Consider the following 288,358-nt stretch of genomic DNA (forward strand, 5'->3'; position numbering starts at 1 on the left):
GACCGTTACAATAATAGTGATAAGTGATCACCCGGATTTAGACCTGCCTATATTGTCTTTATATAAAGCGTTCACAGGCAAATTTGCTTTTTGTTTTTGTATGGTATAGCCTACTATCCCCTGGCACATGCCAATAATGTCAGTGACACATGCCACTATCCCCTGGCACATGCCAATAATGTCAGTTGCTGTGCATTATCGCGACACACTGACACTGACATGAGTCATGACACCTGACTGACACCGAGTCGCGGAACATGTCTCTGTGACACCTCCAGTAGTGACAATCCAACCGTCTTGACTTTGCATTGCGAGAAGCTGGCTGCATCCTTGTCATTTATGACTTATAACAAAAAACAAAACGATTAGGTTACTGACGTAACCCAGGTTCTCTGATAACATGAAGTGAGGTATCTCACTATGGGAATGCCTCTGGGCGTGACCGATCGCGGAAGCACCAATTACACCACGTCTGCCAACCATGGCAGACTAATCGCTGCAGGCTGCAGCGATCAGGGAGTATATAAACCGCATATACCTGCCGATTCGTCATTCTCCGCATATCTCTTCTCTGTGTGAAAAGGCAAGGAGGGCAATGTTGTGAGATACCTCACTTCATGTTAAGAGAGAACCTGGGTTACGTCAGTAACCTATTCGTTCTCTTTCTAACATTCGTTCGGTATCTCACTATGGGATATAGACAACTCCCGTATTGCCGATATTCTGATGAAGCAGACTGAAGACGAGAGGGTTAAAGTGTAAAACTACATCACTGACCCAGACGGAGAAACAGAATAGTCTGAGGAATCCGCCCTTACAGAACCACCTTATACCACCTGACTACTCACTCCCAGAACTGAGTGGGCCAGAGAGGGTTCTGTCACATCCAGTCTATAGAAACGAATAAATGTGTGCGGAGAGGACCAGCTGGCTGCCACGCAAATTTCTTGAATCGAAATGCCTCTAAACAGAGCCCAGGATGTAGACATACCTCTAGTAGAATGCGCTCGTAGACCTACTGGGGGCTCTAAATTCATGCTATTGTAACATAACACGATAGCCTCTACTACCCAGTGGGAAAGGCGTTGACGGGAGATAGGTTTTCCCTTGTAAGAGTCAGCCCACGAGACAAACAGCTGGTTGCTCTTACACAATGTGCGGGTTCTCTGTACATACATATACAGTGTACGAACCGGACATAAACAGTGTAGCCTCTCCTCCTCTGGAGATGAAAAAGGAGGTGGATAAAAAGCCAACATGTCCACTGATCTTACTCTATCCGCGTGATCGTATACATTGGGTGATCGTATACAAAAAATACTCTTTGACCACCCGGAGCAAACCTCATACATGAGGGGTTAACTGATAAAGCATGTAGTTCACTCACCCTCTTTGCTGTTGTAAGAGCGAGTAGTAGAGCCGTCTTTAAAGCGAGCAGCTTTAAGTCCATCTTATCAATGGGCTTGAAAGGGGCTTTAGAGAGCACGCGACAAATCCCATGGTGGGACCAGTGGCTTTGATACTGGGTGCAGTCTGTGTGCACCTCTCAGGAATCTACAGACCAGGGGGTGTTGGCCCATAGTGCCTGAATCAATACCCACATGACATGCCGAGATAGCGGACAGATTAACCTTAACCGTGTAAAAAACTCTGCCTTTATCCAGGAGGTCCTGAAGGAAACACAGCACGTCCAAAACAGAACAAAGGAAAGGAACAATGTTCTTATCTGCGCACCATTCCTCGAAAACTCCCCATTTGAGATTATATAAAGAACGTGTCGAGGCAGCCCTCGCGTTCTGAATCGTCTCAATAACTCTCAGAGGTAACCCGGCTAGTTTCTGAGGGGAGGGATTGATTATTTCCCCCCGTGCTTGTGAGAGAAGATCCCTGCGCGCTGGTAACAGCCATGGCCGGTCGTAGAGCAGTTGCGCAATCTCCGCCACCCACAGTCTCCCCGGCCAGTAAGGCGCGATCATAATCATCACATGTCTGCATTCCCGAACCCTCCGTAATGTCGGCTCGATCAAGCTCAACGGAGGGAACGCATATAGCAACACGTCTGGCCACTCGTGGGCTAGCGCACCACACCCAATGGTGCATTGTCGCCGGCCAGGGAGAAGAACGGGACATTGCGCGTCTTTACGTGATGCATAGTGATTTACGGCAGCCTAGCCGAATCTCTCCCATAACATGAGGATCACCTGGGGGTGGAGTCTCCACTCCCCATACAGAGGATTCCCTCTGGATAGTAGATCCGCTCCCCTGTTCATTATTCCTGGGACATGCGTCACACGTAATGAGAGTAGAGACCTGCTGCTCCACATTATTAGTCTCTTCGCTAACATGTGAAGCATGTGAGAACGAACTCCTCCCTGCCGATTTATGTAGGCTATCGCCGTTGCATTGTCTGTCCTGACCAATACGTGATGATTCTTGAGAAAATGCACAAAATGTCTCAGAGCTAGAAACACTGTCAGTAGCTCTAGAAAATTGATGTGCCTCTCTCTCTGTGCCGGAGACCAAACTCCTCTCACTGTTCTGCCCTCGAACACTGCGCCCCAGTCTGTGAGAGATGCATCCGTCGTCACCACTTTTCTCAGTACAATAGGACCTAGAGGGCATCCTGTCCTGAGGAAAGATGGGGCTCTCCAATGACAGAGAGCGCACGCACATTCTGGTGAGACGCGCACTCTGCGGTTGAGGCGGCTCTTGGGGCGAATGCCTTGTGACGCTGTCCAGTTCTGAAAATCTCTCATTCGCAGTAGTCCTAGGGGAACCACGGACACCGTTGAGGCCATCAGTCCTAGTAGCCGAAGACACATCCTGAACGAGACTGATCTCCCTCTTTGAAAAAGGGAGAGGCAGCTGTGAATCGTCTTGATGCAATCCTCTGATAGGAAAGCTCGAAACATCACAGAATTCAACCTGAGACCCAAGTAGACTATTTCCTGGGACGGAGATAGACAACTCTTTGTCTGGTTTATTTTGAAACCTAATCTCTCCAGATGCGTCACTAGTATGTGTGTGTCGCTCTCTGCTTGCCATTGGCACGTAAATCCAGAACGGGACGAAGACACCCCCCCCCCCCCACACAAAATAACGGGAGTAGAAACCCTTCTGGCTCTCTACCGTTGGAATCACACTTATCACTCCTTTTCTCATTAAAGAGGCTATTTCTTCCTCTAAAACCAGAGCTGCTTCCCCTTTGGCCACCGAAATTACCACTCCATTGAACAGAGGTTTACAGCGAATTGAAGCCTGTATCCCCTCTCTATAGTGGTTAGCAGTTAGCACCCAGGAATGAACTGCGCATGCGCGCCAGTTCACTGCCTGAGCAGCGAGCGGGTCTTTGCCGTCTTTGTTCACTAGAGGTGCCGCAGCACACTCTAGCGGCAAAAGGGGGGAATACTGCTCCAGTGAAGGAGTTATAGTGGTATTCATTTGTGATTGTTTTTGTGATTTTTTTGTGATCTTTTTTCTTTCTATCCCACTCTGCGCCCTCGGTCCTTGACCTGTATGCGTTAGAGAAAACTTTATTTTTGATGGGATGCTTGTGAACGTTAGACCTTCTCCCCTCATAACAGACCTCGAAGGTGGAGGGGGAGACAAAACTCTTGGGGGGCACTAGTAGAACACTGGCCACATTCCCGCACACATTGAACTCTGAACTGTCCACACAAACACATTTTACCTCTGCATTCCTTCTCCTTTTCCCCGTGGGAGGGAGAGAGGAATCGTTCTGAAGGGATGGGACAGAGAAACCCTGGGTGCTGTCTCCCAACCCTTCCTGATGCAGAACTGACTTATCAGGTCGACCGCCTCTTCTTATTCCCCTGAGGGGCAGCCGATCGGTGTTTCGCAGCTGCGGCCCCGAACGACTGTTTTGGCCGAACGAAACCGGACTTTGACTGTGGAGATGCGTTGCCCTGCTGTTGCGGTGGCACGGGGCGGGAAGGCTGATGATCTGAGTGCCCTCCTCTCCCTGATGGGTCTGAAATTCGGCTGGCTCGGGTGATAAGGCCGAGCAGCCGGCTTTCTGGGGAGACAGACCTGGAAAGCTTCTCCCTCCTTCTTCCGCAGGTCACACTGCTGCCGCATTGCCATTACCGTCGCGCCGAACATGGCCTTTGGATCTATAGGGGCATCCAAAAACTCCACTTTTTCTTTGTCAGAGAGTCCTGACAAACCCAGCCACAGCGATCTCTCTCCCACAACTGCTAAGCCCATACTCCGACCGCAACTTTGAACTGCTCCGCAGGACGTGCGCAGGTTTAAAGCTGCGATGACGCATATCTCCTCCCAAAGCACTGGGTTGGGAGATCCGGAGTCCAGCTGACGACCCATCTCCTCTAATAGCTCCGCTTGATAGGCTGTAAGGAGGGACGTCGCGTTCAAAGCACGAACGGACAGCGCAGTTGACTTGTAGATCTTTTGAAAAACAGAGGCGTTGAAGCGCTCTGTCTTTCCTGGCAGTGAGGCTCCGGTTGAAAAGAGCGCCGCCCTGCGGCTCAGGTGCAAATGATTCGCTACCGATGTTTCCACAGGGGGAGGATCTGCCATCCCTAGATCGTCCATTCCCTGAACATCTAGCCTTGAGAAACCCTTAACGGGCACTCGATGAGAAAAAGGCTTGTCCCAAAACTTTTTCATCTCAGCCACACAGGCTGGGACGGCTGGAACAAACTGCCTGGCTGGCGGGAGACGTGACGGGAGTCTCTTTCCATCATACAGGTCTCTTTCAGCCCCTTGACCTGCTTGTTGAGAAGGCCAGTCAATAGACAATCTAGCCACGGCCCTGCGACAGACCTCGATTAGATCAGCGTCCACCTGTACAGGGGAGGGTGAACTCTCATCCTGTGCACTCGGTGGCCGGGACTGGTTCGGGGGAAGAATGGCATCTTCCTCGTCGTCATCCTCGTCCTCGAGAATGTTCGACAATACCTCGTCATCGTCATCTTCCTCTCCCGCTAACGGGTCATCAAACAGCAGGGGAAGGACGGGTGACACCTTCTCCATCATCTCTGCCCATGAGCTGGTTGTCTGAGGATAATCCATGGGTTCCTCTCTGGGTTGAGCAGAGAGGCATGGGTCCGATTTTCCCGCGACTGCCACGCGGAGTCTCCTTTCTCGGACCTTAGTCGAGAATGTCGCACAATGCGGGCAGCCCTCGGGGTTGGACAGGGCTTCCTGAGCGTGTTTAGCGCCCAGACAGGAGATGCAGAGGCTGTGTGCATCCCTAGCAGAAATCCACAATCCACATGCACACGAGTGCGGAGGACGACCCTTCCCTCCGGGGCTCTCCGGGTCTATCGCGGTAGCCATGATAGAGCTTGCACTCCCTTCGTACGGTAAGTTACACCACAACGTGACAACTAGTACGGAGCTGTACTGCGATTAGAGAGCTTTCTTTTTCCTTATTTTTTTGGAGCGTGGTGAGCACCTAGAAAAACTTGGAAACTAAATGGAAAACTTAAGAGCAGGAAAACTCGTCTTGACACGTTAGTTATCGCACTCTTAAGTGACGAAGTCACTTAACAACTTAAGAACTGATTGCGTTAGGGACATTACCTCTCGGCTCTGTCTAGAAACTGTTAAGCAATAATTCCCAAGTCTGCTGAGGACAGCTTCCAATATCTTCCACGGGGAAGAGAGCGAGAATGACGAAACGGCAGGTAGCTGCGGTTTATATACAGGGAGGCTGCAGCGATTGGGCTGCCATGGTTGGCAGATGTGGTGTAATTGGTGCTTCCGCGATCGGTCATGCCCAGAGGCATTCCCATAGTGAGATACCGGACGAATGTTAGAAAGAGAACGATGTCTAAAATATGCTATGTGACAAGATGTACACCATACAATATATATTTTTATATGTTGACCCAAAAAAACGAGCGTTTAAGGACATAAAAGTTGATACAGGCTGGAACGAATGGGTAAATTGTGGGATCCTGAGTGACGCTTATTCAACTTCAAATAAAAGCATTTATACTTTTCATTTAAACAAAAAATAAAAATAAAGACGCATTTGTGGTTCTCAGACATTAGTGTTTTTATTTTATTTTATTTTATTTTTAATCTATGCAGTGACTAAGTAAGACATTTTAAATGACCTTCTGGAACCACGGTGTACCTTCTTGTCACACTTTTTTTTTTTTACTCCAGTGATCATTTCTGGTTAAAAATATTTGTGTGTGTGTGTGTGTAGACACAAACTCTAAACTCTTGACAAATGTTGTTATTCTCAACTAAAACTAAAATTTTAATTACTTTGGATAGTTCAAATATAGATAAAATAATAAATATATAGGCCTATATTAGATGGAAAAACTTAAAAATAAAAAATGGTTTTTAATACATTTATTTTGATAAGCTAATCAAGTACAAAAACAATGAAATAAAAATAAAGGCTAAATTGAATGGAAAAACCCACCCGAATAAAATCAATAAAAGCTCATAACAAAATAACTAAACCTAAAATTAAGCTTTATTTTAATTATAAAATAGGCTAATAGGCTTTTGAGTTGATCTTTGAGTTTGGTTAATATTTAATTGCCATATTTACTCATCTTTTTGTAACCACAGATCAGTTTGTGCAACTTTTTAGTGGCTTTTCATCAAAACATGACAATTAAGCTCAAAACTATACATGAAATGCAGTTCTATTATAATTATAATTATAAATGACAACAACAAGTTTTTCAGCAACTTTTATACAGTAATAATATGAAACAGAATTCTCAAATTTAATGGTAAAAATATAAAAGATTTCATTTTAGCCAATACATTTTTTGATGATATATAAATATATATATACACACCCTGATGTTACATTCATAAAAATAAACTTATTTTACTAATTAAAATGGTAGATTAATTTCCTCTCTTTCCGTGTTTTTCCCTCAACACTATTTTCAGAAACCAGTTTTCTTTGAGCTTCATTGGCACCAGAGTTTGACCACAGTTAATTTGTCACAGCGGTTTACAGTTAAAAATGACACAAAATCAGGTTTTATTGAAGAATTGTAAAGATTTATTTCATTTATGCTGAATATACTGTTACAGTGAATGCATACACATAATATGTAGCCTCAATAAATGATTCTGTAAACTGATAGATTTGATTACATGTACAGTAGCATGAAGAGACCCGTCCAAAACCACAAACTGAATGAGACTCAGGACAACTGCAATGCATTTAATTTCTTCAATCATAAACACGTTTCCTAGAACTCTCCCGGACTCATCATCCCTGATGCTGTCAACTGCGTAACCTTGTTAACTTCATCTATATAAGCCTAATTTATTCCGTCATTCATTGCTAAGTCTTGTATGTGTCACCTCTGCATTTCTGAGCGCTTCTTTGATTATCTGTTCCATGGTTTTAAGCCTGTTGCCTGTTCTTCCGGATTTTTCCTGGTATCTATTTGGATTGTTTGCCTGTGTTTTGACCTTTTGCCTGTTTTGGATTACATTTTTGGATTAGTGATGGGAGAAAAGCTTTGAATCAATTGAACCATTTGCTTTGCAAAATGATTCACTGTTTCAAAACACGCTTCGAACCACTGATTCGAAACAAAAGATTCATAAAGGTTTCGAAGCTTCATGAAGGAGTGTTTCGAAAGCTCACATCACTACTTTGGATTACCCTTTAATAAACTACTGCCTTTGGATCCTCAGACTTTGCGTATCCGAGCAGTTTGTAACATTTATCATTGATACACTATTATAGTTTTTGGTAATATTTTCAATTAGATTTCCTTTTTATTATAGGCTATTTTGTTTGCATTTTAAAGTTTTCGTAATTTTGTTGTGTACATTGTCATTTTTAATTATTTGAGTAGCCTACTTCAACTTAAACTAAATGTTTTTTTTTTTCAAGTAACATTTATGGTTTTAGTTAACGATAATAACCCTGATCTAAAATGATTAGGAATTAATGTATTTCAAATAATTGTAATGCAGGTCCCACTTACCCTAGTAGGATTAATTTGTGTTTGAAGCAAAATCATTTTTGTAAAATTTTATTATTAAAGCTACACTTTGTAACTTAGCAAAAAAAAACTTTGTTCTATCAATAGTATATGTGCTCATTCATGTGTAATTACTTCCACCAACTAATAAAGTATTCTCGTAAGCGTAAAATCTGCCATTTATAATACATACGAGCGAGTCGCTCGAATGGTGGCAGCCATGTTGCGCCTCCATCTTGAAAATACATTCGCAAAAGAGGGACATACCTGGAAATTCAAGCTTCGCCTTTCGCGTTTTACACTCAGTGACACCGTGACGAATGCGAGGGGGAGATTACTCGCGACTGCCGGCAGATTTGAAAGATTGCTGAAGATGGAGGATCACGCCTATTTTCAAGGATGTGTAACAGAGTCGCCAAGGAAGCGAAAGAGAGAATTAAAACGTCAACGCGACAGGCAAATCAGCAGGACCAAAGTCAATACTGGAGTAACTTTTCCCAGATGGAAAGAGCTCATGAGGAGCAAAGATTTTAAAACGGATGCCTAAGTTGCCTGCTTTCTTCTCGACAGGTAATTCAGTCTATTTGTGTAAATTCGAAGTTTATAGTTGCTTGTCTAACCATAGCATGGTTGTGCATAATGCCAGAACGACCTCTAGTATAACTTGCGTTACTTTTCCTCGCGTCAATGGTGAAAAAGTATTGTTTACCCTGTAACATAAATCTGTGCTGCGACGGATCACAGGTGATGAATAGTTTTAAAGGCGGAATTAGACGAAGTCGAACTGGAAGCCATGCTAATCTTGGAATAATACGGCCATCGTAGGAGTTAAAGCGCCCTCGGAATTGAAAGGAACAGAAACTAATATTCACTGGGTAGTCATATACAATTTCACCGCTAGATGGGGGAAAATATCACACAGTGTAGCTTTAATTAAATAAGTCTTTCTCCTGCAAATTGCAAAAGATCTGTTGGCACATATCAATTTTTCTTAAACTGTTTTGATTTGTAGTAGTTGTCCCGAGTCTCTCCTACTCATTTTAACCAGATCACCACCTAAACTAGCTGGAAGCGTCTCATGCAGCAGGACTCACTCATGGAGAGCAGAAGCGTCCGTAAAACAAAATGCTCTTGGTTGGATTGTGTCGGATGAAGAAAAGGAAAGGATGGTCTGCGTTGAAGAACTTCGGTTTGATATAACTCAAAAACATCACGACGGCGGTGGCTGCAGCCGCTTCGGTTCCTTCCTCGTTGACTTCAACAAAGGCTTTATGGATCACCTTCGACACCACCAGGTCGTTGTTGGAGGACATGCCTGAAAGATTCACCTTCTGCGAGTCGAAAACATCCTCCATTCCCATGCTGATCAGAAGACTCTTCATGTCATAGGTTTCCTCCATCTTGAATCTGGGCAGAGATACTTCAACCTCTTGTTGACGCATGACTTCTGGTTTGGTCCATTCCATGAGCTTCTCGTAGGTCAGTGCCTTTTCAAGCTGGATAATAAGAGAGACATGTCAGATGAATAGTTGAAATAGTCAAAATGAAAACTGCTCCACAAGTAAACATCTGGCTGGTCATGGCTGGCTAATTAAGCATTTAAATCACCTTCTGAAGGCCAGTGGTGTCGTCTTCCATCTCGTTAGGAAGGATGATCAACATACTGAGATTATTCCCGTCATACGGCAGCTCCAGAACCTGACTGTTGATCTCTGAGATGAAGGCCAGAGGAAAGTGCGCCTTTTGATACATCATCTTCACTGGTTTAGTTTGATTCTGCCAAACATTAATGGAAACACATTATAACCTCTCAGATTTCATCATGACTGCTAAAATTAATTTTAAAAAGAGCATGAAATCTCACCTTGTTCAGCTTAAACTGCCCATCTCTGGTGGATTCCTTTGGGAATTTCTTCTCCCAGTTTCCCTTGAAGTAGATGGCATTCACCAAAACCAGTTTCGTCATCCCATCGATGGCTCCCTGTGGCACCAAGTCCTTGATCTTCTCTAAAATACAAATGGACATTGTTCACTTTGAGCAGTGATTTGAACTGGTTGGTTTGATATTGTTACTATAAAGCTCAACTCAAGAACCCATGAACCCAAACATGGCCCTTGAAAAGACATTTTTGCTGAACCTAAAGTACTGCAAAAAACATGATATAACTTTTATTTGTAAGAGTGTAAAGTAAGTTTAAAATTGAGAATAAGTTTATGCTGGATTTCACCTTGTGTTTTTGTCTCCACCCATTGGTTGATGTTGACACGAGCAGCCTCTGGTTGGTTCATGAAGTCCACCTTCTCCAGTCCGGCTTCATAGTAGTGTTTTGTGTCATCGAGGAATTTCTGTAATACAGCAAACCGATTGAGGTGGAAGTGATATTAGAGTTGAGAACATTTCCAGAACCTCCAGTGAATAAACCGAGTCTTACCTCAACAAACTGGTAGGATTGCTCTCCGTAGAGGCGGTTGGCGAGACTCAACACATACGGGACTCCTGGTTTGTTCAGATCACTCATGAACTTGCTGAAGCTGGAATGAATTTGGTCCTCAGGTTTTTCCTCTGGACATTTCTGTTTGCATCAACAATATCAGATTTAATCAGTTGAATCAGACGAACCCAAAGGATACATGCATCTCTACAGTAAATACAGCTGTTCATGCAACAGAACCTTGACAGAATGTTGGCTAAAGTTCTGAGAACGTTCCCTGTTAACTGGGTTAGTGTTTGATGTAAATATTCATACGAAACCTTGAGTTCAGCAGGAGTCTGAGGATTCTGGGTTTGCTCCATCATTGTTGGTTCATTGTTAAAGCCCAGGACCTACACAGCATTGATATGGTAGAGTTAATAAAGATAACTTCAACATATATTGTGAATGCACTTCTCAAATGCTCATTAGAATAGTTTCAAATGTACTAGAAAAGACAATGAAGAACTGATGATTTTAAACACATTCTTTGTTGATTTTGGCCCTCAGGCCTTTGATAATTAAATGAGTGGAAAGAGTGATTAATTGCTGGCACTTTACAGTTTATGCCATGCCTGGAACTCAATTTACACGTGGTGCGTCCAGAATCGAATACTCCGGGGCTGGCGAAAACACAGTTAGCGAAAAGTCCCCGGATGACCTACTACTACTTCCAAGATTCTGAAGTGCGCATTCGATGGACAGTTTACTATCCCATGAGGCCACGGGAGAGGATTTATGAATGGCCAACAGATGCTGGTTGGTCACATGACAGTATCAACATGGCGGATTTGGTCAGTCTGCATTTCATTCATAATACACATTCATACTTCATATAACACGCTTTTTAATGCCCACGAAGTAAATTCAAATTTAAATGTAGTGCATACTCAGACAGTATGTGATTCAGACGCAGCTACAGATTAGATCTCATTCAGGAAACACAATTTTTCCGTTTGTGAAAGCATGTTACTGTACATAACTCAATTTTTCAGTACTTCAAAACTTTTTATTTTCATTCTTTTTTTGACACAAATACTGTATCTGTACTTTCTACTTACAGTTCCAAACCTGGCTCATTACTTTAATTCTAATCTGTATTTGCTGACATGATCAATACTATTTCTTGTCATTGCGCGCCTTTTTCAACAGAAAACATGACTCCTCCATTGGTGTATAATTTTCTTGACTATCACGCACCACAGACGTAGGCTATAAGCTCCCACGGAGAAAGGCAGAAGACAACAAGAAGAATGATTAACGTTATGGATGAGACAGAGGGAGTTAGCGATGTCGACATGACTGAGAAAAGAGACATTCCTGATAACGCACGGCCATATATGAGGGAGATTATGTAATTGTCTGCATTAAAAATGATTCCTGGCGAATGCATTGCTAATTGTGCGAACCTAAAAAGCACAAAATGCTGGCTTTCAAGAATTCGCCGTTGAATTTAAGAAAGCACTTAAAGGTTGTGTATGACAGTTAATTTAAAGAAATACTTTTTTTTTTTTAAATAGGATTTAAAGAAATACTTTTTTTTAATGGAAATGTGTAATCTGCTGTTAATTTCTCCAGTATTAAGCGGTCATCTGAAACCTGACAGGTTTAGTCAGATAGTTTCCATATGCTGTAGAACCGGTAAATCAGGTGAAGTGTAAATTATGCTTGCATTCTAATTTTCTTTCTGTTTGTACTTAAATAGAATTTATAGTATAACTCCATCAGCTTAGTCTTTTCTCTGCTTGTGTATTACATGGTAGTTGCTCAGCCTGGATACATTCATTAGCTAACAAAATTAGATTTGTAAGTTCTTTTGTATTAAAGCATTAATAGGATGTGAGGTCCAGTTACCAGCGCAACACTAAAACAGGTAGTAGTAGCAATGGCTACTTTTTACTTAAGTAGAGCCCATATTTTTTTACTTTACCTTTGAGTGAAAGGTTTGAGTCATTGAGTCTTTTTAAACATGAGTATCTGTACTTTTGCTTGAATGAAGGATGTGTGTACTTTTGCCATCTCTGGCTATATAGGCTATCTAAATATAATGCTGAAAAAGTACAGGATTGAACTCAACACTTGCAATAAATAATGGGGAAGCATGAACATGGTATGTGTGATGAATGTGATGTTTTAGAAACAGTAGAGCATGTATTTTTTAAATGTAACAAATATGATTACATCAAACAACGACCAGTAAATATTACAGTTTGAGAGATTCTCAGTCAGATAGTGCTGTTTTAACCTTTTTTAAAGAATACAGGATTAGAGCATAGGATATAATGTATGGGAATCGTGATGCTTCTGCCCATCCTGGAAGTTGAGGGGAAAGAGTGGAAGCTGGAGGAGCTGAACATACAGTGCCAGCAGAGGGTGGGCGGGGCATTACATCTTCATATACAAAAGAAAAAAAAAAAAATAATACAGATGCATCACCCATGTAGGCTATCCAGTAGGTGGCGGTAATACTCCTAAGGAGTGAGCGGCAAAATGCCTTTTATTTATAAATTTTGACAATTTTTGGTGTAAAAACCATACTAACATCATAAGTGCACCCCAGTAAACATAAAAAAATAATAAAACAATGCAGTTCATAACCCCTTTAAAATCTGGCACGTATGCACTCGTTGTGTCAACTTGCTTCCTGGTTCCTCTGTCTCAGTCTACTTTTACTGTTGTGTGAGTCTGTGAGATCACCTTAATCATCTGATCTGCTGTGTTTCCTCTTGCACCGAGCAACACCATGGCCAGAGCCGAGGAGATGCTGACAGGAGAGTAGAACACATTTCCTGATGCGTTTCCTCCGCTGATCTTCTCGAACAGGTTGAGGGAGAACTGTGTGTTTGCTGCAGTCAAAGACTCCATTTTCACAAGCTAGAAAGTAAGAGAGAGAGAGAGATGATCAGCATAACAATGTGAAAATAATTAAATCCCAAACACAGCATTGCTCAGTTCAGTTGTCATTATATGCAAAGTAAGAAACAGTCAATTAGTGCTTTATCTCTCAAATGACATCAGTTTTGTCAAAGTCAGAACAGTAGTTTAACTGTTTGCATCATTTTCACCGTTACACATACATAACTGAAGTGTACAAATCTGTTCTATTAGACCTGTTTACTCATTGTATTAAAGTACTTCTAACAGAGAAGTTAAATAAAAAGCATTACCTAGAGTATTCAGCAGGAACGATGAAGTTTCTCTGTGTGTCGGAGGAAGCAGCAACCTTCCTGTCTCTCTCTTGAAACCAACACGGAAGTGACTTAAACTGCAATTCATCGACTGATAACTGCCACTAGAGACAGGCTGCAAAAGAGAGTCAATCCCATATACCCCCTCCCCCCATATTAATATGCCCAACTTTACAGCAGATTAATTTTTTTACAGCCTGGAACAAAAAGTGGTTTTGGTCTATATAGCTAATTTTGCCCTTCATGACAACTGTGAAGGGGGTGATTTTTTTTTTATAACTTTCATCCATTTAAATTATATTAGGCCTTAAAGTTCTGCATAATTAAGGGCGTGGCCACTTGAGTGACAGGTGGATTGCCCCTACTGTCACTACTAGCCATTTGTCTGCTGTCTGTTAGCTGTCACCTCAGCTAATACTCCTGTTATTGTCACTCGCACTGCGCGTCACATGTATAGTATAGCCTTCTCTGTCAGCACAGAGGCCTACACATGTAATAAATGCAGGGAGATAGTCAGGCTGACGGAGAAGATTTCATAACTAGAGACACGCATCCAAACTTTAGATTAGAACATCAAACAGGTTCTCCCCACTCAGTGACCCACTGAGAATCCTGTTGAAAAGTGCCCTAGTTATTGGCGATTTTATTACAAGGAACGTGAAAATAGAGACACCAGCCAGCCACCATAGTCACATGTTTACATCAAAGCAAATTTAAAAGTGCTGACTAATGTTAATCATAAATTCTCTAAGATTATTATTCACGTCGGCACTAATGATGTTCGACTTTGCCAGTCGATGATCACTAAAATTAACATCGAAAAAATGTGTGAACTAGCAAGTACGATGGCAGGAACTGTAATTTGCTCTGGACCCCTTCCTGTTCAAAGGAGTAATGAGATACTTAGTAGACTGTCCTCATTCAATGGCTGGCTGTCTAAGTGGTGTCCGCAAGATAACATAGGGTTCATAGACAATTGTAAAAGTTTTTGGGGCAGACCTGACCTGTTGAAAAGAGATGATATTCATCTCTCCTGGGATGGTGCCGTCTTCTCTCTAGTAATATGGCACATAGTTTTAGAGTTGATCCTTGACGATCTGATTCTGAGGCCAAGTTCACAAGCACAATAACAGGGCAGACAGCTACAGCAGGAGCACGTAAACACCACTGTAATGACGCAGAACACAGATGGTTGCGATATGAATACATTAGTTTTGCATACGCAGTCAATAATCATGAACTGCAGAGCCATACGTAATAGCAGTCTGAGGACAACAGTGCAAGGCCAGCAGTATCAGACCGGTGTTGGGGTGGAGCTTATAGCGTCATTCAGCGTTGGTTTAATGGTTGGGTGGGGTTCGCACTCATTATAGTTGTTGTGAATAGTAGGGTTAGTGGTTGGGGCGGGTTATTCGAGCGTCAGCAGCACCCTAACTTGGGTTAAAGTTAAAGTTAAACCCAAAGTGTTATGAGAAGCAGCAACAGCGGCCACATAAACCTTCAGCGTAGAGGACGAGCTTCCAGTGTCCAGCCGCTCCTGTAAGAAACCCAGATTTACAGTCAGATCAATGTTCTTATCACACTGCGCGACTATCTGGGGTAGCTAACTAACCCTTTAATGCATTATGTGTGAGTTAAGAATATGCAGATTTCATGCTTTCTGGTCATAGTAAATAAATAAAATAAAATGTAATGCATAGTATATATATATAAAAAAGAAAAGCCTTATTGCTGATAACTGTTTTCAGACATAATTTATTACTTTTATTAGCTATTGCATTTGTATTTAGACAAGACTATTTTCTGTCACAGTTTAGACTTAAAATTGTTTGTAATAGTTGTTGAATATTCTGGCTCAACTAACTGATAATCCGTCTCCAACTTATCCTCTGATCTCACTCTGCCTCAGTGTGTGTATGTGTGTCTGTTACACTCTTGATGGTTTAGATTTTAACTCATTCATTGTTGTGTGCTTTTGCCTGCATTAATGGATAATAAATCTATTTCAATACGGCAATGCGCTAGCGCCCCGCGCCCGCGAACTGGACACTACAATGCAAGGGCTGGGTCTGCCTCCTCTGCGGACAGTGCGTGCAAGTTCACCACCTGGTCCCTGAAAGGAGTAGTTGGAACTTTGGGCATGCATCCAGGCCGGGGTCTCAGGATGACGTGAGAGTTGGCCGGCCCGAATTCCAGGAATGCTTCGTTGACCGAAAATGCCTGCAAGTCCCCTAACCTCTTAATGGATGTGAGCGCAGTCAGGAGCGCTGTCTTAAGAGACACGAACTTGACTGCAAGGGCTCAAAGTGTGCTCTCTGTAGGGCCGTTAAGACCAGAGAGAGGTCCCAAGAGGGGATGAGGCGTGGCTGAGGAGGATTCAATCTCCTGGCACTTCTCAGGAACCTGATGATCAAGTCAAGTTTCCCCAGAGACTTACCGTGCACTGCATCATGGATAGTTGCAACACACACTTTCAGGGTGGAGGGAGCGCTCCAACCCGCCTTGCAAGAAAGAAAGCATGACATTGACAGGAAGAACACCAATCAATGAAGATGTGCCACGTCAAAGCGTAGGCGCTTTGTAGAGGGGGCTTTAGCTCAGTGATAGTGTCAGCTACCACTGGAGGTTGGCCACTTAAGTCCTCCGTGTCCCGTCCAGAGACCACACGTGGAGGTTCCAGAGGTCTGGACATGGGACCCCGTTCCTGAGAGGCGACCACATCCAGAAATGCACGGACGGAGAGGCGTCTTAAAAAAGACGCTCGCCGTCCGCTTGCTCTTTTAGGGAAAAGTGCACTTTCACTGTCGAACCATCTAGGGGGACAGTTGCTGCACTTATCTGTGCAGAGGAATACTCTTTCAGATGTGCAACCTCCACTGGAACACGCCATCAATCCAACACTGAAACAGCTTCCCTCTTGTTCTGCAGATACTCGAACGAATGATTGTAGCAGAGTCAAACTTGTCCACTCATCTCCGAAATCTCACTCGCCATTGTGCATTGGCTTGTTTTGTACCACTCGAAGGTAACTGGGTTCTCAGGTGAGATCCCAATGCGTTAGTTCAGTCTGACATAAAGTCGAACGTGACTGACTGAGGGTTTTTCACTGACTGATACCCCACCATCATTAAACTGCCTATGGTTGTTTTTTTGAGCAACTTTTATACAGTAGTATTATGAAACAGGAATCTCAAATGGTAAAAATATAAAAGACAACATTTTAGCCAATAAAAGATTTAATTGAATGTTTATATATATAACAACATACAGTATACATCCTGATGTGACATTCATAAAAATAACTTATTTGACTAATTAAAGTGTTAGTTTACTTCCCTCTTTCCATGTTTCCCCCTCAACACCTTTTCAGAAACCAGTTTACTTTAAGTTTCATTGGCACCAGAGTTTGACCACAGGTTATTTGTAACAACGGTTTCTATTAAATTACAATAAAAACTCAAACAAAGCAGGATTTATTGAAGATTTGTTTAATTTATGTTTAATATACAGTTACAGTTAATGCACACACATTATTTGACTTGTATAACAGAGCCTCATGTTGTGCAAGAAACACAAATGTTTATGTAAACTGATAGATTTGATTGGATATACAGTAGCATGAAGAGACCCCTCCAAAACTGTATCCTGTAAATTGCAATAGTTGTCCCGAGTCTCTTCTACTCATTTTAACCAAATCACCACCTAAACTAGCTGGAAGCGTCTCATGCAGCAGGACTCACTCATGGAGAGCAGAAGCGTCCGTAAAACAAAATGCTCTTGGTTGGATTGTGTCGGATGAAGAAAAGGAAAGGATGGTCTGCATTGAAGACCTGCGGGATGATCAAACACTCTAGCCTCACGACGGCGCCGGTGGCTGCAGCCGCTTCGGTTCCTTCCTCGTTGACTTCAACAAAGGCTTTATGGATCACCTTCGACACCACTAGGTCGTTGTTGGAGGACATGCCTGAAAGATTCACCTTTTTCTCATCAAAAACATCCTCCATTCCCATGCTGATCAGAAGATTCTTCATGTCGTAGGTTTCCTCCATCTTGAATCTGGGCAGAGATACTTCAACCTCTTCTTGACCCATGATTTCTGGTTTGGTCCATTCCATGAGCTTCTCGTAGGTCAGTGCCTTTTCAAGCTGGATAATAAGAGAGAAATGTCAGAGAAATAGTTGAAATAGTCCAAATAAAAACTGCTCCACAAGTAAACATCTGGCTGGTCATGGCTGGCTAATTAAGCATTTAAATCACCTTCTGAAGGCCAGTGGTGTCGTCTTCCATCTCGTTAGGAAGGATGATCAACATACTGAGATTCTTCCCGTCATACGGCAGCTCCAGAACCTGACTGTTGATCTCTGGGATGAAGGCCAGAGGAAAGTGCGCCTTTTGATGCATCATCTTCACTGGTTTAGTGTGATTCTGCCAAGCATCAATGGAAACACATTATAACCTCTCAGATTTCATCATGACTGCTAAAATTAATTTTAAAAAGAGCATGAAATCTCACCTTGTTCAGCTTAAACTGCCCATCTATGGTGGCTTCCTTTGGGAATTTCTTCTCCCAGTTTCCCTTGAAGTAGATGGCATTCACCAAAACCAGTTTCGTCATCTCATCGATGACTCCCTTTGGCATCAAGTCCTTGATCTTCTCTAAAATACAAATGGACATTGTTCACTTTGAGCAGTGATTTGAACGGGTTGGTTTGATATTGTTACTATAAAGCTCAACTCAAGAACCCATGAAGCCAAACATGGCCCTTGAAAAGACATTTTCGCTGAAACTAAAGTGCTGCAAAAAAACATGAAATAACTGTAAGAGTTTAGAGTAAGTTTAAAACTGAGAATAAGTTTATGCTGGATTTCACCTTGTGTTTTTGTCTCCACCCATTGGTTGATGTTGACACGAGCAGCCTCTGATTGGTTCATGAAGTCCACCTTCTCCAGTCCGGCTTCATAATAGCTTTTTGCGTCATCGAGGAATTTCTGTAATTCAGCAAACCGATTGAGGTGGAAGTGATATTAGAGTTGAGAACATTTCCAGAACCCCCAGTGAATAAACCGAGTCTTACCTCAACAAACTGGTAGGATTGCTCTCCGTAGAGGCGGTTGGCGAGACTCAACACATACGGGACTCCTGGTTTGTTCAGATCACTCATGAACTTTTTGAAGCTGGAATGAATTTGGTCCTCAGGTTTTTGTCCGGTTACTGGAGGATTGTTAAAACCCAGGACCTACACAGCATTATTATGGTAGAATTAATAAAGATAACCTCACTATTTTGATATCTTGATAACATCACACTTCAATAGTGTGAATGCACTACTTAAATACCCATTAGAATAAAAAAATAAATAAAAATGCACTAGAAAAGAGTGATTATAATAGTTGGCATTTTACTGTTTATATAATGTTGGAACTCAAATTACACATATTGGGTCTCAGTCTGGAAACACAATTTCTTGTTTGTGAATGTTGTGAAACTTTTAAATGTACTGTTGCTCACTGTTTAATGTTGCATTTCTCTGAATGTAAGTTCTTGGAAATATAGAAACTTGGAATATAATCACTTATATCACAATATAATTATCTTAGAAGATAAGGTTCTATATAGAATCTTAAAGGGTTCCATCAAGTGCTTCATATACAGAACCTTCCCATCATGGGAAGGTTCATTTTTAAAATCTGATAACATTTTTTGAATTAAACAGCTTGCAAACATTTTATTTCTAGGGAAAAAAATAACTTGTTAAACATTAAATTATTATGCAATCATTTAAGGAATTTCTCTGATCCCTCTGTCTCAGTCTACTCTCTCGTCACCCTCTTTTAAAAGTATATTGTGTGAGATCACCTTAATCATCTGATCTGCTGTGTTTCCTCTTGCACCGAGCAACACCATGGCCAGAGCCGAGGAGATGCTGACAGGAGAGAAGAACACATTTCCTGATGCGTTTCCTCCGCTGATCTTCTTGAACAGGTTGAGGGAGAACTGTGTGTTTGCTGCAGTCAAAGGCTCCATTTTCACAAGCTAGAAAGTAAGAGAGAGAGAGAGAGAGATGATCAGCATAACAATGTGAAAAATAATTAAATCCCAATCACAGCATTGCTCAGTTCAGTTGTCATTATATGCAAAGTAAGAAACAGTCAATGCTTTATCTCTCAAATGACATCACTTTTCTTAAAATCAGAACAGTAGTTTAACAGTTTGCATCATTCTTCTGACAAACAGAGAAGTTAAATAAAAAGCATTACCTAGAGTATTCAGCAGGAACGATGAAGTTTCTCTGTGTGTCGGAGGTGAATGAATGATCTGCTGAGTGTCATTCTTATAAACGTTGCCTCGACCTGAAGAGCCCATCCTCTAAACTAATCCAGCCCTTCTGTAAAAAGGACTTGTTTGACAGGTGAAACCCGTCGCTTTGAATGTCGAAATGATTCACAGAAACAAAAGCAAATATTGGCATTCCAGGCTAATTGTTGCCAATAACATGGATGCAACATCTGTAATTTCCTTTCATTTTTAGTTTTGTAATAGTCATATCTTATACAGTAGGCTATATGGTCTTTAATAATATTCCCAAAAGACCAAAGTCACAAAAACATAACTTAAACATCATTCATAGAACGTTTTTTTTCTGAAACGGTTTTGGACATTAGCTTTCATTCCAAAGTAATGTTCTGGTAATGTTTACAAAATTATAAGATAGAACGTTTCTTAAATGTTTGCTCTACCAAGAAAAAAAAAGAAAGAAAAAAACTTTTTAAAAACATTTAAATACTGGACGTTTTGAACGCCCAGAGATCTTAATGGGAATGTTAGCAACACATTGCTGAAATGCATTGGGGGTTCATAAATTTTTTCATTTTCAGAATGTTGAATGATTTTCTATATTTCTATAGATCAATCTATATTGTTAAAAGCGCTATATAAATGAAGGTGACTTGACTTGACTTGACAGTAATATTCTACAATCTTACTTAATAGAATTTGATATAAGCCAAGGAGGGTTAATCTGTGTCCTCATCATGCCATTTCCCATGATGCTTGGGGGAGAGCAAGTTGGACTGCATTTTAAACTGAATCTGATTATAACTTACTGAAGCTGGATTGAATTTGTTCCTCAGGTTTTTCCTCTGGACATTTCTGTTTGCATCAACAATATCAGATTTAATCAGTTGAATCAGACGAACCCAAAGGATACATGCATCTCTACAGTAAATACAGCTGTTCATGCAACAGAACCTTGACAGAATGTTGGCTAAAGTTCTGAGAACGTTCCCTGTTAACTGGGTTAGTGTTTGATGTAAATATTCATACGAAACCTTGAGTTCAGCAGGAGTCTGAGGATTCTGGGTTTGCTCCATCATTGGTGGTTCATTGTTAAAGCCCAGGACCTACACAGCATTGATATGGTAGAGTTAATAAAGATAACTTAAACATATATTGTGAATGCACAACTCAAATGCTCATTAGAATAGTTTCAAATGTACTAGAAAAGACAGTGAAGAACTGATGATGTCAAACACATTCTTTGTTGATTTTGGCCCTCAGGCCTTTGATAATTAAATGAGTGGAAAGATCATCGAATACTCGATGAATCGAATACTCCGGGGCTGGCGAAAAGTCCCCGGATGACCTACTACTACTTCCAAGGTTCTGAAGTGCGCATTCGATGGACACTTTACTATCCCATGAGGCCACGGGAGAGGATTTATGAATGGCAGTGAAGCGACGCAACTGATGCTGGTTGGTCACGTGACAGTATCAACACGGCGGATGTAGTACGTCTGCATTTCATTCATATGATACTACACATTCATACTTCATTTAACACGCTTTTTAATACTGAAGTAAATTCAAATTCAAATGTAGTGCATACTCAGACAGTTTGTGATTCAGACGCAGCTACAGATTAGATCTCGTTCAGGAAACACAAGTTTTCTGTTGTGAAAGCAATTTTACATGTATTATATGTAAATGCTATATACAGAGATGGGAAGTAACAAAGTACTCCGTTACTGTACATAAGTCGATTTTTCAGTACTTCAAAACTTTTTACTTTCACTCTTATTTTTGACACAAATACTGTATCTGTACTTTCTACTTACAGTTCCAAACCTGGCTCATTACTTTAATTCTAATCTGTATTTCAATACTATTTCTTGTCATTGTGCGCCTTTTTCAACAGAAAACATGACTCCTCCATTGGTGTATAATTTTCTTGACTATCACGCACCACAGACGTAGGCTATAAGCTCCCACGGAGCAAGGCAGAAGACAACAAGAAGAATGATTAACGTTATGGATGAGACAGAGGGAGTTAGCGATGTCGACATGACTGAGACATTCCTGATCACGCACGGCCATATATGAGAGAGATTATGTAATTGTCTGCAAAAAGGATTCCTGGCGAATGCATTGCTAATTGTGCGAACCTAAAAAGCACAAAATGCTGGCTTTCAAGAATTCGCTGTTGAATTTAAGAAAGCACTTAAAGGTTGTGTATGACAGATAATGCCCAGTTTTTGAAGCGATTCGCAGGGGTTCAGATTTAGGAGCGGCTAAGGATTTTTCCCTAAAATTTTATTTCTCAGTGTTTGTATCAGGGATGTTGCCACATGTTGCTGGTGCTGATGGCACACACAGTTTAGGCCAGTGAATCGTCACCAATTTGAGCATGTACTGATTTAAAGAAATACTTTTTCTTTTTTTATTATGGAAATGTGTAATCTGCTGTTAATTTCTCCAGTATTAAGCGGTCATCTGAAACCTGACAGGTTTAGTCAGATAGTTTCCATATGCTGTAGAACCGGTAAATCAGGTGAAGTGTAAATTATGCTTGCATTATAATTTTCTTTCTGTTTGTACTTAAATAGAATTTACAGTATAACTCCATCAGCTTTTCTCTGCTTGTGTATTACATGGTTGTTGCTCAGCCTGGAAACATTCATTAGCTAACAAAATTAGATTTGTAAGTTCTTTTGTATTAAAGCATTAATAGGATGTGAGGTCCAGTTACCAGTGTGACACAAACAGGTAGTAGCAATGGCTACTTTTTACTTAAGTAGAGCCCGTATTTTTTTACTTTACCTTGAGTGAAAAAGTGGGTAACACTTTATAATAAGGGTCCGTCATTAATAAGTAACTATGCAGGAAGTAATGAAAGACTAATGAGTAGTTCAACATTAACACTTCAGCTACTACTATTAACTAATAAAGAAACAAGCTTAAATAATCAGTAAGTAGGCTAATATAAAATTTAGGAGATTATTCCTTATTAGGTAATCAATAATTACTTTATGATATTAGCTTCATTAATAACTATTAACTAACTGACAAATTATAAAGAACATTATCGTGTGTCTGAGACGATCATTTTTACTATGAAAATAGTCATAAAATACATCACTATTTACTCAAGTGTTACCTAGTCACTATGCAGGAACTACTAGTGATCTGGACCATTATTTTAAAGTGAAAAACATCTTTTTCTCTTGGTCCAGGTCACTAGTAGTCCTTGAAGAGTGACTAGGTAACACTTGAGTAAGTAGTGATGAATTTTATGACCACGTTGAAGGTAAAAAAAGATAATTGCTAACGTCTCAGACACGATAATGTTGTGATTAGTAATTAATTAGTAATTCTTTATAAGTTGTCATAATTACTTATTAGTTCTTAATGATGCCAATCTCATTAAGTAACTATTGATTACCTAATAAGGAACTATCTTAGTCCTAAATTCGATATTACTAACTGATTAGTTAATATTGTTTCCATATTAGTTAATAGTAGTAGCTGAAGTGTTAATGTAGAACTACTCATAAGTCCTTCATTACTTCCTGCATAGTTACTTATTAATGACGGACCATTATTCTAAAGTGTTACCAAAAAGTGTAGTGTACTTCAACTTTTACCAGAGTCTTTTTTTTTAAAACATGAGTATCTGTACTTTTGCTTGAGTGAAGGATGTGTGTAGGCCTACTTTTGCCATCTCTGTATAATGCTATAAATGCATCTTTATATAATGCTATAACCAACAAACAACATGATTAGTTAAGCTTGAGAGCTGTAATAGTAAACAAGTGCTAAAAGGTTTACGATAGAGTCCCACATGTAATACTCAGCTGTGGGCGTTTACACTGAAGTCTCTCAGCAGACACACCCCTTCAAACACAGCGTTCAAATCAGAGGCTAAAATCAGGGTACAGCACAGGACTGAACTCAACACTCGCAATAAATAATGGGGAAGCATGAAAATGGTTTGTGTGAAGAATGTGATGTTTTAGAAACAGTAGAGCATGTATTTTTTAAATGTAACAAATATGATGATCAACAACCAGTAAATCTCATGGTTTGAGGGATTCTCAGTCATATACACTGAAAAAATTATAGTTGAATTTACTACATTTTTTTATGGTAAGTGGTTCCACACAATTGATTTTAGCTACATTTAAACAAATTAAATTTCAGTTCAACTTAATGCATTTGTTTAAATGTAGCTAAAATCAATTGTGTGGAACCACTTACCATAATTTTTTTTTAGTAAATTCAACGAATAATTTTTTTCAGTGTAGGGCTGTTTTAACCTTTTTAAAGAATACAGGATTAGAGCATAGGGTATAATGTATGGGAATCGTGATGCTTCTGCCCATCCTGGAAGTTGAGGGGAAAGAGTGGAAGCTGGAGGAGCTGAACATACAGCGCCAGCAGAGGGCATAACATCTTCATATACAAAAAAGAATAAAAAAAGAAAAAAATACAGATGCATCACCCATGTAGGCTATCCAGTAGGTGGGGGTAATACTCCTAAGGAGTGAGCGGCAAAATGCCTTTTATTTATAAATTTTGACAATTTTTGGTGTAAAAACCATACTAACATCATAAGTGCACCCCAGGAAACATAAAAAAATAATAAAACAATGCAGTTCATAACCCCTTTAAAATCTGGAACGCATGCACTCGTTGTGTCAACTTGCTTCCTGGTTCCTCTGTCTCAGTCTATTTTTGTATGAGTGTGTGAGAGTGTGTGTGTGAGGCTCAAAGTGTGCTCTCAGTAGGGCCGTTAAGACCAGAGAGAGGTCCCAAGAGGGGATGAGGCGTGGCTGAGGAGGATTCAATCTCCTGGCACTTCTCAGGAACCTGATGATCAAGTTTCCCCATCATGGATAGTTGCAACACACACTTTCAGGGTGGAGGGAGCGCTCCAACCCGCCTTGCAAGAAAGAAAGCATGACATTGACAGGAAGAACACCAATCAATGAAGAGGTGCTATGTCAAAGCATAGGCGATTTGTAGAGGGGGCTTTAGCTCAGTGATAGTGTCAGCTACCACTGGAGGTTGGCCACAGTCCTCCGCGTCCCGTCCAGAGACCACACGTGGAGGTTCCAGAGGTCTGGACATGGGACCCCGTTCCTGAGAGGCGACCACATCCAGAAATGCACGGACGGAGAGGCGTCTTAAAAAAGACGCTCGCCGTCCGCTTGCTCTTTTAGGGAAAAGTGCACTTTCACTGTCAAACCATCTATAGATATAGGGGGACAGTTGCTGCACTTATCTGTGCAGAGGAATACTCTTTCAGATGTGCAACCTCCACTGGAACACGCCATCAATCCAACACTGAAACAGCTTATCTTGTTCTGCAGATACTCGAACGAATGATTGTAGCAGAGTCAAACTTGTCCACTCGTCTCCGAAATCTCACTCGCCATTGTGCATTGGCTTGTTTTGTACCACTCGAAGGTAACTGGGTTCTCAGGTGAGATCCCAATGCGTTAGTTCAGTCTGACATAAAGTCGAACGTGACTGACTGAGGGTTTTTCACTGACTGATACCCTACCATCATTAAACTGCCTATGGTTGGTTTTTTAGAAACTTTTATACAGTAGTATTATGAAACAGGAATCTCAAATGGTTCAAATATAAAATACAACATTTTAGCCAATAAAAGATTTAATTGAATGATTATATATGTAACAACATACAGTATACATCCTGATGTGACATTTATAAAAATAACTTATTTGACTAATTAAAGTGTTAGTTTACTTCCCTCTTTCCATGTTTCCCCCTCAACACCTTTTCAGAAACCAGTTTACTTTAAGTAACCAGTTTATTTTAAGGCACCAGTTTGACTACAGTTTATTTGTGACAGCGGTTTCTATTAAATTACAATAAAAACTCAAACAAAGCAGGTTTTATTGAAGATTTGTTTAATTTCTGTTTAATATACAGTTACAGTTAATGTACACACATTATTTGACTTGTATAACAGAGCCTCATGTTGTGCAAGAAACAACACAAATGTTCATGTAAACTGATAGATTTGATTGGATATACAGTAGCATGAAGAGACCCCTCCAAAACTGTATCCTGTAAATTGCAATAGTTGTTCCGAGTCTCTCATACTCATTTTAACCAAATCACCACCTAAACTAGCTGGAAGCGTCTCATGCAGCAGGACTCACTCATGGAGAGCAGAAGCGTCCATAAAACAAAATGGTCTTGGTTGGATTGTGTCGGATGAAGAAAAGGAAAGGATGGTCTGCGTTGAAGACCTGCGGGATGATCAAACACCGTGTCATTACGACGGCGCCGGTGGCTGCAGCCGCTTCGGTTCCTTCCTCGTTGACTTCAACAAAGGCTTTATGGATCACCTTCGACACCACCAGGTCGTTGTTGGAGGACATGCCTGAAAGATTCACCTTCTGCATGTCGAAAACATCCTCCATTCCCATGCTGATCAGAAGACTCTTCATGTCGTATTTTTCCTCCATCTTGAATCTGGGCAGAGATATTTGAACCTCTTGTTGACGCATGACTTCTGGTTTGGTCCATTCCATGAGCTTCTCATAGGTCAGTGCCTTTTCAAGCTGGATAATAAGAGAGACATGTCAGATGAATAGTTCAGTCAAAATAAAAACTGCTCCACAAGTACAGTAAACATCTGACTGGTTACGGCTGGCTAATTAAAGGGGTCATGAACTGAGAATTCAAATTTTCATTAATCTTTTGACAGTTAAGAGTTTGTTATACTATAAAAATACCCTGTACTGTAAGTTTCAAAACTCGAAACTTCCTTGTTATTCCAAAAACTGCTTTTATTGAAACCAAGGCTAGAAAACGACAGGATCTAAAAAGTGGAGACGTATGACGTCACAGGGCAGCGAAAGACCGCCTTTGCAGAGGAATATCAACGCCCATGTCTACATCACCGCATCTTTGATGCCGCCCCCTGGAGCATTAGTGAATAGTGACATGAGAACTAGAAAAGATTGACACAGGATCAATACCATTACCTTCCAAACGATCCTAATGCTAGGATATGGGGTTTCTTTTTTCAACAATGCGAATGTCTCAGCAGTGCATTATTTGTTTGTATTCGGTGCTTTTCACTGTGGATTATTTGGTCAATTTCGGCGCAGGCTTTGCAAACAGACTTTTACAATATGGATCTGCCAGCAACACCACAAACATGTAAGTAATCATGTTTATTCTAATGCCTGATCTGTGATCAGTGATTTCTGATGTACAATTATTCAAGTTCAGACAGATTATCTCTAAAAATCGTTTAATACTGTTTATGCATCAGTAAATCAAGCCAGTGACTAAACGATCAACTTCACGTCGTTTCTCTTAGCAGGATGAAAATAATCTTATTTAAGCTGTGATTTATTTATATACAGAAAGCGATCAAAGAACGGTCCCTTTCCAATCACCCAAGCTGTCATTACACAGCACAAGTTTATCTGGACACTTGCCATTTAAACTCATTATGAAATCAATGATTTTGCACAACAAAGCTTTTACTGTATTTACATTATGTTTACATTGTTATGTGGTGAAAACATTCGTGAGAGCAATCTTTCATGTGATGGGAATAGATCTAAATATATTATCAATACTTTTCACGATTCATTAATCTTGATAGCTGTAATAGTAAAAACGTAGTAAAAGATTTTGAGAGAGTTCCACATGTAATACTAGCTATTTCATATGCAAACATGTCAGCCAATTACAGCAGTGGGCGTTTACACTGAAGTCTCACAACAGACACGCCCCTTCAAACAGAGCTTTCAAACCAGAGGCTAAAATCAGGCTTGGAAAAATGCCTTTTATTTCTCAATTATTAAAAAAATGTATGTCAAATCATACTAACATTATAAGGGCACCCCAGGAAACATTATAAAATAATAAAATAATCCAGTTCATGACCCTTTTAAGCATTCAAATCACCTTCTGAAGGCCAGTGGTGTCGTCTTCCATCTCGTTAGGAAGGATGATCAACATACTGAGATTCTTCCCGACATACGGCAGCTCCAGAACCTGACTGTTGATCTCTGGGATGAAGGCCAGAGGAAAGTGCGCCTTTTGATGCATCATCTTCACTGGTTTAGTGTGATTCTGCCAAGCATCAATGGAAACACATTATAACCCCTCAGATTTCATCATGACTGCTAAAATTTATTTTAAAAAGAGCATGAAATCTCACCTTGTTCAGCTTAAACTGCCCATCTCTGGTGGCTTCCTTTGGGAATTTCTTCTCCCAGTTTCCTTTGAAGTAGATGGCGTTCACCAAAACCAGTTTCGTCATCCCATCAATGGCTCCCTTTGGCATCAAGTCCTTGATCTTCTCTAAAATACAAATGGACATTGTTCACTTTGAGCAGTGATTTGAACTGGTTGGTTTGATATTGTTACTAGCTCAACTCAAGAACCCATGAAGCCAAACATGGCCCTTGAAAAGACATTTTCACTGAAACTAAAGTGCTGCAAAAAACATGAAATAACTTTTATTTGTAAGAGTTTAGAGTAAGTTTAAAACTGAGAATAAGTTTATGCTGGATTTCACCTTGTGTTTTTTTCTCCACCCATTTGTTGATGTTGACACGAGCAGCCTCTGATTTGTTCTTGAAGTCCACCTTCTCCAGTCCGGCTTCATAGTAGCTTTTTGCGTCATTGAGGAATTTCTGTAATACAGCAAACCGATTGAGGTGGAAGTGATATTAGAGTTGAAAACATTTCCAGAACCTCCAGTGAATAAACCAAGTCTTACCTCAATAAACTGGTAGGATTGCTCTCCGTAGAGGCGGTTGGCGAGACTCAACAAATACGGGACTCCTGGTTTGTTCAGCTCACTCATGAACTTTTTGAAGCTGGAATGAATTTGGTCCTCAGGTTTTTGTCCCGGTACCGGCTGAGCAGGACATTTCTGTTTGCATCAACAATGTCAGATTTAATCAGATGAATCAGACGAACCCAAAGGATACATGCACCACTTCAGAAAAAAATATCTGTTAGAATAATCATAAAGCCATGAGGTTAGTGTTTGATGTAAATGTCCATACCAAAACTTCAGCAGGTAACTGAGGTTTCTGGGTTTGCTGCATCATTGATGGTCCATGCTGAACCTTGACGCCACATGGAATCTGGGGCTTCTGAGCTTGTTGCATCATTGCTTGTGCAGGTGGAGGATTGTTAAAGCCCAGGACCTACAAAGCATTATTATGGTAGAATTAATGAAGATAACCTCACTATTTTGATAACTGAAATCACTTCTCAAATAAAGTTAGAATAAAAAAATGCACTAGAAAAGAGTGGAAAGAGTGATTAATAACTGGCATTTTACTGTTTATAGATTGTTTATACAATGTACACATATTGGGTCTCATTCTGGAAATACAATTTCCCATCTGTGAATAAACTTTTACATGTATTGTTGCTTACAGTTTAATGTTGCATTTCTCTGAATGTTCAGTTCTTGGAAATATAGAATATAATCACTCTTAGAAGAAAAGGTTCTATACAGAATCTTAAAGGGTTCCATCAGGTGCTTCATATATAGAACTTTCCCATCATGAGATCATCTTATGGATCTAGTTTATAAAATTTGATTAAACTCTATGAATTAAACAGCTTGCAATTTTTTTATTACTAGGGGAAAAAAACATAACTCTTTAAACATGAAAGTGTTATGCAATCATTTTTAAGGCATTTCTCTTTATATAGAAACTTTTTGGCATTAAAGGGCTTCTTTAAAATTGAGCCAGAATTCTAGATACTGAACCCCACCGAACCATTTTTTTCTAAGAGTGAAGTACACAAGCTGTATGTTTTATTATTATTATTATTATTTTTAAGATTCATTTCTGAGTGTGCTGTTGCTTTAAAATAGAGCTGGAATCGGTTGAAAAGCTTGCGCTCGTTGTGCAAAGGCTTGCATCACTTCCTGGTCCCTCTGTCTCAGTCTACTTTGACTTTTCCGTCACCCTCTTTTAAAAGTATATTGTGTGAGATCACCTTAATCATCTGAGCCGCTGTGTTTCCTCTTGCACCGAGCGACACCATGGCCAGAGCCGAGGAGATGCTGACAGGAGAGAAGAACACATTTCCTGATGCGTTTCCTCCGCTGATCTTCTTGAACAGGTTGATGGAGAACTGTGTGTTTGCTGCAGCCAAAGACTCCATTTTCACAAGCTAGAAACTAAGAGAGAGAGAGATGATCAGCATAACAATGTGAAAATAATTAAATCCCAATCACAGCATTGCTCAGTTCAGTTGTCATTATATGCAAAGTAAGAAACAGTCAATCAATGCTTTATCTCTCAAATGACATCACTTTTCTTAAAATCAGAACAGTAGTTCAACCGTTTAACAGTTTATATCATTCTTCTGACAAACAGAGAAGTTAAATAAAAAGCATTACCTAGAGTATTCAGCAGGAACGATGAAGTTTCTCCGTGTGTCGGAGGTGAATGAATGATCTGCTGAGTGTCATTCTTATAAACGTTGCCTCGCCCTGAAGAGCCCATCCTCTAAACTAATCCAGCCCTTCTGTAAAACTAAAGGCTTGTTTGAATGGTGAAACTCGTTGCTTTGAATGTCGAAAGGAATGTAGGCGTCTTTACTCAAGGAGAGGAGTGGAAACCGCTGTCAGGACAGATGTTTCATCTGCAGTAGATCCGCGATCCACAGAAACAAAAGCAAATATTGGCGTTCCAGGCTAATTGTTGCCAATAACATGGATGCAACATCTGTAATTTCCTTTCATTTTTATTTCTGTAATAGTCATATTCTATACAGATATCAAGCTGTCAGAGTGTAGGCTACTAACAGAGAACGTTCTTTGACCAGGTTTCTCCTAAAGTTATAAACAAAAACATTCTTTAAGTTGGGTTAATCGAATTGTTCAAAGTATGTCTTTAATAATATTCCCAAAAAGTTCCACTAAAACATTACTTAAACATCATTCATAGAACTTTTTTTTTTTTCTGAAACGATTTTGGACATTTTTTTTTTTTTTTAATGTTTCTACGTGTTTCAGAAAGTTCAGTGAACATTCCAAAGTAGGCTAATGTCGCGGTGATGTTTACAAAATTATAAAATAGAACGTTTCTTAAATGTTTGCCTGACCAAGAAAAAAAACAAAAAACATTTAAATACTGGACGTTTTGAACGCCCAGAGATAATTCAGAAATAACATGTTAATATCTTAATGGGAACGTTAGCAAAACATTCTAAGATAATATTTTTGTTAGCTGGATGGAATAATGCTGAAATGCATTGGGGGTTCTTACTTCTCAGTCAAAAAAAATTAAAATATAATTCATTAAACATTTTTAGAATGTTGAATGATTTTCTATAATTCTATAGATCAATCTATATTGTTAAAAGCGCTATATAAATGAAGGTGACTTGACTTGACAGTAATATTCTACACTCTTACTTAATAGAATTTGATATAAGCCTAAGGAGGGTTAATCTGTGTCCTCATTATGCCATTTCCCATGATGCTTGGGGGAGAGCAAGTTGGACTGCATTTTAACCAGCACCCTTTGAATCTGATTATTATTGTTCCTAAAATTTCTGTATGAGTTGTTTATTATTTAAAAAAACTTTGCTGTGATCATTTCTGCGAATTATCTAATTTTCATACAAGCCCCAGTCACATGTGTTCTATGAAATATTTTCCCATTACATTGAGACATAAAATGTGGCAATATTCATATATGTTCTTATTCATATATCCTACAGGCATATATCTGCCAGTCAGGCCAGTGTTGTTCATTAGAACAGCTGTGAAGGTACTTACTGGTTAAAATAAAGGTAGGCTATGTCAGAACTGAGTCATCTTGGGTGTGACTGTATGAGGTTTGGGAATGTAATTGTGAAAACATGCTTTCACCATCATACAGTAGAGCTGGTGTAATCTGAGTGTCTTTGGTTCTGTGCCAGGTAGATTTTTATTTATGACCCTGCAAACCACAAGATGTTCTTGCAAAAGATTTCAGGTTTTGGCTTAAAGGGATTTCTTTTCACAGTAGTTTTTTAGTTGTTCCCGCTTAAAGGAACTTTATATTTATACTGAAATGTATAGTCACTGTGTGAGCGTGTGTGTGTGTGCGTGTTTGTTTAATATCAGGTTGCTCCAGTTACATTGTCACTGAAATACTGTAAACCACTTTGGATAGTAGCATCTGACAAGTGACAGCTTGCTTTTTACTTTCTTACTAAATACAACTTTGCGCATTCACATGATATTTAACATTGACTAAATCCGTGACACCCCTTTCCACACCTTTTCAGAAAGAGAGTTTGACCACAGTTTATTTGTAACAGCAGTTTTTTATTAAATTACAATTAAAAACTCAAACAAAGCAGGTTTTATTGAATAATTGTAAAGATGTATTTAATTTATGCTGAATATACCGTTGCAGTGAATGCTTACACATAATATGTAGCCTCATAAATGTTTAGGTAAATGATAGATTTGATTACATGTACAGTAGCATGAAGAGACCCGTCCAAACCCAAAACCTGAATGAAACTCAGGACGACTGCAATGCATTTCATTTCTTTGATCATAAACTTGTTAACACTTATCCAGCTTGTGCATGTAAAGAGAGAAAAATGTCTGTTACTTTGAATGTAAACGTATCTTTTTTATTTTATTTCTGAGCTAAATGTTGTGAGGTTTAGACTGATTGCAGCACTTATAGAAATGAAAATGCTCAATTGAAAGTTCAAATCTTTACAGTAAGTTTTCGAGTACTTCAATTTAAACTAAATGAAAATGAGAAATGATGCCTTCGCAAACAAGCTGAAATAAAGAGTTTTCTATTTTCTTTTAATGTCAGTTAATGTTTATTTTATTTCAAATTATTTTTTTATGGTTTTAGTTAATGTTAATAACCCTGTTGGCACATACATTTTTCTTAAACCAAATGATTTCTAGTAGAGTTGTCCTACAGCTGGAAGCGTCTCATGCAGCAGGACTCACTCATGGAGAACAGAAGCGTCCGTAAAACAAAATGCTCTTGGTTGGATTGTGTCGGATGAAGAAAAGGAAAGGATGGTCTGCATTGAAGACCTGCGGTTTGATATAACACATAAACATCATGACGGCACCGGTGGCTGCAGCCGCTTCGGTTCCTTCCTCGTTGACTTCAACAAAGGCTTTATGGATCACCTTCGACACCACCAGGTCTTTGTTGGAGGACATGCCTGAAAGATTCACCTTCTGTGGGTCGAAAACATCCTCCATTCCCATGCTGATCAGAAGACTCTTCATGTCGTAGGTTTCCTCCATCTTAAATCTGGGCAGAGACACTTCAACCTCTTTTTTACGCATGACTTCTGGTTTGGTCCATTCCATGAGCTTCTCGTAGGTCAGTGCCTTTTCAAGCTGGATAATAAGAGAGACATGTCAGATGAATAGTTGAAATGGTCAAAATGAAAACTGCTCCATAAGTAAACATCTGGCTGGTCACGGCTGGCTAATTAAGCATTCAAATCACCTTCTGAAGGCCAGTGGTGTCGTCTTCCATCTCGTTAGGAAGGATGATCAACATACTGAGATTATTCCCGTCATACGGCAGCTCCAGAACCTGACTGTTGATCTCTGGGATGAAGGTTAGAGGAAAGTCCTCCTTTTGATACATCATCTTCACTGGTTTAGTTTGATTCTGCCAAGCATCAATGGAAACACATTATAACCCCTCAGATTTCATCATGACTGCTAAAAATATTTTAAAAAGAGCATGAAATCTCACCTTGTTCAGCTTAAACTGCCCATCTCTGGTGGATTCCTTTGGGAATTTCTTCTCCCAGTTTCCCTTGAAGTAGATGGCATTCACCAAAACCAGTTTCGTCATCCCATCGATGGCTCCCTGTGGCACCAAGTCCTTGATCTTCTCTAAAATACAAATGGACATTGTTCACTTTGAGCAGTGATTTGAACGGGTTGGTTTGATATTGTTACTATAAAGCTCAACTCAAGAACCCATGAAGCCAAACATGGCCCTTGAAAAGACATTTTTGCTGAAACTAAAGTGCTGCAAATAACATGAAATAACTTTTACTTGTAAGAGTGTAGAGTAAGTTTAAAATTGAGAATAAGTTTATGCTGGATTTCACCTTGTGTTTTTGTCTCCACCCATTGGTTGATGTTGACACGAGCAGCCTCTGATTGGTTCTTGAAGTCCACCTTCTCCAGTCCGGCTTCATAGTAGCTTTTTGCGTCATTGAGGAATTTCTGTAATACAGCAAACCGATTGAGGTGGAAGTGATATTAGAGTTGAGAACATTTCCAGAACCTCCAGTGAATAAACCGAGTCTTACCTCAACAAACTGGTAGGATTGCTCTCCGTAGAGGCGGTTGGCGAGACTCAACACATACGGGACTCCTGGTTTGTTCAGATCACTCATAAACTTTTTGAAGCTGGAATGAATTTGGTCCTCAGGTTTTTTTCCGGTTACTGGAGGATTGTTAAAACCCAGGACCTACACAGCATTATTATGGTAGAATAGAATTAATAAAGATAATCTCACTATTTTGATAACTTCAGTTGTGTGAATGCACTACTTAAATACCCATTAGAATAAATAAAAATAAAAATGCACTAGAAAAGAGTGATTATAGTTGCCACTGTTTATACAATGTTGGAACTCAAATTACACTTATTGGGTCTCAGTCTGGAAACACAATTTCTTTTTTGTGAATGAACTTTTACATGTACTGTTACTGTTACTAACTGTTTAATGTTGCATTTTTCTGAATGTAAGTTCTTGGAAATACCTTCCCATCATGGGATCACTTTATGGATCATTTATAAAATCTGATTACATTTTTTTTTTATTAAACAGCTTGCAAACATTTTATTTCCAGAGAAAAAAAAAAAAAAACTTGTTAAACATGAAATTATTATGCAATCATGTAAGGAATTTCTCTTGGTCACTTCCTGGTCCCTCTGTCTCAGTCTACTCTCATCACCCTCTTTTAAAAGTATATTGTGTGAGATCACCTTAATCATCTGATCTGCTGTGTTTCCTCTTGCACCGAGCGACACCATGGCCAGAGCCGAGGAGATGCTGACAGGAGAGAAGAACACATTTCCTGATGCGTTTCCTCCGCTGATCTTCTTGAACAGGTTGAGGGAGAACTGTGTGTTTGCTGCAGTCAAAGGCTCCATTTTCACAAGCTAGAAAGTAAGAGAGAGAGAGAGAGATGATCAGCATAACAAAGTGGAAATAATTAAATCACAATCACAGCATTGCTCAGTTCAGTTGTCATTATATGCAAAGTAAGAAACAGTCAATCAATGCTTATCTCTCAAATGACATCAGTTTTCTTAAAATCAGAACAGTAGTTCAACAGATTGCATAATTAATCACTACACATTCAGAACTACAAATCTGTTGTTCCATTAACAGCTTGTTTCATTGCATCTATCATTGAATGCATCCGCATTTTTACATTTCCGTTGAATGAACAGTTTAATGACTGAGTGACAGCCTGTCTAGAATGCGCAGAGACTTTCATCAGCAGTTGCCTCTCGTAAAGTGAGATTCAAGAAACTAACTGTTATATAACAATGGCCTAACAAGCTCATTGTCAGGTTTATGTTGTGTAACGTGCTTTTTAGTTTCGGTTTCATTACTGAACATGTAGGCTACTCGTATTTGTGCCTGCTGACCACAGCGTAACACTTATTTATTTAGCAATAAATAAATAAATGGAGATAAAAACGCATATCGCGCTGTTAAGTCACTCAAAATTACCTCAAGGGAAATTCCTTCACCATGACAGCCCTACTTGTTTCTTGGTTATTTTGACAGTAGGCTAGGCTACTGACGTAATCACAGTCTTGCTCATCCCGATTTAAAATCCTAAATATCAAACATGTTTGATGTGATCGGGGCAAGCCCGATGTGTTTGAGAGCAGATCGGGAGGTGCAAGATTTGATCTGTGAACGCCTCACATTACCAGATAATCTGCGCCGAACATCGGAACCGATCGAGGTCACCAACAAGATTTTTTCTCCGATTCTCAGGTGGGGAAAATCGGGGATAAATCGGCCTAAAACTCCTGTAGTGTGAGCCAGGCATAAAAACAGAGAAGTTAAAAGCATTACCATTACCTAGAGTTTGAAGTTTCCCCTTGAATGAATGATCTGCTGAGTGTCATTCATTCTTATAAACGTTGCCTCCAAAGCCTCGCCCTGAAGAGCCCGTCCTCTAAAACTAATCCAGCCCGTTCTGTCGCTTTGAATGTCGACGGGAATGTAGTCAAGGATAGGAGTGGAAACTGCTGTCAGGACAGATGTTTCAAATGCAGTAGATCCGCGATCCACAAAACAAAAGCAAATATCGGCATTCCTTAATTGTTGCTTAATAAATTCAACATCTGTATAATTTCCGTTCTAGTTCTGTAAAAGTCAGATATCAAGCTGTCAGAGTGTGCAAACAGGGAACGTTCTTCGACAACGTTTCTCTCAAGGTTATAAACAAAAAAGTTCTTTTAAAGGGTTAGTTCACACAAAAATGAAAATTATCCCATAATTTACTCACCCTCAAGCCATCCTTCTTCCTTCAGCCAAACACTAAATAAGTTATTAAAAATGTTCTGGCTCTTCCAAGCTTTATAATGGGAGAGAATGGTACCTGAGATGTTGAAAACCAAAAAAGCGCATCTATCCATCATAAAAGTAATCCATACGGCTCCAGGGGGTTAATAAAGGCCTTCTGAAGCCATTTTTAATATAACTCTGATTGTGTTCGGCTGAAAGAAGAAAGTCATCTAGGATGGATAGATATGGGATATATCTAGGATATATATACACACACACGCACACACACAAATACAAAGCAGCATAATTTAATTTTTTTAAATTGATTTAATCCTGACAAATGAAGTTTGGCATTGGCTGTTCTCAATTCTCAGTCTAATAAATCATTCAACATGTTCAGTAATGTTCTATAATATTACTTAATTTGATTTAAGCCAACAAGGATTAATCTGTGTCGTCATCATGTCATTTCCCATGATGAACAAGCTGGACTGCATTTTTAACCAGCATGCACCCTTTGAATCTTATTATTATTGTTCCTAAAATTGTTGTTTGATAGTGTAGTTTATTAATAATAATAATAAAAAAAACATGCACCTGGCAGTGATAATTTCTGTGAATGATATAATTCTCAAACGACCCTCAGTGACGTGTGTTTTCTCTGAAATATTTTCAAATGTGGCAATGTTCATATTTATTCTTATTCATATATCCTACAGGCATATTTCTGTCAGTGTGTGTGTGTGTGTGTGTGTGTTTAATATCAGGTTGCTCCAGCAGTCACTGAAATACTGTAAACCACTTTGGATAGAAGCATCTGATCAATGACAGCTTGCTTTTTACTTTCTTAATAAATGTAACTGTGAGCACATTTAACATTGTCTGAAAGCAGTTGTATTTATCTATAAAAATACCCAAAACTAGGAGTAATAACATCCTTAAAATAAATAAATAAATGTCTACACAATTGAGAGTGCATGTGATCAACATTAATTGAGGCATTTCTGTAATGTTGAAAATGCAAGGTAAGGGAAAAATATATTAAATGAAAACTAGGCCTATCTCTATTCCTGTTTTGTACATTCATTCATTATGGAATTTTTTCCACGAAATTTTGTCATAAAATGTGGCAATATTAATTTTGTGCCAAATACATTTTAATTTGAAGCCAAAGAATGCCAGTTATGACTCTGCAAACCACAAGATGTTCTTGAAAAAGATTTCAGGTTTTGGCTCAGAAGGTTTCTTCTCACAGTAGTTTTTAGGTTTGTTCATGCTTATTGGAAAAAAATAATTGTTTAAAGATTGCACATATGAAATAAAGCAACTTTAGATTTATACTGAAATGAATAGTCATTGTGCACTGTAAAAAAAAATATGCCTCTCCAACATAAAAATTTCTAGTGACCCGTTGCACCTAAAATTTTTAGTTGGCCCAATTTAAGTTGCAGAAACCAACTTCTTTGTGTTGTGCTGACTACCCCTGCATGTAGACTGAGCTTGAAATAGAATGTTGTGTCAATTAAATATTTTCTGTTGACTAAACATAGCTTGTTGGGCCAACAAGCAGACTCAAATTGAAATAAAATGTTGTATTAATTAAATATTTCATGTTGGCCAAAAAGTCTATTTTTCATTAATGTTGGTCAAAAAATCTATTTTTCGTTATTTCAAATAAATAACACACTATGCTCTGATAAAGTACATTTTATGTATTTATTTAAATCCATATGAACTTGTCTGTCATGCTAATAAAATAGCATGGCATATCACTCTTAGTCAATAGCTGTACTGGAAAAACAAATATCTGCTTTACAAAATGAAACTCGAAACTTACACTTACAGTGTTAAAATGTATTCCGTTAGTAATGTGCATATTTCACACTTTCAAAAGTGTTATTTTAACTCCAAAATGGAGGGAGTCATATATACATTTCAGGAGTGTTAAATTTGACTCAAATTGAGTTTGTATTTATGAGATGTGCTTTTTGACAAAAGGAATCTTTTCAGAAATAAAAGCAAAGCATTTAACCTATTGATAACAATGAATGCACATCAAAACAATCCAGAAAGTTAAAATGTAACCTTAGTCTGGGATCATAGTAGAATTCTGTTCATTGTAATGTTAAAAATAAAGGCAAAATGCAAACAGTTGTTTTAACAAACTAGTTTTTATTAACAAACAAGTCCCTTTACATCATAGGTTAACTTTTAAAATAAATGAAGGCAAAATATAGACATTTCTGCCATATGTGAAAGCTGCTCATCAAATGGTCTGTTATCTCTGTAATACTTCAAGTCCTGTACATGTCAGTGAATGTAAGTCCTGTGTCAGTGAAGTTGAGTCAATACCTTCGACTTTGCAACAGTACAGCAACAACATTCAACAGATGAAAAACAGTTGCAGGATACGAGTGGATCAGTTGTGTCCAATTGCTAACAGTAAAGTTCAGTGCATAGTTGTTTCACAGAGAAGGAAAGGCTGTGCAGATCCAACTTTCTCGAAAAATCCTGTAGTGCTGGTTCCCTAGAGTAGACAACACAAAACCAGACCATTTACAATTAATATTTGTGTTTTATAAATACAGCAAGTTTATGGTGGAAAAAAGTTCAATCATCTTAGACTTTCGTGACTCAAACAATAAACTATTTTGGTTAGATTAAGACTTGAATTTACTGATTTCCAAGTAAATTAAAGACTTAATTCATCCAAAAATATAAATTCTGTCATTAATTATTCACCCTTATGTTGTTCCAAACCAGTAAGAGTTTTGCTCATCTTTGGAACACTTAATGATGATATTTTAAAATTTCTGTCCCTTCATCGACAGCCTATTCAACTATCACTTCCAAAGCCACAGAAAGGTATAAAGGAAATCATAAGTAATCATGTGACTCAAGTGGTTTAACCTCAATTTTTTTTTTATGAAGCAACAAGAGTGCTTTGTTTGCACAAAAAAACAACAACAAAAAACTTAACTTTATGTACTAATTATTAATCTTCGATGCACGCTCACTTAACAACATCTGCTTTCGCATCAACAACATGCACAACTCGTAATGTTCTCATGAACGCATGTTGGAAATTTATATTTTCTAAATTAAGTGGTAAATGTTTTGTTGCTGCAAACACAGCACTCGCGTAGTTTAATAAAATGTATGTTAAACCACTGGAGTCGCATGGAGTACTTTAATGATGTACCTTTACACCTTTATGGGGCTTGAACGTGGTATTTGCGTAGACTGTCAATGGAGGGACAGGAAGCTCTCAGATTTCATTAAAAATATCCTCATTTGTGTTGTAAAGATGAAAGAAAGTCTTACATGTTTGGAACGAGATGAGGGTAAGTAATGACATAATTTCCATTTGTAGGTGAACTAACCCTTTAGGAATAAATTTAGACACGCACCTTAAGAAATCTCACTAAATAGTCAGCTGACGGAAGAATCTTTGTTCCCTTCTTGTGGCTTTGTGATGTTGGAGGCAGGTGATGGGCAGAGATTTCCCAATCAGTTGAGTCTAAAATTAAAAAAGCAAGACAACATCTACCTGTCAAATCATGAAAACAATTGGTTTGAAAACTAATTTTATTTAAGGAAAAGGAAAAGTAACTTTTGTAAAGTAATTTGACTGGACAAATTCAAAATGACTGTTATGAAACACAAAAAATCTAGTTATACCAAATAGCAACAAAGCTTTTTTTAAATGTTTATGCACATGATTATCTCAAATGTTATCTGTAAAATCTGACCCTCACCAGGTTCTAGTCTGCACAGCCTTTAAAGACCAAGCCTGGTTAGCCTTAACCACTTGGTGCAGCATGGAAATGCTCCTAGCAAACACAAATAGCAAATACATTTAAACATGAAAGCATATCCAAACATCAACCAAAATTGAATCTGATAAATACATTTTCATAAACATTTAATCTTAAAGAATTACTTAACGTTACACATTCTAAGAAAATTTGTTTTTCAGTTAACGTTAGGTTTCAGTTAAGATAAGTTAGGTGTGCTGGCAAACGAAAGTAAAATATGGTTTGAGGATAAATACATTATGATATTTGCACATCACAAATATTGTCATAAAACAAAATAACATTATAAAATACATATTGTAAATGAGTTAAAACACTTACTCTGTGTTTTCACCGTTAAAAGCAAACTCCGTGTCTGCACTGCGTCACGAGTCAAAGAAGATACAGGGCCTAACGTTAGTCTGTGACAAAGGTTTAGGCGCACACATCACATAAATATCGTTATAAAACAATATAATGCCATGAAATACATGTTGTAAATTAGGTTAAAAACACTTACTTTCGGTGTTTTCCCTGTTAACGTTACAAGCAAACCTTCTCGTCGTCAGCTCCGTATTGAGTCAAAGATGTCGCCTTTGAGAAAGGTTTCAGCTCGTTTAAGCACACAGAGCATTTAAATTTCTCTATAAATCAATATGTTATAAAATACATATTGTAAATTAGATAAAACACTTACTTTCGTCGTTTCTCTGTTTAAAAGCAACCTCACCCTGGTCTGCTCCGCATCGCGCGTCAACGAAAATGCCTTTCTGAGAACGATTTAGCCATTTACAGCACATACATATTGTAATAAAACAATATAATGTTATAAAATGCATATATAAATGCGATAAAACACTAAATATCTGTGTTTTCCCTCCTCGTATGCCTTGCATCGTGAGTCAAAGAAAATGGCGTCTGTGAAAAAAGTTTCGTCGCGCTTCTTTGCGCATGCTCAGACGATTACGCTGTTCCCTCTTGCTCGGCCAACATAATATTTTTTGTGCAACGTTAAAAGTTCTGTGAACACAATTATTTATTTTCTCTTGATGAACATTTTGTAGTACAGTCATGGAAATCATGCAATCATTGACCAAACATATTTTTTCTTTTTTGACACAACCATTATGTTGAGCCAACATGTATTTCCTCATTTGTACAACTTTTCGCATCAATCATTTTTTACAGTGTGTGCATGTGTGCGTTACACAGATAGACGCATGTATGAATATCTACATTTGAAAGACTTCAGCAGATGATTTTGCTAAACTAACACAATACAACAAGACGGAGTCAGCTAACACGATATTAAAAGGTTACCATAGTAAAAGTATTTAAAGGAGTCATGACCTAGTATTACCTTGGATACCTACTGCTGTATTATAGTCTTTCAGGCCCTTCTAAAAAAGAAAAGTGAAAAAAAAATAAACACAGAGCTCCTCAGACCCTTATTTCTGAAGGCATTATTGTCTCGCGAGATCTGATGCGATATTTTGGCTGTCGTGGACAGTCATTTTAATAATGCAAATGAGGGGCACGTTGATTGGTGGCAGGAAGGAGGGGGTTGACACCGCAGGTGACGCTTTAGCATATCATTACAAAATGACATCATGGCGCAAATTATGAATGAACCCGACCTGGCCGCGACCGGCTTCCCGGCCAGTGTATAAGTATGAGGCGCCGTTTAGGGCTTAAATCAAACTTCATTCACGCACACATATATGAAACACGCTTGCATACATACTAAGTAGTCACACATACATGTATATGAACTCTCCACGCACATACTCATATGAGACGCGAGCACGCACACACACACACACACACACACACACATTAACTAGACGGCGCCTCATATATAAGCGTTAGGCAATCAATATACAATAGCCGAATTCATGATGATCTCAGTCATTTGTTGTTTGCAAAGTAACGTTAGCAGCCATTCCCCATGTTTACCTCGAAGCTAATACTCCCGCTAGCATACAATAGCCGCATTAGCAGTTGGCTGCTGTTTGTTACACAGAGTAGAGCAATAAAAACACATTCTTACTGTTTCAATTGCAGGCAAGTGTCTGATTGTTGAAAATGGCCCCTTTTTCCCGAGCTTCGATGCCAACTTCGCCTGATATTGCCTCAAATTTGTGAAGGATTCCGGCGTAAAATGTTTAGTTAGCACAGACACATAACGTTAAGCCAGTGGGAAGGGTTGTAGGAACCGCGTCATTAAAAATGAATTTAATCCACTGGTCCCTGACAGCTTGGTCCGTTCTTGGGAGAGAAAACACATTTACATGTTGATTCTGGCAGTCAACAACAGAGCAACTCAGTGTGCACTACGTTTCTGCTTCTTTCTCGACTGAATATGAGGGGAGGAGGGGCGCCAGGGCGCACTTCCTGCGGCAGGTCTGCGGTGTACATATATGGTATATCCTGCCCCGTCATGACGTCAAGTCGGAGCTGAAATCAAAATCTCGTATTTGAGTGCGCGTGCACGCGCGCTGGTTTATGAACCCTGGGGTAAACGAACGCTTCACTTTTAAATATCGGCTTCCCGGCCAGTGTATAATCGTTAGGCAATCATAACATACATTGATTCTCGTGGAAAAGTGAAAATTGCAGGTCATGACTCCTTTAAGCACATTAGCTGTTTTTATAGTTTTTTAAAGATAGGCTATATTGTACTTACAAAGAGCAGCATCTAGCTGATAAAATATTTTAAATCTCAGAAAAATAGAAATAGAAATATCAATACTCACTTGGGACTTGGCCATAATTTTGGATTTTTTGTGACCACAGAGAGTCAGGACCTCAATTTAACGTCTCATCCAAAGGACGGTGCTCTTTGACAGTATAGTGTCCCCATCACTTTATGGGGCGTTAGGACCCACACAGACCACAGGATGAACAGCGCCCCCTGCTGGCCTCACTAACAACTCTTCCAGCAGCAACCTGTTTTTCCCAGGAGTCTCCCATCCAGGTACTGACCAGGCTCAACCCTGCTTAAATTCAGTGGGCAACCAGTCTTGGGCTACAGGGTGATGTGGCTGCTGGATCAGTGCATGGGGTCTATTTTACCTGTGGAACATGCACGACTATGCCTTCTTGGATATAAATCAGTGCCCTTATTAAGATTGGTTGTCTCACAGCTGCCAGGAGGATTTTACGCAACTGGAAATGCCCAAAAAACCCTAGACCTGAAAGATTGGATTGATGGGATGATTGAAATTGCTTCATATCAGAGCATGCTGGGGAGAGTGTAGTGAGGGAGAAATTAAAAACATGGGATCATTTTTGGCAGCATTTAAAAATGGAGTGAATAAGTAGGACTTCTTAACAATTGTTTAATTTCCATGTGCTTTTGTTTTGATTGAATTCCAATGGTGGTGACTAGTGGCTGAATATGTAATTGCAAAGGTGATTACTGAATACTGTGGTGATGAACTAAGTTTTGAATTGTGACAAATCCCCCGAAACGATCAGCCTTCACTTTAAGCTTTCATTTTGGAGATTTTTTGGATAATAGAAGAGCAGGAGAAGTGCAAATCAAGTGTTTCAGAACTTGCAAAAGCTGTCAAAAGAGACTGTTTCATCTCACACTGCAAGACACAATGTGCCGAAGTGAAATGCATTGATCTAACAGCATCTAAAATGTATGGCATTACAAGGGGAAGGAGTACAGTGAGAAGTGTCTGGTCTCCGCTTACCCCTTTTCCACCAGAATGGTTCTGCAGGACTAATGAGTAGAACAGCATTAACACTTCAGCTACTATTAACTAATATGGAAACAAGCTTAACTAATCAGTAAGTAATATCGAATGTAGGACTAACGCCCGTTTCAAACATACTCCGTTTGCAGTGTGTATGCGGTGCGTGTTGCGGTGCGTAGGCTATGCGGTGCAGGAGCAGCACATGCTAGTGCTTTCACATACGGTATGCTGCGTTTGCAGTGCGTAACTGATCCGCGGCTGTACCACAAACACATACTCACTATTTTTATTTCAAATCCAGAAGTTATGCAGAAACTTTTATTAAAAAAAGGTTTTGTCAGCATTGCGATTCTCTTTGTACACATATACACTCTTTAATGGACGTATGTACGTTTAAACACAATTTAAACATAGCTAGGCCTATTATTCCATGCATTACTTCTACTTATATTAAGTTGCTCCAGCAAGTGGTCAAATGTTTAACCATGTACAGGGTACCTTGCTTTACCCTGGTCTTAATCTTATTATTATACATTACTGACACTCTCCTCCAATTTAATTTCAAGTAAAAAGATGACTGTGAAAAAAAAGTAGTATTTATTTAAATACATTTATGGTGAGATTACTACATTTTTTTTTATTAAACGCATTTATGGTGAGATTATTATATTTTCATGTCAATTTGTGTTCATTTTGACCACGAACCATGCGCTGTCACTTTAACCCTTGTGTTATGTTGCGGGTCAATTTGACCCGTTTAGATTTTCTAGTTGTTGGAAATACTGGTTAACCTATGTTTTTTTTCTTGATATTTTGTGACTTTTTCTCATTTATCATCATGAACATGCATGCAAAGTTTCAACATGCTGGTGTTTTTTGACATATACAAACAAAATTACTGTTCCTTTCGTGATGTTTGCGGGTCAATTTGACCCGCATATTTTAACGCTCTAAGGCAACTGTACGGACCCAAAATAATAACATTTCTTGGTTATATTTTGTTATTTTATTTTTTTTACTACTTTATGAAGCTAAAAAATTTAGTTTTCCACACTTATTTCAATGCAGAAAAATATTTTGTCAGCCACAGATGGTAAAAATTACCTATCATTTATTTTTTCAAGCTACCTGAAATAACATTAAACCTTTTATTTTTTTCTTGATATTTTGTGACTTTTTCTCATTTATCATCATGAACATGCATGCAAAGTTTCAACATGCTGGTGTTTTTTGACATATACAAACAAAATAAATGTTCCTTTCGTGATGTTCGCGGGTCAATTTGACCCGCATATTTTAACGCTCTAAGGCAACTGTACGGACCCAAAATAATAACATTTCTTGGTTATATTTTGTTATTTTATTTTTTTGCTACATTATGAAGCTAAAAAAATAGGTTTTCCACACTTATTTCAATACAGAAAAATATTTTGTCAGCCACAGATGGTAAAAATTACCTATCATTTATTTTTTCAAGCTACCTGAAATAATATTAAACATTTTTTTTCTTGATATTTTTTTACTTTTTCTCATTTATCATCATGAACATGCATGCAAAGTTTCAACATACTGGAGTTTTTTTTTTTTTTTTTTTGACAAATACAAACAAAATTACTATTACGTCTGTGATGTCCATCATAGGCAGCTATTCAAAAGCAACTGTACAGACACAAAATAAAAACATTTATTTTATGTATGTCAGGGCATTAACTCCAGTTCTAAAGTGTAAGTGTATCTAAAAGTGCTCTAACCCAAACCAAACACACTTGAAAAAGCTAAATCATGGTGTTCAGAATTAATTGCAAATTACAAATGAAAATCTTTGACAGACACAAATAGTAAAATAAGCTATCATTTATATATTCAAGATATCTGAAATATCTTGAGACTTCGACATAGACAGCAGGAAAAATGAGCTCAGATTAATTGATTAATTGTTCAGTTATGATGTTCTAAGCAAAAAAAAAAAAAAAAAAAAAAAAAAAAGTTGAACAAATGTATATGCAAATATATATAAATATAACGTATATTCAAATTTTAAATAGCTTTAAAAAATGGTTAAAACACATTTTCATTAAATCATATCTTCAGATATATATTTTTTGGAATATTTGACAAATGCTGATATTAAAAGTTTACAGTTTGAACCTGAATCTTTGTTGTTTTTCATAGTGTGATTTTTGAGGAATTGTATTGAATCCAATGCGGGTCAATTTGACCCGGACCATAAGGGGAGTGCACAGAATTCCAACATAACACGAGGGTTAATTCAGCGCGTGCAGCACAGCAGAAATAGACTCGGTGCGGAAACGATCTCTGCACTGCTGTATACGCATGTGCACATGGAACCGATCGCCGGACCGCATCCGCCTGCAAACGGTAGTTTAAGATAGTTCCTAAGTAGGTAATCAATAATTACTTAAATGAGATTGGCATCATTAGGAACTAAAAGGTAATCATGACAAATTATAAAGAATTACTAATTAATTACTAATCACAACATTAACGTGGCTGAGACATTGACGTGTGTTTTTTTACTCTCAACATGGTCATAAAATGCAACATGAATTACTCAAGTGTTACCTAGTCACTACTATGCAGGAACTACTAGTGATCTGGACCATTATTTTAAAGTGAAAAACATCTTTTTCACTTTAAAATAATGGTCCAGGTCAAGTTCTTGAAGATTGTCTTTTTTTTTTTTTTACTCAGAACCTGGTCAAGTACCGACCTGATAACACTTGAGTAATTAGTGATGCATTTTATGACTATATTCAGAGTAAAAATGATGAGTGATTACGTCTCAGACACACAATAATGTTCTTTATAATTTGTCAGTTAGTTAATAGTTATTAATGAGGAAATATCATTAAGTAATTATTGATTACCTAATAAAGAACTATCTCCTAAATTTGATATTACTAACTGATTAGTTAAGCTTGTTTCTATATTAGTTAATAGTAGTAGCTGAAGTATTAATGTTGTACTACTCATTAATCCTGCATTACTTCCTGCAGTTGCTTATTAATGATGGGCCATTATTATTATTATTATTATTATTATTATTATAAAGTGTTACCCAAAATAATCCAATATATATATATTTTTTTTTTACATTATTTGTATTTTGTGCAGAACTGTATCAAGATTCTTAAATTACTCTGTAAGTAAACACATACAGACAATTTCACTCAATTATTTACTAAAGACTTTATTTATCAGAGGAACAGAGTAATCTTGAATTATCACTTCATCATCACTATCTTCAAGGAGAACAGAGGCGTCCATAGAACAGAATGACATTGGAGGGATTATGCCGGATGAAGTAAAGGAACGGGTGGTCTGCAGTGAAGATTTTTGGGGGAGAGGATGGCCTTACAGATGTCACACCGATGCCGACGGCGGTGGCTGCAGCCGCTTCGGTTCCTTCCTCGTTGACTTCAACAAAGGCTTTATGGATCACCGTCGACACCGCTAGGTCGTTGTTGGAGGACATGCCTGAAAGATTCACCTTATGTGAGTCAAACACATCCTCCATTCCCATGCTGATCAGAAGACTATTCATGTAGTAGGTTTCCAGCGTCTTAAATTTGGGCAGAGACACTTGAACTTGCTCTAGGATCATCTTGCTGGGTTTGGTCCACTCCATGAGCTTCTCGTAGGTCAGGGCCTTTTCAAGCTGGATAATAAAGTGAGGCATGTTAATGTGTGTCTATCTGCATAAACTGGGGTCTGTTTGTACAGCATCAATGATGTGACGTTTATTTTATTGTATATGAATGGGCAATGCAAGTCATGGAGTCAGTAACTTGAATACACCTCTTCAATTGTATTAGATTAGTGGTTCTCAACGGGGTTGTTCAGAGAACAACGGGGGGTGTTGGAACAATATTTTTGAAAGGGGGGCATTCACGAGTTTACACCAAAGATCCAGGCAAGACACGATTAAACATGTAATTACTTGCAAAATAATTGCCTACGACATTCTAAAATCTGCCAGTTTAATGCGACATGTAAGCTATGCGACTCGATTATTTTTCCAGTCATAGACCAGCGCTCAAGCACTGACTAGAATCAGCATTCACATGCTCAAAAATGCGTTTCGCATTGACAGCAATCCAGTGCTGACTAGAATCACACAGCGGAGGAATGGAAAGTTGACAAGCCATTACAAAAGTATTGACTTAAGAACCACTTATAATATTTTCAAATATTTTCAATAAATCATGTTCCCATTCACTCCGGCGACAAATTTTCAAATGAAACTAAATTATATTATAAGGTAAAACTTTTATATTTTTAGGCATTAACTAATGCCAGTGCCTAATGCCAAAATGTTTTCTTTGTTCACCAAGTAATTTACTGGTCAGGCATTACTGTTTACTCGCAAGACCGGAAGAAGAAAATGACAATTTGATGAATAATTTAAATATATTCTGTAATCACAGTTTGGTAATGTATTAATTCCACCGTCACATCTGAGTACAAAACGCTGCTTATATAGTTTCAAGATAGTTAAAAATAATTATACAATAATAACATAATTGTTCATATGTGTTTATTCTTGTTAGAAGGTTTTTTTGTTTGTTTTACTGATTGTATTTATTTATTTATTTTCAAAAGTAAGGTTAATGTAAGCAGCTTCTTACAATACTCTCCTAAATCAGTGCCGTCGCCAGACCTCAATCTTAAGGGGGGCATATGAAATCCATGAGAGGGCACAATTATTATTAGCCTACAGTACCTATATTTAAAATAATCGTATACTCAATTCGCACAGCACGTAATCATCATGTTAAACATAACCAACAGCAATGTGACCAGGTAACCTATAGCCTACACCACATTACATAGAAGCAATGTTATGAATATCCATAAAACACTTGACTATACAACATATTAGATGTAACACCAGAAGCATCTCTCAAACATTGCATTTTAAAGCAGTCAACAGAGGGATATGCATTGCCATGAGACACACACACACACGCACGCACATACACATGCACAGAGACTTTGAACCTACAAGTGTTGTGCCGAATTTCGACCCCCTGCTAAATTTTTACCCCCCTCGTTGGAGTCACTACCTGATTGCCTAATCCTAACCCCACCCCTAATCCTAACCCCTCCCCCACAACTAATCCTAAACCTACCAATACTAGGGGGGTAATAATTTGGCGGGGGTCGAAATTCGGCACAACACCTGTGAAAACTCAGCCAGCTTTCCAAAATGCGCGGTAACTGTTGAGTGGCTACACTGTGTTAGAAGCTCTGGCAGATGAAGCAACCACAACACACTCCATAGTTTCAATGTTATGTGTACAAATAAAAGCCTTACATGTTTGTGTTTGATTTGTTCATTAAATAAATTCATTTTCTCTCCTCACAAACACATCAACCAGACTGAGCCAATAATGACTCGTTAAATAAGATCTGGGCTTCAAGCCTTCTGACAGCCAAAACGAAACGCGCACGTGATTGGACAGAAAGTGAGGCTTCATTTGTCGTTGATCACGTGTCTCTAGTAAACCAATACACACCCCGATACGGGGCTTCACTAGAAATTGTGTCGCATGTGCTATACGCACATCGAAGCTTCAGTGTCATACGTAACATCACTATTTTGTGGTTCTCCTTATGGATTACGATTCTGGATTGCCCCAATAAACAGCTGCATTTGGATCCTCAACCTGTGTGTGTGTATCTGAGCAGTTTGTGACAAGAGCACACTTAAAGGGTTAAACAACAATTCCAAATAATGAAACAAAGCACCATACTAGCAGAATCTGTGCTGTCTCACCTTCTGAAGGCCAGTTGTGTCATCTTCCATCTCATTAGGAAGGATGATCAACATACTGAGATTATTCCCGACATACGGCAGCTCCAGAACCTGACTGTTGATCTCTGGGATGAAGGTTAGAGGAAACGTTGACTTCTGGTGCATCATCTTCACTGGTTTAGTTTGAATCTGCCAAAAACACTTTATAACTGCTCTTTTTAAGACTGTTAAAATTATTTAAATAAAAAGCATGAAATCTCACCTTGTTCAGCCTAAACTGTCCATCTCTGGTGGATTCCTTTGGGAATTTCTTCTCCCAGTTTCCCTTGAAGTAGATGGCGTTCACCAAAACCAGTTTCGTCATCCCATCGATGGCTCCCTGTGGCACCACGTTCTTGATCTTCTCTAAGATACAAATGGACAAATTGTTTACTTTGATCAGTGATTTGAACTGATTCTCATAGGCCTAAATGAATTTACTGAATCTATAACACTCTATTGTTATGTAAGTCTAAAAAATAAAACACTATTAAAGCGTCTGTCTCAAAGTTCTTATGGAATAAAGGTCTTATGAACTTAATGGCCAAATAAAAACCGCAAAGTCAAAACTTTAACCTCAAAAGAACTTTATAGCTCAATTCAAGAACCCATTAAGCTGAACATGGTCCTTAAAATAAAATTTTGCTGAACTTAAAAAGCAGCAAAAATACATCAAATAATTTTTTGTGGAATAAGTTTATGCTGGATTTCACCTTGTGTTTTTTTCTCCACCCATTTGTTGATGTTGACACGAGCAGCCTCTGATTTGTTCTTGAAGTCCACCTTCTCCAGTCCGGATTCATAATATCTTTTTGCGTCATCGAGGAATTTCTGTAATACAGCAAACCGATTGAGTTGGAAGTGATATTAGAGTTGAGAACATTTCCAGAACTTCCAGTGAATAAACCGAGTCTTACCTCAACAAACTGGTAGGATTGCTCTCCGTAGAGGCGGTTGGCAAGACTCAACGCATACGGGACTCCTGGTTTGTTCAGCTCACTCATGAACTTTTTGAAGCTGGAATGAATTTGGTCCTCTGAATCATGATGTCCTGGAGTCGCGGCGTCGGGTTTGGGAGGGTTTTTAAAGCCCAAGACCTGCACAGCATTATTGTGGGTAGAATTAATAAAGATAACCTCACTATTCTGATATGTTTAACATATAAACTCTAAAAAAAAATGCTGGGTTGTTTCAACCCATGTTTGGGTGAAATATGGGCAAACCCAACCGTTTAAATTTTTTTTTAAATTCAGACCCAACTTTTTTAATTCAGTTTTTAACCCAACAGTTAGGTTTGTCCATATTTGATACAAACATGGGTTGAAACAACCCAGAATTTATAGAGTTAGTATTAAAAAACAATATATAATAGTTTAAAATACTTAACATGATGATGCATGAAACACACACATATAGCCTATATACACATTTTGAATTCTGAACTACTGGTCATACTACATAAGTGTGAGATCACCTTAATCATCTGAGCCGCTGTGTTTCCTCTTGCACCGAGCGACACCATGGCCAGAGCCGAGGAGATGCTGACAGGAGAGAAGAACACATTTCCTGATGCGTTTCCTTCGCTGATCTTCTTGAACAGGTTGAGGGAGAACTGTGTGTTTGCTGCAGCTAAAGACTCCATTTTCACAAGCTGAGCAAGAAATAGCAGTAGTTTTATCAACAGCAGATTTGAAGGTCTTCTTCATCATGACACACAATCTGTTTTAATTTAATGTTATTACTGTGTGGGTTACCATTGAAATTGCATACATAAAAGTACCTCTTAAAAGCATTACCTAGAGTAGTCGTCAGAAATGATGAAGTTTCCCAGCGTGTCTGAGGAGAGTGAATCTCTGGTTGTGGGTGTCGTTCTAATAAATGATGCCTCACCCTAAAGTGGTCAGCCTTGAAGCCCAATCAAGTAACATTCCCTGTACTTATTAAACTTATGTTTTCCCACCTGGATCAGCATAAGACTTAAATTGCATGATTCATTCTTCATTTGTTTATCATAAGTAAAAAAAAAAATAGCTGAAGAAACTGACCTGAACTCAAGAAATATAAATGATAATTGTATTAGTCATTCTTAATCATAATGTGTGTACAACCCAAAGTGATTATGCCCCACCTTCTGACCCTATGATTGATGGTGACTTCTTGACCTTTTTTGCAACACCCACGGCCCACCCAAGTCGTGCCCTAGCGATGACCTTGACCCCTCCAGGCCGGTGTCGCCTTTGACCTTGGCTATCCTCCAGGGATGAAAATTATGTATGACCAGTGACTAATTGGAATGTCTATGACCTTGTGAGTTAGCCTGGGAAAACCCAGACAAACTTCCGGCAAATTTAGATTTGCTCTGCAAGTAGTCTGGCAAAGAGCCCATTCAAGCCGATTTCTAATCCGTCCAAATCGAGAATCAGAAACGTTGAAGCGGGCTTTACACGATGACAATCGCTCTGATTGGTTTTAGGTCTATCCAATTGCGCTCAGAGGCGCTCAGAGCGACGTCCGTTGGTGAAGCGCACCAACTTTTAAATGCATTATTATATTCAAATTGCAAACACATGAGGACAGTCTCCATGAAAGACCCACTGGCAGATGAATGTGCTACTACATTTCTCTCCGAAACGGTAGGAAATTAAATTAGATTTAATAGAGGATTTTAACTGTGACAAGATGATTGACAGGGCAGTTTAAGTGACAGGATGCATGCGACAGATCCGTCCGATAAAGATGACGAAGTAGTATGTCCCAAAGCTTGGCTACTTTTTTGCTACACATTCAAAAGTAAATTACCTTTTCTTCACAAAAAGAGTACATACTTTTATGGCGTAGTGTAACTTAGGCGAATTGGGACGCAGCATATGGCTTTACACGATGACGATCGCTCTGATTGGTTTTAGGTCTATCCAATTGCGCCCAGAGGCATTTGAGCGACGTCCGTTGGTGACGCCCCTTTGGAAATGAGTTAATAATTAAGCTTTGCCAGACCATAACTCAGTTACTACTGAGAATGGTCTGGTTTTAACCAGGCTACTTGTGAGTATAATTTGTCCTTTGATTCATTTTTGAACTTTGACATGTTATAATGGAAGTCCTGAGGGTTATTTTTTGACCTGATATCAGGATGGGTCTGCACACCACATGTTGCATCCACATTCCATCTCATTATATTTTATGGGGGTCTCCATAAAATATTAAGGAAAAATTAAGATTAAGATTATGGAAAATTTTTAACAGATCATATCACAATATACACACACACACACAGACATTTCAAACCGGTATTACACACTACCCACTGTAGCGTATGGATCAAATCATGATGACTTGCTCATTCTAAGATTCAGAAAGCTTTTAACCTATTGACTCATTGCATGTAAATCACAGCTTAGCGCCAATGAGTCTGAATCAAATTGCTCCCTTTGACACGTTTGTGGATTGGTGGAAATTTAACAGGAACACCTCCAAGTTCCATCGTGAGCTTCAAACAGATTGTAATCAGTTCAACTCCCCTTTCTCGGCAAGCAAGAAGTCCAGGTGGCAGGAAGAGCCCTCTCCGAGATGCCCAATACACACAAACATTCTTTGCATCTAACTCAGAATATAAGTAATTCCAAAATGTATATGATATATTCCTATATACATGTATGCCCCCCCCCCCCCTCCCCTCCCCTCATATTAGCCTAGTTATGACTTTCTAGTTGTGTTAGTTGAACTCTAAGTGATTATTTTAAAGAATAAGAATGTATCTCTATGTTTGTATCTTCTGGACATATCGATCTTGGTACCGAATTAAACCTCTTGGTTTGCCTAAGCTAAATATATATATTAGGTTACCATACAATGTATTATACCATGTTTACCATCTTTTGGAGTAAGAAATGACGAATTCTAACACCGCCAAAAACCATACAAATTAGTCTGTCAAGAGGAGACAAAGAAACTCTCTCCCACTCAAAGTTTCTGGATTCTATTGGCCGGTTCACCCAGGAAGGTGTGGACTACAATTCCTTTAAAGGATAATGACGCCCTCTTCATGCACTCTTCAAGTTCTCTCTTCAAGCTTTTGTCTTCTTCAAGTTTGTTTTGTCTCTCTAAGTTTGTCCTCTCTCAGAGTTTTGTTTTATGTCTTGCCTCGTTTTAGTCTCGTGCTCATTCAATTCTATCTACGAGTGAAATGGACTTAAACTGAGTTTCTGGCAACTTTGCTTACAAGTAAACCATTTTGAAGTTCCCGCAAACGACACGTGCTCCGGAGAACCGAAAGCACGCTTCCAACTAACGGACACACCAAGGACGGACACTCACACACACACATTCTTGCTCAGCAACAAAGATCCATGCAAGTATTATTCCTATCGAGATTTAAATGTGTTTAAGGTTGTCTGCCCCTGCTTTAAGGTGATTTGATTCTTTGCTGGCTCTCAAAGGTTAACTGTTTGTGATATTTTGCCATTCTGTGATCTGCTCTTTCTTTCTTTATTTACTTTCGTTATTCTGTTTATATATTCTTTGTTAAATGTAGTTGTATGTTTTATAGTTTCATTCATTAAAAACCCATTATACGCTTGATTGTCTCTGTCTGCTGCTCACCGAACAAAGCCTCTTAAATGTGTGATCTTAAGCTACAAGCTTTATATTGTTGATTAGCCTACAAGTTAGTAATCTTATAGAACAAGAAAGTTATTCTTCATGACCAGAAGAATAGCCTTTCTTGAGAGTTTATAAGAAGAATAATACTCCTTGAGAGTTGATAAGAAGATATGGTCGGTTCGGTGGACGAACAGATTCGATGTGAAATTCATTTTGTAGGTTACTCTTAAATTTGATCTATAGCCTATCTGTATATTTATAATTGATTATAATTCATTGTGGTTAATTATCTATATATAGAGATACAAATATAGGGGCTGTGTATTCCCTTTTTGGGCGATTTAAAATGTGTAGGTAATAATTGATCATAACCAGTATGATTAATTATTAATTATATATTCCCCTCATTTGAGCTGATTCGCTACACCACAGTTGAAAAAGGTGAAAAAAAGATTCAATTTGTTATGAACTGCTCCGAGACATGAAGGTTGAGGATCCAAATGCAGTTTATTTAAAGGGTTGTTCAGAATCGTAATCAAAATCCAGGCAAAGGTCATACACAGGCAGGCAATCCAACAAACAGACAAATCCAGAGGATGAGGCAGGAACGGGAAAACCAGGACACGGGCAGAGATCAAGAACCAGGAACACTGACAACAAAGGAAACGCTTAGAAATGCAGTGGAATAACGTACAAAACCTCGCAGTGAGTGAATGAGTGAACATGGTATAAATAGGCTGAGGCTAACAGGGTAATGAGACACAGGTGAATGCAATTAGTGCAATCAGTCCGGGCAGTGAGTTATGGGAAATGTAGTTTGTGAGGGAGTGATAATAGTCTGGTGTGGAGTGCTCTCTGGTGGCTCTCAAGGGCACTCCAGCTGGTGACCGTTACATAGCCCCCCCTCAAAGGAGCGGCTTTAGGTGGCCAGGGAGGAGACGACCCTTCAGGCGGCCAGGGAGGAGACGACCCTTCAGGCGGCCAGGACAGAGACGACCCTTCAGGCGGCCAGGGCGGAGACGACCCTTCAGGCGGCCAGGGCGGAGACGACCCTTCAGGCGGCCAGGGAGGAGACGACCCTTCAGGCGGCCAGGACAGAGACGACCCTTCAGGCGGCCAGGGAGGAGACGACCCTTCAGGCGGCCAGGGCGGAGATGACCCTTCAGGCGGCCAGGACAGAGACGACCCTTCAGGCGGCCAGGGCGGAGACGACCCTTCAGGCGGCCAGGGCGGAGACGACCCTTCAGGCGGCCAGGGCGGAGACGACCCTTCAGGCGGCCAGGGAGGAGACGACCCTTCAGGCGGCCAGGGCGGAGACGACCCTTCAGGCGGCCAGGACAGAGACGACCCTTCAGGCGGCCAGGGAGGAGACGACCCTTCAGGCGGCCAGGGCGGAGACGACCCTTCAGGCGGCCAGGGCGGAGACGACCCTTCAGGCGGCCAGGGCGGAGACGACCCTTCAAGCGGCCAGGGCGGAGACGACCCTTCAGGCGGCCAGGGCGGAGACGACCCTTCAGGCGGCCAGGGCGGAGACGACCCTTCAAGCGGCCAGGGAGGAGACGACCCTTCAGGCGGCCAGGGCGGAGACGACCCTTCAGGCTGCCAGGGCGGAGACGACCCTTCAGGCGGCCAGAGAGGAGACGACCCTTCAGGCGGCCAGGGCGGAGACGACCCTTCAGGCGGCCAGGGAGGAGACGACCCTTCAGGCGGCCAGGGCGGAGACGACCCTTCAGGCGGCCAGAGAGGAGACGACCCTTCAGGCAGCCAGGGCGGAGACGACCCTTCAGGCGGCCAGAGAGGAGACGACCCTTCAGGCGGCCAGGGAGGAGACGACCCTTCAGGCGGCCAGGGAGGAGACGACCCTTCAGGCGGCCAGGGAGGAGACGACCCTTCAGGCGGCCAGAGAGGAGACGACCCTTCAGGCGGCCAGGGCGGAGACGACCCTTCAGGCGGCCAGGGAGGAGACGACCCTTCAGGCGGCCAGGGCGGAGACGACCCTTCAGGCGGCCAGAGAGGAGACGACCCTTCAGGCAGCCAGGGCGGAGACGACCCTTCAGGCGGCCAGAGAGGAGACGACCCTTCAGGCGGCCAGGGAGGAGACGACCCTTCAGGCGGCCAGGGAGGAGACGACCCTTCAGGCGGCCAGGGAGGAGACGACCCTTCAGGCGGCCAGGGCGGAGACGACCCTTCAGGCGGCCAGGGAGGAGACGACCCTTCAGGTGGCCAGGGCGGAGACGACCCTTCAGGCGGCCAGGGAGGAGACGACCCTTCAGGCGGCCAGGGCGGACCAGACAGTTCAGGAGACCATGGCGGCGCGGCCATCTTTGCTGAGGGCTCAGGTGACGTGGCGTCGGCCATCTTGTCCGGAGACACTGGCTCGGCGGACGTGACGTGAACAGTGTCTGGCTCAGCGGACGTGACGTTTTTCAACAATGTAAAGTGTTTGAACAGACGTTGTTTAATAAAAATTATACTTTAGGTCACCGTTAAACAAAATCATTACAGTAATCTTCTAAGAAGATAAATAGAAGATACAATTGTAATAAAACTTTAAAGATTTGATTTAAACAATCTTTTCATTTTAAAAGATCACATTTAAACTTTTACGATTATGCTTTGAAATAAATTTAGTACGAACAAAACTTTGGCTCTGGAAAGGCGTTAGCAGACTAACATTACATATGCTCTGACATGATGCACAGAGGCTCATCTGGTCTGTCACCCTTTATCCTGAAGCTAACATTAATGATTGTCAAGTAACTTCTTTCTCTGAAAAATTGTGATTAGAAGTACCTTATAAGCAGCCCATCAATGGGGACGGCCTGAGGCTTCACAGGTTCTAAATGTGTTCATCATGACTCTGGGATCTTTTTTATTTAACTTGTTGCATTTTTGTTAACCCCATTCACATGTTGTATATGTAAGGAGCTACTTCTACAACTCTCTGAAAATGTAAGATGATTTATTTTATTCAACTTTAGATAGTGTGAAATATACGCCATTATTAGAAAACCTCTTTTTATCACTTCCACAGTGCCCAGCAATCCCCTCCATGTGATGGAGTGGAGCTGCATGTGACACAACCTGATGTCAGAGCTCACAAAAATAACCCTTCATGACATCCATTATAACGGATCAAAGTTCAAACATTAATCAATAGGCATCTTATACTCACGAGGTCATACACATTAACCAATTAGCTGCTATTAACTAATATGGAAACAAGCTTAACTAATCACTAAGTAATATCAAATGTAGGCCTAAAATAGTTCCTTATTAGGTAAACAATAATTACTTAATGAGATTGGCATCATTAAAAACTAAAAGGTAATTATGACAAATTATAAAGAATTACTAATTAATTACTAATCACAACAATAACGTGGCTGAGACGTTAACAATTGTCTTTTTTTACTCTCAATGTGGTCAGAAAATGCATCATTAATTACTCAAGTGTATAGTCACTATGCAGGAACTACTAGTGATCTGGACCAAAACATCTTTTTCACTTTAAAATAATGGTCCAGGTCACTAGTAGTTCTTGAAGATTGTCTTCTTTTTTTACTCAGAACCTGGTCAAGTACCGACCTGATAACACTTGAGTAATTAGTGATGCATTTTATGACTATATTCAGAGTAAAAATGATGACTAATTACATCTCAGACACACAATAATGTTCTTTATAATTTGTCAGTTAGTTAATAGTTATGAGGAAATATCATTAAGTAATTATTGATTACCTAATAAGGAACTATCTCCTAAATTTGATATTACTTACTGATTAGTTAATCTTATTTCTATATTAGTTAATAGTAGCTGAAGTATTAATGTTGTACTACTCATTAGTCCTGCATTACTTCATGCATAGTTACTTATTAATGACGGACCATTTTTATTATTATTATTCTAAAGTGATACCCAGAATAATCAAAAATATATATATTTTTTTGCATTATTTGTATTTTGTGCAGAACTGTATCAAGACTCTTAAATGACTTTGTAAGTAAATGCATACAGACAATTTCACTCAATTATAAAAAAAAGTGATTTTATTTATCAGAGGAACAGAGTCATCTAGAATTATCACTTCATCATCACTATCTTCAAGGAGAACAGAGGCGTCCATAAAACAGAATGACATTGGAGGGATTATGCCGGATGAAGTAAAGGAACGGGTGGTCTGCAGTGAAGATTTTAGGGGGAGAGGATGGCCTTACAGATGTCACACCGATGATGACGACGGCGGTGGCTGCAGCCGCTTCGGTTCCTTCCTCATTTACTTCAACAAAGGCTTTATGGATCACCTTCGACACCACCAGGTCGTTTTTGGAGGACATGCCTGAAAGATTCACCTTTTTCTCATCAAAAACATCCTCCATTCCCATGCTGATCAGAAGATCCTTCATTTCGTATTTTTCCTCCGTCTTAAATTTGGGCAGAGACACTTCAACCTCTTGTTTATGCATGACTTCCGGTTTGGTCCATTCCATGAGCTTCTCATAGGTCAGTGCCTTTTCAAGCTGGATAATAAAGTGAGACATGTTAATGTGTGTCTATTTGCATAAACTGGGGTCTGTTTGTACAGCATCAATGATGTGAAGTTTATTTTTTTGTATTTGAATCAGCAATGCAAGTCATGGAGTCAGTAACTTGAATACACCCCTTCAATGGCTTAGAAATATGCAGTATTAACCCTGTAAAACCTGATTTATGAAATAATGTATCAGTTATATATTTTGCAATTGGAACAGTTTATTAACAAAACATTTGTAAAAAATTTGCATCTAAAAATCTACAAAAAAAGTGCAGAATCATATTTGATACACCAGGCTTTTATGGCTATAGTAGGGCTGCACGATTAATCGCAATAAAACCGCACGCAATTTGGCAAAGGCTGCGATTATTTTGTGCGCAGCTTGTCAGTGGAGTGCGGCTGATTGGTAGTAAATACTGCCCCATTTGAACGCCAGAGGGCGCTCTCACGCAAACACAATAAATATGCCCGGACGCAGAAGTACAATAATGTGCATCATTCCAGGAAATCCCTATCGCTGTAGCTGAATAAACAGAAGATTGAAACGCTTTGATTAAACATGACTTGTAAATACACGACTGCCTTATTCTGTGTACGAAGGCACATCATCTCACAGAAGGAGGAGCTCAACTGTCATTATGAAGTGAGTTTGGAGTAAATGCATGTTATTAAATGTTGCATGATGTTATTAAAAAGAGTTTTATAAATGCTTCTCGTTTTGGAAAGATGTTTGACGCGTGTTGTTTTTTCAAATGCACATTATAAGTGACTCAAACTCACAGTGCTTTCAGATGGAGCCGCGTTTACAGAGCCGTAGCCTACATAACGTACTCGGTTACTAACGTAACCTCGGTTCTCTCTAGAAGAGGGAACGAGTACTGCGTTTTATCAAAACGCTACGGGAAAAGTCTCTTTTCACGAAACACTGAAGCAAAAAATTATCCTTTAATTTTCATATATGTAAAACGCGTTGCGGCAGCAGCAGTCAGCTATGGCGAGACGGCTTGCTCGCTCATTGGCTGCTCTGCGGCAACTGCATAAGCCTATCGAGCGAGGCCTGAGATGACGTCAGGCCAATGAGGGCGCTTCGCGCCCTCCTCGCCACTTCCCGCCGAAACGGGCGTGGCTTACCTCTATAAAAGGAGCTCGAGAAGGCTGATTCACTTGATTTTGATCGCCGAAGCGAACCAGAGTGAACCGTACGCACGGCAGAGAACGCAGTACTCGTTCCCTCTTCTAGAGAGAACCGAGGTTACGTTAGTAACCGAGTACGTTCTCTTACGAGAGTTCTCTCGTACTGCGTTTTATCAAAACGCTACGGGAACCCCTTGCAAAACGCCGTGCGTGCTGGGATAAAAACACTGATCACCGGAAGCTATTTCAGGCATACAGTGCATAATCACCAGATTGACTCACACAGAGTCAGGGAATAAGGGTGGGAGCCTTAATTCCCTATACTGTAGCGTCGTAGAATAGACATGTCCACAGACGCAAGTATACCATCACATAGACAGGGTAGGGAACCTGAACTAATGTGGGAAATGTGGGTCTTACACAGTTCTGCCCAAGATAGTCGGTAGCGCATTGCGCATGGGTTTCAGCAGTCTGACTAGACGGCTGAACAGATTACACCGACAAAAGCTTAGCCTGTAAGGCGGGAACCTCTAGGTTATAAAACCTGATAAATGTAGACGGAGAGGCCCAGCCTGCCGCCGTACATATATCCTGTAGGGAAATCCCGCTGGACCAAGCCCACGAAGAAGCAACGCTTCTCGTAGAGTGCGCTCTAACTCCCAACGGGCATGGAATGCCCTTGGCAGTATAAGCCAGCGCTATGGCGTCAACTATCCATCTGGATAGACTTTGTTTCGAAACAGCCATTCCTTTGGAACGTCCGCTGAACGAGACAAAGAGCTGCTCTGTCTGTCTGAAGACAGCAGAGCGGGACATATAAGCTCTTAAAGCCCTAACAGGGCAAAGAAAACTCGAGTCCCCTTCCTCACTCGATGCCGGCAGGGCAGCCAGGGAAATAACCTGAGCCCGAAAAGGCGTGTTGAGGGATTTCGGCACATAGCCGTGCTTAGGTTTGAGTATGACTTTAGAGTCATTAGGACCAAACTCCAAGCACGCCGGGCTCACAGAGAGCGCGTGCAGATCGCCTATGCGCTTCACTGAAGCGAGAGCCATCAAAAACACTGTTTTGAAAGACAAATGTTTGAGGCTAATAGACTGGATAGGCTCGAAAGGGGCACCTTTCATGGCCGCCAGGACCGTAGAAAGGTCCCACATAGGGACTGAAGGAGGTCTGGGTGGATTCAGTCTCCTAGCTCCCCTGAGGAAGCGGATGACTAAATCATTCCTTCCCAGTGACTGACCCAGCGTTGAACCGGAGAACGCTGAAATAGCCGCCACATACACTTTGAGCGTGGAAGGGGATCTGCCCTTATCCAACAGCTCTTGTAGGAAGGAGAGAACCTCCGTTACCTCACATTCGAGGGGTGAAAGGCTCCGAGCTGTACACCAGCCGGAGAAAACCGACCACTTCGAAGCATAAAGCCGCCGAGTCGACGGCGCTCTAGCCTGAGTGATGGTATTCACGACTCCCTCTGCGAGACCAACGGGTATCCGTTGAGCGCCCACACATGAAGGGACCACAGTTCCGGGTGTGGGTGCCAAATCGAGCCCCCGGCCTGCGAGAGGAGATCTCTCCTCAACGGCAGTGGCCATGGAGCGATATCTGCCAACTGCATCAGAACTGGGAACCATGTCTGGTTCTCCCAGAACGGAGCTACAAGCAGCACTGGGCATTTTGTTTTCCTGACCCGTTCCAACACCTGTGGCAGGAGGGAGACGGGGGGAAAAGTGTATAACGGGCAGCGCGGCCACCTTCGGGACAGCGCGCTGTCGGTCTTTGAAAAGAACGCGGGGCAGTGCGCGTTTTCGTGGGACGCGAATAGGTCCACCTCCGCTCTGCCGAATCTCTCCCACAACAGCCGTACTGTTTGTGGGTGTAGAGACCATTCGCCCGGGGGAACATTGTTCCTGGACAGTCTGTCTGGGCCCACATTCTGAAGCCCAGGTACATGCACTGCTCTCAGCGAACGTAAGTTGTGCTGAGCCCATAATAGGAGGCGTTTCGCCAGCCTGTACAGGGATATGGATTTCAGACCGCCCTGGCGATTTATGTAGGACACCACAGCCATGTTGTCCGAACGGACTATGACGTGCTCGTCCTTGATGTGGGGACAAAAACCCTTTTTGTTGTGCACTGCCAGCATTTCTAGGCAGTTTATGTGTTGGAGCTTTTCTCGTTCCGACCACAGGCCGAAGAACGGTCTGCCTTCGAGCAGCGCTCCCCATCCCGAGGTGGATGCGTCTGTCGACACCATCCTCACTCTCGAGGAAGTCCCCAGGCTTACACCTGATCGGTACCAGTCGTCCGCCATCCAAGGCGCCAGGGCTGAAACACAGCTCTGATCGACCTTGAGGCGTAATCGACCGGTCACCCGCGCTTTCAACCAGAACTGCAGCGGGCGCATGCGTAGCAAGCCCAGCCGGAGAACTGACGATGCTGAGGCCATGAGACCCAGCATCCTTTGAAAGTTCCTGAGCGGGGTGAAAGCGCCGCGGCGGAAAGATCTCGCCGCGCACTGAATGAGCAACACGCGCTGTGGTGACAGCCGCGCTGTCATAGACTGTGAGTCCAGAATGACGCCCAGAAACAAAATCGTTTGACTGGGGTTCAATGAACTCTTTGTCCAGTTGACCGTGATACCAAGATTCTCGAGGTGATCGAGTAAAATGGTTCTGTGCTCCACGAGCTGTGATCGTGATTGAGCTAGGATCAGCCAGTCGTCCAAATAGTTCAGCACTCGCATGCCTCTGAGTCTGAGAGGAGCGAGCGCTGCGTCCATGCATTTCGTAAATGTACGAGGTGCCAGGGACAAGCCGAATGGCAGGACTGTATACTGGTATGTCTGACCCTCGAAGGCGAATCTCAAGTATCGCCTGTGACGTGACGCTATCTGTATTTGAAAATACGCGTCCTTCAGATCTATCGACATGAACCAGTCTTCTCGGCAAACATGCGCGAGAATTTTGCTGGTTGTGAGCATTTTGAAACTGCGTTTCACTAATACTCTGTTCAGCCGTCTTAGATCCAGTATGGGTCTGATACCGCCGTCCTTTTTGGGGACTAGAAAGTATCTGCTGTATAGCCCCCCTTCGCTTAGAGCTGGGGGAACGCGCTCTATCGCCCCTTTGCTTATCAGTTTTGATATTTCGGCTCGAAGTAGGTGTGCTACTTCCAACGAAACCGTAGTTTCGACGCGCGCTATGAAGCGGGGAGGGCGTCGACAAAACTGTAGCGAGAAGCCTCTCTTTATAATGCCTAGCACCCAGTCCGAAACCCCTGGAAGCGCTGCCCATGCTTCTGCATGGCTGGCTAGGGGCTGGATACGGAGCGCGCTCTGTTCGCCGTGCGACAGAGGCGCTTCAGGGGATAAAAACATAGGCGTTATGCCTGTGGCATTTGAGGCGGGGCGCGCGCTTAATACAGCGGGCGGAACGCTCGTCCTCGACCTTACTACAGTGCTTAGCTGAGTGAGGGAGGACTGAGAAAGTCTCATAGGACTCATGTGAGCGAGTAGATGTGGGCTGGGAGCGGGCACATTTACTGCTTTGGGCGCGCTGTCTGCCTGAGCAGAGCGCGCGCTCACAGGTCTCGTTTTTACAGAGAGCCTGTGATCTGTTAGACATAGTGTTCGTGGGCACTTTCACTATGTTGGAAGCGCAATCGACCTGAGTCGATTTTATGTGCGCGAGCCCTAAGTATAGGGCTGTGCTTGTGTGTAGTGATGGGCACTGAGGAGTGGGCATCGACACTACATTTATAGCACCATCGGCCGTGGCCGGGCAGAATGCCTGCGCTCGACCCCGCTGCGGTGTTTAACCGAGCAAGGGAGGGCTGGGCGAGTCCCGTAGGACATATAATGGCCGTTAGTAAGTGTGGGCGCGGGAGAGCGGGCACAATTACTGCAATGAGTGCACTGTCCAGTGTGAATGCACACAGGTTTCGTCTTTACAGAAACCACAAGGCATGCAGAACATAGTGTTTGTGGGCACTAGGCAGTGGGCACGTTCACTATGTTGTGTGCGTGATCGACCCGAGTCGAATATATGAGCGCGGGCCCTGTGTGAAGGGCTGTGCTAATGTGTAGGGATGGGCACAAGCAGTGGGCATCTTCTGTACACATATAGCATCATCGGCCGTGGCCGAGACTTCGCTCGTGGGCTGCAAAAACAAACACGTCTGCAGTTGCCTCTCGGGGAACAAACAGAGTGATTTGCATTCGGCGGCATAAATATTTTCTGCCGGCAGACCCGGGATTCGAACTCGGATCCCCCGCGCGAGAGCCTAATAATCTACCACTGGACCACAGTGAAGATACATAGACAAAGTCAGCGCGAGTATTATCCACACTGGCGTTTGCTTGCAGGCATGTACCACGTGCTCGTGGGCTGCGAAAACAAACACGTCTGCAGTTGCCTCTCGGGGAACAAACAGAGTGATTTGCATTCGGCGGCATAATATTTTCTGCCGGCACACCCGGGATTCGAACTCGGATCCCCCGCGTGAGAGTCTAATAATCTACCACTGGACCACAGTGAAGATACATAGACAAAGTCAGCGCGAGTATTATCCACACTGGCGTTTGCTTGCAGGCATGTACCACGTGCTCGTGGGCTGCGAAAACAAACACGTCTGCAGTTGCCTCTCGGGCAATTGGCTCGGAGTGAGGGCGTTTCGCCGTCAGCGAGCGCGAGCGCTGCATGAGAAGGCGTCTTGAAAAAGACGCAGCTCTTTTAGGGGTGAGTGTTGCAGCGAACACACACACACACACACAGAAAACAGAGCAATATAGCAATAAAGGATATAGGCGTCGGAAAGCGCAGCAGGTACGGCTGTAGAAGGCGGCGTTGGCCAGCGGCTTCGAGGGCTCGTCCCGCTGAAGTGCTTGCTTCGAACGACGCTTGCTTCCGTGATCCAGCGATGCGTGCGCTTCGCTGAAGAGATTAAAATCAAGTGAATCAGCCTTCTCGAGCTCCTTTTATAGAGGTAAGCCACGCCCGTTTCGGCGGGAAGTGGCGAGGAGGGCGCGAAGCGCCCTCATTGGCCTGACGTCATCTCAGGCCTCGCTCGATAGGCTTATGCAGTTGCCGCAGAACAGCCAATGAGCGAGCAAGCCGTCTCGCCATAGCTGACTGCTGCTGCCGCAACGCGTTTTACATATATGAAAATTAAAGGATAATTTTTTGCTTCAGTGTTTCGTGAAAAGAGACTTTTCCCGTAGCGTTTTGATAAAACGCAGTACGAGAGAACTCTCGTAAGAGAACTGACAAACTGCGAATAAAAAATAATCGCAGCCTTTGCGATTTTAAAATTGCGATAAGCCATCTCGATTTAAGTGCGATTACATGTAAATTGCAATTAATCGTGCAGCCCTACTACATAGTATGATATAGGGAGAATATGGAGGAAAAAACAGCTCAGTTATATTCACAGGCCGAAACTGAGCAAAAATATGCAATTTGGTGCAGATGCTGATATTTATATGGCCAAAAAGTAAGATGATATTCTGATAGCTTGTAATGCTTGTGTGCAACAAGATTTGCCATTTGGTCATGTTGATCATATAGAGGCCTAAGAAATTTTCATTAGAAATTTGCATAGCAAATATGATACAGCTGTCACGCCTGTCAGCTGGAGTGCCGATGATGGCCACCAGAGGGCACTTCTCCTGTCTCCTTGATCATATCATATCATAAAGCTCCGATGGCCACAGAGCTTGGCCCATTGGGGATTCCAGCGCTTCCAAGTCTAGTGATCGTTAGTCTAGTGCTTCCCAGTCCGGTGATCCCAAGTCCAGAGCCTCTTCACGTCATGGCCACCACGGGAAGGTCTCCAGCCATCATGGCCACTGCTCCTGAAGCTACTAAAGCGGTCCCTAGGTATTTGAGACTGGCTTCCAGTTAGGTGGATTCACCGCTGATGTCGTGCGAGTGGCTGGCATCTCAGTGGTCCCAACATCGTCCTCAAGCCCAGCACACCCAAGTTCAGTTGTCCCCAGCCCAGTCATTTTAGCACTTTCTAGTTCGGTGGTCCCAAGTCTGGGGATCTGAGAGGTCCTTCCACTGTCGGCTGTGCTTCCAGTGAAGGCAACCACCATCTTGTGTGTGTGGGCAGTTCACACTTCATCTACTCCTTCTGAGGTGGCACTGTCCGCTCATGAACTCTTTGTCCACTATGACACTACGGAGGTCACCCCTTAACTTACTGTTTGCTCAGATGTGACCACGGAGGCTGTCCATGAACTATCTGCCTGTCCCTACATGACCACAGATGTCACTTATGAACTCTCAGTCTGTTCTGTTACAACCACAGAGGTCACTAAGAACTCTCAGTCTGTCCTGTCACGACCACGGAGGTCACCTTGGAACTCCCAACCTGTTCTATTATGACCTCAGAGGTCAATCTGGAACAGCCTGCCTGCCCTGTTATGGCAACGGAGGCCATTACTGAACTCCCTGCCTGTCTCGTCTCGACCAGAGAGGCCGTTCTAAGTTCCATAGTCTCGGCCAAGGAGGCCGCGATTGAAGACTCTGCTTGCCTTGCCACAGACATCACTCTTGAATGTCCTACATGCCGTGTTATGGCCACTGAGGCCATTACTGAATTCCCTGCCTGTTTTGGCACGGCCCTAGAGGCCAAGCCTAACCTCTCTTGCTCTTTGCTCTTTGTTCCAGTTCAATGATAGCCACAAGAGGGCACTCTTACTGTCTCCTTGATCATATCATGAACCACATTTCCCATAACCCCTTGCCTGGACTAATCATGTTCTGATTACTTGCACCTGTGTGTCATCTCGTTTACTCTTGCCCATTTAAGCCCTGTGTATCCATTCTTACTTTGCGAAGTCTTGTTTGTGTCACACTGCATTTCTGAGCGCTTTTCTGTTTCGCTGTGTAATAGTTTTAGATCTTCTGGTTTTCTGGATTTTCCTGTTTGCCTGTGTTTTCTTCCCTGTTGTTATCTGGATTGTTTGCCTTGTGGTTTTGATCATTTGCCTCTCTTATGGATTACGATTCTGGATTGCCCCAATAAACAGCTGCATTTGGATCCTCAACCTGTGTGTGTCTCTGAGCAGTTTGTGACAACAGCACACTTTATAGGGTTAAACAGCTATTCCAAATAATGAAACAAAGCACCATACTAGCAGAATCTCACCTTCTGAAGGCCAGTGGTGTCGTCTTCCATCTTATTAGGAAGGATGATCAACATACTGAGATTCTTCCCGACATATGGTAGCTCCAGAATCTGACTGTTGATCTCTGGGATGAAGGCCAGAGGAAACGTTGACTTCTGGTGCATCATCTTCACTGGTTTAGTTTGAATCTGCCAAAAACACTTTATAACTGCTCTTTTTAAGACTGTTAAAATAATTTTTTTTTAAATAAATGAAAAAATAGCATGAAATCTCACCTTGTTCAGCTTAAACTGCCCATCTCTGGTGGATTCCTTTGGGAATTTCTTCTCCCAGTTTCCCTTGAAGTAGATGGCGTTCACCAAAACCAGTTTTGTTTTCTCATTGATGACTTCCTTTGGCACCAAGTCCTTGATCTTCTCTAAAATACAAATGGACAAATTGTTTACTTTGATCAGTGATTTAATTGATTATCATAGGCCTAAATGAATTTACTGAATCTATAACAAATATAAATAAAATTATAAATAAATATAAATGGTATAAATATAAATATAAATAAAAAATAAAAATAAAAAACACTAATAAAGCATCTGTCTCAAAGTTCTTAGTGAATGAAGTTCTTATGAACTTAGTGGCCAAATAATAACCGCATTAAAGTCAAAACTTTAACCGCCAAAGAACTTTATAGCTCAACTCAAGAATCCATTAAGCTGAACAAAGTCCTTAAAATAAAATTTTGCTGAACTTAAAAAGCAGCAAAAATACATCAAAGAATTGTTTGTGGAGTAAGTTTATGCTGGATTTCACCTTGTGTTTTTTTCTCCACCCATTTGTTGATGTTGACACGAGCAGCCTCTGATTTGTTCTTGAAGTCCACCTTCTCCAGTCCGGCTTCATAGTATCTTTTTGTGTCATTGAGGAATTTCTGTAACATAGCAAACCGATTGAGGTGGAAGTGATATTAGAGTTGAGAACATTTCCAGAACTTCCAGTGAATAAACCAAATCTTACCTCAACAAACTGGTAGGATTGCTCTCCGTAGAGGCGGTTGGCAAGACTCAACACATACGGGACTCCTGGTTTGTTCAGCTCACTCATGAACTTGTTGAAGCTGGAATGAATTTGGTCCACTGAATCATGATGTCCTGGAGTCGCGCCGTCGGGTTTGAGAGGGTTTTTAAAGCCCAAGACCTGCACAGTATTATTGTGGGTAGAATTAATGAAGATAACGTCACTATTCTGATATGTTCAACATATAGGGCCCTATCATACACAATGCGGCGCCGGGCGAGATGCAGTTGTTTTTTGACGCGTTAGTAATGTGCGCCTATAGGCGGGTCCACACACAGGGACAGGGACGTGCAGCTGCTCACAAACATGGCAAATTTAAAAAAATAAAAGGATTACAATGTAAAACATTATTATTGTGTACATAAATATATGGTGGAATCCGGCTTGTCCCGTGGATGATCTGCTTGAGCGCTTTATCCTCGCGCAAGAGCAGTTCCGTTTGCGCTCTGGAGACACGTTCAGTCTTTCCACTATCAAATTCCGTCATTTAAATAGTGAATCCGCACTGGCTTTTAAAAGGAATGAGAGATGAGACTCTGATTGGTTTATTGCACGTTACCCCCTAAATACACCCATTACTCATTAAGAGAATAGTGACACCCTTTTAGACCATGCGCCGGGAGCGCCGACCATTTTTCCCCGTTGTTAAACTACAAAAGTGGATTCGGACACACTCTAAGTGTACTTGCGCCGTGTGCTTTAGACCATGTGCTTAGAACGTTAAAATAGGGCCAATAAACTGTATGGGTTGTTTCAACCCATGTTTGGGTAAAATATGAACAAACCCAACCATTGGTTTAATTTTTAATTCAGTTTTTAACCCAAAAGTTAGGTTTGTCCATATATGGCCCAAACATGGGTTGAAACAACACAGAATTTTTAGAGTTAGCATTAAAATACAAGATATAATAGTTTAAAATACTGAACATGATGATGCATGAAACACACACATATAGCCTATATACAGTTTGAATTCTGAACTACTGGTCATACTACATAAGTGTGAGATCACCTTAATCATCTGAGCCGCTGTGTTTCCTCTTGCACCGAGCAACACCATGGCCAGAGCCGAAGAGATGCTGACAGGAGAGAAGAACACATTTCCTGATGCGTTTCCTTCGCTGATCTTCTTGAACAGGTTGAGGGAGAACTGTGTGTTTGCTGCAGCTAAAGACTCCATTTTCACAAGCTAGAAAGAAATATCAGTAGTTTTATCAACAGCAGATTTGAAGGTCTTCTTCATCATGACACACAATCTGTTTTAATCTAATGTTATTACTGTGTGGGTTACCATTGAAATTTCATACATAAAAGTACCTCTAAAAGCATTACCTAGAGTAGTCGTCAGAAATGATGAAGTTTCCCAGCGTGTCTGAGGAGAGTGAATCTCTGGTTGTGGGTGTCGTTCTAATAAATGATGCCTCACCCTAAAGTGGTCAGCCTTTAAGCCCAATCAAGTAACATTCCCTGTACTTATTAAACTTATGTTTACCCACCTGGATCAGCATAATACTTAAATTGCGTGATTCATTCTTCATTTGTTTATCATAAGTAAAACAATAAAATGGTTGAAGAAACTAACCTGACCTCAATAAATATAAATGATAATTGTATTAGTCATCATTCTTAATCGTTATGTGTGTACAACCCAATATTGTATTAGCTGTTGACAGTTGGAAGTATAGGTGTCACTGTGATACTTTTACAAAACAATAAAAACATAATTAAAAAAACTGATCCTCATCACCACACACCCACACAAGTACAAATGCTTGTCTAAACAACTTTTCAGTTATAATTATTAGCACTTCATCTAGTGCTTGTGATCTGTAGCCTTTAGGCGTTTATGTCAGTTGGTTATGTAAAACAAGGTCATGTGTTGTGAATATTGCTACCATGAAATGCCTTTTCATATGTGATATAATTATATAACATAAATATAACCCAAGTATAATAATTAATGTGATTGTGTATTTATTAGGCTATATAATCTATGTATTATATTGGATGGATGGATGGATGGATGGATGGATGGATAGATAGATAGATGGATTACATTCCCTGTATTGAATTTCTCTTCAACATTCTCTTTATATTCATTCTGTGCATCTTTTATCTTAAGTTTTACTGCTTTATTTAATTCTTTTACTTTCTGCTAATCATTCTGCAAGAAAGCAATTTTCTTCATATTTAAATCATGTTTCAAATCGAGTCCCATTCAGTACACTCACAACAGCCTCTTAGCTCTTCTGTTAAGCCTATGGAACACGTTTGAACCTGCTTAATCCTCTTTAATAGCTGCCTTATATTTTGGTAACAGATGAATAACATTGTGATCCGAGCATCCCAGAGGTGGATTTAACCTCGGCACAAATTCACCTTCCATGTTACCAAAACATTTATCCAGAGACTTAACCAGTCTTGTCGGACAGGTTACATAATGCTCAAGATTTGGCAACAACGTACATCGCGTATTGAAAGCAAAAAGACTGGGTCATCGGCAGAATTGCAGCGCTCTGTTGTAACTAGCAGCTACAACAAAGTAAATGACCATAGAAACTAACACGAACTACAGACGTGACAGGAACAACGAAGGGGCGTTGTTTTGGGTGCCTGAAAATGCGAAATTTTGAAAACGGGTTTTAATGCACGAATCTCTGAATCTCTTAAAGGGGCATTTCACCCATTTGAACATTGTTTTTTATTTAAAGTGGGTCATATATGTAGTCGAAATGTAAAAGAAATTTTGAATTTGGTGCCTTTGTGACCGAGAAAAGACAAAAAATAACTTCAGGACGCATTTGTATGAAAGACAACAACTCCCACAATGCACCACATTGCACAGCTCTGCAAGCCACTCCCACTAATCCAGAAAGCGCATATCTGCCTATAAGAGAAATCACTCTTCCGTCTACAAGGCTAGCTACCACCAGAGCTTGAAATTAATTTCACATTCACACAAAATGTCTAGTTAGTTGGCGAACTCATTAGTGCATTACTCCTCGTTTGTATTTCTTTCGAATTATTGCATGGTACCGGGATGTTCAGTCAGAACATATGCGGTGCGAAACTAGGAAACTAGTTCACAACACAAACGTCCGTGTCCTCGTCTGATTCAGAGATTTCGTCCAGGAGAAATTGTCATCGTTGAAATTCTTTGCCGCAGACGGACTCTATCTCTGTGTTCGTAGCGGTTCGTAGTTGCATAGTGAGATCACCGGCGCCACCAGTCCGCCCTAACCCGAGCCAGTCCGGGCTCCTCGTCCGCGGCACGCAGGTCTTCTGCCTCGGCTGCTCTTCGCTATAATCCGGCTTGTAAAGGTAGCCACAAACACCTGATTCAAGCATCAGACTTCCGAAATCCTCTTCCTCTAGTCTATATCATATTGAGCACTCTCCTCCGCTATTGTCATAACTTTACATCTGTCTCCACAGCGCCTGTTAGCTTAGCTTCAAACAAGATGGAGGATATTGCTTTCAGTTTCAGAGAGTAAAGTCCCACCCACTGATCTGTAATAGGTCTGTAGCGTGAGCGGGTCCCGCCCCCTGGGAAAGATGAGGAACGAGTGCTTGTAGTCTCAACAGAAATCCCCCCCTCTTACACTTCCTCCTACAATGACGCAAAATGACGATTTTTGCATCATTGTAGGAGGAAGTGAAAGAGGTAAATAACGGATTTCTCCCGTCTCAGGGGAAAATGAGAGAGTGTTGTACGACCATTCAATAGTATGACTGGGTTTCTAACAATGCAAAGCTTAATGCAAATGGGTGAAGTGTCCCTTTAAGACGAGGACGCTTCACGCACATGCGTATTACGTGTTCAATCTATAGTATTTCATCGCCATCTGATGGCCTTGATGGAGTTTCTTGAAAAGTTACGTTTATTATTATTGGAACAAAATTAATTCCATAATGGCCTAGTAGCAGAATACAGCGTTTTTAGACGTTTTCGCGTTTCGTGTGAATGGGGATCGTTTTGACAATATTGTACAATGATGTCGTCTGTACGCGAAATACTCAAAGGAAAAACTTCTCAGTTTTAAGCATATCGTTGTCGTGTAAACGTACCCTAAACAGAACGTAAATGTGACTATAGGTTAAATATCTGTTGTCTAAAAGAGATCTAATATTACAGGAATGCATCAGTTATTGTGTCTTTGATTGTGATTTAAAGTATTACAGTGAATGATTATATCTGACGTGATTTACAGTATTACAGTGAAACTGGAGCAAACTGATGTTAAGTCCACAACACACACATGTAGGGTTTCCATGTTTTATCTGGACTTTCCATACATAATGATTTTTATTCTGTACAAACTGTATATTCGATCCCCTTACACTAACCCTACTTATCACAGAAAACTGTCTGCCGTTTTACATTTTCAAAAAACATTAGGCCTACTTAGTATGATTTATAAGCTGTTTTCGTCATAGGAACCAAAAAATATCCCGACAAGCATTTTGGATATCTTTTTGTTCCTTATAATTTATAACGTAGGATAGCCTATAGCCTACCTGAACCACACTCACGTGTTTGTTTCACTATATTAGTGAGGACATTGCATAGACCTCCATTGATTTTATATCAGGTTAATTGTATTTTCTATCACCTAACCCAACCCCCCTAAACCTACCCATCACAGAAACATTGAAAAAACAACAACAAAAAAACAACAACCTTTTGGCCGATTTATAAGCCTTTTTAAATTTATGACCAGTAAAATGTTCTCACTAGTCGGTTGTCACTATATTTGACCCTCACAAGTATAGCAACACACAAACACACACACACACACACACACAAAACCGATCGCCATCTATGTCATCAGTGTGATTGATCATGACTCACTCATCCATAGTGCCATGTTCAACGTGGCCATATATGCATCGCTGAATTATTAGAAATAAATAGAAATATATAAAAAGTGTTATGTAGCCCATTGAATAATTCTCAGACTAAATGCTGGCAATAATTGAACCGCATAGGAGAGAATTGTCAGAAGACACATTTCTTTGCACAAAAGTAGACAATGGTCCAAGATAATTACCAAAGCAATGTTTTAAAGCAACACTAAGGAGCTTTTCCTCTTCGGTCGCCCTACAGGTTGGAAGCGGAATTGTCCATTACCGCTGTCGTAAATAATTTCGCCTCCTGCAGCCTACCGTCGCCCACACACTCGCTGTTTATCCAGCACCGGCTTTGGAATGAACTATGTCCACAGACAAGGTAGAGTATGTTGCATGATTTCATGAAAGTATGATGTATTACGACATCAGAAACGAAAAAAAAAAAAAAAAGACTATTGTAACGCTTGACGTAAAGCAAGTCAAATTTGTAGTTTTCTTATGTCTCATTCGAACTACAGAAACGCGACCCGGTTTGGCAAACTTGCATAGTGTTGTTATAGCAGATAAAGGGCCGCAAAGCGAATCCAGAAGTGCCTTTCACCCTGTTACGACTTGATGAACCACTGATACGATTTTGGAAACATTATTTTAAGGTAAAAAATGTTCCTTAGTGTTGCTTTAAGTGTGAAAATATTTGGACTTGAAACAATCAGGCCTTCACTTTAAGCTTTCGTTTTGTGACGAGTGATTTTTGGAGAGTGACTGTTTCATCTCACACTGCATGACACAACGTGCAGAAGTGAAATGCATTGATCTAACAGCATCTAAAATGTATGGCATTACAAGGGGAAGGAGTACAGTGAGAAGTGTCTAGTCTCCGCTTACCCCTTTTCCTCCAGAATGGTTCATGTTCTGGAGCCAGAGCCTGTTCTCGGACAGTCACGAGCCTGTCGCATGTTTCCACAGACTTGATCAGCGCTGCCAGTGCTACGTGTTGTTTACCTGACTATAACAGGTTAAAATCAAACAGCATGTTGTTTTGCTGTTTAAGAGATTCTAGTGTACCGGCAGCTCGCATAAACTGTGTACTCTCATCTGTCCTTTTTTTTTGGAGGTATATTGTTATCGGTGGTAGTAAATTTCTTATATAGGGATGAATAAGTGCTAAAGTAGTGAAAGAGTATTTCTTAATAAATATGTCATGAATTCACACACCATTGTGTGATGTAGGCTAATACAAAATCCTTTTCAACATGACTATAACTCTATATATTCTCCCACTCCCAATGGTCAAAATCCTTAAATTGACAAGTATTTCAACCGAACTTAACACTTTTGAGCGCCTGTGGGGGATTTTGTAGAGACAAGGTCATCATCCAAGAGGTAAACAGAAAACTTGTTGTGAACTTTTACACTCAATGCCGAGAACGGTGAGTAGCCTATGTGTAAAGTTATGGAGGACAGAACTATATATAAGTAGCATACAAAAAAAAAAACTAAATGTTGAACAGATTAATCCAAAATACCGTTTTTTACATTCTTTGTATCTTGACTCTTGTACAGAACTGTATCAAGACTCCGTTAAAGTAAATGCATACTTACAATTTCACTCAATTATTTTCTAATGATTTTATTTATCAGAGGAACACAGTCATCTAGAATTATCACTTGATCATCACTATCTTCAAGGAGAACAGAGGCGTCCATAAAACAGAATAACATTGGAGGGATTATGTCGGATGAAGAAAAGGAACGGGTGGTCTGCAGTGAAGATTTTTGGGGGAGAGGATGGCCTTGCGGATCCAAATGTAGAGACGACGACGGTGGCAGCAGCCGCTTCAGTTCCTTTCTCATTTACTTCAACAAAGGCTTTATGGATCACCTTTGACACCACCAGGTCGTTGTTGGAGGACATGCCTGAAAGGTTCACCTTTTTCTCATCAAAAACATCCTCCATTCCCATGCTGATCAGAAGATCCTTCATGTCGTAGGTTTCCTCCATCTTAAATTTGGGCAGAGACACTTGAACTTGCTCTAGGATCATCTTGCTGGGTTTGGTCCACTCCATGAGCTTCTCGTAGGTCAGTGCCTTTTCAAGCTGGATAATACAGTGAGATATTGTTAATGTGTATCTATCTGCATAAACTGGGTTCTGTTTGTACAGCATCAATGATGTGACGATTATTTTTTTGAGTTTGGATCGGCCAAAGGAGTCATGGAGACAGTAACTTTAATATATGATTTTATTTACAGGCCCAAACTGATCAAAAATATGTAATGCTGAAATTTATATGGCCAAGATCAAATTCTGATAGCTTGTAATCTAAATCATTGAGATCTTAATAACAGTATAGCAGACGACATAAAATACATATCAGTCGTCACTCTATATGTGCTAACAATATGTCTTAGTAAGATGATATTTAAGTGCTTAGTTTTATGATCAAAGCTCTGTTGTAGTTTTAAAACATATAATGCAATGCAATACAATGATGATTGAGATGAACAAATAAATGCTCATCAAAAGCCTGATAAACCAGTGAACCTAAGTTGCTTCAGTCCAGTAAGTGTTCATCAAAATAATTTAGAAGTTATTATTTTGTATACTTTATAATTATTAGTAAAGATTTCACAGTAAAAACACACGTGAAGCACGAGCGACGTCTTTACAAAAAAGACTTGCTAAAAAAGAAAAAGATCAATCTGTGCTGTCTCACCTTCTGAAGGCCAGTGGTGTCGTCTTCCATCTTGTTAGGAAGGATGATCAACATACTGAGATTCTTCCCGTCATACGGCAGCTCCAGAACCTGACTGTTGATCTCTGGGATGAAGGCCAGAGGAAAGTGCGCCGTTTGATGCATCATCTTCACTGGTTTATTTTGAATCTGCCAAACATCAATGGAAACACTTTATAACTGCTCTTTTAGTGACGGGTACATTTTTTTATTTTTTTTAAAGCATGAAATCTCACCTTGTTCAGCTTAAACTGCCCATCTCTGGTGGCTTCTTTTTTGAATTTCTTCTCCCAGTCTCCTTTGAAGTAGATGGCGTTCACCAAGACTAGTCTGGTCATCCCATCAATGACTCCCTTTGGCACCAAGTCCTTGATCTTCTCTAAAATACAAAGTTCTGGAATGAAACTCTAGATGGCGCAGGGTAATAGGTCCTTTAACTCACCTGTTCATAATCTCATCGCTATCTATAGGGCGCAGCTGATTGGTTCCTGCTGTATCAATAGCCAATGAGCTCTCTGCTCAACCTTCAAATCCTTGGGTAGCATTTGCCTTAGCAGTGCAGCGCGCTTTCAGAAACCCCCCACCTTACCCAGCTCCACCTGTATTGATCTGCTACGGGTAATTCATGTACGCTATATTGTACAGCAGCGGCATGTCTTAATTGCTCACAGCAGCGTGTTGTGTGTGTGTATGGGAGTAACAAGTCCCGTACTTGCTCTGCTGCAGCAATAAAAGCAACAGCGTAGCAGACCTATTCCACCAAGACCCACTACCATGCTAATCACTCCGAGAGTTGTCATGACAGAAATGGAAATTGTCCACTTTAAAGGGATACTCCACCGGTTTTTCATATTAAACTATGTTATTCCCTTAACTAAGACGAGTTGATATACATACCTCTCTCGTCTCAGTGCGTGCACTTAATCGCTCTGGAGAGCGGCGACACTTTGATAGCACTTAGCTTAGCCCGGTTCATTCATTAGGATCCAAACATAGATGAAGTTAGAAGTGACCAAACACCTCCACGTTTTCCCTATTTAAATACAGTTACACGAGTAGTTACACGACCAAGTATGGTGACACAAAATAAAACGTGGCGCTTTTCTAAGCGGGTAAAAAGGATAACTATAATGTATGACGGAATAGCACTTAGGAGCACTTCGACTCGGCGCAGTAATATCAGGGGAGAGGATTTTTCAGGAGTGATGATATTACTGCGCCGAGTCGAAGTGCTCCCAAGTGCTATTGTCCGTCTCCCAAGACGTTGGTGTCTGGGTTAGCGGTAGCATTAGCCAGCAGGCAAGTGTTATATAAATAAACTCCTGATGTACTTACAAACTTTCCAATGCCTCGTTTTATGAGTACAGAACCTATTTGTACTACTGTAGAAGTTTGGTACCATTCTGGGCATTATTAGTGGGGTAATTTACCAGATACAACATTGGATCCATTAGCGCCTGCACTAAGCCATTCGGCTGATATCTCTTAATAAGCTCTAACTTTAATAATGTTCGACCGAGGGGAAAAAGGCTTCTGGGGGGGTGTTTGGCTCGAGGGCATGGTGCAAAGGACCCTAGGTTGATTTTACTCCGAACCATCCCTTTAACTAAGTATAAATCAAAAGACAATATTAAAGTGTCTGTCTCAAAGTTCAATGTAAATGTAAACTTGAACACCAAATAAAAACGGGTCCTTAATGGTCCTTAAAAAAAAACATTTTGCTGTACTTAAAAAGCAGCAAAAACACAGAGAATTATTTGTAAAGTAAGTTTATGTTGAATTTCACCTTGTGTTTTTTTCTCCACCCATTTGTTGATGTTGACACGAGCAGCCTCTGATTTGTTCTTGAAGTCCACCTTCTCCAGTCCGGCTTCATAATATCGTTTTGCGTCATTGAGGAATTTCTGTAACATAGCAAACCGATTGACGTGCAAATGATATAAGAGCCGAGAACATTTCCAGAAACTTGTCCTTTAATAACATGAGCAAACCTAGGATTATTTGATTCGAGTCTTACCTCAACAAACTGGTAGGATTGCTCTCCGTAGAGGCGGTTGGCAAGACTCAACGCATACGGGACTCCTGGTTTGTTCAGCTCACTCATGAACTTTTTGAAGCTGGAATGAATTTGGTCCACTGAATCATGATGTCCTGGAGTCGCGGCGTCGGGTTTGAGAGGGTTTTTAAAGCCCAAGACCTGCACAGCATTATTGTGGGTAGAATTAATAAAGATAACCTCACTATTCTGATAAATTCGGCATATAGTAAAATACAGCATATAATAGTTTAAAATACTATGATGCATCAAACACACACGTATAGCCTAAATATACATTTTGAATTCTGAACTACTGACCATTAAACATACTGTATAAGTGTGAGATAACCTTAATCATCTGAGCCGCTGTGTTTCCTCTTGCACCGAGCAACACCATGGCCAGAGCCGAGGAGATGCTGACAGGAGAGAAGAACACATTTCCTGATGCGTTTCCTCCGCTGATCTTCTTGAACAGGTTGAGGGAGAAATGTGTGTTTGCTGCAGTCAAAGACTCCATTTTCACAAGCTAGAAAGAAATAGCAGTAGTTTTGAAAATCTTCTTCACACAATCTAGATCTGTTTTAATCAAATGTTATTACTGTGTGGGTTACCATTGAAATTGCATACATAAAAGTACCTCTTAAAGCATTACCTAGAGTAGTCGTCAGAAATGATGAAGTTTCCGAGCGTGTCTGAGGAGAATGAATTGACAGTTGTGGATGTCGTTCCAGTAAATACTGCCTCACCCTAAAACGCCCAGGGTTTAAGCCAATCAGGAAATCAGCTTGTAACATTCCATGTAATTACTCAACTTATATTTGTGGATGTTTATCCACCTGGAACATCATCAGACTTAAATTGAGTGATTCATTCTGATTTGTTTATCATAAGTTAAATCTGTGTAGGTGTGTAATCTGTGTAAATAAATCTGTGAAGCTGAAGAAACTAACCTGAACACAAGAAAGATAAATGGTAATTGTATTAATTATAATGTACAACACAATATTCTATTAGCTGTTGACAGTTGGAAGTATAGGTGTCACTGTGAGACTTTTACAAAACAATAAAAACACAATTAAAACATCTTTTGAATTACAATTATTAGCACTTCATTTAATGATCATGATCTGTTGTCTTTACTAAGGTGTTCCTGTCAGTTGGTAAAACAAGGTCATGTGTTGTGCTTGTGTATATGTGCATATGTGTATCATAAAACGCCTTTTCATGTGTGATATAATAGATCTATCTATCTATCTATCTATCTATCTATCTATCTATCTGTCTCTCTGTCTCTCTGTCTGTCTGTCTGTCTGTCTGTCTGTCTGTCTATCTATCTATCTATCTATCTATCTATCTATCTATCTATCTATCTATCTATCTATCTATCTATCTATCTATCTATCTATCTATCTATCTATCGGCAGAAATGATTCCAGCCTGTCTGAGGAGAATGATTAGACAGTTGTATATTTTGTTCTAATAAATACTGCCTCACCCTAAAATGCCCAGGCTTTAAGCCAATCAGCAAATCAGCTTGTAACATTCCCTGTAATCACTCAACTGATGTTTATCCAACTGGAACAGCATCAGATTTACAGGTTATCTCAATCGGTTTGCCACATTTTTCGAAACAGTCTTACATTCTCTAAACTGTAAGTTCAATTCACAACTAAAAGGTAATTATGTAACTAACCCATAATGTTTGTAAAAGTATCTATCTAGTGTGTTATCAAAAGGTGTGATGAAGTTATGAAACTGCCATACGGTTTTGTGCTAGAACAGAGTTTGCTGATGGGATTACAATAAATGTTTTCACTGTGCCATATGACTGAATCTATAGGCTGGTTGACCTTTATAGATGAAGGGTGAGTTAGAGTAATGTGGCAGTCTCTACCATGGTAATCTGTTTACAGTATTATATGGCAAACATACTGCAATGTAAAATGCTGTATTTGATGCCATATGTCTCCCTTCTACTCTGATCAATCTGATTTTACTGTACAGTAATTACAATACAGTCATACAGTCTCCTCTCCCTTGTTATCTCTCTCTCTCTCTCTCTCTCTCTCTCTCTCTCTCTCTCTCTCTCTCTCTCTCTCTCTCTCTCTCTCTCTCTCACACACACACACACACACACACACACACACACACACTTTGAACATAGTGGTGGATATTATCTTTAACCACTTACGTAAAAATTCATTACATTTGGTTATCCACATCAGAAATTATGGATCGCAAACAAATTATATATAGAAACTGTATAGAATCAATATCTATAGAAGTCTATAGGTGTACCAACTGATTCCTTGATTAACCATTAAGATCAGTTGGATTAAATAACAGACAACACTCTAAACACTTTTACTATGATTTACTACTTTTTTTTTTGGATTAACATTTTTACATTTAAATATATTGATACAATTTTAATGCAGTGAAATCAATTACATACACTGTATGAACTGAGTAAATGTAAATATAATTTGGCATTTGGTACATTAACAAATAAAATTGAGTAGAAATAATTGGGGGAAAACGGAAAAAAACAATATTTATGAGTAATATTAACTGTTTTTATTCATGAGTAATATTGACTTTTATAGTATGAGTAATATTAACTTTTAATTTCCTCTAAAACTTCGTAAAATATTCCATACAACCACCGGTATACATGCCATTGGCCTTTATTGTCGATTAGTAACGTTACAGCAATACAGCATATTCTATACTGTTTTAATATGTATACAATAATGCCTATTGTGTAAAATGTTAAATTACTGCATAAATGGGGACAGCGCCATCTGTCTGATGCGTGATAGCATTTAGTGTACGGAATAAGGAGGATCGCCCACAGCAGAGATAACGAGACAAGCTATGGGTAAGTTGCACGTTTGCGCAGTCAGAGAATTATCAGTTAAAAGTGTCCAAAACACACAAATAACTGCTTTATTGTGGATTTATCCTGCAACGAACTTGTTAGGCAACTTTTGAAATGTGTTTGGCGTCGAGTGTGTTATTTTATATCGAGTTATTTTGTCTTTGTATTACGAGGCTCAATCGTAATTAATTTGTGAATTGTCCTGTGTTTTATGTAGAACTGATTAATTCTCTATGAAGTGAAACCCCTATTTCAATGTTTTATATCTCCATTGTACAGGTAATGTGTATAAAATATGTTGTTATAATGTGTTTAATAGATTAATTGTTTTATTCATGCAGCATTGTGCATATTCACCACTAGGTGGGGATGTTTCCCTTCACATTTAGTTTAATTGAGTTGTTAAGCATTTCATTGAGTTGATTTGTGATTAAGTCACTGAAAATGTATTATAATTGTCAATCTGCAAAATTGTACTCACTATACGATCACAACGCAAAAAGATTACATTAATTTAAAAAAAAAAGATTAAAAAGAAAGAGTATTGTTTTAAATTGATTTTATCTCGAATTAACTCGAATGTGTAGTTTACGTCGATTTGTTTGAATGAAAATCGTTTTTCTCTTTTAAATCCACCGACGCTTCCCTCTGGGCTCCCGTAGTTCCGAACGGGATCAGCGTTTGTCATAGAGATACACAAACAACATGGCAAATGAACAAGACCGCGGCAGCACAAGCACACCTGCCAAAAACATTTACAAACTGAATCTGCAGTAGAGGGTGACAGGGGAGTGGATTTTCAAACCTCTCCCGTCCCACTCCCACAAAAAAAAAATCCTGTCCCGTCCCAATCCCACGAATCCCACGAAAAAACATCCAATCCCGTCCCAATCCCAGAAGAATGACTCCTATTCCCTCCCACTCCCGTGTTGTGTTTTTTTGATCGGAATCTGTCAGTTACAGTAAAAAAAATACAGTAGGCCTACAGATAACAGCATAGCACAGTTTATGTTACTTTATTGAATTGAAAGCCAGTTTAAACAATGCACATTAAACAAATTAAATTTCCTGTAAATCATCCATGCAAACACACACACAGGCACACACGTATTATTTCAATTCAATTATTGTGATTTGATTTAATATTGACTCATTTGGATAAATATTAGGTAGGCTACACAAGATAGGCGTTATTTTTTCTCAAGAAAAAAACTCACCTAATGCTGTAAACATGCAGAGAGCCCTATCAGCTGGTAGTAGGCTATTATTTAAGGTTAAAAATAACTCAAATTAAATATAATGCGTTTTTTTATTATTATAATAACAACTTTATTTAATGATATAAGTAATAATATAATAAATATGTAATATAGAACACATATTTAGCTAAATACTCTCTATAGCTTTTTTTTTTTTTTCTTGCCAACTACATGCTATAGCCTATATTATGTTCATTAAATGGCTTTCCTGGTAAATGTGACATAATTGTTCTCCAGCTATGTTATTGACCTCTTCACGCTGATGAAAAACACGTATTGATCGATATTATGTATGAGGAATATACATTTCGGTAAGTTGTAGGCCTACTGTATCTTTCAACAGTGTTCATTCGTGTTTATTTACTTTTAGCTAGTAGAGATGATCGTGTCACGTGCGCTAGGGATCTGTCACGTAACATTGACAAGCGCCAAAACGGTATTTATTGTTTGAATTTCGTAATAAAATTGACAGAATCTGAGAGCTGAGATTTTTTTATATCATAAAGTAACCTGCTCTGTCTAGTCTGTCGGTCTCCGTGTCCTCGCGATTTTTCTGTGCGTGAGAAAATGGATGCGTGTCGTGAGAGCGTGTGAAAAGCGTGTGTCTCACGGTGAATGCGTGTGAGTTGGCAGCTCAGTCTTATATTATTGGTGGTTGGCATTGTATACTAACTTGGTGCATATATTACAGCCACCAACTGGTACGGGTGTGTGGAGCACGTCATTCAATACCAGCCACACCAAAGCAAACAGGAGAGCATAAAGAGACAGGGCAGATAGAATTTAGTTCAAAATTTAAATATAGCCTAGAGTTTATTTATAGAAACTGTATATTTGTGTATAAAGTTGGGTATCATGGTTTTATTACGATTCCCGGTCCCGCCCACTCCCGCTGACATTTTTTCCTGTCCCGTCCCAATCCCGTGATTAATAGCCTAGTGATTTTGTTTCCCATCCCGTGGGATTCCCGAAAAAATGTCAGCCTCTAATCTGCAGGGCTGCCAACTCTCACGAATTCACCGTGAGACTCACGCACTTGTCACTTTTTATACACTCTCAGGCCACACATCCATTTTCTCACGCAGAGAAAAACTGCGAAGCAAAGAGAGGACACTGACACAGACAGACAAGACAGAGAAGGTTAGCCTACTATTGATATGAAATCAGTTCTTCTCTCAGATTTTATCAATTTAATTACGAAATTCAAACAATTTACACCGTTTTGGCCCTTGTAAATGTGACGTGACAGATCTCAGTTCAAGCGGCACGTAAGCCGATCACCCTTTAGGCTACTACTAGTTAATGTTAAATAAACACGAATGATCAATAGATAATTTGAAAGATACAGTTCATCTTATCGAAATGTAATCAAATCGAACGACCCGTGTTTTTCAACTGTGGAAAGAGGTCCATAAAACAGCTGGAGAACAATATGTCACGCAACGATCGATTTAAATCGTAAATCAGATTTTTTTGTGAAAAAAAAAATAGGTGTTTTTTTTTTTTTTTTAGGCCATATCGCCCAGCCCTAGTTTTAAATAAACAGAAGCAGAGATAAGGAGACATGCTGTGGAACTGATTAATTCTCTATGAAGTGAAACCCCTATTTCAACGTTTTATATCTCCATTGTGCAGCTCCACTCGGCAGAAAGACCGCCCAGCCAAGACCGTCACGGTCACACCTACGTTTAAACTCATGTAACTAAGTTAGAAGTAACAATTAAACATTCAAGTAATTCAAGTGTAATCAACCAGTCTGTTATCCAATTTCCACGTATCAGCGCTGGTTCTCGTGCCTGAGATTGTCTCGCGCTCTGCGGGTGAACTTCTAACTTCAGACCGCCGTCCTGCGTTTCACTCACAGCCGAAAGATACTGCGAGAAACTGACTCCATAACCTGCCAATAAACAAACAGTGCACAGTTCTGAGAACATTTTATCATCAAAATTAATTATATTCATTATCTTTAGGTATGAAGTCGTGTGTGTTTTATATTTCAATCACGCGAAGAAAAGACAGGCACCACAGAGTTTAGGTGAGTCACATTGCGTCTCTGTATGTCTTTTTGCATGAAATAAAATTAATTAAAGCACAGTAATGATTTTATAGATAAAATACAACACACACAAACCTGAATTTCACAGAGGAAATGCACCAGTTCTGCGCCGCTGAGAAGAGAGAACTGTTCTGGAGACTGGAGAGAGTTCAGACGGCCCGCGCTCACTCAACCGTTGAGTTGTCCTCAGGTCAGAGGGTGGGGGAGGGGTGCATTGTTTTAATTGAGTAAACTTACTCAATTTCTTAAAGGGGTCATATAATGCAATTTTTGTACAAGCTAATATGATTCTTGTAAAAGTTTGTAATATACTTATTACTTAAATTAAAAATTCTCATTAGTATTGTAAGAAAACACTCATTTTACCTGGTCAAAAACAGCTCTGTTTTCAGTGTTTAAGTGCATGTGTCTTTAAATGATAATGAGCTATGCTCACCCCGCCCCTCTGTTCTGTGCGTACACCGTTTGTAATTATAACACAATAACCATAAAGCGTTGTTCATTATGAATGTGGGATTATGAATTATATTGAGAACATCATACATAGAAAACATGCCGTAATGTACCCTGAGTGTAAACAGCCGCATTCATCGTGAAGCGTGCAAGCGATTTGCAAAGATTAATATAAATATTAATATAAAGGTTAATAAAACGTTACACTCACTACAGTTCTTCTGGAGGTGCAGCAGGAACACGAATAGTTGGTACCGATCCTTTTTTCAGGAGCAGCTTCTTAGCAAAACCAGCTTTATAACGTTACTAACCCTTGTTTGTAAAGCAGTCTGGTGTGTGAAATGATTCACGCAAACATGAAAGCATTGCTGTTGATCGTGGGGAATATTCCCTTCGAAAACAAACTCAGCCACTGTGTCTTCAGCGGTTCGGATTTAGGAACATCAACATGACTGCTGTGTTCCTTATTGCACCCAAGAACAGAACACCACAATCGCTTAGACGCCATTCTGCTCATAGACAGTGCTCCAACGTTTCAACAATGACCGCGCCGGTCCGCGCGGACTATGATGACAGTTCGCTCACGAGCGAGGGCGGAACTGTGTTGAAACTCTGCTGTCAATCAACAATCATGGGAGGGGCGTCCGACCGTGTGACGTCACACGGTCGAACGGCTTGATTTGAGATGGGAAAACATATAAGAAGATTAAAAAAAAAACATGAATTTTGATCATTTTATGATGGTTGTGTACAGGCACTGCCAACACACATTTCAGTACAATCAACTTGTAAAAGTGCATGTACCATTATATGACCCCTTTAAGTGTGTGATAAAGATTAATATTGTTGAAAGTAATATTTGTGGTTGTTGAAACAAATCAGTTTAATTATCAATTCTCAAAATATTTAGATATAAATTTCACAAATATGATGTGTATTTTAAATAAATAATTGGTTAGTCAAATACTAAATTCTTTTAGTCAAAAAAATAAATAAAAAAACTGTAAATTTTAGACAAAATTAACTGTTGAATTTTTAGTCAATTATTTTGGTATGTTCAACTCAAACCATCAAGTAAATGATATTCAGAGATTTTATAAGTTAAGTTAATAAAGGTAATTATTACCGTGACATTTACTAAGCTACTGAATTATTTTTTAGAGTGAAATGTGTTAAACTGTACGAGAAGAGATGCAAAAGTCAAAAGTTTGATAGTAAGAGCTTTATGAAAGGTATCTGTGAATTAAACATTTACTTAGATGAAACACTTATTTTGTGTTGTGAAAAGGATACTTTGTGATTTTGTGTATTGTAATAACACAGTTGAAAATATTCTATATTCTATAAATGTTTGAAAAAAGGGCCACTTTTGATGATCTGTTGTGATATTAGTACTACGAGTTTTGAGAATGTACACCTTACTTGTGAAAATAGTACCAATGAATAATAAAAAATAAAAAACTGTAAACGGCAATTTCAGCCAGGGTCTGGTCGTTTGTGATTATTTTTAGATAAGATGTGACTGCAATCTATAGCCATTTTTTTTAGGCTGCACTTACAAAGAGCAACGTGTAGCTGATTAAATGTAGAGGTGACCTTGTATTTTCTGCAAGCTTAACTTCTCAAGGTAATTAAAAATACTTTTCCATTGTCATAATTCACAATTTATATATACAGTGAAACAGCAAAAACTAAATGTTACATATACACACACACGCATATATATTTAAATATATATATATATATATAGTCAACAGAAGAAAGAAATTCGTACAGGTTTGGAACAACATGAGAGTGAGTAAATGATGACAGAATTTTAATTTTTGGATGAACTATTCCTTTAAAAACAAACGGTACATCAAAAAGTTATAACGATTTATTCTCACTAAAAACACCCAATAACTGAACATACGTGTGTCACCATAATCATAAAGACTGTAGTTTTAACCACAACAATTGGGTGGTTAAGGTTACAGATGCTCTTAAACGGGCCTCTGATGATTTGCTCTTTTTTGGCAGCCGACAAGTCACCCATTTCACACACGGCTTACCTAAAGACTGCCGAAAAGCACATATGCTGCACTGATATACAAACTACACAATTTAAATGACAAAAAAAAAAAAAAATAATTACAATATTCTTTTTTTTTTCACTGTAGCACAAAATATATTAACTCCTATAACAATGGATGTTCACATTATTTTGTCCAACTCCTGTATTTTTTTTTTTTTTAAATGTCACATCAGAACACCAAATCTAGTTCAGAGAAAATTCGCATTGTAGAATCTGAAGAGTTGCTGGATTCAGTGCAGCAGGAAGTAGGAGAGCAGAGAACAGGAGAAGAACAGGAAGCTCAGGGTGACACTGTTAGCATCGCTATATGTGGCGCTAGTGACACTGTAATTACTGTTATATGTGGAGTTAGTGACACTGTTATTACCGTTATGCGTGGAGTTAGTGACACTGTAATTACTGTTATATGTGGAGTTAGTGACACTGTTATTACCGTTATGCGTGGAGTTAGTGACACTGCTATTACCGTTAGACGCGGAGTTAGTGACACTGTTATTACCGTTATGTGTGGTGTTCTGGGTGACACTGTTATTACCGTTATACGTGGTGTTCTGGGTGACACTGTTATTACCGTTATACGTGGTGTTCTGGGTGACACTGTTATTACCGTTATGCATGGTGTTCTGGGTGACACTGTTATTACCGTTATACGTGGTGTTCTGGGTGACACTGTTATTACCGTTATACGTGGTGTTCTGGATGACCCTGTTATTACCGTTATACATGGTGTTCTGGGTGAAACTCGTGTTGGCAGCACCGTTACACAGGTTCCCCTCACAACATCTGATGACTGTAACATTACTATTTAATGGTATGGAATCACAATAAGATTTAGAGACACAGCCTTTTGCAACAATTGACTTGTTTCCGATAGCCCCTGATGAAAAGAAAGAAACAAAGGTTAGTCTAAGCTTTAATGGTCTTCTTAATTTTTCCAACCTTCTTCCTTTTCCAGATTCTCACCTGTATCTACAAAAAAGCAGCGGTCTTCAATCCCTGTACAGTTTACTATGTTTGTGCAGTTCTGCCCATCACAAGAGAAACATTTCTTTCCATTAGGGATGTTAAAGGCATCTACAGAAAGGGGTAGGGGTAGGGGTAGGGGTAGGGGTGGGGGTGGGGGGGGGGGCGAGTATTCTTTTGTTATTTTCTAGGTACAAAATATATCTATTGAAACAGCACTCATTTAGCTGCCTACTCAATTCAGTCAAATATACACGGCAAACATTACACACTGCATTTTATTTCCTGATTGTAACTTTAGTGTTGACTTTACAGAAGATCATTTAAAGAAGTAATTTGCTTAGGAAAGCACAATACCTGGAGCATCTTTGACATTACACAGGTCCGTGTTACAGCAGGAAGAAGTCGTCTTTATGTTGCCCACGTTCATGGACCCATTTTGACAGTCAAAAGTACAACCTTTAATCTTTAGATCAATATCACCTAAAAACATGAATAAAACAGGAAAGATTGGTTCTACTGCACATTATTTTGATGGAAAATTATATATATATAGATAGCAACTGATAAATCCTATTCTGCTGAATTAGCAAGGCCACTTTGCTTTGGACGCAGCCGTCGAAATGAGACGCAGCCTCTGTGTGGGTGGAGCAAGAGTCTAAAGCAGTCAAGTAATTTTGTGCGTATATGCAACATGTAGCCATACATCAGTCCCCAGAGAGTAAATGTTGAATTAAAGTGTTATTTTATTTTATTTTTTGTACAAGTTGATACAGAGTAGATCTACTAGTGTTTAATGCTCTGTTGGGATTTAAAAGGGTTTTAGTTGTCTGAGTTCTGTGGTTTACCTCTGTGCTGAAAAGTAGAGCCTGTGGTTAGGTTGAGTATGAGCCGAGAAACATTGACGCTATGCTGCATGTTGCTTTATTTAAAGGCAGTAACTGTGTTGATGCTGTGATCATCTCTTTGCTTATTATGTTTTTGTAATTTATGTAGTTTTGCAAACACATGCATGTGAGCTGTTATTAGCTATGATGAACTGCACAAGATTGTTTATTTTAATTATTATTTGTGTATTTTTATAAATAAGACATCATTTTTTTGTGGAGGCAAATTAAATAAGTCTGTATAAATATATTTTTTTAACTTAATGATTTAAGGCAATCAGTTTCCCCAAATGAAACGAGTGGTATTATTACGTTAACATGATTACATTAAAGATCACACTAGGTAAGATTACAAATGACTATAAAATAACAGTAAAGGGAACTTACTGTTAACCAATTAACAGTTTTTTCTATATCATTTTACAGGCTTTTTACAGTTATTGTAAATATATTATATAAATATATTATAAATTTAGCATTTTTCTCATTTCAAACTATTCTTTAACACAAATACTGCTGATAGCATAACAATCTGACAGCAAAACAATTCAAAACAGTAATCTACATACAGTATAGAATATTCTGTGATTGATTTTTTTTTATTATCTTACTGTGTGACAAGGTAAATTTTCACTGTGTCAGCACCAGTAAATAATACCAGCCTCTCCATCAGTCAAATATAACAGTACATTTGAATCTATCAAACTGGACTTACCATGTTTTGACACCTCTGTATAACTCGAACACTGATAAGTCCCATTGGTGCATGTTTCTACCGTTTGATTTGCACAAGTACCGTTCTGACTCCTGCACTTATAACAGCTGAGAGAGTGTCCTATAGTAATAAAACAGAGACAGTGAAAGACATCAATGATCTGCATTTGTACTTAAAAACATTACAAACACTATTTATCTTTTTACCTGCAGTGAAAAGAATGACCAGAAGAAAAACTGAGATTTGCAGATCCATCTTTGATGAGTAGGTGAATAAAATAATTTGTTTCAGTGCTCATTTTATAGCTTATCAGAAGGGGAGGGACTTAATGAGAAAAATAAAAGTCAGAGAAAGTATCAGCTTACATAATTTACTTGCCAGTTAATGATAAATAAAGGTTGAATAAGGAAATTATACATTTCCAACCTTCTTAAAGTGACAGTTCACCCAAAAAAGAAAATTCTGTCATCTTTTATTCACCCACATGTTATTCAAAATCTGCATGACTTTCTTTCTTCTGTAGAACACAAAAGTAGATATTTTGAATAATGTCTTTGTGGGTTTTGTTTTTTCTGCATGTGTTTTTGTCCATAAAATGAAAGCCGATGAGGTTCAATGTTGTTTGGGCGTAAATCTTCTTGTGTTCTGCAGAAGAAAGAAAGGTAAGTTATTGAACTAATACTCATTTTCATGGTATCCCACAGACAAAAAAAGAGAATGCGACAGCAACTAAAAATGACCATTAAAACTATAATTAAATCAGTTAAATTAAATAAATATAATTCAGTGTCTATTTCAATGTGCCGCACATGTTTGTTGTATAATGCTCTTTTCACATAATTAAATGTTCTCTAATCCAACCTGTTACATTTTTTAATTAGGCTAATGAAATTAACATTTGACATCTACTCCATCAACAGAGGCTGGACCTGCACCACCACTGATAGATGAAGAGGAGATACACAATACTGGAAGAATATTAAAATCCAACAGGAAAATAATTACTGTTGCTTTTGTATTTGTAGTAAATAAAAATGACCAAATAAATTGTGAATAATTTGTGTATTTAACAGCTGCGGTGGTTACGGCATATATCTCTACCCTTCCATCTGGCATCCTCCCATTCCATACAGTAATCTATTTCATTTTCGGAAGGTGCGATGATGGGATTATGTGTGTGTCATCAATGCATCCTACCACACTGGAAATCATAAAGGAAATTCTAATTATTAGGTTATTTTCAGAGGTCAAAGCAAGATGTTATCAAGTGCACAGTTGTTATCAACAGTACAGTTTCTGCCTGCTTAAAAGTTATCGATGATATAAAAGCGGCAATTGATAAAAAGTTATTCTGTATGGCTGTGTTCATTGACCTTACAAAGGCATTTGACACAGTGGATCACTTCATGCTAATCAAAACCTTGTTGAATATTGGTGTTGGTCATAGAGCTGTAAATTGGTTTCACAGCTATCTCTGAACGGATGCAAATTGTAAGACATGGGAATGTAACATCTGACCCTGTCGTTCTAAAAAAGGGTGTCCCACAAGGATCAGTTTTAGGTCCTTTGCTTTTTATTATCTATATAAATAATGTTTGTAGTGAATTTAAATACTCACAGTATCATTTGTATGCCGATGACACAATTATGTATTCTTGTGCCTCTACACCTGAGACTGCCTGTGTGAATTTGCAGTCAGATTTCACCTCATTACAATCCGCCTTGTTTGATTTGAAGCTACTTTTAAATGCAAAAAAGACGAAGGCAATGATTTTTGCCCCCGTAGGTACTAAAGTCCCAGTTCTTGCTATTAAGACACTCCAAGATGAAGCTATTGAACTTGTTGATACTTACAAGTATTTGGGTATCTGGCTTGATAAAGGTTTTACCTTTAAAAAACACATTGAAGCTCTCGCTATGAAACTTAAATTCACTCTGGCATTCTTATATAGATTCAAATCTTGCTTTTTCAGGTCTATAAGAAAAAGACTGGTTGCAGGACTATTCCTGTCTCAGATAGATTATGGGGATATCATCTATCAATTTGCTTGTCCATCTACTCTGTCAATACTAGACCCTCTTTATCATGCGGCTCTCAGGTTCATTACAAATGCTGGCTATCAGACACATCATTGCATCTTATACAATATGGTAAATTGGCCGTCACTTAAATCGCGCAGGATGCGACATTGGTACATTTTTATTTATAAAGCGATTTTAGGTATCTTGCCGTCTTATATTTGTTTAAAATTTGTTCGTACCCAAAGTACATATCGATTAAGATCTAGTGATGTACTACTTTTTAATGTACCAAGAATGAGGACAGAAGCAGGAAAGAGGGGTCTGTCATTCTATGGTCCTTCGTCCTGGAATGAACTCCAAGACTTAAGATTGGTGCGCTAATTTCATTAGCTGCTTTTAAAAAAAGAATATCGGATATGCGGACGGACGTGTAATTGCTTTAATTAATGGTGGGTGGATATTGACTTCTAGCCACTATTTTCGTTTGTTTATATATTTTAAATTCACTGCATCTTCACATGCAAATATTTTGTAAATTTTGTGTAAATCTGCATTGTATTTTATATTGTAATGTATTGTCTTGTAACCTATTGAACGTGCTATACAGGACTCCCTTGTAAAAGAGACTGTGTCTCAGTGGGACTTTTCCTGTTTAAATAAAGGTTATATATAAGTGAACATCATTTATCAGACTAGCCTCATTTAAACTGATTCTCCACCACTGACCTGCAATCCTGTGAATCTCCTCTTTGATGGATCTCACAGGATTATGTCCAGGAAATAACACAAAAACTCTCAGAAAGAGCATGAGAGTGAGGCACACTTTCCTTCCCGCTCTGATATAGTGGCCTTACTAATGTGCTCTGCATCTCCAAGGTTTTATAGAAAAATGTGCAATAAATGAATGTACTGCACTGCAAAAAATGCTTTTCTTACTTAGCCTTTTTGTCTTGTTGTTTCCAGTCAAACTATCTAAACATTCTTAAATCAAGATGCATTTACTACATAAGAAAAACTAAGTTTATCTAAGAAAACCTGCTCCCAACCAGGTTAGGTTAACAGAGTAAGTTGCCATGGTAACTGACTCTGAGTATAAGTTACCTCTCTTTCAGAAACGGGCTTGACTTACTCTGCTTTCTCGGGTTTGACATACCTCCCATTCTGAAACGGAAAACCCAGTGTTTCCCTAATTTCAGGGTTAACATAGCCTACTCAGAGTTTTCACTTAACCTTCTTTCTGAAACAGGCCCCAGGAAAAGGGGTTTGTAAGTAGCACCAAAACATTGCTGATCTAAGATCCGCTTGCGTCAAGGGGAAGGGGTTACCGTGACCAACTAAGGCGGAAAAACATTTTTGAAATAGTAGCTAAAAACGATGGACGCGGTTAAGCAAAATTACACAAATTCTACAAATTACGGGCTACACGAACACGTTGGATTCACTGTGTTTGAATGCCGATGAGCATCAATAGTAACATCCGACATTGTTGATGGTGTGTTTGTGTTTGACGCTAGCATTGATGCTGGGAAAGATGAGATGTATACAGTGACGTAAGACCTGGCTCTGTGGTGGCTCTCTAGCATGTGGAAAGGCAAACCAGTTCTTACAGTAGAAGGCTCGATAACACAGAAGAAGAAGAAAGTATAAGAACATAGAAGAAAGATAACACAAACATAAGGTAAAAAAAAATTGGCCTTTATAAAGGTAAAAACACCCTGGGGTAAATATAAAAAGATTTTCAAGGCTTAATGTCGAGCCCTGCTTAAGGTATTACCTACATTCAGTGTTGAGTTACTGGAAAAAAAGCAATATTTTCAATATTATTATTTGTTTTTTTTTGTTTGTTTTTTTGAGTGAGTGCATATTTATAAACATTTTTAGCCAATCGGCTAATTTTCATAGGTTGTCCTTTGTCCAGTTGTTTAAAGGATACATAAATACAAGCAAAATACAAACAAACTGTACAGACAAAAATAATAATAATAATAATTTTCGAATATCTTTTTGCTTACTTACAATGTATGTTGCAACTACCTAAAATATTTATGTATGACCTACGCATAAACACTGGGTGGGACATTAAACATCCTGTATAAATAACCCAGATCCGGCCCACACTTGACTCAAAGGATGATTAAACATCTAATTTACATCATAATTTAACAATCAACACTAGAATTGATGTGCAAATATAATGAAAAAAACTGACTTTTCAAAAACTCCACAAGTCACCATGCCATGTGGGCTGTAAGGTTGGCACTGTAAATATGTACACAAATAAATCTATTTCATCAAGTTGTCTATTTCATTATTGACCTTTATTAATTTCCTGTTCAGGCTGGGTTTTGGTGGTGATACTGGTTTGATGCTGGTCTAGCTGGTGGATCAGTAAAGCCATGCTATTCACCAGTTTAAAGCTAATGTGTTCAAGTAATGATCTTAATCTAAAACAAACTAAACAGTTTTTTTTAAAGGGTAATTGATCCAAAAATCTCTGTATCTATTTCATCTCGGAAGTTGCACTACATCACGCTATAAAATGAGCACTGAAACTGGCACGTCATTTCCTTCACCTCTTGATTAAAGATGGATCAGCAAATCTTAGTTTTTCTTCCATTAATTTTTTAACTGCATCAGGTATAAAAGTTTCTGTAACACGAGGGAGCAAGGAAGACAGGCACGGACAAGACTCTGAGCGCAGGACATTTAAAACAAACAGGAACCAAGAAACAAGAATGACAAGAACATAAACAAACAAACACAGCAAACAGTGAGGCTTATGGTGCATTCCAGGCAACCTGTAACCCGTGTTTTTCCAACCTTATACCCATGAAAGTGCACTGGAATGGCAGTCAAACCCGTGACTTCCCACCCATGAACTCATACTAGATCGATGTACTCCCAGTTACGAGCTCTGACGTCACATAGCCCGCGAAACCATCCAAAACAACAATGGCAGCCCCTACGGATGCAGTGTTTCTGCAGGCGGTACACGGTGAGAATACACTTTAGGACAATATAACGTTGCAGTCAAATTAATAATAATATAATAATAATGATAATAATACACACACGATTATGTATTACAATGTTATGTGTCTGAAACAATAAGTATGTCGTGAAAGTGTATTGCCGCATGGAAAATGTTGACAGCTGAACTTGACAGCATTGATCATGCTTATGAAAAAAAAAATATATGTAACGTACAATTTCTCAGCATAGCGAAATTGGCATACAATGTTTAGCTAGCTTGATCTCATGCTTTTATCATCAAAAGTACAATCCATGTACATCTGCTGTACTGAAATCAGCTTCCATTCGAACACACTCAGGTAGTTTGACGTGACTGGCCTGGAACGCTACAAAGTTGTGAGTCGTGGTTTGAAGTCGTGATTTACGTGCTCAAAAACCTGCCTGGAACGCAGCATTATATACACAGAGAAAACTGGATGAACAAGACACAGGTGCAAACAATCAGGGAGTAATGAAAGGGAAACCAGAAGAACTACAAAGGCTCTGTCCAAAAACTTGTTGCCTTGCTGCCTTAAAGGAAATTACTTTGCAGGCAGCTTTTGAGCACAAATGTTTGTCACTAAACTAATTTTGGACAGACTTCTGAGGCAGTGTCACGGTTTAATTATCTACAGCAAAATATAGCAAGCTTTGGTGATTACTAAGCAAATGTTTAATTAGCCTACTGCAATAGTAATTTCTAGTTAGAAATGACATCAGAAATGGAAAACATTGGTCAAAAACGTACATTTACACACAGACTGACCAGAAACCGTAACTTTCAGATGGCATCTTTATTTTTCTAGCTCAACTGTCACAGAATGGGAAGCACAGGATTGTGGGATTATTCTAAAATATCTGGGATGCTGAGATGATGAAACTGATCAGGAAGATTATTAATAAAGCAATCTTTAGTGGCAGAAGTGATAGGTCTAACATATTTGTAACACGGAGTCGGCTTTGCAGCCTTGGCTAAATGAAGTTTACACGAGACTAGATAATGATCTGAGATGTCATCGCTCTGCTGCAGAATTTCAACGGCATCAGCATTGATTCCATGTGATAATATTAGATCTAGAATATGATTACGACAATGAGTGGGTCCGACACATTTTGTCTTACTCCAATAGAGTTCAGAATGTCTTTAAATGCCAATCCCAATGCATCTTTTTTTGTTATCTACATGTATATTAAAATCACCAACAATTAGGACATTATCTGCAGCCAGTACTTATGTCACCTGTGCAGGCCGGGGTGGGCACCAGATGACCGGTCGCACCCCTAACTTACACCCCACCGTGAGGAGCCGACACCGCAGGTACACAACAGACAGAAAACAGTGGAGTACAGTAAAAAGTTCTTTATTGATTAAAACTCTGATTTTAGAACAACTCTCCGTGGGTAGGTTTCTTCGTGTCAACCAGGAGGACAGCCAGAATAGCCGTATTCTTCGGGGCTCAGGCAGAGAGAATGGAGGTAGGTTGCTCACCAGCGTAACTGCTCTCTTCGGGGCTCAAGCAGAGAGAATGGAGGTAGGTTGCTCACCAGCGTAACTGGTCTCTTCGGGGCTCAGGCAGAGAGAATGGAGGTAGGTTGCTCACCAGCGTAACTGCTCTCTACGGGGCTCAGGCAGAGAGAATGGAGGTAGGTTGCTCACCAGCGTAACTGCTCTCTACGGGGCTCAGGCAGAGAGAATGGAGGTAGGTTGCTCACCAGCGTAACTGCTCTCTTCGGGGCTCAAGCAGAGAGAATGGAGGTAGGTTGCTCACCAGCGTAACTGCTCTCTTCGGGGCTCAAGCAGAGAGAATGGAGGTAGGTTGCTCACCAGCGTAACTGCTCTCTACGGGGCTCAAGCAGAGAGAATGGAGGTAGGTTGCTCACCAGCGTAACTGCTCTCTTCGGGGCTCAGGCAGAGAGAATGGAGGTAGGTTGCTCACCAGAGTAACTGCTCTCTTCGGGGCTCAGGCAGAGAGAATGGAGGTAGGTTGCTCACCAGAGTAACTGCTCTCTTCGGGGCTCAGGCAGAGAGAATGGAGGTAGGTTGCTCACCAGAGTAACTGCTCTCTTCGGGGCTCAGGCAGAGAGAATGGAGGTAGGTTGCTCACCAGAGTAACTGCTCTCTTCGGGGCTCAGGCAGAGAGAATGGAGGTAGGTTGCTCACCAGCGTAACTGGTCTCTTCGGGGCTCAGGCAGAGAGAATGGAGGTAGGTTGCTCACCAGCGTAACTGCTCTCTACGGGGCTCAGGCAGAGAGAATGGAGGTAGGTTGCTCACCAGCGTAACTGCTCTCTACGGGGCTCAGGCAGAGAGAATGGAGGTAGGTTGCTCACCAGCGTAACTGCTCTCTTCGGGGCTCAAGCAGAGAGAATGGAGGTAGGTTGCTCACCAGCGTAACTGCTCTCTTCGGGGCTCAAGCAGAGAGAATGGAGGTAGGTTGCTCACCAGCGTAACTGCTCTCTACGGGGCTCAAGCAGAGAGAATGGAGGTAGGTTGCTCACCAGCGTAACTGCTCTCTTCGGGGCTCAGGCAGAGAGAATGGAGGTAGGTTGCTCACCAGAGTAACTGCTCTCTTCGGGGCTCAGGCAGAGAGAATGGAGGTAGGTTGCTCACCAGAGTAACTGCTCTCTTCGGGGCTCAGGCAGAGAGAATGGAGGTAGGTTGCTCACCAGAGTAACTGCTCTCTTCGGGGCTCAGGCAGAGAGAATGGAGGTAGGTTGCTCACCAGAGTAACTGCTCTCTTCGGGGCTCAGGCAGAGAGAATGGAGGTAGGTTGCTCACCAGCGTAACTGCTCTCTACGGGGCTCAAGCAGAGAGAATGGAGGTAGGTTGCTCACCAGCGTAACTGCTCTCTTCGGGGCTCAAGCAGAGAGAATGGAGGTAGGTTGCTCACCAGCGTAACTGCTCTCTTCGGGGCTCAAGCAGAGAGAATGGAGGTAGGTTGCTCACCAGCGTAACTGCTCTCTACGGGGCTCAAGCAGAGAGAATGGAGGTAGGTTGCTCACCAGCGTAACTGCTCTCTTCGGGGCTCAGGCAGAGAGAATGGAGGTAGGTTGCTCACCAGAGTAACTGCTCTCTTCGGGGCTCAGGCAGAGAGAATGGAGGTAGGTTGCTCACCAGCGTAACTGCTCTCTTCGGGGCTCAGGCAGAGAGAGAATGGAGGTAGGTTGCTCACCAGCGTAACTGCTCTCTACGGGGCTCAAGCAGAGAGAATGGAGGTAGGTTGCTCACCAGAGTAACTGCTCTCTTCGGGGCTCAGGCAGAGAGAATGGAGGTAGGTTGCTCACCAGCGTAACTGCTCTCTTCGGGGCTCAGGCAGAGAGAATGGTGGTAGGTTGCTCACCAGCGTAACTGCTCTCTTCGGGGCTCAGGCAGAGAGAATGGAGGTAGGTTGAAACCACCGCTGCTTCAGCAATGCATTCTCCACACTCGTGTTCACTACAACCCACACAGGTAAACACATGTGAATAAATACTATCAGATACTGTGAATCACTTCACTCACAAAGGTAAGGCTTCAGCGCGGCGTCTCATCCATCACTCATCGAGATAATCCTGGTCGCGACAATGGGGAAGTGTAGGACACTCACTGCAACAACAACTTCCCTTAAACAGTCAGCTTCACGTCATAGGTTTTTGAAACAGTTACAAGAATTGTCAATAATGTCCATGTGATGCCCTTTTAAACTCCACTCAATCCAAGCGCTCTCCAATCGGGACCTCGCGGACCATCCTTACGCACCTGTTTCTGATTAAAACATTAGAATAGCCGGCGTTTGCGAGTTTACCCGAAACCGGAAATTCGGTGGGTCCCATGCTGAAAGCGCTCCCCATAGGAACCTTAACTCCGAATATTCGTTCCGTCTTCTCCGCGACTAGTCACCCGTGACACTAACTCTGATAGAAAATCAGCAAATTCTTTGATAAAGTCTGTATGGTGCCAAATCTCAAACGTGATTTATCATTTATATATTGTTACATTAAGCACCAACACTTCAAAATAATTATATTTGAAACTAGACTTCTGAGCAATTTTTTTAATATTACTATAAATTACAGCAACACCTCCCCCTTTGCCTTTCAGACGAGGTTCATGTTTATAACAGTAATCTTGCGGGGTGGTCTCATTTAAAGTAATGTAATCATTTGTTTTATCATTTTTTATTTGTTGAACGTCAATTAAATGTTTACCCTTAGATGGGTTTGGAAGTTTTTTATATTTCCTAATTCGGGGAACAGACAAAGTCTCTATATGATTATATCTAGGTGAAAGAGGCTCTATGTGATGGGATTTATCTGACCTTGGTGACGTGAGACGGCTGGCAGACGGTCGGTTTAGCCAGGCTGTCTGCTTCCTGACCTGAGCCCCAGTTCATTTTTGAGCTCTAAGACTATGTGCCATATTACTAGAGAGAAGAGCAGCACCATCCCAGGAGGGATGAATACCATCTCTTTTCAACAGGTCATGTCTGCCCCAAAAACTTTTCCAATTGTCTATGAATTCTATATTATATTGCGGACACCACTTAGACAGCCAGCCATTGAGTGAGGACAATCTACTAAGTATCTCATCACTCCTGCGAACAGGAAGGGGGGCCAGAGCAAATTACAGTGTCTGACATCGTATTTGCGAGTTCACACACCTCTTTAAAGGTCCCCTATTATGCAAAATTCACTGTTACATGCTGTTTGGACATAATTGTGTGTTGGCAGTGTGTACACAACCACCCAATAGTGATAAAAATCCACTCACTCCTTTTTTATTAATCCCCATAAATCATCAGCAGTGTCTCCCAACTACCTGTTTTCAAAATGCTGTTTTAGTGACGTCACTAAGCACAGGCCCGCCCACGAGTGTTGACAGACACTGCCGTTTTAACATAGCCCCGCCCTGATCGCGTTCACAGCTCCTGCACTGACGAGAATGTCTCCCAAGCGTTGTAGGTGTTGTGTGGCTGGATGTATTAATCCACATAGCTCTCTCTATTTACTCCCGAAATTTGAGGCAGCCGCTGAAGACGAGGTGGAATTATTTTGTTTTTAAAGAAAATGCTCCCTCAACTCTACCGAAATTCGTTTATGTACTTGCGCACTTCTTATAACTTACTGTGTTTACTCAGCTCTTACGGTGATTTTCTGAAGTAAAACTGACGCTTCATCTTTTGTGTGATGTACAAAAAACTTTATTAAACTCATCAGTATATGTTTGATCATCATTCGGACCTGGGGCCTCATTTATAAAACTTTGCGTAGGATTTGCGTCAGAAGTGGCGTACGGATGAAACATAGGACGTGCGTACGCACAGAAATATTCGGATTTATAAAACCGTGCGCACGCACATCCTACGCAGTTTTCCCTTAATAAATCACAATCAATTCTAAATGTAGCGCAGCTTTTGCGGCTTCATGTCACGCCCATAGTTGCCCATAAATAGACCGTGAAACGCCCACAAGTTAATATTCATCGATTGCGAAATCATGGCAAACACAGAGAGGAAAAGCAAGAAACGTAACTTCACTCACGCTCAAGCGTGAAGCGCATGATCAGCCATTGTGCGTCATTACGCATTGTGATGGCATCATGGCATTTTATTACCATCCATTTGATTGCATCTGACAAGTTACAGATGTGTTATGAGGATGAATTGCATAACATGCTAATATTATTGCAGAACATATTTATATCTGTTTGCAAATATGTGTTAATTTGCATTTCTGTTGTAATCTTCATTTGATTTTGTTTGTTTTACACTGCAGATCGATCAAACGGGTGTTTGTGTAGGCTGTTAATTGTAAGACTTGCTTTGTGAAGTCTTCATGTTATTTATGAGACGCAGTATTGCCATTTCTTTTACACAACGGTCTACAGTTTCACACACTTTCACGTGTTTCTTCCATCTGCCGACGGTGTCGCCATTTCTCATTTCACCCGTTTTTGTGCGTACGCCTGGGTCAGAGCTTGCGTGAAGGACCGCACATTTTCCCGTCAAGTTTGCTTTTTATAAATACCAATTATTGCGTAGCTCGCGGCGTACGCCTTCTTTTGTGCGTACGCAACGTTTATAAATGAGGCCCCTGGTCCGAAACAGCAGACTTGATTAATAATTAATAATTGATATGCAAGCAGATGACAAATACGTTATAACCGTAATTAAACTACTAAACTATACCTGTTCCATCTCTATACAGCACTCTGACTCTGTAGGCATTATTGTCCGACTCCGGGTCGAAATGAACCCCGTTACTGAGAGTTTCTGATATTATCATCATTCCGTGAGATGAAATTGTCCTGAGAGACTGAGCGCGAGCTCATGAAGCTCCGCCCCCTGTGCCGTGCAGCAGCAGCTTATTTGCATTTAAAGGGCACACACTAAAACAGCGCGTTTTTCTGAGCCCCAAAAAATGACAATTTAAATATACTGTAAAAAATGATCTGTTGGGTATTTTGAGCTAAAACTTCACATACACACTCTGGGGACATCAGAGACTTATTTTACATCTTGTGGGCATAATAGGGGACCTTTAACATTCATTTTGGTGATCTCCGACTGGCGGAGTCGAATAGTGCAGACGTGAATAATAATCAAAGAGAATTTATGATTAGCATTAGCCAGCACTTTTAAATTTGCTTTGATGTCAGGCGCTCTGGCTCCTGGCAAACATGTGACTATTGGTGGCTGGTGGCTCTATTTTCATGTTCTGTGTAATAGAATCGCTAAATTGTCAAGCACTGAGTACAGATCATTTGATGCTCTCTCCGACTCTCTGTTAAGAGTGTATGTGATGGATTCTTGTGTAGAGAAACAGGTTATACAGTATGTCCCATTAGAGATGTCAAGTACACAAGCTGGTGAGTCCAGTACTGAATTCACTTTATTTGATGGTCCCTTTAACACATTCTGTTGACAACAAGTAATGTTGCACCAACATTTCCACTAATTCGCATTAGTGTTTTTAGAGTATAAGTAAACTGGTAGGGTTGGGATAAGAATAAGTTGACATGTAGTTGCAAAGTTACTTACAGTCATAGAATGTGTGTTGGAGGATCATCATAATAAAGTGATAGCAGATATTTACTAATAGACAGTCTACTAATACTCTAATGAGAGCTAGTTGACATGTAGTTGCAAAGTTACTTATAGTCAACAGAATGTTCAAAAGGGCCCATCAAAATAAAGTTACCTTGAAATTTAGTGTTATAATATATTGATGGTGATGCCATTGTCACGGGTCAGGGTGTCACCGCTTCTTCTTTTTTGTTTTTGATGGTCCTGTCATTTCCTGCAGCCTGTGATTTGAGCAATGTGCACACAATCACAAGCACATCTCCCACACCTGTCGCTCGTTCCCTTTACCCTACATATTCCCTTCGAATCAATCCGACACCCGTCTCAACGGTGACACCTAGTGGTCACTTGCAGGTCTTGATCTGAAACAACCTTGAGGAGCCATTAAATTTTTTTTTTGTTTTTTTATTATTGTATTTTTCTAATATGTGAAGCTTGTAACCTGTAGGCTCCTGGCTGTGCATAATGTTATTTTGGTCCTGCAAAATGAATATTAATAAAATAAATCAAGCCACAATGTCACTTTTTTAGAGATTTTTATTCAAAAATATTAATTTCTCTGTTGTGGAAGGACTTAGCCTACTTCTTTTTTTACAGATAATTTCTCCAGCCTTTGAAAAAATGCTCTCACAAGGGACACTTGTTGCTGGCATGCAAAGATATTTTTTAGCTAATACATACAAATGAGGAAAGATTACTGCTCTCTCTTTAGGGGATCATGAGTTCTGGGTAAATACGCATCGTTGATGTATTTTTTCACTTCCACTGTGGCATCAGCTGTAGCATTGTGTGTCTCATATGTAGACCTATAAAATGTATATTCACACAATATTATATTATATTATATATTCACATTGAAGCTATTTTTAACATGATTGGCAGTTGTGATTGGGACATTAGGTTGTAGGGCATAGGGCTACGGACTTTCTAAACAGTGACCCAAAAGTTTGTAATTATATTTCAATTATAATTATATTTCAAACAATGCATACCTTGCTTAGATGGCCCAGCAGTGTCAGTAGCAGGCCTAGGTACAGGGGGAATGCCCAAGGTTGCCAACTTTGGGACTTTGACTGGAGTGAGACTCTGTAAAACACCAGTGCGCGCGCGTAACCCTAACCCTAATTTTAAAAATGTCAGTCCTTGTTTACTTAGTATAAACCCTGATTTATATTAAAAAAAATAACAAAAAAAAACCTAATAGAATGGAAAAGTTTTTTCAAAATGTACAATTAATTTATTGATTGCACTATATAAAAAAATAAAGATAGAGGTGATTAAATAACAAACATGTAAACAACAACAACATCAAAACAATAAAAAAATTCAAAACAAAAGGGACACATAGCCTAATAGTTACTCCACCTCCCCAGAAAACCACAACACAAGTTTCACACATTAGGCCTGTTATAGCATGCAACAGTGGCAGTGTTGGCCTGCTTCACTACCTCTGCAGGAGGCTCGTATCTGAAGCAGGGTTCAATCCGTTCATGAACGTTCATTGCGTCTGTCACAAACGGACAAATTCATAAATCAGCGCTCAGTGAGAAATGAGGGATAAATTCCATTATGTTGGCTAAAACTTAAAAATAACCAACATCTACATTCACTGAAGCGACAAAACAACAAAATTAATATATGATAGGCTATTTAGTTTGAAAATCAACATCCGCTTCAAATGCGCATCGCGACAAAAAAAATGATCTCTAAATTCATTTGAAATTCAATCTCACACACGCATATGCATAATTGAAAACGTATTGATTTATAAACAAGTAAATGCGCTCATAAAAAAAATGTAAAAAAAAGTTTTCTTGTGATCCCGACGGGATGATCTTGATCATCCCGTATCAAGATGCACGAGAGCCGCGAGTGTGTGTGTGTGTGTGTGTGTGTGAAGTCGCACATAAAATCAAATTGACTAGAAGTGTAAACACACCGTGGCTGTGGATGGCAAGTTTTAAATAATTTTATACAGTCCCCCTGCCTGACAATTTTAACATGTGGTGTGTTAATATGAGAATGGCTGAGTGTGAAAGTGGATGAGTCCCTGGAGAGCGCGCACGGAGACGCGCCGCCCCAAAAATCAAAGTGGGGCAAGAAGACGCGGTGCGCCACAGCTGGCAGATCGTCTTATGTCGACGGGGAGGGGCGGTTCGTTTACCTGACACCCCTCTCCTCGAGCTCGAACCCTCCCCCTTCCCTCGCGCTTCTATCCCGCACCGCAGCCCACGTTACGCGCAGTCCGTGCGCTCCCAACTCCAGCGGTACGCGCAGGGACATCTCCATCCGCGAGCAGAGCTGTGGATCTCTCAACGCCCGGACCAAGTTAAACGAGCCTTCTCAACTTTTGGATGGAAAACGAGAGCATTCGAGGAGATTGCTAACTTCTCTAAGGTATTGTAGTATTTCCTTTCTCTCTCTCTCTCTCTCGATGTGTGTGAGCATCTGCTCCGAACGCAAAGCTGCTGTATATTTCACGAACAGTCAGATCTGTTTGCTGCCCTCTCTTATCAATAGATTGCACGATAAAGAATTGATAACGAAAGAAGGAAAATCATTCATTCACACTTTCGGGTTTCAGCGATATCCAGGCGTTTTTATATACATCTCTAAATGTAGATTTTTTTTTTTTTGGCAGAAGTTCATTTTTTTTAATAGTGTCTTGATGATTTATAACCACACAACTCCAGATTATAAGAGTGTTTTAAACACAATCCGCTGGTCAGGATTGCATTTATATGCATTCATGTGCACAAGATCTAAATAGGAAAAAAAGGAGAAACAAATCCCATTTTATGGAGTCAAGAGACAGACATGCTCCTAAATAAGATGAAATGACTAATACGACTAAATGCTTCTAAATAAAACTGACTCTCAGCCTGTAGAGAATCGCTTCACACTGATTTCTGTTTTCTGCAAGCTGGTGTGATGTAGAACTTTATATTGCAGTTTTTCTAGGACAGTGAGAAGTGTTTACATGCATTTACATGGAGTTAAGATTCAGATGCACAATATTTGTAAAAAACAAAAATATATATATATTTATCATATGAATGATATATATATATATATATTTTTGCGTGGGCTCAAGCATTGCATCTCAGTTGCGCCTGGACAAAGAGCTTCACAGCCACTTGTCCCCTCCCCATCGCTTTAACTTTATTAATTGTTGATACGTTGCAATCCACGAGGCAGAAATTAGAAGGCTAATTGTTGTGTCATGTGATGCTGGCCCACTGCAGTGGCAGAAAACTCATTTCCCAGGCCTTGAAACTGATCTCACTTGATTGCTAGATGAAGGATTTGTTTTATAATTCGATAAAAGCAGGGAATATACAAGCCGATAAAGAGCCTCTCTTGTGCGCGTGGAGGGAGTAGGCTAATTGTTTTTAAATAATTGATACGGATTCCACACCATTTTATTATCTGCTTACCTTGATTGTCATCCAAACTTTCAAACGCGCATCAGTGGGCTCCGACTCGGACTCCGAACCTATGCTCTGAACTCTCTCTGAACTTTTCACACGCAACTGACGTATCAGGTGCAAGGTTTTCAGCGAATCAACGATCAGATAATACTGCAGTGAGAACGTTGTAGGCAGATGTTACAGCTGTGGGCCTTAAACTCCTCTCCTGTTATTAATACGCTGTGGTCTAGTCATCAACAGAAAATTAACGGATTGAGAGGGGAGAAAAATGGATTTTGGCGTGCCGTGACATTTCTTGCGTGTGCGTGAGAGTGTGAGATTGATGCTGAAAGCATGAGTGTCACGCCAGATGCGTGAGAGTTGGCAACCCTGAGAATGCCATCCTCTGCACCCTGCAAAATGGCAGGATGAGTGCTCCTCAAATGGCACATCATGGATGATGTATTGTTGCAGTAGGCTAGCTGCCGATCACAATACACACATCTCACTTTATTTGAGGTTTCTAAATGGAAATGCTCCCACACCACAGATGTACGGCATCTCTTCTGGGGAGCCTCCATTTTATCTATCTATCCAAATCTATATATCTATGTATCTATCTATATGAATCTATCTATGTATCTAGATATGTATCTATCTATTAATCTAGCTGTCTATATACTGTATATTTATATCTATGTAGCCTATTTCTATGTAGCCTATCTATTAATGTGTCACTATATGTATACTCTGTCTGTCTCTAGCCTATCAGTCAATGTGTTGTGTAAATTTAAATGTAAGCCTAAATAGCCTATAACTAATCAAATCGCACCATGTCACTATATCATCAAAAACCGCTATCCTCTCACAAAAATCCACGAGGTCGATATGCGTTGATTTCACTTTTATACAGATCTGCGATTGTGTGGTCTGTTCCCGACCGTGTCAATCAAACCCTGATTCGGCGGACCACACCTGATGAAACACTTAGTGAAAACACTTCGAAGCTTCGTTTGGCCATAGTCACGTGACATGGGTGTTTTGAATCACGCTTCGGATCAGTGTTTCGAAACATCTGCGCTTCGGGATCTCGAAAAGCTTCGGAACGACTGTTTCGCGTCAGCCATCCCTAGCTGTGTCTACCCCTTGTTGTCAGTTTATCACAGTTTTTTGTCACGTGGATGTTTCATGTGCTCTCATGTATGTGTCTTGCTTCTGTGTGGGTGGTGGTTAAGCATAACCCTCACATTGACTGGGCTCTTAATTCTGTGTTTGTCACGATCTCACACACGGGAAACAGGGAGATCCAATTGCAGTATGTTTTATTTAAGGGTAATCCAAATCGTTGTCATACAGGCAGGGGTCAAACTCCATATAATCAATCCAATAAACAAGAAACAAGAAACAAGAAACAAGAACAGGCTAGGATAGAGCTGAAATAGACCTCAAAGTGGTGGACAATATACAAGGACTCAGTGACACATACTAAAACAGACAGGGTTATTTACACAGGGAAATGACAATGCTAATGGGGAACAGGCTGAGTGCAATGAACAGTGATAAGGGACAGCTGAGTGTAATGAAAAGACAAGGATCATGGGGGATGTAGTTCAAGAGTGTGATGGACACCGTGGCGAAGGAGGACATCTAGTGGTGACCCAAGGAACATAAACCAGACACTGTGACATAACCCCCCCTCTACGGAGCGGCTACCAGACGCTCCAAGACGTGACAGACAAGCAAGAGTCCAGGCGGGAGGTGGACTGGTGGAGGATCAGGGGGATGGATGGGGGGCCAGGTCCATGGAGGGAAACGGGGACAGGGAGTGACAGTTCATCTGGCGGCCAGGGCGAAGACGACAGTCCATGCACCTGTTTGAGGTCGTTAGCTGCATAAAGACACCTGTCCACCCCATACAATCAGTAAGAATCCAACTACTAACATGGCCAAGACCAAAGAGCTGTCCAAAGACACTAGAGACAAAATTGTACACCTCCACAAGGCTGGAAAGGGCTACGGGGAAATTGCCAAGCAGCTTGGTGAAAAAAGGTCCACTGTTGGAGCAATCATTAGAAAATGGAAGAAGCTAAACATGACTGTCAATCTCCCTCGGACTGGGGCTCCATGCAAGATCTCACCTTGTGGGGTCTCAATGATCCTAAGAAAGGTGAGAAATCAGCCCAGAACTACACGGGATGTCAATGACCTGAAAAGAGGTGGGACCACCGTTTCCAAGGTTACTGTTGGTAATACACTAAGACGTCATGGTTTGAAATCATGCATGGCACGGAAGGTTCCCCTGCTTAAACCAGCACATGTCAAGGCCCGTCTTAAGTTTGCCAATGACCATTTGGATGATCCAGAGGAGTCATGGGAGAAAGTCATGTGGTCAGATGAGACCAAAATAGAACTTTTTGGTCATAATTCCACTAAACGTGTTTGGAGGAAGAAGAATGATGAGTACCATCCCAAGAACACCATCCCTACTGTGAAGCATGGGGGTGGTAGCATCATGCTTTGGGGGTGTTTATCTGCACATGGGACAGGGCGACTGCACTGTATTAAGGAGAGGATGACCGGGGCCATGTATTGCGAGATTTTGGGGAACAACCTCCTTCCCTCAGTTAGAGCATTGAAGATGGGTCGAGGCTGGGTCTTCCAACATGACAATGACCCGAAGCACACAGCCAGGATAACCAAGGAGTGGCTCTGTAAGAAGCATATCAAGGTTCTGGCGTGGCCTAGCCAGTCTCCAGACCTAAACCCAATAGAGAATCTTTGGAGGGAGCTCAAACTCCGTGTTTCTCAGCGACAGCCCAGAAACCTGACTGATCTAGAGAAGATCTGTGTGGAGGAGTGGGCCAAAATCCCTCCTGCAGTGTGTGCAAACCTGGTGAAAAACTACAGGAAACGTTTGACCTCTGTAATTGCAAACAAAGGCTACTGTACCAAATATTAACATTGATTTTCTCAGGTGTTCAAATACTTATTTGCAGCTGTATCATACAAATAAATAGTTAAAAATCATACATTGTGATTTCTGGAATTTTTTTTTTTAGATTGTCTCTCACTGTGGACATGCAACTACGATGACAATTTATGACCCCTCCATGATTTCTAAGTGGGAGAACTTGCAAAATAGCAGGGTGTTCAAATACTTATTTTCCTCACTGTATATATATATATATATATATATATATATATATATATATATATATATATATATATATACATATATATATATATATATACAACATGTACACCCTGATGTTACATTCATAAAAATAAACTTATTTTACTAATTAAAATGGTAGTTTAATGTCCTCTCTTTCCATGTTTTCCCCCCTCAACACTCTTTTCAGAAACCTTCAAACATTCTTTGAGCTTCATTGGCACCAGAGTTTGACCACAGTTAATTTGTCACAGCGATTTACAGTAAAAAATGACTCAAAATCAGGTTTTATTGAAGAATTGTAAAGATTTATTTCATTTATGTTTGAATATACTGTTACAGTGAATGCATACACATAATATGTAGCCTCATAAATGATTCTGTAAACTGATAGATTTGATTACATGTACAGTAGCATGAAGAGACCCGTAAAAAAAAAAAAAACTGAATGAGACTCAGGACAACTGCAATGCAATTTAATTTCTTCAAACACGTTTCCTAGAACTCTCCCGGACTCATCATTCCTGATGCTGTCAGCAGTGTAACCTTGTTAACTCCATCTATATAAGCTCGTCATTGATTGTGTATGCGTCACCTCTGCATTTCTGAGTGCTTCTTTGATTATCTATTTTTCTATGTACATTTCTGAAATGCACTTTCTGTAAAGCTGCTTTAAAACAATATGTATTGTGAAAAGCGCTATACAAATAAATTTGAATTGAATTGAATCTGTTCCATGGTTTTTAAGCCTGTTGCCTGTTTTTCCGGATTTTTCCTGGTATCTATTTGGATTGTTTGCCTGTGTTTTGAACTTTTGCCTGTTTTGGATTACGATTTTGGATTAGTGATGGGAACAAAGCTTTGAATCAATTGAACCAATTGCTTTGCAAAATTGGATCCTCAGCCTTTGCGTATCCGAGCAGTTTGTAATCTGTAAGCATTTATCACTGATATACTATTATAGTTTTTGGTAATATTTTTAATTAGATTTACTTTTTATTATAGGCTATTTTGTTTTCATTTTAAAGTTTTCGTGTACATTGTCATTTTTAATTATTTGAGTACTTCAACTTAAAGGGGTCATATAATGCCATTTTTGTACAAGCAAGATATGATTCTTTAGGGTCTAAATTAAAAGTCTGTAATATACTTTAGTTAAAAAATTCTCATTAGTATTGTAAGAAAACACTAATTTTACCTGGTCAAAAACAGCTCTTTTTTCAGCACTCAGTTCAAGTGCATGTGTCTTTAAATGATAATGAGCTTTGTTCACCCGCCCCTCTGTTCTGTGCGTACACCGTTTGTAACACAATAACCATAACGCGTTCATTATAAACGTGGGATTATGAATTACATTGAGAACGTCGTACATAGAAAACATGCCGTAATGTACCTGAGTGTAAACCTTAGCCGCATTCATCGTGAAGCGTGCAGCAATCGATTTGCAAAGATTAATATAAAGATTAATAGAAAGGTCAATAAAACATTACACTCACTTCAGTTCTTCAGGTGCAGCAGGAACACGAATAGTTGGTACCGATCCTTTTTTCAGGAGCAGCTTTTAGCAAAACCAGCTTTATACTGACCCTTGTTTGTAAAGCAGTCTGTTGAAATGATTTGCGCAATGAAAGCATTGACGTTGATCGAAGGGAATATTCCCTTCGAAAACAAACTCAGCCACTGCGTCTTCAGCGGTTCGGATTTAGAAACATCAATATGACTGCTGTGTTCGTTATTACACCCAAGAACAGAACACCACAATCGCTTAGACGTCATTCTGCTCATAGACAGTGCTCCAGCGTATCAACAATGACCGCACCGGTGATTGACAGCTCGCTCACGAGCGAGGGCGGGTCTGTGTTGAAACGCTGCTGTCAATCAACAATCGTGGGAGGGGCGTCGATCTTGTGACGTCACAAAATCGAACGGTTTGATTTGAGACGGGGGAAAACATATAAGAAGATTAAAAAAAAAAACACTGGATGGATTTTTAGCATTTTATGATGGTTGTGTACAGTCACTGCCAACACACATTTCAGTACAATCAACTTGTAAAAGTACATGTACCATTATATGACCCCTTTAAACTAAATGTTTTTTTTTTTGTTTTTTTTCAATTAACATTTATGGTTTTAGTTAACGATAATAACCCTGATCTAAAATGATTAGGAATTAATGTATTTCAAATAATTGTAATGCAGGTCCTACTTACCCTAGTAGGATTAATTTGTGTTTGAAGCAAAATCATTTTTGTAAAATTTTATATTATTAATCAAATAAGTCTTTCTACTGTAAATTGCAAAAGATCTGTTGGCACATAACAATTTTTCTTAAACTGTTTTGATTTGTAGAAGTTGTCCCGAGTCTCCTCTACTCATTTTAACCAGATCATCACCTAAACTAGCTGGAAGCGTCTCATGCAGCAGGACTCACTCATGGAGAGCAGAAGCGTCCGTAAAACAAAATGGTCTTGGTTGGATTGTGTCGGATGAAGAAAAGGAAAGGATGGTCTGCATTGAAGACCAGCAGGTTGATCAAACGCATTTTCATCTTTACGACGACATAGGTGGCTGCAGCCGCTTCGGTTCCTTCCTCATTGACTTCAACAAAGGCTTTATGGATCACCTTCGACACCACCAGGTCGTTGTTGGAGGACATGCCTGAAAGATTCACCTTTTTCTCATCAAAAACATCCTCCATTCCCATGCTGATCAGAAGACTCTTCATGTCATAGGTTTCCTCCATCTTGAATCTGGGCAGAGACACTTCAACCTCTGGTTGACGCATGACTTCTGGTTTGGTCCATTCCATGAGCTTCTCGTAGGTCAGTGCCTTTTCAAGCTGGATAATAAGAGAGACATGTCAGAGAAATAGTTAAAATATTCAAAATGAAAACTGCTCCACAAGTAAACATCTGACTGGTCACGGCTGGCTAATTAACCATTCAAATCACCTTCTGAAGGCCAGTGGTGTCGTCTTCCATCTCGTTAGGAAGGATGATCAACATACTGAGATTGTTCCCGACATACGGCAGCTCCAGAACCTGACTGTTGATCTCTGGGATGAAGGCCAGAGGAAACTTCGCCTTTTGATACATCATCTTCACTGGTTTAGTTTGATTCTGCCAAACATTAATGGAAACACATTATAACCCCTCATATTTCATTAAACCTCTGGGGACCAAGGTGTTTTTGGGGCCCTTGAGATGTTCTGACATGCCTTGACATTTGTGCTTTTTTCCGTTATTTATAAACATGTTAATGGCAAAGGTGTAAATTCACTCTATATAGCACAAACAGAGCTACCATAATATGCGAGCAACGTGTATGTAGATGCTTGTATTTTTAAGAGAATAATGTTTATGCGTGGTTATTGAAAAAAAAAAAATTAAAGTTGCTGAAATAAGACCACAAAACACATATTAAATATGTGTCCACAAGACTTTTGACTAATGGATGTTTTCGCTCCGAGTTCTGGCTTCAAAATTATGTGAAAATAGTCTTGCTTTATCGTTCACAAAAAAAAGAGACATTGATTTAAATGGTGTAAAACAGGTTTTGCTTGGAAAGCCAATATGCAAGGGAGGCGTGAAGGAGGAGTGGTTTACACCTTAGAATACAATGTCCCACCCATTATGTGTAATGAGCCATTCATTCAGGTGTGACACTGACTGAGCCACATTGCACGGACAAAAGATATATTTAGAAGAAGACTTATATTGACCATTTAAGATTTCGCTTACATCTATCTTGTAAATATGTTTTGCTATTTTATTAAAAAGATTACAATTACAACAATGTTTATTAAATTTAAACAATATTTCAAGTGTACTCTTTCTTTAAAAAAAAAAAAAAGATTATAGGCCTACATTAGTTTGAATATAGCCAACATTGGAACATCTAACATCTTATTCTATGACTTTATTTTTGACAAAAATAGTATTTTATATATATATATATATATATATATGAGCAGAAATTGCTAAACAAAAGCTTATTTGATGTGGCAGTATATAGTAAAAACTGTACCCAAATCTAGTCAACAAAATGTTGTCTTTCATACTTCGTCTGACTGTAACGTTGTTTTTGTAACCCAGACTAATTTAGTATTATAAAATATTTTGTTGTAATTTAATGGGGTTCACAAAAATGTAAATAATTGGAGATTGGTGATGTTAACAAACCCTTTTCCTAGAATAAATTATGTGGGAAAAATAGTGATATTTAGGGTTATTGGTTCAGCCAATCAGAATACTGTTGATATGATCCGCCCACTGAGCAGATGTGCGAGACCGGAAAGTGGAGAAGTCTGAGAGAAATTCGTCTGACAGGATATAGAAATATAGGGTCTGGGGGTGAGATGTATGGTGCCTCTGCCTGCCTTAAAGGCTGAGGAGCCCAGTGTGGAAGTTGGAGGAGCTGAACACGCAGCGTCAGCTGAAGCCTGGGATCTGATCCTTTGGGGTGGGTGGGGTATCCAACCCCCCTTCATTTTTTTTTTTTTCTTTAGGAAAAGGAAAAGGAAAGATGAAAAGGGAAAGAAAGAGAAAAGAAAAGAAAACAATACAGGTCCATCACCCAGGTGGATAAAATATTCAGTAGGTGGTGGTAGCGCTCCTATGGAGTGAACGGCCAGATAACTAAAAGAAGAAGAAGAAGAAGAAGAAGAAATTCGTCTGGTTTAGTCATCAAGAAAATTGAGAAATAACTGAGTAAAACTATAAAAATAGTCTTTTTCATCTCTTCAGAATTGTTAAAAAGAGGAATATATTGAGAGGATTCTGCAGTCGTTTTACTCCTGTGACGATCGATGGGTTAATTACATCGTCGTTTTGCTGGAAAGTGAATATCTGGATGTGGTGAGTTTATTTATGTATATATGCTGAATTTAATGTTTAAAGGAGCATTTCATCCGTGGGATCATTGATCTTTATTGAAAGTGGGTCATATATGTCGTCGAAATGTATTACAATTTTCGAATTCGGTGCCTTTTTGACCGAGTTATGACAGAAAATAACTTCAGGACGCATTTGTATGAAAGACAACAAATCCCACAATGCACCACATTGCACAGCTCCGCAAGCCACTCCCACTAATCCAGAACAGCATATGAATCACTCATCCGTCTACAAGGCTAGCTACCACCAGAGCTTGAAATTCATTTCACACAAAATGTCTAGTTAGTTGGCGAACTCATTAGTGAATTAATCCTCATTTGTATTTCTTTCGAAATGATGAATTATTGCATGGTAACGTTACTGGAATGTTCTGTCAGAACATATGTGGTGCGAAACTAGGATGGTTCGCAACACAAACGTCCGTATCCTCGTCTGATTCAGAGATTTCGTCCAGGAGAAATTGGCATCGTTTAAATTCTTTGCAGCAGACGGACTCTAGCTCTGTGTCCGTAGCCGAACAGTGAGAGCACCGGCGCCATCAGTCCGCCCCCAGCTCAAGCCAGTCTGGGCTTCTTATCCGCGACAGGCCTTCTGCCTCGGCTGCTCTTCGCTATAATGTGGCTCGTAAAGATAGCCACAAACACCTGATTCGAGCATCAGACTTCTGAAATCCTCTTCTTCTACATCATATTGAGTACTCTCCGCTATTGTCATATCTTCACATCTGGCTCCACAGTGCCTGTTAGCTTAGCTTCCAAACAAGATGGAAGATATTGCTTTTAGTTTACGAAAGTGAAGTCCCACCCACTGATCTGTAATAGGCCTGTAGGGTGAGTGGGTCCCACCCCCTGGAATAATGAGGAGCTAGTGTTTGTAGTCTCATACACTTTTCAATGAAATTGACTTCCTGCTTATAATGACGCAAAATGTAGATTTTTACGTCACAATAAGCAGGAAGTGAAAAACTTAAATCCTTATTTCTCCCATCTCAGGGAAAAATAAAGGAAAAATCCATAACCATTATAATACAGTATATGACAGGTTTTCTAACAATACAAAGCTTAAAGGACAATTCCGGTATTTAACACTTTGAGTCTATTTTGTAGTTTGTTTTGGATGAACAAGAGTGGTGGACAAAGAAATTTTGACAATGGTTCCTGTCGCGACTTTTTGACTATTTTAGAATTGCCCATGACCGCTTTAGAATGGGAGTCAATGGCCATGCACGAACATGTCCTTAAAACAACCCTTAACGTTCGTTTTCAAAACTGTGCAACTCACCGAGTGGTTAGTGGTGTTCGTTGATGATCAAAAACAAGTAGCGTAGCGAAATACAGTTTCTGTCGTGTTTTATTTGGCATTTTGTAAAATCCATTGATTTCCGTTGGAGGACTCATTGCTCGCTGATATTACTGCGCTACCGGAAACTGAAAGGGGGCTGTTTACATTTGATTGTAGTCTTTTAGGTCTTTTCGCTCGGTTCTCTGTGCTAGCGTGAGCAGAGCAACGGAAGTTGCTGAAGAGCGGAAGTTTATACGCGGTTGTGAGGTATCTGAAAAAATAGTTCCACTATAGAAAAATAAACGGATTGAAATCATACATTGCGCCGATATTTGTTTTTAATCATCAACGAACACCACTAACCACTCGGTGAGTTGCACAGTTTTGAAAACGAACGTTAAGGGTTGTTTTAAGGACATGTTCGTGCATGGCCATTGACTCCCATTCTAAAGCGGTCATGGGCAATTCTAAAATAGTCAAAAAGTCGCGACAGGAACCATTGTCAAAATTTCTTTGTCCACCACTCTTGTTCATCCAAAACAAACTACAAAATAGACTCAAAGTGTTAAATACCGGAATTGTCCTTTAATGCAAATGGGTGAAGTGTCCCTTTAAATAAGAAACACAACACTACTTTTGTGAGAAAAACAGAAGTTTATTTCATTTGTTATGTCCATAAGATTTATGTTGTATTTTTGGAGGTTATTGTACAATTTCATTGTGCTGAGTGAGTTCAGTCATTTTCACTTGGAGTCAAATTGTTTCACGTGCATGTCTCGTGCGCGTGCCTGAAAGGAGAAATGTTTATTAGTAGTGTAATATTGTAAAAGGTACAATATTGTAAAACATTGATTACTTTTATTTGTATGTTTAAATGTTAATTTACTCTGATGATGAGATACTTACCTTATGTGATGCCATTGTTGACTAAATGCGGTGGTGCATTTCTGGCCTTTTGAACAGGCCAGGTTTTTTTTTCTGAGTGGAGTTGATTCTCATGGATGGCGAGCCAACCTAATCGGATACTGGACGAAAAAGAAGAAAATTCATCTTAAAGTACCAAGAGAGTATCTTGATTTCATATTTTTTTCCCTGCTCAAGGTAAAACTTTTCCTGCACAGAGACTGTTTTTTTTTTCTCCATACAGGACTGAGAACTGAGATACCTAATAGAAGGGACTGATATCAGTGATTGAATATTTGGAAATTGAACCTATCGTCGACGTGTGCGTGATATTACAAAATTGTGGTTGAGTCTGAACAGGTTTTGTCAATTTGCTGTTGGGTACATTATTAATGTATTTCTAGTGTGAAACTGACAGTGATTTGTTTAGTGACTTATTTTATTTCTTTTCATTGAATTGAAGTAATTCACTTTTAATTGTTATTTATTTTTATTTTATTGGGTTTACTTTAAAAAGGGGAAAGGCCTGTGCATTTAAACAAACATTTATAAATGTTATATACTTACCTTAACTGTGGTGTCCTGTCATCCCTCAGCAATAACCCTCCATCTCTGTAGTCGAACATAACAATCTTCTGATCTCCTTATTGGTTCATAAAGTGAAGTCCAAATTTATAAGTAATAACCCGTTACATTTTTATGAAATATTAGGGCATATAAATGTTAATTCGCAGCTTAATACGTTGTTTACAAATACATTTTATTTCAACATATTTCAGTCGATTTTTACTCATCTCAGTAGGCTACAGCAAAGTAGTTTGTTCTTTCACACACAGATGCGCGATTCATATTTAGGCTAAACAGTCTTTACAAATATGTACCCTTCATTCATCTCACAGCAACACGATTCATATTATAGAAACGTGATTCATCTTTTTGTGGTTTACATAGGCCTACACTAACATTATTCCACTAACACTTGAGAAAAGATAACAGCCTACCTCACTCCTCAGCGGGATCTGCTCCTCATATCAGGAGATATTGCTGCTCATATCAGCACTGTTCTGAGGAAACTTTTCTCCATAAGGTAGGCTATAGGCCTATTATGCCTCACTCGCGGCACTTTGTTTACAGCTGATGTGGGCGTTTCACAGGTCTGAAATGGTTCTCAGAATTTGCATTTGAATTGCACGCGCTCTCCGGGGAGTGGTCACATTACTGTGAATTAGCTCGTAATGAGCTCGATTGGAATCGCTCTCTTTTTATACAGATTACAGAAGCTGAGAATATTTGTTTTTTATATAAATTACTTCATTTAAAAGATGCGATCTCAAGCTTTATGCCTGTGGGTCTGTTTGCCTGTTTGACTGAATTTTCGCGGAGTTATAGATAATTTTCGAACGCGTTTTAAATGGGAGTTTACTGACAGAGAAAAGGCAGAAATCACAATAGAAAAAAAAAAATAGAAACTGAACAGGATCGATTGATGCATTACACGAAAATAAAAGATCAAAATTAACCGAGCATTTTGTGTTTATTTTTCATTGCTAAAAAAAAAAAAACGAGCAAAACGCGCGGGCGCGTTTTTGGTCCCCAGAGGGTTAAAATTATTAAAATAATAATAAAAAAGAGCATGAAATCTCACCTGGTTCAGCTTAAACTGCCCATCTCTAGTGGATACCTTTGGGAATTTCTTCTCCCAGTTTCCCATGAAGTAGATGGCGTTCACCAAAACCAGTTTTGTGATCTCATCGATGGCTCCCTGTGGCACCAAGTCCTTGATCTTCTCTAAATTACAAATGGACATTGTTCACTTTGAGCAGTTATTTGAACTGGTTGGTTTGATATTGTTACTATAAAGCTCAACTCAAGAACCCATGAAGCCAAACATGGCCCTTGAAAATACATTTTTGCTGAACCTTGAAAAGACATTTTCGAATTGAGAATAAGTTTATGCTGGATTTCACCTTGTGTTTTTGTCTCCACCCATTGGTTAATGTTGACACGAGCAGCCTCTGATTGGTTCTTGAAGTCCACCTTCTCCAGTCCGGCTTCATAGTAACTTTTTGCGTCATCGAGGAATTTCTGTAATACGGCAAACCGATTGATGTGGAAGTGATATTAGAGTTGAGAACATTTCCAGAACCTCCAGTGAATAAACCGAGTCTTACCTCAACAAACTGGTAGGATTGCTCTCCGTAGAGGCGGTTGGCGAGACTCAACACATACGGGACTCCTGGTTTGTTCAGATCACTCATGAACTTGCTGAAGCTGGAATGAATTTGTTCCTCAGGTTTTTCTTCTGGACTTTTCTGTTTGCATCAACAGTATCATATTTAATCAGATAAATCAGACGAACCCAAAGGATACATGCATCTCTACAGTAAATACAGCTGTTCATGCACCAGAACCTTGACAGAATGTTGGTTAAAGTTCTGAGAACGTTCCCTGTTAACTGGGTTAGTGTTTGATGTAAATATTCATACGAAACCTTGAGTTCAGCAGGAGTCTGAGGATTCTGGGTTTGCTGCATCATTGGTGGTTCATTGTTAAAGCCCAGGACCTACACAGCATTGATATGGTAGAGTTATTAAATACAACTTCAATATATATTGTGAATGCACAACTCAAATGCTCATTAGAATAGTTTCAAATGTACTAGAAAAGACAATGAAGAACTGATGATGTCAAACACATTCTTTGTTGATTTTGGCCCTCAGGCCTTTGATAATTAAATGAGTGGAAAGAGTGATTAATTGCCGGCACTTTACTGTTTATGCCATGCCTGGAACTCAGTTTACATGTGGTGCGTCCAGAATCACATACTTCCCTACGCCAAAAGAGTAAAGCAAGACTAGGCAAGTTTATTTATATAGCACATTTCATATGCAATGGTAATACAAAGTACTTTACATAGAAGAAAATAAAATAATCAAAAGAAATAAGAATAATTAAAACAGTTTGGAATAAAAATAAAAATAAAATACAGTACAAATAGTCGGACGAACAGTGGCACAGTGCTCATTCAGTAAATGCACAGCTAAACAGAAGTGTTTTGAGTCTGGATTAGTATGCACTGTATTTGAAACACAGTAAGCGAAAAGTCCCCGGATGACCTACTACTACTTCCAAGGTTCTGAAGTGTGCATTCGATGGACACTTTACTATCCCATGAGGCCACGGGAGAGGATTTATTAATGGCAGTGAAGCGACGCAACTGACGCTGGTTGGTCACGTGACAGTAACAACACGGTGGATTGTAGTACGTTCAGATTACATTCATAATACACATTCACACTTCATATAACACGCTTTTTAATGCCCGCAAAGTAAATTCAAATTCAAATGTATGCATACTCAGACAGTGTGTGATTTCAGACACAGCTACAGATTAGATCTCGTTCAGGAAACAATTTCCCGTTAGCAAAAGCATTTTCACATATATAAAATGTAAATGTTATATACAGAGATGGAAGTAATCAAGTACAAAACTGTGTTACTTTACTTAAGAAGATTTTTCTGGTATCAGTTTACTTCACTATTTATTTTTTTTTACAACTTTTTACTTTCACTCACATTTTTACACAAATGTCTGTACTTTCTACTTATATTTTCAAACCTTGCTCATTACTTTAATTCTAATCTGTATTTGCTGGCATGATCAATACTATTTCTTGTCATTGTGTGCCTTAAGGATTTCTTGCTGAAAGGATTTTTGGCAAATGCATTGCTAATCGTGTAAACCTAAAAAGCACAACATGCTGGCTTTCAAGAATTCGCTGTTGAATTTAAGAAAGCACTTAAAGGTTGTGTATGACAGTTTTGAAGCGATTCGCAGGGGTTCATATTTAGGAGCGGTTAAGGATTTTTCCCAACAATTTTATTTCTCAGTGTTTGTATAAGGGACGATGCCACATGTTGCTGGTGCTGATGGCACACACATTAATATTCAGTCTTTAGGACAAATTGTTTTGGCAGTGTTTTTTTTTTTTTTTTTTTTTTTTACAGTGAATAGTCCATGTCGCCAATTTGAACATGTACTGATTTAAAGAAATACTTTTTCTTTTTTATTATGGAAATGTGTACTCTGCTGTTAATTTCTCCAGTATTAAGCGGTCATCTGAAACCTGACAGGTTTAGTCAGATAGTTTCCATATGCTGTAAAACCAGTAAATCAGGTGAAGTGTAAATTATACTTGCATTATAATTTTCTTTCTGTTTGTACCTAAATAGAATTTACAGTATAACTCGCCTCAATTTTGTAGTTTTTAAAGCATCCAAAGACAAGAGGCAAAATCACCCTACAATCTATGATGTGGCCTTAGGGGATGGCAAATAGTTTTTTTCATCAGCTAAGTCTTTTCTATGCTTGTGTATTACATGGTATTTGCCCAGCCTGGATACATACATTAGCTAACACAATTTGAAATGTAAGTTCCCTTTCGAGGGAACTCGAACTGCGTCGGTGACGACACTAGGAAACGCCCTTCAGCGTAGCGCGTCTGAATTTATGAATGAAACCGAATCCAATCCGTATATGGCGGCAGGTCGGGATGGTGCGAGCCTGCGCACAATGGCCATTTTGCAGGCGTACCAGGCCGACCTGTTGAGGGATATGGACCAAGGCGAGGGTCCCTCGGGTGAAGATATTGCGGAGCTTCGCTGGGCCACAGATTTGTCCCTCCGGGTTACCAAGGAGACGGTCCGTGCCATCGGTCGCTCCATGTCAGCTCTGGTAACCACGGAGAGACATCTGTGCCTCAACCTGTCTGGCATTAAGGAGAAGGACAGGGTCTTCCTCCTGGATACGCCTGTTTCAGCCTCGGGTCTGTTTGGAGAAGCTGTCAACGCCGTGGTTGACAGGTTTCAGGATGTTAAGAAGCAGGGCGAAGCTTTTAAACAATATCTCCCTCGCCATTCAAGGTCCAGGAGGGCGGCTGCTAGAGAACAGCCACAGCCGTCTGCCAGTTCCTCTAGACGTCGCTCGTACCCGCAGCCCCCTGAGAGGACGGATCTGAGGACCGTCCTTCAGTCCAGGAAGGCTAAGGGAAAGAGGTCCTAGCTTTTTCGAGACCTCAAAGGGCTGCCCCCCCCGAGAGAGAGCGATTGTGGTCCCCTCTCTCGTTGGGCCCTCGGGAAGCTGGCGTCAGTATCCCGCCGTCTTTGACGCTTCGGGACACGCTAGCTTCCAGCGAGCACACACTGGTCTGTCTGCCCCAAAGGCCTGCAGTCAGTCAGTGTTCGGGTTCGCACACTGTGGGTCATTGTCGGTTCTCCCCTGCCGGTTCTCCGCTTCAGGGGGCCGTCAAAGACCTGCACAAAACACTGGACACCAGCCCCGAGGGGCTGGTTCCCTTGGTGAATTTCGCAGAGGCATGGCAAAACCTCGCGAACATTTCTCCTTGGGTCCTGCGCACTGTAAGAACTGGGTACAGACTGCAGTTCCGGGTCCGCCCACCAAAATTCAATGGGGTGGTCTGGACTTCAGTGCACCCAGAGCAGGGTCCAGTGTTGGAATAAGAAGTTCACTCGCTGCTGGAAAAAGGGGCTATAGAGTGTGTTCCCCCACCAGTCAGGGAGTCCGGGTTCTACAGCCGGTTCTTCATAGTTCCAAAGAAGGATGGAGGGTTGCGTCCAATTTTAGATCTGAGGCATCTGAATCGGTCTCTGAGGAGGTTCAGGTTCAAGATGCTCACTATTCCCATCATCGTGAGTCAAATTCAATCCGAGGATTGGTTTGTCACAATAGATCTAAAGGACGCCTACTTCCACATCTCCATCCTTCCTTCTCACAGGAAGTTCCTGAGGTTTGCTTTCGGGGGCGAAGCTTACCAATATCGGGTTCTTCCGTTTGGCCTAGCACTCTCCCCTCGCACATTTACCAAGTGTATGGATGCAGCTCTAGCACCCCTGAGGCTCGAGGGCATCAGGGTGCTCAATTACATCGACGACTGGTTAATATTGGCCCAGTCGCGAGAGCTGGCGATTCGGCATCGAGATGTCGTCCTCGCCCGCATCCAGAGCCTGGGGTTAAGACTCAACATGAAGAAGAGCGTGTTGACACCAGCCCAGAGAACCACATTCCTGGGAGTGGTGTGAGACTCGGTCACTATGCGGGCTCAGTTGTCTCCTGCTCGGATCGAGTCTATCCTGACCACAGTATCCAGGTTAAGGCTAGGCCAGGCCGTCACTGTCAAACACTTTCAGAGAGTGTTGGGTCTCATGGCAGCAGCGTCCAGCGTGATACCTTCTGGCCTGCTACACATGAGAGCCTTACAGTGGTGGTTGAGAACCAAGGGGAAACCCATTCCGCTTGATAAGGGTTACGCGCAGATGCCTTCGTTCCCTGTCAATTTGGAAGAAGCCTTGGTTCTTGTCCCAGGGTCCCAGTTTGGGAGCGTTATGTCGCCGAATATCTATTTCGACAGACGCCTCCCTCATGGGCTGGGGCGCGGTCATGGACGGCCGTTTTACGAGAGGCCTCTGGCAGGACCATCATTCCTCTTGGCACATAAATTGCTTAGAAATGTTGCCGGTGTTCCGGGCTCTGAGGAGCTTCCTGCCAGACCTCCATGGTCGCCATGTCCTTGTGAGAACCGACAACATGTCGGTGGTGTCTTATTTGAACCACCAGGGGGGTCTGAGGTCACGCCCTCTGTGCAGACTGGCGCATCAGATCCTCCTAGGAGACTGTTGTCTCTCAGGGCGATGTATGTCCCGGGGGACCAGAACCAGGGAGCAGACATACTGTCGAGGCAGGGGCTGAGGCCCGGGGAATGGAGACTCCACCCCGAGACGGTGGAGTTGATATGCGAGAGGTTTGGCCCAGTGGATGTGGACCTGTTTGCGTCTCGAGAGATGACTCACTGTCCACTGTGGTTCTCCCTCACACATCCAGCCCCGCTGGGGTTGGATGCTATGGTACAGACGTGGCCGAGGCTACGTCTGTATGCCTTTCCCCCGATCGCTCTGCTCCCAGGAGTTCTGGAAAGGGTCCGTCGAGACGGGGTCAGCCTGCTATTAGTAGCCCCGTTGTGGCCGGCCCGAGTATGGTTCTCGGATATCATATCACTCCTGGCAGGCCCGCCATGGCAGATCCCTCTGAGGAGAGACCTGCTGTCCCAGGCAGAGGGCTTAGTTCTCCACCCTCGGCCAGAGCTGTGGAAACTGTGGGTCTGGCCCCTGAGGGGGCACAGTACCTAGAAATCGGCCTGTCAGCAGGTGTGGTTGAGACTATACTTACTTCCAGAGCTCCCTCCACGAGGAGACTGTACGGCCTGAAGTGGAATGTTTTTTTCCATTTGGTGCAGAGAGCGTGAGTTGGACCCAGTTAACTGCCCGGTGGCTTCAGTACTGGAGTTTCTCCAAGACCGCTTCTCTGCTGGGCTTACCCCGTCCCCGCTCAAGGTTTATGTGGCTGCCATTGCGGCTTTCCACTCTCCTCTGAGTGATGGGCCTCTGGGGAGGCATCAGCTGGTCGTACGCTTCCTACGTGGAGCCTGGAGGATGAGACCTCCGTCTCGCACCAGGGTTCCCACCTGGGACCTGGCAGTGGTCCTCGAAGCGTTGGTTGAGGCCCCCTTCGAACCGCTTGAGTCGGCTGAGGCCAAGAACCTTTCGTTTAAGGTGGTCTTTTTGTTGGCCATTACTTCTCTGAGGAGAGTAGGAGATCTCCAGGCACTCTCTGTTTCCAATGGGTGCTTGGAGTTTACTCCAGGCAACATTAAGGCCATCTTACATCCCAGGCCCGGCTACTTGCCCAAGGTGCCATCTAATGTGGCACGGCCTGTGGTTCTGCAGGCATTTTATCCTCCACCTCAAGTGACGGCGGATGAGGAGAGGCTTCATCTGCTCTGCCCTGTCAGAGCACTGCAGTGTTATATTCAGAGGTCCTCCTCATGGCGGAAGTCAGACCAGTTGCTGGTGTGTTTTGGGTCGCCCAAGAAGGGGCTTCCCGCCTCTAAACAGACCATCAGTAACTGGATCGTTCAGACTATTTCCCTGGCCTATCAGGTGCGCAAATTGCCTTCACCTATGGCCGTGAGAGCTCACTCCACCAGAGGCATGGCGTCCTCTAGAGCCCTCTTTTCAGGGGTTTCTATCCATGACATATGTGAGGCGGCTGGCTGGGCCACTCCGCACACATTCATGAGGTTTTACAGTCTGGACCTTCCCTCTACACCCGGTGCACGAGTGCTTTCGTCCTAAGTGTGCCTGAAGACAGCTTCACACTAGGATGAGCGGGGTTCGTTGTGGTATAGTGGGTATCTCGTTCCCCTAGTGTCGTCACCGACGCAGTTCGAGTTCCCTCGAAAGGGAACGTCTCGGGTTACGTATGTAACCCTTGTTCCCTGAGAAAGGGAACGAGACACTGCGTCGGTTCGCCACACCTCACCCCGCCTGAGCACTTGCTTCATAGCAAAGCTGACATTTCTGTGTGCCGACGTGCTTTTGTGTACATCCGCTTATGCCGTCACATGCTACGTCATCACGCAACGCCAATAGGATTGGATTCGGTTTCATTCATAAATTCAGACGCGCTACGCTGAAGGGCGTTCCCTAGTGTCGTCACCGACGCAGTGTCTCGTTCCCTTTCTCAGGGAACAAGGGTTACATACGTAACCCGAGACGTTCTCTTGTATTAAAGCATCAATAGGATGTGAGGTCCAGTTACCAGCGCAACACTAAAACAGGTAGTAGTAATGGCTGCTTGAAACATGAGTATCTGTACTTCTGCTTTAGTGAAGGATGTGTGCACTTTGCCATCTCTGGCTATATAGGCTATCTAAATATAATATCAACAAACAACACAATTAATTAATCTTGAGAGCTGTAATAGTAATATGTTTACAATAGAGTCCCACATGTAATACTCAGTTCTGGGCGTTTACACTGAAGTCTCACAGCAGACACGCCCCTTTCAAACAGAGCGTTCAAATCAGAGGCTAAAATCAGGAAACAGCACAGGATTGAAGTCAACACTTGCAATAAATAATGGGGAAGCATGAAAATAGTATGTGTGATGTCTTAAAAACAGTAGAGCATGTATTATTATTTTTTAAATGTAACAAATATGATGATCAACGACCAGTAAATATCACAGTTTGAGAGATTCTCAGTCATATAGACCAATTATAGGTTTGTAAACATCCGGGATGCGCGCGCATCATGGTTGCAGAAAGACCGTTAACAGCTGATCATTACAGCTGATCATTACACGGATACGGAAAAGAATAATACTATAATACTAATAGTTCGATTTAAAACATTTTCATATAAATTTTTTATATATATTTGAGTTTATATTTAATTTTCGAAATGTTCTCCGCGTATTTTAACAGTTTGTCACCCAGCGATAAGAACTGTTATAAAATGAAATTAACGTTAGTGAGTGGGATACATCTTACAGATCAGTTTGCCATAAAACCTTCTGAATGGTTAAACGATGTAACGAAATGGCCAGCCATCCAGTGGCCAGAGATATACAATTATCTTATCGAAACTCCGAGTGTATATACCCGGGAGAAGTTAAAAGCGTACAAGTCGCTTGATGCGTACAACTTTGTTCTGTGTGGTCACGTCCAAGACATACAATTTCATGATTATCAAGTTCAAAACTTCGTTGTGCTGAAGACGGAGGTTCTGCCTAGCCAAAGACAGAGTAAGAAGATGGAATTGTACAAGGCCTGGGTTATCGTCAACAAGACAAACAACTGTATCCTTACTGCCAACTGCACCTGTATGGCTGGGTATGTAACCAAAATAAGATTACTATATTACATTTTCATTATTTACCCATTTCAGTCAGTCTCAGCAATTCAATCAAACAAAATGTAACTTCTTATTTGCTGAAACTGTTGTTATGTATAGCCTAAAGCACAATTTAAACCAGTGTGTTATTATTATACAATTTTGTGCAGGTTAGGGTCATGCTGCAGTCATGTAGCTGCACTTATGTTTAAAGTTGAGCTGTGGGTCAGGATGGGAAAGACGGAGAAGTGTTGTACATCAGGGACAAATATGTGGATTAACACATCCAAGAGAGAGGTGAAACCAGCCAGACTGAGTGAGATCAGCTTCAGAAAGGCTAAGAGGACAGACACCCAACTGCAGCCAGTCAGAGTAAAGTGTAGAAAGAACAATGTAAAAGGTAGACACAATCTGAATGTAGAAAAGATCAGGTCGTACATATAACAAGCAGGTATTAATTCGTTTTATTTTATTTAAATGAAAAGGGCAATTAATGAAAAAAAAAACCTAGTTGCAATATTGCACTAATAAAGCTTCTAAGGGTGTATTAGGACATGTTGTTCCAAGGTGTTACATTATTTCTGAGTTTTGATTATTTTGAAGCAATGGAAGTAAATGATTGATGCAAAAACATATTTACTCTACATTACTCTACAAGGTGTCCCAATCTGTGAACACATTGGAACAGCCTGTTAATACCTAAATGTTGTTTTTAACTTTGGCAGTTTGCTGCTTACTTTTGTATCATTTACTGGACTTGAACTACTTATATTTCAATAAAACTACAAAATGGGGATGTTCTCAAACTTTTGACCGGTAGTGTAATTAATGTAAAAACAGTTTTGTTAATAAAAAGTTAAAGTTATAATCAGTACCATGTAACTATTAATGACATGTAACCAGCTTTGATTGTAGTTTGTATTAAAATAAGTTATCTAACATTTGTTTTGTGTATTCAGAACTGACAGATGAAGACATTGCAGACCTGAAAGTATTGCAAAAGTCAGCAGCCATATCACCCTGTAGCCCAAGACTGGTTGCCCACTGAAGCTAAGCGGGGTTGAGCCTGGTTAGTACCTGGATGGGAGACTACCTGAGAAAACCCGGTTGCTGCTGGAAGAGGTGTTAGTGAGGCCAGCAGGGGGTGCTCACCCTGTGGTCTGTGTGGGTCCTAATGCCCCAGTGTAGTGACGGGGACACTATACCGCCAAAAGAGCACCGTCCTTCGGATGAGACGTTAAACCGAGGTCCTGACTCTCTGTGGTCATTAAAAATCCCAGGATGTTCTTCGAAAAAGAGTAGGGGTGTAACCCTGGCATCCTGGCCAAATTTGCCCCTTGGCCTCTGTCCATCATGGCCTCCTAATCATCCCCATATACTGATTGGCTTCATCACTGTCTCCTCTCCACCAATAAGCTGGTGTGTGGTGGGCGTTCTGGCGCAATATGGCTGCCGTCGCATCATCCAGGTGGATGCTGCACATTGGTGGTGGTTGAGGAGATTCCCCCATCTATGTAAAGCGCTTTGAGGTCACAGAAAAAGCGCTATATAAATGTAACGAATTATTATTATTATTATTATTGGCACCTAATGCAGCTGTGCTCACTAGCATGGACTTCAGTGACAGAGACTCCACATCAGAATCTGAAACAGAGACCGGAGACCTGCCAGAGCCACTCGTAGCTCTGTATGATGCCAATCTGAGATGCCTCTGCCAAAATGAACTACAAGAGAGGTGTGAAGAGACCTTCGAAAAACTGGGGAAGCAGTTAACGAATGACCAGTGTGTAAACCTTGAGCTAGCGACTAAAAATCAGGCCCACTCTCAGGCCTGGCACACACACAGAACTGGAAGGATAACGAGCACAACCCTACATCGTGTATGTACTGTAGTAACCGAGAGCGCTAAAACAAACCTTGTAAAACAGGTAATGCACTACAACAAACATGAGTTGTCCCATGTCCCAGCAGTACTTTGGGGAAGAGATATGGAGGACACAGCCAGAAGAAAATACACAGAAATAATGAAAGCACAACATCACAACTTTGACGTGGAGCTATGCGGTCTTGTTGTGCGGCCAGACAAACCACATCTTGGGGCATCGCCGGATGGAATGGCAAACTGTACCTGCTGTGGGAAAGCAACTGTAGAGATTAAGTGCCCATACAAATACCGTGATGGTCTGACAGGAAGTAGTGAGGACACACAGTTCTGCTTAGACAAAGCACTTAAACTAAAGAAAAATCATGAATACTACCATCAAGTTCAGCTTCACATGTTTGTATGCAACGCCCAGTACTGCGACTTCGTGGTTTGGACAAAGCAAGATATTACCATCAACCGCATCACCAGAGATGAAGAAATGCTGCAAGCAGTCCTGCCTAAAGCTGAAGTGTTCTTTAAACGCAGAGTTTTGCCTGAGCTGTTAACGCACACCATGGATCCACTGATGCAAGCACCTGCAGTCTGCTCACACTGTCAAAGGCCAGACTTTGGGATGATGATTGACTGTGCAAAGTGCAAGAACCATTTTCACTACACATGTGCCAGAGTAAGAAGAAAGCTTGTGGATTGGTATTGTGATCAGTGCAAAAAATAACAACTCAGAATGAAATGTACTTCGAAGCAAATTATTTAATACAATACTAATATTTTACATAAAAACACTTAAATGTGCAATAAGTTATGTTATTTACAATAAACAGTTACATAAAGAACTAATCAAAATCAAGCTATCTTCTTGAGACTAATATACATTTACAAAGGTTTGTGTCCACACACAATCACTATATACTCTAAGAGGTCAACCTGTGTGAGTTGATTGATTGATTTAAAAAAGACAGTATGAAGAGGGCGATAAAAAGACATCATATAAAAACCAAGTAAATAGAAAACAAAAACAATGTAAAAAAACCCTCTTCAATAAGTGGAATCTAAATCAAGCTATCTTCTTGGGACTATACATTTACAAAGGTTTGTTAATGCTCCACACACAATCACTATATCATCTAAGAGGTCAACCTGTGTGAGTGGAATAACAGTTGGAATAACAACAAAAAATTTTCCATCTACCTATAACTCTTTCAATGTGTATTCGCACATTCGACAAACGCCTTGATATGTCCACTTCTTGAGCAGAGAGCTGCTTCTTTCCTTTGGTAAAGTGAGGGATCCTAAGGGTGGCACCACGTGTGGCAAGCTCATCTCTAATGGTAAAACCACGATCTGCTAGTATCTCATCATTATGCTCTAGAAGGTCATAAAATCCAGACTCAGCTGTAATTTGTTTATCCGAAACCCGCCCGCCCCAACCTGCCGACAGAAAAGTAATGGCTCCTGCAGGTGACATGCCAACCAAATATTTAACAGTGTTGTGGCTTTTATAAGTCGAGTACGTCTGGGCTCTGGAGGTGGGTCTGTTGATAAAAATTTCTGTACAGTCAATAATGCACCGGCAACGTTTATATTTGGGTTTAAAACATTTTGGCATATTCTTTAATATTGCATGCTTGCTTGGCCACTTGATGAGAGGCTTTAAAGCCAGAGACATAGCAGGGAGCCAACTTCTCAAAATTCTAGAGATGTCACATTCTGTAACATTAAATCTGAAAGCAATATCCTTGTTGCTGAGCCCTAATCTTAATTTTAGTAAGACGACTAATAGATGATCCTCCAGGTTCATAGAGCCACGCACAACCTCTACACTGTCTTTAAGTTTGCTAATCAACCACTCAAAAATTACACTTGTCAGACCTGTGAAAAACAGACCATGCACTGCCTTGCTTTTGATAGAGCTAAAGGAAAATTGTGTTTTTTTGAGTGTTGTCTTTAGTTCCTCATTCTCAGATTTCAGTTTTTTTATGTCCAAACGCAGGTTGTCGAAAGTTGGCTGTACTTGTGTTTCAGATCATCATGGAGAACCTTTGGGACTGTGGCTTCTGAAATAGAGATTAGATTGTAATTGACTTATAAAAGATACATTGTCACTTGTTTTAGTTTAGCTTTTCTCAATTATTTGATAAGATGTTTTCATCTTATGTTTTAGCATGTGCTAAACAGAATAATGTTCAACTTCATTCACAACACAGTTCTGTTGTATTGAACAATATAAAACAGAATAACCTGATTCATCCTAATAATAGGCTAGTTTGAATTGAACCGGCGCTGCACAGACCGATCGGTGAATGACATCAAAGTACCACAAGAGTGATTAGAGAGTAGACGGCTCCTAAAGGTTTTGAATCGCTCTTGCGTTACTTTGATGTCATAAACTGATGGTCTGTGCAGTGCCGGTTCAAATCGAACAAGCCTAGAGACTGCCATTAGTTAAGATATGAGAAGTTCTTACCAATGCAAGGACCAGCAACAGGCTCTATTCTGCAGTCATCTGAGGACAGGCAAGCTCCTACAGATTCTGATGCAATCTTATCAGTAACATGATCTGGTGGTCTGTGGGTGGGTTCATCCCTTTTTCTTTTCCTCTTAAATCTGATATCAAAGATGAGAGCAAACAGTCAGTCCAAAACAGTTTAATTGGTTAGTAGACACAAAAACGATCTGGTCTAACAAATTATATTTACAAAAAAGATGTGACATTACTTGCCATACATTCTCTGCATATTGATGCATGCAATGTGATCCCAGTTAGCAACTAAATAAGGCAAAATTGACGATATTTACCTCTCAAGTTTTGCATCACCTTTGTTTATTTCACACTGGGTTGAGAATGAAAAGACAGAAGGGACAAAGTCGGGACTATTGAATTCCATGGATACCTCTCCTGCACAAAAAAAGGTGTATTCTAGTGATTGACAGTACGATAGAGTGTAACAGCAAACTTAGCCTGAGTTCACTATAACGTATTAGCCAAGAGCTAACTTTACTACCAAGCTTAGGCTAACTTAGTAACTAGCAAGACAACGTAACCAAATTGAACGGTAAGTTAGCTAGTAAGCAAGTTCGCCTCAAACTTGTACTTTATTCTGTGTTGTACAACTCATTATTAACCGAGTGATGTTGTGTCTGATTTAGCGTAACTGTAAACCGTTAACTTACCTGATATGAAGTGTGAACCGCAGAGTCGGGCATTTTTAATTTTGTCCTCGTTCCAGTCGGCTCTTCTGATGGCTTGTAACCAAAGACGTCTGCGGTTGGCGTTAAAAGGAGTGTGCGTTGATGGTATTCGGTAAAACTTAAGACCACTGTTTACAGATTTACGATTCTGGCATCCGACTGCACAACACGACATTTTTCCGTTTGTTGTCTTTTGGTCCCGACATGCGCAGTAGAACCTGCGTGACGCCGTGTGATGTAGAGTGATAATTCCCCTACTGGAGATGGTCCTCAATGCAGTACAAAAGATCCGGGGGGAGGAGTCGGATCCAGATCCAACTCCTCCCACCTTACATACCTAAACCTACCCAACTCCACCCCCTGATCCCTAGACCCACCCCTAAACCTACCAATCTCCACCCCTTATATGAGATCCGACTCCTCCCCCCGGATCTTTTGTACTGCATTGAGGTGCTACTGCCTATCCACCTTATTCTGCTCAGTCTAAACAATGCGCGCTGCCATGACGACGACTCCGGTTGCCTACTTCCGTTCGTAGCGCTTGACCTGTACTAGCAGCGAGAGAATGAGTTCAAGCTCCTCATGTGCTGTTGTTATTTGTTTTAACAATTCAAAGAAGATTTCAAACTTTTTAGAAACTGAGTGTTTCGAGCATAAGATAAGAAGGAGATAATGCCCATGTCCGATTCCGTATCAGATACATTCAATAAAGTAAACGTTTAGAGTGGTTAGCGTTAAAACTGAACTTCTCTCGCTACTAGTACAGGTCAAGCGCTACGAACCGGAAGTATGGAACCGGAGTCGTCGTTATGGCAGCGCCCATTGTTTAGAGCAGAATAAGGTGGATAGGGCTGTTTTAACCTTTTTAAAAAAAATACAGGATTAGAGCATAGGATATAATGTATGGGAATCGTGATGCTTCTGCCCATCCTGGAAGATGAGGGGAAAGAGTGGAAGCTGGAGGAGCTGAACATACAGCGCCAGCAGAGGGTGGGCGGGGCATTAAACAAACAAAAAATTCAGATTACTGATACCCATGTAAAATATATAGTATGTGGTAATAATACTCCTATTGAGTGAGCAGCCATTAACAAGGAAGAAGAAGAAAAAGAAGGGTAGAAAAAAAGCCTTTTATTTATAAATTCTGACCATTTTTTAATGTAAAAATCCTATTAACATCATAAGTGCACCCCAGGAAACATGACCTCTTTAAAATCTGGAATCAAGGCTTGCGTCACTTCCTGGTCCCTCCTTCTCAGTCTACTCTCGTCACCCTCTTTAAAAGTATATTGTGTGAGATCACCTTAATCATCTGATCTGCTGTGTTTCCTCTTGCACCGAGCGACACCATGGCCAGAGCCGAGGAGATGCTGACAGGAGAGAAGAACACATTTCCTGATGCGTTTCCTCCGCTGATCTTCTTGAACAGGTTGAGGGAGAACTGTGTGTTTGCTGCAGTCAAAGGCTCCATTTTCACAAGCTAGAAAGTAAAAAGCAAAATATAAAGTGAAAGCAAAAATAAATCCATGCATTATCTGTCATGACAGTACAGCGCTAGAACAGCAGTTTTTGCATCATTTTCATCATTATACAGAAGTGTAATGTAAAAAAATTGTTCTATTCAAGCACTACCTAGAGTTTTTTTTTTTTTTTTTTTAGCAGGAACGATGATGTTTCCCCATGTGTCAGACGTGAAAGAATGATCTGCTGAGTCACATGTTTCATTCTTATAAACATTGTCTTGCCCTGAAGAGCCCATCCTCTAAACCAAATCCAGCCCTTCTGTAAAACATCTCGGGTTACTCAACCATGAGAGGAGGGAGTGAGAGGATATGTGTGTGACGTCACTGTCGGCCAGAATGACTTGCAGTTACACAAATACTAAGTAGTAGCATTGGTTTTCAGCGTGAATGCCGCGAAACACACACACAACACATCTAAAATGGGAAAGAGCTTTGAGATTGACTTTACAAATAGATTTGACAGAAATCGGAGATATATTTGACTGTGGAAAGCTACAGCAAAGAGAAGCAAATGAATCACTGCAATTCACAGAAATAGCGACTCCAGGCAGCGAAACGTGGATTTGCAGTTGTCAATTTTGTGTCAATATGTTGACTTTTGGGGTAAAATCATACCCTATATATTGTATTGTTATATATTGTACTGTAAAATCATCAATTAAATATTGACCATCTTATATTTTGCATAATTTTATTTTTAAGTTTTTAAATAAACACTACAATCTATAAAAGTTTTAGGGCTGGACGATATGGCAATATCTATAATATTGATATAAGTGATCACCCGGATTTAGACCTATACCTATATTGTCTTTATATAAAGCGTTCACAGGCAAATTTGCTTTATGTATTTTCCTGGCGTCGAAATCAGCAGTAGCAGTAGCAGTATTAACATTAACATGATGCACAGAAGCCAATGTCACGTCACTATGCGTATTGGCACATCCGATCTTCATTAGCATGTGCCAGTATGGCAAGCCCTTTTAACATTTAAAAGCTAAGTTTGACAATCCGGAATTAACATTGTAGATATCAACAATGTCTTTCTGACTAGTCGTAATTACATTTTGGATAGTTGGAATAAGATGACGACGAATATGCGTTGCAGCCGGGTTTACCTCGCGGCCGCGGGTAGATTGCGTCATCATAGCTTGTGTAGTATAGAGCCATCTCCCAACCCAACTTGGGGAATAGATTAACGGCGATATTTTTTTTATCGCGCGATAAGAGTCTCGCGTTAACGCAGCGCGATAAGGGTATCATTTAGGGTATGATTTTAGTTGCGAGACTCTTATCGCGCGATAAAAAAAATATCGCCGTTAATCTATTCCCCAAGTTGGGTTGGGAGATGGCTCTATACTACACAAGCTATGATGACGCAATCTACCCGCGGCCGTGAGGTAAACCCGGCTGCAACGCATATTCGTCGTCATCTTAAAGGGTACATAACATGCACAGTTTCACCTAATCTCATGTTAATCTTGAGTACCTATAGAGTAGTAGTGCATCCTTAATATCTCAAAAAAGTGTTTAGTTTTATTATATTTAGAAAAGAAAAATACAGCTTTCCGATTCTCTCCGGAAAAAGCCGAGGTCCTGGAGGCGGAGCTATAGAGTCAAGCGGTAGTGCTTGATTTCCAGCAAACGACAGAAATCTGATCCAGTTGTACTTACATGAATGGGGTCTTTTATCACTGGGACCGCTCCACGTTTTAATAGCAAACGATTTGCAAATCCAGCGTCGACCTGAGCCTTGTTAATAAAACATTCGTCACTGAAACGACCAGAACACACAACCGCACTTCCTACACTCCGTTGCTGCCCCGGAAAAACAAACTGCATCCACTGTTCCTGTAACACTGGGTTCTTTGGAAAACTGAACATGGTAAGCTTTCCCTCACATCCAAATACACACTTTTTTGGAGACATTCTTGAACAAATCCTATGCAGCGCTGCCGATGATTTCCTGTTGAAGCGCGTTGATGTGCGCGGTCTCGCTCTCCTCTAGTCGACATGCTCGCGGGCGAGCTTTTCCGAGAGAAATGCTCATATAAGGAGTTGCACTCTGATCTACGTCATTAGATCCACGATCTAAAAAAAAACAGCCGAAACTTGTACCAACCCGGAAGTAAGATTTTCAGCATAGAAATTCTCCGTTATTCGTCCAAAATATTTTTTTAAAACTTTGCCCATGTTTAGCATGAGAATCTATCTCTTTAACACTGTAAACAACTCTGAATACATGAAACACCATTGTACCCCCCCTTTAAGTAAACACGGCTGAAAGTGAAAGCTGCAACATCCATTATTTGGACTTGGTTCGGATTTAAGCCGTCCGACAAACAGCAGCAAACTATAGACAGAGTGTGTGGGGTAACGGTTCGGTAAGTTAACACGACTAATCCGTTCTACCACCTCAAATTCAAAACGAAACATGATATCACTGAATACCAGCGCGCGCGTATTATTCTCATTCCAATATATCTTAGTGGTGTAACGTTAACACATAATCTCTGTCTACGCCCGATTTTAAGAATCGTTGTTGTGTTTCTTTTTAACTGAAAAGACATCAGTTAGACAATATTATAACTTTAAATTTGGGGTTTCATAAGCTCAAAGCTATAATAAACATTAGACCTACTTAAGTCTCTGCAGCTAGTGTACTTGCATTTTATTTATCTGCAAAATTATGTTGTATACTTACAGTTTTGCACAATATATGTTCTCAAAACTACATATACCCTTTAAAAAAAATACATTTAGCAGTTGTTTAGCAGGGTCTGTGTAACCTGTTCTGAAATGGTTTTATTATAATATACTGTATATCGTTGTCGCAAGAGGCTGCAATGTATATCACAATATAGATTTTAGGCCATATCGCCTATCCCTAATTGATAGCCTATAGTAGTTGATAATAACATAGGCCTACCTAATGTTGCCTACGGACGGTAACAGTACAGTAGCAACCTTTTACAGTCTATGAGTAGAACAGCTTTCTCAAGCAGTTTGTGATGCATTTTGGAAACAGGAGATGAGCCCCTGGTCTAATGCGCCACCTGGCTTGAGAAACCCTTTCTCAAAGACTTACTTTTATAGTCATTATTTGGGTAGCACACATATTCTGAATGCCTTCGGCAGAATTCAAATGAGCCATTTTAATCTAGATTAATCTAGATTAATTTCAAAATTAATCTAGATTAATCTAGATTAAAAAAATGTATCTATGCCCACCTCTAATATATATATATATATATATATATATATATATATATATACATACATATATATATATATATATATATATATATATATATACATATGTATATATATATGTATATAAATACACACACACACATACATATATATGTATGTATATATATATATATATATATATTTATATATATATATATATATATATATATATATATATATATATATATATATATATATTTATATATATAAATATTGCTGCGAGCAGCGATGGAGGGCCAAAGCCGGCGGCACCGCCATCCGCCATCGGGGTTGTGGTGCCACCGGCTTGGGCCCGTAATCGCTGCTCGCAGCTATATTTTTTATTTTTTTACATTTTTTTTCCCACCTTTTTGCCACTTTTGGGGCCCTTAACATACTCAAAAATTCTTCAGAACCTGCGGCCATCAGGGCCGGACTGAAGCTGGTACCCGGGCGTGGCAGGGGGGCTCGACAGCGCCCCCTGGAATGGTGACCGAAAACTTGGTCCATAAATCAAACACGCTTGCATGTAATAATATGAAACTCAGTACACATATAGATCTCATCAGGCCGAACAACTTTCGTGCTCTAAGTTTTACACCAGCCCAACAGGAAGTTCGTTATTATACGTTGTTTGGAAAACGCATACAATGGAATGTGAAATACTCCTCCTAGGGAATTCATCCGATCGCCACCAAACTCGGTGTAAATGAAGTCAAGACATTGAGGATGAATTCTTGCAAACGGATTTTTGATATCTCGAACGGTTTGGCCGTGGTGAGGAAACTAATTTATGGTGAATAATGGGACACAGGAAGTGTGTTATAATATAACTTCAGCATACATTAACTGATCTTGATGAAACTTCTGCAGTGTGTTCTTTGTAAGAGGCCGATCACATGGATGTGACTATTATGAGTCAAAGTTATAGCGCCACCAACTGGCAGCAGGAAGTTTGTCACTTTCAAAATGCTTTGAAATCAGATTTGCTTCAAACTTTATGTGTATAATGTAGACACACAGTAGATGTAGACCTGTGAAAGGATTATTGATGTCTTAGATAGTGTTGCCATGGCAACACATCAAACTTTAATATTCTTTTTTGATGCTTTCGAGACTCTTAGCATGCTTGAAATTCGATGAAACTTGACAAACACATCACATTTATTAGCCAGTAGACGTGCAAAGTTTCAGAAATGGGCGTGGCAGGGGGGCTCAACAGCGCCCCCTTGAATGGGGTCTGAAAACTTGGTCCATAGATCAAACACCATCCATCCATCTTCTTCCGCTTATCCGGGGCCGGGTCGCGGGGGCAGCAGTCTAAGCAGGGATGCCCAGACTTCCCTCTCCCTAGACACTTCCTCCAGCTCTTCCGGGGGGACTCCGAGGCGTTCCCAGGCCAGCCGGGAGACATAGTCCCTCCAGCGTGTCCTAGGTCTTCCCCGGGGTCTCCTCCCGGTGGGACATGCCCGGAACACCTTCCCGGGAAGGCGTCCAGGAGGCATCCGGAAAAGATGCCCGAGCCACCTCAGCTGGCCCTTCTCGATGTGGAGGAGCAGCGGCTCTACTCTGAGCTCCTCCCGAGTGACCGAGCTTCTCACCCTATCTCTAAGGGATCGCCCAGCCACCCTGCGGAGAAAGCTCATTTCGGCCGCCTGTATCCGGGATCTTGTCCTTTCGGTCATGACCCAAAGCTCATGACCATAGGTGAGAGTAGGAACGTAGATTGACCGGTAAATCAAGAGCTTCGCCTTGCGGCTCAGCTCCTTCTTCACCACGACAGACCGGTACAGGTACCGCATTACTGCAGAAGCTGCACCGATCCGCCTGTCAATCTCCCGTTCCATCCGTCCCTCACTCGTGAACAAGACCCCAAGATACTTGAACTCCTCCACTTGAGGCAGGAACTCTCCACCAACCTGAAGTGGGCAAGCCACCCTTTTCCGACTGAGGACCATGGCCTCGGATTTGGAGGTGCTGATTCTCATCCCAGCCGCTTCACACTCGGCTTCAAACCGTCCCAGTGCACGCTGAAGGTCCTGGTTTGATGGGGCCAGCACGACAACATCATCCGCAAAGAGCAGAGATGAAATCGTGTGGTCCCCAAACCTGACCCCCTCCGGCCCCTGGCTGCGCCTAGAAATTCTGTCCATTAAAATTATGAACAGAACCGGCGACAAAGGGCAGATCAAACACGCTTGCATGAATTAATATGAAACTCGGTACACATATAGATCTCATCGGGCCGAACAACTTTCCTTCGGTCAAGTTTTACGCCAGCTCAACAGGAAGTTGGCTATTATGGGTTGTTTGGAAAACGCTTGCTGTGGAATTTGATGTCCTCCTCCTAGAGAATTCAGCCGATCCCTACCAAACTCGTTGTGCATGAAGTCAAGACATTGAGGATGCTAAATTGTGGATGGATTTTTGATATCTCGAACGGTTTGGCCTTGGCAAGGAAACGAATTTATGGCGAGAAAAGAGAAACAGGAAGTTGTATAATTTCTGCATACATTAACTGATCTTGATGAAACTTCAGCAGTGTGTTTTTGGTAAGAGGCCGATCAGACGGATGTAACTATTATGAGTCAAAGTTATAGCGCCACCAACTGGCAGCAGGAAGTGTATCACTTTCAAAATGCTTTTGACAAAAGTGGGGGGAGGGGGTTAGTTTTACCTACAGTTTAAAAAATCAAGACGTATATTGGTCTCATCGAGCCGGGCAACTTTCTAATTTACAGTCATTATCTCCATGCAACAGGAAGTCAGATATTTTGGTTTATATATATAACCTTTATTTAAACAGGAAAAGTCCCATTGAGACACAGGGCCCTATTTTAACGATCTGAAACGCAAGTGTCAAAGCGCAAAGCGCAAGTAACTTTGTGGGCGGGTCTTGGCGCTGTTGCTATTTTCCCAGCGGGATGAATGACTCTTGCGCCCGGCGCAAATCTAAAATGGGTTGGTCTGAAGTAGCTTGATTATTCATAGGTGTGGTTTGGGCGTAACGTGAAATAAACCAATCAGAACATCATCTCACATTCCCTTTAAGAGCAGACGCTTTTTTTCCTTGGCGTATTGCTATTATAACGGTGGATTTGCCAGGCGCGCGCCAGAAGCGGTTCACAGCCGAGGAGAGCAACGCTCTCGTCACGGCCGTAAAAGAGAGAGAAGTGACATTGGGGATGGAGAAACACACCCAAATTAGCTTCGGTTAAACAGGTATATAATAATGTGGGTATATGTGTAAGCTAGATGTATGCTTTATTGCTTTTATAATGAAATTCTCTATCTATCTATCTATCTATCTATCTATCTATCTATCTATCGTTTGTAATAATATGATTTGCAAAAATAAATGTTGCATCTGTGTAGATTACATAAGCAAAGTGTATGCGCGTTGTGCACGCTATACATTATGGTCAAGCATGCGCCCTTAAAATAGCATAATGAACTACGCGCAACGCGCTACTGACTTTAGACTAGTTTTTTTCTGGTCAGTGGCGCAATTGTTTTATGGAACAGCAAAATAGCATAAGGGAATGTTTGCGCCAGAACACGCCTCCTCTTTGCGCTGAACCGCCCTGTGGAGCGCAAGTGTATTTCTTAGTTAACCGACGTGCTTCTGTGGAGAAAAGCGCGCTTTGCGCGGGTGCAAAATAGGAATGATACATGCGTCGCTGTACAAAGTCAATTGCGCTGGGTGCAAGATAGAGCCCACAGTCTCTTTTACAAGGGAGTCCTGTATAGCACGTTCAATCATAGGTTACAAGACAATAAATTACAATATAAAATACAATACAGATTTACACAAAATCTACAAAATATATGCATGTGAAGATGCAGTGAGTTTAAAATATATAAACAAACGAAAATAGTGGCAAGAAGTCAATATCCATCCACCATTAATTAAAACAATTACACATGTCCGTCCGCATATCCGATATTCTTTTTTTAAAAGCAGCTAATGAAATTAGCGCACCAATCTTAAGTCTTGGAGTTCATTCCAGGACGAAGGACCATAGAATGACAGACCCCTCTTTCCTGCTTCTGTCCTCATTCTTGGTACATTAAAAAGTAGTACATCACTAGATCTTAATTGATATGTACTTTGGGTACGAACAAATTTTAAACAAATATAAGACGGCAAGATACCTAAAATTGCTTTATAAATAAAAATGTACCAATGTCGCATCCTGCGCAATTTAAGTGACGGCCAATTTACCATATTGTATAAGATGCAATGATGTGTCTAATAGCCAGCATTTGTAATGAACCTGAGAGCCGCATGATAAAGAGGATCTAGTATTGGCAGAGTAGATGGACAAGCAAATTGATAGATGATATCCCCATAATCTATCTGAGACAGGAATAGTCCTGCAACCAGTCTTTTTCTTATAGACCTGAAAAAGCAAGATTTTAATCTATATAAGAATGCCAGAGTGAATTTAAGTTTCATAGCGAGAGCTTCAATGTGTTTTTTAAAGGTAAAACCTTTATCAAGCCAGATACCCAAATACTTGTAAGTATCAACAAGTTCAATGTGGTTTGAATGTGGTTGAATGGTTTGAATATGGTTTGAATGTGGATTGCAAAATCAGCCTCTGAATTTTTACCCACCCCTCTTAAATGGTTTATTTTATTCACACCAAACTTTTTCAACACGATGAAAATACATTAAAGATGCTAAATTGTGAATGGATAATAAATATCTCAAACACTTTTGGTATGGTGAGGGATTAAATAATGTCAAAAAAGGAAAAACTAAAAGCCTCATATCTTCTAAAAATGTTATTATGCATCATTTATTTCTATATAAAATTATACAAATATCAGAACTATACCCATTTTATTCTTTTTTTTTTTTTTTTTCAATTTAATAATTGTTTAAGTTTAAAAACAGCCAGAATGTTTTTTTAGTCCGAAAAATAAATGAACCATGTCATTCATAGTGCTATACTGCCCTCTTATGTTCAAAATCAGGTAGTGTCACAGTTCTGTTCTGTTTGAGTGTTTTTGTCACTGATCACATGTCTGTCTTTGTTCTATTTCCCGCCATTTCTTGATTTCCATGGTAACTGTCATTTAGTTAATTTGTCACACCTGTTTCCTCGTTAGTCTTGTCAGCTGTGTCTTGTTTCCCTGATCTGTTCTCCCCTGTATTTAAGCCCTGAGTGTTTCAGTCTTCACTTGTCGGTCAATGTTGAGTGTTAGGTTTTCATTGTTCTGAGCACACGCTCCCTTTTGTTTGTATTTGTTTAATATTGAGAATTAAAACCTTGGAATTCATAATCTTCGTGTTCGTCTCCTACTTCATCCACCCAAGAAGGCTGACAGGTAGGCCTATTGTATCTATATAAAAATATACTAGATATGTGATGGTGAGTATTTTACCACGGGTTAATCAACGGGTTAATCAACGTTAATCAATGTTGTGGAATATTTTGAGTGTATCATAAAATCAGAATAAGGTAAGAGAAGTACTATTTTCTGTATTATATATATATATATATATATATATATATATAAATGTTATTACTGTGTGGGTTACCATTGAAATTTCATACATAAAAGTACCTCTAAAAGCATTACCTAGAGTAGTCGTCAGAAATGATGAAGTTTCCCAGCGTGTCTGAGGAGAGTGAATCTCTGGTTGTCGGTGTCGTTCTAATAAATGATGCCTCACCCTAAAGCGATCAGCCTTTAAGCCCAATCAAGTAACATTCCCTGTACTTATTAAACCTATATGTATATCCACCTGGATCAGCATAATACTTAAATTGCGTGATTCATTCTTCATTTGTTTATCAGTAAAAAAATTAAAATGGTTGAAGAAACTAACCTGAACTCAATAAATATAAATGATAAGGTATTAGTCATTCTTAATCGTTGTGTGTACAACCCAATATTGTATTAGCTGTTGACCATTGGAAGTATAGGTGTCACTGTGATACTTTTACAAAACAATAAAAACATAATTAAAGGGACACTTCACCCATTTGCATTAAGCTTTGCATTGTTAGAAACCCAGTCATACTATTGAATGGTCGTGCAACACTCTCTTATTTTCCCCTGAGACGGGAGAAATCCGTTATTTACCTCTTACACTTCCTCCTACAATGACGCAAAAATCGTCATTTTGCGTCATTGTAGGAGGAAGTGTAAGAGGGGGGGATTTCTGTTGAGACTACAAGCACTCGTTCCTCATCTTTCCCAGGGGGCGGGACCCGCTCACGTTACAGACCTATTACAGATCAGTGGGTGGGACTTTACTCTCTGAAACTGAAAGCAATATCCTCCATCTTGTTTGAAGCTAAGCTAACAGGCGCTGTGGAGACAGATGTAAAGTTATGACAATAGCGGAGGAGAGCGCTCAATATGATATAGAAGAAGAGGATTTCGGAAGTCTGATGCTTGAATCAGGTGTTTGTGGCTACCTTTACAAGCCGCATTATAGCGAAGAGCAGCCGAGGCAGAAGACCTGCGTGCCGCGGACGAGGAGCCCGGACTGGCTCGAGTTAGGGCGGACTGGTGGCGCCGGTGATCTCACTATGCAACTCATAGACTGTAAGATGCAACTACGAACACAGAGATAGAGTCCGTCTGCGGCAAAGAATTTCAACGATGACAATTTCTCCTGGACGAAATCTCTGAATCAGACGAGGACACGGACGTTTGTGTTGAGAACTATCCTAGTTTCGCACCGCATATGTTCTGACTGAACATCCAGGTACCATGCAATAATTCACCTTTTCGAAAGAAATACAAACGAGGAGTAATGCACTAATGAGTTCGCCAACTAACTAGACATTTTGTGTGAATGTGAAATGAATTTCAAGCTCTGGTGGTAGCTAGACTTGTAGACGGAAGAGTGATTTCTCTTATAGGCAGATATGCGCTTTCTGGATTAGTGGGAGTGGCTTGCGGAGCTGTGCAATGTGGTGCATTGTGGGAGTTGTTGTCTTTCATACAAATGCGTCCTGAAGTTATTTTTTGTCTTTTCTCGGTCACAAAGGCACCAAATTCAAAATTTCTTTTACATTTCGACTACATATATGACCCACTTTAAATAAAAAACAATGTTCAAATGGGTGAAATGCCCCTTTAAAAAACTGATCCTCATCACCACACACCCAAAGTACAAATGCTTGTCTAAACAACGTTTCAGTTACAATTATTAGCACTTCATTTAGTGCTTGTGATCTGTAGCCTTTAGGCGTTTATGTCAGTTGGTTATATAAAACAAGGTCATGTGTTGTGAATATTACTACCATGAAATGCCTTTTGATATGTGATATAATTATATAACATAAATATAACCCAAGTATAATAATTAATGTGATTGTGTATTTATTAGGCTATATAATATGTATTATATATTGTATATATTGTATGTGATGGATAGATAGATAGATAGATAGATAGATAGATAGATAGATAGATTACATTCCCTGTTTTGAATTTCCCTTCAACATTCTCTTTATATTCATTCTGTGCATATCTTTTATCTTACGTTTTACTGCTTTATTTAATTCTTTTACTTTCTGCTGATCATTCTGCAAGAAAGCAATTTTCTTCATATTTAAATCATGTTTCAAATCTAGTCCCATTCAGTACACTCACAACAGCCTCTTAGCTCTTCTGTTAAGCCCATGGACCACGTTTGAACCTGCTTAATCCTCTTTAATAGCTGCCTTATATTTTGGTAACAGATGAATAACATTGTGATCCGAGCGTCCCAGAGGTGGATTTAACCTCGGCACAAATGCACCTTCCATGTTACCAAAACATTTATTCAGAGACTTAACCAGTCTTGTCGGACAGGTTACATAATGCTCAAGATTTGGCAACAACGTAGATACATCGCATTTATTGAAATCTCCAAGCAAAAAGACTTGGTCATCGGCAGAATTGCACAGCACTCTGTTGTAACTAGCAGCTACACAACGAAGTAAATGAGGGAACTAAACAGGAACAGCTACAAAAAGATAGACTAATCAGTAACCATAGAAACTAACGAGAACTACAGACGTGACAGGAACAACGAAGGGGCGTTGTTTTGGGTGCCTGAAAATGCGAAATTTTGAAAATGGGTTTCAAAGTGCACGAATCTCTGAAGACGAGGACGCTTCACGCACATGCGTATTACGTGTTCAATCTATAGTATTTCATTACCATCTAATGCAGTAGCACCTCAATGCAGTACACGAGATCCGGGGGGCGGAGTTGGATCCAGATATAAGGGGTGGAGATTGGTAGGTTTAGGGGTTGAGTTAGGGATTAAGGGGTGGAGATGGGTAGGTTTAGGGGTGGGTTTAGGGATCAGGGGGTGTGGATGGGTAGGTTTAGGGGTGGGTTTAGGGATCAGGGGGTGGAGATGGGTAGGTTTAGGTATATGTAAGGTGGGAGGAATTGGATCTGGATCCGACTCCTCCCTGTGGATTTCATGTTCTGCTGTGAGGACCATCTCATCTAATGGCCTAGTAGCAGAATACAGTGTTTTTAGACGTTTTCGCGTTTCGTGTAAATGGGGATCGTTTTGACAATGGTCGTCTGTACGCGAAATATTCAAAGGAAAAACTTCTCAGTTTTAAGCATATCGTTGTCGTGTAAACGTACCCTAAACAGAACGTAAATGTGACTATAGGTTAAATATCTGTTGTCTAAAAGAGATCTAATATTACAGGAATGCATCAGTTATTGTGACTTTGATTGAGATTTAAAGTATTACAGTGAATGATTATATCTGACGTGATTTACAGTATTATAGTGAAACTGGAGCAAACTGATGTTAAGTCCACAACACACACATGTAGGGTTTCCATGTTTTATGCGGACTTATACATAATGATTTTTATACTGTACAAACTGTATATTCGATCCCCTTACACTAACTCTACCTATCACAGAAAACTTTCTGCAGTTTTACATTTTCAAAAAACATTAATATGATTTATAAGCTGTTTTCGTCATAGGAACCAAAAAATATCCCGACAAGGATTTTGGATATCTTTTTGTTCCTAATAATTTATAACGCACATAGGGTAGCCTATACCTGAACCACACTCACGTGTTTGTTTCACTATATTAGTGAGGACAATGCATAGACTTCCATTGATTTTATATCAGGTTAATGATATTTTCTATCACCTAACCCAACCCCCCTAAACCTACCCATCACAAAAACATTGAGGAAAAAAAAAGAAAAAAAACTTTTTGGCCGATTTATAAGCCTTTCTAAATTTATGAGCAGTAAAATGTCTTCACTAGTCGGTTGTCATTATATTTGACCCTCACAAGTATAGCAACACACACACACACACACACACACACACACACACACACAACCGATCACCATCTATGCCATAAGTGTGATTGATCATGACTCACTCATCCAAGTGCCATGTTCAACGTGGCCATATGCATAGCTGAATTATTATAAATAAATAGAAATATATAAAAAGTGTTATGTAGCCCAACTAAATGCTGACAATAACTGAACCGCATAGGAGAGAATTGTCAGAAGACACATTTCTTTGCACAAAGATAATGGTCCAAGATAATTACCAAAGCAATGTTTTAAAGCAACACTAAGGAACTTTTCCTCTTCGGTCGCCCTACAGGTTGGAAGCGGAATTGTCCATTACCGCTGTCGTAAATAATTTCGCCGCCCACAGCCTACCGTCGCACGCACGCTCACTGTTTATCCAGCACCGGCTTTGGAATGAACTATGTCCACAGATAAGGTAGAGTATGTTGCATGATTTCATGAAAGTATGATGTATTGCAACATCAGAAACGAAGAAAAACTAAATAATGACTATTGTGAAGCAAGTCAAATTTGTAGTTTTCTTATGTCTCATTCGAACTACAGTAACCCGACCCGGTTTGGCAAATTTGCATAGTGTGGTTATAGCAGATATAGGGCCGCAAAGTGAATCCAGAATCCAAAGTGAATTCTCAGGCCTGTTGCGTATTTCCACAGACTTGACCAACGAACGTTGACGTAACGCTGCCAGTGCTACGTATTGTTTACCTGACTATAACAGTTTAAAATCGAATAGTTGCGTGCATGCTCAGTTTTGCTGTTCACACAGTGATTGATTCTAGTGTACGGCAGCTCGCATAAACTCCCGGTACTCTCATTTGTCCTTTTCGGAGATATATGTTTATTTTTCAGTAATACATTTCTTATAAAGGCGTGAATAAGTGCTGAAGTAGTGGGAGAGTAAATATGTCATAAATTCACACACCATTGAATTTATGTAGGCTAATACAAAATCTTTTTCAGCATGATAATAACACTATACATTCTATCATGGTTAAAATCCTTCAGTCGACAAGTATTTCACCCGACCTCAATACTTTTGAGCGTCTGTGGGGGATTTTGTAGAGACAAAGTGATCATCCAAGAGGTAAACAGAGTAGTTGTGAACTTGTACATTCAATGCCAAGAAAATTATGGAGGACAGAACTATATATAAGTAGCATACAAAAAAACTAAATGTTGAACAGATTAATTCATTAAAAAAATATATATTTTATGTTCTTTGTATCTTGTACAGAACTGTGTCAAGATTCTTAAATGACTCTGTGAAAGTAAATGCTTACAGACAATTTCACTAAATTATTTACTAATGATTTTATTCATCAGAAGTCATATAGAATTATGTTATCAACACTATCTTCAAGGAGAACAGAGGCGTCCATAAAACAGAATGACATTGGAATGATTATGTCGGATGAAGAAAAGGAACGGGTGGTCTGCAATAAAGGTTTTTGGGGGAGGGGGTGGATTCATTGAGCATCCCAAAGACATGACGATGGCGGTGGCAGCAGCCGCCTCAGTTCCTTTCTCATTTACTTCAACAAAGGCTTTATGGATCACCTTTGACACCACCAGGTCGTTGTTGGAGGACATGCCTGAAAGGTTCACCTTCTTCTTGTCAAAAACATCCTCCATTCCCATGCTGATCAGAAGACTCTTCATGTCGTATTTTTCCTCCATCTTAAATTTGGGCAGAGACACTTGAACTTGCTCTAGGATCATCTTGCTGGGTTTGGTCCACTCCATGAGCTTCTCGTAGGTCAGTGCCTTTTCAAGCTGGATAATAAAGTGAGACATGTTAATGTCTGTCTGTTTGCAAGCATCATATTTGTACAGTATCAATGATGTGATGATTTTTTCTTTGTGTTTGGATCGGCCATTTCATTCAAACAAAATGCAAGTCATGGAGATATTAACTTGATTATATACGATTTTATTGACAGGCTAAGCAAAAATATTAAATTTGGTGCAGATGCTGCAATTTATATGGCCAAAAGGCAAAATTAAATTCTGATAGCTTGTACTGTAAATCATTGAGATCTTAATAACAGTATAGCAGATGACATAAAATACATATAATATCAGTCGTCCCTCTATATCTGCCAATAATATGTCTTAGTAAGATGATATTTTAGTGTTTAGTTTTATGATCAAAGCTCTGTAGTTTTAAAATATATAATGCAATGCAATACAATGATGATTGAAATGAACAAATAAACACTCATCAAAAGCCTGATAGATCATATTTTATACTAAAATACGATTTGTCTAAAAAATTATTTATGGATAATCAAGTAAACCTAAGTTGCTTCAGTCCAGTAAGTGTTCATCAGAATAATTTAAAAGTTATTCTTACGTGTACTTTATAAATATCAGAAATTATTTCACAGTAAAAACACATGTGAAGCACAAGCGAAGGTAGACAAAAAGGCCTTTTACTTGCAAAAATAAAATAAAAAAATAGATCAATCTGTGCTATCTCACCTTCTGAAGGCCAGTGGTGTCGTCTTCCATCTCGTTAGGAAGGATGATCAACATACTGAGATTCTTCCCGTCATACGGCAGCTCCAGAACCTGACTGTTGATCTCTGGGATGAAGGCCAGACGAAACTTCTCCTTTTGATGCATCATCTTCACTGGTTTATTTTGAATCTGCCAAACATCAATGGAAACACTTTATAACTGCTCTTTCCGTGACTGTCGAAAATATTTTTAAAAAGCAAGAATATCTCACCTTGTTCAGCTTAAACTGCCCATCTCTGGTGGCTTCCTTTTTGAATTTCTCCTCCCAGTCTCCTTTGAAGTAGATGGCGTTCACCAAGACTAGTCTCGTCATCCCATCGATGACTCTCTTTGGCACCAAGTCCTTGATCTTCTCTAAAATTCAAAGTTCTGGTATGAAACTCTAGATGGCACAGGGTAATAGGTCCTTTAACTCACCTGTTCATAATCACATCGCTATCTATAGGGCGCAGCTGATTGGTTCCTGCCGTATCAGTAGCCAATGAGCTCTCTGCTCAACCTTCAAATCCTTTGGTAGCATTTGCCTTAGCAGTGCATCGCGCTTTCAGAAACCCTCCACCTTCCCCAGCTCCACCTGTATAGATCTGCTACGGGTAATTCATGTATGCTATATTGTACAGCAGCGGCATGTCTTAATTGCTCACCGCAGCGTGTTGTGTGTGTGTATGGGAGTAACAAGTCCCGTACTTGCTCTGCCACAGCAATAAAAGCAACAGCGTAGCAGACCTATTAAGGCTGTCGATGTTCGATGTCATGGTGCAAAGGACCCTAGGTTGATTTTACTCCAAACCATCCCTTTAACTATATAAATAAAAAAACACTATTAAAGTGTCTGTCTCAAAGTTCTCATGTAAATGTAAACTTGAACACCAAATAAAAACTGGTCCTTAATGGTCCTTAAAAAAAACATTTTGCTGAACTTAAAAAGCAGCAAAAACACAGAGAATTATTTGTAAAGTAAGTTTATGTTGAATTTCACCTTGTGTATTTGTCTCCACCCATTGGTTGATGTTGACACGAGCAGCCTCTGATTGGTTCTTGAAGTCCACCTTCTCCAGTCCGGCTTCATAGTAGCGTTTTGCGTCATTGAGGAATTTCTGTAATACAGCAAACCGATTGAGGTGGAAGTGATATTAGAGTTGAGAACATTTCCAGAACCTCCAGTGAATAAACCGAGTCTTACCTCAACAAACTGGTAGGATTGCTCTCCGTAGAGGCGGTTGGCAAGACTCAACGCATACGGGACTCCTGGTTTGTTCAGCTCACTCATAAACTTTTTGAAGCTGGAATGAATTTGGTCCACTGAATCATGATGTCCTGGAGTCGCGGCGTCGGGTTTGAGAGGGTTTTTAAAGCCCAAGACCTGCACAGCATTATTGTAGGTAGAATTAATAAAGATAACCTCACTATTCTGATTTGTTCAACATATAGTATTAAAATACAGCATATAATAGTTTAAAATACTATGATGCATCAAACACACACATATAGCCTAAATATACATTTTATTTTGAATTCTGAACTACTGACCATTAAACATACTGTATAAGTGTGAGATCACCTTAATCATCTGAGCCGCTGTGTTTCCTCTTGCACCGAGCGACACCATGGCCAGAGCCGAGGAGATGCTGAGAGGAGAGTAGAACACATTTCCTGATGCGTTTCCTCCGCTGATCTCCTTGAACAGGTTGAGGGAGAACTGTGTGTTTGCTGCAGTCAAAGACTCCATTTTCACAAGCTATAAAGAAATAGAAGTAGTTTTGAAAATCTTCTTCACACAATCTAGATCTGTTTTAATCAAATGTTATTACTGTGTGGGTTAAAATTTAAATTGCATACATAAAAGTACCTCTAAAAGCATTACCTAGAGTAGTCGTCAGAAATGATGAAGTTTCCCAGCGTGTCTGAGGAGAATGAATTGACAGTTGTGGATGTTGTTCTAATAAATACTGCCTCACCCTAAAACGCCCAGGCTTTAAGCCAATCAGGAAATCAGCTTGTAACATTCCATGTAATTACTCAACTTATATTGGTGGATGTTTATCCACCTGGAACATCATCAGACTTAAATTGAGTGATTCATTCTGATTTGTTTATCATAAGTAAAAAAAAATAAAAATAAATAAAACTGTGTAGCTGAAGAAACTAACCTGAACACAAGAAAGATAAATGGTAATTGTATTAATTATAATGTGTGTACAACACAATATTGGATTAGCTGTTGACGGTTGGAAGTAGGTGTCACTGTGAGACTTTTACAAAACAATAAAAACATAATTAAAACATCTTTTGAATTACAATTATTAGCACTTCATTTAATGTTCATGATCTGTTGTCTTTAGTAAGGTGTTCCTGTCAGTTGGTAAAACAAGGTCATGTGTTGTGCATATGTGTATATGTGCATATGTGTATCATGAAATGCCTTTTCATATCTATCTATCTATCTATCTATCTATCTATCTATCTATCTATCTATCTATCTATCTATTGGCAGAAATGATCCAGCCTGTCTGAGGAGAATGATTAGACAGTTGTATATTGTTTTAATAAATACTGCCTCACCCTAAAATGCCTAGGCTTTAAGCCAATCAGGAAATCAGTTTGTAACATTCCCTGTAATCAATCAACTGATGTTTATCCACCTGGAACAGCATCAGATGGTTATCTCAATCGGTTTGGCACATTTTTCGAAACAGTCTTACATTCTCTAAACTATAAGTTCAATTCACAACTAAAAGGTAATTATGTAACTGAACCCATAATGTTTGTAATAGTATCTAGGCTATCTAGTGACTTATCAAAAGGTGTGATGAAGTTATGAAACTGTCATACGGTTTTGTGCTAGAACAGAGTTTGCTGGGATTACAGTAAATGTTTTCACTGTGCCATATGACTGAATCTATAGGCTACTGTAGTTGACCTTTATAGATGAAGGGTGAATTAGAGTAATGTGGCAGTCTCTACCATGGTAATCTGTTTACAGTATTATATGGCAAACATACTGTAATGTAAAATGATGCCATACGTCTCCCTTCTACTCTGATCAATCTGATTTTACTGTACAGTCATTACAATACAGTCATACAGTCATACAGTCTCCTCTCCCTTGTTCTCTCTCTCTCTCTCTCTCTCTCTCTCTCTCTCACACACACACACACACACACACACACACACACACACACACACACACACACACACTTTGAACATAGTGGTGGATATTATCTTTAACCACTTAGGTAAAAATTCATTACATTTGGTTATCCACATCAGAAATTATGGATCGCAAACAAATTATATATAGAAACTGTATAGAATCAATATCTATATAAATCTATAGGTGTACCAAATGATTCCTTGATTAACCATTAAGATCAGTGGGATTAAATAACAGACAACACTTCTAAACACTTTTACTATGATTTACTACATTTTTTTGGATTAACATTTTTACATTTAAATATATTGATACAATTTTAATGCAGTGAAATCAACTGCATATGTAACGCGCACAAGGTTACTGGAGTGCAACCCTCTATCCCCCCCCCCCCCCCCCCCCCCCCCCAATACACCCCCAGCGAATCTTTTAATAAAAAACAATACACCTTTCCTCCGGTGAAGACGCTGCTAGAAAGCAACAAGGACTGGTATGGAAAATATCCTCTGAGGGATAGAAATTCAAAGAAAAATCTCCAAATATAACCAAATATTGAAACATTGTGTGTCCATTACGTTGAACGTTATGAGAGAGAGCCGCATATCTCTGCGAGCTCCCCGATAAATCTCCGCTTTGCTGCTAGCTCAGCTAGACTAGTCACCACTGTAGCAGATCTTTGATGGTATTCACACGGCTAAAGATTGTTTTTTTAGAAAGGGATAAACCATCTGAATCTGACCCTGGTGGTCAGTGGCGAGCCAACCGCAGAAGTGAACGGACCAAGAGCATGGTGTGGCCAGCCGTGGCATCTTTGGAACCATAATCATCCTGTGCCTTCATTTGAAACACAGATAAGAACACACGTAAACCTACCCGGGTAGTGAAAAGAGCATACACACTCCAAGAAACACACACACACACCAAGAACTTCCATGGACTCTTCCATTTTTGTTTGAGTTTGTTTATTTGGGGATTTTATTGTGCACTGTGCACTCAGGAAGCCGGCTTAGATAGGCAGGGAATGTAAATAACTGTCTTCAATTTTGTGTAAAACATTTCTCAAATTTACCTGTTTTGTGTTGTCTGTTCTCTGCTAACCCTTTTACTATTTCAGGCTCCGTAGTCGTACCTAGAGCTTCTGATAATAGCCAGCTTTAATTCATAGCTACTTAAATGAGTTATAGGTTACACTAACCTGAGACAAGGGGTTACACATACAAATGTAAATAAAATTTGGCATTTGGTAGGCTACATTAACAAATAATGCGTGTCCATTACAGAAGTCCGCTCAGTGCCGCTGGCAACGCTATAACGCCTCCGCTTTGGGGTGTGTCTGTTGCGAGTGTTTAATCTAAGTTTTTTTTACAACACACACACAATATAATCATCAGCGATGCACGCGATTACATTTAGAAATAGACAAGCTTTGTTTCCAAATGCACCAAGCAAAGATATCCTTTCAATTTTATAAACTTTTATAAACCCAGCCAATGTAATCACAATGAACACATCCGAAATAAAATATTTAACATACATAACAACTGCAAAGCGTCTAATTTGTAAACAAAATGATTTACGCACTAAATCCAGCATAAACTCCGGCACAATTTGCATATTTTTAAACTCTCAAAACAGACGTCACATCCCGAACCTCACAGTGACAGCAATTGGCTGCCGACCGCGTTTCGCTTGATATTTGCATAAAGTCGAGAACTGCCCAACCTTTTGACGCTCTCGGTCGCTCTCAACGCTTTCTCCGGTCCGCTGTCAATCCCAAAATGCATTGCGCGAGCGTGAAGCTCGACTTCCATAGGAATAAATTGAAAACGCTCGCTCCGCGCCGCTCGCACCGTGCCCGTGAACACGCACCGTGTGTATGTTAAAATGGATTAATTGTTTTATTCATGTTACATGTAGTATTGTGCATATTCACCACTAGGTGGGGATGTTTCCTTTCACATTTAGTTTAATTGAATTGTTCAGCATTTCATTGAGTTGATTTGTTATTAAGTCACTGAAAATGTATTAGAAATGTCAATCTGCAAAATTGTACTCACTATACGATCACAACGCAAAAAGATTACATTAATTTTAAAACAAGATTAAAAAGAAAGAGTAGGCTAGCCTACTGTTTTAAATAGGGCTTGGGCGATAAATCGATTTTATCGATTAACTCGAATGTGTAGTTTACGTCGATTTGCTTGAATGAAAATCGTTTTTCTCTTTTAAATCCGCTGGCGCTTCCCTCTGGGCTCCCGTAGTTCCGAACGGGATCAGCGTTTGTCATAGAGATACACAAACAACATGGCAAATGAACAAGACCGCGACAGCACAAGCACACCCGCCAAAAACATTTACAAACTGAATCTGCAGGGCTGCCAACTCTCACGAATTCACCGTGAGACTCACGCAATTGTCACTTTTTATACACTCTCAGGCCACATCCATTTTCTCACGCAGAGAAAAATCGCGAAGCAAAGAGAGGACACTGACACCGACAGACAAGACAGAGAAGGTTACTATTGATATGAAATCAGTTCTTAGCTCTCAGATTTTGTCAATTTAATTACGAAATTCAAACAATAAACACCGTTGGCCCTTGTAAATGTGATGTGACAGATCCGCAGTTCAAGCGGTACGTTGAACCGATCATCTGTTACCCTTCACTACTGGTTAATGGTAAATAAACACAAATGATCAATAGATAATTTGAAAGATACAGTTCAACTTATCGAAATGTAATAGACCAATTTTCAGTTGGTAAACATGGTGACGTTTTTGTGTGGGCGGAGCTTAGGTGGTGGCAGAACGATCCCTCTGGCCGCTTTACTAAGGTTTGCAAGTTTTGTAAGCTTGTTTTCTTAATAATGACTGGAGAAAATCCGATTTTATCTTAATGTGCAAGGTCACTCACTGTCCAGGATCGCGATTGTTATTTGGAAAATTTTATTTTAACAGACATCCCAGATTGGCTGACCTGTACGCGTTCAGTCAATGAATGGACGATCTGACAGGATTAACGTCAACGCTTCCTCCGGTTGAGTGGCCTGACTTCTACACCGACCTACCCGATAGAGAAACTGAGTGTAAAGAGAAACTGAGGGCATATAAATCTTTAGATGCCTATAACTGTAATGGTCACGTACAATTTAAGCCTTGTGTGGTAGCCTACAATCCGCAGTTCTGCCTAGCCAGAGCCACGGCCAGACACAAAGACGACAATTTAAGTGACATTAAGGTGCAATTTTAACGATGTGATTAAATAAAAATTCCAGATACAGCATATTCATTTTTTAACTATGTATTTGATTACCCTTTTTTACAGACTGATCTCATGAAATGGCGTATGTATGACACGCCAATTCGTATTTCCATTTTTGGCGTGTTATCAACACGCATAATCGCTTTTCAGCGTGTTTATCAACGCCGTTGATTTACGTTACATTACTGTATATAAATATATATGACCTACCCCAACCGCGTCCCTAAACCTACCCATCACTCGGGTTAATACCATTTATGAGTGTTCCCCTACCATCCTAGGAAAAAAAATATTGCTCCCCAGATGTAGATATACATTTTCCTCCGTTTCGCTCGGACATTTAACGGCGTACACATACACGCGGAATCACTCGGACGTTTAACGGCGTACACATACACGCGCGTGGACATACACGCTGAAAGCTCAAAATGCGTATAAATAACACTCCACTTGACTTGAAAGTGGCGTGTATGTTTACGCAAAGTCATGATGTCATGTTGCTTTTTTACCAGGTTCTTTAAAAAGTATAGTCACTCACAATCAATCAAAACTATGTATAAAATCATAGATGATTCACAAATAATCACAATCATTTAGAAAACATGATGCGATAAAATTTCAAATTGGAGCCTGTACTCCGTTGATTCTTGCACCCAACAACACAACAAGATGACATTTAATAACAATAATAATAATTTAAGCTCCTTATTATGTAGCCGAATCTGTGCTGGTTTGTATTGGCCGCCTTCAGTTTTCCCTTCCTTTTGCCACCAGCTAGCGCCGTGACGTAACTGTGACGTCGGCTCGAAATTGGTCTATAAAATCGAACGATTTTTCAACTGCGGAAAGAGGTCCATAAAACAGAACAATATGTCACGTAACCTTACATTTACCCCTGAAAGCCATTTAATGACCATAGCACGTTAGTTGGACTTAAAAAAAAAATGCTATAGAGAGGAGTATTTTGCTAAATATAACTATATTACATATTTATTATATTTTTACCTATATCATTAAAATATTATAACGTTGTTATTATAAAAAAAAGCATTATATTTAATTTGAGATGTTAGTTTTAACCCCCTGGGGTCGGCTATCGCGCCGGCACGTTCTCCCGTCTCTCTCAATGTGAAGATCATTCTGAAACGCGACAGAAAATGATCTGTAACTCAGCGACATGAAACACTTATTTTGTGCTGTGAAAAGGATACTCTGTGATTTTGTGTAACACAATTGAAAATATTCAAAAATGTTTGAAAAAAGGGCCACTTTTGATGATCTGTTGTGATATTAGTACTAAGAGTTTTGAGAATGTACACTGTTAAAAAGGCCACTATTAGGCTTATATTTAAGTTTCTTAGTTTCCTTTGCTATATGCCAAAATGACGCATCCATCATAGCATCCGTCCAGCAGGCCAATCAGCGCCGCGGAAAAGACGTGCAGGTCAGTGCTCCCGCCCACTGAATGGAGTCTGACTGATTCGAGAAAGCGGACGGATGCAAGCTGTACTGTAACGATTAATCCTTGCTAAAGTTGTGTGCGTGCCTCTAAAGTAAGTTGCAGTCTGTTTATACATTGTTCTTTACTCATTTTATGAACGTTTGAATAGCCCCGCATGTGTAAAAGTTAATGTATGCGAGTGACGATACGACAGAGCTCGTAAAGATGTTCGTGTGTATATTTACATACTAGTTTCCTCACATATTTTATTGTTATATTCATAAGACATAATCTACGTGCCTTTTATTCATTATATGGTCTATTTGATATATATATCACTCACTTTTAGAGTTAAAGCACTCTTTTAGCGCATGCGCACTAATGTGATAGTCAGAGCGGCTCCATTTCTGTCCTCAGCGCGCAAGGGTGTCGAATTTCAACCGCTCAGAATTATTGTGAATTACTCATTTCTAGCAGTGCATTTTTCCTTATAATGGCACATTTGTTTTCTTATTATACTTTATTAATCATTTTAACTTAATATTCATTGTGAAGATTACTGTTACTATGTTTATATTGTGATGACTACTATTATTTGTTATTGTTACTTATAACTTTTTCTTATATGTTTATTTATAGAAAACCACACACACATGCAAATCAGAATGATCCAGTGTACTGAGTTGTGGTGACAATAAATGGGTTATTCCCGAATATCTGATCATCTCTGGTGAAAGTCTCTAACCGGACTCTCCGTAGTGGGTCTGTTATCAACCGGCAAATTCGGCTTCTACTAGCCAACATTTTTACATACACCTTATTTGTGAAAATAGTACCAAAGTGAATAAAAAAGAAAAACTGGAAACCAGGGTCTGGTCATTTGTGATTATTTTTTTAGATAAGATGTGACTGCAATCTATAGCCATTTTTTTGAGGCTGCACTTACAAAGAGCAACGTGTAGCTGATTAAGAGGTGACCTTGTATTTTCTGCAAGCTTACCTTCTCAAGGTAATTAAAATATTTTTCCACTGTCATAATTCACAATTTATGTATACAGTGAAACAGCAAAAACTAAAAACTAAATGTTACACACACACACACACACACACACACACATACACACACACATATATATATATATATATATATGAAGAGTTCAAATGCAAAAGCCTCTAAGTGCCATCTGAAATTTTCTTCTATGATCATTTTTATAAAGCTTGTATATTTAAGTTCAGTAATTTCACTTAAATGATAATTAATAGGTAATTTGCATGGCCATTTAAGTGAAATTATTGAACTTAAATATACGAGCTTGATAAAAAAATTATCATTCTAGAAGAAAAATTCAGATGGCACTTAGAGGCTTTTGCATCTGTGTATATATATGTGTATATATTTATTTTTATTTTATTTATTTTTTCAACAGAAGAAAGAAATTCGTACAGGTTTGGAACAACATGAGGGTGAGTGATGACAGAATTTTTATTTTTGGGTGAACTATTCCTTTAAAAACAAACAGTTCATCAAAAAATAATAAATGATTTATCCTCACTAAAAACACCCAATAACTGTTAACATACGTGTGTCACCATAATCATAAAGACTGTAGTTTTAACCACAACAATTGGGAGGTTAAGGTTACAGATGCTCTTAAACGGGCCTCTGATGATTTGCTCTTTTTTGGCAGCCGACAAGTCACCCATTTCACACACGGCTTACCTAAAGACTGCCGAAAAGCACATATACTGCACTGATATACAAAGACAATTAAAAACAATATTGTTTTTTTCCACTGTAGCATAAATTAACATAATTAAAACATCTTTTGAATTACAATTATTAGCACTTCATTTAATGTTCATGATCTGTTGTCTTTAGTAAGGTGTTCCTGTCAGTTGGTAAAACAAGGTCATGTGTTGTGCATATGTGTATCATGAAATGCCTTTTCATATCTATCTATCTATCTATCTATCTATCGGCAGAAATGATTCCAGCCTGTCTGAGGAGAATGATTAGACAGTTGTATATGTTATTTTAATAAATACTGCCTCACCCTAAAATGCCTAGGCTTAAAGCCAATCAGGAAATCAGTTTGTAACATTCCCTGTAATCACTCAACTGATGTTTATCCACCTGGAACAGCATCAGATGGTTATCTCAATCGGTTTGGCACATTTTTCGAAACAGTCTTACATTCTCTAAACTGTAAGTTCAATTCACAACTAAAAGGTAATTATGTAACTGAACCCATAATGTTTGTAATAGTATCTATCTAGTGACTTATCAAAGGGTGTGATGAAGTTATGAAACTGTCATACGGTTTTGTGCTAGAACAGAGTTTGCTGGGATTACAGTAAATGTTTTCACTGTGCCATATGACTGAATCTATAGGCTACTGTAGTTGACCTTTATAGATGAAGGGTGAGTTAGAGTAATGTGGCAGTCTCTACCATGGTAATCTGTTTACAGTATTATATGGCAAACATACTGTAATGTAAAATGCTGTATTTGATGCCATACGTCTCCCTTCTGATCAATCTGATTTTACTGTACAGTCATTACAATACAGTCATACAGTCTCCTCTCCCTTGTTATCTCTCTCTCTCTCTCTCTCTCTCTCTCTCTCTCTCTCTCTCTCTCTCTCTCTCTCTCACACACACACACACACACACACACACACACACACACACTCACACACACACTTTGAACATAGTGGTGGATATTATCTTTAACCACTTACGTAAAAATTCATTACATTTGGTTATCCACATCAGAAATTATGGATCGCAAACAAATTATATATAGAAACTGTATATAGAATCAATATCTATATAAATCTATAGGTGTACCAAATGATTCCTTGATTAACCATTAAGATCAGTTGGATTAAATAACAGACAAGACTCTAAACACTTTTACTATGATTTACTACATTTTTTTGGATTAACATTTTTACATTTAAATATATTGATACAATTTTAATGCAGTGAAATCAATTACATACACTGTATGAACTGAGTAAATGTAAATAAAATTTGGCATTTGGTACATTAACAAATAAAATTGAGTAGAAATAATTGGGGGAAAACAGAAAAAAACAATATTTATGAGTAATATTAACTGTTTTTATTCATGAGTAATATTGACTTTTATATGAGTAGGCTAATATTAACTTTTAATTTCCTCTAAAACTTCGTATAATATTCCATACAACCACCGGCATACATGACATTGGCCCTTATTGTCGATGAGTAACGTTACAGCAATACAGCATATTTTATACTGTTTTAATATGTATACAATAATGCCTATTGTGTAAAATGTTAAATTACTGCATAAATGGGGACAGCGACATCTGTCTGATGCGTGATAGCATTTAGTGTACGGAATAAGGAGGATCGCCCACAGCAGAGATAACAAGTCAAGCTGTGGGTAAGTTAAGTTGCACGTTTTGAGCAGTCGGAGAATTATCAGGTAAAAGTGTCCAAAACACACAAATAACTGCTTTATTGTGGATTTATCCTGCAACGAACTTGTTAGGCAACTTTTGAAATGTGTTTGGCGTCGAGTGTGTTATTTTATATCGAGTTATTATGTCTTTGTATTACGAGGCACAATCGTAATTAATTTGTGAATTGTCTTGTGTTTTATGTAGAACTGATTAATTCTCTATGAAGTGAAACCCCTATTTCAACGTTTTATATCTCCATGTTAATGGATTGTTTTATTCATGTAGTATTGTGCATATTCACCACTAGGTGGGGATGTTTCCCTTAACATTTAGTTTAATTGAGTTGATTTATGATTAAGTCACTGAAACTGTATTATAATTGCAGATTGACAATTATAAATTATAATTGTCAATCTACAAAATTGTACTCACTATATGATCACAACGCAAAAAGATTACATTAGTTTAAAAAAGATTAAAAAGAAAGAGTACTGTAGTAAATAGGGCTTGGGCGATAAATCGATTTTATCGATTAACTCGAATGTTTAGTTTACGTCGATTTGTTTGAATGAAAATCGTTTTTCTCTTTTAAATCCGCTGGCGCTTCCCTCTGGGCTCCCGTAGTTCCGAACGGGATCAGCGTTTGTCATAGAGATACACAAACAACATGGCAAATGAACAAGACCGCGGCAGCACAAGCACACCTGCCAAAAACATTTACAAACTGAATCTGCAGGGCTGCCAACTCTCACGAATTCACCGTGAGACTCACGCAATTGTCACTTTTTATACACTCTCAGGCCACATCCATTTTCTCACGCAGAGAAAAATCGCAAAGCAAAGAGGACACTGACACCGACAGACAAGATTACTATTGATATGAAATCAATTCTTAGCTCTAAGATTTTGACAATTTAATTACGAAATTCAAACAATAAACACCGTTTTGGCCCTTGTAAATGTGACGTGACAGATCTCTGACAGATCTCAGTTCAAGCGACACGTGAACCGATCATCTGATACCCTTTACTACTAGTTAATGGTAAATAAACAATCAATAGATAATTTGAAAGACACAGTTCAACTTACCGAAATGTGATAAAATCGAACGACCAGTGTTTTTCAACTGCGGAAAGAGGTCCATAAAACAGCTGGAGAACAATATGTCACGCAACGATCGATTTAAATTGAAAATCAGATTTTTTGTGAAAAAAAAAAAAAAAATAGGTGATTTTTTTTTTTTTTTTTTTTTTTTTTTTTAGGCCATATCGCCCAGCCCTAGTTTTAAATAAACAGAAGCAGAGATAACAGACAGGCTGTGGAACTGATTAATTCTCTATGAAGTGAAACCCCTATTTCAACGTTTTATATCTCCATTGTGCAGCTCCACTCGGCAGAAAGACCGCCCAGGCAAGACCGTCACACCTACGTTTAAACTCATGTAACTAAGTTAGAAGTAAAAATTAAACATTTAAACATTCAAGTAATTCAAGTGTAATCAACCTGGGCCCGGTTCACCGATAACGCTCACTCTTAGCGCGCTAAGAAGACTCGAAAGATATATCTTACCAAAGTAGTTTATGTTCCTAAGTGTGTTCCCCGAAGTGTCCCTTAGGAAGCTTCTTAACACGCTGCCTCTTACGTTCGACGTTACAAAGGCGCTGTCCCAAGTGAAGGTGCTGAATTAGTTGGCATCGATTGCTCAGGATTCGATTTTCCACTTCACGCGAAGATGCATTCCGGCGTTAAGAAAGACAACACGTTCTATGCAAATTAAACATTCCTCAAATTATTCCAGTAACATTTATTTTAAGTTATCAGTAAAATATAGACTATTATTTAAATTATCAAATTGTCAGTAATATGTTCACACGATATGTTGTGACGGGTAGACGAACCGGGTATCCCTTGCTAATCATCCACCCTCCTTATCCCGTTGTGCCACTTGTGCCGCTTCTTGACATGGGTTTAACGACTTCTAAAAATTATGTAATACACTTTTATATTAATGGTAAGGTACTTTACAATCAGAATTGATTGGCAAGCAGCTGCAGTTAATTCTGTTTAATGCGGTATTGATTGCCATTGGTTAATGCTTTCAATAAAAAGCAACCTATCTACAATGAACAGAGAGAGAGAGTTAGATACAGAATATGGTGGGGAAGCAACGTAAAAAAAGGGCACCAAGCTTCTCATCAGAGGAACTTGAAGTTTTGCTGGACGAGGTGAGCTTGCACAAGGTGACACTGTTTTACAGCTTTCGGAATAACTTGTGCAACAGCAACAAAAAAGAGCTATGGAGCGACATAGCAAGGAAGATGGCTGCCTCCGGATCAGGCACACCAAGGTCCTGGCAGGACGTCAGGAAAAAATGGCATGATTTTTCAAGCCAGGTTAAGGTGAGAGGTTCTGCTGTCCGTAGAGACCGGGCGAGGACAGGTGCGGGGACCAGTTCGGTGCAACCCTTAACAGCACATGAGGAGAAGGCACTGGCGATCATGGGAGACACAGTCTCACATGGAATCCCTGGGGGGATTGACGTTAGAAGAGGTGACGCTGAACAGGCCTCATGTTCCAGGTCATCGCCACCCCCCAATGTGCCATGCTCCCCAAAGACAGCCGAAAGATACTGCGAGAAACTGACTCCATAACCTGCCAATAAACAAACAGTGCACAGTTCTGAGAACATTTTATCATAAAAATTAATTATATTCATTATGTTTAGGTATAAAGTCGTGTGTGTTTTATATTTCAATCACGCGAAGAAAAGACAGGCACCACAGAGTTTAGGTGAGTCACATTGCGTCTCTGTATGTCTTTTTGCATGAAATAAAATTAATTAAAGCACAGTAATGATTTTATAGATAAAATACAACACACACAAACCTGAATTTCACAGAGGAAATGCACCAGTTCTGCGCCGCTGAGAAGAGAGAACTGTTCTGGAGACTGGAGAGAGTTCAGACGGCCCGCGCTCACTCAACCGTTGAGTTGTCCTCAGGTCAGAGGGTGGGGGAGGGGTGCATTGTTTTAATTGAGTAAACTTACTCAATTTCTTAAAGGGGTCATATAATGCCATTTTTGTACAAGCTAATATGATTCTTGTAGGGTCTAAATTAAAAGTTTGTAATATACTTTAAAAATTCTCATTAGTATTGTAAGAAAACACTAATTTTACCTGGTCAAAAACAGCTCTGTTTTCAGTGTTTAAGTGCATGTGTCTTTAAATGATAATGAGCTACGCTCACCCCACCCCTCTGTTCTGTGCGTACACCGTTTGTAATTATAACACAATAACCATAAAGCGTTGTTCATTATAAACGTGGGATTATGAATTATATTGAGAACGTCATACATAGAAAACATGCTGTAATGTACCCTGAGTGTAAACAGCCGCATTTATCGTGAAGCGTGCAAGCGATTTGCAAAGATTAATATAAATATTAATATAAAGGTTAATAAAACGTTCACTTCAGTTATTCTGGGAAAACATATAAGAAGATAAAAAAAAAAACACTGGATGGATTTTTATCATTTTATGATGGTTGTGTACAGGCACTGCCAACACACATTTCAGTACAATCAACTTGTAAAAGTGCATGTACCATGTTATATGACCCCTTTAAGTGTGTGTTAAAGATTAATATTATTGAAAGTAATATTTGTGGTTGTTTAAACAAATCAGTTTAATTATCAATTCTCAAAATCAGAGGTGGGTAGTAACGAAGTACATTTACTTTGTTACATTTACTTGAGTACTTTTTTAGAAAAATTGTACTTTTAAGAGTAGATTTGAATGTCGGTACTTTTTACTTTAACTCGAGTACATTTCTAATGAAAAAACTGTACTTTTACTTCGTTACATTGGGCGACGTTCCTCTCGTTACTTTATTTTAATGCAATATGTGTTGTTAAATGCGTAGTTTATTCCAAGTGCGCTGTATCTTTTTTTCTGGACTTGAGCGATGCTCAATTCACAAATGAGTCGATTCTGTTCAAAGACTTCATCAAACAAGTTGGCAGATCTGTCTGAGTCGGTTCGCGAATCAGTTTGAATGATTCAGTTCCTGATTCTGTTCAGTTCCCTGCACGCACTGAATCATCTGAAGCGATTTCAATTCACACTGGACTCGGAGTCGTAACAGGAAGATTTAAGCACATCAAGAGCGTTAGATGAAGTGGCAGTGGACCTACAGTACAGTCAAGTGAGAGCAAATCTTCAAATGCATCATATTTTTGCCAGCGATGAAGATCTTTATTAGTTGAACATCTTCGTAAGCTGTCTGTGAATGAATGATTCCACAGGAGTCAGGACGATATATTCAATTTCATTTCACTCAGGTAATACATTTTACAACCAAACAGATTATTACGCCACGATGCTAGAAAGTATGACATTACCCATTTTTTGGACATATACATTAATTTACATTAAATAAAGCGACCAATGTTCACAGTTTATGAACACCCGCCATCCCGCGGTATTGTGTGTATTGTTGCGCAGTGGCGTGCGAACTCGACTTGAAAACGTATGCCTTTGCCTGCCGTAGACAGTTAACCAGTTTAAACATGCTTGCAGAAATATACATTTGATTATATTTTGGAGAACAGAAGAAGATCCGTCGATGTACTTTTTTTTTTTTTTTTTTTTTTGGTGTTCAGATGTTCAGTAGCAGTCATGAGCGCGAGCATGTGAAGAGTTTTTAACTCTTCTCTGTCAATACATGCCTTTGAATGCAACACTCTGCAGATTCACTTTATTTCGACATTGTCTAATAATCCAAATGTAGTTGTATAAGTTACTATTATACAAACCAGAGGACAGGCAATGATTTTCGAGCTATACAGATGGCAAAAATAATTACGTCTCTCTTCTGTTTTTGTTGCAAAGATAGCTAATAATAATAGTCATTTAAATAAACAAAATCTAAATAATATAATTTTATATATATGACGACTTCAGAGGCAAAAGCCTCTAAGTACCATCTGAAATTTTCTTCTAAAAGAGCATTTTTATCAAGCTTGTATGTTTATGTTCACACTTAAATGGCAATGAAAAGTAGCCTACCTATTAATTGTCATTAAAGTGAAATTACTGAACTTAAATAGACGAGCTTGATAAAAATGATTGTTTTAGAAGAAAATTTCAGATGGCACTCAGAGGCTTTTGCATCATGAAGTCTTCATATACATATATATAGGCCTATATGATCCGAAGTAACTAGTTACTCGCTACTTGAGTAGTTTTTTCATTGGATACTTTTTTACTCTTACTCAAGTAACTATTAAGATTATCACTTTTACTTTTACTTTGAGTAAATATTTCTATAAGTACTTGTACTTTTACTTGAGTACAGTTTTTGGATACTCTACCCACCTCTGCTCAAAATATTTAGATATAAATTTCACAAATATGATGTGTATTTTAAATAAATAATTGGTTAGTCAAATACTAAATTCTTTTAGTCAAAAAATAAAATTAAAAAACTGTAAATTTTAGACAAAATTAACTGTTGGATTTTTAGTCAATTATTTTGGTATGTTCAACTCAAACCATCAAGTAAATGATATTCAGAGATTGTATAAGTTAAGTTAATAAAGGTAATTATTACCGTGACATTTACTACTGAATTATTTTTTAGAGTGAAATGTGTTAAACTGAACGAGAATGTCACGTGGAGGGAGAGAGGACCCAAAAGCAGAAGGCAGTTTGCAAAGTTTAATGGGTGAGAAACAGTTCTGATAAACAACACAGGTGGCCGTCAGGCATTCGAATCAAACAGAAAGTCTCTTTGCATTAAATCCAAAGTCATTCAGCATCAAACTCAACAGATGAATCTCTCAGTCAAATAGGAACAGAAAGTCTCTTTGATGAACAATAACAGAAAAACTCGGACTGGGCCGGTTCTCGGGAAAACCCCGAGGTAGAGAGAGAGGCTGTGTCGCAGAGACCACGGGAACGCCAAACAGTAGACCACTCACGTAGCTGGAGATGGCAGAGCAGAGACGAGGCAATAATGCAGTTAGTCAGAAGACGCACCAGACAGGACACGACACGACACGACACGACAGGACAGGGCTGGATAGCAAGCGAACAGGTACGTAACATTAGGCAATAATCTGACAAAGAACAAAGGAAAGGAAAGCCAAGAAATAGAGAGTCTAATCAGAGAGAGTGGGAAACAGGTGGGGAGAGAGAGTGTGTAGAGATGAGGTAACGAGTAACAGCTGAATGGGATGATGAAGAGGATGTGTGTGCGTGAAAGGATGTAATAATGCGTGTGACCAGGAGAGGGAGAAAGAGAGAAAGAGAAAGAAACCAGGATCATGACAGTACCCTCCTCTCAAGGAGCGCCTCCTGGCGCAACAGAGGAGGACTGACGGGAGCGGTAGAAGTCATCAATCAGCGAGCGGTCCAGGACGTCCCGGGAAGGAATCCAACTTCTCTCCTCAGGACCGTATCCCTCCCAGTCGACCAGGAATTGATGACCACGACCCCGAGGACGAACATCAAGAAGCTTACGAACCCTATAGGTGGGAGCGCCCTCCACACGGATAGGAGGGGAGACAGGACGAGGCGGGGCCCGAACAACGGGTTTAATACACGATACATGAAAGACAGGGTGGATGCGTCGGAGATTAGTAGATAGCTTTAGTTTGACTGAGACAGGACTGAGAACTTTAAGGATACGGAATGGTCCGATGAATTTAGGAGCCAACTTACGCGACGTGGATTGAAGAGGAAGATTAAGGGTGGAAAGCCAGACCCTCTGCCCAACTGAATAACGGGGGCTTTTAGTACGTCGTCTATTAGCGGCACGCCGAGTACGGGAACGAGTCTTGCAAAGGACGGATCTGACCCCTCTCCATGTACGTTTAGCTCGTTGAATGAAGGCTTTGACGGACGGCATCTTGGAATCAGCGTCTTGTGAGGAAAAAAGCGGAGGCTGATAACCAAGACAACATTGAAAAGGGGACAAACCTGTGGCAGATGACGGGGTGGAATTGTGAGCGTACTCTGCCCAGGAGAGCTGTTCAGACCAGGAAGCAGGATTACGGAAAGCAAGACTACGGAGAATACGTCCGATATTCTGATTAGCACGCTCGGCCTGGCCATTGGTCTGAGGGTGAAATCCGGACGAGAGACTAGCCGACGCTCCAATAAGACGACAAAACTCCCTCCAAAATAAGGAAGAGAATTGGGGACCCCTATCAGACACGACGTCAGTGGGTAGACCATGGATCTTAAAAATCTGATCGACGACAATTTGGGCTGTCTCCCTGGCGGAAGGGAGCTTAGGTAAAGGAATAAAGCGGGCAGCTTTAGAAAAGCGGTCGACGACTGTGAGTATCACGGTGTTTCCCTCGGAGGGAGGAAGACCCGTGATAAAATCCATGGCGATGTGTGACCAAGGGCGAGACGGTAATGGGAGTGGACGCAGTAATCCCGCGGGGGGAGAATTACTAGCCTTAGTCTGGGCGCAGACAGAACACGAAGCGACGAAATGGCGAATGTCGCGCTCATGAGAGGGCCACCAGAATCTTTGACGGATAGCGGCGATGGTGCCCCTAACTCCGGGATGGGCAAATAATTTGGAGGAGTGACCCCATTGAAGAACAGCGAGACGAGCGGAAGGCGGAACGAACAAAAGGCCCCTTGGACAAAGACGAGGAGTAACGGCGTGAGCCAGGGAGCGTTTGACCAATCGTTCTATTCCCCAGATTGCTGCGCCCACAACCATACTCTGAGGAAGAATCTCCTCCTTTGTGGGAACAACCTCTGGAGAAGCGAACTGTCGCGAAAGCGCATCAGGTTTAAGGTTCTTAGAACCAGGGCGGTAGGAAATGGAAAAGTCGAAGCGCGTAAAAAAGAGTGCCCAACGAGCCTGACGAGCGTTGAGTTTCTTAGCGGTCCGAATGTACTCTAGGTTTCTGTGATCTGTCCAAAGAATGAATGGAACAGAAGTACCCTCTAGCCAGTGACGCCACTCGCCGAGGGCTAGACGGATAGCCAACAATTCGCGATTACCGACGTCGTAATTGCGTTCGGCGGGAGTAAGGCGATGAGAAAAGTAAGCGCACGGATGAACCTTTTCATCAGAGGATGAGCGTTGGGAGAGGACGGCTCCCACGCCCACCTCTGATGCATCTACCTCAACAATGAATTGTTTGGAGATGTCAGGAGTTCTTAAGATAGGCGCGGAAGAAAAAAGGGATTTGAGACGGTCAAAAGCGGTTTGGGCCTCCTTAGTCCAAAAAAACGAATCTTGGCAGAAGTGAGAGCAGAAAGAGGAGCGGCGATCTGACTAAAGTTACGAATGAACCGTCGATAAAAATTCGCAAAGCCTAAAAAACGTTGAAGAGCAACTCGCGAATCAGGAACAGGCCATTCGGTAACCGCACTGACTTTGGAGAGATCCATGCTGATTCCCTCCGCGGATATAACGGATCCCAGAAAGGAGACGGAATGAGCATGGAAAATACATTTCTCAGCCTTGACAAACAATCGATTCTCGAGCAGACGCTGGAGTACTTGACGAACGTGCTGAGTATGTACTTGGAGAGAGGGGGAGAAAATTAAAATATCGTCGAGATAGACAAATACGAAAATGTTCAACATGTCTCTGAGGACATCGTTAATCAACGCTTGAAACACGGCAGGAGCGTTGACCAAACCGAAAGGAAGAACGCGATATTCGAAGTGCCCTAAGGGCGTGTTAAACGCCGTCTTCCACTCGTCCCCCTCCTTAATGCGGACAAGGTGGTAAGCATTACGAAGATCTAGTTTTGAAAAGATCTTAGCCCCCTGCAGGATTTCAAAGGCGGATGACATGAGCGGCAAAGGATACCGATTCTTAACCGTGATGTCATTCAACCCCCTATAATCTATGCAGGGGCGTAATGAACCATCTTTCTTCTTAACGAAGAAAAAACCCGCACCGGCTGGGGAGGAGGAAGCGACGATAGTACCAGCATTGAGCGAATCCGATAGATATTTCTCTAATGCTTCGCGCTCGGGAGCAGAGAGAGAGTAAAGTCTCCCGCGAGGTGGAGTGGTACCCGGAAGAAGGTCGATGCTACAGTCATAAGGTCGATGAGGAGGGAGAGAAGTGGCCCTGGAACGACTAAAAACCGCTCGCATATCATGGTACTCCTCCGGGACCCCAGACAAATCACCCGGCTCTTCCTGAAAAACAGAAACAGAAGAGACAGGAGGAACAGCAGACACCAAACACTTAACATGACAAGACAAACTCCACGAAAGAATGGAGCCTCTAGACCAGTTAATCTGAGGGTTATGTTCAACTAACCAGGGATGTCCTAAAACTACAGGGCTATAAGGAGACTGAAAAACAAGAAAAGAAATAGTCTCTTGATGATTCCCAGAGATGGTGAGACTCACCGGAGCTGTGGCAAAGCGCACTCTAGAGAGGATACTACCATCGAGGGCGTGGACAGGGGTGGGGTCTTTGCGTTCAATGAGGGGAATCCCCTGTTTACGAGCCCAGGTCTCATCCACAAAGTTTCCCTCGGCTCCTGAGTCGATCAAAGCCGAGCAGGAGATGGAGTTACCCGGCCAGCGGAGGAGGATAGAGAAAGTAGTGCGTGCGCGTGATGGAGGGTCTAAAGTTGAAGCGCTCACCAGTAACCCTCTCTCTACTGGTGAGCTTTGGCTTTTACCGGGCAGGTGGATACTTGATGAGACGCAGCACCGCAGTACATACAGAGGCGAGCCATGATGCGACGCTGACGCTCGGCCGCGGAGATACGTAATCCTCCCAGCTGCATGGGTTCAGACTCAGCGGTGGAAGGAAGTGCAGAAGAAAGAGCTGGAGAAGTGTTGACGGGTCTTTCGAGGTTGCGGCTGCGGCGGCGAACTTCAAAGTGTTTATCCACTCGAATGGCCATGTCCATGAGAGGATCCAGATGAGTAGGTACTTCGCGGGCAAGGATCTCGTCCTTTATATCGGCATTAAGTCCTTCGAGAAAACGAGCTACCAGAGCTGACTCGTTCCAGTCACAGGAAGCAGATAAAGTACGAAATTCAATCGAGAAATCTGCTGCTGACCTCCTTCCTTGGCGAAGTGTAGACAGAAGATGGGAAGCCTCAGCACCGAAGGCAGAACGATCAAAGACCCGCAGCATCTCTTCCTTGAAGAGGGTGTAACGAGAAAGACAGTCAGCGTCCGAATTCCACACAGCGGTTCCCCACTCTCGCGCACGGCCAGACAGCAGGGAGATGACGAAAGCGATGCGAGAGCGGTCGCTGGCATACGTGGATGACTGTAGTGAAAAGACAACCTCGCACTGGGTCAAAAATGATCGACACTCTTTGGGCTCACCGGAATAACACGGCGGGTTGTTGACTCTAGGCTCTGGGACTGTGGGAGCTCTGGAAGAGGAAGACTCAACATGGATGAGATGGAGCTGTTGCGAAATCTCAGTCATACGAGCTGCAAGGGAATCCATGGCATTGCGAGTGACGGCCAGCTCTTCCTCATGACGGCCCAGCATTGCTCCCTGGAGCTCGAGCGCAGACTGAAGAGGAATCTCCTTCGCTGGGTCCATTCTGGTCAGATTATTCTGTCACGTGGAGGGAGAGAGGACCCAAAAGCAGAAGGCAGTTTGCAAAGTTTAATGGGTGAGAAACAGTTCTGATAAACAACACAGGTGGCCGTCAGGTATTCGAATCAAACAGAAAGTCTCTTTGCATTAAATCCAAAGTCATTCAGCATCAAACTCAACAGATGAATCTCTCAGTCAAATAGGAACAGAAAGTCTCTTTGATGAACAATAACAGAAAAACTCGGACTGGGCCGGTTCTCGGGAAAACCCGGAGGTAGAGAGAGAGGCTGTGTCGCAGAGACCACGGGAACGCCAAACAGTAGACCACTCACGTAGCTGGAGATGGCAGAGCAGAGACGAGGCAATAATGCAGTTAGTCAGAAGACGCACCAGACAGGACACGACACGACACGACACGACACGACACGACACGACAGGACAGGGCTGGATAGCAAGCGAACAGGTACGTAACATTAGGCAATAATCTGACAAAGAACAAAGGAAAGGAAAGCCAAGAAATAGAGAGTCTAATCAGAGAGAGTGGGAAACAGGTGGGGAGAGAGAGTGTGTAGAGATGAGGTAACGAGTAACAGCTGAATGGGATGATGAAGAGGATGTGTGTGCGTGAAAGGATGTAATAATGCGTGTGACCAGGAGAGGGAGAAAGAGAGAAAGAGAAAGAAACCAGGATCATGACAGAGAAGAGATGCAAAAGTCAAAAGTTTGATAGTAAGAGCTTTATGAAAGGTATCTGTGAATTAAAAATTTACTTAGATGAAACACTTTTGTGTTGTGAAAAGGATACTTTAACACAATTGAAAATATTCTATATTCTATAAATGTTTGAAAAAAGGGCCACTTTTGATGATCTGTTGTGATATTAGTACTAAGAGTTTTGAGAATGTACACCTTACTTGTGAAAATAGTACCAATGAATAATAAAAAATAAAAAACTGTAAACGGCAATTTCAGCCAGGGTCTGGTCGTTTGTGATTATTTTTAGATAAGATGTGACTGCAATCTATAGCCATTTTTTTTAGGCTGCACTTACAAAGAGCAACGTGTAGCTGATTAAATGTAGAGGTGACCTTGTATTTTCTGCAAGCTTACCTTCTCAAGGTAATTAAAAATACTTTCCATTGTCATAATTCACAATTTATATATACAGTGAAACAGCAAAAACTAAATGTTACATATACACACACACGCATATATATATATTCAACAGAAGAAAGAAATTCGTACAGGTTTGGAACAACATGAGGGTGAGTAAGTGATGACAGAATTGTAATTTTTGGATGAACTATTCCTTTAAAAACAAACGGTACATCAAAAAATTATAACGATTTATTCTCACTAAAAACACCCAATAACTGTTAACATACGTGTGTCACCATAATCATAAAGACTGTAGTTTTAACTACAACAATTGGGTGGTTAAGGTTACAGATGCTCTTAAACAGGCCTCTGATGATTTGCCCTTTTTTGGCACCCGACAAGTCACCCATTTCACACACGGCTTACCTAAAGACTGCCGAAAAGCACATATACTGCACTGATATACAAACTAGACAATTTAAATAACAAAAAAAAAAATTATTACAATATTGTTTTTTCCACTGTAGCCTACACAAAAGATATTAACCCCTATAACAATGGATGTTCACATTATTTTGTCCAACTCCTGTATTTTATTTTAAAAAAAAGTCACATCAGAACACCAAATCTAGTTCAGAGAAAATTAGCACAGTAGAATCTGAAGAGTTGCTGGATTCAGTGCAGCAGGAAGTAGGAGAGCAGAGAACAGGAGAAGAACAGGAAGCTCAGGGTGACACTGTTAGCATCGTTATACGTGGCGCTAGTGACACTGTAATTACTGTTATATGTGGAGTTATGGGTGACACTGTGATTACCGTTATACATGGAGTTAGTGACACTGTTATTACCGTTATACGTGGTGTTCTGGGTGACACTGTTATTACCGTTATACGTGGTGTTCTGGGTGACACTGTTATTACCGTTATATGTGGTGTTCTGGGTGACACTGTTATTACCGTTATACGTGGAGTTAGTGACACTGTGATTACCGTAATACATGGAGTTAGTGACACTGTTATTACCGTTATACGTGGAGTTAGTGACACTGTGATTACCGTTATACATGGAGTTAGTGACACTGTTATTACCGTTATACGTGGTGTTCTGGGTGACACTGTTATTACCGTTATACGTGGTGTTCTGGGTGACACTGTTATTACCGTTATATGTGGTGTTCTGGGTGACACTGTTATTACCGTTATACGTGGAGTTAGTGACACTGTGATTACCGTAATACATGGAGTTAGTGACACTGTTATTACCGTTATACGTGGAGTTAGTGACACTGTGATTACCGTTATACATGGAGTTAGTGACACTGTTATTACCGTTATACGTGGTGTTCTGGGTGACACTGTTATTACCGTTATACGTGGAGTTAGTGACACTGTGATTACCGTTATACATGGAGTTAGTGACACTGTTATTACCGTTATACGTGGTGTTCTGGGTGACACTGTTATTACCGTTATACGTGGTGTTCTGGATGACACTGTTATTACCGTTATATGTGGTGTTCTGGGTGACACTGTTATTACCGTTATACGTGGAGTTAGTGACACTGTGATTACCGTAATACATGGAGTTAGTGACACTGTTATTACCGTTATACGTGGTGTTCTGGGTGACACTGTTATTACCGTTATACGTGGTGTTCTGGGTGACACTGTTACTACCGTTATACGTGGTGTTCTGGGTGACACTGTTATTACCGTTATACGTGGTGTTCTGGGTGACACTGTTATTACCGTTATACGTGGTGTTCTGGGTGACACTGTTATTACCGTTATACGTGGTGTTCTGGATGACCCTGTTATTACCGTTATACGTGGTGTTCTGGATGACCCTGTTATTACCGTTATACGTGGTGTTCTGGGTGAAACTCGTGTTGGCAGCACCGTTACACAGGTTCCCCTCACAACATATGAATATTTTAACATTATTAAACAATGGTATGGAATCACAATAAGATTTAGAGACACAGCCTTTTTCAACAATTGACTTGTTTCCGATAGCCCCTGATGAAAAGAAAGAAACAAAGGTTAGTCTAAGCTTTAATGGTCTTCTTCATTTTTCCAGCCTTCTTCCTTTTCCAGATTCTCACCTTCATTTACATAAAAGCAGTGGTCTTCAATCCCTGAACAGTTTACTATGTTTGTGCAGTTCTGCCCATCACAAGAGAAACATTTCTTTCCATTGGGGATGTTAAAGGCATCTACAGAAAAAAAAGAAAACATCTTTTATGTTATTTTCTGTACAAAATATATCTATTGAAACGCAACTCATTTAGCTGCCTGCTCCATTCTATCAATACATGGCAAACAAGACACACTCTGCATTTTATTTCCTGATTGAATGCCCTTTGGAAGAACTTTAGTGTTGACTTTACAGAAGATTATTTAAAGAAGTAATTTGCTTAGGAAAGCACAATACCTGGAGCATCTTGGACATTACACAGGTCTGTGTTACAGCAGGAAGAAGTCACCTTTAAAGTGCCTGTGTTAATGGACTGATTTTCACAGGTAAGATCACAACCTTTAGTCTTCGCCTTAAAATAAATTTCACCTAAAAACATGAATAACACAGGAAAGACAGGTTTAATTGCACGTTATTTTGATGGAAAATGTATTTATATATACACTGTAAAAAAAAAACTGGTAAATCCAACGGCCATTTTCTGCTTAATTAGTTGCTAGTATTGTTTAAATAGCAAATGCATTTGCGCCCATCTGTTCGCCCATGGGCTGCTGGTCTGAAAATTCGCTATTTTGAGGAACAGAAAGTCAATGGCGCACTATTTTTTTTGTAATTGAAAGAGGGTAATGTGCGCCTGTAGGCGTGTCCATAACGTGTGTACACTCTGCTTATTAAACACACAGGGATGCACAGCAGCACACAAGCATGCCAAATATATATATATAAAAGAAGGATTACAATGTAAAAGATTATTATTGTGTACATAAAGATATGGTAGAATCCGGCTTGTCCCGTAGATGGTCTGCTTGCGGTTTAAGCTCGTGCACAAGCAGATCCGTTTGCGCTCTGGATAATAAAAATTATATAGCCTAACTCGAATTTTAATTTGGTAAAGTATTTAGATAGGCTACATCTAAGTCAATCTAAATACTTTACCAAATTAAAATTCGAGTTAGGCTATATAATTTTTATTAAATTATATAGCCTAACTTATATAACATAGCTAAATAAAAATGATATAGCCTAACTTGAATTTTAATTTGAGATATATTAATTTGGTATTTAGATAGGCTTACATCTAAGTCAAAGTGTCATTTAAAATTTAAGACCTCTCATAAGTAAAAATAGGGACTTTTTATGGCCTTAAATAATAATAATAATGATAAAAATCTAATTTAAGAGTTTTTAAGGATCCATGGGAACCCTGAGCAAGTGACAATGAGATTTAAACAATGCAAGCCAAGTGTAGGCCTACTGTATGTCATAGAAAATACCCTGTCATGCAGGAGGCAAAGAGATGACGATTCATATATAGCCTACCATTACAACCCTCTATGGTATCAACTGGGGGTGCTCTTACTTTTGTTTGAGAATAAAAGTCAAGTCAAGTGCGTATCAGATCATATTTTTTGTAACTTCTGGATAATAATTTCATGAAATTTCAGCACTTAACTCCATTAATGAGAGTGGCATATTTATTCTAAATGTGTATATCAGATGTTAAACCAAGTTTAAATCATTCTGTTTACTTCATTACTTCACTCATTCCACTAAATGAGTGCGTATGCACTATAAATCCCGACGTGGACATGGTAAATTATGTTTGCACATTTCTTGATACAGAGTAGATCTACTAGTGTTTAATGCTCTGTTGGGATTTAAAAGGGTTTCAGTTGTCTGAGTTCTCATTTCTCATTTTTAAACAATTTTTTTTTTACACAAATACTGCTTTTACAGTCTGATGGCAAAACAATTTAAAAACAGTAATTTACAAATAGAATATTCTGTGATTTAAGTTTTTTTTAATTACGTCAGCAGATTTGACAAGTAAATTTCCACCTTTTCAGCACAGTAAATAATACCAGCCTCTCCATCAGTCAAATATAACAGTATACATTTGCATCCATCAAACTGGACTTACCACGTTTTGACACTGCTGTATTACTCGAACACTGATAAGTTTCATTGGTGCATGTTTCTGCCGTTTGATTTGCACAAAGACCGTCCGGACTTCTGCACATATGACAGCTGAGAGAGTGTCCTATAGTAATAAAACAGAGACAGTGAAAGACATCAATGATCTGCATTTGTACTAAAAAAAACATTACAAACACTATTTATCTTTTTACCTGCAGTGAAAAGAATGACCAGAAGAAAAACTGAGATTTGCAGATCCATCTTTGATGAGGAGGTGAATAAAATAACATGTTTGTTTCAGTGCTCATTTTATAGCTTATCAGAAGGGGAGGGACTTAATGAGAAAATAAAAGTCAGACATTTCTTGAAACAGAAGTATCAGCTTACATAATTTACTTGCCAGTTAATGATAAATAAAGGTAGAATAAGAAAATTATAAATTTCCAACCTTCTTAAAGTGACAGTTCACCCAAAAAAGAAAATTCTGTCATCTTTTATTCACCCACATGTTATTCAAAATCTGCATGACTTTCTTTCTTCTGTAGAACACAAAAGTAGGTATTTTGAATAATGTCTTTGTGTTTTTTTTTTTTTCTGCATGTGTTTTTGTTCATAAAATGAAAGCCGATGAGGTTCAATGTTGTTTGGGCGTAAATCTTCTTGTGTTCTGCAGAAGAAAGAAAACCATACATACGTCAGTTTATGAATGCTTTAGGCAGGGCTCGACATTAACGCTTGTCTGCTTGTCTGGGACAAGTGGAATTTTTTAAATGGCAAGTGAAAGAGAATTATACCTGATTAAAACAACTAACCTTAAAACTTCAGTGACAAAATATAACTAGGGAAGCATCAAAACGCGAGAATGTTTTTGATTTTATTACATTCAGTGTAAACAGCGATTGATAATGGATTGTGTATTTCTGGTAACAAGGTTGCACTGTTGAGGCTCGCACTGCCTGTCTTTTACCATTTTCCACCAGTCTTACGACACCCAAAACACCAGCTCTGAACCAGGAAAAGTGGTTAGCACTAAGTAGCACTAAAACATTGCTGGTCTAAAAATAAAAAACGCTTGCGTCAGGGGTTACCGTGACCAACAAGGCAAACAGAAATTTGTGGTGGCCATTTTTTAAATAGCAGCTAAAACCGATGGACGCGGTTTAGCCAAAACACAAATTACACAGATTCTACAAACTACGGCGAGCTGCACGAACACATTGGATTCACTGTGTTTTGATGCCGATGAGCATCAATAGTATCCTAACGCAACGTCCGTCATGTTGATGTGTTTGGCACTACCGCGCTAGCGTTGCTGGGAAAGATTTTTTTATTTTTTATATTATAACATATAATATAGTTAATTAACATAACATGACCTATAGGGAGCTGTTTTGCCAAATATTATCACGATTGCAAATGTTACATAGATTTTATAGGTCAATAAGCAAGTAGTTATTATTAAGTTACTTGTTAAGTTACTTTGATTTTTGACACAATGTTGACTGTATTTGTTATATTTCACCAACAAAAATACTTCCAAATAAAGATCAGAGCAGAACTACTGCGCATTCTCAAAGCAAAATTGATCTGTATTTAGTTAGTGAATGATTTAGCATTTTGAACGTATCAGTGGAATGAATGACTCAATGGGCCCTATCTTGCACCCAGCGCAATTGACACCGACGCATGTATCATTCCTATTTTGCACCCGACGCACAGCGGACTTTTCCCTCCACAGACGCACATCGTAAATTAGGGAATGAACTTGCGCTCCCGGGTGCGGTTCAGCAAAAAGAGGAGGCGTGTTCCGACGCAAACGTTCCCTGGTGCTATTTTGCAGTTAAATGGCCATCACTTTGCTTCTCTCATCTACACACAGACGCAGCTGTTCCCATTTTTGCATACATTTTTGCATTGCATTCCATACATAATCAAAAAAGAAAAATATTACCACACAAGGGAAATCATTGTGGTGTCCATGAAGATGTGAAAAAATAGGCATAAATCTAGCTTACACATTTACCCAAATTATTATATGCCTGTTTAACCGAAGCTAATTTGGGTGGGTTTCTCCATCCCCATACAATGTCACTTCTCTGTCTTTTACGGCCCTGACGGGAACGTCAGTCTCCTCGGCTATAACAGCAATCTGCCATGGAACAAGCGCACCTGCTCTTAAAGGGAATGTGAGATGTCGCTCCGATTGGCTTATTTCACGTTACGCCCAAACCACACCTATGAATAATGAAGCTACTTCAGACCAACCCATTTTAGATTTGCGTCGGGCACAAGAGTCATTTATCCCGCCAGTATAATAGCAACAGCGCCCGAGATCCGCCCACAAAGTTACTTGCGTTTCAGATCGTTACAATAGGCCCAATGACTCACTCATCATTTAGTTTTATGTTTAAAAGTATCATTGCATTTTTTCTAACATTTCTTATTTGTATATTCAAAACATTATTTAAAACTTTAATCTCATAACATTATTAATTGTAGTTGTATTTAACACTGTAAATTATTTATTTTGATTGGTAACAGCCCTATAGTGTCTTATTATTATAATTGAATGTATTGATCAAAAGTAAGAAGTTGACATTAAAATAACAAAAACATTAAAAAATAGTCTTTATAAAGGTAAATAACACCCTGGGGTAAATATAAAAAATATGCAGATTTTTAAGGCTTAATGTTGAGCCTTGCTTTAGATAAAACCTAGGTGAGTTATTGAAAAAACTTGAAATATTTTCAATATTATCAATATTCAATAGAACAATTTATTTTTTATTTCTTGAGTGATTGAATGCATATTTATTAACATTTCTATAAATGGGCCAGTATCAGCCAATAGACTAATTTCCAAATATTGCCCTTTGTCCAGTTGTTAAAAGAATACATAAATACAAACAAATTATAAACAAAAAAGAAAAGGAAATACATATCTATGATCTTTACGTTTACGATGTATTGTTGCAAATACCTAAAATGTTATGACCTACATCTAAACGCTGGGTGAGACATTAAACATCCTGGTTAAACAACCCAGATCCGGCCCACTCCTGACTCCTGCGTCTGTGTCACCTGACTCCATAATGGAAGGAGCTTAAGGGTCCAACCACACCCTAACACTACCCAAAACCCATTAGATCCTGACTAGGTCAAACTCCATCCATTACGTCCAGAGAGAGAGAGCTGGATGTAATTTGGCTCTGAAGTGAGCACCAGTTGCACCACATCAAAGAAAACAAATCCCTATTTAGGTATGATTTAAACATTTAACAATCAACACTACAGTATTGATGTGCAAATAGAAGGAAAAATAATCTTGGCCTCATCACCATGCCATGTGGGCTATGTACACAAATAAATCTGTTTCATCAAGTCATTTCATTATTGACCTTTATTAATTTCCTGTTCAGGCCTAGTTTTGGTGGTGATACTGGTTTGATGGTGGTCTAGCTGGTGGATCAGTAAAGCCATGCTATTCACCAGTTTAAAGCTAATGTGTTCATGTAATGATCTTAATCTAAAACATAAACAAATGAACAGTTTGCTTTTTAAAAGGGTAGTTGATCCAAACATTTAAATAGATTTACTCAATATCATGTTTTTGCCTTTGTCGTTAACTGGCTAGTAAATTATGCAAGTCTAAATTTCTTTTCCAGGAAATATCTACTTGTATCTATTCTTTCTTCTTTTTTTTTCTGTTAAACATTATTTTTTTTTAAATAAAGACTCTAAATAAAGAAGTTATTGTGGCGCTAATGCTGTTTGCTTCCCGTTATAAATGTGTTTACTGTTTATTTACCTACTGATGGGGGCAGGTGTCCAGGAAGGGAATAGTTGGGGGCGTGCGAGTTGAATTTGGCCATTTAGGAAAAGAGACTGTCTCATCTGTGTTTTGTTATTTTTGGGGAACAAGGGGCACCTAAATAAGTTTAGGCTGTAAACATTTAGGAAAAAAACTATGGCCCTTTGGGTGTTTGTGAACTGGATCTCCGTCTCTATTTCATCTTGGAAATTGCATGACGTCACACTATAAAATGAGCACTGATACAGGCACACTAATTAATTCACCTCCAGATTAAAGATGGATCAGCAAATCTTAGCTTTTCTTCTGTTAATTTTTTAATTGCATCAGGTCCAAAAGTTTCTGTTACAAGAGGGAGCAAGGAAGGCAGACAGGGAGAAGAAACTAAGAGCAGGATATTTAAAACAAACAGGAACCAAGCAACATGAAGGACAAGAACACAAACTAACACAGGAAACAATGAGGCTTATATACACAGAGAAAACTGGATAAAAAAGACACCGGTGCAAACAATCAGGGAGTAATGAAAGGGAAACCAAAAGAACTACAAAGGCTCCGTCCGAAAACATAAACGTTTATAAGACTTGTTGCCTCGCTGCCTATTGGAAATTACTTTGCAGGCAGCGGTTGAACACAAAGGTTCGTCGCTAAACTAATTTCGGACAGACTTCTGAGGCAGTGTAACTGTTTAATGATCTACAGCAAAATAGAGTGAGCTTTGGTGATAACTAAGCACATTTTTAATTACTACAATAATAATTTCTCGTTAGAAATGACATCAGAAGTGGAAAACATTGGTCAAAAACGTACATTTACACACAAACTGACCAGAAACCGTAACTTCCAGATGGGATCTTTATTTTTCTAGCTCAACTGTCACAGAATGGGAAGCACAGGATTATGGGATATCAAAGGCAGCGAAGGAAACATCTATGCTGCCTTCTATGCTGAGAAGTGACGGTATTTCAGAAAAAGTGACGGTATGCTGAAGGTTAATGTATAGAAGTGCCAGTAATTAGGCCCAATTCAAGCACTGAATACAGATCATTTGATGTTCTTGCTGACTCTCTTTCATATTGAGATACTCTCTCAGCTGTTTAGAGTGCATGTGTCTGATGGATTCTTGTGCAGAGAAACAGGTTATATAGTATATACCATTAGAGATGTCAAGTGCAACAGTGGTAACACAAGATGGTGAGTCCAGTATTGAAATTTAGTGTTATAATAAATTGATGGTGATGCCATTGTCACGGGTCAGGGTGTGTCACCGGTTCTTTTCTGTTGTTTGTTATGGTCCTGTCATTTCTGCACAACCTGTCGCTCATTCCCTTTACCCTATATATTCCCAGCTAAGTGTACCCCTCGTTGTCAGTGTATCACTATTAGTGTCGCTTGGATGTTTCATGTCTGTGCTTTCATCCATATGTTTTGCTTCTGTGACTTACCTTTTTACAATTGTGCTCAGGACCCAAAGACGAGGAGTTTGTGGCAAGGCGATTTCACTTGCTGGACTCGGGCTCGTCATCAATTGGTCATCTTGCTTTCTCGTTTCCTCTCGGTTGTCTCCTCAATATGTGTGTGTGGAAAACATTTAGGCTACCATACAGTCTCTACATTTTCACTGTGTCACATTGTCTGTTCAAGTTTATTCCTAAAGTTTTCTAATAAACTTGATCATGTTTATTCATTGCAATTGAGTCCACTCCATTTATCCGAAGCCTGACAGAATCAACTGACTAAGATGGACTTATCGAATGAACTTGAGTTGCGTCGAGCCATTGCTCAACAGGGCGTTCTTTTAGGACGGCAGCAGGAAGAACTTACGGCTTCTCATCAGGCCATCTCATGCCCATCAGATGTCACGTCAGCTAGCCGGGATTACTCAGCAGCTCGAACAGCTTCAGAACAACCCTCCCGTGGCCCCCAATGCATCACTTATACCCGACGCTGAGGTGGCCATTCCCCGCCGGTCCAGACCTTGCCTTAATCCACCTGATCCTTACTCCGGTGAGCCAAATTCATGTCGCTAATTTTTGTCGCACTGCTCATTGTCTTTCTCACTACAACCTTCCTGCTTTTTCACGGAGAAGTCCAGGGTGGCTTTCGTCATCATGCACCTTGCCGGTCTCGCGAGAGAGTGGGGAACGGCCATGTGGGACAATGAGCATGATTGCTGCAGATCCTACAAGGATTTCTCACAGAAGCTTCGTAAAGTTTTTGACCATTCAGCATTGGGTACCGAGGCGGAACGAGCATTGACGCTGTTACAGCAGGGAGCTCGGTCCGTGTCGGAATATTCTATCGAGTTCCTTACAACATTCTATCGAGTTCCTCGCAGCCTCCCAAAACACAGTGGGACCACTTTCTCAATGGATTAGCTGAACACATCAAGGACGAGATATACTTCTTGGAATTATCCCCCTCTTGCTCTCTAGGTTTTCTATCAGTTCCCAGCATCGGAGAATTTCTCTCACTAATCCTCCAGCAATGCATCTGGCTCGGGAGGTGCCACCTTACAGCATTTCGGCATGCCTGAGGAAGAGCCCATGCAGATCGGGAGAGCCCATCTGACTGTCATGAAGCGGCGCCTCTACTGCGGGGAGGCGGGGCACATCGCTGCTGCTTGTCCCCTTAAGAAGCGGTGCTCACCTTTCAGGGGACAAACACGGTGAGCGTTACTAACACGCGACTGCCATCTGGTCAGCTTTGTTTGATTCTGGAGCGGCGGGTGATTTTATGGACATTAGGCTGGCTGAGCACTTGCGCATTTCAAGTTCTCTCCTGGCTGAAGCAATTTCAGCCAGAACCCTTTGTGGCACCTCTCTCACCAGGATTACTCATTCCACTAAGCTTGTCAACCTCACCATTTTTGGCAATCATGGTGAAGAGATTCGATTCCTCCTTATGCACTCTCCTTCCGCTCCAGTGGTTTTGAGGCACACCTTGGTGGTTAAGCATAACCCTCACATTGACTGGGCTCTTAATTCTGTGTTGGCATGGAGCTTATTCTTTTTATCTCAGTGTTTACTTTCTGCATCATCTCCTTTAATGTCTGTTTCTGCGTTACAAGAGGAACTGTTGAACTTGGCGGATGTACCGGAGGCTTACCATGACTTGAGAACGATGTTCAGTAAGTCCCGAGCTTCATCTTTCCCTCCACACTGCCCGTACGATTGTGCGATAGATTTATTGCCTGGCACATCTCCACCTAAAGGGTGCCTTTACTCACTCTCTGGTCCTGAGAGGGAGGCCATGGAGAGATACATCAGCGATTCTCTGTTGCTGGCATAATACGTCCTTCTTCCTCTCTGGCTGGGGTGCGGTTCTTCTTTGTGGGGAAGAAAGATGAGTTGTTACATCCCTATATAGATTATCGGGGGCTGAATGACATCACGGTAAAGAATAGCCACCCTTTGCTGTTTGCTGTTGATGTCTTCAGCTTTTGAACTCTTGCAGGGAGTGATCATCTTTAAGAAGTTGGACCTCCGCAAAGCTTATCACCTGGTTCGGATTAGGTAGGGGGGCGAATGGAAGACCACCTTTAATGCCCCCATAGGTCATTTTGAATATTGGGTTATGCCCTTCAGACTCTCAAACTCCCCGGCGGTCTTCCAGGCACTCGTCAACGACGTGCTCAGAGACATGATCGACCGGTTTGGATTTGTTTACTTCAATGACATCTTTATCTTCTCCCAGAATGAGACCATGCGACCATGTCCAGCAAGTCAGGTGAGAGAATTGTTTGTTTGCTGAGGTGGAGAAGTGCGAGTTTCAACCACGGTTGGTTCCTTTCTTGGGTTTCGTTCTATCGCCTGAAGGCATCTGAATGGGTCCTGCCAAGGTAAAAACAGTTGCTGATTGGCCCACCCCAGGTAGTCATAAGGTGGTCCAGCGATTTCTGGGGTTCGCCAATTTTTACAGGCGATTCATTCAGAGTTTTAGTCAGGTCGCCCTGCCGCTGACGAATCTCACTTCCATACGAATGCATTTCTGTTGGTCGACGCAGACTCAGGAGGCTTATTTTGTACAGAAAATAAAATAAAGAGTGAAAACTTGATTCACTTCTGTAGATCCGTCTAACAACACCAATGGAAAGACATGTTTCTCTTGTGATGGGCAGAACTGCAAAAACAAGCTGTTCAGGGAGTGAAGACCATTGCATCATAACAGGTGAGAAGCTGGAAAAGCGTAACTGTTAAAGCTAAAGCTCTGGCTTTGTTGGTACGCAGGGAAAGAAACAAGAGGCCGTTTTTTTTTAATGGATATCAATGGAGGAGAGGCTCCACTATGCTGAATAAACAGTTTTTGTGAGGAAATAGCTTATTTAATGAATCAACAGCCTGTTCGCTAATCTTTAACATGTTTTACACTAATCAATACTTTCGTTGAGATCTATATGCAAGTTTTACCTTGATAAAAATGTAATTTTTTAAAAGAAGGTGGAGTAGGGAATGTCGCAACAGGAAGGGCTAATTTACGGCATTACCACCACCAACAACTGTGTAGTATTTAATAATAGGCATTGAGTAATATTGTGTATATTGTCTAAAGAAAATAAATAATATAGATTTTTTTTTTCTTTGGATATCAGGTTTTACCAATTATAATAAGACTTGAATGACATGCACTATGATGCTGATAAAATGCATATAAAGAATAAAAAGAAAAGTATTCATTTAATTATACATATTGTATTATATTGTTGTTTAATGAAAATTTATTAAAATAATGATGTGTTCTCTCTATGGCTTCCAGGTTTCAACAAAGGAATTAGACTTGAATTGTAATGATTCATGACTGCTGTGTTTGCCTAATAATGATCCCACAAACATTGCAGACCTACTGTACGTTTACTAGTGATATAATAAAACCCAACATAGAACATTTATTCACAAGATCAACGTGCTAATCCACAATAAACTTTGTGTAATGTAAACTACTACTGACTATCATAAAACTCTAAATTCTGGTCACTTACATCACTGCCATTATATGATAGGCTGAGGTGCCTCACATGATCCAAGTTAGCCTTTTTCCAATGGTAAGAGCCACAAACCCTATCATCTCCCAATACTAAGATAATATCTGGTTTAAGTGGTTATTTTTGTATTTCCTTCACTACTGGGTCTTATTTTTGATACAGTTCACTTATACAGTGCCTTGCAAAAGTATTCAACCCCCCCTTCACATTAACCCACACCCTAGAATGACAAAGCAAGGGCCAGATTTGTAATAATTTGCTAATTTATTAAAAAGCTAAAAGCTAAATAATTAAATTGCATAAGTATATGGAGTATGGAGTGTACAATGGTGTGAAAATTCTTTTAGCATAAGGATGCAACAAGACAAAATGTTTGGGTTTGAGCTCCCTCTACAGGTAAAGAAGGCAAAGATGACATATTTGTCAGTGTGACTCAAGGCCACAAGAGGGCACACAGTCTTTTCCATGCAACATAGACTTTTTCCTCATTGTGTTCCACATTTATATTTCTTAGAATGTGTCAGACAGCTTGCATCAGTAACTTCCACAATACTTTTGCCACTATAAAAAGTATTTGCATACGATGACAAATTTGATATCACTATTGATATATTATATGAATGGAGGGTATAGCCCCCTCTAGCTGCTTTGAATAATTTTTTTCAAAATAAACTTTTAGCACTTCCTTCCATACACTGTAAAAAATTTCTAACCCTCCCAAATCAAAAATTTCAAGTGACCGATAACATCTAAATTTTTCAATTGGCCCAAGTGAAATTCTGTAAATTTAATTTTATAATTTACAGAATTTCACTTGGGCCAATTGAAAAATGTAGATGTTATCGGTCACTTGACATTTTTGATTTGGGAGGGTTAGAAATTTTTTACAGTGTACAATTAATGTTGCTGTATCAATATTGAATGATACTTTCTTATTAAATATAATTGTGAGCATGCACGTGACATTTAACACTATATGCAACGAAGTCTATGCAATATTATACCTATGTGTCAATAACTTCCATTTCCATGTAAATAAGTAAATGTGTAAACACTTAGCTCACATGATTTTGTATATACTGTATATAGTAAATGCATAGACAATTTCACTCAATTATTTACTATTGGCTTTATTTATAAGAGGAAAACAGTAATCTAGAATTATCATGTCATCATCACTATCTTTAAGGAGAACAGAAGCGTCCATAGAACAGAATGGCATTGGAGGGATTATGCCGGATGAAGAAAAGGAACGGGTGGTCTGCGTTAAACATCGATGGAAAGGAACGTACTGCGACGACGGCGCCGGTGGCTGCAGATACTTCGGTTCCTTCCTCGTTGACTTCAACAAAGGCTTTATGGATCACCTTCGACAGCACCAGGTCTTTGTTGGAGGACATGCCTGAAAGATTCACCTTCTGTGAGTCAAAAACATCCTCCATTCCCATGCTGATCAGAAGACTCTTCATGTCGTATTTTTCCTCCATCTTGAATCTGGGCAGAGACACTTCAACCTCTTGTTTACGCATGTTGCTGGGTTTGGTCCACTGCATGAACTTCTCATAGGTCAGTGCCTTTTCAAGCTGGATAAGACAGTCGTGTTAATGTATGTTTTACATAAAAATTGTATAAATGTTTCTTAAAAGCATATGATCCTAACATGAATCCAAAAAACTTATGTATTTGCCATTAACCATGAAACAACACACCATATACATGCTTAAAATGTTCTTTATTGGCTGCAATGGTTCCTTTAACATCCACCTTTTCATTCAACAAAAGGTTCTTTATTGTGGGAAAAGGTTCTTTAGATTTTTAACTTCACGCTAAGAAGAAAAATGGTTATTTTAAGAACTGATCACAGAAAGGTTCTTTGGGGAACCAAAATGTTTTTTCTACACTCTTACAAATCTAAGTTCATTATTTGCATTGATGGTTCCATGAAGAACCTTTAGCATTCATGGAACCTATCCATTGCACAAAAGGTTCTTTATAGTGGAAATGGTTATTATTCACAGAATATTATTCACACTAAGAAAAAAAAAATGGTTTAAAGAACCCAAAATGGCTCTTCTATTGCATCACTGCAAAAACATCCCTCTATAGAGCCCATTTTTAAGAGTGTTTACAAGCAAAGTCTGTGCTGTCTCACCTTCTGAAGGCCAGTGGTGTCGTCTTCCATCTCGTTAGGAAGGATGATCAACATACTGAGATTCTTCCCGACATACGGCAACTCCAGAACCTGACTGTTGATATCTGGGATGAAGGTTAGAGGAAACTGCGCCTTTTGATTCATCATCTTCACTGGTTTAGTTCGATTCTGCCAATTATCAATGGGAACACATTATAACCTCTCATATTTCCTGACTGTTATGCACAAACAATTTAAAAAACAAGAGCATGAAATCCCACCTTGTTCAGCTTAAACTGCCCATCTCTGGTGGATCCCTTTGGAAATTGCTTCTCCCAGTTTCCCTTGAAGTAGATGGCGTTCACCAAAACCAGTTTCGTCATCCCATCGATGGCTCCCTGTGGCAGCAAGTCCTTGATCTTCTCTAAAATACAAATGGACATTGTTCACTTTGAGCAGTGATTTGAACTGGTTGGTTTGATATTGTTACTATAAAGCTCAACTCAAGAACCCATGAAGCCAAAAATGGCCCTTGAAAAGACATTTTCGCTGAAACTAAAGTGCTGCAAAAAACATGAAATAGCTTTTATTTGTAAGAGTTTAGAGTAAGTTTGAAATTGAGAATAAGTTTATGCTGGATTTCACCTTGTGTTTTTTTCTCCACCCATTTGTTAATGTTGACACGAGCAGCCTCTGATTTGTTCTTGAAGTCCACCTTCTCCAGTCCGGCTTCATAGTAGCTTTTTGCGTCATTGAGGAATTTCTGAAAAATAGCAAAGCGATTAAGATGCAAATGATATTAGAGTTGAGAACATTTCCAGAAACCTGTCCTTTAATAGCAGATCTAGGATTATTCGAGTCTTACCTCAACAAACTGGTAGGATTGCTCTCCGTAGAGGCGGTTGGCAAGACTCAACACATACGGGACTCCTGGTTTGTTCAGCTCTCTCATGAACTTGTTGAAACTAGAATGAATTTGGTCCTCAGTTTTTTGTCCAGGTACCGGCTGAGGACATTTCTGTTTGCATCAACAATATAAATCAGCTGCATTAAAAATAGCAAGATCAACCAAAAAACCACTACAGTATATACAGCTGTTATTACAGTTATAAAATCATGAGGTTAGTGTTTCATGTAAATACTCATTCTGAACCTTGAGTTCGGCAGGTATCTCAAACTTCTGGGTTTGTTGCGTCATGGGTTCATGTTGACCCTTGACGCCACATGCTACCTGGGGCTTCTGGGTTGATTGATGATGTCCTGGAGTCGCGGCGTCAGGTTTGGGAGGATTGGTAAAGCCCAAGACCTGCACAGCATTATTGTGGGTAGAATTAATAAAGATAACTTCACTAGTCGGATAACTTCAACATCTATTGTGAATGCTCTGCTCAGATAGTTAAAACACTGATGCATCAAACACATCCAAGCCTCGATTTACTCCAGACACGTTGGTATCTTTATTCAATTAAAATGACACAGACTTGAGCGTTAATTCACAGCTGAAACTGTAACAACCCAAACAGCCCAACCCATAATGACCATAATTTTCAGTGTCCCGACCTTTAAGTGAAACTGCAACATGAGACTATGTTGGTCTTGTCTCTACATGCACAAATCTCATCATCACAGGAAAACTCACACATCAGAACAGGATTGTGTGACATTCTAAATGGAATCGAGAATCCTGGCTTGAATTCCATTTGAATGAATGCAGAACACAACTAATTTTAATCATCTGTGTTTGATACATTCCATGTATAGAAATCTGTCCTTTTGATTAAAGCAAAAACAACTGGCTATAAAAAAAAACATGCATAAGTGTGAGACCACCTTAATCATCTGAGCTGCAGTGTTTCCTCTTGCACCGAGCGACACCATGGCCAGAGCCGAGGAGATGCTGACAGGAGAGAAGAACACATTTCCTGATGCGTTTCCTCCGCTGATCTTCTTGAACAGGTTGAGGGAGAACTGTGTGTTTGCTGCAGCCAAAGGCTCCATTTTCACAAGCTGAGCAAGAAATAGTAGTTTGAATAACAGCAGATTTAAAGATGGACATGTCTTCTTCATCATGGCACACAAACAACTTCTATTAGATCTGTAATAATCAATAAATGTTAAGAATTTCTGTGAGTAAATTGCATGCATAATCTAAAAGCATTACCTAGAGTAGTCAGCAGAAATGACGAAGTTTCCCAGCGTGTCTGAGGAGAATGAATCTGTGGTTATGGGTGTCGTTCTAATAAATGATGCCTCACCCTAAAACGCCCAGGATTTAATCTGAATTCAGCCCTTGCTGTAAGACTGAAACAGTTTCTGTAATTTATATAGCCTACTGACAAATTAAGTGACATATCATTTATGTTTCAATACAGTCTGTAAAATATCGCCTATAGCAGATCCTCACTGGTGTAGCCAATGCTGTAACATGTGCACTGTTCATAGAACATAAATACAGATCGGTTGTGTTCATTTTATCTGACGGCTCTATTGTCATTGCATAGTTAACATAAAAAAGTAATTTCACAATTTTTGTATCTGACTTGATTAGAAATTATGCATAATTAAATATTATAACCACATGTGAACAACAAACAAAAAAAACAACCAAACAAAACATTATTAGGGGAAAAGTGTTGGTGGAAAGGACACCAAAACTACAGATTAATGGTATTTGAAAATTAGTAAAAATAAATGATGAAGGTATGTTTTAATGAGAGTTTTTATCTGACAATAACAGATGATTCCTGCTGAAGGATCCACTCTTTGCTTCATTTTTTTTTTTTCACTGGACAAAAATAAGATAAAAATAAAAGTACAGAACATACGTTGTAATTAACATGTAATTACGTTTCTTTTTCCCACTGTAACCCTATACAACAGATCTGCAACCCAATTTTCAGCCATGAATCACCATAAATGAATCACCATGTTCATGGATTAAAGGATCACGAATATTAATCTCTTCAGTTTCTACTGTCACTTTCCCCACATTTAAACAGCATTTTTTTTTTCCCAGGGTGTCATAAATAAGATTTGTGTTCTGAAGTCAAATAAATGTGAAATAAATTAAATCAAATAAACAGCTGAGTCATCTTGGGTGTTTCTGTGTATACGGTCACTTTTAGGTGTGCAAACATGATGTAGTCATTGCTTGACAGGATCTGTGCCAATAGCTTTGATTTAAAGCCAAAGAGTTCAAATTTTGACGTTACAAAACGTTCTTTGTAAAGGTTTTAAAGTTTTCAAGTCTCAGCTCTGATTGTAAAGTTTTATCAGATGACATAAACATCATCATTCAGAGATGATGATCAGGATCAGGTTCAAACGGGCAAAGAATGATGTCAAAGCTGTCAAATGTAATTCTCTGATATATGTGGAGCTTTAAACATATTGTTGGTGCCTATAAGTCGTGCTCAATCCCATCAGTGAAAGGTTTTAATTCACACAATGTGTACACTTATGTCGGCCCTTGGGTCTGTAGGGCCCCACCTGTAAACTGTCATAGGCAATGGCCCCAATTAGTTAGTTTAGACTACATTGTATGTTAGAGGTTTATTTGCAACTATATGTCTTCAACCAAACGGTGACAGAATTGTCATGTTTGCGTTTACAGCTCATTTAAAGTAGTCAAGCTAGGTTTTTGGAACAACTATCAGGTTTGTACTGTAACAACATGCAAATGAAAGTTTGCATGCAGATGATTTGATTATTGGATATTCACAGTTGCCTGGGCTGTTGTTGTGATTGGTTGATCTGGGTGCGACAGAAGGAGGATTTGGTTCCCAGGCATGAATAGCCGTGCCAGAGCCCTCTGAATAATGGAAACTAGTGAAACTCAATGCAGCACATCAAGAGCGCTTGTTCTCAGAGAGATCTGCCAGTTCTGCATGTGATGCGAGTCTCTCCGAAACTTTACGACCGCAAAGGTTTCAAGCCTTAATCTGGTTTGCATTTAAAGAAAATGTTGCTTAAGTCACTTAAGGCATTGAAACGGTTTAAGCTCCAGGTTCACATATATGTCTCAGATTTAGTTATGTGTCAATAAATGTAAAGGCTGTGCATCTAAACAGTAAGCTGAAAAGCTATAAACCGTCCTCTAGTATAAAGTGATCGGCATCTGTTCGAAAGGTAAATGACACCTGAAAAGCATACATTTTTAATAATGTCTGTCTCCATATATTGCGTTGGATACTTCAGATCAGGTTAACAAGAAACAAGCTAGAGGAAACTAATGTGTCAGGTGAAATTACACAACAAACATTATCATTCTGGTAGCTGGACTCTATGCGCAGGCCCGTTTAGTAATTATGAAAGCGCAGGTCAGCGACCCGACCCCCCTCTTCTGAAAACACACAGAGGTTGAAGGTCAACTTTAAACAACCCTCGTCATGATCACCGCTTTCTTTTATTCAGATGTTTAATAATTTCAAATAAAAAGGGATGAATCTCACTAAAACATGTCCTGGTCACATTTTATCCCAAAAATGTTAATACAAAAAAGGAGACAGAAATAAAGTATTATGCATAAAGAAAAGGGGCTTTAAGGGCCATCAAGATTTTTTTTTGTATCATGACATTATTTTAAAAACATAGTTTACCCCAAATTCTCTTTACAGTAAAGTAAAAAAAAAAACACTGATCTCATGAAAATGCGTCTTTATAGCACGCATTGTGTTTATCGTGCAATTTCTACACGAAAATGAGTTTTTACGTGCATATGATACGCACTTTATTGCGTGTAATACACACACACCACACAACATTAATCCTACGCAAACGTATTATACATACCCCACACCACTATTAAACCTACTCTAAACCTATAGAGACGAATTTAGTGTGACAGGGTTGAAAAAAACAAACAACCTTAATGATATTTTATCTATATTGTTTCATATTTATATATCATGATAAATTTGTTATACTGTCTTTAATTTGATTGAAAAAAAATAATTTCATTTTAGTAAAATAATTGGTGTTATTTTAGTATTATTTATTATGTAATTTAATGATGTGCTTTGCCAGTTTTATTATTTTATTTTTATATTTCAATTTCGAGTTAATACTATTTCAGTTTTAGTTTTCGTAATTTAAGTACTTCAACTTATTTCAGTTAGTTGCCCATTAAGGCAACATTTCTAATTTTTGTTTAAGTTTGTTTAATTTTAAGTTTTGTTTCAGCTTTATTTCAATTAGTAAAATGAATGTATGGATGCATTACAGTAATAAGAATTTGGGGTAAAATATGTCTTTAAAATAAAATCTGTTCTGATGCATCACAGACAGCAGGAAAAATAATAGTATAATAAAATGCACTAACATCATACATAGTTAGTATTGTCTTATTAGTTTCTAAAAGTGTGGAAAAAACTCTCACCTGATCATTTGCTGTTGATGTCACTTCTGCTGTGTGTGTGTGGATTTACAAATCTGACATATTTTCTAATAAAGGTACAATAAACAGTGTTAGTGATGTTGGGTCGCCGCTTGATATCCAATGCAAAAGTCCTAAAATGAAACCAGTTGAGAAACGCTGCCTTTACAATTATGAGAAAAGTGCTTAATTGTCATAATTATTTTCTCTTTTATTACTTTCTTTTAATTTCAGGGTGAAATAGGCTAAAACCTGGGCATGTTCACCTGTCGAGGTTTGTGTTTGTGTTTAAAACTGCATTCTTTTTTGGTGTTTCCAAAGAACAATTATTGAATAGTCTTTTGAATAATAATAATATTATAAATAGCGCATTGTCACAATCAAAGATCTGACCTTATTGGTGCCTATATATGTTCATTCTGCAGGGTTAATGTTACACGGCCTGCTCTTCTTAAAGTAGCCAACAATGAAGGCTCAACTATTAGCGGAGCTGCTTGAAATATTCAGTAGGAAACCCACACCTGTTTCCAGGTAACCGATGCTGGGCTTCTGAGCGTGTCACAGAGTTTGTGTGTGTGTGTGTGTGTGTGTGTGTGTGTGTGTGTGTGTGTGTGTGTGTTTGTGTGTGTGTGTGTTTGCGTTCACCTCTTGCGTTCACCCTTTCATCTACTTCACACTGAACTCAAGGACTCGACTAGCAGCCCGAATTTTCTTTTCATTCAAAGTGTCCGCATAAAGACAATGAGGAGAAGCTTGTTTTCATTTTGCACTGAAAACTGATTGTCTTTTACAGATGGAACAGGAATATTGTTAGAGATTTAGATCTAAACTAAGGCTGGGTGGCTTAGAGATATCTTGGATTGTTTTTGTGCACATCTGAGGAGTTTTTGAAGGTGTCCGTCATGAATCCCATGTGGAAAGTCTATAAGAGTAAAGTCATGAAGACCCTCAACCCGGACATGGACGAGGAACCGGTGGAAGAGGTACATCCCAGAACAGAGGCAATATGGTGGTCAGATATGGGTGAACATGCACTCGAAACATATTTAGGCCTACATTCAAGATTTGCATTATGTATTTGAATTGCATATAAAATCTCCATCCATTTGGATCACAGCGTTCCAACATAAACAAACTAATGAACTTAATGTGATGCATATTTGTCAGTAATACATGGATGAAATGGGTAAGATTTGTGCACTCAAAAGTAATTGAACTATTTGCATCTATTTGGTTTTATTCACATCATCATATTTGCAAAATGCATTTATTCATTTTGCTTAGAATGTGTTAAATGTGAAAACAATTTTATTTATTCAGGTAAAAAGTATGAACATGGTTAAAATATGGCTGATTAGTCGTTATATTAGTATGTTATAGAGATTGGATTTATTGAAGACCAATATACACCTGGTTATTGTGTGTTCAAAACACATTACAGAAATCTTACTTAAAAGTTTAGCTTGTTTATGTTAAAGCTGCGTAATCCAAACGGGTAGAATTTTTAAAATCTGGAATTTAGGCCTAAATATTTTTGAGTGTGTTTATTTGGCACATCTTAAATATAACAGCTGTTTGTAATGAGCAAGATAAACCTAAAGTAATTGCTCTGAGTGAATCGACAAACATTTAAATGTTGAAAGAACAACTAAATCCTGACTTTCAACTACAGAGGCAAATATTTATGCAGTTTTTCAATGACCAATGGCGATACCGATATCTAGAAAAGCAGGATTCCCAGTGGTGGATTTATATACATAATACAATTGTATTTATAATACATCAGCCGGTCCAGTATATCAGTCTATTGCTAGTCCTGGGACTCTGAGCATGTGATCGCATGAATATGCATGAACACTATCAGTACTCAACGTTAGATTTCTCCCAACTTAACCAAAGAAATAATGTCACAGAATGTCTTAATCAAACATTTTAAGTGCATTGAGTGACATCCATATAAAATAAAATAAAAGATCAAATAAGACCCAGCTATATGAATTGCATCAGTTTATTCTTGTGGATTCTTATTTGATTATAGACAGTTTTTTTCCTCAGTTCCTGTACTATATGTTGGGTGGCAAGAGCATGTGTTTTTAAAGCACTAATGAATGCATTTCTGAGTTTCTGGATGCATTCGAATATTTGAAACATTCTTTCAAGAATCTGATCAAGAGAAACCTTTCCCCACTTTTCAAAGTCCCTGTAACGGGATCTACATGAGTCAGTGATAGGAATAGGATGGCATTCCAGTGTTGACTGGAGACGGATAACATACTCTAGGGTGTGTTGGACTTGTTGGCAGATTCCCAACAGTTCTCGCCTGTCTGTGAAACCTCTCGCTTACCAGTGTGAACTTGCATAGTTTCCATAGTCTGCTACAACACACAACAATGCCAACAGATTACAGCATTGTATTCAAGATAAACACCGGATGCATGCTTTTAGTTTCTTTCAGCGCTGACTCAGCGCTGACTCTTAAATGCATGATGGGAGTTGCTCCAAATTCATAACAGTAATTTAAAAGTAGATGTATTGTATTGAATGTATTGTTTGCTGGTCTTAGCTGGCCATCAGGCAGATTTCCACTGGTCAAGCTGGAGTTTGATGGTTTTTACAGGGACAATAATAGTATTATTTGACATTTTTGTTCATCCTTGCATTAAAGTCGGCATGAAACGGAAATTGCGATAAAATTTTCTTCCCTATAGTGACGTATATCCTAGTGAAAGCTTCGCGAACAAGAACAAATGTGGGCGGGGCTTGATTTTGTCCGTTGGGAATTGATTGGATGGTTGTGGTTTGCTATTGGTGGATCTCATGTGATTGACAGGTTGCCCCGCCCTCATCATCAGAGATGAGCTGCAAGAGGGAGGGGAAGATATTTTGATTAAAGATTAGGCACATGAATTTAAAAAATAAAATACTGATAAATCATTTACAACAAATACTGCAATATTCCATAAAAAATAAAAATAGTCAATTTTGATTTCGTGCTGACTTTAAAAGCCTTGGTGTAGTTTCACCAACACCACAATAGTTTATTCATGTATATGTAAAAACTGTAAGAAGTGGTACTTTAAAGAGCTATTTCTACCTGATTTAACACATAAAAATGATCTTTTGTTGGTATAAATCAATGTATTTAGGTGGATTCAGTGATGTTAAGTAATATTTTTGACTCGAATAAAAGTTTGTTTGTTGTACAAATGTTGTAATTATGTAAACTCTCTTTATCCATCATTTGTTTTTACCTCTTACTGACCATTAAGTCACATTTATGTATATAGTGCTTTAAATCAGCTTTACAGGGATAACAGGAACATGGAAATAACAGGAAACAGTTCATTTGTTCTGAACAACAGCTCTAAAAGAAAACAGAGTCACTGTTCAGCTGAAGCCAGTTCAGTGTTGATTGAGTTCTGTTGTAAAGATCATTAATTATTAAATGAGCTCATTTCATCTTTAAAGCAGTTCTGCAGAAAACAGAGATGTCATTGTCCAGCTCGTATATAGAACAGTGTTAGTACAGTCAGATCAATAATATTATTGAATATTAGTGTCCCCATTATAACTTTGTCTTTGATTAATATTCTTCTGTGAAGGTCAGTGATGCTGCTGAAGATATAATACCTATCCAGACTGATGAAGGACCCAGTGCAATGACACAGCTGGCCAAGAGAGTAAGTTTTACTGAGGAAATAAAAACAAATCCACTCCACACTGTAAGAGTGTGCTTCAAACACACGTGAAGGATTAGTTAATATTTGTCCACAAACATTTTTTTGAGTATGTCACACTTCAGGACAGTTCATGTCCACAGCATATAGACATACTGATGTTTGTTGGTTTGAGTGTGTGAATGTGTGTATGTTCCTCCTCAGATGCAGGGAGCCGGAGCGAAAGGTTGGAAAAGTGTTTCGTCTCTATTCACCCAGGATGACGAACACCAACTTCTGGAGGCAGAGACCCAGCCGGCAGCAGATCAGTGAGTGTTACGATGATCTTCCTACTTGAAAAGCCTGTTTTATTCACTATTGTTCTGTACAGGGAAAAAATACAAGTACCATTTCACAGTTACACAAGAGCTAAAAATGGTCACTTTTTTGTGTTTGATTTATGCCACTGTTCAAAAGTTGGCACGATTTGTAAAATATTTTTTCAAGGAAGTCTCTTCTGCTCATCAAGGCTGCATTTATTTGATCAAAAATACAGTAAAGGCAGTGATATTGTGAAATATTATTACAATTTAAAGTTGCTGTGTTCTATTTAAATATGTTTTAAAGTGTAATTTATTCCTGTGATGCAAAGATTACTTTTCAGCATCATTCAGTGTCCTTTTAATATGCTGATTTAATGCTCAGGAAACATTTCTGATTACTATCATCCAGCAAACAATTTTGCTTTTAAAAGATCAAAGGAAAATTTGGGCTGTCAGTGAAAATTTACTAGACGTCTAACCATAGCCCAATAATAGATGCTCAGGCTACGCATAGAACATGTCTAAGAAATGAAACCCAAACACCATGTAATCACTGTTGACTTTGCTTACATGTACATGATGGAATATCGCAAGATATTTTGGCTAAGATTACATGTAAACAAATTCAAGGTTATTTTGGCTAGAAGTGGGTTACTCATAGCCGGACTATATCGGGTCTAGTTAACCTAGTTGGTGAAATGACAGCTATTGCTCGCTGGGCAATGTTGTAAATCAGTTGCGTTATATTTTTGTAGAAACTGTGATAGCCTACAATTTTTTTCAGGATTCTTTGATGAATAGAAATTTCAAATGAACAACATTTATTTTTAACCTTATAAATGCCTTTACGGTCCATTTTAATTCATTTAATGCATCCTCGCTGAATAAAATGACTCAATTTATTTGAACACTAGTGGTTACGTTTCTTGCAAAAACCTTTATTTAATGACGATTCATGACAGACACCTTCAAAACTCCTCAGATGTGCAGAAAAACAGTCCAAGATATCTCTAAGCCACCCAGCCTTAGTTTAGATCTAAAATGTAATTGCAAGTTGCTATAGGCCTATGTTGTTTCCTTTATCGTCCATACAGTCCACTGGCAGTGAAGCCGGAGGAGCCTCCACGACCCAACAAGAGAAACACTGGATTCTGGGATAACTTTTCGACTAAGTGGCACCAGGCAGCTGCGATGAAGCAAGCGGAGGCCGAGGAGGCAGGAGAAGACGACAGACAGGAGGAGGAGGGGAACGAGAGCGGGGCGAGGGCTGAAGACGTCGAACACCAGGCCGGGCAGGAGGGAGATGGAGGCGCGGGGAACAGCTTCTCCAAGTACACCACACTCGGAGGAGGGAGTGAAGACACACCGGCCTTCAAGTGGAACTTTGTCACCAGCAAACTGGCTGAGCTGAAGACCAAAAGCATGGCCAAGAGCAACTAGCCAACAGTGGAAGTGGAGAACCAGAGAAGGGTTATCACAGTTCAGACCACAGGGGCCACAGTGCTTCATATGAGCCTTATCGCACAGATGTGATCGCATTTCACCCGTTTAAAAGCATCGACCGTGACCGACACTGTGGCCTCTTCTGGCCTGGACTGGTTGGCATTCGTGTGGGAACTGCCGGTTACGGGAAACTCGCTCAAACGTCTGTTATTAAAGGTGATGTGTGTCATTTTTTGTGATAAAATACTGAATCTGCAGCAGAAATTGCATGCTTCACCTTTAACAAACACTGTAAAACATCAGGAAATTATGAGAGTTAAGTACTAATATCTGAAGCATGTAGATGAACAGTTTATTTAACTTGATGAAAAAAAGCTTAAATAACAACTTTTTTTTTTTTGTCAAGTAAAATCAGTTCACTACAAGCAAGGTTAGGCACAATAACACCCGAGAAACAATGTATAATAAATACCCTACCTTTTTTTTTGTTGCAAATCCATGTGGCAGAGCTGAAATTACACACTTCACTAAAAAAAAAAAAAAAAAAAAAAAAAAACACTGTAAATTGAATTATGGGAATTATGATTACATGATTATGTCAAAAAAAAAAATCCTCAGATTTATTTGCATTGATTTATGTAATAGGCATTAATCAATTCCTTACAAGTATTTGAAGATTAAACCCAATAATATAAAGCCCATCATCAAGATGAAATATGATCTGAAAAACCCATAGAGGAACAATCTCACCTTAAGAAAAGAGTAGCATTCAAATGACTGATTTTGCTATTTTATTTAATGTATGTCATGTACAATACTTTTTATGTATTGTATATTTAGCAATGCAATTGATAAAGTTGGCGAATCTATCATTTAATTTTATTTGATTGGGTGCAGGTTTACAGAATATGTGTCCTGTGTAGTTTATGCAGTGTTCTGTCTGTTTCATAATGTTTCATAACTCCTGATAAGTGTATTTACACAATATCTCAAAGGTGCTTTGTGTCTGCTGTCTGTTCAAAGTTTGCTCTCACACTGATTGATTGATTTTTCCTGCTTTGATGTTTTATTTTATGATACAATAAAGTTCTGATGCAAAAACATGTAATGAGATTTTAATATATTTATGACTAGGTGGGTTTCCCTGATGTTACCAGTAGTGAACGGCAGGTGTCAGTGCAGGCCATAGAGACCAAAGTGTTTATCCAGATCATGAAAAGAACCGGTTCAAAAGATTCGTTCTTTTGAACCGGTTCTTTTAGTGATCTGGTTCGCTCGCGAACCGAACATCACCAAAGCTTGTTGCTGAGATGGTTTAGCTATAAACAGTTGCAGCTATTATATTCTTCCAGAAAGCATGTGTTTTATTGACATGGCCTACTCACAAGGGCTGCACAGCGTCTTTTTAAAGGGCATATAACCATTTTACAGCACATTTGACCTGGTCAAACCACCTTAAAAGTCATAATAAATGTATGGGGCCTCCTTCAAACAATAACTTTGGTAAGTAAACAGAATCTTTCTAACATTTGGTTTATGACAGTGTTTCCCTAGTTTTATTGCACAAGCAATAAACACCTAGTATTTTGGTGGAAACTACGGGCAGCACATTATCATTTCTCACTCCGTCTCATTTTGTCTGAATCTGAGGCTGAACCATGCAGATCCATGAGACAGACTTGAACTCAGTAATATAATCCGCTCTAAGCCTGTCATAACATATGGCTCCATGCAGGATCTGGATAGTTTATGGCCTGCAGGTATGCTTTTCTCACACAGGTGTTGTGAGAAGAGGTTGCAGGCGTGCACCAATAACTCATTACAGCAGACACAGAGTTATGGCAACCGAAGTGATATGATATGAATCTGGATGGATTGACTTTCAGGTTTACTGAAATCGCCCAAATGCTGTCTGTGTTCATGGTAACACTTAAAATGTAGCACTTTGTGTCTGTAACAGATGCAGCCATGTATGTGAACAAAAACATGTGATTTTATGCATAAAATAGAACTTATAGCTAATTTGCATAGTACTTTGAAGATTTTATAATGCATTATGTAGCCTACGGTATATTCTGCACTGCATTTTATAACTGAAATCAAGAGAGTATCGTGTGTCTGGAATGGATAGATCTCACGAAAAGAAAATGTTGAACATTTTTGGACCATATTTTTGAAATTATTTTAATGACAATTACACACATCTGTTATGCAAAACAAAAAAATCCTATAATATGGGCTATTATTAAAAATTTAGTTTTTGTACTACATTTATACATATTAATACAAATTATTTTTATTTGTATTACAGTATTTTTTCCGTAATGATGTAGTGGATATGAGCATCATGAAGAATAATGCAAATAATACACACACACACACACACACACACACACATTCTTGTACATCTATCTTTATGAGGACATTCATTGACACAATGCAATCTCTAGCCGCTTACCCTAACCTTACCCATCACAACTAAGTGCCTAACCCGACCCCTGACTCTAAACCAACCCTTAACCTCATTATAACCTTATCCCTAAAACCAAGTCTTGACCCTCAAACGGGCCTTTAAAGGCTCTCAGAAACTGAGGACCGGCCAAAATGTCCTCACTTTACTCTCTTTGTCCTCATTCCAATGGTCTAAAACTCAAACTGGTCCTCACAAAGATAGTTGTACAAGTACACGCACACACACACATAAAGCCTCAATGGTAAAATGTTTGAATGCATCGAGGTAATGAGAATTTGGGGGTTAAATGTGCTTAATTGTCATGAACATAATGTAATGCATGCAAAAAAAGGACAACGTTTTTGTCTATGCAATGTCATCATCAGCATCATCATCATCATCATCATCATCATCATTTGTGTTTGCCTACGACAGTCATTGTATGTATTAATGCACCACTATTGTAAAGCATCCTTGAGCTCTGAAAAGGCTTAAATGAAATGTATTATTATTAAAAATAAGCTTTTTGTTTATGCAAAATATTGCATTTATTGCAATCTATGCATTTGTTATTTTTCTTTTTGATTTTACATGAAACAGGCATGCATTTTCTTCTCTTTCAGTCTAGAGTTTGTTGACGTCTCAGTCTTTTGTGAGGTAAGGCATCACCATGAGTGAAATTATAAGACAACCATATAATAAAACACATACCAGCTCAGCCCAGACTTTAGTCATCCGCACATAAAGCAGACAGACATGCCTGTTAGCACCTGTGGGTGACAGCGGCTCGTGACTCATCTGAGCAGGCAACAGGTCCATCTGGAAGATCACCGCACAAACACATGCATATGCCTTTTACCTCACAAACACACAGCCGCCTGAGGCCAGGTGTAGTTTCCCATGATACAGAGACACACACAGACACAAATACAATTACTACGGTGAACAAATGTTAGCTGTGACCGAGGGAAGTGTTGACCTCCTCACCTGAGCTTCTTCTCTGATGTGGCACAATTGGCCATTTGTTATCGTTTGATGTCTGAGTGAAAGGCAACTGGACTATACTCTTTAGTGGCTTTCCTTTCAAATAAGCTGTAGCTGTGATTTTTTCAGGGAATAGATGAACGTGGGAAGAAAATATGTTGGTTATTTATGCAGCCTAGCCTGCAGGCCACAGGAGACGCTTCCTGAGAAACTCTCAGCTCTACTTTTTTGCTTGTTCATAGATTTCAAGAGATTACCGGCACTTTCATCCTCCCCATATAATATACAAGCATAATGCTTACAGAAATTTTAGAAGTGTGGGGAAATTAAAATAGCCTGGAGGTGCTTATGCATATACTTTCCCATGAATCAAAAATAAATTGAGATTTTCATATTAAAAGAAAGAAAATTACAAGAGGGAAAATTGGTTCTGAGAATGAATTTTGAGCCAATTTTAACATTATTACATGGACTAAAGGCCCGTTCACACCAAGAACCATAACTATATTACCAACATGATAACATTCTGTTTATTACAAGCACATGTGGCAGTTTTGTTCAAACTCTTAAAGCAGGATAGATTCTGATTGATCAGCTGGAAAAGATCATTTGGAAAGCGATGCCATATAGTTTCTCTTTTCCGTTATTGTCATAGTTGTGGTGTGGACTTTTGGGATTTTTAGTACTCTATTTTTATTGTTAAAGTTATCGTCCTTGGTGCAAATGAGCCCTAAGTTATTTACATAAATGGAGAGGAAGTTATAGACTGAAGAACAACTTGCGAAAGTGCGAATTTGCACAAACATGTCCTGGAGAAAAAAACTCTTCTGAAGCCTCAGCTTCTCTGGAAAATGTGACCTAGTTTACGTGCAAGGGAGCCGACAACGTTTCAAATTGATTTCTCTGTATGTTATTAGTCAATTTTTCTCTTATGGACGTCAGGCTCAGGGTGACGCTTGAAGGGAAGTGAATGGGAATCATGGGAGGCTAGCTTTTTCCCCATGACACTCATTCACAAATCAATATTGATTTTGTTATTTGTGCATTGCCCATACACATGAATATTGATGTGCTCTTATACTTACATGCACGCATAGACCTGAAACATGTGAAACATGTCTGTTAACTAAAACTATAATTAAATCTAATACTATAAAAAATAAGTTTCAGTCATTAAAATAAAGCTGGAATAAAATTAAATTATATTAGATGGAAAAACTCAAACCTAGAAACTGAAATAGGCTAAATAATTTTGAGTTGAAGTACTAAAATGACTAAAACAAAAGTAAATTATTAAACATTTAAAATACAATAGTATATAAATAATACTGTAACGTGTACACGTGCTTAAAGCTATGAGAGTTTGTGCATTGTGAATTGTTGCATTCTCTGAATTACCTGAAGGGGTGCTATAGTGAGATTGAAATTAAATTCTCTTCTTCTATCTGTTTTCTTTTACTGGTCATAGCAGAACAACAGTAGAGCAGGATAATCTTACTGATGGCATTTGCATTTTTGTGCAAAGCATGTTTAAGGCCTTACATGTCAGCATTGTTAGTGTGCAGGTACAGGAATTGTTGCATGTGTTAAAGTTTGTTGTGTGTTTGTTTATTGTATTTCAGGATGAGAGTGTGTTTTTGACCCTTCTCCCCACTGCTTCAAATCCACGCTGGTGTCCATTTACTGTTTCTACAGCTGTTTGGGATGTTGTCTTTACTTTGCACCCGTGCTGCTAATATAGCTTCAAATCCCCTTCCCCCTGTTTCCTACAATCCTCTAAGAGTCAAAATGAGATCTAGTACAGCATGAGTCTCACTATAGTGACAAGACTAGTGGCCATTTCTAGAACACCAAAGGAAGAGGATAAAGGACAGGAAAAAACTGAAAAATAATCCCAAACCAGTGACAGAAATAAACTTTCCCCCTTAAATTGATTCCAGGGGCATTTTATTACCATTATAAGAGCACATTTTGCTAGCCTTTTTAAATGTATGTGTAATTTTTCATATAAATTCCTTCATTCCTTCATTTATTTATAAATGCAGTTTATAATAAGACACTATAGTGCTGATACCAATCAAATCTTCACTGCCATTCATAAATCCTCTCCCGTGGCCTCATAGGATAGTAAAATGTCCATTGTATGGTTACTTCAGAATATGGCCGGAAGCATTAGGTCATCTAGGGACTTGTTGCTTACTCTTTTATAAATACTGTGAATTCAGACATACTTCTCTTGTCACATACAGTTTTTCACCTACTTTATAGCAGGGACGTATGCGATTCTGGATGCAGCCATTGATTTACTCATTCAACTGATTCGTTCGATTGAGAATCATTTAGGAATGAGGCAAGTTATGAATAGTTTATGGAATCATTGACTGAAAAACGCTGAACGAAAAGCACCTTTTTGTTGATTGGAGATGCATCTAGTGCGGCTTTATTTGCATTTTTTTATTTTTTATTTGGACAAAATAGGGCAAAACATTCTAAAAGTACGTCATTTAATATAAACTTTAACATTATTTACCATTGGATAAAGCTATATATAAAATAGTGATGATCCTAAAAGGAGGACAATGGCTTGGCATTGGATATGGCATTTGCAAACCAGACTGTCCAACCTAAAACGTGTCGGATGGCCATCCTAGACAGGACTGAAAGACTTCTTTATGCTTATATACACCGTACTTGGCAGTGCCTGGCGCTGCACGGCCTTAAACAGAGGGAAGATCTCAACTATCTGCCTCTATTTTCACCTACCGTGATCTGCTCAGGGTCAAACATGCCCTCCTGTCCGGCCTGTCAGCAACAAGTCATTACAAACAGAGTTCCTCATGACATTCCTCTGGACATAAGCTCCCATGTGTCTGTTTGAGGAGCCAGCCTGTGCGTGTTTGCTAACTCAGCAGTGAATTAGGGTTACTTTGATATGAAAATCACCTTAGGATGTTTATTTAAAAAAGTTAGACGACAGTTCACATCTGATATACTCACTAGAAATCGCCATAATTAGCCCTTTATGTCCAGGTGTCTGACAAAGCCCCCGCTCAGCGCCTCAGGTGTCAGCAGCCTGTTGTTTGTGTCGTAGATTGAGATAACAGGTCTTTTTTTCAATGTGGCTGGTATGATTGACTTAAAGCTTTTAAGTGTTTGTGGTGTTTTCCCCCACAAGGTAACTGACCCTGAAGTAATACACACAGAGCTCAGTTTAGCTGTTCAAAGAGGGCTCATTTTACTTGAATAACCCTTAGAGACCAAATGCATTCCTAAATATGTACTCTCTTTTTCGCTAACAACATAAATTCGAACAATCATACCTCAAATGTGACATTTGAAGCTGTTGAATTCTTTAAAAACATAAAACGGAGGGACGTACTTCTGTGTCAAGCCAGGGTTAAATACAAGGATGTAAATGTATGTGCTTGAACAGTTTTTATGGCCTACCTTATATAGAAACTACATTAGAAAAAAACAACATCTTGGAAATTCACGTTTGAAGTATAGCTGTAACTTATGTTGTAGATTAAAACAAAACCTGAAGGTGTCTTCAAGAAGTAATGTTAACCTCAGAAATGGGCCAGACATCACGATTATAAATTAGCTCTATAATATTTCTCAGTGAACTGGTATGGGGGTTTTGCCTACAAATGTAGGTATTCTGTAAACCGGGTCACTTCTGGTTCAGGTCTTTAGAGCCTTTTTACTCCAGATACCTCAAAGGAGCGAGCAAAGATCAGCATTACCAATGTCCGGCACATGTAGAGTGATATCTAAAAGTGTATTTTTGTATTATTTTTCAGCAAAGTTCTAAATCTACATGTCTATGAATGACTGTAATGCAGGTTAAAGCTATTTAAACTAAAAGAGTAGAAGAAAAAAATGAACTTAACTGCAGGAACAGGATCTAGAAGTACCATGGCTTTACCATATTTTTTGTAAGTTTTTTGTTTTGTTTTTTGTTGCCAATCTGGCTCCTATGAAATTTTTTCCGATTTTAACCTGCTGTTTATGTCATTTTAAACCCACAATATGTTACATAATTATTATTAATATTATTGTTATTAATAATTATAATTAATAACGACTTTGCTACAATAGGCCTGTGATGGTTCTCTCAGACATACACAATCATGTACATATTTCCATATAGATTATTGCCTAAGGTGTGTCGTGCAAACGATGGGTTTTTGTGAAACTAATTTCTAAAATATGAAAAAAAGCAAAGCCTCATTTCTCTACAGGATATTGGTTGTAATGAATTCTTACTCGGACTGCTAATGAATTCCTGCAAGCTTGTTGCCTAGTGCCTATATAGGCTGGATTCAAAGAACAATGTTTATATTAAACTCTATATTTAAATGCAAGCATGCATTGACCAAGTGTGATTTTTAAAATGATGTTTCTTAATAGTAAGCGCAATTATCATGCATGGTATGTACCTTCATTATGGAGCATGTGATGTCTTAAAATACATTGGCAGATCACTAAGCTGATGTCTATCTCATTATACAGGGCAAATGGGCCACATATTGAAGAGCAAGTCTCCTGTTTCGCCCTGTAGCTGCCACAGTTGAAAGGTAAAATCTCATTCATCATGGCCTAAATGGCACCATGACTCCATTATACAATCATAAACATGTTCTGATTGTGATAACGCGTGTTGCTCTAGCTGTCTGCCATCAGGGGGTTTGTTTGAAGCTCTGCGCTGTGGCGGAGGGACGTACTTCTGTGTCACGCTGACCAAGGTTAAATACAGAACCGCTCACCCCAAAAACTGTGGGCGAGGTCACACCCCAACGAGTCTTTGATGCGTCTTTCTCATTTGAGCGCTACAGACGCTGCGAGTGCAAGCAGGGACACACATGTGCACACAAACAAACACAGATGGTCTTTTCCCTTGGAAAACATATGGACTTTTTCCAGGTCTTGGAGCTAAACTGGCTAATTCCCCCTATCTCCTGTCTATCTGATTTAACCTTTCCAGAAGTACCTGATCCCCGGAGAAAAACCCTTAAAGCTCAGCGTGACCGGCCTCTAGACTGTGGGAACTGCACTGTTGACTCTTACCCCATAAAACTGCTCCCAATTACAGAGAGAAGGACAACCAGATGTAAATTAGACGGAAGTCCAGCTGCCCATCACTGCCCAGTGCTTTATAATCAAACTCAGCAGACTTTGAGGTCAGTAGGAACGGGCGATAGCATTTATTTTCTTTTTGATCCCATTCCATGTACTATGAAGGCTGACATCGCTTTATATCATATATTGATAAAGTGTTGATACCTATTTTAAATTTAAAGTTTAATGATTTTGAAAATCGGAAATTAAATCCAATTAAAATAAAATAAAAAACATTAAGAATATAAATTGATTATTGTAATATTGTAATGGAATCTTTTTTAACAATAATTATAGATCATGGTCAGTCCTTTAAATTCATATCATTAGATTTAACTTTGAAGCTTGATATGCACAAATTGCCATGCTAAATAATTAAAAGCATTAGTAAAAGAACCTCACAATTCTTTCTGTTTAACAGTATCTTAAGTACACTATCTGTTTTTTTTTTTGTGAAAGAAATTAGTACTTTTATTCATTAAGTACACATTAAATTGATCAAAACATTTATAGTGTTGCAAAATATTTTTATCTCAAATAAAGGCTGTTCTTTTGAACTTTGAACAGGATATTTATTAGAATAATTTCTGAAGGATCATGTGACACTGAAGACTGGAGTAATGGCTGGGATGTTTGGGATTTGGGACATTTTTGACCGACAACAACGCTCGTTATGTGATTATTAATTGTTAACCGACAAAATTATGTTAAATTACAATTTAATTAGAATGGATACGTGTCTGTGACCCATTATAAATAAATTAGTTTTGTTCAGTTTTGCATGCGCAAATAGCAGCTTAAAGGGTTAGTTTACCCAAAAATGAAAATTCTGTCAGTAATTATTCACCCTCATGTTGTTCCAACCCCGTAAGACTTTCGTTCATCTCCGAAACACAAATTAAGATATTTTTGATGAAATCTGAGAGCTGGCTCACTCCTTCATAGGCTTCTATGTAATCGATATCTGCCGGACCAGAAAAGTTAGTAAAGACATTGTTAAAATAGTCAAGTGAGCCTACGTTCTGATGTACAACGATTCTGATTTGACTTTTCTAACTTTAGTTAGTGTGTAATGTTGCTGTTTGAGCATAAACAACATCTGCAAAGTTACGACACTCAAAGTTCAAAGCAAAGGGAGATATTTGCGTTTAAAGAAATCACTTTTTAAGGACTACAACAAACGGCTGGTAGAGACTACACCACATTCCTCCCGGGTTAGTGACATCACCAACCTTAGAATTGACATAAACCCCGCCCCCTGAACACGATTTATAGATTATCATGACAGAATATGCTAATCAATGACTAGAAGATAACTACACATCAGCTTTAATTCATCAACTAACCATTCAGAAATGTCCTGTTGCTTCTACATGTTGTCACTTCTTCTTGAGTCTCTCCATCATTGTCTGACTCCGGTTTGAACATAAAAGGCTAAAAGTTGTTGAAATTTTCTGTGCATGTGTGTGTGAGTGCAAGCTGTTGAAGCTCCGCCCCCTGTGCCGGGAGCAGCAGCTCATTTGCATTTAAAGGGACAGACACAAAAATGGTGCGTTTTTGCTCACCCTCAAAAAGTGACAATTTTAACATGCTATATAAAAATATCTGTGGGGTATTTTGAGCTAAAACTTCACACACACACTCTGGGGACATTAAAGACTTATTTTACATCTTGTGAAAAGGGCATTATACCAGCCCTTTAAGTTTTTCCCGCTATTATAATGAGACAAAATCATTTGGCATTGTGTTGTGGAATTTGTGTTGATTTGTGTCGTGGGAGTCTCACTACTACAGTCCAGTTTCAGTAATATGCGTGTCCTGGAAATGAGAATCATCAGGTGCCGCTTCACTCGATGTCTCCTCGTGGAAAGGTGAAATAGGCTCTTTTTCTCCTTCTCGTTTAAGCGTTATATTGAACTTTAACACTCTCCATTGTCACCGCATGTTAATGAACTCTCACGCACAAAGAAAATGACAGCGTAGGCTACATCATGATTTACACATACACATACATTAATCAAACCAATAAGTTTGAAAACAGCCATGCAGCATTGGTGAGACATGTAAATGATGCCTCGGCCCTCAGGCCCTCGTGACTGCACTACTGGCCTGAAAGCTCTTTTACCAAGATGCCTTTTGAATCACCATCATTATACATGAAACATTTGCACATATGTTTTGAGGAAAAAAGCAAACCTGACTTGAAACAGTTTGGAAAAGAAGAAGGCATGGCATTTGAAATAATGTGTTCATGGTTCAGTACACTTGAAAACGTATGTTACATTGAACATGGCACAGCTGTTGGCCTGATGTTCCTCCTGGTTTGCCTCAGTGTAATTCGATCACTTCACTGGAGTCTCTAAATCCCCACCGCCGGCAGTGCTCGATCATAGACCTGCACGTTCATCTGCCTGGTAGCAGAGATCATTCATTTTTTACAATCAGGCATCATATTGATTTACACAAAACATGGATCACAGTAATGTGATGGATTTATTTGTAATGAAATTTCCTTGTTAATTTGCATGGAGAGCTTATACACAAACTTTAACAAGATGGCAGTGGGTCGCTTGTACAGAGACGTTAAGCATCACGTTACTGTCGAGACCTTTTACCCTCAATAACATGAGAGTGTGTATCTTACTCACTGTAGACTCTCCAACACGGCTTTGCTCTCGTCCAGATTCACACAGCGCGAAACTCTCCAAACTTATGCTAACACCATTAATGCTTTTGTTTGTCCTTTTGGTGTTTGTTATTCTGCAGCATGTTGTAAATGTGTCTTTTTGAGTAACATTTGTAGAAATATATATTTATCGATGATATAAATATTAATAATATTAAAATGAAAATAGAATTAATTATAATTATTATATTATTATTATTATATTATTAATAAAATATACTATTATTTAGTCAATGTCAGATTTAATAAATACATCTGAGATAGATAGATAGATAGATAGATAGATAGATAGATAGATAGATAGATAGATTGATAGATTGATAGATTGATTGATTGATTTGACATTTGGAGCTGTAAACCTTAAAATATAAAAAAAAAAAACTTTTGTCAGGTTTATATGTAAATAAAAAAATACATATATCTCATGTAAGTATATAAGTTTCATATATGTATTTTCTAATACATAGAAAAATTTGATACCAGCAAAATAAAATGAATGAACGAATGAATTTTTATTCACATATTTTATTATAAATATTCTAACGAGGTGAGCTGCAAAACTTAAAATAGAAAAAAAAAAGGCCAACTTCTGTCATGTTTTCCTGTGATTTTCCACCAAACACTTTCTGACCTTCATTCTCAGGTCCTGATGTCAGGAGGTCATAAAAAGAGTCGTAATTCACATGCCATGTTCCCACAGAGCCTCCCTCTCTCTCTCTCTCTCTCTCTCTCTCTCTGACCCCACAGAAGGGAGGTTACGCCTGAGAGACTGAAGTGAAAAGGCCTGTCCTCTGATTTATGACCTTCTGCTGCCATCGGATCTTCTCCTGCACCGAGATGGTTTTTGTGAAGCACCGAAACAGACCCTCCCAGAAACCCCCAAGAGTTTTAGGTTTCCAAAGCCCATCGCAGTAAGTTGTGAAGCTTTCACACACGTGCAACGATTGCCATGATTTTGGGAACTTAATTTAACACTGATGAACAATTTGAACATGGCCGTTTTAAATTAGAAGATTTTAGGTTAAAATACACTACTGTTATCAAAGATTTTAAATAAATGCTGTTCTTTTGAACTTTGTATTCATCAAAGAATCTTGAAAAACATTTTTTTTACAGTTTCTACAAAAATATGAAGCAGCACAACTGTTTTCAACATTGATAATGATAATGTTGAGCATCAAATCATCATATCAGAATGATTTCTGTAGGATCATGTGACACTGAAGACTGGAGTAATGATGCTGAAAATTCAGCTTTGATCACAGGAATAAATTACATTTTAAAATATATCCACATAGAAACCAGCTATTTTCAAATGGTAATAATATTTCACAATATTTTTGTTTTTACTATATATTTGATTAAATAAATGCAAGCTTGGTGAACATAAGAGACCTCTTTCAAAATACATTTTAAAATCTTACCAATCCCACATTTTTAAATGGTAGTGCATATATGAAAAGAAAGCAGTGCCATTTATTTAGTTCTTATGAAAGTCTGTGGAAAGTCAATACTATAATGTGTCGAATGCAATATAAAAAGATAAATGTCACTTGTGGTTCCTGTCTGAGGATGTTTTCTCTATAAAACGCCTATTTTTAGGTTCAAACTGTGTTTCTTTGGCAGGTGCATGTCTGTATTTCTTCCTGTTGTAATTCTGTGCTCTGTTTGGCTTAGTTATTTTACTCCTCCATCCTTCCTCCACAACACCATCATGCATTATTTTCATCTGGATTATTTTAGTTGTCTTCCGCTGAAGTCCGACTGCAGTCGTCGTCATGTCGTGTGGTGTTTATGCCGAAGGAGAGACGGATCATTCTGGCCCGTTCTCCGTCCTGACTCATGCACGGCACTGGCAGATTGGAGCTGCTGGCCCAGAAGAATTAGGCCAGATTTGCCACACTTCACAACCCCAGCCGGGCCTGATGCACATTCCCTCCAAATGCACGAGGGCGATTGTGAACAGAGTCTCATTATACCACCGTGGCACAATGCGAGTGGAAATCTTGGCACGCTCCTTCCTTACAAACCCAAAAGCCTTTTCAGACAGAGTTCAGATGTGTGTAGTGCTCTTCGTCTGATGAATGCTTTGTAGGCTTCTCAGACTGTGTAATTGTGCTTTTACAGTGCTTACAAGACCACCCACGACACCACAGCATCAAGACTCAAACCTAAACTTACCCAAAACCTGATCACTGTTCTTCTGCTGCATGCACTGCACAGGTGTACAATCTACATTTTCATCTCCTTTAGTTTACTGAGGGAAACGCATTTCTTCTGCTTTTAAACACGCAACACGAATGTGTGTCAGCTGTGTGCAAAGCATTACTTTTTCATCAGGACGTTTTTCATCCTACAGGCGTATTTGAGCAAAACAAACTTTGTGAATTTGCAAGATAAACATGGGAAGTTTTGTACTCTTTATTGTAATTATTTCATTTTATTTTTAATATAGAAGTACAGATAACATTATTTTTCTCCATCTTTTTCTAGTTTTTTTTTTGCATTTGCATTTGCATATAAAATCATTAAAATTAAGCAATAATTTATGCTTTAGTTGACGCCACAAGTCAGTATGTTTTCAATTTGTATATATTTTAATATTTTGCAATAAACACCAAATATATTGTTACTTACACAATTATATAAAATAGTCTTATATTGTACTAATAGATTGATGGATTGATAGACTGACAGATATATAGATATAGACAGACAGATAGACAGATATATAGATAGATAGACAGATATATAGATATAGATAGATAGACAGACAGATATATAGATGGATAGACAGAAAGATATATAAGATAGATAGACATACAGATATATAGATATAGATAGACAGATATACAAAGTTCTGGTATGAAACTCTAGATGGCGCAGGCTAATAGATCCTTTAACTCACCTGTTCATAATCACATCTCTATCTATAGGGCGCAGCTGATTGGTTCCTGCCGTATCAGTAGCCAATGAGCTCTCTGCTCAACCTTCAAATACTTGGGTAGCATTTGCCTTAGCAGTGCAGCGCGCTTTCAGAAACCCTCCACCTTCCCCAGCTCCACCTGTACCTCGACAGACAGACAGACAGACAGACAGACAGACAGACAGACAGTATAAAAAGAAGCGTTGAGTCAATCTGTTGTGGCTAAAATGCACCGCTGACATCACACACTTAGAGATAATGTTGGAGGACCGAGACAAGGATTGCAAACATGATCTCTCGACCCGTCCCGTCCCCCGCAGCAGCCGCCCGAGGGTGATGTCTGTGTACGAGGGAGGAGAGGAGCTGTTTGATAACCAAATGTGTTAAAAAAAACTATATGGACGGGACCAAAAACAGGATGCACAGCAGGCTAGAGTGTTTGGATGTCAGGAAGACGACTGCTGTTTCATTCACATGTGAATCTGACGGAAGAGCGGAAAGAGAGAGGTGGGGTGGAAGAGGGTAACCTGATCAGCCCGGCAAAACAGAAGAGTTATTTTAGTAGGTTTTAACCCTCAGAATCTCAACACAGATGATGTATGTTTATTCAATGCCATTAAAAGTGTTTTTTAAGAAGGTAACAGTTGTGCTTCTTGCAATTTAAATTTTGCAACAGTGATTCTGAGGGTTAAAATCAACATGCAATAACTGTGTTATTGGTGTATTTTATATAATAATAATTAATCATAATAATAAAAATTGTCTTAAAAATCTTTCATTTAAATGGTAAAATTGCACCATCTCTAAAATGACTTTTCTTTTTGGATGTAGTCATCAAGCTCTTTTAGTTCTCAGCTCATCTCCAACCACCTGAGTCCATTTTATATGTAACGACCACTTTTGACCGTCCAATCAAATCTGGTTGGAGAAAAAAACAAGTCTCGTCCTACATTTTTCACACTGAATATCCTGTTTTACTTGGAAATGTCACATTATGTAAGTAAATTGGGTTGCAAAGAGCTTTTTTTCCCAAGTTGATGTGGTGCATTGGTGCATATTACTGAAGTGCTTTACATGTTGTGCGAATGTTTTCAGAATAACAGGCACTTCAGCGAGAAATGAGCTGTGTGCTGGAAAGAGACAAGAAAATGGCAGGATTTGACTGAGGTGAGACTCAAATGAGGAGCGGTTCAAAATTATGTAGATTTATTGTGACCCATTTTGCCCAAAAGTTGTTTAGCAACTGAGTTGTGTGTGTTTTTAACAACATTGAAGAAAGAAATCTAAGACTGACAAGTGTGTAATCATCAGCTCTGTACTGGCATGCAGCTCTCACTTTGATTTATAGCATTAGACATTTGGACCGTGCAATCATTTTTATTTCCACTGACATCATCCACAGGGTTTCCTCACCTTACACACTCATCTGGTGTGGGAAATATGACACAACCCATGCAGGCTTTTGTCTGTGATACTGAATAATGATTTGAAATATGAATCTTACAGACTGCACTTACCAAGAGCAATTTCTATATACACTATCATTCAAAAGTCTGAGGTCAATAAGATTTTTTTTTTTTTAAAGAAATTAAATAATTTTTATTTTAAAATGATCAAAAAGCGACAATAAAAAATGTCATGTTACAAAAAAGAAAATCTACTCAATGCTGTTCTTTTGAAACACCTATTCATCAGAGAATCCTATTTTTTTTTTTTTATCACGGTGCTCAAAAATATATACGTTTTCAGCATTGATAATAAGAAATGTTTCTTGAGCAGCAAATCATATAATGACTTCTTTAGGATCATGTGACACTGAAGACTGGATTAATGATGCTGCTTAAATTCAATTTTGATCGCAGAAATAAATACAATTTTAAAACATATTCAAATAAAACAAAGTTATTTTAAATAGTAATAATATTTTACAATATTACAGTTTTACTGTATTTTTGATGCAGCCTTGATAAGCATAAGAGACTACTTAAAAACAAACATTCATATTTTTTGTTGACATTGGAAATCTATCTTAAAATTCCCAGATATTTCCAGGTTTACCCACTGTACAACATAATTATCAAACACAAAACACAACCAGCTACAGTCATTCAGAAATAGGACTTTATTTGAATTTGATCTGTAATATCTCTTTAGGTTGAAATCTAAATTCTTCTTTATAGACACATATACAAACTTACATGGAGTGTAAACATACATGCAAGAGAGAGATTTCGGGTGCTCGGGAACACAGAATGCATCTTGGACGTTGGGGATGAAAAAGTGTAGGAATTCTGAAAGGAAAGATCACAGTTGTTTCTCTGCCGGCCGCAGTCTGACCTGTGCATGCCGCAGCGGACCTTTGCTTCATTTATCAGTGGGTTTCATAAAGACTGATTCATTACCACAAAGGAGAATCAGTGTCTGATTGATGTTTAAATGGGGAGGCGTGTTCAAAGGTCTCCGTCAATATGAGAACACATCAGCATCTCCCACACTGGGAGTGAAAGTCTGCCCGTCTGATCTCTTGCTGTCATGTCTTCCTCTGCTTTGCTCAAATTGAACTTTACTGAACTTTTGTGAGTTTAACACCAAAGCAGCCGTAACCAAGTGCATACTAGAGACTGCATTGCCACAAGAACGGTCATTTGCATTCAAAATATGCTTTTCCTTGAGTCAAATGTGCAACCAACCATGATTTATCATCACAGTAATCAAAGTAACACTAATATTTACCAAACACGGGAATGAAATTGAGCAATTCAGGGGCAAAATAATGGCCGTTCAAAACCCTAGTGAGCTGCTTATCTAGTGAGATTGCCTTTTATTTTAGGTCTCCCTTAATAATGAATATTTGGAGCTACCTTGCTGTTTAGAGCAAAAAGACAATGTTTTGTAAAAAGAGTTTTTGCAAAAAAATCTAGTTACCGCAACATGCATCCTTCCAAAATAGGGCAATTGCTTTTGGATTAGAACAGGGGGGAAATCTAATCTAATCTAAATATATAGTGTTCTGTACTGAAAATTATTGATAATAAAATATGCCATTTCACCCAGTATTTACTAACTCTTTAGATTAGCAACATGTTGATGTCAAACTCTGTGAGCATGATTCTCTCTAAGCAGCTCGATAAGGTTTGGAAACATATCGTACATCAATTCACAGCACATTTCTTTGGCATAAGTTAATGAAACTCAAAATCAGGTTGTTTTTAAGGCCCTGCATATTTATTTGCACACACTCAGACAGTGTTAAAAATACGTATCATAGCAGTATATATAGCTCTCGCTCCGTCTCTCTTTCTCCAAATCAGTGCATTAATATCCCCACAGGGGTGCTCTGTGTGTTTGTTCCAACGCCTGCGTTAAAGGAAAAAAGGCAACACAGAATCTAAACTGGGACATTTGGGAAATGAGGTACACATGGTTCATTTAACACTCATGCATTGGGTTTCCCAGCCCCAGAAAAAAAGCTTAGTGGTTTTCAATGTTAAATTATTCATCAGATGACATGTTCTTTAAGTTACGCTCAACAAATAATTGTTTCTGAACTGAAGTAACAGGACGGACTCATGTCTTTCTATATACAGAAAACAAGAGATGACACCACTATCGCCCCTATACCCTTATACAGTGCACTAAAAGATCAGAAACCATAGTGGACATTATTGAGTGTACTCATTCAATCCCATAATGCACTGCAATAAGTGTACAACCGATATACACTCAACAGCTAGAGAATAGCCATGCAATGTGAGAGTGAGAGTCTTGCCAGAAGTTGGCGTCCACAGCAAAATTAGTTTACTTGTTTTCATTGAATCCTTTAAGTGGACTATATTAGTAAACTAATGTATGGAATAGTGAATGAGGGTATAAGAGGGCGATTTCGGACATAGCCACAGTGTAAGTCGTGACAAGAAGTGTCGGTTTGCAGCTTCATGTGTGACTGACACAAAGTAATATAAATGTTCTCATAATGGCTGTGAAAAGCAAAACAAATCTCTTAAATACAAATGTCCCACATGAAATAAATACAGCACAGTTTTCCGTATTGGAACACGGCTCCAAAAAAGTTTCAGTTCAGTTCCCGTGATAATCAGACAGTAGACTCTTTAGGACCCTCTTGGGCCGCGTTCCTGCAGCCGTAGAGCCACTTTATGACCCGTGCATTTCTCTCAATAATTGAGACACCTGTAGGGATCTGCTCGGCCAGTTCCTCCTGGAAAAGCCCTTCCCCGGAGTGTCGGGAAAACTCACTGGGCTCCGAGCCGCCGCCTCCGACGCTCCTCAGTAGCAGCGAGAGCGTGTCGATTGAACTGGCCCCTTTTAGAAAGTTCTCCGGTCCGAGCCTCTCCACCAAATCGAAGTCCAATCCACAGTAGTCGAAGAAGCGTTCCTGCTCGGACATGGCTAGCGAGCAGCGTAGTCGTAATTCTGACTTGGACCGTTTCAAATCGGCCCGTATCCGAGGAATGACGGGCTTCCATGGATCCATGTCGTTATTGTTGGAGTTGCCCATTCTGTTTCGTATACTGTTGGTCTTAGATAGCTTCTCTTGAGAACCAGAGTTGTTGTTTTGTGTCTCTGGCGTCGAGTGCTCTTGCTCAGATTTGCTCGATCGTCTGGTCTCGTTTCCACCGTCGACAGTGACTTTGTCATTGGACCAGGACATTCGCGAATCCCCGTCTCGAGAGGAAGACGCCTTCTCTTCATTTATCACCAATTTTTGAGCCTCGTTCCGGCTGTTCTTTTCACGCATGGATCCCTGGAAGAGCCGTCGGACGAAACTGTAGCCCTTGACCTCCACATTGGTGTTGCCGTTTTCGCCACCACTGCTGGGACTCCTGCACTCTTTCTTCTGTCTGTAAATGACCAGGGAGTCTGGACGCAGCATGCGCTTGCCGTTACTCCTGCGCATTATTGGAGCGCTATGTGGGGCGACTAATGGAGCAATGATTGGCGTTCTTGGGGAAGGTACAGGAGGCTTATTTGCATTGTTGCGATTGTTGGTTTCCAAATCAGTTTCATTCTGCCAGTTCTCTTTCCGGGAGTCATCCTCATTTTCATCCCTCACGAACTGCGGTGCAGAGAAAGGCGCCATTTGATTTCGAGGTGGGAGAACGGGAGTTGAAGGAGTGGACACAGTGAAGTTTCGACGGGGCACCGGTGGAGGGGTTGCACAGGGCACTAATACGGGCTCCTGCTTGGTGTTTATGACCTGTTGACTCTTGACATACTTCGCCTTGTCTGCTTCCAGCCGCTCTACAGCGCTAATGGACCGACCCCTGCTTCCGGCATCCATCTGCCTGCGAAGGTAATCCGGCCCCTTGTTTAGGAGCCGCAGCGGAGAAGGTGAACCAACGGGAGTTAAGGGCTTCATTTTAGAGTTCTGGAAAAATGCATCCAAACAGAAAGGACAAAGCAATTGCTTTGCCCTACAAAGAGAAGGAAACCCTCTTGGAAACTACAGTTTCAATGCTTCTTCAAGATCTGATGTGTCTCAGAATGGTAGCAGGATTTTTATCCATTTATAGGATCCCTATGAATGTAGATTTTTCGGCATTTTGAAAATCTGAGAGGTTTAAGCGACAGAGTTGGCTGTTGGGCTTTGCTATATTTAGTCTCTTTACTGGGCGCTTTTGGGAAAGGGACAAATCTCCATGCAGTATTTACACAGGCATTGGCATGAGGAAATCCTTTTTCTGCAATCCAAAAGCTCAAATCCCAAATGAGATGTTCCCTTCACCACAGAGTATCAGAAATAGCCGTTGATGTTCGCTTTCCCCCTCTTGTTTGGTCCTTTTTAACTTCCTCTGTTCTGTTGATCTTTTCAGAGAAGGTCGTCTTGGGGGAAGAGAGCTAATGAGCTTGATTATTTGCTTTTTGATAGCCGTCTAAGGTCTTTGGGTTGGGCTCCTATTGTCCTGCGACGTTACGGTTGGGTTGACCTATACAGCTGGCACCGGGGCACTTCAGAATTTGATAGACAGAGGTCCTGTGCTTCTCCCTCTATACCTGGAGACCTGTGAAAACAAAAACGGTAGACACAGTTCAGTCTTTTTAGCCTTTCTCAAGGGAGATCTAATCTCCCAAGGCGTAGGCCATATGGCATTGTGGATAGAAGTCCCTGTAGCTTTTTGTGATCCGGTGCAGTTGGCAGAAATGCATGTCTGGGGTCACAGGCACTGCCATTAGCTCATGCATGGACTGAGTTGACATCCCAATGCTTGAACTAGTCCTAAATAACCGTTCACTCGTACAAATGTGCTGTCCTGCTCTGAATGAATATGCATAATGCATGAACTACACAGTGAAGTCTGGATTGACATTATAATTTTGCTAGTGGAATTTTACCCTCAGATGCATTTAGAAAGTCTATTAAAGGAAACTGTGACCATGTGCATACAGACTGCAGAGGTAATGGCCTTCACCATCAGCATTAGCTTAACCCACATGCCACATTTGCATTCCTTAAGGGCTTTGCTAAATAATGCATGACTGCGTCCATATTTTGTAGACCCCAAATTTCCTTTAAAGACGTAGTGGGACCATTTACTGTATTTAATTTTGAACACACTACAGTGGCTTTTACAACTCTACAAAACATGGTTTTACTGCTTATTAATAGAACAGCAGAATATGATTGCAAAGCAAGAATTTTAGCTTAAAACAATTTGGATTGCATGGTTGGTTCTGAAAGGGAAGACATTCAAAACATGACGCATCAAAGTGCTATTTTTGTACACCCTTGAAGGAAAAAAAAAACAGCATTTTCAAGTGAATATGCCCCTGTGACCTAGTAAACGGGAAGAACTGCAGAACTCTCTTTGTTTGCCAGTTTCACTATGAAGAGTAGTCATTTACTGCAACTAAAAACAGGTGTGTGCTGTTAAATTGCGAGCTCTATTTTTTCAGTATTCAGACTTAGTGGGGGGAAAAAAAAGGAAATCCACTACAAAGACAAAAATCTGAAGGAGAAAAAAATCCCTAAGATAAAAGAAAGCTCATGCACTTAAGATGACTTTCTACCCTATAAATATAGCACCTCTCATGTACCTCAACCCCCCCCCCACCCCCTTCGCTATAAATCCAGTCAAAAGGGGAACTGCAACATTTTCCAGATGTCAGAGAGTCCCGGGAAAAGCGGCCATTGTTTGGGAAAGTTCCGGGAAAGAATTCTGAACAGGTGTTGAGCATGAGATGGATCTGGATTCAGGGACTTTCAGAAAGTGTTGAGCAACAGGGTGTCCAAACCCAGAAAACGGCTCTTGTTTAGCCAGTTGGGCTGAGAAATACGGCTACAACAGCCTCAATATTTTTCACTCTTTTGATTTTATGATATTCAAATATATGTTTGCTCTGAAATGGTTTAAAACAGATTTTATTAGATGAACCATCAGTCAATTAGACACAAAATGTTAATTGCAAAAAAGTAAAAAAAAAAAATCTAAACTAACTTTTCATTTATATGCAATGCATAATAATATACAGCAATATCTTCCATTTTAAATATATATATATATATATATATATATATATATATATATATATATATATATATATATATATATATATATATATATATGAAGAGTTCAGATGAAACAGCCTCTAAAGTGCCATCTAAAATTTTCTTCTAGAATGATCATTTTTATGAAGCTTGTATAATTTAAGTTCAGTAATTTCACTTAAATGACAATTCATAGGTAATTTTCATTGCCATTTAAGTGAAATTACTGAACTTAAATTATACAAGTTTCATAAAAATGGTCATTCTAGAAGAAAATTTCAGATAGCACTTAGAGGCTTTTGCATCTGAACTCTTCATATATATATATAACATCCTAATACTGTGACAACAGGGCACATTTTTAAGTGCTGATTCAAATGAATCACTGAAACAAAGTTTTGAACTAAATCATTAAAACAGACATTTTAACCAATTCATGGAAATTAATATTACTTACTAACTTTACTGTTCTTGTTATGAGACACAATTAAAACATATGCCAAACATGCCAAAAGATTGTGAGATACATTGTGAATATTAGACATGATGTTCAGCCCATTGTGAGTTGCGCATGATAAATCATCAGAATAACTCGTCAGGTTCATGTAATTGAAATATGCTGCTCAAACTACCGCACAGTAGTTTCATAACTATCACACACTATTATTAGTCGTATCTACATCACTCTGCACTCAAGGCCATTATTGGCTTGTAGATGCATTACATCATTAATATAGATCTTTCCAAACCAGCATTAAAGCTATTTGAATGCTGGATCGTCGTGTTTAGGATGGAAACGGGGCTAATGATAGCCGAGCAGAGGCTTAAATTAAAACATGCTCTGAGAGATTTACTGACTGATAGAATAAATCACTGGGAAATTCTCCTTCAGGCACCAAACATCCCCAAAACAGGGCGTAACAATGCACTTATTATAACAAAACTCTTAATATGTAGGTTCAGCGAGTCATGTGAGCTGATTCAAAGAAGAAATGAGAGGTCTGACTGATTCACACAGATGACTCCTGTCCTGCGATTGATCCAATATGAATCAGTTCAATTGATTCATTAAAAAAAGAAAACCACATCAATCAGCCAATGAACTGGACATTCAAATCTCACGCTCATAACTCACCTAAAACAAAGTGTGAGACTAACTGAAAATATGAAAATAAAGTAACATTTAAAGAAAAGTTTCTGTTTACAGAAGGTCAGCATTACAGTTCACTTCACACCATCATCTCCCACAGCGTCTGCTCCTTCACAATGGCCTCTGTTACTCTCTAAAGAGGCACATTAGTGACATGAAACTTCATCTGTGCTCCTCTCTCTTTTGAGGGCTGAACTGCGCTGGTAATAGCAGCGTCTCTGGGCCACGACGGCTTGTAATTAACCTCTGCTAATCCAGCCTCCTCTCATCTCAATGGCTTTCAGTGAAGCTGGTGGGCAGGTCGTCTGCCAGCAGGGGTGGTGAAAGCAGACGACCAACAAGGTCAAAGAGAAACCAGATGTTTTCTGTCAAGCTGCATCTAAGACTTCACACAAAGTAGGAACACAACCATAAAAGGCCTCGTTTCTGGTTGAATATCCTGAAATGTGTTAGATTATGGAAGGGAAATGATTCACAAACTGTTTAATGATTAAAGTTGCATGTGTTGTTTGGTACAGTTTGCTGTAAACCAAACATTAAATGGTGTTCATGATAAGGCTGCTTGATTGTGGCAAAAACAATCTATTATTCCAAATATTATTTATTATTATTATATAAAAAGGAATTGTTTATGTTTAATAAAATGTTTTATATTGTAGAATCTTTGAGATACTATAGTTTTGTTATTTTTTCAATTGGTTGGTATTTTTCCATTTTTTTATGTGAAAATTTTAGTAAAAATTGTGTTACTGTAAGTGTATTATTGCTTTTTTTTTTAAATATGTCTATGGTTTTTAATATTTTTTTTTAGTTTTAGTTATTTTAATACATACATTTAGTTATTGTACATCAAAAAATAAGAAATAAGAAAATAATATGTTTAGGATTTTATTTCAAGTAAAAAAAAAAAAATGTATGGTTTGTTTTTATAATAACTCTGAAAATAATATTAATAATAAAAAAAAAACTTTTCTTTTTCTTTGTCCAACAGAAAATATTCAATTCAGGAATTGGAAACCGGTAAATATACAAGTCAATGTCTGTATGAATAACATTTTAATGTTTTGGGAATAACATTTGATAGTTCCAGACAATAAAACAAGCCCCTGTTATGAATTTCAACTGAAAGATATTGCATCCAGTTGATAAAACTTTAAAGCTTGTAATCAAAAGCATCCACAAACGTGTCTGTCCCACTCAGTCTGAGCAGCCCAATTACACATAAATGTCCCGTGTTGGATATAAAACTACAAAAGCTTCAGTCAGGACGTCCATCACAGACCAAATCCTGCATTATTTATGGGCGTAGACAAAAGCCCCCTCTGGCTCTGGAGATGAGATGCTGAACCGAACGCCGTGGCTCATTAGTAAGAAAAACAGGGCGAAAGAAAACACATGACAATAAAACTGAACAGACACAAACACTCTTAACAACACAAAGGCAGAGCTAGCATATATATCTCCTCACTCTTGAGAGCCATTATGTAGCTGATGTATGATGGGTGGGGTGATGGACTGGCGTACGGGCCACAGGAGGGTCACAAGGGAGCTCTTTAAAACATAACAGACCCCCCTAAACCCTCTCCAAATGATGTGGTGGACACTTAACTGACCCCATTGTCATTCAAACGTGACCAATGCGAGTCGCAGGATTGCCGGAGACTTCCATGGGCTTGTGTTTACACCTGGTATTAACACCCGTCTCGGCTGATCCGCTCACAGCTGTGAATGCAGGTGTGAACGGGCTCTGGAACGTTCTGCGATCCAGTCACTCAAACTTAATTTAGAGCAGTGTTAGTTTAGTTGGAAGCCAAAAGCTTAATTGAAAATAAAACTTGATTCATCGAACAGACTAACTATCCTTCCGTAATCTAACATATGTCAGAAGTTTCAATGAGAAAAATAATTGGATAATGAAAAGAGTGTAACGTTATTTGATCATAATTATGAAGACTTCTTATTATTTTCATTGGAACAAATATTAACTTTTTTTTTTTCCCCAAAGAAAAAAACACTCATTTTTATTTCACTTTTAGTTATTTTAGTACATCAAGTTAAACTAAATGAAAACAAGAAATGTTGCTTTTGGTAACTAGCTGAAATAAAATAAGAAATGATAAAATAATATAAAATAATAATAATAATAAAAACATTCAAAAGGTTTTTTTTTTTTTTTTTAATGGTTTGTTTCTAGTTAAATAATAACTCTGATTCTGAGGTTGTCAGAAACATTTGCCAGGCGAATGTCATAAAGCCATCAGGAATATATTTCATCTCAAAAGCCATAAAAATAAATAAATAAATAAATAAAAAATTGATCCTAAAAATGCTTAATTTTCTTTTTGCACAATATAATTTCATGTCAATTAATAATATTATCATAAATGAAACTTAAAGCACCTACTTTAACTTTTCATTAAAAAAGTTTTCATTACTGTAGAAAAAAATATAATTCCCATTAAATGTAAATTCAAAGTTAAAATGCAAATGTGTTCAAAACAACAACAACAAAAGGTGGTTTATTGACCTATAAATGAACCATTGAGCTAAAACACAGTTTTTAAAAGAGCTGATTGATACATTTGGAGAAGTGTATACATATACATTCACATCTATGAACGGTTTCTTTGAACTTTTAACTCAAAATGTCTTCCTGCGATTCGCTAAATCATTAACACGGAACTGAGTAATGATTCAAAGCTGAATGTGAATGTGTGAATGAATGAATGTAGTTCTCATGCTTATCTATTTAGACGCTCACACCTGGGGAAAATCGATTTAAGATAAACACTACTGTAAAAACACACGTGTAGGAAAAACCTGCTCCTGTTATCTGTGGCACATTTGTTCAGCATGCTCTCCTTCTGCAGACGTTTCCGCTCTTTATCACATTCAATTGCTTTAATTAGTCATCTTTTTTAAACACATTCTCTCCTCATACTTGTGACTTACTCAAAATGTAGTAAGCAACACCACAACATGCAAAATGTAGGTTCTCATGGTCATTTACCACTCTCACTTTGACCCTTAGATTTAAACAATGTTTTGCTACTGCATATTTAAGGCTGCTAGCCTGCTAAGTTCATGGGTTTTTCATTCAGGGAATGCATGAACTGATCAAAATGTACATCATGAATGTCACTTTGGATGAAAGGGTCTGCTAAATGCATGAACACAAATGTCATTTTGCACACAATCTCTACTACATGCCTTCTGTCGTCTGATTGATAGTTCATACATTTTTTTTTTTTTTTTTACTAAGTAAAAGTTATTTTAGTTTAATTGTAAAAAGTTCACCATCAGGTCGTGGTTCACATGTATTTTTGCTATGAAAGGAACACACCGACTTTTTGGGACTTTAGTTTATTCACCGTATCCCCCAGAGTTAGATAAGTCCATACATACCCTTCTCATCTCCGTGCGTGCCGTAACTCTGTCTGACGCACCCACCGCTAGCCTAGCTTAGCCCAAAGACTGGAGGTAAACGGCTCCAGCTAGCATACTGCTCCCAATAAGTGACAAAATAACGCCAACATTTTCCTATTTACATGTTGTGATTTGTATAGTCACAGCGTGTACAAACAAGGTCACATGAGACACAGCCATCTTCTAACCGTATTCATACTGGGAACTATATTCTCAGAAGGCGAAGCACTGCTACTTCTGCGGAGTGATTTACTCCAACTCTGAGCGAACTCTCTGCTCCTCACCACGAGCAAATCACTCCACCCAAGTAGCAGTGCTTCGCCTTCTGAGAATATAGTTCCCAGTATGTATATGGTTAGAAGATGGCTGTGTCTCATTGGCGTTATTGTGTCTCTTATTGGGAGCAGTATGCTAGCTGGAGCCGTTTACCTCCAGTCTTTGTGCTAAGCTAGGCTAGCGGTGGGTGCGTCAGACAGAGTTACAGCACGCACGGAGATGAGAAGGGTATGTATGGACTTATCTAACTCTGGGGGATACGGTGAATAAGTCCCAAAAAGTCGGCGTGTTCCTTTAATGATTTTTATAATAAATAACTTTTTTATTTTGTTAGTAATATTTTAAGATGAACACTTACTGGACTGAAGCAACTTAGATTTACTTGATTATACATATATTTTTAGAAAAATCTGTGAGTATCAAATATCATCAGACTTTTGTTTTTCCCTCCATATTCTCACTGTATAAATACTATATGAGCCATAAAGCCTGAACAATACCAAATATGATGCAAAACATAAACATGCAAACTTTTTTGTTTAAATATTTTGTCTAAAGGTTCAATAACTGTACCAATTCATTCTGACTATTATCTGTATATCAGGCATTACAGGGTTAGGATGTTGTGTAAAGGCGTTAACACATCACATCATTGGACTTTACCCTATTTTTCCATTAGTTACGTCATAAACCGCTTTGGTTCCTTCTTTATGCCAAAGATATGCCTGATAAATTTCCCCAGTATAAAACAAAAAACTCTACAACACAAAGTATCCTCCTCTGAATCTTCAATAGATGCATGAGACCTGGACTCCATCCATGGCTCAGTGCCGGAAGCTTAAGGCAGGAAGAGTTGCCTTGAGCCATGAGTGAGGTGCTAAAGGTTGTGCATGTCTATTATAGCCGAGGAAAAACACAAAGAGGCATGGAAATGTCTTGCTTTTCCTGAGAAAAAAAGCACACGTCTTGTGTGTGCAATGAAAGGAAAGGCGAGGTTTTGAATAGGGCTGCACTATATTGAAATGAAAGAGATTTGTTGTATTCCATTGTATTTTGTAATTTGTTCTTCACCGGATGACTTGAATAGCTCTATTTGGAAATAATTGAACATTCTAGAATGATTTTGTTGGGAGATTTTAATAAAAAGAGCCAAAAATTAAAACGTTTTGGAGAAAATTGGGTTTACTCTTAACAAGATCCAACTCAAACCATAAAGTTAACCATTGAGTTTTTTATTTTTTATTCTCTTTCCATTTTAGTTTTTATAGGCTACATTCACACTGATTTTGTCCAATTAAACATGACTGAAGAAATATAATTATTATGATTTTATTGTGATATTGTTAAATGCATTAAATAAGAAATATATTTTTATAATACTATTGTACTGTAAAATAAAAAATGGAGTAATATTTTTTTTACTGTAAAACTACAATACTAATATTTACATCTTAACTTCTTCATTTTCAAACATATACAGTCATGCTTTTATTTTGCTAGCAAATAAATAAATGCGCTGCCGGTTTGGTGTATGTTCATTCACACGTGCTGACAGCGTCTCAGGATGAATGAAACAAAAAAAAAAAATTTAATTACATGCATGTAAATGATGCACTTCACTCTGAAACCACATATATTTACTTAATCAAATCACAGCCTGCATGAATTGAGAATCGCACTAAGAATCACAATATATATTTTATATTGATTAACATCCAGCCCTAGTTACGAACTTCTGGTTCTGAGGACTAATGCATATGTATGTATATTTGAGATATAGCTTATGCATACTCATCTTTCTTGTCTAAGTGAGCGGTTTGTGGCTAGAATGAGCCTATATATCGTTCTGCAAACAGGCATAACTCGAACTAGAGAGTCTCTGCACAGGACTGCTTCTGGAGATTGTCTAAATTATTCATTTCTGAATTCAATCCAAATGTTCACATTGCAGTATTGTAAATCTGCCTAATTTTACTGTGCATGTAAATTTTACACAGGGAGTTTGGTGTACTTACTGTGCCCATAACAAAGGTTTGCCGCATTGAAAAAAATCTCTAATAAAAAGCATCTGACGTGAAATAGTAATTTAATATATTCTGGGCACGTAAAGGAGAAGTCATCATTTGATCTACATGCAGCCTTTAAGAATCAACAAAACTGAATTTTACAGACTGTCAGTGAAGGGCAAAAAGAGCAATTTAAACACAGGATTTCAGCTGATCAAATTACATTACGGATAATGTAAAAGGTTAAGTCTTAACTTGATTGCCTTTAAGAGCAGAAAAAACTGCTCTCATGGGATAGAAGTGATTAAAGTTGTTTAGTTTATTCCTCCAGAGCCTTGTTTTCTCAGATAAATTGCCTGTATGTTTTAAGCATGTTTTCACAGCGCTTGCTGACTATGCCAGACACATGTTAAAGTCACTGCAGACCCAAGTGTTAACAGCAGCGGTTCAAGCAAACGTGACTTGTGATGGGGTCAGAGGGGTCATGATGGGCTGATGGGGGAGGGATCCAGTCCTCCTGTCTAACATCAAACCATCAAATGGGACACAACAATCCTGAATCCAATTTTCACTCAGTGACAACAAACACAAAACACTACCAGTGATATTGCATCGATTAACCATTGTGACCTGAATCCAATGGCCCATAAAAACACTTAGCAAATCAACAGTAAGTTGGCACTACAAATAAGTATGGGAGAGTTCATATTTAAATAGAAGCAATAATTATCTATTCTATCAGCCTTTTCTCAACTTACAAGAAACTTAAACTTCTCAGATGTTCCTCTTTCAGACCTCAGAAGACTTAAAGGGATAGTTCACCCCAAAAAGGAAAATTCTGTCATTAATTACTCGCCCTCATGTCGTTCCAAACCCATAAGTCTTTCGTTCATCTTCGTAACTTCTGTCCCTTCATTGACAGCTACGCAACTACCACTTTGATGCTTCAAAAAGTTCATAAAGAGATCGTAAAACTAATCCATATGAATTGTTCGCTCAGATTTCATCAAAAAGATCTTCAAATGTGTTCTGAAGATGATTGAAAGTCTAATGGGTTTGGAACGACATGAGGGTGAGTAATTATTGACAGAATGTTCATGTTTGGGTGAAATATCTCTTAAACTGAGTTTGAAACTGCATAATGAGTTTTAAGTTTGGGATAAATTTTTCCTCTCCTAAAAATAAAATGAAAGCCAGCTCTCAATCACTCTCAAACGCCATGTGATTCATTGCCATTTCTTCTTGCTTCATAACCTCCACCGAACCTGTCAGCTGTCCTCTCTCATTAGCCGCTAGTCTGGCTCGGTGGTCGCAAACAGGCCCAAAGTGCCACAGAAATAGCCCTTAATCTCCCCTCCAGCCCCCCACCACATCAGCAAAGCCAGCGTCGAGTTGAGGGAAAGATCATTGGTTACCGGCCCTGTCAGAACAATGTCTTGTGAGCGTGACAAAGGACACAAGCCTCTTCATGTGTGATGAAGGATCCGCGTGGCGCTAAGTTTGATTGGACCTGGCAGGAAGGCAGTGCTACCTCACCGAACCCAGGACAATTAAAGAGATGTGTGACTATGAGCGACCCGCTCCCACAGCTGTCAGTCGGGCCCAAGGGGACGTCCCGCATCGGGATTTGTCCATTTAATATTAATACTAAAGAGAGTAAATAAATCATGAAGAAAAAAAAAATAAAGACTAGATGACTACAGTACATAGAGAGTGAAATGCATCAGTCAGCCCATAAAACACACACACATACATATGGAATAAAAAATTAGGTAACACTTTAGTTTAGGATCCAATTCTCACTATGAGCTAGTTGCTTATTATAACTAGGATATTGGCTGTTTATTAGTATAAAGCACATATTAATGACTTATTCTGCATGACCATATTCTACATCCCTTAATCTAAATTTAACAACAACCTTAATAACTATTAATAAGCAGTAATTAGGAGTTTATTGAGGCAAAAGTCAAAGTTAATAGTTAGTTAATAGTGAGAATTGGACACTAAACTAAAGAGTGACCAAAAATTAAATAAAAGTCATTTTGACTTTAGCTCACAATTCGCATTTCTGAGGAAAAAAACTTAAGATATGTGAGAGATAAACGTTAGAAAATAAAAACAGAATTCTGAGGAAAAAAGTCAGATTTGCGAGATATAAACTTATTTTTGAGTTTATGGTCTGATTTCACAGACAGGGTTTATATTAAGCCAGGATTAAGCCTTATTAGGACATCTAAGACGCTTTTATAAATGTGCCTTGGAAAAAAAACATTACTGGCGTGCATCTTGAGACAAAACAATGACACTGATATATTTTAAGATATGCCAGTGCTAGTTGCTTTCGGTTAAAACAGCTCATACATGCATTTTAGTCTGGGACTAGCTTAAACCTTGTCTGAGAAACCAGGGGTATAACTTTCAATTTCGAGATAAAAGTCATATTTGTGAGGTGTCCATTTTTTTATTTTAATTCCTTGGAACAAACAAACTTCCATATACCCATAAGGTGGTCACTCGAAAGAATCCGCAAGACCCTTCAGCCTCTAATTAGTAACCTGAGCTTCACACTTTTAACACGCAGCCACACATTAGTGCTACAAATGCGAAGTTTCCTTTTGGGGAAATGACTGTTTACGTGATTGCACTCGAACGGCTGAAAGAAGAGAGCAACATTTGGCTTGATGGAGTTTGCGCGATAAAAAAAAACAGCTGCTGCCTTTCCGTCCTGGACCCATAAAAGACATTTGCGGGATACAGTATCACAGCAGTTGAGACTGATGTGGCCACACTGGGATGAGTATGTGTTTGTAGAATCTCTGAGATGGAAAAGACCTGGGAAAAACAACTGGTCAGAAGCGTGTTCCCTACATAGGGTTCACTTCCAGTCAGTAGGGGTTACAGCGTGGGCCATGCATCCCGGAAGCCGGAGTGGCTCCGCACTTGCATGTAATCTGAAAAAGGTCATTGCACGCAGCCCGTGGGCTTCTCTTCTGTGTTTGGAGCGTCCGCCCCAGTGGTGATCCAAGTCCTTTCGCATTTATTCATCTCAAAGTGGTTGTCAGCACCTCAGATTTGATGCAGCCAGTTAAGATCTGCTACTTTATATAGTAAAAAATTATAAATAATATACATATATTTGTTCTCTCTTTTTATAAGTGACAAATAAAATAACATGTGTGATCCACGTATTTCACATGTGTTTTTAACATGTTTTTACATGTTAAATTTCATATGTGCAAAATCACCACATTAGTTTTTGCGCATGTGAAGTTCATGTATTTTTTTCTGTAAGGGACCTTAGAAGAGAGATAATATATATATATTTGAGCATGATTAATCGTAAAAAAAATTGCGATCTCGACTCAAACACCCACGCAATCTAATTCCTAAATGACAACGATTCAACTGTCTACCGGTATTAAAGCTTTGACAGAGCTTTGAGATAGCAGTTGTCATGAAACAGCTTCATAAACAGTCTTTTCAACCACACAGGATCATTATTTCTGTGTTACAGTAATTGAAATGATCTCAGAAGTAATCACTGGGATAAAAGTTTATAGTTCTTCTGATATGAACATTGATGTCTACAGTGATGCCTGAGGCCCGTCACTGATAATAAAAAGCATGCATTAAAACAGGGTTGCAACTTTTGCAGTGAACTTCAGGTCATTGCATTCAGCAACACTGTAAAGAGTTTATAGTTTGCCAGTTGATACTGGAGCTTAATGTAGGCTGCACTACAACATCTTAAAACATCTGCACAATGATAGGAAAGGCAGCAGAGGAGCATCGTAGCCCTCAGCATCATGCTGATGTTTACATATTACATGCATCTGCACATCAGACACGTGTTTATCCTATTCTGGGGCTTGGAAGACAATACACCAGTATGAAGAGACCTCACTTGTGGTTCAAGAACAGATGAAATCCCTGCGTTTGGTCTACTTTTTTGGAGTGTTTAGACTGGTTTCGAGTGGGTAATACTGCTGACCTTGCGGAAAGTTAGTGCATGGTCTGTGCACCTAAACTAAGTAAAACCCTTTGGAAGGGGAGGGTTAAGCATTACCCTATCCATTTACACATAACATAATGCATTAAAACCATACAAATTGAGAAAAGACTCTTAATTTGTTGGTAAACTATATTTTTGGATTTGTCTCAATTGTATTGGCAACTGCTTCTGGGGTTTCCAAAAAAAACACATGTGGTCACCTCACTTTTTTCTACCTTGAGTCTATTCTTTTGTTTAAAGCTTTGCCTACAACACCAACCCAACTCATCCTTATACCTCTTTTGCACTGTTTAAACTTCAGGTAATAAACTTACATAATTTCCTAGTCTAGATGAGAGCAGAGGTCATACTCCATGCAGAAACAATTCCCTCTCTAAAAATTTTGTATTTAGGTCAAAATCTTGCATTTCCAAAACAACATTTTGTCATAGTACTTTCTCAGTTAATACTTTCTTTCATCTCTGTTTAATGTGTTAAACTGCGGCTCTGTTCCAAAACTAAATGAGTGCTCTTGCTGTCTACTGCCTATACACAAGCTGCTGCCTTTTAAGTCCGCAACCTAACTAACTATATGAGTGATTTGGCACATTCTAGGCAGAACCTACAGACATGAAATACGTTCTTCATGCAATGCAGTAGATAAAGGTATGGGAATTTAGTCTCAGCTAGTCATTATTATTGCAATTCGGTTTGGTGCCGCTAGAGGCGCAGGAATTACATACTACCTTTAAGAAAAAAAAATATCTTAAACACATTTTTAAATAAATACTATAACATTGAGTAAATGATAAACCAGACTAATTAAGTTATTATATACGTTAATATTCATTCATCTGAAGAATAAATAAAAATCAACCATTTAAATGTAATGTAAAATATGCCCTTGTTCTACTTTATGCATATGCAAATTACATTAAAGCACCAAAATATTCCGTTTTCAAAACTATCAATATAATGCAATTCATGCAAATATAGGCTATATGAAAAAAAAACTCACCTAATAATTTATTTATCTTTCTTATTTAAACACATAGACTCATAATCATAATTTGTATCTCCAATAGCCTATTCACATAAACCTCAACGAAAGCTGCAGTGACATCAATTATTTATAGAAAACAAAAATAATAATTATCCGATTAGTACATCAAACTGAACTTAGAATATTTTTATGATCAATGACCGTTTATGTTGAATGAACACAAACTCACGACTCTGTAAATTAAAGTCGCTATAAATGCTGAATGAACATTAACATGAACAACATGTTCAACATGAACATCTTATCGGATATGTATTCACTGCTCGTACACTAAGTGCTAGACTTGCGCTTACCGTGTGTCGTGATCCGTATCCACATGTGAAAGCTCTGGTAATCTCCGTTTACTGACTAACACGAGCTGTGTCTCATTGGTTTGTGAATCTGAACTGAATCCCGGAGGAGCGTCTGTGGCTCGTGGATGTACCGGGATCATCCCACTACGGTGGGCGGGCAGGTATGAGTGTAAACTGACCCCCAGCACAAACACGACAGCAGAGGGGGATTGTTTGGGGGGATTGATCTGCACTACAACACACAAAAGTGTTTAAACAGGTAGATTTATATCCATATACCGGCGACAAGAATTGTCATTGCATTAGATGGAAAAAATATTATCAATTTTTCATAGTCACACTTTTTACTCTGGTGTATATTTATCTGGATGGGTTTCACAAACCTTAAAAGCATGGACTATAAATGTGTTTCTGAACCTTTCCCTGCTGACTCCCCCACCCCACCCCCCACCACAACCACACACACACACACACACACACAAACACACACACACACACACACACACACACACTTTCCCCCCTGTTTTTTTGTGGAGTTTTGGTGATTTTTTAAGTAAGTTTACACAAGCATTCTACTATAACTTGAGGGGAGCAGACTACCTCTAAAAATCACCAAAACACCATTTTGATTAGTCACTGACTAAAAATGATAAGTGAATGTAGGTCTGAGAAAAACCTAATGCATTACATTTGAAGTGTCCAAGTACTTTTCAACGTCACTGTACTTGTCAATCTGTGCATACTGTGTATGTTTGTAATGCTTTTGCTAAACATTACATCTTAAAATTAATCTTAAAATTGTTTGGTGAACAGGGTTACTTCTGGCTTTTTGTCAACATGCAGTCTTCGGACAAATTTAATTTACGAGGACAATCAATTACACCCAGCAATATAAATCATCTAAATATAGACTACTACTTCTTGTTTTGCACAAATGTGGATGGTGAATAGATAACTGCAGATAAATGGATAACCATGATAAGCTATCAGCAACGGCTCCTCCTCCAAAACATTACTCAGAAGAAGCTCAGCGCTGGCTGACCGTCTACGTCTGAGCATGTTGTTCATGCAGTAATGAAGAGAATGTTAAGATTAGATTAGTGTTTAATGTTTGGTGAACCTTGGCTCCATAATGTTGTTGGGATTGCATAAAGGTACCCTGCAGGGGATCATCAGGAAATTAGGGGTGGGAGACAGACCCGTCAAAGTGGGAGAGTACAGATAATAGTGCAGGGGAATAGTGCATTTACTAATTTCTAACTCCATAATTAATTCCTAATGGAGGATACATGGGTTATTGTTACTAAAGCCATAAAAGTATTATCGTTACTTGAAAAATAATAAACGTTAACTAATATAAAATAATATATATATAAAAAATTGAAAATGCAAAAATAAAAACAATGTTTTCAAGCGTTTTCCAAAAGTTGCTTGTCCTCACTGAAACATTGGAAAACTCTTAAATCATCTTAGGGGCTGTCCGCACAGAACGCGCTTTTCCACGGCGCTACTTTTCCATTGTTTTTCAATGTAAACGTGTGCTAGATGGGCATCTTTAACTGTTGAGCTTGTGTCTTTTGCAGAGTCTCGCACATGATGTGGCATTCTAAAAACACACACTCAGGTTAAAAATAGGTCTGTCATGACAAATCTCTGAGTGTTTGGCATGGAAATGGATTTGACAATGTTAATATGTTTGGTCTTGGAGGAATAGATCTGCTACGCTGCTGCAGAGCAAGTATGAGACTTACACACACGACACACTGCTGTGAGCAAGTAAGACATGCTGCTGCTGTACGATATACTGTAACATACATGAATTACCCGTAGCAGATCTATACAGGTGGAGCTGGGGGAGTGGAGGGTTTCTGAAAGCTCACTGCAACTGCTGCAGCGAATGCTGACTAGTATTTGAAGGTTGAGCAGCGAGCTCATTGGCTACTGATACAGCAGGAACCAATCAGCTGCGCCCTATAGAGGATGATGTGATTGCAGGCAGAATTAGTTAAAGAACCTATCAGCCATAGGTTATCTAGAATTACCATCTAGAGTTTCATGACAGAACTTTGTATTTAATTTTTTTTAAATGCTTCTCGTGTTTTTAACAGCAAAAACGTGTTCTGTGTGAACCGGCACTTACTGTGCATGAATACAACTTTAAAAATGCATACATTCATGCATACATTCACCATTGGCCTCGAAGAGCCTACCAACACCCCTCCACCAAATCCAGAGCCACGTCCCAAGATGGCCGGCATTCCTGAGTCTCTTCACGTCATGCCTGCCGAGCCTGAGCTCTTTCACATCATGTCAGCCGCACCTGTGTCTTCAGACGAGATGGCTACCCGTCCACGGAGGCTGTCTACGAAACGCTCAGCCCTGAACGACCGGCTCCGCCTTGGGCCCCTGAGCTGCTGGCTTCGCCCTGGGCCCTTGAACTGCAATCTCCGCCCTGGGCCCCTGAACTGCCAGCTCCACCCTGGGCCCTTGAACTGCAATCTCCACCCTGGGCCCCTGAACTGCCGCCTCCGCCCTGGGCCCCTGAACTGCCGCCTCCGCCCTGGGCCCCTGAACTGCAATCTCCGCCCTGGGCCCCTGAACTGCAATCTCCGCCCTAGGCCCCTGAACTGCAATCTCCGCCCTTGGCCCTTGAACTGCAATCTCCGCCCTGGGCCCCTGAACTGCCAGCTCCACCCTGGGCCCTTGAACTGCAATCTCCACCCTGGGCCCCTGAACTGCCACCTCCGCCCTGGGCCCCTGAACTGCAATCTCCGCCCTGGGCCCCTGAACTGCCGCCTCCGCCCTGGGCCCCTGAACTGCAATCTCCGCCCTGGGGCCCTGAACTGCAATCTCCACCCTGGGCCCTTGAACTACCGCCTCCGCCCTGGGCCCCTGAACTGCAATCTCCGCCCTGGGCCCTTGAACTGCAATCTCCACCCTGGGCCCCTGAACTGCCGCCTCCGCCCTGGGCCCCTGAACTGCCAGCTCTGCCCTGGGCCCCTGAACTGCCGACTGCGCCCTGGGCCCCTGAACTGCCGACTCCACCCTGGGGCCCTGAACTGCCGACTCCGCCCTGGGCCCCTGAACTGCAATCTCCGCCCTGGGCCCCTGAACTGCCGACTCCGCCCTGGGCCCCATAACTGCCGACTCTGCCCTGGGGCCCTGAACTGCAATCTCCGCCCTGGGCCCCTGAACTGCCGACTCCGCCCTGGGCCCCTGAACTGCCAGCTCCGCCCTGGGCCCCTGAACTGCCGACTCCGCTCTTGGCCCCTGAACTGCAATCTCCACCACACGAAAACGTATTAGTGTGGACAGGGCCATAGATATATGCACAATATGCATCACATGACTAAAAATACATTGTAATTTGTAAATACCTCAATTTTGTAATTTTTCAACTACACAACAATGTGGAAACACAAAACAGTGTTTTCAAATTTATCCTCTTGGGATAGCTCAGTTTTCGCACGGACTCAGTGTGGACTGAAGGCCAAAATGTAGAGAAAAAGATGCATTTTCAAATGTATCCGTAGCCTAAAATAACACTATTCCATGCACACATACACTGTGCAATTCCCTCATAACAGTACAGTAGACCGTAGTGATGGTCAAAGCACATATGCCATTTTTACAACACCTCTCGTTGTTCCGAGGTCCAGTTTCTCTGCAGCATCTCAGTCCATCTGAAGGAGAAACCCAACACCATTTAACCCCGGTCCTGATACGGCTGACCTTTGGCCTGCACCCGGGGGACCCTGGAAACCAGACTTCCTGTAGGCCACCATGTGTGTGGGTGCCAAGGGCCCTGACCTGTTTGACGCCATCGCTGGCGTCACCTCCCCAAGGGATTGAGTAATCTTTTTAACGTCAGTCTTGCACAGCAGGTGACGAAATCCTCACGTAATTTGCGGTGCCAGACAGCTGGTTGGTCTCTCATTATCGAGTAGCGTTAATCTCTTAGACTGTGTCGTGATCACATAGGAGGACGCGCCGGTTCCAAAGTCTCAGTAAGAAAGTCCTTTCAGAATAATGTTTGACATGGCCTGAGGGGCCACAACCAGCTGATAAAGTGGTAACTGCACTCTGTTTTCTTGTGATGTCCCAATAGGCAGTTTGTGATAATAAGATTAGTATTCAACCAATTTGAGATTTTCAATGACTGATAGTGATACTGATATCTAGGGCCCTGTTTACACCTGGTATTAAGATGCGTTTTGGTCGATCGGATCACAAGTAGACGAGGGAAACACATAACCGTTTACACCTGGTGTTTTAATCCGTCTCTTTTGTCCACTTTTAACCACTTCTGTCCTGATTTCTTTGAGGAGAGGGTCTATGGGCGAGTAAATGTATGGGCTTTCTATCTATTGGACAAAGCACACACAATTTACATATGAACACGACTGGTCTTTTGTGGCTGTTTGAACACATTCACCACATGAGCGTCTACACTAAAGCAATCCGTTTTCTCCTACCTCTGGAAGTGGTGGTAATTGGATAAGCTCAAAATGTTTTAGACCCTGTTTACACCTGTATTTAGTGTCGTCCACTTGTGATCCGATCTTAATACCAGATGTAAACAGGGCCTAGAAAGCAAGGCGCCTGATGGCCTTTATAATGCAGTATATAAAGTGAAACACTTATATTTAGCATTTTAATGCACTTTTATGATTTTATTTTTAACATAAAAACAGATGCAGCCATTTGTAACTTGAATGTATGAGGCTTCTGGTGTCAATCGCTTCCATTTATTTTAGTACAAAACATTCTGATAGAAAGCAGTATAAAATGATCATATCTTGAATCATTATTATAATCATAAATTGGTTTGTAGCGCAAATAGATTTACGGTTTGGTGCACTTTGTTATTCTTCTAGTTCTTTCAAAGAAAATAGCTTACTTCATCATTGCAAAAAAAGGTTGGATTGTATCAGCATAATAATTTGAGTGACAGTGAGATGAACATGAATTTGTGAATGTCTTTGTATCTAGTTTGTGTCTGTTTTGCTTGAATGGCATTAGTAATGAACAAAACCTCATGATCATGTTCTTCAGCATGATTTGAGATGATTCAGTGGAAGTGTCAGACTTTTGGATCCTACTCGACATAATACAGGTTAATGATGAGTATTTGCTGAATAGAAAGCCTAATTTTCAATATATTTACTTAAAGGTTTATAATCTATTAACACGGTTGTTGATAGATATTCTTTGCTGGATCTAATTGACCATTTGCACACGGTTATCAGCCATTGAGAATGATCTCAAAATGGCCAAACATTTTATGATTAATCTACCTGAGTAATATCAGTCTGTCACTCGATAAGACAAGTAACTGATATTAATAATTTACACTTTTGTTTATTACTGCTGTGAATGTGCACACATGCACACACTCCGTCCAGGTCGAGATTAATGACACACCTTCAGGGTAGGAAGTCACAGTAAACCCAGCTTCCTGTCTGAATGATGGGACCATTTGCATCTTTGCATTTGAGGCCCTATACGTTTGAAGCATACGCTGGCTATTAGAGGATCAAGCACGTAATCACATAGAACGATTGATGGTGTCCGGATGGGGTTCATTTACTTTTGCTAAACAGCCTTTTAATCAGTGAAACAGACTGTCTTACCTGAGCATGTGCATACATGTGGATCTGTGCATACACCATCTGTGACTTTATAGATTTGGTTTGGAAATGTGCCAGCTTACTTGGAAAAATTAATGACTTTTTCTTTCTTGTTCTCCAACAGAAAGGGGGAAAACATGCATTCTGTCAGATTCGGCACGTTTCAGATGAGGGAATCTTGTGAAAACCAGGTCACATTTCATAAAAAAAAAAAAAAAAATTATGTTGCATAAAGAAAATCAAGCATTGTGCATTTTTGCATTGTAATATTTTAATATCCATTCAACACGTTTTCTCTTATTCTCATGACAGATTTCGTGAGACAGTTCTATAACATTTGTAGTCTTTTTATGGTTGGTTTTGATATTGGGTATCCCTGTGTGATGCCTTCCATTGTTTAAAATGTTGTTTTCTGTAGATCTTGGACTCAGGACTCTTTTACCTTTCCCTTTGCCCTGACCTTTGACCTACCACACTCCCTACCGACCCCATCGTGACTCTTTTGTTTAGAGTCTACATCTGGTCTGGAGCTCCATGCCCTCACGTTGTTTAGTTTAGCGCACGTAATCTCTCAAATGAGACTCACAACCAGAAGAACATCCTTCTTCCACGTCTGTTTTGGATTGTTGACTTCTCTCTGTCTGTATGTCTGTCTTTCTGTTGATCATTCTATCCATCAATCATCTAAATTGAACATTGGAGTCTTTTATCATATTGCTTTTGCTGCCAGTTTATAAAAGCAGTTGTTTTTTTCACAGTTAAGAGGGTTTTTAGCTGTTCTGATTCACACTGTGCTCATAGGTTTATTTTAAACTCAATTTCTGTGTAGTCACAAACCTCTTTAAGTATTGACTATATGGTTTATTAAAACCACATGTTTTTTTTTATGTTGTTTTATTATCGCAGTTCTCTACTCTTCTTATAGGGCACATATTTGAGAGTTTTCTAAAAGGATTGCTGCAACTTTGCCAACTCAGTGTCTACATCTAAGCTGTAAAGTTTGATAAACCGATCAGGCTTGGCAACACATAACACAGAGATCTTTATCAGATATTTCGTTTTTAGCTCCCTGTTTTTATGAGAATACTCCTACATATTACTTCCACAGGAGCACAATCTCAAACAGTTTGAGCTTTTTATGAAATCTATTTGTAGATGTCTGTGAATCTTCTCTTAATATACTGTAACTAATGTGCTAAAGTTAGACTACATTATGTGCATTGATGCATGAATGAGGTTTCATTGTGTCATGCCTAAATTGTCTCAATAATGGCCATTAAAGGGGTGGTTGATTATGATTTGACTTTTCTATCTTTAGTTAGTGTGTAATGTTGCTGTTTGGGCATAAAATACATCTGCAAAGTTACAACGCTCAAAGTTCAAAGCAAAGGGAGATATTTGCTTATAAAAAAATTGCTTTTTAAGGACTACAACAAACGGCTGGTAGAGACTACACGATATTCCTCCTGGGTTAGTGACATCACCAACCCTAGAATTTACATAAACCCCGCCCCCTGAACACGATTTATATATTATCATGACAGAATATGCTAATCAATGACTAGAAGATAACTACACATAAGCTACATAAATTCACCAACTAAACATTCAGAAATGACCTGTTGCTACATGTTGTCACTTCTCAAGTCTCTCCATCATTGTCTTGACTCAATTTTATAAAAGTTTTTGAAATTTTCAGTGCGTATCTGTGTGAGTGCAAGCTGTTGAAGCTCCGCCCTCTGTGACGGGAGCAGCAGCTCATTTGCATTTAAAGGGACAGACACAAAAATGGTGCGTTTTTGCTCGCCCTCAAAAAGTGACAATTTTAACATGCGATATAAAAATATCTGTGGGGTATTTTGAGCTAAAACTTCACATACACACTCTGGGGACATCAGAGACTTATTTAACATCTTGTGAAAAGGGCATTATACCACCCCTTTAAGGGAACTCTTTTTCCCATTTGGTAGCATTAATGTGCACTTGTGAGTTTGAAGGCCACAGATCCGTCTCTGTTTTCCCACAGTCCAGAGAAACAAGCAGTAAATGTCAGTTGTGCAGTTCTGATGCTTTATTTCAGAGTTTTATCAAGTTTTATCAAGTGTTAACATTACGCAATTGTCATTGGTTTGCAGCATAAAATGAATTGTTTTTAGTGAATCCCCCCAATGCGTTTAGACTTTGGTGGTCTGTCTGACATGTCCCATTGTCTCGTCTTTCTCCGGTGGCCTCTGGTGGTCTTTGTGCCGGTCAGGAAACACATCCTCGGCTTCCTTTCTTCCATTCATCCTGATGTTTAGATGTCGCTGTGGTCAGGTGAAACTTCACCACCTGTTGCATTTCCAAAACATGTTGCTAAGTGGACCGGGCTTGTAAGGACAAGAGATCAGGAGATTGCCACTTGTTCTTGTGAATTTGTATCCAGTTTCTCCTTTTCTTTCACTGGTGCATGACAAGCTCCCGTCTTCATCGCCGTTTGGGTCTGAATGACAAGGACCTGTCCACAAAACACAGGAATGCTGAGTGTTATTTTAGTGTTGCATGGCTGTCTATGTCTCAGATGCTCATGGTTTATTATGATGTCTTTAATACAGTAAATTGTTGAAGATGAATTTAAATTCAGCATGAAATGTAAATTGTGATGATCTTTTCTTCCCTATTCTGACATAGGGGTTGAATTCAGACTGATTGGGAAACTTTTTCCCAGTCATTTCAATGGAAAAAAGTCTCCTAATCAACCAGGATTTACTAGCCTGGTAATACCAGACTCTGCTACTTCTCTTTGCTTCGTAGACAGAGTCTGGAATGGCATAACAGAGAAGTGTTTTCTCTCTTGCTAGGGGGCGCTTGTCTGAAGTTTAAAATCATTGGTTACCCGTAAGCCAATCACATAACGTTTGGTTATGGCGTGTGTTATGCGCATACTCAGCCGCATTTAACTTTCACTGTAAACACATGTATGATGCAAAAACAAAACCATCGAGCGAAATACCGGAGTGAACATGGCTGTGAACGACTTTTGCAGGTTAAGTGAAGTAAATCTACGCATCCACGGTACAATCAGCGTCTACGTCACGGCTCTCAGCCTGCCCTCTGTTCGTTGATTGGCCCGGCTGTTTCCAGACCGGTGGCAAACAGAAAGCTCTGAAGCTGTCTCAGACTGAGTACAAAAGCGAAATGAAATTGAGCGGAAGTACGAAGTCTGACGTAGTCAGGCTAAGGATTTACGCCTTTAAACGAGAAAAAAATGAAGGGCGGAACTTGTTTTTTTCCATTGAGAATTGATTGGATTGTTGTTTGCTTTTTGGTGCATGAATAAAAAAAATAAAATAAAAAAAAAACATAACAATGTGCCTGGATAAATCATTTGTAATAAACACTGCAATATTCAAAATACGAATTGTGAATCCAGATCTATCAATCTATCAGTCAATCTATCAATCTATCTATCTATCTATCTATCTATCTATCTATCTATCTATCTATCTATCTATCTATCTATCTATCTATCTATCTATCTATCTATCTATCTATCTGTCTGTCTGTCTGTCTGTGTGTGTTCAAGTTGTGTGGACCTCATGATCTGTTCATCATGCTCACGTCAAAGTGTCGCAACACTCGTAATTCTTTTGTTTTGCTTTTCACAGACATATTTATTCAATTCCAAGACCTTTTCAAGTCTAAATTATAATCATATGAAGCATCTCTTTTTGCGTCTCTGATTGAAACCACGCAGTGTTACAGGGGTCAGAGAGCCGCCGCTGACTTTGAAGTGATTTGCTCCCGTCAGAGGTTTTAATGGTCTCGGTCATGTGAGTGTGGTCTGGGTTTCGGGGGTGAAGTGGTCGTCTGAAGCGGGCCGTCACTCTGGCACCGCTCTTGCGTAACCTCAGGGCTCGCTGTGACACGCTGGTTAGGCTTTGCGACCACCATTACCCTGCAGGAGGGGCCGATTCTGACACCGTGGCCCACCACACTGATGCCCTTTATGTGTTCATTACAAGGCCTGTTGGTCAATGTCTGTGTTGGACAGTTGACATAATGGGGTTCTTTGATGGACCTTTAGGGCCGCATTAAGCCAACAGGTCACGGGGCCCGAGCAGCCTGGGGGTCACGGTGCGTGACAGCGGCTCTGGTGTGCTGTGGATTAACTCTGCAACGCTGAAGGGAATAACACACTGACCCCTGTAGTTTTCAAATGATTTTAGAGCAACCTGAAATTCTCTTTCTTTCTTTCTTTCTTTCTTTCTTTCTTTCTTTCTTTCTTTCTTTCTTTCTTTCTTTCATTTCATCTATCTGTCTGTCTGTCTGTCTGTCTGTCTGTCTTTCATTCTGTCTGTCTTTCTTTCATTCCGTCGGTCTGTCTTTCATTCTGTCTGTCTGTCTTTCATTTCATCTATCTATCTGTCTGTCTGTCTTTCATTCCGTCAGTCTGTCTTTCATTTCATCTATCTGTCTGTCTTTCTTTCATTCCGTCAGTCTGTCTTTCATTCTGTCTGTCTGTCTTTCATTTCATCTATCTATCTGTCTGTCTGTCTTTCATTCTATCTGTCTGTCTTTCTTTCATTTCATCTATCTGTCTGTCTGTCTGTCTGTCTTTCATTTCGTCTGTCTGTCTTTCATTCTGTCTGTCTGTCTGTCTGTCTGTCTTTCTTTCATTCTGTCTGTCTTACTTTCATTCCATCTGTCTGTCTGTCTGTCTGTCTGTCTTTCTTTCCTTCTGTCTGTCTGTCTTTCATTCTGTCTGTCTTTCATTACGTCTGTCTTTCTTTCATTCCACCTGTCTGTCTGTCTGTCTGTCTGTCTTTCATTCCATCTGTCTGTCTTTCATTTCATCTATCTGTCTGTCTGTCTTTCTTTCATTCTGTCTGTCTTACTTTCATTCCATCTGTCTGTCTGTCTGTCTATCTGTCTGTCTGTCTGTCTCTCATTCTGTCTTTCTTTCATTCCTTCTGTCTTTCTTTCATTCCATCTGTCTGTCTGTCTGTCTTTCATTCCATCTGTCTGTCTGTCTTTCATTCCATCTGTCTGTCTGTCTTTCATTCCATCTGTCTGTCTTTCATTTCATCTATCTGTCTGTCTGTCTGTCTGTCTTTCTTTCATTCCGTCTGTCTGTCAAAGAAGATCTAATCTTTTGAAGATGATCTATTGCTTACTTTTTTGCCTTTTCGTTTGTCTATATCCCTAGTGAGAATTAAATGTACCAAAATGTATTTTCTAATGCATTTATTTTAAGCTAAATACACTACAAATACAATTACATATTTATGTACAAATACCCTGCAGTTTTGTACTTTTGCTATACTAAACTGGTATACTTACAGTAAAGTCTGCTAAATTGATACAACTAATTTTGTACTTAATGTACTTTATTATCCAGAAACAGTGCTAAAGATAAACTAAACTGAATATATACTTAATTATATTTGATTGTGCTAAAATTGAACTATTGCAAGTAGATACACTTTAAATATCTTGCATTTAAAGACTGATATTATACAGAAATCATACTATCCTTACTAATAGTGATATTAAAACACATTTTAGGCTTAATACTAAGAAATGTGCATTGTGCAATAAAGAAGTATACTTAAAAAGTTTAATTATAATATTTATATCAGTAAGTCTCAAGCGATATATGTCAGTAAATGTTATTGGATTTGTAGTATACCTAGTATGAAATTAATGTATTTTAAATACACTTTGGTACAGTTTTTTCTTTTTTTCTTTTAGTTTTTTACTAAACATAGCCTACTACACATTATGTATATCTAAACACAATAGGAATTGACATTTTGGGGGCACGCAATGTCAATTCTTATTGTAGAGACGACAAGGAAGACAGCATAAATGTCAGGAAGACAGGATAATTGTGGGAAGGAGAGCAGAATGACACATCTTGATAAGCATGCATGCTACCACCATACCAGTCAAAAACAGGAACACTCAAACATCTCTTATTTGAAACGTTCAGTCGCTTCGTGATTGGTGATTGGTGGAATCCTCTCGTCCAATCGCCATCTGCTGTTCTGCATTTGCATTTGAACTGACCCTGAAAGACCAGGACAGCATAGGGTTGAATAAATAGAACGCATCCGGTTCTGGAACCAGCCCATGAGGGGAAATAACGGCACACATCCTGTCCTTTATGAGCTCACTTCCTGTTTGGCCCGAGTAAGATTAGAATTTACTGGTATCACACTTTTATTCAGTTCCCTGAATCTGTCATCACACAGAACAAGAACACTGATTCATTTATCCAAAGCAGAACCGAACAAAAGATCTGACTAGTCTCTGTGAATTCCTTAAAGGAACAATAATATTTGTCATTGTTTACTCACCCTCATGTTATGTCAAACCCATTTGCTGTAATTTTTTCCTTTACTTGCACAAAGATACCATATGAATTCAAATTCAAAATCAATTTGTTTAGCTGGTTTATAATAAATGCTGTTTGTACCGATTGCCATTTTATACTTATATTTTTGGATACCGTTCAATTTAAAGGATTTGTTGTTGATAGGGGAACTAAAACTAAAACTGTTTATAGAGTTTATAAGATTTGTATTGTTAATTTACTGATACATTATTTTTTTAATGTAGGCTAATAGTGAAATGTGACTTATGCACCAATGCAACTTTTCTGTGATTTATTTTCTCTCAACAATACAGTTCAGTGTGACAGTCAGGTGTGACTTATTTTCCAGAAAATATGGTAATTATAAATATGGATATTAATAAATATAATTATTATTTAAATGACTTTAAAATGAAAAATAGAATAGATATATCGAAATTTCAAAATAATTAAAATTATTACAATTCTTAAAAAAATAATGTGGTCATTTAATGATATTAATTATTGATAATAATTACAAAAGAAATTCAATGTTTTTCAAAAAGCATTGAATGTCATCTATCTCTCCGATATCTATTTAAAACATACGTTTTGTATCTAAACATATATTCTTTCACACACTACACTGTTTTTTGAAAAACAAAAACATTTGGAATGATATGAGGGTGAGTAAATGTTTGTTTTATTTAGGATGAACTGTTGCTTTAAGAACAATGGCATGAGAAACCCGGCTGTGAGTTTTCATGTTCTCGTAACACAAAACTTCCAGAAAAGCTGGATAAAAGTGCTTGTCTGAGCAGAAGCAGCCTCTCGCGCTCACACATGGAGTGTGTTAGAGTACTGGCCTGATTCACAGCTGCATCAGCACAAGCAGAATAATAGCGGAGGAACAATAAACCAGGGATGAAGGGAAGATAAGGTGGAGGGAAAAGGAAATGCAAGGGTTTGTTTGTGTTGGACTGTCCCTTCCTCTCGTCCCTGAGGGCTTTGGCTCTGATGGCGTGAGTCTCTCCGGTGGTTCCTCCTGAAGTCTCAGACACGGAGCTGCGTTCGCTGACTGAGGACTTTACCTCCTATTATCTTTAATGGGTCTGGAGTCACGACTCCCACTGAGACTCAGACTCCACTGCTGCCTCTGATCTCGCGTTTTCAGGTCCTTGCTCCAAAAAGGACAAGAGCCACCATAAAATATCTTTAAAGGGGTGGTTGATTATGATTTCACTTTTCTAACTTTAGTTAGTGTGTAATGTTGCTGTTTGAGCATAAACAACATCTGCAAAGTTACAACGCTCAAAGCAAAGGGAGATATTTGCTTTTAAGAAATCGAAATAAAGATATTTGCTTTTTTTAAGGACTACAACAAACGGCTGGTAGAGACTACACCACATTCCTCCCGGGTTTGTGACATCACCAACCCTAGAATTTACATAAACCCCGCCCCCTGAACATGATTTATAGATTATCATGACAGAATATGCTAATTAATTACTAGAAGATAACTTACACATCAGCTACATAAATTCACCAACTAACCATTCAGAAATATTGTCTATGTTGTCACTTCTTCTTGAGTCTCTCCATCTTTCTGATTTCGGGTTGAACATAAAAGGCTAAAAGTTGTTGAAATTTTCAGGTTAAAGTGAAAATTGTGAGGTTAAAGGACACAAGCTGTTGAGGCTCCGCCCTCTGTGCCGGGAGCAGCAGCTCATTTGCATTTAAAGGAACAGACACAAAAACGGTGCGTTTTTTGCTCGCCCTCAAAAAGTGACAGTGTTAACATGCTATATAAAAATATCTGTGGGGTATTTTGAGCTAAAACTTCACACACACACTCTGGGGACATCAGAGACTTATTTTACATCTTTCGAAAAGTGCATTGTACCACCCCTTTAAGACTCATGCACTTTTACCATAAGTGTTCTGAAGGCATACAATCTCAGTCATTCAGACTCAATATAATTCCTTTTTCACTGAAAACTCGGCCATGGATTTGAAATAAAGGATGCCAGATTGGTTGTCTCATTACCAATGTTCATTTATTTAATATATTATATGTTTATTTATTTGCAAAATCCAATGAAATTATTTGTTAATTACTTTTTACATTTGACATTTGCAGTTTTATGTCAGACATTTTAAAGCCAGAACAGACTACCATAGAAGAAATGGATTAGGTAATCATTAAAAATAAAGCAATAAAATAATAATAAATATGTGTATGTAATATGTATATGTATATATATATAATATATATATATATATATATATACACACATACATATATATATATATATATATATATATATATATATATATATGTTAAATAAACAGCATTATTTAAAATAGAAATCCTTTTATTAAAATATATATTTTATTAATTCTTGCACTTATTTTATTATACAATTTATTTTTTATATTAAATTAAAGTTCAAGGAAATCCATCATTTAAAAAATCATATTTTTTAATTTCAATAAATGTAAAAAAAAATAGATTCAAGAACTAACAATAACACACATAAGGCTGAAATTATTTACAAAAAGTTTGAATGGTGTCTGTACATTAAATGTTTCAGGATGAATTAACAGTAAGAAGTTAGAAAATGAATGTGAATGGCAGCTCAGATCTTTTGCTGATGAGAAATGTTTGAGTTCATATTGAGACGTCTGACTTTTGATTGCAGATTCTTAGACTTTTGAGCAAATCAGAGATCAGTTTGAGACCTTTATTTTTCTGAAATGTGCTCTTCATTTCTTCTGATTGCTGTCTAGAAACAATTGGGATGCCAACAAGATCTGTGATTTTTCTTTTCTTTTTGACTGTTAATATTTTAAGGAGCGATCTACACTCTTGTATCTGGACCTGAAGTTTTGTGAGCCGTGTGATCTGAGACACACACACACACACACACACACACACACACACACACACACACACACACACCTCCAGCTGCTCACACGTGTCATTGGCAGCACACATATTCCTCCAGCGCTGCTCTCGTGATGTCTGAAGGTCTGTGCACTGAAACGGTCTCTGTAAATATAGTGCTGTGGCTCTCGTGGAAATCTGACCTAGAAAAGGAATCCTTGAATAAATTATTTTGGTAAGTATTTTTATCCCAGCAGTGACGACCCATGAACATGCTTGCATTCTGGTGACTGTTACTCATGCTTAAACCATGACACATTTAAGACACAGTGAGAAGAGAGTCGTAGAAAGCATGTTCGTTTAGAGTTGTCATCGGTTGATGAGTTCAAACTAACTGACTTTAATCAACATCAGCCTCAGAAATCATAATCAGACCATATTGAGATGATTATACTCATTGACTTTGAAAACATCATTCATTTATTGAACTTAAAAAAATATGCTTTTTTAAATGGTGGATTTCCTTGAACTTTAATTTAATAAAAAAAATTATTGTATAATGAAATAAGTGTAAACATTAATAAAATATATATTTTAATAAAAAGATTTCAGTTTTTTAAATAAATGCTGTTCTTTTTTTAACCTTTTATTCATCATCAAAGAATCCAGAAAAAAAGTATCACAGGTTATAAAAAATTATTAAGCAGCACAACTGTTTACAACATTGATAATAAATCATCATATTAGAGTGATTTCTGAAGGATCATGTGACACTGAAGACTGGAGGAATGATGCTGAAAATTCAGCTTTGGATCATAATTATATTTTGAAGTATATTAAAATAGAAACCCAGCATTATTTTAAAATGTAATATTTCACAATCAAATAAATGCAGGCTTGATGAGCAAGAGACTTCTTTTTAAATATAGTAATGTTTCCAAACTTTTGACTAGTAATATATAAATATTTTTTTATTTAAAAAAAAATCTGTAATTGTTAGAAGCCAAGCTCGTGACTAATCATTGACAAATAGTGATTTTTACGGCATTTTAGTCTAATTTAATGACATTATTTGAGCTTTTTTAGTTCTTGATCTAATGCAAGCTTCATGTCACCTTGCGATGATTGTATTTGTGAGATTAATGCACATGAATGACACCAAAAATGTTCCTCAGGAGTGTCGAAATCATGTTAAAAATCTTGTTGGAAATAAGTTGCAATTGTGAAAGTTGACCGTAAAATTTATTTCCATGCATTGTTTGTGCTAATGATGAAGAATATCGATAAAACTAGGCAGAAAACATCACTATTTAACTTGGTCAATAAGAACTTTTGTGACATTTGCCATCATGCTCTTCAACTTTTCTAAACTTCCACACCTAATGCTCATCTTTTGCTCCTCATTTTGTTGCATGAACACTCCAAAAAAAAAAGTGTTTTTTTAAAAAATACACAAAAATAATAATTTTTTTTTAAGTTGTTTAAAAGTGAAAAAGAAAGAAAAATAATGTGCAACGTATTTTTTTTTTGAGAATCATTTGAACACTTATCACAACTCAAGGGGGCGATAGAGTTTCCTTCAAATGTCTGCGCCATTAAACCAGATTTCATTCAGATAGCAGCTTTAAATATGTCAGATTTCTGGGGACTGATTTCTTCAAATGCTGTCAATCCGTGATTTCACTACAAGTACTTGTTTGTCTGTCTTCTAGCACACAAAAACCTAGACGCAAACAAACACGATGACAAAAGGCTCTGTCTCCCACTCTTCGGGACTTGACGTCACCGCACAATACTTCACATTTTCCCACTGAACAATACAGATCTGTTCACTGTTTTCCCTCTCCTGGTTTTATAACCACACAAAAGCATGACGGTGGGTAGTCGTACTTGTCGTTGCTGTGCTCTCAGCCACTTATAAATGATTTAGCCAGGTTTCTCACATCATTTGATGGCAGTCAGCAGGAGAGACGTTCCTTTAATCTTCTTCTTTGAGGTCGTGTAATTTGGCACGGTGAAACACGTCTAGGAGAACCGGCTGGGACAATGTGTGTATTGTGAGCGCTTGAATTGGACCTTGAATATGATGTTTTTGGGCTGGAATCTTAACACGAGGGGGAGATTTGAGGTCGATCCACTCCTCTTTTGTGAAGAGAGACAGACGGAAGAATGTGTCTTCCTCTGAGACGCACAGCTGTTGTCTCTGTTTCTGTCTCAGTGCACTGGCTCTTACTCATGTGTTTCGGTCTGACCGCGGCTCTAAAAGCAAAGCAGTTTGACTCAAATCTGAAATGTGTCTCATTTCTGCCAAATGTGCCCTCAGCGTTTTCATTTCCACAGACTCCGGCCATCTCTCGCTTTCTCACTCATTATGCCAGCATTGGTCATCATGTACAGCAAGGATTTCCCTTGATAGAAATGACATGCAGGCTTGAACCCATTAGCAGTGTTGGGGGAAACTCCAGTTACGTAATCAGATTACTTTATCAAGTAACTAGTAATGTAACGCATTACTTTTAAAAAGTTACTTTTTCAAATAAGTAATGCAAGTTACTTTGTTTTACCATTTATTGATTAACAGCTCTCATTCCCATCTTGAGAAAAAATCGTAAGTGCGGAGTGTGTGTAAACATGATTCACTTTATTGAGCAATGTATTTGCTGCTGACCTTCGATAATTCAGATAATTCAGATAAACCATTTTTAGTTTTTATTGGTGAACTTTCTTCTCCTGCATCCTATTCTTCTGTGATCCAGAATGGCATCATAGTTTGCTAGAGAAGATAATAAACTACAAAATAATTAGCAAAGATAAAGAGAGACAATACTGTATGTCTTAGTTTTTTAAACAAATATTTTTTTTATGTTTTAAAAAAATTTTTTTAATTAAAATAACAAAAAAATGTTTGTGATGTTACACTGCTCAGATCTTAAAGAAATATTTTTTTGAATTATAACATTTATTTATATATTTCATTATTTTGTATTATAATATTTCATATTTATATGATATTAATATTTTTAAAATATTTTTATAAAATATTTTTATTTTTATATTGCATTATATTATATTATAATATTTATTTATTTGTATTTATAATATAAGTATTATAATTTTAACCATATATATATATATATATATATATACAATTTTAGATCTAATATTATTAGATAATATATGTTTTAATGAATAGTTTTGCTGTAATGATCATCTCTGCTATAATAACTTGGCATCTCCAGAGTCTCCAGAGTCCAGCTGGCAGGAGCACAGAGTCTCTGGCCTGTGGTTTGGAGAGCGTCCAGGTCTGATCCAGATCCTCCACTGATGTCTTCTCTCCAGCGGCTCCTTATCATGTCAGAACAGAGATGTTGGCCTGAAGAGGAGCTTGTGGTAAACCACAGGAGAAACATCTGATGTTCAGCTAGTGAAGAGTGCATCAGTCTTTCCCTGTATAACCAAGCTGAGAGATCATGTGTACCAGCATTTAGAAAACTATAATTACTTTAATGATATTGCTGAATGCTGGGAATATAGACACTATAAATAATCACTAACAATTCTGTGTAGATAGATAGATAGATAGATAGATAGATAGATAGATAGATAGATAGATAGATAGATAGATAGATAGATAGATAGATAGATAGATAGACAGACAGACAGACAGACAGACAGACAGACAGATAGATAGATAGATAGATAGATAGATAGATAGATAGATAGATAGATAGATAGATAGATAGATAGAAAGATAGACAGAAAGATAGATAGACAGACAGACAGACAGACAGACAGACAGACAGACAGACAGACAGATAGATAGATAGATAGATAGATAGATAGATAGATAGATAGATAGATAGACAGAAAGATAGATAGATAGATAGATAGAAAGATAGATAGATAGATAGACAGACAGACAGACAGACAGACAGACAGACAGATAGATAGATAGATAGATAGATAGATAGATAGATAGATAGATAGATAGATAGATAGATAGATAGATAGATAGATAGATAGAAAGACAGACAGACAGACAGACAGACAGACAGACAGACAGACAGAAAGATAGATAGATAGATAGATAGATAGATAGGTAGATAGATAGATAGACAGACAGACAGACAGACAGACAGACAGACAGACAGAAAGATAGATAGATAGATAGGTAGATAGATAGATAGATAGATAGATAGATAGATAGATAGACAGACAGACAGACAGACAGACAGACAGACAGACAGACAGACAGACAGACAGACAGACAGAAAGATAGATAGATAGTCAGATAGATAAATAGACAGATAGATAGATAGATAGATAGATAGATAGATAGATAGATAGATAGATAGATAGATAGACAGACAGACAGACAGACAGACAGACAGACAGACAGACAGACAGACAGAAAGATAGATAGGTAGGTAGGTAGGTAGGTAGATAGATAGATAGATAGACAGACAGACAGACAGACAGACAGACAGACAGAAAGATAGACAGACAGAAAGATAGATAGATAGTCAGATAGATAAATAGACAGATAGATAGATAGATAGATAGATAGATAGATAGATAGATAGATAGATAGATAGATAGATAGATAGATAGATAGATAGATAGATAGATAGATAGATAGATAGATGTTAATACTGTGTTACACATTTGTTCATTAATGACGGAACAGTATTCTAAAGTGTTACCAATATTTTTTTACTGAAAAATTAATAAATTAAAAATGTACTTTAGCTGGACAATGACAATGACTGTACAGCCACAACTATCTTTGTTGCATTAGTTTCCTGTAAAGCTGCTTTGAAACAATCTATATTGTAAAAAGCACTATATAAATGAAGGTTGAAAACAAGACAAAGAAAGGGAACAGGATTTGATCAGTGTTGTACTGTATTGTGATTGTGATTCTGTTTAATGCATCGGAAGTGTAATAAGTGCAGATGGACATTAAACCTGCAGTGATTTGTCCACGCAGGACATTCAATTTACATTAAATAAAAAAACAAACAAACATTAAATTTAACATTTAATTAAATATTCAACAATAATATTGATCTGCCTGCATTGACACTATACAAGAACTGAACTGAGCTGGACGATAACATCACGGTTTACTCCAGAGCGGCTATATATATATATGAACTAAATTAATAACTTTTTTTAAACTAAAATGAAACATTACTGAACTTAATTAAGCTGAACTGTGACGCTATTTTCTTCTGGAAATCTCCTTTTTTGCATTATCTTCTCTGTAAAGCTGCTTTGAAACATTCTGCATTGTAAAAAGCGCTATATAAATAAATGTGACTTGACTCGACTCAGTTGAGTGTGCTGGGGGAGATAGATGACTACAGGGGCTGAGCAAGGCTTTGTGCTTCTAATGCAATATTTAAATGGCATGTGTGTCTGACGCAGTGTTTGCCTGCTCCCGCAAGCCATGTCTTTTCCCATATCCGTTCGTTCTGATGCACTGCCACATACGTGCACTCTTCCCTGCTGATGTGAAGCGGTGCACACTGAAAAACATCAGCTGGAATCAGTATCATTGTTTTTCAGTAACACAAATTTGCTTAAAGCTGAAGTGTGCCAAGAGACAACCATAAGGAAGTCACTGGTTGGTTCATTTGCCAATTGTGACTGTGATATTCTCAGTCATTGCTTTGTTTGTTTGACCAATGGTATGAGTTTGGGGCTGGACTTGCTGTTTGTTCAACCAATGGCAAATGAAGTGTTCTGGGAATATGTTGAAAAGACAAGTGAAAATTGATATCTTTAAACTTTATTTAAATATTATTAAAAATGTGTTAAAGATTTTGCGTAGTTGTGCTTGGATTTAATGGTTTTATTTGTGATAATAATGCAATGAAACATGACAAATTGTGCTGACATCATTTTTGTCCAGGGTGTCATACAAAGAAATTATGAACACATGCAAACATAAGAGAGAACCAACAAAATGTTAAAGCTACAATATGTTTTTTATTTTTCGCCGCTATGGGTCGCTAACCTCTTACAATAACAAAGGCGTCGGTTGATGATGCATAAGCAGAATTAGGGAACTTGTCGTCATGCCGAAGGATCTAATAATGTTTATGGATGAGTGAATACACTGATGTTTTTAACATGACTTTAATATGAAGCAGGGCGCGGTCGCTAATGAGAGACAGATATCAGCGCCACACGCGAGTCAAGCGGATACAAAGGAATAAGGACATTTCATTCTACCGAACTACCCACAAGTGCTGAATAATACTCACACTGATCAGTTTATTAGATGAATGAAACTTGTGAGGTAACGCAGCGCTGTTTCACTTGCTCTACACTATCACATTAAACAGCATTTGAGTGTGTTAAAGTTATAATGTTATTCTATGTGTTAGTTTGTCGGTATGAGTCTAGCAGTGAGCGAGATCAACATTAGAATTACACACTGATCATATTGTAACATTTCATCATGTTGACCTATATAACTTTGATTGGTTTTATGTACATTTGCGCGTCTCTGTCAAGTCGAAGTTAGTCGTGTACGCTAGCTCTCGGCATCTCGAAACGCCATGCTGATATTGATCCTCGTTTTAGTTCTCCTTTTGTCCCAAAGTCTGCTTGCCATGGTCCATAATGTTTGAACAACAACAATAGCGTGAGCGCGCCGCTAGACGTAACGCAGTTGTCCACGTCTGTCGCCATGGTTACTATGGCAGTGCGAGCGGAAACCAGGGATAACGCGGATATTACGTCATTGACAGGCGACAAGTGAACATGGACAAGCCATTATTTAAAACAGGAATTTCTCTAAAATTAAAAATCTTTGGGAACTTTTGGGATATTATAAATACACAATTGCAGGAAATATATCACACTGTGATTTTTGATTTTTGGATATTTTATTACAAATAGCTTTAATAACTGTAAGTTGTAGTCAATGTTTTTTTTGTTTTTCTATGAATTATTTATTTATTTATTTATTTTGCATATAATAATTAAGCCATCAAAATATGAGTAAAATATTGTATTTTTAGATTTTTTATATTTAAAATATGAAGTTTAAAAAAATTAATATATATATATATAAATAAAATATTTTACTCAAATTTTGATGGTTTAATCGAACATGTAGGGTCATTAAAACAAAATAAATAAAAAATGTAAACAAAAATACTCTCCTTTATATATATAACTAACATTCTGCAAACTAAAGTCATCTTTAAGCAGAGCTCATGAAGGCACATCAAAATCACATTTTAAACATAAATCAAAAGGAAATAAAAATATATTTTATTTTGCTTATAGGAAATTTGAAGAACCATTTAAGCTTTTTTGCATTGTGATATTGTTTGCATTGCATCATGATGATTTCTCTCAGTTGATTTTGGGGGGTGAAATGTGACTTTTGCAGGTTCTTGACAGGTTTCCTGAGACTCAATTGATACAAATACTTTAAAATCTCTTAAAAACACCCTAATAATCCCCATATAAAAGAATTTAAAATATGTAATAAATGCTCAACACAAACCATCATCCTTTAAACTGAGCTGCCATTTACCAGATTTTCAGTCTCTGTTCACATCATTGCACATTAATTAACCACATTTCATGAATGCATTGGTAAAGTTACTCAGTTAATATTGTCCCGCACAGCATTAGCCTCTTGGCCCATGAGTGTAAAGCGCAGAGACAGGACTTTACTGTGTTTTATTAGTATTATGTTCCCCATAAACAGCAGACTGTTGGCTGAACTCGCAGGTAACTGTCTGCAAACCTTTTGGCCTTGGTGAGAAACGATCGTCCCGTCACGGTCTCGTGTCTCTTATAAACATCTCTCAGTAATCCTGATGTCCATGTTCAACTATATAAAACACATCTATAAATCTCAGCCTCACCCTTCAGCACACATTCTGAAACTGTCCTCCAGAAATAGAAACCCGGCTCTTTATTTTACCTCTCTAAGTTTAGAGGATGCCTCTGTTTAGATTGTGGTGATGTTATGATGAAGAGCACCGTTTATAGCCGGTCTCTTATGTGGGCTGTGATGGGACGGCAGACGTTTGGGATCTCTGGCCCTCATGGTGCCACTTTCACGGGTGGAACTCGCAGTGGTTTGATGGAAAGCATCCGTGCTCGCGACTGATTGGCTGCGAAGACAAAAACTCCTGTGATGTTCAGCAGGATTTAACGACTTACAGACTCGGCTCCAAAAACACAGTGAGCTGCCTATAGGCAACATTTTAAGACATCAGATGGCAGGTCCAAATGGTAGGCATCTTAATTATGCTGCCTTTCTGTTGACCAAATACTGAGGTCTGCAGCATGTCAGTCACACAATGCATCGGACAAGCTTAAAAAAAAAAAAAAAAATATATATATATATATGAAGGCCTCAGATGCAAAAGCCTCTAAGTGCCATCTGAAATTTTCTTCTAAAATTATCATTTTTATCAAGCTTGTATGTTTATGTTCAGTTATTTCACTTTAATGGCATTGAAAATGACCTATTAATTGTCATTAAAGTTAAATTACTGAAACTAAATATACAAGCTTGATAAAAATGATCATTTTAGAAGAAAATTTCAGATGGCACTAAGAGGCTTTTGCATCTGAACTCTTCATATATATATATATATATATATATATATATATATATATATATATATATATATATATATATATATATATATATACTGTATATATCATTGTTATTTAATAATAATAATAATAATAATAATAATAATAATTTGTTACATTTATATAGCGTTTTTCTGGGTACTCAAAGCGCACATTACTTTTATTTAAAATAATTATTTTATTTAATTATGTTCTCATTCATTGTCTGGAACAATGATACCAATTAAGCTTCAAATTTTAACATTTAATATTCTTTATAATTAATATAATTAATATAAATTTATATGCATAAAAATTTGATTAAAATTGAAGTTTGCAATTTTTTTCTAACCCTAACCCTAAGTAAGCCAGTTGCCCATTTTCAAATATAATATAATATAATATAATATAATATAATATAATATAATATAATACTCATTATATACTAATGTAATTAATGTAAACAAGTAGAGACATATATATATATATATATATATATAGATGTATGTCACAATCTGTGTGTTTAGTTTCGTTTTCATGGACTTTTATGTTGCATTGGTCGGTCGCCTGTTTCCTATGTTTCCATTGTTCCCAGTTTCCTGTCAGTGGTTAGTTGTCATGGACACTCATTAATCATTTACAGCTGTTTGTGTATTTAACTTCCTCCTTTTCATTCAGTCGTTGTCTGGTATTGTTGTCTCACTGATATGTGCCTTCTCACATTTGGATTAGTTTGTTTTATTAAAAAACTTGACTGTGACTATATATGTCCCCATCATTTTCTAAAATATAATGTTTATACGTAAATGCTTATTAGGGTATCGCAAAGCAAGGCAGCTCACCAGGTTCTGGAACGGAGCCCTAGTGTCTAATTTAGATGTTTTAAAAAGAACGCAGCACAATACTATATTTTGTGGTGGCAAAAGTCTTACTATGCGCTTATATGCTGGCAAGTTAATTGTTATCATGGTTCCGGACAATGAAAGAGCACCAATAAGTTCCCATAAGAGCTGTTCTCATGCTGCGTTTGCACTTTCCTTTTCAGATCGCTGACAGTGCGGGAGCTTCTGTTTTACACGCTCTCCTTTCTGCTGCTCTAAATGAGAGGTTATTTCATTTAATAATACATAGAGGAATGTGAATTATAGATGTGAACCTCAGCAGTGACTCAGAGCTCCAGCATGTGGAGGTGTGTGTTGGACATCGTTCACACCGTGGAGACCTGACATGAAAGAAGCGTAAATATATATATATATAAACAGGTATGAAGATGTGCATCAAAGACTGGACTCATATAGGCTCGTTTTAAGATACTTTTATGTGACATGGTCACTAAATTGTTGTTTAGAACTTCTTCTTTTTTTTTTCTTCTTATTTTGTGTTCCACAGAAAAACATGACATGAATGACGAGTAAATAGAAATAATTTTCATTTTTGGGGGAACTTTTCCTTTAAAATGAACCCAAAGATGATTTTATAGATCATCTGCAGACTTTAACAGGAAGGGCCCCTAGTGCACATCTTCAACACTGCAAATGAATATTTATTTTTTATTCAAAACAAACAAGCAAACAAATATGTTAAATAAACCTGAAATAAAATAAACTTTAATTAGTTCCCGCTGATTCAAAGCTGTTGTAAAATGCTCATGAACACACACCCGTGACTATAAATTCTATATCACCAAATTGCTCCATTGCTTGTCAGCTGTAAATAATAGCTACTGGATGAATTGTTTACTCCAACTATTATTAATAATTAATTATTAAATTATTAGAAAATTAAATGATATGAACTATTTAATATTTTACATATTTATACATTTTTATATGTAAATACATATCGTTCATATAAGATTTTTTACTACTACTACTATACTTTTATTCAGCATGAATGAATTAAATTGATCTAAAGTGACAGTAAACACATTTATAATGTTCCAAAACTTTTATATTTGAAATAAATGCTGTTCTTTTGAACTTTCTATTCATCAAAGGATCCTGAAAAAATCACGGAAACATTTGAGCACAAAAATGTAAAGCAGCAGCTCAACTGATAATAATACGAAATGTTTCTGAAGCATATATAAATCATTCTAATATTCTTATTTGGTGTGTAAGAATTGTTTTGTGTTATTATATATATAGTATATAGTACAGGTTTTTGAAAGAACTGTCTTCTGCTCATCAAGCCTGCATTTATTTGATCAAAAAATACAGAAAAAAAATGTAATATTGTGATATATTATTACAATTTCGAATAATTGGTTTTCAATTTATTATACTTTAAATTATCATTTATTTCTGTGATGCAAAGCTGATTTTCAGGATCATTACTCCATGATCCTTTAGAAATCATTGTAATATGATGATTCATTATCAAAGTTGGAAACAGTTCTGCTGCTTAATATTTTTTCATAACCTGTGATACTTTTTTAGGATACTTTGATGAATAAAAAGTAAAAAAAAAAAAAAAAAAAAAGAAGCAGCAGCAGCAAATGTTTTAAAAATAGAAATCTTTTGTAACAACAATATACACTACTGGTCAGTAATTTGGGGTCAGTAATTTTTTTTCTTTCTTTTTTTGAAATAAATCAATACTTTTTATTCAGCAAGGATGTGTTAAATTGATAAAAAGTGATAGTAAAGAAGATTTATATTATTAGAAAATATTTTTTGATTTTGAATAAATGCAGTTCTTTTTAACCTTTTGTTCATCCAATATATTATGCAGCAGAACTGTTTCCAACACTCATAATAAATCAGAATATTAGAATGATTTCTAAAGGATCATGTGATTGACTGGATGTCACATGTGACACTGAAGACTGGAGTAATGATCCTGAAAATTCAGCTTTGCATCACAGGAATAAATTATTTTTTAAAGTATATTCAAATAGATATATATATATATATTTTTTTTTTTTTTTTTTTTTTTTTTTCATTTTGTCCTCCCAATACCAATATAAGTAATAAGCCCCTCACAACCGTTTCTAAACCTTTCCTGATGTTTTTACATCAAGCTGAAGTGAACAGTTGAACACACACAGACTGAAGCCGGAACTGTTGCACCTTCAGCATGTTTTTCAGACTTCAAAGGCTGTTCTGCCTCTTTCCTCCAGAACCAGATGTGTTTCAGCCACCTTTCATCATTATAGGGTGAGGATTATGGGTCACCCTGGAGGTCCGACTGCCTGGAACAAAGAAACACTTTCCGCGAACTAAAGCATCACCGTCTAGACTCCTCTGAATCGCACATACTCTGATGGAGGTCTGCTGTCTTTCTTTTGGGCTATACTCAGAACACGAAAGTTATTGCTGATTCAGGAGTGTAGGCCTATTTATTAGTAAAACTCCTTTAGAATATAAGGTGATTTGGAGCAAATGTGGTTGTAGAGCAGTCAGAGAAAGAGAAGTGCTTCAGTTTGGCTGATTTGAGTTAGTCAAGTTGAATTAGCTTGAGTCCATCATTTGACTAACTCCTGAAGATAGACAGCGCCCTCTGCTGGAGAAACATGCACATTACATCTATCTATCTATCTATCTATCTATCTATCTATCTATCTATCTATCTATCTATCTATCTATCTATCTATCTATCTATCTATCTATCTATCTATCTATCTATCTATCTATCTATCTATCCTTCTGTCTGTCTATCTATCTATCTATCTATCTATCTATCTATCTATCTATCTATCTATCTATCTATCTATCTATCTATCTGAACTGTCTATGATCTGAACACAAAATAAGGTTAAATAATATCCATATTTAGATGACATTCAGACTTTACTCACTAATTTACTGTTTTTTCCAATTGCTAACACACAATTTTGCAAACTAGGCTGGTTTTATCAAAATACTTAACACAATTCAGAAAACCACACACCCAAACTGCAAAATACCTCATATATACTGCAAAATGAAGCACTGCAACCAAAACTACATATAGCATTATCAAAATCAAACTTTTGCACGAAATGGCGCACACTTCATTCATATTAGCAGATTTTTGTCTAAGCAAATACACACTGTTGGGCATAATGAAGAGCACTCTCATCTTTAGTACGCTTTGCCATAACACTAAAATAGTTCAAATTGTAGAAAATTCTTCAGATTGTTCACATGCACAGAAATATTTGCAGATACACACACACACATGCTGTTGAAACATTTATTTTTTTATTTTTCACCAAACAAGTCAGTGCAACATATGCACTATATTTACACTGGACTGAACAAAAACATGCTCACAAAAAATAGGAAACTGAAAAAGATTGAAGTGTTACAGTTTTTCTCGATTGTTTACACACATTTTCTGAAAGCATGCCTCATATTCTCAGAACTCCACACACAAATCAAAAAACACACACACAATGGGCAAAACCCCTCAGTTCTCCTGCAAAATGAAACTTTACATTCAAAACAATGTTATTTCTTCTCAAAATGGTATTTTGTTTTCAAATGACACACACAAACCATCATATGAATAGACATTTCTAAGAGCCAGTTGAACACTGATGTGCTCAATGTAAAACACTATGATGAATGGAAAACACTTCTTCTCCATTCATAATAATGACTTAGGCCTTTTTTTTTTTTTTCAGTGTTACACTTACTACAGACAGTACATACATAGGCTAAGTGTGTTGTAAAATATTTGAGAATATTGTTTTTATACTCAGAACACAAAAAATACACGGTAACAAATATATTTTATTTTTCCCACAAAAACAATGTACATCCCAACCAACACAAAGTTGTACATACAGTGGTCTAGAAAAAAATCCAATGTTGGCATGCATTGCTCCACTGAAGAGCTCACCTGTTGCCCTTTTATGCTAAAGCTCTGATTGCTAATTGTAAAACTGACGGGTGTTTGCCCATGTGAAGAGTCAGTGTGCATGTTTGAATGGCAGTGTGTTCCTTGTGAAAACAAGAGATTTTCTGCATGAAAATTGTGCCAAAAACAGAGAACTGTGTGTAGTGTTTTGAAAAAAGTGAAAAATTTGAGTTTAAAGCAGGAATTGTGCTTGTAGATTAGCAGAATTGGTTAGTGAATGAGTTACATGTTGTGGTCATTGTGTCTCAAGTACCAGTATTTGTGTGTAAACGACTGAGAAAAACTGTAACAGTTAAGCATTGTGGTGTTTGGTCAGATGACACATTGGACAATCAGATCATGTGGTGTCATTTTGAATGGCAGTGTTTTGAAATGGCAAACATGTGACTTTATGTCAGATTGTTGTGTGTTATGCAGAGAACTGTGTTCAGTGTGTTTAAAAAGTGCCATTTTGAATTGCAAAATGTGTGTAAAGCAGAAAATGCGTTAGACTTTTGGAGACTTGAGACAAGGTTTTGCTCTCTTTCTGTCAGTTTAAATAATTTTGCTGTGCATGTCATTAGTGTGTGAGCAATTGGAAAAAACTGTATTAATATATATTTTTTTTATTAATAACATAACTTATCAATACTGCTACAGTATTAAATGAAAACATCCAGTCTGTGGGAGTTAGCCATTGCATAACTATCATCAAATATTGCCTCAATACACATACGCAGTTATGAGTTATCTTTATTCTCAGACATTACGGCATGGATATAATCATGTTGTCTGTTATTATCAGAGACATTTATCTAAAGAGACATTTGTCATATTGTCCATGAAGTCATCAAAACACTTTGATCCAGGATGAAATTAGTAACTATTTGAAGATGCTGATAAAGGCTTACAGAGTTGAACACACTCGATGCCTTTCCTTTCTGCATGTTTTAAGATTTCTGCACAGGGCGTTTACTGCAAGATCACTGTGGTGAAAAACAGTCACCTCAAAAACAACCATTTGACCTCAATATGGGTCAGAAGGAACATGTTTTACACACACTGCTGTTTTAATCTGACAGATGAGTGTTTTAGTCGAAATGTTTCTTGCAAGTCAGTCAGTATTTGTTCCCGAGTGAGACTAAATTGTTGAACCACTCATTTTAACCACAAGTGCAAAGGCAAAAAAAGATCAAAAGCAAAGAAATATTGCACTATATATTCTGAAATGAGTTGGCAGAACATTACAATCGCCCTGTGATACTACAGACATGCAAAACATTTCACAAATCTCATAACTGTCTTTAGAAGTTTCTCACAGCTAATGTCACATGGCCGTTTCTTCATTTCCTGTTGCTCACACACACCAGAGGACCTTTTAAAGACACACACATTTCTCCTACATTCTCACGCCCCGAGGGTCCGGACTCAACCCTTCCCTGATCCTGTACAATGAAGAATATTACAAAAATGCAACTGAGGCTTTAGTGCTCAACTATTTCATGTTTTTCTAAATATTTTTCGAACAATATGTATAAACATATTTTTATAATCAGAGTCTTAAGCATTTTGTTTTATAATAATAATAAGTCGCCAATGTATTACAGTTTTTCTCGATTGCTTAAACACATTTCTTGAAACTATGCCTCGTATTCTCAAAACTGTAAACCCAAATCCATAACGTCTCACCCAGTTCCCCAAACATCCTATTTTCAGGTCAAAATGAAGCTCTAGACTCAAAATCACACACACTACAACATAGTCTAACACACTGGTGCAATAAATTCAAAACAACATTTCCAAAACTGGTAAGTTATGTTGCTTGTGGCAACCCCCCCCCCCCCCCCCCCCAACCCCCCACAAACCTTTTCACATGATGAACACAAAAGACACAACCAATGGATACATTGGTACTACACAGTACAACACACACACTACAAAACAAAACAAAAAAACTTTTTTCCTCTGTTTTACTTTCTTTTTTTTTATTCTCTCCTCTAAAATCTTTTTTATATTTACTTACAGTAAGATGTGTGTGACCATCATATGACAGTAAAAGAGCACACACAAACCTTATTCTAATATGGAAGTGTATTGGAATGGTAAAGAGTGTTGGTCGTGACAGGAGGGCCTCCACTCAAGGAGAGAATATGATGAACACATCTAAGAATGTTCCACATATGGTTGAAACACCATCATTGTCCTAGAAAGATAACATTCTGGGAGTCAAGACTATAAAGGAGAAAGGATGCACTCCCTTCACTGTCACGCTCTGTGTCACTCTGTGTGACTGTACGACTGCTGGCCTTTTCTTGCAAGAAAATAAACCTCATCAAAGACTATTGGAAATGTTTGTCTTTTATTCAGTGATAAAATTTTGTTTGTCACCACTCCTCCCTGAAGGTTCTCGAGGCGACGGTGAAGCGGCTCAAATTTGACCTTACGTAGCCCAGCCTCCCTCATAGTCATACCATTGATAAAGACATGGGCAACTAGAGTGGCTTGAATTTCATCTGAGTCTGCTTGTCTTCTTGCCCTTCGTCGTCCTCCTCCTCCTCCTTATCCCTCCTCCATCTCTTCCTTCATGTCTTTCTGGATCCATTGTTCCAAAACGCAATAAACTGATTTGGGCCCTTTTATCTGTCTATTGAAGGATCTGACTGGTGTGTGATCAGTTTTGACTCTTAGTGTTTCCACTTGGGTAATTGTGTGTTAACTGAGCTGAAGCTGTGCTGACTTGAGTGAACAATATTGCATGCTAGTGCTTTATACATGACAACATGGTCTAGGCAATGAGAAATGAAGGGATTTGTGTGTAGAGTTTTGCAGTGACAGTTCAACAAATCTGACTCATGTATCAAAACAGGGAATAGTGTTTATAGTTTAGTGAAATGGGTGTGCTTTTTGATAAATGGCGTTATGGTTTTGAAATTTTAGTTCAAAAGCCTGGTTATAGTGTTTAAGCAATCGAGAAAAACTGTAAGATGTGTGTGACCATCATATGACAGTAAAAGAGCACACACAAACCTTATTCTAATATGGAAGTGTATTGGAATGGTAAAGAGTGTTGGTCGTGACAGGAGGGCCTCCACTCAAGGAGACAATATGATGAACACATCTAAGAATGTTCCACATATGGTTGAAATACCATCATTGTCCTAGAAAGATAATATTCTGGGAGTCAAGACTATAAAGGAGAAAGGATGCACTCCCTTCACTGTCACGCTCTGTGTCACTCTGTGTGACTGTACGACTGCTGGCCTTTTCTTGCAAGAAAATAAACCTCATCAAAGACTATTGGAAATGTTTGTCTCTTATTCAGTGATATGATTTTGTTTGCCACCACTCCTCCCTGAAGGCTCTCGAGGCGACGGTAAAGCGGCTCAAATTTGGCCTTACTCGTAGCCCAGCCTCCCTCATAGTCATACCATTGATAAAGACATGGGCAACTAGAGTGGCTTGAATTTCATCTGAGACTGCTTGTCTTCTTGCCCTTCGTCGTCCTCCTCCTCCTCCTTATCCCTCCTCCATCTCTTCCTTCATGTCTTTCTGGATCCATTGTTCCAAAACGCAATAAACTGATTTGGGCCCTTTTATATATCTATTGAAGGATCTGATTGATGTGTGTTAAATTTTGACTCTTAGTGTTTCCACTTGGGTAATTGTGTGCTAACTGAGCTGAAGCTGTGCTGAGTGAACAATATTGAATGCTAGTGCTTTATACATGACAACATGGTCTAGGCAATGAGAAATGAAGGGATTTGTGTGTAGAGTTTTGCAGTGACAGTTCAACAAATCTGACTTATGTGTCAAAACAGGGAATAGTGTTTATAGTTTAGTGAAATGGGTGTGATTTTTGATAAATGGCATTATGGTTTTGAAATTTTAGTTCAAAAGCCTGGTTATAGTGTTTAAGCAATGGAGAAAAACTGTTATTACAGGTCCCTGAGGAAGGAATAGATGATGATGTGATATGTCGCTTATTTCTTTGCATGTTTGTTTGATTTGATTTTAGTAACACTGATTTATACACTTTAATAAGTCTGCAAAAATAGGGCTCGATGTACTGTTTAAATATGAGGAAATGTGTAAAACATTTATAAAAACATGTGTTTTACCTGTATTTTGAATCATGCATTGGATTGTGTTGTGTTTAAGGTTAACAGAAATTGCCTTAAAATTATAGGATAATGTCCTGGCAGAAAATTACATTTTGTATTTTAATTTTTTACAGTGTAGTTTGTGTTAATATTTTAAATTATATTTTATGTTTTCATTTTAACTTTCATTTTTAACTGCCATTTTAACGTTTAAGATTTAGTCATTTTGTTCTGTTTTTTGTGTGTCATTTTTATTATTACAGTTTTCAACTGCTTACACACATTTTCTCACAGAATTGCACACACAAAATGCAAAATGCCTCACATCTCTTGCCTCACATCTCTTGCCTCACATCTCTTGCAAAATGAAGTACTGCATTTAAAATATCACAAACACATCTCAAAAGCAAATGTTTGTCTTACGTTGCAAACACCTTTGCCATAATATTATATTTTGGATATATATGCACACAGTTATTCAAAACCTAAAACTCTTCTTTCATCAACTTCTACATTTCTGTACAAGATTGAAAGTAATTGGCAGAGAGATTCACGGTAAACACGAAAGCAAGATTGAAACCAAACTATTTTTTAATACTGTAAGCGTTTGTGGTTGTGAATACAGTGTTACACAGTCCAAAAAACCCTATAACTTGACCTTTGACCTATTTATAGGCCTATTCTAAAGCCATGATTGGTTGGTGTTCAGTAAAGCGATGAGTGTTTGCACATGTGAGGAGTTAGTGTGTGAGGAGTGTGTGAGGAGTGTGTGTGAGGCTCTGATGAATACTGTGGAAATTTGATTGTGTTTGAAAAAGGAAATCAAGATAATTCCTGTTAGATTGTTGTGTGTGTTAGATAATTGTGTGTTGTGGTTTGCAAAAAGTGTTTTATGAAATTGAAAACTGAGTTGAAGGCAAACAATTGGTGTTTGGTTTTGCAGATTTGGTGTGTAGTTATGGTGTTTGAGTGTCAGGTTTCAGGAATTGTGTGACAAGTAAGGATTTTATGTGTAAGCAGTTGAAAAAAAACAGTATTATTTTTAATGTCTACATGTTTTATTTTTACTTTACTTCACTATAGATATATTTTATTACTTCTTTTCAACTAAATAAAAATGAGAAATGATGCATTGACAGTTTAGCTGAAGTTAAATATTATATTTTTGTTTATTTTACTTCAAACAATGAAAGTTTTTTGTATGGTTTTAGTTTGAGCAAAAATAACCCTGCCTCAAAGTCGTTAACTATGTTCCAGTTTTCCTGTAATGTAAGGTTAGGATTGTTTTGTCAGTCCTTTGACATGAATCGCAATGTAAGACGTTTTAGTCTTTGAATTCAATGCAATAATCAAGTCACAAGAATAAACATGCATGTATTTAAGACTCAATAAAATCTGCCATGCTTTTCCTCTGCCCACTCCAGCTCGTGTCTATTCATTTTCTGTGTTTGATGCCGCTTGAAATCACAGTGAAACTATTTTAGCACATGAAAAGCTCAAGCAGCCACAACAGAAAACAGACAATTGCAGGATACAGAGAAACCTCTTAAATGTCAAGGTCCAAAGATCTTACGGTTGAAAATGAGGTCAGCTATTTTTGCCTGGCATTATACGCACTCTATAAAATGCTGGGTTGTTTTAACCCAATTTTGGGTCAAATATGAACAAACCAAAACATGTGGTTAAAAATGTGATTTACAAATTTAACCCAATGGCTGATGGGTTTGTCCATAGTTCATAGAACAACCCAGCATTTTTAGAGTGCATGCACAAGATCAAATTTACATGCAAAGTATGACATTTAAAAACACATTGATTGAAAATAAATGTTTCAGAATAAAATTACCATTGAGTGAATCATACAATATTAAGGTCATTTCATTCCAACAGACAAAAAGTAGGCTAAGTAAAAACTTTAATATACACTGTGTAGGATTTACTTCCATCTAGCGGTGAAATTGTATATGACTACCAACTGAATATTACTTTCTAGCTCCTCCTCCCCATACGGTGGCCGTATTACTTCAAATCTGCCGGCAAACGCGAGCAAATCTCCCTCTCGCATTCGTCACGGTGCCACTGCGTGTAAAAACGCAAAAGGCGAAGTTTTATGTCCCTCTTTGGCTAATGTATTTTCAAGATGGATGCGCAACATGGCTTCCGCCATTCGAGCGACTCGCTCGTATGTATTCTAAATGGCAGATTATACACTTACGAGAATACTTAATTAGTTGGTTGAAGTGATTACACATTAATGAGAACGTATAATTTTGAAATAACGTGTTTTTTTTGTGTGCTAAAAATCAACTTAAAATATTACACAGTGTGATTAAACATCCGAACACATTACAGTCGTGTGTTAGAAAATGTGTTTAATGTTCATGAAAAAATGAAATGTATATGTAAGTTAATTGTTTAATAAAATCTATTTATGACATTATTTTTGAAAGCATCCTCACTCACTTTGCATTTCTTCTGAGTTTAGTCTGTCTCAGTTTTTCTTTTTCTTCATGTAATGAATGAACGTGTGTGTGTGTGTGTGTGTGTGTGTGTGTGTGTGTGTGTGTGTGTGTTTGCCTACTTAACTATATTTTGGAGACAAAAGAAGTGACAAAACCTGACAAAATCTCCCAAATCCTCCTTTAGGGACATCCTCATTTGGTAATTAAAGTTGTTTTAAAAATGTAAAAATGCAGAAAGTTTTGTGTGACAGGTTTACGGATCAGGTTAGTTTATTATTTTACTTTTTTATTCTGGCGTGAAATATGTCCTGTACTCGTTTTAGTAAGAATTACTGTTTGTTTGTGACCTTTTGCATCTTTCCTCTTCAGGTTTCTGTTCCCTGATCAGTACGTGCAGACATTAATTCTATTGTTTATTCATTCAGTCGTGTTTTACATCTATCTTCAGGCAACACACAAATCACATTAGGGAAGATGTGACTGGTTTTGTCTGGACACGAGGATATCATGTTTCGGAATACAGTGAGTAAAGCACAGACCGTGTTTATTTTAAATTCACAAAGATATACGTAAGGGATAATAAACAGTCAGCTTATAATAACAGATTTTCTTTAACATGCTATAAACAAATGGGTAGTTAATTGTATCTAATTATAATAAAACCGTGGCCAAACGATTCAGGTAAATGTATGAGACAAACATTAGATCTTTTGTACACCAGTGAGTCATCCAAACTTCTCCTTCCTCATGATTATAGTTATCTGAGTTGTTTACTTGGTTCCACTTGTGGACAGTTGGATCATAAGTCATAAGAGGATTATGAAACTACCTGTTGGCCTCATTTGGCTGTTTTGGTGACTGTGGTTTCATTTAAAAACACTTATGTCTTATGCCATATGTCTTAGATTCAATAACAGTAATTTAGACACAAAATGCACTTTCCTGGCTGTGTGCCGAGCTGCATTGCAGATTTTTGGCTCTAACTCTCCTTCAGCTGAGAATGAAGGACAACCAGTTTATGTGCAGTGACACCGCAGTACAGACACGATGTACGGAGATTCGAGGGAGGGAACCACACAGATTCCTGGAAAGCAGCCTAAATAATGTTGTATGACTAACAATAGATTAGGAGTGAACAATAAACCATGACTTTGTTGAATTAACTGAATCATCATGTCACAGCAAGCAGGGTTGCCAGGTCTGCTTGACAATAATAACCCAATTTCCCATTTTTTTTTTTAACATTATAGATTTTAGTTAAAGATTTTTCTTGCACTAACTAAGGTATCAGCATAATAAAATAAACCAAAAACGAGTCTGATCATCATTAGCCAGGTAATATCTACAAAGTAAGCATGCTACCTTAATTCATTTAAACTGAGATACATTTTAAGGGGTTGCTTGAGTAATATAATAGAAAAGTATACATTACATGCTTGAAAAAATTCTTGCATTAAACATAATTTGTAACTGAAGTGAAATGACAAAATAGCACAGTAAAACCAACCATCTGAAAGCTTTGTATGAGCAAAATTGTCATTTCTTGAATGTTTTTCTCTCTGTACACATCCATTCAAATAATATACATGCAAGGACACAACTATCACTTCTGTCTAGCCAGTTAACAATGCCATTCATTTTAAATGAATTTTCCTGTAATACAGACTTAAATTTCTGTTTATTAATCATATAACGTTATCACGTGACTTCAGAAGTCAAAGGTCGCGCTCTACGATGGTTGACGACTACGATGGTTGACGACTACGATTGACTAATATGGTGCTTTTTTGTCGTTTCAAAGCTTGACAGGTTCAGTCTCCATGTTCTTTCATTCGATCTATATGGAAAAGAGTGACACTAACGTATTTTAGTGTTCCATTGAAGAAGGACATTCCTACGGGTCTGAAACTACATGAGTTGTGTGAAAATGCATAACGATTTTTAAATATTTTTTATTTTATTTGAGACGAATTCTATCCTTTAGGGGATAGTTGACTCAAAAAAAAAAAAAAAAAAATGTGTCATTAATTACATTTCAAACCCATAAGACTTTAATTCATCTTCGGAGGCCATTGACAGCCCACATCTGATATGTGAGGTGATGTGAAGAAACACCAAAATTCAGTTTGATCATCATATGAAGCGATCGTGTCTCTTTAGAAAATTCGGACTTAACTGCTCAATTCATATGGATTCGTTTAACAATCTCTTTATGAACTTTTTAAAAGCATCAGTGTGGTAGTTGCAGTAGCTGTCAATGGATGGACAGAAAGCCCTCAGATTTCATTTAAAAGATCTTCATTTGTGTTCCGAAGATGAACGAAAGACTTAATGACAGTAATGAGTAACTATGAAAAAGTTTGTAGACAAACTTTAAGTTGGCATGAAAAAGCCTTGCCAGAAAGTTTGAAGACATTTTAAAAGCTTGAAGGTTTTTATTTTTAATTAGTTTAAGTTTTAGTTTAGTAGTTTTACAAGTTTGAATGTTTTCATTTTTAATTAGTTTAAGTTTTAGTTTAGTAGTTTTAAAAGTTTGTAGAAGTTTGAAGGTTTTCAGTTTAGAAATATTAGATAGAATGGCAGCTAATGGAGTCTAATGAGCCTCTCCAACTGTCAACATTTGAATTTAGTTTGAAGTTAGAATGAAAGAAAGCACGATTAGTAAGAAAGAAAGAAAGAGAAAGAGAGAGAGAGAAATAAAGAAAGAAAAAGAGAGAAAGAAAGAGAAAGGAAAGAAAGATTAGTTAGAAAGAAAGAATGATTAGTTAAAAAGATAGATAGATAGATAGATAGATAGATAGATAGATAGATAGATAGATAGATAGATTAGTTTGGAAGAAAGAAAGAAAGAAAGAAAGAAAGCTTAAATGAGTCTCAATTAATTAGAAATAGTACATAGAATGGCAGCTGATGGAGTCTAATGAGCCTCTCCAACTGTCAAAATTTGAATTTAGACAGTTGAAGTTTAAATAGTCTTGGCTCAATTTGAACATTCCCCAATGAAAGTCTATGGGATTTTTCCAAGTTTTTATCAGCAATTTTAGGAAAACAGCAAGTCTGATCAGTCTAAATAGATGAAGCAACTCGAGTCAGAACAGTTTGAAGGTCTAGTCTGAGTTTAGTGGTTGTAGCTTGAACAGTTTAGGAGTTACGTGGAGAAATTTAGTCTAAGAATAATAATAATAAGTACAATATTTGGCTTTTCCAAGCCAACTTAATTACTTGAGTAAATAATGACATCATTTTCATGTTTTGGGGGGTGAACTGTTCCTTTAAGGATTCCCCAGTTCGACGTGTCATGGCAACCCAGAGACCCTCCTCTCCACTGGATGCCGCTGCAGGCCGAGAAAGAGACCCCTCCCTTTGACTTTTCGAAACCTGCCTAAAGGGTGTGTTTTTGGGGCTGTACGTATATCTGTTCTGCATCACGCACTGCAGACATGGGAAAAGGAGTCGGCGTGTGTGAGAAATGCTCAGTTGAATCGCTTAAGGACACTGAATAAGTTATTTGAGGAGCGCTGAAATGCCCGCGTGACGCTATACCGCGAACACAGAAACGTCATTCGTAGTTAAACGACTTTTCTTGTCATCCGTGATCGGGACAGGACCGCAGGTTGAAGATGTTATCAGAAGAGCAAACCAGCAACATGAAGAAAACGTGACTGGAGCCTTTGGACTGTATCGATGAGGAGTGTTTTGGAGTTGTCATTGAGTGTCCTTTTTCATACAGTGTTTCTGAGGGGCTGATGGTGAGGATGATGATGATGATGTTGGAGGACGAAGAAATTGAACATCATTTCTACCTTTTAGTGTAATGCTTTGAGGGAATCTCCTAACACAAATCTATTTATCTGATGATATATACCCGCATATGTTTCCTAGTTTATTTGCAGGTGAATAGCCCACACACACACACGTCTGTATTTCCTGGTTTTCTCTTCACCTGGAGAGGGTGTTTTAAGTGCTTTATCCAAGAGTCCAGGAAGTAGGAAACCAAAGAGCCTTAAAATTTACGTTAAGTCAATCCGAAGTCAGAAGATGATCCAGGAACTATCTAGAAGGTTAAAAAGGAACTTCACCATAGAGCTAGTTAAAGCATCGACAGACCTGGTCAGATAATATCGTGTTATTCGTGTATCTGGAGGAGCTTTGATTCCTCTCATCTTCTGAAACGCACAAATATCATGGAGATGAAGATGTTCATCGTTGTCTTGGGGCTCCTGGTGGGCAGTTTGATGCCCATCGGAGGGGCCGCCAGCTCTCCAGACACAGTCACCGGTAACAGGATGTCCCAGCCGGGAGATAAAGGGCTCCCGAAACACGGAGGCGAGGGAAATCAAACCGGTAACACCAAGAAAGCCTTCCCTGTTCTGTCTTTTGATTATGATCACGTCCGGCTGCCCTTTGAGATCTCATTATGGGTGCTGCTGGCTTCCTTGATGAAATTGGGTGAGTATCTTTAGATTTCTATATTCAGTGTCATAATATTTGTGCGTGTGTATGACCTATGACCTGTGTGGTGACCTATAGCCTATACTATGTGGTATGAGATGATTTTGATCTAAAAAACATACTAACATTATAAGGGCACCCCAGGAAACATTATAAAATAATAAAATAATCCATTCTACGGCACCTTTAAAGAGTCAGTTCACCCAAAAATAAAAATTCTGTCATTAATTACTCACACACTTGTTGATCCAAACCTGTAAGATGTTCATTCATCTTCAGAACACAAATGAAGATTTTTTTGATGAAATCTGAGAGCTTTCTGTCCCTCCATTGACAGTCTACGCAACTACCACTTTCAAGCCCCAGAAAGGTAGTAAAGACATCATTTGACTCCAGTGGTTTAACCTCCATTTTATGAAGCGATGCGAGTGCTTTGATTGTGCAAAAAAACCAAACATAATTTACCTATTAAAATATTAATCTCCAATAAGCGTTCACGAGACTTTCACGTGTTGACGCGACACTCTCAGGAAAAAAAGGTACAAAAGCTGTCGCTGTGGCGGTACCTTTTCAAAAGGTACACTTTTGTACCTAAAGAGTACATATTAGTCCCTCAAAGGTTGAGGGTCCCTCTTTAGGTACAAAAGTGTACCTTTTGAAAAGGTACCGCCACAGCGACAGCTTTTGTACCTTTTTTTCTGAGAGTGGAGAGGAGACGTTATTATTATTATTATTTTTTATTAATTTTTTTTGCGTAAATCATTTCATAGGATTAAACCACTGGAGTCTAGGGATGTGATGGTGCTGAAATGTTTTACCAGTTAATTGACGTGTGACAACGCCTGTAATACCTGTATCACCTGTACCGGGGACGGTTGGGGATGTTGAAGTTTTTTCCTTGTTTTCCACCTCGCTTTTAAATGGCTTGAGGTGCGTATCCACTGGCTTTGAATTAGTGTTTTAAATTATCCAGGGGGAGTTTCTTCTCTGTTCTCACGCTACTCTGTTTACCAGTGTAAATATTCCCTTTCCACACTGACCAAGTTGCTCAAATCTCTACACACTTTATGTGCACAGTCAACAGAATGGTGTTTCACTCTTGCTGCCAGCATAAAGTCTGGTCTAGATTGCAGTTTATCCTGACAACAACTTTCTAGTGGTACTCTGTGTGTTCCTGGGCAGTTTTACAGCGTCAGTTTTTGTCTGTATTTATGTATGCATGCATCAGAGTGCTGATGGCGTGCCGTCTGAGACTAGAACAGTGCTGACATGAGATTCTTACATGCTTGCCATATGATGAAACCAATGGAAGCTTGTTTCTTTTAAGGTTTTGCGACTTTTAATCTCATAATTCTGACTTTTTTTCATCAGAACTGTGTGATATAAACTCGCAATTGTGTGTGATAATGTTAGAATTGCGATTATATAAACTATTAAAACTATAAAGTCAGAATTGCGAGATAAAAAGTCACTTACTTTTTTTATATTTTGTCTCTGACCCAAGTGTACGTACTGGACTGGTTCTGCTTGATTTGGGGTGGGTATAATATATGGTTTATTAAAGGGGTGGTTGATTATGATTCCACTTTTCTAACTTTAGTTAGTGTGTAATGTTGCTGTTTGAGCATAAACAACATCTGCAAAGTTACAACGCTCAAAGTTCAAAGCAAAGGGAGATATTTGCTTTTAAAGAAATCGCTTTTTAAGGACTACAACAAACGGCTGGTAGAGACTACACCACATTCCTCCTGGGTTAGTGACATCACCAACCCTAGAATTTACATAAACCCCGCCCCCTGAACACGATTTATAGATTATCAAGACAGAATATGCTAATCAATGACTAGAAGACAACTACACATCAGCTACATAAATTCATCAACTAACCATTCAGAAACGTCCTGTTGCTTCTACATGTTGTCACTTCATCATTGTCTGACTCCGGTTTGAACATAAAAGGCTAAAAGTTTTTGAAATTTTCAGTGCATGTCTGTGTGAATGAAAGCTGTTGTAGCTCCGCCCCCTTTGCCGGGAGCAGCAGCTCATTTGCATTTAAAGGGACAGACACAAAAACGGTGCGTTTTTGCTCACCCTTTAACATGCTATATGAAAATATCTGTGGGGTATTTTGAGCTAAAACTTCACACTCACAATCTTGTGAAATGGCATTATACCACCCCTTTAAATAATGTTTTACTTCCTGAGTGAGTTATTATGGATGGGGAAGCGAGTTGTGCATAAGGTGGCGATTGTTGTCCAAGGTTTGAGTGTAAATGGAGAATCGTTATGTTTTGGGGAAATACCGCAGTCGTATGATGTGCGAGGAGAGGAACATGTTGGCGAAGAAGGAAGATGAGGTCAGGTATGTGCAAACGCTGAATCCTTCCTGTTTCTGAAGCGTGTGTGTGTGTGTGTGTGAGTGAGAGGTTATTTGCCATGACAGTTTCAGCTTCCTGACACACACACTCTCCTCGCAGGAGTCTGAAGCGTTCTGCTCTTCAGCCTCAGTGTTTTAGTGACATCTCAGTTCTCATTCCCAGCAGGAGTGTATTTACATTGTAAGGCATGTTGAGCTGCACGATTCTGGGAAAATTTAGATTTAAATTCAATTTAAATTTAGATTTATTTTTTTCAAATAGAGATCACGATTTTCCTTTGATTCCGAACAGACAAACAAAATAACAAGTGATTTACTAGAGGTTCTGACAAAATTTTAAATGCTTCTGTCAATTTAAAAATGTTGCATTAATATAAATGAATAATATAATATGTATGATTCAATGACTCACTCATAAATACTTGTTTCATTACTGGATGAGTCAACCAAGCACATCTGTCAATCATAAATGAATCCAGAAGACTCAACTATAGCATGAGTTCTGAAGTCATATAGGTTTATGTGAGGACGAGACACAAATTTATACAATTATTCGCTCATAAGAATTTTAGTGGCTGCATTTTCACTGGATGTTAGAGCAAATTTAACTTTTATTTATTTTAAAGAATATTCTCTCAGATCTTTTCTGTATAACAGTTCATAGTGATCACATCTGTCAATCATAAATTAGTCAGAAGATTCAAGCAAATTATATTGTATATTCTTCAGAAGTCATGCTACAGGTTTATGTGAGGAAAAGACATTTAAGTAATTATTCACTGATATGATTAAGCAATTAAAGCTGAAATTTTCACTGACTGTTAGAGCAAATTGGACTTTATTTATTTAGAAGAATCCTTCCCCAGATATTTTCTGTACAACAATTCATAGTCAGCACATCTGTCAATCAAAAATGAGCCTAGTCCTAGTCATGCACTACATTATATAGTATAATGTTAGTCTTATAAAGTCAAATATATAGGTTTATGTGAAGTTTATGTGATTTTTACTTGTCCTGGCTACATTTTTATTGCGTGTTAGAGCAAATATATTTATGTATTTTGAGTATCAGACTTAATTTGCCTAAACCCTTTGGTTTTCTCTTGACTTTCTTGGTTAGGCTGTATTTAGTCTGGCTCCTCTCCTCTGCTTGTCGGCTGTAGCTTTGGCCATTCCTAGTGTTTACATCACAGTCCATCTCTCCAAATGCACTGGGGCCTCTGCAAGGGTTAACATTAATGTTTCAGAGTCTGTTACTTCATTATTAATAAATGCCCATCATGGTGAGTGAGTGCCAGGTCTCACGTCTTGAAGACAGCGAGTAGTAGTGAACACAATATGGACTGATTTATAGCTCACACTCAGGGCTAAAGGCATGCATACACTGTGCGATGTCTGTGTTAATTCAGCAAGGTTATCTACTCACATTGAACGAGTAGATCGCATGCGATGTAAAGCGAGCTGCGACATCACTGCTCACACTATAGTGTGAAATATGTGCGAATCAGTGCGATAAACCCTCGTGCCGGGTTGCGCCAATAGACGATATCATGTATCCAGAGATATTGGCAAAACAAGCATCAGCTATCAATATCAAAATGATTTAGCATTTCCAATTTATGTATTAAATTATTATTATTATTATTAGGGAAGGCCTGGTCTTCTTTTATTATTAAACTGATAGGCTATTATAATTAATTTGCCATGCAATAATTTCATAGCGCATCACCGCATAACCAACACGCTGTGAGGATGATAAAATATTACATAGAAGCTTACAATTAATCGATTACAATGAATTATAGGCATATAATGAATTATTAACAGTCTATTATATGTCCGAACACTGCAATAATTAGTCATCAATGAAAATTAAAAACAGATTTATTTCAAAAACATTGCAGGTGGCTTGGAAGACGAGGGTAATGGTTAATCCATTTTGCAACACGAACTGGAAGGAAGCAGTAATTTGTAGCTAGCTTGAACTACAGAACTTAAAGATCTCCCTCTTTTCGTTTTTTTTTTTTTTTTGCTGCAGATGAAATGGTTAAACTTCTGTTTTCGCGCAGGTGCAAATGAGTTCTACAGGGTTTGAATGCATTCATTGCTCTGGTGTTGGTTGTGCCGATTGTTTAGCAAAGAAGGAATTCAAGTTGCCTTTCATTTCAAATTCATGTCTTTCAGGAGACCATGTTAAATTCTTTGTCTACAATGACTGGAAAAGCAGCCATTTCTGCATTTCTTTTGATTAAATTTGTTTAAAGCCACTCGTGGTTATCTGATAGTTGGTCCATTGTTAATTCTGTTTTCTCATTTGCATTCTTTCATTGATTCTTGCATGCTACCTCTAAAGTGATCTGTGTGAACTGTGACCTCGGGCTGTGAAACTGGTTTGGGCTGTGGTGTAAGTGTCTGCATAGATTAGACTTTCCACCAGACCAGTGTCACCCACTGTTAAGTCTCGTTAGTTTGATCAGATGATTAGGGCTTAGACAGGATAGAGATCCGGCCTGACCAGCGGGATTACAATAGAGATTTTAGAGATTAAAACGAACCCTGAGTTCATTTGTATAAGTGTGAACGCTGCCGTCTGAACCCTGCTGCCATCAAACAAGCGGGCCGAGACGCTGAAAAGATGCGTCTCAGTCCGCTTCCAAACAAACTGGTGCGGTTCAAATTAAATATGAACACAACACAGACCAAAGACATGTAAACGAACCAAAAACAGGACATGATGCGACCCTAAATAGGACAGAATTCTCAATCGCACCTGTTTTTTCTCGTCATAGTCATGATGTTGCCCATCACAGTTCAGTAGAGGTGTCAGATCCGCGTCTCTTCACAGCAGATCTTCATTTGTGTATGTGACGGAGGGATTCCTGACGCTGTTTTGACTGCTTTAGCCTACACATTTTATAAGCTCTTCATGAGTTCTCAGCTGGTCTAAATACCATCATATGTCAGCTACGCACATACAACGAGCGCATTTAGCCCAGAACACAGCGTAGGTTTGGATATTCGGTAAGTTACGTTGCAAAATATACGTCATAAAAGCCTTTTTTTTTAGTCAGGGTTAAAAATGACAGTGTGAGTGCTAAGTGAACCAGAACTAAATGTGTTTTCTTTCTTTTTTTCCGGACCAAAAGAACACACACCCTAGAGAATCTCAGACCTCAACAACTGTAAAGCATCGGTTGATTGAAGGTTCCCTCTGTTTGGCTTTGGCAGGGACTTATTAATCATTAATTGGTATTCTGTGTTTGATCTTATCAGCATTAAAGGCAACCAATTATGTGAACCTTGCCTCTGACACCGCTCTTATGCCATGGTGATTTTTTTAATGTAGCCTTCCTTGTAAGTACTAGAGATGTCACGGTGAGGACATTTTTCCACTGGTATATAAATGGCAACAACACCAATTATTAACGATAACGGTAATCGCTTTTGAATGCATGCTTTCTTCACTTTCACTTTTGAATTCGTCATCACCTGGAATACTTTATAACACCCGTAACACAAACTATCGCAGCAAGCCTATAAATACCATATAAGAATCTTGATCATTCGGTTCCATGTTGTATCAAAATGCCTTAACATTATTATGCTTTTGTCCATTCCACATTTTTCTCTTTTCACAGCATACTTAGGGGCGTTTACAAATACAGCAATTTTTTTAAAAAAATTGTTTTTACATTAAAGTAAAATTTTATATATAAAAGTTTAGGTCCAGAAACATATTTTTAAAGAAGTTTAATACTTTTATTCAGCAATGACTCATTGATCAAAAGTGACAGTAAAGACATTTATAATGGTATAAAAGATCTTTATTTCATAGAGATTTCTTATGCTGTTCTTTTGAACCTTATGTTTATCAGTGAATCCTCAAAGGTTTCAAACATTGATAATAATAGAAATGTTTCTTGAGCAGCAAAACATCATATTAAAATGATTTCTGAAGGAGTAATGATGCTGAAAATTCAGCTTTGATCACAGGAATAAATTACACTTTACAAAACGTTCACATAGAAAACAGTTATTTTAATATTGTACAATGTTACTTTTTTTTTATCAGAAAAATGAAGCCTTTGTGAACATAAGAGACTTTTTCATTAAAAATCTTACAGACACCAAACTTTTGTGTGCATACTATTTTTATGCTTCATTTGGTTTAATGATTAGGCCTCAGTATTTTTCCACTGCTTGTTTCTTAATTAATAACATGCATAGAGTCACCTGGCAGCCAATCCCAGTCTCTCACTGAGAAGATGCTGGTTTTTCCCTAGACAGGCTGTTCACTTGCGACCAGGATCGATATGACTCATTGGCGCAGCAGTTACAAGCACCTTTGCTGACCCTGTAATCAGAGGAGCGTAACACACAACAGAGTCTTCTCATTTGCATTTCTTGTCCGTTTACCCCTCGGATTTACATGCCAGATGTTTGTTTAGCATGTTCCGTGAAATTTGACTGACTGCTCCAACATCTCAGGCTTAATGCCATGAACAAAACATGCTTTTTGGTTCCAAATTTGATAGTTTGTTTTGATGTTTGAAATGCAGATGCATGCAGTTCTTTGCTACTCTCATGTGCAAGTAAATGTTAAAACAAAATGTCTACATGTTGGCACATATCTACCAATGCATAATGCGTAGTTCCTGTGCAGGTAGAAGAGATCTGACATGCTCAGTATATCCCTGGGGGTTTGGTGTCCCTAGTCTTCTGCCAGGCTGCTCCCATTATAACATTCCCCACAGGCAGCCATGTGTTTCACTGCAGATGAATGCCTGGCGACGAGAACGGCCTGCAGACTTCACTGTGCCCTTGAGAGCATTCTGGGTAAATCTCCTTCAGCGATACACACCAACCAGTAGGGCTGGGACGATACACCAGTCTCCCGATTCGATACTATCACGATACGATATGTATTGCGTTTTTTCTTTTTAAGAATTGCGATTCTACAAGTATTGCGATTCTATATTGCACTTTTTTTTTTAACACTAGATCATCGGTAAAAGTTAAACATACACTTCTACAGACTGTACATGATGTATAAGATGAGTCATATTTACAAAAACAAATCTTCACCTCTTTCTGACTTTAATTTCAGAAGCATCATACAGTACTACATTCTCTTTAATAAATGATTCAATAACAAATACATTTTTTAAGTCACTTGTCGCCACCTAGTGGTGAAACAATGTAATCGATAAATGCGTTATTTGAAGCATTTGTATTGTAGACATCAGTGTTCATATTTGAACTTTAAACTATTTTAATTTTAACTATTGTATCACAGAAATAATGAACTACGAGGATGAAAAGACTGTTTGTGAAGCCGTTTCATGACAACTATCTCCAGGTCAGCAGCAGCGTCCACACAGATCTGAATGTTGCGATTATGATTTTTTATACAAGTTTAATAGACAAATGAATTGAAAGATCGCGTGGGTGTTTGGATCGAGATCACAGTCTTTTAAAGATCAATCGTGCAGATCTATTGTCTTATCTCTCTCTTAGCATATGATCTCAGCGTCTCTTCCACGCGTCACTCAACACTCATAGATAACGACACATTTCATCCTCTGTTGGAACGAAAGTGGCTAACTTCTGTCAACTTCATCTACAAGCAAGGACAAAATTAAAGCAATTGAATTTGAATTAATATCAATCTTGGAATTAAAAAATCAATTTTAGAATCGTAAAAAAAACAAAAACGTGATAGCTAGGTGAATGGATTTTTTTTTCTCCGAGCCCTACTAACCAGGCCGAAGACAGAGATTGACTTAGGACAGTCATGTAGATTTTCAAATGAAAAAGGTAATCAAAAAGTTTTGGTTGGTGAAAATGGCACCATAAAAGTTTCAGGGGTTCTCAACTCTGGCTCTCGAGATCCAGCCCAAATCAAGCACACCCGAACAAGCTAATCAAGGTCTTCTGGATCAGGAAGTTACAGGCGGGAGTGAAGACCTCGAAGGCCAGAGTTGAGAACCGCCCTACTGTAGAGTTTCACTTAAATCAAGGGATTTTTATTTGCTGTGACACATTTGAATTCTCGCTGGAAATTGATTAGATCTAAAGTAGGCATTTGTTGGCAAAGCTCGCAGCAGGATGACGGGCGGAGGGGATTTTCAAACTGGCGTCATCAGAGAAGGAAGGCCATTTTCAGATTTGATTATGGAGATAATTTGTTTTCTTCTTCTGTGGATTAAAATGCATGGCTAAATTGTTTACAACAAGACTAGTAATGTGTGCTAACAAAGTAAATAGGGGCAATTTTGATTTAATGCCAACTTCCCCTCCCTTCCCTTTTGAAATTATTCATGTACTTTAATGCAAAAAATCTCATTATTCACCGCTGTGATAAAGAAAAAAATTACATTTGAAAAATATTTTAGAATGAAAGTAGCATTTGTTGTACATTCTTTTTTTATTTAGGCATATTTTAATAAAAAAAATATTCATTGACTTGCATTAAAAAAAAAAAAAAACACCATTTAAGAATAATGGAAAATACATACATACATGCATACATGCATAGATAGAGAGTAAAACATTTATAAAGTAAAATATTCTGATCAATCCAGTTGTTAATTCACATGGAAATATCACAATGCAAACAAACAAACAAACAAAAAAAAAAATTCTAAATGGTCTGTAAAATAAGCTTTACTTTCTTTATACATCAATTAATTTCTAATTTTTTATTCTTTTCATTTTATTTTGGTTTTCATGAGATTCACTCATCAATGCATTCATTTATGTATTGAGTGCTGGTGTTTTAATTGCTTAAACCTTGAGTGTTTTTACATTGGTTAGGGGGTTTAGTGTCATGCAAACAATGAACCACAGTAAAGAAATATGGGATTCCAGCAGAGACCACACACACACACACACACACACACACACACACACACACACACACACACACACACACTCACACACACTACCTCTAATGCCTCTCTGTCAGGCTAAAGCAAGACTGGCCGACCCACCTGATCAGTTTGGTGGGGAAGAATAGCCTGTTGATGCTCTTCTACGGGTCTGAACGAACAACACCGCATAGATGACATGCATCTGAAAGCCAGACTTTTTAAAAGTAAAGTAAATGATGTACAGTAATCCTGCCCACTTACAGCTGCAAACATATCCAACCATACATGAAACATGATACAGCGAAATCTTTTCCGCCGCCACAAGGTATATATTGTCGTGCTTGTCTCTCGCCTGACTGGTGCTTTAGCTGTTACTGATGGGTAATTTAACATTCTGTACGCGTCCATCTCCAGTGGCTTGCAGAGGCAGTCGTGATGACTTTGCTGCTTGTAATTAAGGGCTGTCAGGACCATTCTCTCTAACGCCGGCGATTTATTGCAGTCTAATGTTCCCTAAAGGCCTTTGCAGAAGCATGAAAATGCTTATAAAATCACACATTTAAATGTGCACTGTATCATTATAGCTCCTTTCACACAGCACGTTGATCCCGGGAAATTGCCGTAAAATTGCTAGAGTGCCTTCTGTGTGAACGCAAACACGTCCCGGGATCGATGCCGGGATGGGGACCTAGTAAGATTGCCGGGATCAGTCCCTGTGTGAACCATATTGTACGCCCGAATCCGGAAAACAATGCTCGAGCATGGTTTCTCGAGATCGAAAGCGCAGATCATTAGAAAACTAAAGACCCGCTGTAAAAAAAATCCACCAAGTGCACGACTACAATTGAAAGAGCCATAGCGGAAGATTAGACTGGCCTTTCTACAACACATCCTGACGTCACGTGTCTTTACGGGATCTTTACGGGATGTGTGTGAGTGCACTCACTGATTATTGAAAAATAATAATTCGTTGTTACACTACATCCTCGTTTTATGAGTACAGAACCTATTTGTACTACTGTAGAAGTTTGGTATCATTCTGGGCATTATTAGTGGGGTAATTTACGAGATACAGCCTTGGATCCATTAGCGCCTGCACTAAACCATTCGGCTGATGTCTCTAAATAAGCTCTAACTTTAATAATGTTCGACCGAGGGGAAAAAAGGCTTCTGGGGGGGTGTTTGGCTCGAGGTCATGGTGCAAAGGACCCTAGGTTGAAATAACTCCGAACCATCCCTTTAATTAACATCCATCATAATATAATTTTTTCATCTCTTCAGCAATTAACTAGAAAGATGTGCAAAAAAGAAGAACATGTAAAGTCAATGAGTTATTTAGATCACAGCTTATGCAGGCTTCATTTTTGTAGCGCTGAGATGTTGATATTTGTTATGTGCGAATGACTGGGTTTAATTGGATGTGCTCAGTGTGTGTGGTAACATGTTTACACTATCAGGCCTCACATTGTTTTCTCTCGACACGTGCCGGTATGCCTATCATCCTCAAGACGCGTGGAGCGCTGGCATCAGGCGATGGGCTCTGAATAATTCACAGTCTCCCGGGGGCTCATTGTTGGGTGTTCGAGGGGCCGCACAACAGGCGTGAAGGTTAAATGACCTCGTAATAGCTGAGGGATTCTGGCTCCTCTATTTTGAGTCTTTTATATAACGCTGATCTATAGGGATGGGCCCGATGAGCACAACCGTATCACAGTACGAGTAATTCTTTATCACGGTTTTATCACGGTGACAGTATCACAATATAGATTTTTGGTGACACTTTATTTTAAGGTGTCATTGTTACAGTGTAATTATATATTTAAGTACTGAGTAATATTAAGCAACTACATGTACTTACTGTAGGGTTAGGGTAGGATTAGGATTTGGTTGAGGGTTAGGTGCATGAAATTATGCATCATTTACTGTTATTACTATGGTAAGTACATGTAACGTAACAAGGACACTGTAAAATAAAGTGTTACCAGATTTTTTTTATTTATTTATTTGTTTGTTTGAATGTTTTTGTCTTGATGATCTTTTAGAAAACTAAACTGAATTAATGCAATTATGTATTTATTTTTTTGATGATCCAGTGAAATGAAACTGTAATGATTTAAAAAATAAATAATAATTTTGATAATCGAGTGAAACCAAGCAACTTATTTATTTGTTTGTTTTATAATTGTTTGATAGTTTAGTTTTTATTTATTTATTTGTTTATATGTTAATTATTTATTGTATCTAGTGAAACTAAGCAAAACATTTTTTGTTGAGTGTTTAGTTTTTATTTGTTTGTTTATTTATTATTTTTTGATAATCCAATGAAACTAAAATTAATTAATTTATTATCTTTTTTGTTGATAATCCATATATCAAAATATTTTATTTTATTATTTGTTTTATTTTAATTTATTTAATAGTAATATTTTTTAAAACCTTTATTTATTTATATATATATATATATATATATATATATATATATATATATATATATATATATATTACACAGAATGTAACAAAACACAGGGTTTGAACTAATTTTAACTTGATAAATTGTCTCATTGCGTCAAAGCATCAATCTGCTTTTGAATGATTGTCAGTGGAGAGACATTAGAAACAACATCATTTCCTCCATTAGCTTCTGGACCTTGTTAACCAGCTAAACAAGGTTTGAGCTGCAGAAATATCCCTAAATGACTTCTCTCCTCCATTACTCCCTGATAAAGCCTCTCAGACTCGTGGAGGTTTTAATTCAGCTTGTCTCCAGGGTCTTTTATCTGCTGACTGCTGTCGTGTCAGAGGTGCGTAGGTGGTTACTTGCGTGGACAATTATAATGACTTACTTCAGTTGAAATGAAGATGACGTCAGTCTTCAAATAAACCTCTTATTCATTACTGTTACATAGACAGATTTAGGCCTGGTTCCACAGACAGGGCTTAGATTAGGCCTTAGTTCAATTAGGACATTTAAGAAGCATATATATAAACCATTACTGGTGTGAAGCAAGAGACAGAACAATAGCAGCAACATATTTTAAGATATGCCAATGAAAGTTGCTTTCAGTTGCATTTTAGTCTGGGCTAAGCTGAAACCTTGTCTGTGAAACCAAGGGTTAGTCATTGTCACATGTTTGACCACCGATGGACCGTTCAGATTGATTGAACTGTGTTTATCAGTCACGAGATGAGCTCAGATTTGTGTGGGTTTCTCAGGGCCCTTTCACACCTACCTTGTTTGGTCCGGATCAAAATTACAGGTGTGAACCCTCCCCCGGACCACGGTCTGGACCAAACAGACAAAATTTTGTCTGACGAAAAGAGGTAGTCTCGGTCCAGATCAAACTGAACAACGGTTTGGTTCGTTTCTAGTGTGAAAGCCTTTTCTGTATGGTTTGGACTTTCAGACCTTTTACAGGAAGTTCCGGTGGTTCCTGCGTAGCCTAAACAACTGAAGAAGAATATTTATGTGCAGAGCCCACAGCGTTTCTTCCACACACACACACACACACACACACAAACACACAAACACACAAACACACACACACACACACACACACACACACACACACACACACACACACACACACACACACACACACACACACACACACACACACACACACACACACATTTGTCCTGCATCCTGTCGGCGACGATAAAATGTTCGCACAATGAGAACATTCATTTGGCGAACTTGAACTAGCCTCGAGTATAGTCGGTGCTGCAGGGAGTAATGCCATAATAATAAAAATATTCTTGTCAAAGTTGAATTGACAACACGCTGACGTCAGATGCACGTCCAATTACAAACCAATCAATGTCAAGATGCAGCCCACATAGATGATGACGACAGAACGCAAGTATGTCATGTAAAGTTCTTTAGTGCGCTCGCATAATTGCAATGTGAAACCAAACCAAAACTAACCGAATGTATACAATGTATCAAAACCTTGGTGTGGACTTTCAGGTGTGAAAACGCCCTCAGAGAGTGTGTGTATGTGTCCTTTAACTATTTCCTCGTCAATCTTGTTCTCACTGGTATGCTGTGTTACTTTCCATGAGTTAAGCCCCGTGTTTGTCTCCTGAAAACATTCAGCTGTCAAAGCGGTGCATGACTAATGCACTCAAAATATCTGAAGCCAGCTGCAACAAACCCCTTTAGTTAAGAAAAACTTTAGTGATAAAACCCTCACAGTTAAAACTAAAGCTTACGATAAACCAAAGATGATAGACTAGAAGTCAGTCATTTGTTTGAGTGTTTTCGGCTCTCAAGAAAACAGTTTGACTGGCGTTGTGACCCTGTCGTGATGCTCTGACATTATTCTTCACCTCTGAGGTTCACAGCGGTTTCACATGTCAGCAAAGCAACAGCAGGACCACAGTTTCACACTGCTGTGCAACAGGGCTGCGGCTTTACTCTGAAAATAAAGTGATTTTATTGGGTTGGCATTTGGATAGTTCCTTTATGGCCATGAAAAAGCTAGTCAAAATTATGACAAACTTGATTGTCATAAAATCTAATTTAGATGAGGAGAGGAGGAATTCGTATCCGGATGCTAATTAATGTTCATAGATCCGATCGTAAGCCAGACAGTGAAGTCAGACATCAGTCTAAAAATTAGAATCAACCATATATTATATTATATTATATTATATTATATTATATTATATTATATTATATTATATTATATTATATTATATTATATTATATTATATTATATTATATATTTTGTGACGCACTGAAATTTCGGCTACCGGAAATATATAGGAAAAATAAAATAACTTTGTTTCAGCCATATAATAATATAATAGCCATATAATAGCTAGAAAAAAAAAAAACTATAGAGAGGAGCATTTTAATAAATAAATGCACTAAATTAAATATTCATTATATTTTTACTTAACCGGTCATTGTTAATTAATGAATGTTTGATAAATCTTTCATAAAAACAAGTTTTTATTACAGCAACCTTTTAAATGTTTATATTTGAACAGCGAATTGAAAAACATCATTAAAAAGTTGATATAAAACTGCCTTATGTGAAATTTAAATGACTAATTTATTTAATTTATTATTAAATAAACTATTTTTGGTTTCAGTTTTCAGCTAGATTAAAACATTCATTTTGGTTTCAGTAAAAATTAATTTTGGATGCATCCCTAATTACATTTACTTTCGAGAATAGGGAATCGATTTTAACGGCCTTCTCTCGTCCAGCTCGTCACGATTCGCCCGCAGCGAACACGCGTCACACAGCAACTGCAGGCTCTGACAAACACACATAACAGCAAATCATACTTCTGCATAATGTGTCTCTTTTTACTACAAAACTCTGAATTCTGCCGGTATTCAGACAGTCTCATGCATACAGATACAGATTCGGGCTACAATCTCCTACGTAGGCGAAATTTGTTTGACATTACTAATCGTAAACACAGCCATGTTGAATCCTGCAGTGATGGTTTTCAGTGGTGTTCTGGGAGTCCACTCTGCTTATTGTTTTTTACTGCACACCTGTTTGTCATTGTGCACGAAACTTCACGCCAATAAATCATCAGAAATATTGCTGATTTGTGCGCGTCTCAAGCGCCCTCTTTACGTTCGTCCTAATGCCTGTTAGTCGTCCGTGGATTTGCCCATATTTGCCTTTTAAAATGAAAACATCTTTAGACATGGAAAATCGATTTTACAATCGGTTCAATGAACACTTATGTCTCAAAAATCGAACAGGATTTTTTCACAAAAGTGACAGCCCTAGTTCCAACGCTCTACTGTTTGAGCTACAGGAAAGATAGCCGATTATAAAGATTATAATTTTAATTAGCTTCTGTCTTCATCCATCCTTGTGTTTGTTCCTCTTGTAGGGTTCCACCTGATCCCCCGTTTGCCCTCTATCGTGCCGGAGAGCTGTCTGCTGATCGTGGTGGGTCTGCTGGTCGGTGGTCTCATGAAGGTGGTCGGCGAGTCTCCTCCGCCGCTGCAATCCAATATATTCTTCCTCTACCTTCTGCCTCCCATCATCCTCGATGCGGGATATTTCCTGCCCATACGACCCTTCACTGAGAACTTGGGCACCATTCTCATGTTTGCAGTGGTGGGGACCCTGTGGAATGCGTTTTTCGTGGGTGGTCTTCTGTACGGCGTGTGCCAGCTGGTGGGCGGTGACCTGGCGCTCGTGGACCTCCTGTCGTGTCTGCTGTTCGGGACCATCATCTCAGCCGTGGACCCTGTGGCCGTGCTGGCTGTGTTTGAAGAGATCCACATTAATGAGCTGCTCCACATTCTGGTGTTCGGAGAGTCTTTACTTAATGATGCCGTCACCGTGGTGAGTACACTGAACCTTATAATTATATAAATGTTTGTGTGTGAGAGAGTGTGAGAGAGCGCTTTTCTTACTTAGTATTTTTGTCTGGTTTCCAGTCCAAATATCAAAAAATTCTTAAATCAAGGTGCATTTACTAAAGTAGTTAAATTAGACAAGATATTATGTCTTGTTTTCCGGGGGAATTAATAAAAATTAAGTGAGTTTTTGCTTTAACTGCCTTAATTTTTCGTGGCATACTAAAATGCTGAAACTCCCAGTGTAATCCCCCACACCATTACATCACCACCAGTAGCCTGAACCGCTGATACAAGGCGGGATGGATCCATACTTCCATGTTGTTTGTCAAATTCCGACCCGACCATCTGAATGTCACTGCAGAAATCGATACTCATCAGACCAGACAGTGTCTTTCCACTCTTCTATTGTCAGTTTTGGTGAGCTGGAGTGAATTGCAGTGGTCTTCTGCTGCTTCAGGCTGTGTTGATCATTCAGAGATGCTCTTCTGCAGACCTCGGTTGTAACAAGTTATTGTTGCCTTTCTATCAGCTGAACCGGTCTGGCCGTTCTCCTCTGACCTCCGGCATCAAGGCATTTTCACCCACAGAACCGCCACTCACTTGATATTTTCTCTTTTTCGGATCATGGTTGTGCGTGAAAACCCCAGTAGATCAGCAGTTTCTGAAATAATGACCAATACGAGTCACTCAAATCCCTTTTCTTCCCCCATCGTGGTGCTCAGATCATCTTGACCGTGTCTACATGCTTAACACGCATTTTAGCACTTCGTCCTGAAGTCAATGGGTTATTTGAACGGGTTTTTAGTCAAATGCTTGAAATAATGTCTGTGGTGAACACACAAGCTCAAAATATTTTCACGTTTTTTTTTCTACAATATAAAATACATCAGTAATACCCTCTTGTGATTTTTTTTTTTTTTTTTTTTTTTTTTGATTTTTTATTTGTTTTAAGCTAAAGTAAACTCATCTACTCACTAAGTCTGCCTTCACAGCCTTGCTGTGTTGATAATCATACTCTTGCAAACTACTTGAACTTTCAAGGAAAATGTTTTTAAACACACTGAAAGAGTTGACTGAAGCTTAGTGATGGTGATGTTGAAGTCATGTGACCATGGTGTAGTACGTTTACAGCCCACGTTTAGCTTTCGACTCCTGACGATTATATTTACGCTTCAAAATTAATAAAAGTTGTGTTCATTTGTGCACTGCACTTTCTTACTTAGTATTTTTGTCTTATTTCCAGTCCAAATATCAAAAAGATTCTTAAATCAAGATGTATTTACTAAAGTAGTAAAATGCCATAAGATATTATGTCTTGTTTTCTGGGGAAATAAAACAAAATTAAGTGAGTTTTTGCTTAAAACAAGCAAAATTATCTGTCCATGGGGTAAGAAAAATAATCTTATTTCTGTTTGAATTAAGATTATTTTTCTCACCCCATTGACAGATAATTTATCTTGATTTAAGCAAAAACTCAATTAATTTTGATTAATTCCTCCGGAAAACAAGACATAATATCTAATTTTACTTATCTAGTAAATGCATCTTGATTTAAGAATGTTTAGATATTTGGACTGGAAACCAGACAAAAATGCGAAGTAAGTTTTTTTGCAGTGTGAAGATTAACGATTAACAAAATATGTAAGAATCATAAGCTTTTTTATTCACAGACATTATTTTCTACAATAATCCAAAAGCCAATGGAAATAACCTATTAGGGTTTTGTCGAGGGAACCAGGGTGATGCTAACTTCCGGGTTTGCCTACAAAAATACGCCATTCCTGCACCAATCTATTAGGCACCCTCCTATCAGCTATTGTAAATGCATATCGGTCAGCCAGTTGTCTCTGGATGATATATGAGATCGTTCCAGTCCTTCACTGTCTGTGAGAATCCACTGCACATTTGTTCACTCTCACAGCTCAATTTATCAGGTGATCGAGCGCTTTTGAGAAGGCATCTTGTTTCCATTACCTCAACTGTTTTTCCTCAACGATTTGACCTCATGCTTTGAATGAGCTTCTGTCTCAAGTGGTCTATTGAACAAATGACACTTAGACGGTGAAGTAGTCAAACATGATTTCAGGCGATTGTCCAGTTCTTCACATCTCAGCTGGGAAGCGGTTAACCAATGTTTATTGAAAGAATTACTGATACTATTGAATTTATTTCATAAGGAGTCTGATGCTGTGTAGCTCAGCTAAGAAATACTAAATGTGGATGTTTGCAGATATTCTTATTTTAAGCAAGAAGCCTGTACAATCACGGCAAAAGTATTAAACTAACTGACAACTATCGTACTAACTAATGGCTATCTATCTAACTAAATGGGAGCACTTTACCATAAGGTCACTAAATAGTTAATTGAATAGTTAGTTTACAGTTAGTTAAAAGGGGTCATGAACTGGCTTTTTTATATATTTTTTTATATTGTTGTCTGAGGTCAACTTATGACGTTCGCTTGGTTTATAATAGGCTATTTTCTACCCTGGTTTTGAGCCTAGCTCTTTTTTTTTTATGGGCGTGCCACATTGAAGACTTGGAAGTAAACACCCACTGCTATGATTGGATAACAGTTTTGCATATTATAATGAGCTTCTCGTAATGTGCGAATCGGTGGGCGGGGCTGAACAGGCAGTGTTGAAGTAGGCGTTGATCATCTTCTGTGGAGGCGGGGTTTGATACCCTTTGATGTCAGAGATCCCCACTTTGAAAAACCTGTCGTTCGCTGTGCCTGGTGTCAATAAAAGCTTTTATTGGACTAACAAGGAAGTTTTCAGTTCTGAAACTTACAGGATATTCTTATAGTATGATGACCTCTTATATGTCAAAAGCTCAAGGAAAATTAGATTTCTCAGTTCATCACCCCTTTAACACTGAGCAATAAATACTCGTATACTTGCCTCACAGACATTAGAAATATATCTATAGAAAGCTTGAATTGTCTACTTTTAAATGACCCAATTCAAATTTGCCCCAAATATTTTATTTAATGTAATGTTTAATTGCTTTGCTTTAAGATAATGTAAACCCATGAGGCAAGAAAAACTTAAAAGCATATTCATATACAAAACTTCTGGTTACATGAGCCTAAGCTCCTTTAAAAAGAAATCCATGCAAAAGTTAATATCAGATCATTTTAGAATACAGTATAGGATGTACCAAATATCCTTCAGTTTTATGGAACTTCTTTTTTGTATAGTTGTGTTTGACACATGAAAACTGTAACAATGCATCTTACAAGGTAACACAATGAGTTTTTGAGTCCTTGAATTAAGTCCCCACATTAAGTCCTTGAATTTGAGGGTATTGGACCTGGAACGTCCTTGAGTTTGAAGTTAAAGGAACACGCCGACTTTTTGGGACTTTAGCTTATTCACCGTATCCCCCAGAGTTACATAAGTCCATACAGTCCATACAAGTCTTCGCTCAGAGTTGGAGTAAATCACTCCGCAGAAGTAGCAGTGCTTCGCCTTCTGAGAATATAGTTCCCAGTATGTATACGGTTAGAAGATGGCTGTGTCTCATGTGACCTTGTTATTTGTACACGTTGTGACTATACAAATCACAACATGTAAATAGGAAAATGTTGGCATTATTTTGTCACTTATTGGGAGCAGTATGCTAGCTGGAGCCGTTTACCTCCAGTCTTTGTGCTAAGCTAGGCTAGCGGTGGGTGCGTCAGACAGAGTTACGGCACGCACGGAGATGAGAAGGGTATGTATGGACTTATGTAACTCTGGGGGATACGGTGAATAAGCTAAAGTCCCAAAAAGTCGCCGTGTTCCTTTAACCAAGGTGTGGGAACTCTGTATATAGGCAATTAAAGGGATAGTTCGGCCAAAAATTATATTAAAACCATGATTTAGGCTACCCACCCTCAAGCCGTTCGAGATGTCAATCATTTTTCAGACGAACACATTTTCAGTTATTTTAGAAAATGTCTTAGATCTTTCAGTGGTTATGATGTCAAGTTATGGGGTCCATTCCTTCAAGTCCCAAAAATGTGCATGCATCCTTCACAAAAGTAATCCATCCGGCTCCAGGGGGATAAACGAAGGCCTTCTGAGGGTAATCCGTGCGGTTTTGTCGTAAAAATATACATATTTAAAACTTTATAAATGAAAATAACTGGCTTCCGGTAATGGTCGACGCGCGTTCATGGGAGATGGATGCCGACGTAGGACGTAGCGTTTGATTTAGCTTTACTTCGTTCTACCTCACGACGCTTCCTACGCTACATCCTACGTCATACGCCGGCATCCATCTCCCGTGAATGCACGTCGACCGTTACCGGAAGCCAGAATGATTGACATATGCATCTTGAACGGCTTGAGGGTGAGTAAATCATGGGTTTAATATAATTTTTGGCCGAACTATCCCTTTAAAGACTCATTATT

The 288,358-nt window shown here is 39.0% G+C and overlaps 14 protein-coding genes and 1 long non-coding RNA gene across 21 annotated transcripts in view; 3 read left to right on the plus strand and 12 right to left on the minus strand.

Annotated features, from left to right (window-relative positions):
- Window positions 1-6,992: 6,992 nt before the first annotated feature.
- On the minus strand, window positions 6,993-30,539 carry LOC307172348 (leukocyte elastase inhibitor-like). 4 transcript variants are annotated; one of them, XM_079894662.1, is made up of 8 exons: window positions 30,336-30,385; window positions 29,930-30,106; window positions 20,956-21,027; window positions 10,400-10,540; window positions 10,196-10,313; window positions 9,832-9,974; window positions 9,576-9,743; window positions 6,993-9,463 (listed from the first exon to the last, which is right to left on the minus strand). In XM_079894662.1, exons 2-8 carry the CDS (start codon window positions 30,095-30,097, stop codon window positions 9,062-9,064), a joined length of 1,212 nt encoding a protein of 403 aa, XP_079750788.1. In that variant the 5' UTR covers window positions 30,098-30,106; window positions 30,336-30,385; the 3' UTR covers window positions 6,993-9,061. The 4 variants fall into 4 exon arrangements, with proteins under 4 accessions (XP_079750788.1, XP_079750787.1, XP_079750786.1 ...); XM_079894661.1 differs by lacking the exons at window positions 20,956-21,027; window positions 29,930-30,106; window positions 30,336-30,385 and adding exons at window positions 10,720-10,791; window positions 13,136-13,312; window positions 13,606-13,753 and having other exon boundaries at window positions 6,999-9,463; XM_079894660.1 differs by lacking the exons at window positions 6,993-9,463; window positions 9,576-9,743; window positions 9,832-9,974; ... (1 more) ...; window positions 10,400-10,540; window positions 20,956-21,027 and adding exons at window positions 25,937-26,502; window positions 27,866-28,033; window positions 28,122-28,264; ... (1 more) ...; window positions 28,686-28,841; window positions 28,978-29,121 and having other exon boundaries at window positions 29,930-30,113; window positions 30,336-30,539.
- Window positions 17,178-30,387, minus strand: LOC307172362 (leukocyte elastase inhibitor-like). Of its 2 annotated transcripts, none has more exons than XM_079894676.1 (7): window positions 19,885-19,946; window positions 19,484-19,660; window positions 18,702-18,863; window positions 18,498-18,615; window positions 18,140-18,282; window positions 17,884-18,051; window positions 17,178-17,771 (listed from the first exon to the last, which is right to left on the minus strand). In XM_079894676.1, exons 2-7 carry the CDS (start codon window positions 19,649-19,651, stop codon window positions 17,367-17,369), a joined length of 1,164 nt encoding a protein of 387 aa, XP_079750802.1. In that variant the 5' UTR covers window positions 19,652-19,660; window positions 19,885-19,946; the 3' UTR covers window positions 17,178-17,366. The 2 variants fall into 2 exon arrangements, with proteins under 2 accessions (XP_079750802.1, XP_079750803.1); XM_079894677.1 differs by lacking the exon at window positions 19,885-19,946 and adding an exon at window positions 30,336-30,387 and having other exon boundaries at window positions 17,201-17,771.
- A 1,702-nt stretch (window positions 30,540-32,241) lies between the features above and the next one.
- LOC307172358 (leukocyte elastase inhibitor-like) lies at window positions 32,242-36,210 on the minus strand. 2 transcript variants are annotated; one of them, XM_079894672.1, is made up of 7 exons: window positions 36,050-36,210; window positions 34,933-35,109; window positions 34,250-34,411; window positions 34,046-34,163; window positions 33,682-33,824; window positions 33,427-33,594; window positions 32,242-33,314 (listed from the first exon to the last, which is right to left on the minus strand). In XM_079894672.1, the coding sequence occupies exons 2-7, from the start codon at window positions 35,098-35,100 to the stop codon at window positions 32,910-32,912; spliced, it is 1,164 nt and encodes a 387-aa protein (XP_079750798.1). In that variant the 5' UTR covers window positions 35,101-35,109; window positions 36,050-36,210; the 3' UTR covers window positions 32,242-32,909. The 2 variants fall into 2 exon arrangements, with proteins under 2 accessions (XP_079750798.1, XP_079750797.1); XM_079894671.1 differs by having other exon boundaries at window positions 35,896-36,070.
- On the minus strand, window positions 32,248-131,472 carry LOC307172354 (leukocyte elastase inhibitor-like). The gene is made up of 9 exons (XM_079894667.1): window positions 131,400-131,472; window positions 131,071-131,247; window positions 117,435-117,506; window positions 117,115-117,255; window positions 116,911-117,028; window positions 116,589-116,731; window positions 110,816-110,983; window positions 110,258-110,703; window positions 32,248-32,874 (listed from the first exon to the last, which is right to left on the minus strand). The coding sequence occupies exons 2-8, from the start codon at window positions 131,236-131,238 to the stop codon at window positions 110,296-110,298; spliced, it is 1,218 nt and encodes a 405-aa protein (XP_079750793.1). The 5' UTR covers window positions 131,239-131,247; window positions 131,400-131,472; the 3' UTR covers window positions 32,248-32,874; window positions 110,258-110,295.
- Window positions 47,228-51,633, minus strand: LOC307172364 (leukocyte elastase inhibitor-like). Its single transcript, XM_079894679.1, has 7 exons — window positions 51,597-51,633; window positions 51,275-51,451; window positions 50,718-50,897; window positions 50,514-50,631; window positions 50,024-50,166; window positions 49,783-49,950; window positions 47,228-47,661 (listed from the first exon to the last, which is right to left on the minus strand). Exons 2-7 carry the CDS (start codon window positions 51,440-51,442, stop codon window positions 47,248-47,250), a joined length of 1,191 nt encoding a protein of 396 aa, XP_079750805.1. The 5' UTR covers window positions 51,443-51,451; window positions 51,597-51,633; the 3' UTR covers window positions 47,228-47,247.
- On the minus strand, window positions 58,429-69,452 carry LOC307172639 (leukocyte elastase inhibitor-like; the record flags this gene model as incomplete). The annotated part of the gene is made up of 6 exons (XM_079895177.1): window positions 58,429-58,920; window positions 67,222-67,389; window positions 67,477-67,619; window positions 68,009-68,126; window positions 68,213-68,392; window positions 69,285-69,452. The coding sequence occupies 6 exons, from the start codon at window positions 69,450-69,452 to the stop codon at window positions 58,504-58,506; spliced, it is 1,194 nt and encodes a 397-aa protein (XP_079751303.1). The 3' UTR covers window positions 58,429-58,503.
- On the minus strand, window positions 74,643-78,635 carry LOC307172361 (leukocyte elastase inhibitor-like). The gene is made up of 7 exons (XM_079894675.1): window positions 78,549-78,635; window positions 78,246-78,422; window positions 77,876-78,055; window positions 77,645-77,762; window positions 76,095-76,237; window positions 75,841-76,008; window positions 74,643-75,221 (listed from the first exon to the last, which is right to left on the minus strand). Exons 2-7 carry the CDS (start codon window positions 78,411-78,413, stop codon window positions 74,808-74,810), a joined length of 1,191 nt encoding a protein of 396 aa, XP_079750801.1. The 5' UTR covers window positions 78,414-78,422; window positions 78,549-78,635; the 3' UTR covers window positions 74,643-74,807.
- On the minus strand, window positions 86,342-89,452 carry LOC307172369 (prostate stem cell antigen-like). The gene is made up of 5 exons (XM_079894686.1): window positions 89,391-89,452; window positions 89,185-89,304; window positions 87,940-88,065; window positions 87,583-87,643; window positions 86,342-87,496 (listed from the first exon to the last, which is right to left on the minus strand). The coding sequence occupies exons 1-4, from the start codon at window positions 89,437-89,439 to the stop codon at window positions 87,609-87,611; spliced, it is 330 nt and encodes a 109-aa protein (XP_079750812.1). The 5' UTR covers window positions 89,440-89,452; the 3' UTR covers window positions 86,342-87,496; window positions 87,583-87,608.
- Window positions 127,310-129,963, minus strand: LOC307172367 (uncharacterized protein). The gene is made up of 4 exons (XM_079894684.1): window positions 129,750-129,963; window positions 129,375-129,474; window positions 129,043-129,182; window positions 127,310-128,632 (listed from the first exon to the last, which is right to left on the minus strand). The coding sequence occupies exons 1-4, from the start codon at window positions 129,940-129,942 to the stop codon at window positions 128,553-128,555; spliced, it is 513 nt and encodes a 170-aa protein (XP_079750810.1). The 5' UTR covers window positions 129,943-129,963; the 3' UTR covers window positions 127,310-128,552.
- A 13,197-nt stretch (window positions 131,473-144,669) lies between the features above and the next one.
- Window positions 144,670-148,292, minus strand: LOC307172360 (leukocyte elastase inhibitor-like). The gene is made up of 7 exons (XM_079894674.1): window positions 148,237-148,292; window positions 147,934-148,110; window positions 147,556-147,735; window positions 147,352-147,469; window positions 146,584-146,726; window positions 146,334-146,501; window positions 144,670-145,625 (listed from the first exon to the last, which is right to left on the minus strand). Exons 2-7 carry the CDS (start codon window positions 148,099-148,101, stop codon window positions 145,209-145,211), a joined length of 1,194 nt encoding a protein of 397 aa, XP_079750800.1. The 5' UTR covers window positions 148,102-148,110; window positions 148,237-148,292; the 3' UTR covers window positions 144,670-145,208.
- A 21,198-nt stretch (window positions 148,293-169,490) lies between these two features.
- On the plus strand, window positions 169,491-195,545 carry LOC307172366 (uncharacterized protein). The gene is made up of 4 exons (XM_079894683.1): window positions 169,491-169,512; window positions 193,358-193,435; window positions 193,637-193,740; window positions 194,829-195,545. The coding sequence occupies exons 1-4, from the start codon at window positions 169,507-169,509 to the stop codon at window positions 195,172-195,174; spliced, it is 534 nt and encodes a 177-aa protein (XP_079750809.1). The 5' UTR covers window positions 169,491-169,506; the 3' UTR covers window positions 195,175-195,545.
- On the minus strand, window positions 183,358-186,993 carry LOC307172349 (leukocyte elastase inhibitor-like). The gene is made up of 8 exons (XM_079894663.1): window positions 186,543-186,993; window positions 186,212-186,388; window positions 185,535-185,687; window positions 185,247-185,399; window positions 185,027-185,144; window positions 184,663-184,805; window positions 184,403-184,570; window positions 183,358-183,833 (listed from the first exon to the last, which is right to left on the minus strand). Exons 2-8 carry the CDS (start codon window positions 186,377-186,379, stop codon window positions 183,435-183,437), a joined length of 1,302 nt encoding a protein of 433 aa, XP_079750789.1. The 5' UTR covers window positions 186,380-186,388; window positions 186,543-186,993; the 3' UTR covers window positions 183,358-183,434.
- Window positions 195,546-196,449: 904 nt separating the features above from the next.
- Window positions 196,450-208,776, plus strand: LOC307172374. Of its 2 annotated transcripts, none has more exons than XR_013823700.1 (6): window positions 196,450-196,680; window positions 203,129-203,193; window positions 203,286-203,361; window positions 203,601-203,796; window positions 207,168-207,331; window positions 208,164-208,776. It is a non-coding gene; the product is annotated as an uncharacterized lncRNA (long non-coding RNA). The 2 variants fall into 2 exon arrangements; XR_013823701.1 differs by lacking the exon at window positions 196,450-196,680 and adding an exon at window positions 200,080-200,178.
- Window positions 208,777-211,453: 2,677 nt separating this feature from the next.
- fam110d (family with sequence similarity 110 member D) lies at window positions 211,454-229,213 on the minus strand. The gene is made up of 2 exons (XM_079895540.1): window positions 229,059-229,213; window positions 211,454-215,366 (listed from the first exon to the last, which is right to left on the minus strand). Exon 2 carries the CDS (start codon window positions 214,721-214,723, stop codon window positions 213,440-213,442), a length of 1,284 nt encoding a protein of 427 aa, XP_079751666.1. The 5' UTR covers window positions 214,724-215,366; window positions 229,059-229,213; the 3' UTR covers window positions 211,454-213,439.
- A 38,040-nt stretch (window positions 229,214-267,253) lies between these two features.
- The window catches only part of slc9a1a (solute carrier family 9 member A1a), a 45,826-nt gene continuing 24,721 nt past the window's right edge, over window positions 267,254-288,358 (plus strand). Inside the window, exons 1-2 of the mRNA XM_079894654.1 lie at window positions 267,254-268,363; window positions 283,481-283,941. Coding sequence (XP_079750780.1) covers window positions 268,099-268,363; window positions 283,481-283,941 — 726 coding nt within the window. The 5' untranslated portion in view covers window positions 267,254-268,098. The remainder of the gene's footprint in view (window positions 268,364-283,480; window positions 283,942-288,358) is intronic.

The sequence above is a fragment of the Squalius cephalus genome, assembly GCF_949319135.1.
Source record: "Squalius cephalus genome assembly, chromosome: 15".
NCBI lineage: Eukaryota > Metazoa > Chordata > Actinopteri > Cypriniformes > Leuciscidae > Squalius > Squalius cephalus.

Bases quoted from the DNA above. Each gene is read 5' to 3' on its own strand.
- LOC307172369 (XM_079894686.1), bottom strand. From the start codon at position 89,439: ATGGATCTGCAAATCTCAGTTTTTCTTCTGGTCATTCTTTTCACTGCA. The intron at 88,066-89,184 runs GTAAGTCCAGTT...TCATGTTTTTAG, and splicing joins TACAGAGGTGTCAAAACATG to GTGATATTGATCTAAAGATT. The intron at 87,644-87,939 runs GTATTGTGCTTT...TGTGATGGGCAG, and splicing joins TAATGTCAAAGATGCTCCAG to AACTGCACAAACATAGTAAA.
- LOC307172367 (XM_079894684.1), bottom strand. From the start codon at position 129,942: ATGTCGTGTTGTGCAGTCGGATGCCAGAATCGTAAATCTGTAAACAGT. The intron at 129,475-129,749 runs GTAAGTTAACGG...TTTTTTGTGCAG, and splicing joins CGGTTCACACTTCATATCAG to GAGAGGTATCCATGGAATTC. The intron at 128,633-129,042 runs GTAAGAACTTCT...TCTCTATTTCAG, and splicing joins TGTTGCTGGTCCTTGCATTG to AAGCCACAGTCCCAAAGGTT.
- LOC307172360 (XM_079894674.1), bottom strand. From the start codon at position 148,101: ATGGAGTCTTTGACTGCAGCAAACACACAGTTCTCCCTCAACCTGTTC. The intron at 147,470-147,555 runs GTAAGACTCGGT...GCTGTATTACAG, and splicing joins AATCCTACCAGTTTGTTGAG to AAATTCCTCAATGACGCAAA. The intron at 146,727-147,351 runs GTGAAATTCAAC...TTTGAATTTTAG, and splicing joins GGTGGAGACAAATACACAAG to AGAAGATCAAGGACTTGGTG.
- LOC307172348 (XM_079894660.1), bottom strand. From the start codon at position 30,097: ATGGAGTCTTTGGCTGCAGCAAACACACAGTTCTCCATCAACCTGTTC. The intron at 28,842-28,977 runs GTATGGACATTT...TGATGCAAACAG, and splicing joins AGTTACCTGCTGAAGTTTTG to AAATGTCCTGCTCAGCCGGT. The intron at 28,600-28,685 runs GTAAGACTTGGT...GCTGTATTACAG, and splicing joins AATCCTACCAGTTTATTGAG to AAATTCCTCAATGACGCAAA.
- LOC307172362 (XM_079894676.1), bottom strand. From the start codon at position 19,651: ATGGAGCCTTTGACTGCAGCAAACACACAGTTCTCCCTCAACCTGTTC. The intron at 18,616-18,701 runs GTAAGACTCGGT...GCTGAATTACAG, and splicing joins AATCCTACCAGTTTGTTGAG to AAATTCCTCGATGACGCAAA. The intron at 18,283-18,497 runs GTGAAATCCAGC...TTTGTATTTTAG, and splicing joins GGTGGAGACAAAAACACAAG to AGAAGATCAAGGACTTGATG.
- LOC307172358 (XM_079894671.1), bottom strand. From the start codon at position 35,916: ATGTTCGGCGCAGATTATCTG. The intron at 35,110-35,895 runs GTAATGTGAGGC...CTTACTTTCTAG, and splicing joins TGTTCGGCGCAGATTATCTG to CTTGTGAAAATGGAGCCTTT. The intron at 34,164-34,249 runs GTAAGACTCGGT...GCTGTATTACAG, and splicing joins AATCCTACCAGTTTGTTGAG to AAATTCCTCAATGACGCAAA.
- LOC307172361 (XM_079894675.1), bottom strand. From the start codon at position 78,413: ATGGAGTCTTTGACTGCAGCAAACACACATTTCTCCCTCAACCTGTTC. The intron at 78,056-78,245 runs GTTATCTCACAC...AATGCTGTGCAG, and splicing joins CAGCGGCTCAGATGATTAAG to GTCTTGGGCTTTAAAAACCC. The intron at 76,238-77,644 runs GTGAAATTCAAC...TTTGTATTTTAG, and splicing joins GGTGGAGAAAAAAACACAAG to AGAAGATCAAGGACTTGGTG.
- LOC307172364 (XM_079894679.1), bottom strand. From the start codon at position 51,442: ATGGAGTCTTTAGCTGCAGCAAACACACAGTTCTCCCTCAACCTGTTC. The intron at 50,898-51,274 runs GTGATCTCACAC...AATGCTGTGCAG, and splicing joins CAGCGGCTCAGATGATTAAG to GTCTTGGGCTTTAAAAACCC. The intron at 50,632-50,717 runs GTAAGACTCGGT...GCTGTATTACAG, and splicing joins AATCCTACCAGTTTGTTGAG to AAATTCCTCGATGACGCAAA.
- LOC307172354 (XM_079894667.1), bottom strand. From the start codon at position 131,238: ATGGAGCCTTTGACTGCAGCAAACACACAGTTCTCCCTCAACCTGTTC. The intron at 117,507-131,070 runs GTGATCTCACAC...AATGCTGTGTAG, and splicing joins CAGCAGATCAGATGATTAAG to GTCCTGGGCTTTAACAATGA. The intron at 116,732-116,910 runs GTGAAATCCAGC...TTTGTAATTTAG, and splicing joins GGTGGAGACAAAAACACAAG to AGAAGATCAAGGACTTGGTG.
- LOC307172349 (XM_079894663.1), bottom strand. From the start codon at position 186,379: ATGGAGCCTTTGGCTGCAGCAAACACACAGTTCTCCCTCAACCTGTTC. The intron at 185,688-186,211 runs GTGGTCTCACAC...AATGCTGTGCAG, and splicing joins CTGCAGCTCAGATGATTAAG to GTCTTGGGCTTTACCAATCC. The intron at 185,400-185,534 runs GTTCAGAATGAG...TGATGCAAACAG, and splicing joins AGATACCTGCCGAACTCAAG to AAATGTCCTCAGCCGGTACC.
- LOC307172366 (XM_079894683.1), top strand. The intron at 193,436-193,636 runs GTAAGTTTTACT...GTTCCTCCTCAG, and splicing joins TGACACAGCTGGCCAAGAGA to ATGCAGGGAGCCGGAGCGAA. The intron at 193,741-194,828 runs GTGAGTGTTACG...TCGTCCATACAG, and splicing joins ACCCAGCCGGCAGCAGATCA to TCCACTGGCAGTGAAGCCGG.
- fam110d (XM_079895540.1), bottom strand. From the start codon at position 214,723: ATGAAGCCCTTAACTCCCGTTGGTTCACCTTCTCCGCTGCGGCTCCTA.